At 44.3% G+C, this 288,358-nt stretch overlaps 7 protein-coding genes across 9 annotated transcripts; 1 reads left to right on the forward strand and 6 right to left on the reverse strand.

Moving 5' to 3' along the window:
• Window positions 1-4,966: 4,966 nt before the first annotated feature.
• TAFA4 (TAFA chemokine like family member 4) lies at window positions 4,967-50,521 on the reverse strand (the record flags this gene model as incomplete). Its single annotated transcript, XM_084292919.1, has 4 exons — window positions 4,967-5,217; window positions 11,780-11,935; window positions 47,416-47,531; window positions 50,442-50,521. The coding sequence occupies 4 exons, from the start codon at window positions 50,519-50,521 to the stop codon at window positions 4,967-4,969; spliced, it is 603 nt and encodes a 200-aa protein (XP_084149045.1).
• A 43,840-nt stretch (window positions 50,522-94,361) lies between these two features.
• Window positions 94,362-114,398, reverse strand: EOGT (EGF domain specific O-linked N-acetylglucosamine transferase). The gene is made up of 17 exons (XM_084292507.1): window positions 114,277-114,398; window positions 113,814-113,860; window positions 112,766-112,990; window positions 112,033-112,133; window positions 111,393-111,501; window positions 111,194-111,288; window positions 110,000-110,104; window positions 108,739-108,845; window positions 106,851-106,954; window positions 104,205-104,297; window positions 103,278-103,349; window positions 102,597-102,683; window positions 101,455-101,523; window positions 100,288-100,349; window positions 98,507-98,626; window positions 97,527-97,629; window positions 94,362-97,211 (listed from the first exon to the last, which is right to left on the reverse strand). Exons 3-17 carry the CDS (start codon window positions 112,973-112,975, stop codon window positions 97,065-97,067), a joined length of 1,584 nt encoding a protein of 527 aa, XP_084148633.1. The 5' UTR covers window positions 112,976-112,990; window positions 113,814-113,860; window positions 114,277-114,398; the 3' UTR covers window positions 94,362-97,064.
• A 996-nt stretch (window positions 114,399-115,394) lies between these two features.
• TMF1 (TATA element modulatory factor 1) lies at window positions 115,395-131,499 on the reverse strand. The gene is made up of 17 exons (XM_084292819.1): window positions 131,269-131,499; window positions 128,289-129,523; window positions 126,753-126,856; window positions 125,778-125,904; window positions 125,403-125,508; window positions 124,637-124,779; window positions 123,951-124,117; window positions 123,629-123,785; window positions 123,063-123,155; window positions 122,728-122,884; window positions 122,107-122,299; window positions 121,731-121,800; window positions 121,560-121,652; window positions 120,381-120,491; window positions 119,872-120,018; window positions 119,279-119,404; window positions 115,395-118,525 (listed from the first exon to the last, which is right to left on the reverse strand). The coding sequence occupies exons 1-17, from the start codon at window positions 131,408-131,410 to the stop codon at window positions 118,382-118,384; spliced, it is 3,315 nt and encodes a 1,104-aa protein (XP_084148945.1). The 5' UTR covers window positions 131,411-131,499; the 3' UTR covers window positions 115,395-118,381.
• Window positions 131,500-132,034: 535 nt separating this feature from the next.
• Window positions 132,035-145,332, reverse strand: UBA3 (ubiquitin like modifier activating enzyme 3). Of its 3 annotated transcripts, none has more exons than XM_084292607.1 (18): window positions 145,251-145,332; window positions 145,069-145,110; window positions 142,185-142,305; window positions 141,176-141,256; window positions 139,133-139,215; window positions 138,507-138,587; window positions 137,826-137,869; window positions 137,474-137,538; window positions 136,626-136,781; window positions 136,396-136,498; window positions 135,946-136,059; window positions 135,049-135,102; window positions 134,539-134,575; window positions 134,377-134,458; window positions 133,642-133,742; window positions 133,424-133,487; window positions 133,268-133,322; window positions 132,035-132,796 (listed from the first exon to the last, which is right to left on the reverse strand). In XM_084292607.1, exons 1-18 carry the CDS (start codon window positions 145,310-145,312, stop codon window positions 132,708-132,710), a joined length of 1,434 nt encoding a protein of 477 aa, XP_084148733.1. In that variant the 5' UTR covers window positions 145,313-145,332; the 3' UTR covers window positions 132,035-132,707. The 3 variants fall into 3 exon arrangements, with proteins under 3 accessions (XP_084148733.1, XP_084148735.1, XP_084148734.1); XM_084292609.1 differs by having other exon boundaries at window positions 145,240-145,277; XM_084292608.1 differs by lacking the exon at window positions 145,069-145,110 and having other exon boundaries at window positions 145,251-145,294.
• Window positions 145,333-146,062: 730 nt separating this feature from the next.
• On the forward strand, window positions 146,063-156,231 carry ARL6IP5 (ARF like GTPase 6 interacting protein 5). Its single transcript, XM_084292818.1, has 3 exons — window positions 146,063-146,293; window positions 153,932-154,149; window positions 154,487-156,231. Exons 1-3 carry the CDS (start codon window positions 146,118-146,120, stop codon window positions 154,657-154,659), a joined length of 567 nt encoding a protein of 188 aa, XP_084148944.1. The 5' UTR covers window positions 146,063-146,117; the 3' UTR covers window positions 154,660-156,231.
• A 124-nt stretch (window positions 156,232-156,355) lies between these two features.
• LMOD3 (leiomodin 3) lies at window positions 156,356-162,558 on the reverse strand. The gene is made up of 3 exons (XM_084292817.1): window positions 162,108-162,558; window positions 159,306-160,670; window positions 156,356-157,977 (listed from the first exon to the last, which is right to left on the reverse strand). Exons 1-3 carry the CDS (start codon window positions 162,396-162,398, stop codon window positions 157,951-157,953), a joined length of 1,683 nt encoding a protein of 560 aa, XP_084148943.1. The 5' UTR covers window positions 162,399-162,558; the 3' UTR covers window positions 156,356-157,950.
• A 6,749-nt stretch (window positions 162,559-169,307) lies between these two features.
• On the reverse strand, window positions 169,308-242,211 carry FRMD4B (FERM domain containing 4B; the record flags this gene model as incomplete). The annotated part of the gene is made up of 23 exons (XM_084292444.1): window positions 169,308-170,957; window positions 172,450-172,582; window positions 173,116-173,921; window positions 174,765-174,890; window positions 175,577-175,724; window positions 177,038-177,094; window positions 180,305-180,533; window positions 181,588-181,707; window positions 181,790-181,923; window positions 182,798-182,939; window positions 183,437-183,575; window positions 184,030-184,106; window positions 192,250-192,336; window positions 193,291-193,348; window positions 194,325-194,390; window positions 195,535-195,618; window positions 208,591-208,613; window positions 209,653-209,709; window positions 220,615-220,699; window positions 223,910-224,002; window positions 225,955-226,049; window positions 226,641-226,706; window positions 242,050-242,211. 23 exons carry the CDS (start codon window positions 242,209-242,211, stop codon window positions 170,837-170,839), a joined length of 3,108 nt encoding a protein of 1,035 aa, XP_084148570.1. The 3' UTR covers window positions 169,308-170,836.
• Between the last annotated feature and the right edge of the window lie 46,147 nt (window positions 242,212-288,358).

Below are 288,358 nucleotides of genomic sequence, written 5' to 3' on the forward strand. Positions count from 1 at the left end.
AAAATGTAATCACTTGGAAATTCAGTCTGTCAAAGAACTGGACATTTAATTATTATAATCATTCTAAACAAGAACTAATTGAAAGTGAAGATTCACTTTTATCTAGAATTTTGTTCATGAATTTTAAGTAAGTTACCTACTAGGACTTATAACCAAAGCTATGAAAATCTGAACAAATTACTCTCCTTCCAGTAAGCCCTCCTTATGCAGTACAAGCATGCTCTCCTTTTTTGAGGCATATGAATGAATATTTCTAGCTAATGGCTAAATTCTTTCCCATATCTAGATTCAAAGAGGCAAGGAATATGTATACTTTGCTATTCCCCTAGAGAATGGATTTATTTTAAGAAAAACTATGTCTACTTTCAAATTTTGTCTCTTCCTCATGCTTCCCTGCCATCACTCATGAATGTAAAAGCTAAAGTACCTAGAACTATCTAAAGAAATAAATTTACTTGCACAGATATAACCAAAGTATGCCCCACAATAATTGTTACTGATTGAAATGCTATCTCTTCACCTTCAAACAACCTTGGTAGTTACTAAATCACAGTTGAAAATACACAAAGACATTTACTCACTCAGCATTGGGATCAGCTTTGTATTTTTCTGTTGTACTGTGAGAACTACCTCACATAAATCCATATTGGTTGTAACGTAAGCTTTTTTTCTATGACCACTTAAATTACTTTCATGATCTAAACTCATTTAAAGCAATTTTACATATCTTAATGTCATAAAGTCTTATTATTGATGCACTGCAGAAGTCCAGGTGTATGCTTCTATGGATTGCTGCTAGGTGTCAGAACGTGAAGAATCCAAGGTGCATTTCAAGTAGAACCAAATCTCCTTGTGTTTTCTTGCAAAAAAAAAAACTTGTATTGTTCTGTATAGCAAAATCCAGATTCAGGAACTGCAACCACAGTTGAAAGGAGAAGTATTGTTCTTTTCACTGACTTTTTGCAAGTTCAAAGAATTAAGTCAATAGCATCATCACCAAAAAAAAGGGTCTGTCTGACAGCCAAGCAACACAGTTGCACGTGCCATTGTGCTGGTAGTGACCCATGGGTTTATTCTTTGCTACCGTGTTACCTATAAAAGAAAAGTAAACAGTTACCTACACAGAATCAATCAAGGATGATAAAACATGCTCGGTTGCTGCAAAGGAACTGTATAAAGAATGCATCATGAAGGAACTGGTCCCAATCAGACCTACATAACTTGCACAGAAACAGACTCCAGATGCAAATGTTAACTAGACTGTTGTTCAATCATATAAAGAAGGCTTGCAGATAAAGAAATGGCTGTTTACTATTAAATTGCCAACAACACCTTATGGAAATCTTCTTCTGCTTTATTTTGCTTAGAGTCATTTTCAACAGCAATGCCTACAGCACAAGAGTATGCCTTACATCCCCAAAGACCGTTCATGCAAAGTGCTACCCATTCCCAGCAGTCCATCTTATGGAAGGCAACTACAGATCAATCGGTTTGGCTACACACTAAGGAGGAGTCACATCAGATTTCCCATCCTGAAAATGGATGAGAATAGGTAGCCAGCAAGGCTTGTTTGCAGGGTTTGTCAACCCTGCTCTGTAGTGTCTAGACACGTTACAAAACTTCACAGACATGTTGCACAGAGAAGTTTTTATTTCCCTCCCCAAGGTAACTGATGTAAAACACAAGCTCTTCAACTTTCCACATTTTAACTGTCTCACTCAGCTACTAACTATCCACCTAAACACTGAGTGGCATCAGGAGTCTCCCATGTTTCATATACTTCAATTATTCTCATATTTTCACAAAATAAAAAGATATAAGTCTTAGAAGTGATTACTTGGCATTTCCTCTTTCAGTGTATAATTAACCTGTGGAACTCATTGTCCCAGCTAGCTCTGATCCCGAGGTCTTAGTAAGCTTTAAAAATTGATTAGAAATTTAAATGGTAATGAGATCATCTTTGCTACATAACACAGAAAAAAAAAAAAAATTAATATGGAATGGATCTCAACTCTCATGCTTTAGATATCAGCCAAATATTAAATTGGAAGAATTTCATGTATGGGTACATTTTCTGTAATTGTCCACAAGGGTTTTGCTGTATCTTTCTTATTTAAGTATCCCAGCACTGAGCCACACAGGCTGATTTATGGTTTGGACTACTGGTCACAATCAGATATGACAGTCCTCTACTTGTGCCAAGTTTTAATAATGCATTTAATACATATTTTTACTGATTGAGCTGAGTGTGAACAAATCTTTGGTTCATTTTTAAATCAAAAAATAAATTATACAATACTTTACTTTTCTTTCTAGCAAGGGAATCTTTTTTTCCATCCTCTCTATTCCTTTCCATTCTCTTTGCCGACCAATATTGCATGTCCCACAAACTTCTGCTCAGAATTTGCAGTTACCATTACTCATTATATTTGTCCAACATCTGTAACTTCGTAGACAGAGGAAACCACCCACAAGACACGCAGAATATCTACAGAAGAAATATGGATGCAGGAACAAATTCTGTGGCACAGCAAGCAGACATCTACGTGTAAGCTTGTCACCTGGGTCTTTTTTAAGAAGAGAGAAAGAAGTAGTTGCTGTGAATACTCTTGTAGATGGGCACAGTCATGCTATGAAATTACCCAGTCATGCTATGAAATTACCCATTTCTCTCCATGTGACTTTGGAGAATCCTAAACAACTCAGCTTGGGTGGAACCATGCCTGCAGTGGGTCAGAATGAATCCAGTGGTCTTTGAGAAACCTGATCTAGTGGGAGGTGGCCCCTGTTCCCTTCTCTAACATGGCCAATCACTAGTTGAAGTTCAAGACTCTCTTTCATCATTTCACTGAGATGTTTAACCACTAACGATTTCTGTTGTTGCAGTATTCCAAGACTCCAGTCAGAACCAGGATCTCCCTTAAACTGTTGCTAAGCACTTGCACAATAAAATACAGTCCAACCTTAACGTGCTCAAATCTAAAATAAAAAGGCAGCAAAAGGAAAGCAAAAACATGTAAAGGAAAATATGAATAGCTCTCATATCAGTAACACAGTAGAATGATTCAAATTTAAGCACAAGTGCCAGTTTGCTCATCCTTTCAATTAAATACCCCTCAATCTCCTATGGTGATAAAAATCAATGCAAAATGCATCACTCTGCGTCCCAGCAAAGTAGAGGACGAGCTTAATGAAATAACATTTGCACTCATATTGCTACACTCTGCCCTCTGTTAGACCCACACAAACTCGATGGAGTTGATGAATTTGCACAGGTCTAATTGCAGGCAGGATGATTTGTCCCACTCCAGCTTTATAAAGACATCCCTAAACTCATCAGAATGCATTACCATATTCTATAGTTTGCTGGTTGCAATTTTTGTCATGGATAATAAAATAAATGATCCATGCCAAATTTGCCCTTCTATTAGTAAAATCCCACTGGCTCAGGCTGCTTCTTTTCACTGTTTAAGAGCAAGAGTCATGAACGCAGGCTATGTGACTCATGTGGTCAGTTGACCTCAATGAAGTGAAAGGCAACTGCTCATAGGAAGGAAGAGACAAATGCATGAACGAAGACTTAATGCCTCAGGCCTTCAGCCATCAATGCCAATGTAAAGTTCTCTCTTCTAGCCTTCATCACTCTAGAAACTCTTAAGGGGATCATGGATATTTAACCCTGGCTAATTCTTTCCCAATAAGGTCCTATTGGTACAAAGTGTCAGCTCTTTTCTGGCATGTCCAGAGATTAAGTTGTCTTATTCAATATACACAACTCCTACTTGTCTTTCTTACCCTTTGGTGTGATGCTACCACACTGCCTGTTACCTCTATATGAGTAGCTAAAGTCAGTGCTTGTGAAAAAAATTCAAAGGCTGAGGGTAATGTATACGTTGCAATAACTGACTTCCAGTTTCCCATACTGATTCTAGGGTCATCTTTCAGGTGCAGTATCAGTCACAGAGTACACAGCCAAGCCTAGGCACGCCATAGACAACATCTTCAGCTTTTGGTAAATGATTTGCAATGACTTCTCTGTCTGCTCAGCGGGGATGGACATGATGACCTGCAGGAATTCCTTCCAACCTATACCATTCGGTGATTCTGTGATCTTAAAAACAGCAATAGGGTTTTTCAGACCTTTTTTTTTTTTTTTTTAAAGTCAGTTTTCTCCAGTGAACCTGCCACCATATGCATGTGTGCATCTGGGCTCTGGACACTGGTATCACATCACAGCTGCTCAGACCATCTAATTTTCCTTCTTTCATCCGGAATTAGTACAGTTTTCACTCCTTAGAACAACCATTATTAAGCAACATTTGGTGTCAGTATTTGCTTATTAACTCAGACTGTTACCTAATCAACAACACTCATTCCTATCTAGAAGAGGCTGGAAAGGGAAAAGCTAAGCATATGTCTTTGCTTGCTATTCCCTGCTGAAGACTCATGTTTTATGATACATTTAGAAATGCAGTCTGCTATGACTTGTTGAACTTCAATGCACTGAACTCATTTTAGATTGTTAAGCAGACAGAGAACATGATATTTTCTTTCTGCTGGCCATTAATTAAGAAATAGGATGGCACAGCAAAGCTTTGTTTAAAAAACAGGCTGTCTACACGACAGCCTGTAATTAGAAATTATCTGAACCAGCCTGATTTCCACTGGTGTTCAGTGTCCCACAGTTCCAGTGATGTCAGTACAAATTCTCAACAACTCCCAAGGCCATCATTCAAAGCTAAAAGGACTTTCCAGTAGCACAGGATTATAACTTTAGATGACACTGGTAAAAACCTCAGATCTATGTACTCAGTCTGCAAGTTGAAGAATTGATCCTGGAACATGATTATCCCACTAGCAGTGATTCCAACTGAATTATTTCTTTGGTTTGACTCCAGTAACTTAATTAGGCTGGGAATGAAGGGGCAATTCCAACCCAGAATTTTCCTCCCTGAGAATGATTGCATTAATCACCACTTTCCAGAACACTGAGGAGTCCAGCACTGGTACTCACACCTGCAGATTCAATGCAATAAGCAAATGCCACCAGCAGACTGCCACCTATATTTAAATAGGTGATCTCTGTACTTGCCTTTGTGGTTTTGACTTTATTTCCACTGCTGCAAGACCAACCTGAATAGTCTGGTAGTACTTTACAGTCCTCTCCATCCAAACAAGGGTTCATATGACACCACCACTTCTGTAGAACAATAGAAGCTTGAAAAAAGAAATGGGAAAGAGAAACAGAATACAATCTTTTTTAATATTGTTGGTTTTTGCAGGGAGGTTGCATGTGTACTGTTCAATTGTTTGATTACAAAAAGTAGAACCCAAAGTTACTGTTTTAGTGGCTTAGCACACTGACCATGTTTGAGCTAAAGATGTGGCTAAAAAAAAAACATCACAAACATACAGAAGGATAAATGACATATGCAAATGGTGAAGATAGCCAAGCACTACTACAGTGTGTTTTGACTCCCATTTTTGAATTGACATCTGGAAGTGCCTTACCACTTCCACCATCTACAGAGGTGATTTCCTTCCTTCATTTGCATGCTCCAGCTATGTATCTGCTGTAAGGTGGTATGAAACTGAGGCTTCTCTTTTAACCCGGATATGCATATGTGAGGCTGGATGAAGAAATGCCAGTTTTTTCCTCCACTGGGTGAGAAAATAGAATTGCACAGATATGTAAGCATGTGAGTTCTGTCAGCAAATAGTGCAAATAAGGACATGGAAACCATTGGAAAATATTAGATAATTAACTGAAAATCTACTTGCAGTTACACTGCCAGTTTTGCAACATGTTTCAGGAAGACTTCAGTAGTACAGTAACTGTGCAAATTTATTAATTTTCTAGCCTTAAGCCAATTTCTGTTAATAAGACAATGTTTGTTATTTTTATAAACATAGTCATGACTTTTTAATACTGCTGGTAACATATAGTTTCCTACAAACTACTGCAAACTTTACTACTGCAAACTTCAGCATGTATTTCTCAGTTTTGCACTGTTCACAGGATTCATCAAATTCTAGAAAATGATTTTAAAATATATCAGTTCGTAATCGTACATAAACTAAATTGGATTTCAAAATAAAATATGGCAGAAAATGTTGATTTAGTCTGCATTATTCTACTATGTGCACAAAATATTGAACTGCATGCTTTAAAAGACACTACATCCAAAAGAGATGAACAAAAATAATTTCATCTACTTCTTGTAAAGCACTTTTTTTCCTTTTAATTTCAAGGTAGATTCATATTTCTACAACCTTCAAATTAGGGTGACAAGCAGGCAAGCTGACATCAGGATATTGCTGAAATGCTCACTCAATTACTTTTGTTTTGCACTTTCACTCTAAGACTACCTGAAGAGCACTATGAAAAATATATTTCTGAAACACCAGTTTGGCTTTTATAAATGATTTTTTCAATCTCCAAAAATTATAAAATGAATGCATGATTCCTGTCACCCATCATTTAAATCTTAGATCATTTCCATTGATGCTGGTTGATTGTTGATGACATGGATGAAACCTGGTGGTGCTTTCTAAGAGATGAGGTACCACTTCCACTCCAGATAAATAGTCCAGTAATTTATTTTATATCTTCTCTACTTTCTAAATTCGTTTCAACTTCTATACAAGATTTATTTCAGATAAACATGGCCAAGTGTAGAAGGCTAGATTCAAGAAGACTGCAAGCATCTGCAGAGACCTCAGCACATGATTCTGGTAGTAAGCTGGCTGTGTCTTCAGAGCTCTGCTTCAAAGCCAGGAAGTCCTCCTGGGAGGTCTGGCTACTGCATCACACAGCTCTGCACAGTGCTGTTGTGAGCCTGAATGTGGTGACACGCTAAGAGTTTGCCTTCATTCTGACACATTAACCTTCTTTCATGTTTACAGTGCTACCTTAAAAACATAAGTTCAGCTTCAGACATTAAAAACCACCTCTCTCATTCAGCTCTCCCTTCAGATACCTAGAATCCCTGCTTCTAGTACCTGCTCATTAAAAAAGGCACTGGTTGACTGGTCAAAAATGTAGCACAGAAGTGGCTTCACACAACACTCTGTGCCCATGTAACTTTCTGGTCCACGAGCTTCACGTGGAAATGAAGTACATAAGACAGTGAACCAAGCCCATCACTTCCAACGGTGCAATCTTTCATTAAAACAAGCACAGATGAGAGTGGGAAACACGGTGGAATCAATCTAACTCCAACAAGATCCACAAGCTTTTCAACAGACTGCTTATTTCACCTTCTATTCATCTCTTGTTTAGACACTTACAGAGAAAATGACCGCTCCTCTTCTGTTGACTGATTTCTATTCTGTGCTGAAATCTCTCTTCAAATTAATGGCAACACTTTGAAATACTTAATACAGATCTCATTCTATTAACTTTCAGCAAATCCCTCATTCTTTGCTGTAGCAAAGTACTGATTCTTGCATCCACTTTATGTCCAATTTCTTTGTAGTTCTAATGTCCACTCTGCTGACCTGTATGTCCTAAATGGCTGTAGCTGTTTGTATCAAGCACACTCCTGGGATTAGTTTATTAAAATTCTCCATCAGACCCTTACACTCATCTTCAGAGCAAGAGTTCCTTAATGATTGTTGCACTTTTTAACAGTGTGACTCTCTGAAGAATGTAAAGGTTTCCTCTTCTTTTCAGATTGAGGCACTCTTGGAGAGGTTTCAGCAGATGACTTTTCTAAGAAACGAGAGCAGTTATGTCATACTCATATACAACCACCCTCATGAAGAGAAAGGAGACTGCTTCAGCTTGACATTTGCCGGTCGATTTGCTGGTGGTTACCCCACCAGAAATAAATCTTCTGCTGACATCGTTCCCTAGCTGATGTGGCTCCATGGAAACAGTAGATTCATAAAGATTAAGGCCAAAAGGTGCCAATACATCATCTTGTCTTGCCTCGTGCAATTCACTGTGCTGTGCCCCTAGCTGTGTTTGGCTACACAGTGTCTTCCAAGCCATTTGGGTGCAGGTGAAGAAAGAAACTTCTTCCACTGACTTTTTTTTTATGGCATTAAATAATCTCAGCATGAAACAGCCTTGGTTTTCTTCCCTTTCAAACCTCTTCTGTTGTGCTTTCTTCTTCTGCATTACAGGACCAGTTAGCAATCATCATTTTCTCCCTGTGAAGGTATTGAACATGTTGCAATCAAGTAACTTTTCAATCTTCTGCCTGATAAGCTGAGCTGATTGAACTTCTTCAGTTTCTCAACACAATGCATTTGTCTTTATTAACACAGAGTTCTTTCAAACAGGTTCAACTTCCTCCTTGCAGGACCATGCCATGTGACTATCTTGGGCTTGTTATTACTTGTTCCTTTGACCCATCATATGAAATCCATACATTTTTTGTCAGGATAGGTTCTGTATTTGCTTTCAGGTCACCACTGAAAATGTTTCAGAGGGGCAGATGTAGAGCTAAGCACCGTGAAATCTCAGTATGTATGTGCCATTTGACTACCAATTCCTCCTGCTGACTCTGTGGAGATGAACGTTTTTGAGGTATGCTAGTAGATCTTGGTTAGTAGGTTCTCTAATTAACAAAGTAGAAAATTCTTCACCATTCTATTTGTTACCAAAAGCAGAACAGTGGTGCTGATCTGCCTCAGTATTAGCAATTTCAATATTTCACATACTATGGGCCGATAATTTTATTTACTTTTCTTTAATAATTTCTTTGTATTCTACTTTAACAAACAAATTCATGTTGTCTATAGTTGGGACAAATACAGATGACTTTCCTACCTCATTGGATTAAGCTGTCCATACAAATTTGCAATACACTATTCATTCTATTTTTTGTTGTGCTTTTTTTTTTTTTTTTCTCCTCTCTTTGAATACTGACACAGCATTAGCATCCTTTTGAGTACTCAAATATTCTGAAATACATTCAAAACCAGTGGGAGGGAAATCTTCTCAGCAATTTGTACTTTTATCTGTTTGCTATGCATTGTTTTTTTGTTTTCTTGTTTCCATAAACCCTCTTCTCTTCAGTCTGGATCCCAGATGGGCCTTCAAAGGTGTCCTGCTCCTTTATTGTGGTTCTTTGACCTTCTAGAAAGCCTTTGAAGTCTTTAGTCTCATTCGCATTCTTTTTCTATTCTGAATGTTTCTTCCTCATGAATTCTAGGACTAACAGAATTGCTTGGATGGAAGATGATTTGGCTAGTGATGATTTACTCCGACATATTTAATGCACTTCTCTCCAAACAAAAGTTATCAATAGAACATATATATAAATCATTATTTCTATAAAAAATACTTAGCACTACACTTTTTATCATGATTTTCAATGGGTAAAAGCTTCTCCATGTGTGTGGCCAAAGATTTTGTAGTCTGACACAAAAAGTGGGTGGCACTTACCAGACACCTACTCATTTGAGTGTGATCTACATTGTTTCCTCATTTTATCTAAACACAGTTCAACATGTGAGCAATTTGAAGCAGAAACGATGGTACCAACAACCACATGCATGCCATGCATGATCAAGAGCACAGAGATAATTGCTACTCTAATGTAAATGATAATTACTACTGGATAAGGTCTGAAGTTCAAAAAAAAAAATAAAAAGCTTTAAAAGTTTACTGTAAATCAATTGGTATGCAGATTCTTTTCTTTTTGTTAGAAAAGTTAATCTGTACTTTGGGCACATCCTTCCCTTTAAACTCAGAGCAAAATATAGGCAAATTAAACATCCCTTCTTTTGGCAAAAAGGTGTTGGAAAATAAAACATCTGTATCAGTCTGAAATATACAAATTCAACACTTTTTTTTTTTTAATCTGTTTCTGGTTTCTACAGCATAGAAGACTACTGAAGGATGCGTACAGAGTGGGAGAAAAAACATCTAATCCTGAGGCTAAGGAAAGATAGTTATAGTTTCTCTGCTACCGCAACTGAAAAACACTGACTGTAGTCCCACATGCTTGCAAAAATAAATGAAATATGTTAAAGCGTTACCTTAAGAGGGGAGGTGGAATCATAGGCATCCACTTTAGAAACCAAAACCTTACATTCACAATATTTTGTCTTATTTAATCTCAACTATGCTTGAAGAAAAAATAGCTATTAAATTCTTTTAGCAACTATTTGCATTGACAAATTCAATTAAACTCCCACTGTATCATGCAATGATGTCTTTCTATCATGGAATGATAATGTCACCTTTGCAATCCTTAGGCAAGCTTAAAACAATGCCTCATTTTTATTATCTTTCATGTATAAAAGTATTTCTGTTGCTTGACGTATCACCAAAAAACACAGAGAGTACTTCTCACTTGACAAAAAAAAAAAAAATAACAAATTGTACAATCAAAGTTGATTGTGTTCCTAAATTACAAGGCATGAAAAGTCTAATCAGATAAAAAAAATCTATTTACTTAAAAATAAAAGGTGGAAAATATGTTAAACAAAAATTCAGACATATTGCATGTAGTTAGAATTTTACATCTAGAACTAAATTGCTCTGAAAGTTTAAAAAAATGGACTGAGGTTTTTGTTTTATATTTAACTTGTAATGGTTACAATTTCATGTGGAAAAAAAAAACAATGAGAGCAAGCATTTTCCTTATGAATTAATAAAATGGAGGATCTATTAACATCTACATCAGTATTAATTAGCAGTTAGCTACTTGGGTATTGTCAGTTTGATTTGTTTTAATTCAAGTGTAGATCGTACAGAACTTTCTGTTTTAATATATTTTGAATGCGTATTTATATATACATGACAGAAGACTTTCACTAGATTTTTTCTGTGATGAAAAACAAATCTCAGTCTCAGTATAACTGCTTATTAAGTTAATAATAAGAGCATCAGCAGCAGCCTCTCCAGGGAATAGCCTCCGGTGGTGGGGGAAGAAAAAAGGGTGACCCACAATTTCTGAACTGTCAATAAGACAGAGAGGAAAAGGGTGGGGATGAGGTGCAAAGTGAACCTTGGGTAAGAAAGTTTTAGAGTTTTAGAATCTCTGGTCAACATTATAATCAAGGTACGATTTTAGCTTTGGTGTATGTAACACATTTCATTTCAGATGAAAACTGCTAAAACTGCTAAAAGCGTACAGATGGCAACACTGAGCTCTGAGAGGATTTCACATCTACCCAGGAAGCTGATGGACTAGGGCAATTACACCACATTTTTCTTTCTTCGGGTAGCTGTCCTAGCTTAGACACTGCACCGTGTGCAGCAGTATGCTTGCTCTGCTCTACCAACTCTAACTTATTTTGAGTTACAACACACAAAATGAACGAACATGGGGCATCATTACAGTACTGATGTCCAGCATAAGATCCCACTGGGCACATAAAATGGGGAAACATCCATCTGGAGAGCAGCTCTCAAAATTAGATGTCCCAGCACTACCCGAAAGCCCAGTCTTAGGACTGCATTTATTATCCAGTGACATTTTGGCCAAACTATTATGTCTAAAGGTAACTGGAAGGGTTAATATCATTAGCTCGGATTTTTTGGCTTATGTTGTTTTCAGACTAGTTTTAAAGGAGAGTTTTTGTGTGAAAAAATAACAAGTTCTATTGGCACAGACATGAAATGGACGAGTACATATATTAAGAGGATTAATTACACCCAGATTTATGCACAGACTCATTATCATCAATGCACAGCAATGTTTTCAAAATTAACAAAAGGAAGGATTATGCTTTTGAGGCAGTAGGAAGTCAAACAATCAAGGAGACTAAACTTCTCAAACAATCCTAATGAACCATGAGCAAGCGGGAGACTGCTTACCTTCCACACATGAGGGCTGAGCCCTTGTTGTACCAGCCACCTGCCCTGGGAAGCAGGAGCACTTGACTGTTTGCGATCGCTCCTCAATCCGGTTCTTATTGCAGCAACGATGCACTGCCACAACTTCGCATGTCCCTTGCTTAACTTGGTGCTGGCCTAATAATTGCAGAGATGTGATGGAGAGCAAAATAAAACATCAGTGTATAAAGAAAAAGCCAATACATACAGTCCTACAAGATACTGAGTCCCTTGAATACCCATTTAAGTCCCAAGAAGATGAAGGGATAAAGCGTCTTGTAGGATCTGGCTTATTCCCTAAGTTTATCCTATTCTTACTAATAAAGATTAGTTCAGCATACCAAATCAATTTTTCAGCCAGTCTTCCTTGGCCTTTACAAAACTGCAGGGAGAAAAGGAGATTGGACTAGTGAACTAGACATGTCAGACAAGAAGACGTGGAGAAAGAGCACATTTCTTCCTCTGGCTTCCTATCTTGCATTCGGGTTTTATATTCAATTCTTTCCTTTCACAAGCAGACATGATGGACTGGGCAATATTTAATGCAAGGGAAAGTTAAATAGCAGAGAAACCCTCTATCATAACAACATGTAGGTAGGCTTCTATAATCGCAGGTAGGCTATGAATAAAGTAGGCCAAAAAGCTGTCATAGATAGTCAAGTGTTGTCAAAATAAATAAATAAATAAATAAAGCTATATGGAATTCCTGAAGTCCCTCCCAGCCCATTTTGAACAAACCTGTCATAAATTCTCCATCAGTTGTCTTACTCTCAAGCACCTTTCCTCACAATTCAGCACCATCTGTCTGAGTTTACTCTAAACTTCCTCTCCTTTCCTCACTCCTGCCTTCACACCTTAACAGTTCTGCTCCTTGTACCTGACTGTTTTCCTCCACTCACCCTCCATCCTGCCTAAAAACCCTTGCTCAGAAACCCCACTTTATAAAACTCCTCTCTTCTTTGCATAAGTCATTTCCACCTCCTCCATCTCCTCACTTTTCTGAACTGCTCTCAAGTGCTTCATCTTGCATTTGTCTCGTCTTATTTAAAGCCTTGAATGCCTCTTACCCATGTTTGTAAAGCTCCTTGTAAATTAACAGCACTATGTGTGTGTGTGTTTGGTTTTATTTTGCTTGTTTTTTTAATAAGTGAGGTAGATGGAGAGACATAAAATTATTCACCACCAAAGTAGTACAGGCTCATTATATGAGAAGAGACATACAGGTATTGGTGTAGGTGTGTGGAATAGTGGAGGTACAGCAGGATAGAGAAAGGAAGGTGAAAGTGAGAGCATTTTTCAGAAATACAGAGATGCAGTGAAACAAATGAAAACATTACAATGGCAAGCTTGGAGAATTGCCCTGACTCCCAGTCTCTCCATGCTTGACCCCTTCCCATACACAAAACCCTTTTGTTTTTTAAAAACAGTACCTGTTACTAGATAAATAGAGAACACCTTGGTTTGATGCAATATGGGCAGGTTTTGTTATTGAATGATTAACTTTACTGTAGTGCTTGGACAGAAATTTTTATGAGTTGATGTAAGTGGAAAATCTAAACCTTAAAAAGAGTTAGGAATACAGTTTAGGCTTCTAAATGGCTTTTCCACAAAAACAAACAAACATCATCAACAACAACAACAACAACAACAACAAAAACAGGACAGCTTTCAAATATATACGTAACTTTTTAAAAGGTTGGCTTGGCAATGTTCCTTTGCTGTGCGTGGTTTGGTTTCACAAGCTGGAGGGCTTGTGTTTCAAACACAGCTGGAGGGCTGCCTGACTTTTGTTGCCAAATTTGTATTCACAACCACCTCAATGGGCAGAAAACTATGTATATACAATCTTGGAAAGAAAATACAGTCTTTATTTGTGCACTCTAAATGTAAAAAGAAATTCTATATACAGAGGTGTTTGGTTGTTTGTTTTCCTGGGGAAAAAGCTCCACTGTAGTTTTAAGCAAAATATGCTACAGCAGGAAAATGCATAATGTATTTTACAGAAAGTTGGAAAAATGTCGAAGACAGCATAAAAGTATCGTAGATAGCTACTGTATTAAGTTTATTGGCAGACTGAATTTTCATGCAAGTACCTAATACCATATCATGAAAAAAAGTGAAAAGAGCTACCAGCCTATAGGAAAGTAGCTTCTCTATAAATCAGTAAGGACAATAAATGCATAGAGAAATTAAATCGGCCACACCACTTCATTCCAAAGTATTTTTCCACAAAACACCTCAGCGCAACAATATTTAGAGAAAATAAATTGATGGACAAAAATTAAAGGCCTGAGCCCAAATTCGTTGGAGTAAACAGGGAAAGTTTCCATTGATTTCCTACAGGGCTTAGAGTGGTGGTCCTGCATTCACTGGAGTTAACAGCAAAATTCCAGCTGACTTGAGGAGAGCAAGGTCACAGCCTGGACTGTCTCTTGAAAAGGACATTTTATAGTGGAGTAAAGAAAAAGCAGAAATTTGCAACTGCTCAAGCCGCATACTTGAGATTGCTATGTATCTCATCTGAGAGACCAAGCAGTCAGGTCTTGTTTTAATTAAAGTCATTATTCACTACACATTAGATGCCAAGATAAGAGCAGAAGCCATTTTGTCAGAAAGTACATCATAAGGATGGACTAGATCCAGCTCCAGCGATCAATATGTAGCTGAAAGAATGTCTATTTTCAAGACCCAAACCTGCTTCCTTTAGGTGAATAGTCCTGTTAAGTCAATATCAAAATAAATCAAACAGGATTTGACCCTCAGCATACAGTCCAAAAAAAAAAAAAAAAAAAGGAGGGGGGGGATTACTTTCAGTTATTTTGAGTTATCTTGTTTGAATTTTAAAGCACTGACTCTGCTCCCATAAAAAGCAAGGAGTCCACAGGCACACAGACACTTGAAGACACAAAATTAAGTTCCATTACGAACGTGTCCTTTGGTTCACTGGCTATTTTACTCTAAACTCATTCATACACAAGCAAGCACATGAAGGTGCCCCCTCTATGTCCGCTGGCATGGGTAGGATTCTAAGGTTTAGGAGTACTGCTGCCACGTGAACGAAGACAGCACTCTTCTCCCTTGTCCCCAGCATGCAGATCCTATGGAGTAAAAGAGCGAAAGGTACTAAAAAGCCAAAGACATCTGCATGCATCATTTGCATTAATTGGATTGCCCTTGTAGTAGTCTTTTCCCTCCTACATGCTCACATCTATATTTCCTCTTGCTTGTTCACGCACATCTTAACACTCTTCATTCTATTGAACACCCATATGCATTTCCTCTTAATATTCAGACACATCTGTGAACAATCGCTGAACAATTGCTAAGTGTTAACGTGCTAGCTCCATGTACCATTTTTCTCAGTATTCAGCAATCTAGAGGACAAGCACTCAGTTTGCAGTGTGGCTTTCAGAGTTAGCAAAACTCACTGATTATGTTAAAAGTTAACCATCAACTCAAACAGACTATTCTCTCCCTAAATCTATTGATATCTGTTGTATCTACATTCAGGTGCCCAAAGGCAGAGAAAAGAGAGAATATAAGAATATTCTCCTTCACATTTTATTCTCCACATTGCACTAGATAAACCTTCATCTCAAGTTTAGAGTACATTTAAGTTACAGCTGAGAGCGTAAGAACTGAAATACTCAAGAACAGTCTTAAAATATTTTATAATCAATGGATTCTCAGGAAGCCAACGCATTAGAGGAGCAAGGACTGAAGAGATTTTAAAGTGTGAAGATCACAGCAAGTGAATTCTATACCAGACACATCAGGAAAGACATTTCAGGGAGAACTGCAATGAGAGATAGTAGAAAGCCATACTTGGGAGAGCAAAGCCCCTTTGGGCTCACTTATAAAAAGCCCACAAATTCATAGCTCTTCACCTGTAAACCTATTCAGATCTGCAACCTAAGGGCTGTCAATATTTGCAGTTGAAATTCAGTTACATCTTCACATTTAAATAAAAGAACTCTCCAAGGAGAGATGCATTTTATCAGCAACAGTACCAGAGAAAGGTTCCTGTTGTTGAACACCTTCTGCATACCAAGAGAGGAGATGTCTGCCAGCCAAGCACTGGGGAGGACAGAGGACGAATCTTGATAACTGTAGAACTCTGTGTTACCTCTGATCAGGAGTCTGGTGCTGGTAGTTTCCTCCTTATCCCGATTTCTTTACAGCTTAGCTTCCTTAGAAATACCAATGCTATTCAAGCTAACTAAGGACACATTCTCTCTCTCTCCATATAGGACACAGACATACCAAGAGAGGGCTCGTTAAAGCAGCCTCTGGGACACTCCCTGCTATGAATTTTTATGCCTTCCATAATGGGATACCTATGGGTAATAACAGCCCTCAGGTGCCCAAGTCCAAAAAGCCTCCAAAAAGCCTCCCTGACCTGAAGAACTGGCTACAGGAATGAACTCTTTGTTACCTGTGTACTTTCCAGCCCAGAAGATAGTTGACTCTGCAGAGGCAGCCTTCACAGTTTTCAGAGAAGGCAGTCATCATCTCTGAAGGGCAAGTACAAACTAGGAATTTATTAGGCTTGTGCCTTATAAGCCAGCACAAGCATAATATGTATATTTGGCTAAATAATCACCACTGAACTGTTTATTCTCAGTTTAATACAATTTTTCTACTAATTATTTGACAAGACCTTGTTTTCATTTTCTTCAAAGAAGTCAAGGCACAGATATGCAATTAATGCTCCTAAAACTCCTTGAAATCCTCAAATAATAATAAAAAAAAGGAAAATACAATTATTGTTAATAAAATATCAAACATCACAGTAATGCACTTCAAAACTACAAGGAAAATATCAAAAAAGAGGAAGGCTTTCAGAAAGTTGCTAGTAAATTCTGTCCACATCCATTTCATCTCTGTGACTAATTCTAATCACTCCCAAGGAGCACTCTTTCAATGCAATATACATGCAGGCAGAATGCCTTTATCAGAAAACCTTAATCCTGGATAACCTCCTCTTTTTCTAATTTCTTAGCTCAGAAACATATGGAAACAACATATTTAAAGGGAGTTTTTAATCTCTGTTTCTTTAAGCTGCTCTCTTTGATGAGGAAAGCAACTAGTACTGCGAAGAACAGTACATCTAGGACAACATGATCCTAGCTCAGCACATTCTTCACTGAGCCTCAAAACCAGCAAGCTTGGTCTGCACAAAAATCAACTGCATCATTTATTTAAAGGGTAAGAGGATGTCTGTCAATAGGGAGATGAATGGCTATGGAACCTAATATTGCAGCAACAGTATGAGAAACAAGTGAGTTTAGAAGTCAGCAGCAATGCTGTTTGGAAGAGGAAAGCACTCTAAAAAGCCTGGTGACAGTTCATCATCTCTTCAGCTTTCACGTCATGTTAACTTTTGCTTACACACAGAAATGCACACCAAGAGGCAAATATTCTAGAAAAATACTTATTCAAGGACATAATATTGGTTATTTTTCACTTTCTGTTACCAAACATACTTAAGAGAACCTTTCCAGCTCATGGGGTAGCACGTTTGTTTGTCTTTTTGAGGGGAGGCCAGCAGAAGTGGAGAGGAAGTGTTTCTAAAGATGGCAAGTGGCTTCAGGAGATTTGTAATGTAAAATTAAGACACCATTTTCTAAGACAAAATTACAGCAGAGCATTTTAAAGAAATACTAACAATTCATCAACCACTGGATTTTTTCACAAATCATTTCATATTCATGTCAAGGTTCTGACTTAGACGGTCTCTTTCCTCAAGGATACACAATATTTATATGTACACAGTTCCTTATAAATTGGCTCTGCATATGTGATTCAGTCCAGTTCCACTTGTAAAGCTTTACCTTTTCACTTGTTGGCAGTTAAGAGACTATTCAGAGATAGCCCAGAACTGCCACAGAAGGCCTTTTCAACTGCTCTACAGAAAAAATAGACAATAAATATCTTCCCCTAATGACCATTATCTGCCCATAATTGGCAAAGTAGGATGTAGTACAAAAAAAAAAAAAAAAAAAAAAGGTATCCAGTTTGCTATCCATTTTACATTTCTCAAACGCATAGCACCATCACGCTTACTAGAGCTAACATCCATAAAAAAATCAAGCAAGCAGATGATCTCACAGATAAGGAACGGACATTCACACTCAGAGTGCTCAGGTTTCCAACCCAAGAGTTTCTTCACAGCCCATAAAGCCTCCTATCAGCACATCTGTGCACCATCAGTTGTGGAAACCAGTAGTGTGCCACGTGGAAAATCATAATCAGCATTGTAACTGGATGACCAGGGAACCAGCAATAAGCCACTTTAATTTGTTCTTAATTTGTTTTGGGCAAGAAGTCACAACCTGAGGAAAATGACTCCCAGCCACGCAACCAATTTGAGAGGAACCCTAGAGAACAGTTAATCTAGACGTGTATTACAAAAGATGGTGAGTGACCTCAAAACCTGATAATGAGACCCGAAAAGTTAATGAAATGAAAACTATAAGCTTTCATATGTGCTGGTAGAGGAACATGCTGACACAGCTGGAATGAATCATGTAATACAGTGAGCTCTTTGGCAAATGTCAGAGGTCACATCCATATGGAGATTAAAGTTCCTTGGAATAAGTAGTGTAGGTGACCGTAGATCAGACATAAACACTAAGACTTCTCCAGGGAACAAAGCATTGAATCTGAGCGGTCGATAAATCAAAACAGCTGAGACCGAAGTAGGTGCTGCAAATGGAGGAGAGAGGAGGGAAACGTTGCTGCAAATGAAAATAAAAGTGGCTGAAGAGTGACCTGGAAGCAAAAACAAATTAAACCATGAACCTCTCTCTACCTGCTGGGTGCTATGCTGAAGTTAATCAATAAGGACTACCTTTCAGCCAGGCAGTAATATTCATCCTTGTTCAAGCACACGTATCACTTGTACAAATGAAATCCACAGCATAAGACTTCACAAAGTACCTTGCAGTGAAGTGGTGCTAATCATCTCCTGAGGGAAACTTTCTACTGTGTAGCTATTTCAGGTGAGAGAGAGAAAAAAAGTAAAGGGAAAGATTTGGTTTTCCATCACATCTTGTAGCAAATGAGCAACATTGTGTTCTGTAATATAGGCGTATTTCCCACATGTCCCATTAACGCTCGTTCTCGCTATTACATGCGCACAACTCTTTTCCTCTTGTTTCTTTCTTCACAAGTTTATCATGAGAGAAAGGAAAAAAGAATGAAACTAGCTCCCTACAGAGTTTTCTGCTTGCCTGAAGAAAACAGGTACATACACATCTGTACATACCCATCTGCATAGGCCGATCTTACAATTATTCACCAGTCTGTAAGCAAAAATTTAATATTCTGCCCCAATCATGAGGCATGATGGCCTCTCAAAAAGGGTCACTCTTGTCACAGGAAGGCAAAAGTAGCATGCCTGGGACCACAACAGGGAAGGATTATCCCATCCTCAACCATAAGTAGCTCTTCATCTATGGCAGAAGCCATCCTGAGTACGACATTGATACAACCCTGGCAGGCACCAGGGCCCTGGCAAGCTCATTGCCTCAGGCATCCTGTTGCCATTTGCAGCTGCTCACTGCACCCAAATCTACTACTGTGCTTGAACCATTTATTACTTCGCATTCGTGGTGTGCCAGAAGTACTTTTAATATTATCATAAACTTTAAGGTAAAAGAGGAAAGGAAAGTGGAAAAGAAAAAAGGGAAAAAAGCTCTGTCTCCTATATGCAACAAAAAGAATGTAGAGGGTTAGGCCTTGTGCCCTTCTGAGCATTCCTTCATCACCTGAAGTACCAAATGACTGTTTGGGGCTTAGCCGTGCAAAACAAATGTTTGTTATCTCCTTAATACCAGAGGTATTTTTAACTCAGTTCATGGTCATTCATCAGACAAGAATTGTATTTGTTTAGAGAATACGAAACAGTAATTGTCAGAAAGACATTAGCCTCTGCAGATTGAGTAGATGGCAGTTGCCAGAAAGCACAGCAGATGTTTGGGAAAGAAGCATTTTCTCCATTTGATGTGAAAATTAAATTTTTATTCTCCTGTCCAAATATAACAGGTAACACTAAGGAGACCAAACAAGGCAACTTGTGGTCCATTGCACTTCAGTACAAATTCACAACGCACAGAGAATTTCATGTTTTATCTTTTTTATTTTTAAAATGCAAAAGTAACTTTCTATTCTTTAATTAAACTACTTTTATGGGACTGTAAAGTAATAGTACTGTGCCTGAGTTTGTCAGTTAAAGGTAAGCAAATGCTTATTCATTAGTTAACTCTCATTGGAGAATCTGCTCAAAAAAGGTCCAAGAAAAACTTGTCATTAAAAGGTGTTGTTTATGAAAATTTTTCAGGTGTCATTTCCTGTTCAATAGCCTTAGTTTAAAGGACTGAATTCTGCAGTGAATCTCTTCACGTTAATTGGTCTGTGTTTATTATGACCATGTAGCACTACTCGTTGCTACTACAAGAATTGTCTCTGTCAAAAACAAGGACCAGTGAAGAACGCTGAGAGTTTGAATGATAACATTTCCTGCTGAAGTGCAATGAAATTTTCATGCGATAGGCAAATCAGGCAAATGGAATTTCGAGGAACACTGAAAGCAATCAGATCGGTTAATGCACTGGGCACAAGGCCATCAGCTCCTCAGCTGGTCTTTAATCCCTGGAAAAGCCCCTGTGCCTTGATCACCACTGATTAATTATTTTCAGAGTTTGCTTCATTTTATATCAGGTTTTATATAGCTGTAATGGTTACCTTGGGTTTATTCTGATGGAATGGACAAGAAAAGCATCGCAGCAGTCCAACTATAAGATCCAGCTGCCAGTTGAGCAATAATAGGTCATAAAACCAAATTGCACAAATGCATTTTTAATTCTGAGTGACGTGAGGACTTTCAAATGGTTTCAGCATGTGCAGACTCTTTCCAACCCGGCTGAACAGCTAATTGAACTTAAGCTATTTTAACTATTATATCCGTAAGGGCAAAGCATAAGTGAAGTTTCCAGAATGCTGACAAACTTTTTCAGTTGGTATTAGAGACAGGTTTTTTTCTTACATTGAAAAAAATAACAACACAAAGCATCCAGTATTTTATGCCATACTAATAACAGTAAAAATAAAATAAAATACAGTCACAAACAAACAAAGTAACAATCAGAACATGATCACAGTCACCCATAGGTTCATATTATAACTCATGATCCTTAATTATATTTCTAACAGTCAAATAACAACTAAAAAGGTCAGAATTCAGAAGCTATGAAGGACTATAAGTCTCCTATTTCATACTGATGACTCTTTTTCAAAGCTTCACCATTATTATTTTTTTCAAGGTTCTGCAGATCTCTTCAGTCTCTCAACTTCCACTTTTTAATCTTCTTTACCACAGAATAAAGGTGCAAATCTAAAATTTTGACATTTCAGTTGCAAGTTGCAGCCAAAGAAACTCACAGAGACACAATTTGGAGATCCAAGTGTGGAAATCTGTGCTCAGTTCCCAGGTGTGTGCACAAATGGTGCTGCCACAACACATCTTATGCTGATCCCTCACTTTATTTGCTCTATGTTATTTATATTGTTAATCCTATGATTTTACACATCAAAAGGCCTTTTTGCAGTCCGTATACTGCTATGCCATGTCTTAGTTTTGACACAAAGAAACCACATCTCTAGGAGAAAGCCCTACAAGTTTAATCCTGGAGTCATATTCAAGTCTCACTGTCATCACCCAAATGACTAAGAAGATTGTTGCAGACTATTTTATTCGGAAGGTAGGTTTCCACCACAACATAGAAATTTGTTCCCTGATAGCTGAGCAGGGTGTGGGCAAAGCAGCAGTGCAATAACAGCACTTTCCCACATCTGCAGGCAGCCAGCCAGTCACTGTTTTTTTTTCAGGACGCTTGATAAAGCATATCTGGATGGGTGGCTTGAAGGAGGTAGAGCGGAAGGTAAGGTTTCAGATTCCGAAAGGCTTTTAGACATTCAGTTCTTATCTTGGTTATAGGAACTACCTGAAAACATTGAAAATTAATGTTTAAATGGCTGGAAGACACTTGGACTTCTTTCTAGTTCTTGGCCAAATAACAAACAGGTCAGCCAGAAAAAGGGACAGATGTCGTTCACTAGAGAAAAGAGGGATTCCCATTTTTAGCTGGAACATTTGTCACAACTGTGCAGATTGCAGAAACAACGTAGTGAAATTTTCTTTTTAAAGTATCCCAGGTAGCTTGTCAGATTTGACAAACTTTTACTCAAACCAGAAAACAACAGGCCGCCTCACCTGGTGAATTTTCCTTCAGCCCTAATGAGACCATCAGCAAACGCAGAGATGAATTAGAATAGTCATTAAGGAGGCAGAGCATAAAAAATGAGCCACGGGAAAGGTCAGAGCAATAAGGGTGAATGAAGAAGAGCACGTGCCCTGTCACAACCACTGCAGATGTGAAGGAAACAACCAGGGGAGAGAAGCAGATGTTCCTGTTAAAGCTGTGCAAGTTTGATGGCTGCTTTCAAGGATAATGGAGCAGCCATAGGTGGCAGAAGAGGGCATGCCATTAACTTACACAATGCTAGGCAGACTCCCCCAAGAGCCATTGACTTTAACAGAAATGCTCCACCATCTCCCCAGCCTGAATCAGATTAAAGGTGACCTGGTAGAATTGTCATTAGTTCCACTATCCTTCCACAAAGATGGTCCTCTAATTAAAATGCTTGGGTTTTTCCTCTTGCAGCGTGCACATTACAAAGGGGAAACTTGTCAAATGTTCCCTCAGATCAAATTCTCAAGAAGCCAAAAAAAAAAAAAAAGTGTAAAATCAACACTTACACTGCCTATTTTTCTTACTTCTTAAATCTGTGCTGATTTTAACTCATTTTAAAAAGTTTCTATTTATTTGATTGACTTTTCCGTGTCTTAAATATGCATTGCCTCACTTGAAAGTTGAATTTTCAGAATTTTAACACTCTCTGCAAATCCAGAGAGATCACCATATTATATATAGTGTCTTCTGGTTCTTCCTTTAACTTAGCGTCCCACCAGGGACACAGTGGGAAGGACCAACAGGCATTGCTTGTGGTGCGAGATCAGTACAGCTCCTTAAAGGCAGATTTCTCTGCAAGACCCCTTGCTTCAAGTTCTTGGGAACCCAAGCAAAGATCAGTTTAATCAGTCGTGAATCACAACAGCAGGAGCCAGTAACAACTGCATTAGTGCCACTGTCAATAACGAGCTGTGAAGCCCTCCACAGTTGATACAACATACTTGTACAAAGGCTGGATAGGGCATGGAAAAACACCTCATCTCTCAGCTCCTATCTGCTCAACTGTTATGTTCAGAGCTGTGCAGGACAGTGCATGTGGTGGCAGTGCTCCCTTTTCCACTTGCCTCTCCTTTAAACGTGGACAACTCTACTACCTCTCTGCTGGTGTGCCTCCAGCACCCAAAGCGGAGGACTTGTGTCTGACAGCATCATTGCTGCCCACTAGGTGGTTCCCAGCATCAGTGACACTGGCCAAAATCACATTACTCTCACCCAATCAGCTCAATACAAGAAAACAGCAGAAATTCTGTCTCTATCCAGGTGTGAGCGAAGGAGACAGCCAGAAAGAAACCAGTCAGTAATTTTTCTTAGGCAGACATATTTACTAACAAACCCTGCAATCTCCAACTAATTTCACACTAACCACCTGTCTGAAGGCACCTCTGGTCACTACCAAGCAGATCTGGATTAGAAACAACGACCTTGAGGTGAAAGGCTCTGTATCTCGTTACTAATCCATTGAGGCTTCCTGTTCTCTTGTGATTGCATCTTGTAATTATTTACAAGTGCTTCTTTTGAGCACAAGAAATTACAAGACTTTATTTTAGTGACTATACACCTTTGGAGTATGCAAACCTGGCCATTTGAGATTAAGCAGTATAATTAACTTATTTGTTACCGCACTACCACTTCTGCAAAGAGAACTCAATTGTCAAACTGACAGTCCTGGCTAGACCAGTTTAATCCTACCTTGACAAGCAGAACATTTAAGGAAAATAATTCAGACATCTGGAGCACCAAACTGTAGCTTCTTTAATGAGATACCCTGTTTTTGTTTTTTACTACAAGAATACCTACATTTCTGCATTAATAAAAATCTCAGTTTTACCTTAAAAAAAAACCTACAAAATCTTATTCTTAGGCAGGAGGCATGGCATTATTCAGCATAAATATGCTGACAAAGAAATTGCTTTTCAAAAGTCTTCTTGTCACTTTATATATGATTTATTGCCTGCAAGCTTCCTGTTTGAATACTTCTAACAGTCATTTACTTTATACTCATGCATTACATATGAAATAGGAGGAAATTTAAACTGAGGTCTCCAGCTGGCTTCTGAGAATGTAAATATGGCAGTACAGAAGGCAAGGCAAAATTTCCTTTTATTTCTGGGCAAAGGTTGAGGGAGAAGCAAAAGAAGAGGAAGATTTAAGAGATTCTAGAATGACTACAAAGCAGTTATTAGGTTTAAAACAGTAAAATACAGTAAAAGATACATTCTGCTGTGAATCACTGGCTGTGATAAGGAAGGACTCATCTAGAATGAGTATTTTTCTTCATTCTGAATTTGGTGGCAGATCATCAGATGGCCTGAGGTTCTCTCATATATACACACTCTGAAAGTGGCCTTTGCTGAATAGATCTGTCTTCAACAGCATAACCCCCAAATAGTTCACTTCCACATGTGAAAGCAGATTTTCCAGCATCGAGAGAGTTCCAAGCACCTTGTACTCTGAGAAGCTGAAAAACAATGATCTATCTTTAATCACAACTCAATCCTACATAACAAGCTTGATCAATGAGCTGACAGTCAATGCAGAGTTTAATGCAGTGATGATACACAGAGCGTGCCTAACTTCAAACTGCTCAAAGTGTTGGCTTACAAGGCTCAGCACCAGGGAGACTGTACAGTACACCCCACATACTCTACTGGACAGCATCATTTATCTCCTGCAGGAATGCATGTTTTGTGCTCTGATTTTAATTTTTAAATTTAATTTCTAGAATTTTAAATTAAAATTCTTTAATTTCTAAAAGGTGCAGTCTCTTGAAAATCGTAAGTTGTTTGTTTTTTTTTTTAATTTAAAAGCATCCACATTTTTATCAGAAACAGTGGCAATCTATAATTATAAAAATGATAAAATTGGTTAAGAGAATAGATTCCTATTTCTTTCAGTTTTTCTGTCAGTTTAAACTGAGATTTTTTTAATGAACTTTTTTTGTGTGTGCCCATCAAGTTAAAATACAAATTCTACTAAAGAAGAGGAAAACAATTAATCTAGACCATCTAAAAGGAGGAAGATACTATGAGGAAAAAACAGATATGAAGTTCATGAAGCATCCTGTCAAAATTAGGACTACCTTTTTTTTTTTTTTTTTAAAAAGAACTTCTCTCAAGTCCCTTCTAATATTAGCAAGAAAGGATTAAAGACTGATCATGATTCAGTACTCGAAGAACAGGTAAGTTTCAGAGGAGAGGTGGATGGCAATTACTAGGCTGAATAGAGCCTTTATTAGACTTTCAATGTGCTAGCAGCCCAACACATTATCCTTTGTCAGCTTTTAAGTAATTTTAAGCATTTGGGTAGATGTGGATTATTAGACAGTTTATGTTTCAAGGCACACAGGCAATTTATGCAGGTTTACTGTTAGAAGTGGAAAACATCTTTGTTTGCAGGATTCTGTAAACGGCTCGCCCAAGTACCTTCACACTACGCAGCTGAGGCTTTTACTGAAACTGAACAGGTACTCCTTGCAGCTGCAGCCTGAGAACATGCAACAACATAGAAAGTGATGAATTAAAATCTTTGAAGAAAAGCCTGTAGAAAGGAGTGACCAGTTTCCAGCTACAGCCAGAGGGAAAACACGTACTCTAGCTTCTTTTAATATGCAATCACTCCTTGGGTGTAAAAGTAAGCATAACGTGGTTTATGTCTTATCTTCATCAGTATTGAACCAAGACAGGCAATTAAGCAAAATGACACTGGACTCTGAGAGACAATTTGTTTTTGTTTACTATACAGTGTGACCTAATAGAGACTCTGCAGAAACAAAATCCCTTCCTGGAGGTCTTTGCTTTGCTCATAACTCATTACCCTAGAGACAAGAGATATCACTGATGTTATTTTAATCCACTAAGCTGCCTTTGCTCAGCTATCTAGCAAGTCTTACCAGATTGTTGAGTACACAGGAAAATCTTCTCTACCCTGGCAAGAAGACCTTGAACTAGAAGGTTTGATTCTACAGCAAGTCAGTATATGGCAAAAAGGCTAGTCTTATCAGTAGAGCGGGATAATGCCTTATATTTTCAGATTTTAAGTTCTGATGCACATTATTAGTGCACGCATAGCAGCCCTGATCACTAATAATTACTATTCCACAGCAACTACACAGAAGTACTCACCAATTGACTCATTTCATTTGGAGAGTTTTGGAAACATGAGAAATACTGATGTCTCCAAGCCACAGTCAGCAGCTGACACACATCTTCATTCTATCCGAAGGAGCTGCTGTCAACTGAATTGATTAAAAATGTATTTAAGGTGATTCTATAGAATACTTCAACGGTGGACTACAGAGGTTTCTGCAAATATAAATTCTTGGGGTACTATTAAGATCTGTACAAATGAAAACTACTCCTCCATGGCAAGAAGTGACAGGTTAAGATAAGTACTGTTTATAGATGTCCAGTATTTTAAAAGCTAAAAGAGTTCTGAGAACAGCAATTGCATCTGAAAAATAAATAAATAAATAAAATAAAGCAATTCTTGACTTTTCCAGCAATGCACACTAAATATTTAATAAGGGATCCTGGAGCTCAGAAAGGTTTAAGACAGTGTGTTAGAATATTGAACTAATAAGCTCCTCCAGTAAGCCTCTAAATACGTATAGTTAAACACTACCTAGTTTATTTTAATTATTTAACACAGAGACTGAAGGAGGTTAATGTGACCCAGTGGACTTGTTTATGTTGAAAACTATTGCCTCTCCTTACTCAAAAATCTGCATGCTGAGCTGCATCATAACACAGAGTTACAAGGGAGCAATAAGGAATAGAGGTTTACAGCTGCTTGCTAACGTCCAAATTATAGCATTTATACCGGGGCAGTGACTGCACGAAGGCACAGGTAATGGAGAAGTCAGGCCCATTGACTTTGTTGAGATCACTGGAAAAACTAATATATGTACGCGAGGCGCATACTTGAGAATAGCTTGAATGATGGAGGATTTTCTTGCTTGCTAAAATTTAGTTTTATAAATCTAGAAATCCCCATCATTCACCATTCAGTTCAAATCCTAACTGCTGACTACCTGTCCTCTCCTTTCAGACCACGGATGATATGTCACTGATCTTCAACCTTCTCTTCCAGCTAAGATAGTGGAGAAAGCAACCTTCACATAGCCACCAAAAATGATGGGGAAAAAAAAAGAAAAAAAAAAAACTTCCATTCATAAAATCCAAATGATATTTATTCAGCAACAGGAAAATGGGAGGAAAAGGAGGGAAAGGTAACCTTTCATGGCCACACCAGAGAGAAAACAGAAAAAAAAAATCCAGTTCTAAGTAATACCAGCTAAGGCCCGGTATATTCACTCATCATCTCTTCTTTAAAAGGACTAGTAGCTAGCCTTGCATAAGCAAAAAGGACTTGAGTTTCATTTTCAACTGGGTAGCTGGTTTATTAAAAGAAATCTGTTCCAAAATGTTCATTTCCATTTGTCCTCCGGAATGCAAGCGCAAGATGATGCTTATGTTCCTTCTCACACATGGAAAGAATAACCCATAAGTATCATGATCAGCATGATGTGCCAAGGAAAAAAGTGGCTTTGCTCTGCAACATCTCTGACTATTTTGGAGCAATGTTCAAAGTCATCATTTTTATTCTACAAAACTGTATTTATACAACAAATGTTAAAGACTAAGGAAAAAGCTACTGAAAGCAGAAGTCAGAGGACTCTCAGATCAGTTGGCAAAAGAAACAGGTTGGAGTTCCCTGTGCTAATAGTGCTTAGATGCATTCAGAAGGGAACAAATAATGGACATTTTGCAAACACATTTCATAGAAACACCCTGCTGTGGTAGAGCAATCCAATCAGCTGATGCACAATTGCAGCCTTGTGTCACTCCACCATTGGAGATCTAGTGACTTAACACTGCCCAAAGGCAGGACAAATACTGTTATTTCAGCTCCTCAAAAGAGCAGCACTGGGGTCTTGACCCTTTGCCATTCAGACTCCCTCACTACCACCATCACCTTCTCCATGGAAGGCTGTGAAAGGACAGCCTTCCTTTCCTTATGAAAGGAAAGCTGTGACTGTGCCTTGTTTCTAACTCAATGCTCTCCATGAGTGAAAGATGCATCCTCTTCAAACTCTTTCTCAAATTAAGGTGCCCAAATTCCAAAGCTATGAAATTTCCAGCATTCAAACATGCTGTTTTGTGTGGCCTGGGGCAAAAGTTACCTCTCTCACTGTGGAAATAAAATGATTTTCAAACAACACTGAAGTAAACGGATTCTAAAACCTGCAAATAAAATCAGCACCATCTTCAACCACCTAAAATCTCAATAATGGAGAAATCAGTGGGGCAGAAACAAAGAGAGAAGCTCATCTATACAAAAAGAATGCTTAAAAATAATTAGTGATTCAAATGTTTTATCTGAGAATAAACCCAGGAGGTAGCAGAGTCTTTTTCCCCCTAGCACCAAATAAAAATAGCACACTTAAGTCTTAATTTTGTTGGCTTATTTTTCCTTTTCTGCAGGATTTTCATTACTGCTTTCCTTTAAAGCTCTCCCAAGACTCAGTTATGTGCCTGGAGAGCTTTTCAAGGAAAAGAGCTTACTTGCCTGGCATCTCTTTCCAGCCTCTCCTAGCTCTAATTACAAGGTGAAGATTAAAAAGACAAATGAGTTTTATCATTGCATCGTTGGCCTTTTGGAAGGGAAAAACAAAACAAAAATCAGTGGAGCTTCCAACCTCAGGTAAAGTGTTTAAGTCAGCAGCTTGTACAGAGAGGAAAAAAGAAAAGATGCAATCCAATTTACAGAAAAAATTCACTACAAAGCCCACATGCCTTGTGGCAGTCTTGCTTGAGTATGAAGTTGTGCAGCATGCAGGTGACATAATTAGGTCACTGGGGGCAAGTCTCTTAGAACTATCACATAAATAAATCTATAAAATTTCTCAAATTAGACTTTTTCTAGGTTTCAAGGGTAGATATTTCCTTTTTACTGCCATGGTTCAAAACAGTGACTCTGCAAGAAACTTGGAGTAAGGCCTTTCTAGTAATGCATAGCACTGCAGTTATATGACCTGGCTAGCTAAACAGTTGCTTTCCATCATTATTCCACTCAGCTTGAAAATATTGTTGAGATCCTGCTAAATACACTTTAGAACTTTGGCACTGAACACAAAACAAGATTAAAGAGATGCAGTAGGCAGGCTGCCATTGGTGCTTCCCTGTCCCTTCAGGATGAGGAGTGACATCTCTCGTATAATGAAAGTGGCTAATAAGAGTTAGACTTCACAGGTAGGATTTTTGGAAGTGTCTAAAAGGTGGCCCAGGAGCATTAAAATCAATGACCTTTCCTGCTCAGCAAAAATGAAAAAAAAAAAAAGTTGTTGCTACTTCTCAAATAGATGTGTCTAATAATCAAAATCTAATTGAAGAGAAATCAAGTGCGAGTTGGACACTCATATGTGAGACCGACAATGGCTGTCCTGGGAGGGATAGACCCCAGTGTTGGGATTGTGGCCAGCACTGACACAACCACTACACCTCACAACCATAAGCAGCTGCCCAAGTGTGCCATTACAGGATTTTATAAGCTAATGCAATGCCTGTTCCCCTCCTCTACCATCTCAGGCCAGCTAGAATTGTCCCCAGACTCAACGTCCATCTGGGGCATCTCTCTGTAGCAGTGCCACACAAAAATAAACAGCACCCAAATCATCACTGTCTTCTACCATTAGAAGAAACCAATATTTATTTCTTTTTACATTAACCAATCCAACTCCCATTTCAGAAGAGATCGTCTCTTTGTGAGGCAACAAAGAAATAATCCTTCACTGATTGTGCTGTTGCACAATGATCAAAGTTGCATCCATGACACGTCTATTTTCTGTCCCCATCCCACACCACTGTCCATTCTCATCTGCTTCACAGTGCTCAGGCATCTTCTGTGCACCTCAACTACAGGACCAGTGCTGATACAAGAATAGATATGTAGTAACCAGCAAGGTTACACACAGGACAGGTAATCCTCATAACCACACTGCAGCTTTCTCTAAGTGGGGACCATAATCTGCTGGTTTTCTTCAAAATTTTAAGCACCCCACAATGTTTAGTATTGTCATTTGGTTAGAATTGGAATAGCAGGTTCAAAAAATTATCAGGGATTCAGTGATGGTTAGACTGTAAAGTTATGTATGTCTTCTTCCTTCTTAGGAACTCTTATTCCTTCTGGCATAAAAGACATTTAAAATGCAAGATGTATGTATGGTCCCCATTCTGGAAAGCACTACGAATTAAACCCGCTCACAAAACAGAGTAAGTCTCAGCCATCTCGTGTTCTTTGTGACAGCCCCAGTTTCATTTGCTCTGAAGCATTTCATAATTAATTCAGAACATGCTGGGCTCCTGGATTGACAAGTATCACAATACACAAGAGCAAACTGGAATGGAACAGACGAACTAAAGAGAAGGAAGAAACAACTTGCTCAGGACAAAAAACAGAGAACCATTGTTCTTGCCACCCATAGCTAATCCCCATACGTGGAACAAAACACCATCACAGGGATTTACTTAACAGCAGCCCTTTCACATAACTATTGCAGCTACACTGATCATCTAATGACTAGACTGTATCATTTTCTAATGAACGCACAGGAGGGAATCCCAGTGCGCATCTATGTTGTGCCCCTAAAACTCCATAATTTCCTTTAAACTCCCCAGTTTCATATGGATTATTTCATGGTGCTTCCAGCTAGAAATGCTGGCCTCTCCGTGGATTTCCCATCATCTGTCACCTGGGGCATACACAGCATTACTCCCAAAGGGTCAATCACAGAGTTAGATTAATAATGCTAACCAGTTGCCTTCTCTGACTGACACGATTAACCCTAATTAAGAGATCTCTTTATTCCTAAAACTTCCCCTTCAGTGAGATTTTTCCTTTGGTCTTTTAAGCTAACCAGACACATCCAAATGCTGTTCTAGTACCATGAACTGGACAGCCCCAATTTCCATAGCACAACATCAAATAATACATTCAGCCGGAGTATATGGCTTGTCTTAGTAAGTTTCGGGTTTGGATTTTTCCCCATATAATAATTGTCCTTATTTTATTACGTCCACATGCTTGCCTAGCACTATCACTAGGACCTGTGGCTAGGATTATGTCTTTCTGACCTAACCAAAAACTGTGGAATTACCACTAACTCTCCAGTCACTGGGTGTCACATTTATAGGCCCTGCTGCTGCAGGAAAATAGTCTGTGTTTTGATGCTTATTTCCCATTTGCAACAAACAGTCACATCTTCTTGACTTTACATACATGTACTTCAGACCTGACTCAGCTCCCTTCATCAAATAGAAGTATTTTCTCTTAAACTTAGAATCACCTCTAAAGAAAACATGTGATATGCTCAGAAACATATCTTGTCATCATTTTAGCCACAGCACTAAGTAATCATGAGCAATTAAAAAAATAAAAATTATCAAATCTCAATATTTAGTTGCAAGAGACTAGAAGTCAAAGAGTAAGAAAGCTCTTGCTCTCCTGATTGAAGTTGTCTCCACCTAGATATACAAGAATGCCACCATCATTAATATATTAATTTTTGTAGGCCTTTCTCAAACTGTGAAGAACCATAACTATACAAATCTCTTTCCTCTTACTGTACAGGCTCTGCACAAAAATAGCTAGAAAATACTGCACTGACACTAAGGTGAACTGCCCACACTTTCATCCCAATGGATTGCTAGCCTCAGAGGTGAGCTAGGTCCCATTTAAATTCTGGCACATATATTGTTGGTCCAAGCATAAAATCATGACATTTGGTTACGAAACGTGTTATGATATAAAGGTACAGCGCTACACAAGATGTTGTTACAAGATTTAAGTAACAATTTTAATTTTAAATAGCCTCAAAAATTCAGATACAGCTTCAAGTAACATGAAGAATGTGGGATTGCTCAAGGTCAAATCTAATTACAAAGCTTGCTAAGATGAAGATCATTTTTTAAGCAGCGGGAAATTAAATTATTTGCCCAAGCTATCTGGCAGTAAATACCTGCCTGTTTTAATTGCTGCTGATATAGCCTAATAAAAATTGGAAGGGAAATGTTCCTGCTCAGCATCAGCTCCCGTTCCAGGTAAAGTTCTGCCTGATGGGCAGTGGGCTGGGGTGGGCACTACTGCAGCCTGACCCATCCCAGCACATCATCAGCTCACTGGTCCACTAAAAGTACAGCAATCTGCATTCTTAAGACACTGTGAGACAAGGAAACTGAAAATCAAGCTGTGCTTCTGCTGGATAGAGAAAGGCAAATAACAGAAGAATAAGAAAGAAGAAAGTCACATGAAAGCTGGGAGAACAGAACATGTTCTTACTTGGACAGTCCCACTACTTACTCAAAAGCGTATATGGATGTGTTCTGCTGCTGCCATCCAGTGGGGAGGTTGAGTGGAAAGCACCTGAGTAAAGATCGATGGCTAACGAGAGCTGTCTGAGACATGGTCAGGTTGATACTCATGTACACCTTGCTGTCAACATCTTCCAAGACAAAAGTAAGTGGAAACTAAAACAGGTGCTGAATGAAAAACCACCGCAACTGTCTGCCCCTTCTGCGCAGGGACAAGAGAGGCTGCTCTGGCTCATTCCTGGTGCTGCCTGTGAAATCGCTCCAAGGACATGATCTGCTTTGACCCCACAGCTGTTTAGCTGCAATTTTGAGGTGTTCACTGTTGATTTGGGGGCAGTCCTGCATGGACCCAGGCGTTGGACTTGATGATCCTTGTGGGTCCCTTCCAACTCAGGATATTCTATAAAACATTGGAGCTTAAACAGAGCTTTGTAACATGCAGCATCCCAGCTTATATCTTCACAACTTTAAAGTCTTCAAATTTCACTGCAGTTAAAATGGAAGTTTGGCAACTACCCTGAATACACGCATTCAAAATAGACTACTGACAACTACTGACTGCTAATCTGCAGTAACAGGGATCTACATAGATTGCTAAACTTGGCCTCAAAAGCCCCCATCAGCCTTGTTTAAGTACTTGGGAGCTCAGAATAGAGACGGTCAGAGCAAAATGAGCTCTGACACACTGTTATCCTCTTAGCATCCCCTCATAGGTAACAGAGGGCCTCAAAATTGGTAAATGATAGCATAACATTTTCATTATCAACAACATTGCCTCTGCTTCATCATCCACAAGTAATGACAACAATTTAAACTCAACTCAGGCTGTCAGGGTACAGTCTAAAGAGCAATTCATGAAGAAGATAAATTTCTGATTTAACATGACTCTACAGTAAGACATCAATAGGCAAGAACTCCTCCAGCAAATCAAGTAGAATGGGAAGGAAGCAAGAAGAGGTGTGTGGACTGACTTGGGACTAGGAGAGAGGTAAGAGACAAGTCTTTCCTCAGCAGTCCAGCTACACAATCAGCACTCTTTTTTGTGAGACACTGCTGAGACTCTTGTTCTTTTATATCTGTTTTTCAGGTCTTCATAATATTTCTGTGGAATTACTACAAGCAAAATTATCACTGAATCCACAGCATCAAATTCAGACGAACAGCAGTAGTGGTGTGGCAATTAACAAGAATGAGATGAAGCTTTCTTTTTGGTGTACAGGAGACAACAGGTAAACTGTATCACAATAAACACCGTCTACCAGTACTGGCATTCAACTACACCATCAGCAGAATGAAACATGAATTTTGATTCTTCCATCTGTTTTGAATACTGAGGACTTACCCACATAAACCTTGGGATTTGTATAGCAGTAGAAAAGACTGTAGAAAGTAGAAAGGTTGTCCTCCATATACAAAAAAAAGTTAACCTTCCTGGAAAGCAAGCATACAAACAGAACCCCTCCACTTTCCAGCAAGTTCTTGCTGCTATAAATAATATTTGCTTGGAGTCACAAGCAAAACTTAGAGCTGCTCTGTGATTACTTACTATACATTGCACCAAGCACCAAAGTCAGCTTTCTACAGAAAATCTGCCCTTATTTTCTGCCATATGTTCAGTTCAGCTTTGCCTGAGCAAGACACCAGCTCCAGGATCCTCTAAGTGCTTAATTTCAGAAGCATTCATTTAAGACAGTTATGTTTCATCAGTAAACAGATGTCCTTGATTTACTGCTATACCAAAACACAAAAAGCCCATTTACTACTTTTTTTTTTTTAATTAAATGTAATATTAAAGCCCTGTTAATTCACATACCCGTATAAACATTGCACAGAAAATAATACTCACATAGCATGTAAACATATAACACGAAGAATAACCCCAGCCTTTGCACATATTTACTAGGTTACTGCTTAACCATTTTAAATTCTAATGCTTGTTTGGTTGTACAGGACAGCAGAATTAACTGAAGATGTCAATATGTTATTTAATCTTTGATTCTAGTCAAGAGAGTATGTAATCATTAGCACAGACCTATTTATCTTCCTCTCATTTCATCATTCTGTAATTTAAATGTGATTTCTGAATTTCAGTTGGCTTATCAAGTGCTCAACAACATCATGAGATCCTGTCTCCACACAAAATGATTTCTGCCTTTCTTCTCCCTTGAAGACTGTCATGTCCTGTTCATTCTATCAATCAGCCTGACATTATCTTCCTTTCACAGAGCGGATAGCTTAAGTTATCAGATTTATGCAAAAAATAACAAGTAGCTCTCATTGCCCCAGAGATCACTTTGCAATTGGATGTTGTTCTTTAAACAGGGATGCTCTTATTGAAGCACAGTGTTTATCCTTGTGTATTTCATGCTCTCTTCTTCTTATATTCATCAATTCTTTGCTTAATGCTTTATTTACAGTATGCTACATCAGTGACTTTAAAAAAATACTACTTTCTGATTGAAAATCAATTACAGAAAAAAGTGCAGAGAAAATGGAAAGATGGGTATTTAAGAAATCCATTAACACAAAATGGAATTAAGATCTGCAACATACACTTTTATGCTAGCATAGCTTATCTACTAGTACACAGGCTCTAAACACACCACATCACCCAGACAACTCCAGTGACCAGCATCTTTCTTCCATGCTTCTCACCCTGGGTGGTACGTCCAGTACAGATGGTGCAGTGTTCTGTGTAGTGAATAGGGACAGACGCGTCACCAAAATGTCACAGCCACTGCACCTCTCACATGAGCCCTGAGCAGGGCACCACGATGCTTCCTCCCCACTCCTCCTCCTCGAGTCAGCTAGCATTGTGATTCATCGAGGAGCCATTGTGACATTATTAAAGGGAGTGGTCTGAATCTTTCGCTGCCAGAGGTCAGGACACGCTGCCTCTCAACACTGGCTACCTTTGTGTTACTTGTGTCTCACACTGACTTCTGTACAAGATGAGTGACACCCTGATGACATGTATTATCAACTGTATTATCACCTCACCTGAGACAGGACTCCACTTCTCTCCCCCATGGCCATGTGCAAGTGCCAAACCAGTGCTCAGCGGACATGCTAATACAAGAGCAGTAAAAATTAGCAATATCTTATTACAGCCATCTGCTGAGACTGCCACAAAACATCATCTTACCACTGCCTGTCTCTCAACTGAATTCATTTCAAAACATACAACTTTTCCTTGCTTGAGAAATGACCTTGCTAATACTATTTATTATTTAATGGATCTCAGTCTGAAAGCCCATGTCATAGTCCATAATAAAATATAGCGAGCAAAACTTAATTGACTGCAAGAATAGAATATTTAGCATTCAATGCAAAATGTTAATAATATTTCAAAAATGCCTTTTCTTTGCATGGCCTTTAGACCTGCTTAGCAATGGACTCAGGACTAAGAAGTATTGGAAATAAGTATGAGAAGGAGCTTACCAGCCACTTGTCAGGTTTGAAAGGTTTTTGCACTGTGCTGTCCAGCTACAGTGAATGATGGTATTTAGGTACTGTATTCTTGTTTGCATGAATACTGGCCCAGCCGCCAAGTCCCAGGCAAGGCAATCTAAATATAACCTCTGTCACTGCTCTGCAGCTGAGTCCAATTTGTTCCTAGGACCTGAAAATATTCGCCGTGCACATGTGTTCCAGCCTCCCATGTGTTAAATGGGAATAATCACACTTCACTGGTAAAGCACCTCGTGTTCTCCTGACAAACACCTTGTATCACTTTGATTTCAGCAAGTCTGGCTGCCAGAGCCGAGTTACTCCAGCAAATCACTGTTTGCTTAGACTGAAGCACTTGAGGCAAAGACCCTTCTCTTTTGTTGAGACTCAACACAGAGAGAGTACTGGATCACCTTTATCCCTCTGGTAAACTGATCATGTTGCAGCCACAGTTCTTTGTAATACTGTTTTGACACAGTTCTTGCTACAGTCAGAAGAAAAATTGAAATGATTTTGCAGAAAACCCGACTCAGGCCTTGATTCTGATCCAGAATTCAGTTAATCCAAATCCCTTGATACTGGGGAAGGGTCAGAAAAATGCTTTCTGTAGTCACCGTTGGATTAGATTTGTTCCCCCAGAAGAGGGCATGTTTTCACAGTAAACTCTCTTTTCTGTCTAGCTTGGCAGAAATTACCATGTGACACAGTCTGGATGTTTCTTGACATTAGCATAGAAGAATTATTTGTCAGTTGCAGACTAATTATCTTGGTTCCTTGTTTGGAGACTGTTGCATCCCTTGCAGTAAATTGCATTTTGCTGACGGCAGCGATTTCACTTCATTTCTAAAGAATGTCAACACAAAGTTGTGGGTTTTCTTATATCCAGTTTAAAAAAAAAAATGGCAGGGGGAAGAATAGTGCACCTGTCAGTATTTCCAAATGAAATGCCAGCCTAGTGCTTTTGCCTTTGTTGTTCTGACACACACACACACAAAAAAAAAAAAAAAAAAAAAAAAAAAAAAAAAAAAAAACACACACACCTCTAGAGCATAGGTCTACCAGCAAAACCCAAAAACCCATAAAATCCATTTATGTTGTTCCTTCCCCACTTCTGAAACCTTAGAGATAGCCCAAAACCTGAAAAAAGTAACTCAATACAAGGAAGTTAAACTCTATATTACGGGTGGCAGTCCCCAAAACAGACAACCTATTTGGACATGCAGTCAAGCAAGCGTCAGTCCTAAAAGGCAACTCCTAGTGCAATCAAATTTCCTTTTTCTCTTTTTTTAAGCAAGATGTATTAAGAAGCACTGAAAATAGAAGTATCCATAAAATTTTAATTCTTCAGTGACCCCACAGTACTAACTCCAACAGGGTACACTTAGAAAACAGTGAGGGCCTCTTTCTACATTCCAACTCTTTTAGATGAGAAATTTCACATGATTTAGGTTTTGGGCTTTTGTTTTCTGTTGGAGGAAAACCAGCATCTGCTGAAAGGACTGAAGAGACAGAAATCATTAGCATATGCACAACCTGGGCCAGACACTCATACTGCTGGTGTGATTTATGCCAAATGACATAATTTGCACTTTGTTCAAATTATGCTCTGACTTGATTTTCATACTTAGAGTAAATTGAATTTTCTAAGGACAATCTAGGAATACCTAGGAGTACGAACAAACATCAGAGACAATATGCAGCCTAAGATCTTCCTGTTTGACTTTCTTTGAAAAGGACATCTCCTCAAAATAGTAAGTCATAAGAAGACAGTCACCATTCCCCTGGGTGGCCAGTTATTTATTTTCCCTCATTAAATAATAATAATAATAAAATGTGCCTGCACAATTATTGCTTATTCATGAAAGAATATGGTTCCTTAATTTCCAGTGCTTCAATAGACTTTTTATTATAACACCAAACAGTGCAAATGACATCACTGGGGCAGGAAGAGGGATTGTGCCAGAAAGTATTGATACTTTCAAGTTTTTTGGCACATAAAATAGCATAAAAGAGCCATAAAGATGTCTGTTTAGGGAAAATACATATTTTCCATATTCTTTTCCAAGAGACACTGTCTTTCATTGTGCTGTGCATTGGATCAGGAAGAGCACTGGATCCAACCTGGTACCTTGCAAAGGTCCTAGCTAGGAACAAGGGACTTGCATGCTGTTCTCCTGTTCCCTTTTGCACTGCTACTTTCTGAACAACTCTAGTGCTGGACCCAAGCAGGTTAATGCCACCTTAGAGGCCTCGTACTCCCTCATCTTCATGTCCTGTCCAGTGATGATTCAGAGACGCGTGAAGGAAGAAGGTTAGCATGCTCTCTATCCAATTCTATTACTTGTTATGTAGAGGGAAATCTCCCAAGCAAAAGGGAATTACAGAAGAAAGGATATAAAGAGCAAGAGAGATTCTCTAAGCTTTTTCACCCAACCTGAAAATAAAATGCTTGGGAAAGACTACCTTGATACATTTAAATTACATTCATTTTTGCTAATCAGGCATTAACAGTCAACATGAAACAAAATCAGCTACAGGCAACACCCTGCAAACACCAGTTAACACAATCACGATCTGTTACATTCCAGTCCTGATGTTCCACCCCAGAAGTATAACACCAAGTTAGTTTGCAGCAATTTGTTGCCGTGCAATTAAAAAAAAAAAAAAAAAAAAAGTAAAAAGAAAGCCATTTATTCTAAAACACTCGCTGCATCTGAGGATGCTACTTTAAGGAAACTCAGGTGTGAAACTAATGGTACAATTTACCAGAAATATGCAAGCAGCAAATAAAAGCCCAGAGAAAACCTGCCTCACACTTGCCATTTTTAAGAGATGATGACCAGGTAAGTAAAAATAATAGTGACCATCACTGGGCCACAAGGCATGTGGATGATGTCCATCAGAGAAACAACAGTGGAAATAAAGGGGAAGAAAAATAAAGGCAGGTCAGACACTAAGTAATAGAAATGTTGATCCTAGATTTTTCTGCTCATAAATTTTGTTATTGGCAGAGTATCATTAAAGATTGCCACCCTGGAAGATAATGGATGTCAGGTGTAGCCTCCACTCCTGTGCTGATAGGTAGCATCTCCGGTCTGATGAGGAGAGATTATCCTGCTGAACCCTACAAGACATCTTCAATCTCCTGATTTAGAATCTATTGTTCTCTACCAGTTGTCACTCTCCTGAAAGAATGCAAGAAAGCTGCCAAAGACTGAAAAACAGACAGCTGCAGCAAAGGGATACTGGCAGCAATTTGAAGGTGCTCCTCCGACAATATACTTAAATGTTAGTTTAAAAAAAAATTCATCTGCAGGTTCTTCAACTGTTAGTTAAACATTTTTGTTCTCCAAGTCAAGATGCTTGCCCAACCATGTCCTTGACACCAGCCATACCATATACATTCACACCATAAACTCCCAAATTAACACCAAGGTGGCTCTCTGGCAAGGGGAACTGCCTGGCGTGAGAACAGAGCTGAGCTCTTCATGTGTCCTCGTGGAGCAGGCACAGGTGGGGCCAAACACGGTAGAGCCGAGCACGACAACTGATTCCCTGCTCTTAAGTGCTTGAAATTTTTTCAAGAGTAACTCTTTGGGGATGAAACTCTCCAGTAGCGCAAAGCCTTACAATTACATTAAAATTGGAATTTAAGTTTGGGGCAGGCTCTGAGCTGCTATTACAATTAATGTGATTGTAAGGCTGTGGCAATGCAACCCATGCAGTAAGCACAGACATGTCGATCAATAGCAGAACAGACCCTAAAGCAATTTCCATCCCTCAAAATGGCAGTGATTTGCAAAACACTAAATGATGAATTCTGTAAGAATGACTGGCTTAAGCGTTAATAAAATCATAGCTATAACGTCTAACTTTTCTGTTGGGACCAAAAACCATATCACATATCCGGAGCAGGCTGGAAACTAAACCACAGAAGAATCACAAACTCCCCTTCAGTGGGTTCAGGACTTCATCTCAGGCAAGTCTTTCAATCATTTCGGAGCCAGGAATTCAATGCAAGTCCTTTACATTTCAATTTACTGCCTTCATCACTCAAGCATCCATCCTCCCAAGGACTCAGCATGCTGACCTCCATGTAAACCCAGAACACAGCTCCAGAGTAGAACACGTTCCACTTTTCATTGCATCACTTTACTCAAGTAAACACTGAGGGCAAGATGCTTTCCATCCCATTTGTGGATTTCCATTTATCCAGCCATATCTTTCTCCCCACACTAGGGCAAGCAGACCCATCTGCAACACGGGTACTGTTTTGTAATACAAGTTCTAAATCAAGGGGAAGTAGATTAAAAGAAAAAAGAAGAAAAAAAGATAAAGAACAAAAAAAGCTTTCTCGGTTGGAACTTTGGTCAATGGAACATAAAGATCACCATTTATTGCACATACCGGCTGTAATAAAAAATGATGTTGCCAATGTAAGATGAATAAAGTAAAGACAGTATTTTCACAAGCTTTCTCCAATGGCTTTAGAATAGGGTCACCTTGATATTGCTGGAAAGAGCTGGGTTTCAGCCCCCTGCTACACAGGTTGATACAATAGACTTGACCACTTTTGTGCTAAATGAGACTGCACCTTTCAAAAATCTCCTTTCTTTTTGTTATATAACTCCCACACACACATACACACCCCTTTTGAACATGGTGAAATATGCTAAACAAAACCTACACATTCTTCAGTTCATCTGTAATTCTTTCCCCTAACTCCCTGGAATATACAAATCTTTTCATATACAATCATATTCCTCTCAGCTAAAGTGCACATTCATGCAAAACTGTAACAGAAGCTATGTTTTACCCTATAAAAGACTAAATTAACACTGAATTTCTTGTTACTGGTAGCATTTATGCATCCACAGTCTTTGTCCAAAAATCTCTCATGCATATAAGAAGTTCCCACTGTTATTTAAAGTCCCCCACACCCTAAAAAAAAAAAAAGAAAGAAAAAAGAAAAAAAAAAGAAAAGAATGTGCTTTTCCTCTTTTTTCTTCTCAAAAATAAATATCCCAGCAAACTTCATGCAGCAAACTCTGCTCCATTCTGTCTTAAAGGGATCCTATTGCTCAACTGAATTGCTTTTCCTGCCTTATTAGTTGAAGAGATTACAGCCAGGGCTGTATATTGTAGCTAGCCTATATTTAGAAGCTGGATAATAAAACGCATAAATAACACACTGAATAAAACATTAAGACATAAAAGGAGTTAAACAGAACAAAGGACTAAAGCTTATTGTGCATTAACCACATCTGACCCATTGAAATACAAAGGACTCATAATTCTAATTAGTAAAATGCGCAGTTATGACTTAAATCAGGAGACTTAAATCAGCAAGAGCAGTGCCCGTCTGTGGCTGTGCGCTGCAGCCCCTTTCGCAGCCTTGCAGGGCCCTCTGGTGGAGCAGGGAGCTGAGCCCTCAGCACCCCAACAGCACCGTTATAATGAACGGTGCCCCAGCCCAAAAATAAAGGTGAGAACCAGATGCCTGTTTTTCCCCTTCTTCCTTGAAAGCAGCGATGTTTCTAACATAATGCTGCATCTTTCAGACACACAGCCTTCTCTTAAGTAGATGAAGTCCCCGCATCAGCATAAGGGAGATGTTTTTCCTCTGACTCTACTAGGGGCAGGATTCTGCCCGTGAAGTGCTTAAAGATGTGAGCAGCTGCAACTGATGTGGAACAATCTTGTCTGCTGCCAGACCACCTGAAACCAAAAGCACTATAAAGAGGTATTAATGGGTCTGAATTCCAGCTGACAGTAACATTTCACATTCAGAGGAGAAAAAAAAAGCAGGCTCAGAGGGCCCTGCAGACCTAAACAACGTCTGATACATGCCTCAATACGTGAATTGCTGTTTTGTGCAGGGATGATCCCAGTATCATTTACGCACACCTGCCACTCAGCCCCCATGTCCAGTCCAACAGCATCGCCGAATCCTTCGTTTGTCCTTCAGAAGAACTGTGCCATTCATTTCTTCTTCACCTGGCATCAGCGCAGGGTGTGCTCCTGGTGAAGCAGGGAACTGAACGAGGTTTTACCTAACCTTGGCTGCTATTGCCTCTTGCTGCCTGACAGAGGGCAATGCAGCACGTACTCTCCCAGTGTGTTAGAGTGGCATCTAGTTTTGAGGAAGGTTTTTCCACTCTCCCAAGGTGCTGGTTTCTTTGTTGTTTGGGACACAGAAAGGATTTGTTCAACACCTGACTTAACACAACCCCCTGTACTGCCTTCAGCTGGCCTGGTTTGCAGTCCAGCAGCAGCAGACCTTTGCACCAGACCCACGTCCATGCAATACCTGTCACTGCCCGACAACAGGAGGCCTGCTTCTGTGACAAATCAGTGACCTAGATTTTCCCACTGGTAGGCCAGACCAGCACCTCTTCCCAGAGCAGTCAATGATGGGTGGGAAACCAGAGGCAGACACAATAAACAGGCTCTCCCTGCCCTAAGCACTAGCAAGGGCAGAACAGGAGCAGCAGCAAGCAAGGACAGCCTTTGTCTTTTGCATCAAGGGGCACTGCTGCATTATTCACCCAGGTTGCTCCTACATGAGCTGAGATTTTCCGTGCATCTCTCTCACCCTGTTCAAGCATCAGTTAGAAGAGCACAAAGGAGAAAGCTCGTAGAAACCCAGAAAATTAGCTCAGGTCCCAGTGCATTCCCTGCACAGCACAGTCTACAAAAGAAACCCATCTTTCACACACGATGGAAATCGCTGGTCCTCTGAAAACCAGCCAAGACAGCATCCTGGTTGTTGGAGATCACATCCAAGATGCCAGGCAGCAAATTAGATTTTCTGCTGCATTTCACTAAGCAAAGAGGTAGAGTTTTCAACAGCTCGGGATGCTGGTAATTCCCTTATGAACCCACTTCCCAATCTCCACGGTCATGCACATTTGACTTGTCACTGGCATTTTTAATAAGACTTCTCCCATTAAACCTCTGATAACCCTGTAAATTAAGCCGTCTGCAGAGCAGCAAGGAATAAACTCTAAGAAAAGAAGTTACTACTTATTCCTCCAGTTGGCAAGACAACCAAGCTATGTCCCAGTGCATTCAGTGATTTATCCCTATGCTCTGCACCATCCTGCAGCTGGGAGAAGCAAGAAGACCTTTAGGGCAGAAGTCCTCACTGGAAATCACACACACACACACACAAAAAAAAAAAAAAAAAAAAAAAAACACACATGAACCAAGCAAGACAAATTCAGAGACAAACTTGGTCCTACAGGTGTATTTTAAATATATGAATTCCAGGCATACTTATAATGGCCTCTCCAAAATCTGGACCGTTGAGCAAGCAGGAGGAGGCTGGAAGTATTTCAGGTGAGAACCACCACATAAAAATAAAATGCAGCAGCCTTAAGAAAAACCAAGCTGCACTGGTAATTCATGACAGAAATTGCTCAGCTGGCTGCACCAATTAATGATCTACAAGTCCAGCCCCCAGGTGAGGCGACCTGAGGAAGTTTCTATTCAATGCTTCATCATTTGTGGATCCTGACTTACAACAGCGAGGTGGAAACAAATTTTTCCTGGTACTAAATGTACACTGCTTCATTCAGCACAGCATGGAATTGATAGTTATACTGGTATCAGTTAGGAACTCTGGGAGCCTGAAATACTGCCCTATTTTAAATAGCTCTAGTAAGGCTGGTGCTTATGCATCTCTCTGCTGTTGTCAGTGCAAAAGACACTCTTCAGAAGGGTAATTCAGAGCAACGAATTCAGACAAATATTCAGAATTGTCTTCTCTACATAGTTGTACAGGGAGCCTGCTGAAATAATCTGCATAACTATCATCCTCAGTGATCTAACAGTAAAAAGAAGGAATATTTCTCCCCTACCTTTTGCCTAGTTAACTCTGCTAGTCAAAGCAATTACACTGTTTAAATGAAAAATAGGCTGAGGCCTCCAAGCTGGGCTCAAGATTCCAAACTTCTTCAAAGCAATGGCAGGACTGTCTTGCTAGATTGAACAGTCTCTTTCTCCACTAACAGTTATTTGATGACAGTGAATATATTGCAGAACAAAAGAATGGGTTAGGCCTGTTCTATGCTTTATTACAGTGGTGAGACCTTTTTTGTCAAATGGATTGCTCAATACCATTGTCTCTCACTTTTCAGCAACAGGATGGCTTCTGGGTCCTTAAAGATCAAACCTCTGTCCCCGTCTGAATATTACAGAGACAGCTGTCAAATGTCATTCTTTCAGGTGCCATCTAACACGACCTAAGTCGATAAGTGTCTTTTCCTGGATTAGGCTCCTTAAAAATCACAGTATTTTGAAAAGAAAAAAAAAAGTCAATCCCCACTTTTCAGCTTCAATACTATTGTCTGCCCTTGGTTAATAAACTTTCTTAGATGTAATGAGTAAGCACATTTTCAAAAGCAACCAGCGATGTCAAAGACAGATTGAAACACACTGATTTTCAGGGTCATGCAACACATTCTTAAAAAACAGCTGCTCCTAAAGCATCACTAGGTAGGCACCTCATGTCTCATAAACATCAAGTATATCCCACCTCAATATGTACCTATTAGGTTATGGCTGCTTGACCTAAGGCACATAGAACAGGGTCTTTGCCAAACCCAAAGCCTGAATTCATCTCTCTACCATCTAACATGCTACAAGACATTCTACTTTGAAAAATGTGATAGCTGTCTGTTGACCAGAATTTACATTTTTAATCTCATTTGCTCTCCGAAAACATGTTAATTTATTTTAACCAGATGAGGCTAAGTATTTGTTTTCCATGAAATGTGCTACACTAAAAGAAAAAAATATTTGCTTTCCTGATGCAAATCAGGAAGGAGAAAGACATTGCCTTGTTCACGTACTAGATCACATCACAGATCTGATCGTACATTAGAAATTCCTCAAAAACTCCCACCTCAAAAATAAGGTGGGAAATGCAGATCCCTTCAGCAGGGCCCTCCAAATGCTCAGTGATGCCATGCACCAGATATGGGGAGCTGGATAATCAAAAATGGGGGTGATTTGCAACTGGCACATGGAATCATAAAGTGGGATGGGGTGACTTCAGCATACACAAGAGAAACTCATGTCTGGGGAAGAATATGACACCATGAGTCTAAAAAGGTGCGTGAAGGTTCCAGCTTCAATGGAATCTATTTGAAGAAAAGCTCCACAATCTGACCTCGCTATTTAATGAAGAGCAGAACCTTTTTTTTAGCCTACGAGAAAAAGCACTGTAAGCAAATGTGCTTAACAGCCGACCAGCTTGATTGTGTTTTACAATACCTCTTTGATACAGTGAAAAGAATTCTTAGTCTCAGTTAAAAGTATGCAGTCAAGCATTCTGAAATATTATGTTAAAAGATTGCCATAATTTACATGACACATAATGAGTATTCATCATATGAGCCCTCAAAAGAAGATCACTGCTGCCTTATTACAGGTATTTCCCTTTGGTACACATGCAAAGTGCATCTTAAAAAGACAAAAATAACATTCCATCTTACAAGACTCTTCCCTGAATGACAAATGCTGCAGAAGTCTATTCTCCAGGTTCTGCTGCAGTCTGAAGAGGAACTTCAATTGTTTAATCAGCTCTGAAATGCACTGCTAAGCAACAGTTGTTTATAGGAAAGGTCAAGAGGGCCTAATTAACTTGTCATTGTGTGTAGATCCCCTTCCTCAGTGAAGCAATTTAGCCAGTTTCCATAACAGCTACCTGCAAAAAGGTAACGTGGATCATTCCCTGACCCAGTATTCAATTGCTTTATAGGCTTTTGCTGAAACTTCTGTTTTTCTCCTTGACCTGTGACTGCATTTTATGGCAAACACTTCAGTTCATGGAAAACACGTCTACCAGGGACTGAAAGAAATAGTGCCCAATTATTTTGGCATTTTGTCAGTAACTCTAGCACACTTACTGCTGACTTGTAGTTTTTGGCCAAATCCTGTGCCACAGAAAGGTGATAGACACTCAATAGAAAGCAATGGGCTGGAATCCACTTTAAACATCTCAAAACCTAAGGTGTTAAAAAAAACAACACGCTTGAACTGCTGATAAACCCTACTCATCCATGCATCAGAGAAAATCCAGGAGAATTCCTTTCCTGATAAAAAGGTTAAATTTCAATGAATCTTGAATGAAGAAACAGCTTCATCTCACTCTGGATGGGCAGTGACAGAAGACATGTCAGAGCATGGTAAGAAAGCTCCACAGCACCAGGGAACCCAGAGCACAGAGGTGTTCTGTGCAGCTCTTACACACACTGCTGATGTGCTGTGAGCATGTAAATATAGACACAGCAGCTGTATGCAGGTCACATTCAGTTATGCGTGCCAGGACTGAAAAGATTTTGGCAAGCTCATGAGGATCCTTCAGCTCCTACCTAGACACCCACCAGAAGCATCCAGGAAAGAGATCAATAGGTTGTCTCATCTGGAGGATGAACCCTCTAACAAATGCATCCCCACTTCCTAGCACTGAGCTGAAGTGGATGCTAACATTAGACACGGACCCATGAGAATCTGGCTCAGAGCTAAGAACATTATATATGGATTAATGGCAACACACCTCATCTAAGAATGAGACTACAGCACAAATACAGCACTTGCAGAAATCCCCAAACCAGCATGACGCTAACTACAGTACTGAGAGTCCAGTCTTCTCATCGCCAGGGTGCTGCCAGGTTTTTAACCTCTCCTAAAAGCAGAGCCCACAGGTGGTATTTTGTTAGCTTTACTTCTCTTGCTTCTGGGATCAAAGGTGATAAAGGTTATTAGCACTAATACATCTAGATTTCTTTCTGCATTCAAGCTGGGGTCTCTGCATGGTCCTAGCAGACTCATTGCTACCAAGTTCCAGTCCAGTATCAATTTATGAAAACAACCCAGCTTGTTCTGAGCTATTTCTGTCATTCTGTCATATATAAGATACTATATCATGGCAGGTAGATTATCTTACTAGAATAGTGCATTCTCTTAAACACAATTATCTTTCCGTTTGCCTCACTATGCAGGAAAAAAGTAGCACACCACAAGCTGAACTAAACCACAGTTCAGTATTTGTGTTACTTAGTGGAAGAACTGGCTCATGTAGTCTTAGGGCTTTGATCTATTGCTCACCAAAGCCAATGATACCATTGTAAAGTCTCCTGATAACTACTGGATTAAGAAGGGGAAGATAAAGATACATTTCAGAGCAGTACAAAAAAGGGATAAAGCAAAAGGGCACAAAAAATCCCAAACTCCTAGCAGTCATTAAGCTCACCAGACAGATTTTGTGGAGTGATTTCACTACATAAAACTACTAGAAAACCCCATGAAATTTTACAGTAACTCATTTGGTTGTTGCTGTATTTTTAACCCATTGCACCGATTATAGCATGCTGTCAACAGCCTCATCTATTACCCATTGCTAAAGAGAGGGCCCTAACACTCTGCAAGTGGTATTAATTGGTCTCAGTAGCATGTAATGAGTTCAAAAAGCTCCTACCTGTATGTCCCCGGGGATGGTGGCTAGAGGCGGACAACAATTTACAGCAGACCATTAACACATAGACCAGAAAAAGCCAGTCAGATAGAAGCATTGATTTGGCACAGAATCTCATCCTGGAGGCAGAAAAGGAAGCAGATGAGTGAAAGAACAATATGAGCAGGGAATAACATAAAAACAATGCTGGGAAGGAAAAGCTGCAAAGATGCTGAAGAATAATACATCTTATTACAAGGCAACACTGACAAAATCATATTCACAGTTCGGTTGGGATCAATTCTTTCTGAAGCATGTTTCATAGTTAGAAGCAATGCAATGGCTAACACACATCATATTACCCACACACATTTATAACAACACCATACGAGTGCAGTATATTTGTACAAATCTTGAGGAGTCTTTTAAGATTAAGACCCATCCACACTTAATTTAAAGATATATATTTATAAGGTGCACTACTATTTAGTAGAAACATCACAGAAAAGTATACTTTTTACTTCATACTTGTCATGACAAATTTGCTAAAGATACCAGGATCTGCTAGCTTCCCTGGAGATCAATAAGTTTGCTAAGGGTTAAACAGTCATGAAGCCACCAGCTCAGTCAAATACGCAAGGATTCACTACTCTGCCAGAGCGTTAGAAACTGCATTTCAGAAAACAGTTGTTCCACAGAAGGCAGATATCGTTAGCCTCATTTATGCGTAAGAACTAAGACCACAAATCCTCAGTAATTTTGCTGCAAATACTTACAATTAAATCCCTCAATAGCTTATGTTATGCTATTCATCACATCGAAAGGTAATCTGATCATTTTCTTAAACTCAGTTATGATGATTTATTACTCGTGCAATACATAAATGGGCATTATGCACTTGAACCCTTAGATGTAACATTCCACACTTTCAGCAAATGCTGTAAGCAGGCATACATCAAATTAATTAAAGGCAAATTATAGATTTGCATAAATTGAACTAAATACCGCTATGAAAGCTGTGATGTTAGTCGGTAGTTAATCGGCACACTGGGATTTGGATGAGCCTATCACAAGCATGCTTATTTGCACCAAACAGTCCTTTGAGAACTTTTCCCTTCAGATTCCAGCTCTGATTCTTCCATGTATTTTCTAAATGATTTATTGGTATATCTTTATGATACCTGAAACTGTTCAGCTAGTCAGATCATTCAAGTGCTGAACAGCCAAACAGTTAAAAAAAAAACTGAAAATTTAAAAAAATCTCATGCCTTAGCTCTACTGTCAAAGGCAGGTGAAGCACTTCAGTCCTGTTTTAAATTTGAATACCATCTGCAAGTGAAACCAAAACAGGCCTCACATTTTCTCATCTAGAAGTGCTTGCCTTTCCCTTTCGCACATCACCAAACATTATTGTTCTCAGCATGTATTAGTGGGAACATTGATGAAGTCCAAACAAATCACTTGTTAACAGCAAAAGTTAGAGGTCAAAAACCTGTTGTAAGTATATTTTAGCAACAAACACTATTTCGCACTTCTGTAACAAAACCTGAATGAAAAACCCAGCATCTTCAGCTGTCCTTGTAGACTTGACTCTAACCCATAAAAAAAAAAAAAAAAAAAAAAAAAGTTTAAGATCTGCAAATGTTGTGAAAAAAATAACTCATCATGCTTATAGGTTTAAGAAAAAATAATTTAAAGAAGCTACATTTTAAGGACTAATTTTGGGGAAATTAACATTTCCTTGTGTTAAGTAGATACCCTGTTTAGAGCCCAATACATTGCCACTCTAAACACAAAAGGACAAGTATAGGAAGAAACAAACTGAAATTTGTTAAAAAACAGTGTACAGGAGTCTTCTACAAGCATGAAGTACCCTCTTACAGAGCACTCCCAGGCTAATTCAGAGCACCTACTCTTCAGCTAATAAACATGGGCCTAAATCATCTCTGCACCCAGCGAACCACATAAAGCCAGTGCAGTTAATGGGATTGAGTCACTGTGAAACCAGCACAAATGTTGTTGTTGCTGTTTATCTTAGTCTAAGTAAACAGCCCAATAGGCTTTGAATTTCAAGATTTAGTCACCCAAATCCTCCAGAGGTAACTAAGGTAACATATTTTCCAGAGGAGACAGATGAATTTAACCTTAATTTTCTTACTTCCTTCACAAGAACAGTGACACCTTGCACCTCATGCACCAGTTACCACTAAGTAGGAAGTCACAATTTGCTCATTTTGCAATACTATCCCTCAGTTGCTCTAAAAACAAATACAGGTATCAGTGGACAGCCCAGCTCTGGTTTCAATGTGTAGTAACATAACAGACAGTGACCTTCCTTCAGGTGTCCTGAGGCACGAAAGCAGAATTTAATCCTTGGAATTAAATACCACAGATCAAAAATTCTCAGCATACCATTTCTGGTGTGAGTTGATGAAAGGGACAGGTATTTGGCCCCAAATCATGCACTGCAGCTAAACAACTCCTATTTCAGCATGTAAGTGAACCCAGGTGTTCCCACCATTCCCAGTACAGGAGCAAGCCTGGAAGTGTATGCTGACATCACCTCAAAAATTTTTCCAGATTATGAAAATCTGACTCTTTTGAAACCATGACCCTAATGTCAGATAGGGAATAGGAAACCACATTTAATTGGGTTAACAAGGTAACCCTAGCCCTTTATAAGTATATCCAAGCCCAGGAATAAATATATCACTAGAAAACATGGACATATCCAAATTGAAAGGCTGCTAAAACCAACCAGTGTCATTAAAATGATATAACACTTGCAGACTTCAGTGTGTACTGCAGGTAGACAGGACACAAGTCTTCAGCCTACTAATATAAAGAAATACAGGGGGATCTTTAAAAAGACAGAGGGAAAATGAAGTTTGGCAGACAGATGCAACAAGGGGTGCTGGGCCCTTCAGCTTCAGTGGGCTGCCACTCTCAGAAATGTCAAGCCTTCGTTCTCTGTTGGATTAAAGTGGTTATTGTTGCTAACCAGAACAGCAAATCTTCAGTGTCATTTGAAAGATAAAAAGTGTTCTTACCTTGGGGACTTCGCAAGAATTTTGTTCCAGTCAAACACAATTATTTCAGTGTGTTTTTCATAGTTATTCCAGATTCCCATTTGCGGCTGCAAATAAGCCTTTCTGCATTTCAGAATTTTTTCCTTCGCTTTGGGGACCTACAAAGAAAGCCATATTACACTGCAATTAATGTCTAGAATGATGCTGTGAAATAGATCTTCGTTATCAAAATCATTGTTTCACACTGCCATCTACAGTACAATCCAGGGCAAAAGGCAGCAGTCACACTGCTCTTTTCACTTGTTTCCAAGAACACAGAGAAACAGTGGTAAGACAGCTCTGAAATATCACTATATTAACTAAAAGCAGAGTTTACTCCACTGGAAATTACAAACACAATGCACACTGCTTACTGTGTCCTTACAGCCACGTGCCTCCACAAAAATGCTGTGGAAACTGTTATATCTAGAAAAGACGCCACCACAGTGCAAACAGATTTCCACATGATTACTTGAAACCTCCAACAAATTGAACCAGAGGTTATTAAGGACAGGGTGAAATCCTTCACTGTCTTCATAAAGATATGGCCAAGGAATCCAGCTACCTCAGAGCAGAGGGTCTGTAGGGCTGCATCTGTAGGATTGTGTCTGTGTCATTGATGTATTATGGCTCCCTCTGATGCTTTTGGCTCCCAGCACCACATCTCATGCCAAGCCCACCTGTACCCAGAAGCTACATTTCCAAGTCACTACATGGAGACAGTTTTGCAGCAGTACTGACGCACGTTCCACAGAATAATGAGCTCAAACACTCCATTTCATAGGCATTCGAGTCTCTTTGCTTTTATTGTTTATATTTGTTCTCTCACTTCTATCCCTGGGCTCAACTTGACCTTCTGCTATTGAAAACACGACACAGTGCAATTTGTGAGGGTAATAATAATGTGGTCTTCAGTGACGGAGGGATCACAATAACCTTTTCTCATCTTCTCCTGCCACTCCTTTCATTTCACTCTTCCTTTGATCAATTAGAAATTTGCTTTTAAGAAAGTTACACTATCACATTGGAGGGCAAAGCATCTCTGGGGTCATAAAGGCAGGTAAGCAGATCCCCTTCAGGAGCTTAGGACAGAAAAGCCCCTGGCTTCCCACACACAGTTCCTTTCTGTTCAGAACACCATGAGAAACCAGAGTAATTGATGGAATTAAAGAAGTACCAGGCCAGCAATCTATAATTAATCACATTTTACTCTGTCTTCATTTTCCAATATACAGTTTCAGAATGAGCCAAAATTGTAACACAGCACTTATAATCAAAACAAAATGTGAGTAAAGAAATGTCTTAAGACAAAGCACTACCATCCAATATGAAGCCTCTTATTATTAGGTCTGTTACATGTAATATTAACAAAAAATCACTGTGCCTGAAAAGATTTATTGAGAAAAACAAAACAAAACAAGCAAACAAGCTTTTCAATATAGTGGTATATGAAGTGGTTGTGCAGTACATTTTTATCCCTTTCATAATAGGACAGATAGATAAATATATTCTTACAGCGTTCTTGTAGAAATCAATATTTCGATAAACTAAATTTGGTTTGGGAGTTTCTTTGTTCCATAACTTTTATTGAGAGAAGGACAAAATAAACTTTAGATGCATCTACAGGTAAACACTAACTTTAGTGTAACCTACTCTGGAAACATGTGTTAAACACTGGTTAAAGACAAAGAAGCATTGATTATTCTAACTCATTGTAATTAAATGGATACAGCATAAAAGGCAGATAATACTGCCACCAGCATATCTCGGGGCTTTCTGATGCCTTGCAGGCAGCAATATTTCTTAGGAGAATGGGATTGTTTGAGGGAACTGTAAGGCAAACTGTTACAGAGCAATTCTGAGCCTGAGATACAGCTGTTCCATTTCAATAAAACATGGAGAACAGAACAGAAATGAGAGTCTCGCCTGGTTAATAACAGTGAAAGGAATTCCAGGCTTCTCATGACGAAACCATCTTTTGTGCGTGTTTTGTGACCGATGGTTTTAATGCCGGCCCCCGCATCGTTTCAGGGCATAGCACTGCTTTGAAAAGAAGAGCTGCTTATTTGCAGAGCGCACAAACAAGCGAATCACTCCTGACCTGCTGCACCAAGAGCTCTACTGGGGCAGCGGGGCCTGCAAGGGCAGCCACCCACCCTCCCGCTAGCCACCTGCAACCAAACCCTGCGAGCGGCTTTAAAACAATAAAGATCAGCATCGCCTCCCAAGAGGCGCCAACACATCTGAAAACGACATGTGTTTTGTGGATGAAGTTCCTGACCTCAGCAGATCAGGGTAAATTTACTCAGGAAGGATTTGAACAGAAGTTACCCATGGAAAGCAACCTCAGAAAGAAGGGGGTTGCTTTTATACCGTGAGCTCTAGCCAGGAGGCAGTGGAAACCCCACCACCATTTCTACCCAAGCTCTAAAAACAAAGGGAAAGGAGGAAGGGTGCAAGGAGAAGGGCCCCATGTTCACAGCATTTACATGTGGGCTGGCCATGAACAGCTCCTGCTTTGCACGTCAGTCACTCCAGTCCCTGCTTCAGCTCTCCTGGGTCAGCATTTAGAGCATCTGCACACCCAAACTAAGTCTCTGGGATCTGGTATCCAAAGGAAATTGCAATGGCTGCGTATGTTCTGGGACTAAGGGACTGCAGCCTGTCTCTGTGGCCCCACGCTCCAGTAAAGGGGGTATAAATAGCATTGTCCTGTGCTACAGAAGCATTGCAGGAGCAGCTACAATAAAAGCCTCAAGTTATTTGGAAATTGCATGGGCGCGATATAATTCCTTTGGCAGATGGAATAAGATTGCATTTTAAAGTAGGTACTATTTCCTACCAATATTTACACGTTGTAAAATACTTCTTACAGCTACTTTCTGTAAAGGATAAATTACCAAAGCATTTTAAGCCATCTCTTATAATAAGCTATTAAATAATTTAGAGGATCTCCGTCCATTAAATATTTAAAAGGCCTTAATTTCTCCATTCTCAGTAATTCCTCGTTTAAACCAAAGATAGCGCATCCCTTAAAAGATGTTTTCTGTAAAATCACAGCTAAGAAGGAAGCAGACGTATGCACTACACGCTTCGTGGGGCAAAGCACCGGCCACTCAACCCTACTGCCAGCCCAGTTAAACTCCGCTGTCCTTCAGTTTCTTAGAAGAGAAAAAAAAAAAATAGTCCATTTTGTTTAATTTAAAAGCACTGCTGCTTGAGTTGGAGGGGAAATAAAGATGAAATTGAGCCAGGAGCAACAGCAAACGCCTCCTTGTCAATTTCCACCTGTCACCACCAGCTCCCTCACACAGAGGGCCAGTTTTGGGGCTAATGACCACTGACGGGATGGGCACTGATCACCCATTTACCCCACAGAAAAAATTTGTGTTCCCCCCCGACCCGGGGGCAGGAGTCCCCCCTCAGGGGACGGCGGCGCCCATGGCGCCTCACGGCCGCGGGAGGGCGGCGGGGACATGGCGGGGACATGGCGGCGCCCCCCGGCGCTGAGGGGCGGCGCGGGCGGGCAGCGGCTCTGCCGTGTGGTGCTGCTGCCCTCTGGCGGCCCCTCGGCGGTTAAGTCAGGCCCGGCCTGCCACAGGATCCAGCAAGGAGCTGTGGGGCACGTCCAATTCTGTCACGCCTCAGAAATCTCATTAAAGCCCATCCGGACACCCTGCACCCAGGGCTCCGTGGCAGCCAGCTCGTTGTCCCCTGCTGAGCCCTCCTAGCGAGGGATCCCTCCGAGGCTGCTGCAAAGCCTCTCATCTGCAAGCGCTCCTTTGTGCGAGAATGAGCTGTCCATGCAAATTAAGTTTTGTCATTAATCATACTAACACGCTGCTGTCACCGCATTCCTCCGGTCACCCTCCCCTCTGGAGCCACGCTGCTGGCCGCTGTGTGGGGAGACGGGGTCCAGGGGCTGCCCCACAGGCTGCTCCCCTCTCCCCCAGGTCCTCTGCAGGCCCCCAGAAATTTTCCAAACACTTTCCGGAGATTTTTTTCCCCCATTTCCATTTTCCAAATTTTCATGTCGCAGCCACAGGTGAGTTTGGCTTGATCTGAAGATTTCAAGTGGCAGCAAATTCACCACAGCACAGTTACTCCAACAGTTAATTAACCTCACTCTAAACACTGCACCTTATTTCTAATCTGAATTTGTCCAGCTTCTGCTTCCAGGCACCTGATCTCGTTAGGCTTTTTTTCCTTCTCCTCTGCTATCAGGTACCGCTGCCCACACACGGCACTTGCAGCCTGTGGTCAAGCCCTCACTGAGCAAACTTCACAGAAGTTAGATGGAAGAAGCCTCTCCTTGGAAGTTTTGCACTATTAAAACCATCGCGCAGCTCTTCTCTGCATTGCTGCTGATTTCTCAGTGTCAAGTTTTTTGAAGTGAACATCAGAAGGTAAAGTAACCAGAGAGAGTCTTTATTAATACCACAAAAAGAGGTAACAAACTTTCCAGTTTTTACCTAACAGCTCCTCTTTTCAGCACCCCACAGGGACAAGCCTGGTTCTTAAAGGCCTCAGTTCTGCCCATCCTTACTCACATTAACACCAGGCAAACTGAGAATGGACACAAAGCTATGCACATAGTAACATGAGGTCACTGTCACAGTGCAAGAAAACAAAACTTCTACTGGTACCAGTTCCCAGAGTCAACATCAACTTTTCTGCTGCATTTTCTTCCCTGCAGGTATCACTGAGGGAGCTCCGATCATATCAAGCTCCTTAGCATAAAGCAAATTGAAGTAAGAAGGCTCTTTAGACAATAAGAACATTAGTTAATTGAGGGGCACCAAACTGTAGGTGTGTTTACTCTGTTTTAAGAAAGCCAGGCACATAAAATTCCCTGGGAGGCAGTGGCAGTTCCCAGCACCTCTCAGACATCAGCAGGCTCCTAACTGGCTTCACCTGCAATTTCTGAAGTGCTTTTTTACGACATCAGATTCCATTCATGACATCAGCCTCTGCTGGCGGCCCCTCGGTCTGTCACCACCAGTCAGCACTTTCTGCAGGAATATTTCAAATCCTGACTTAACAGTAACTGAGGGAGGCATGGAGGAAAATAAAACAGTACTGTGAGAGCTAAAGGAAATAAAACTCATAGCTTTATAAGGAGGGAACACTGCACTGCTGCTATATCCACATAGCATGAGGTATTGAACCCACCAGCAGTGGGGCGATTCACGCAGACATCCTGTGTGCCATATGTTTAGGTGAGACGTGTCTGTCTTCATCAGTATTCAGAGCTCTCTCTAGGGTATGTGTCTTCACTATCTCCTTTAGAGGTGAGATAAACCTTCCATCCATCCTGGACATGTTGAGCAAATGACTTGGGAGGGTTGTAAAAATATGCCAAAGACACCCTAGTTCTCCATCTCAATTGCTGTACTCTTCTCCAGTCAATTCTAGAGAGTAAGAAGCTGAGTTGTGTGGATCCTCTGCTGGAAAGTGTTCTTAGACTCATTTTTAAGTGGGAGTTTGTAGCCTTCAAATTTAATCTGGTAGAGCTCAGGGCATGCAGAAGCAGTAACAGTAGCATGCAGAATCGGAAAACAAATTCAAGCAAGGGATTGAGGGTGAGAACTAGAGGACTTCTAGAAGCTCTCAAGTTCACAGGGTGTAAGGAGGAGCTTTAAATCAAAGCTGTTGCCACCTCTGCTGAGGCAAAGCAAGTCAGGTGTCTACTTAGAATCTGATGCAGTGCAAACTACAGGGCCTAGTTCAGGTCCCCTCCAGGCAGGGGAGCAGTAACTTCTTCAAGTACATTAACTCGAGCACCTGTGATCCCCAGAACACAGTTTTCAATTTTATTTACATGGCAAGTATAACTAGCAGACAAGTTATACTGGCACGAATAACTACTCACTTGCAGTCCAAAAATATGATCTCTGTGTATGAGAAGATCATATAAATGAGATAGAATCTCATTTAGAAATTGAATTTTTAGGAAAAACATTTTAGAGCCTGCTCTCTCATCTCAAACTGAGCCAACATCTTTCCTTCAGGAAAAATTCTGCCGAGACCAACAGGACTACTCAGAAACTAAAGTACAGCTATTACAGCTGTAAAGCAAAGACAGAATATACCCTTTTCTCCATATAGCATTATTTATTATTCATCACCAGCCTACAAAGAACCCTGCTGCCAAAGTAAACACATGAAGTGATAAGTATTTTTTTTAAGTTTCATTTTTAAGGTTGCACAGACTTCCCAACTTGGACAGCAAACACAGGATATCTCCTCATTACAGTCCAGAGTTCCAACTCTTTTAACTACATTTATCAGAGAGAATTTTTCATTGTGATTATCCAGGTTCTTTCAGGCCCTCACTGCAGCCCATGAAACAGCTCAAATTCTTTCCCACCCCCTGGTGTATGGCCTACTTAAGAGATGGGAAGAATTGCAGTTGCTGCGTTCAAGAAAGCACAGGAATTGCCTCAACCCTGTTCAAAGAGGAGGCAGAGTGGAGGCAGTGCCCCGCTCCACTCCCAGCTGACCTCTAAGGAGCAGAGCAGTACTCTTGTAAAGCAGGCAGCACACCGAGAAACAGGTCTTTGAAATAAATCTCTCAGCAAAACGTTTCAGACAAAACAAATATGCATTTTCCCCTACTATAAACTTTGCCTACCAGGTAGCAAAGCAGTAAAGTGGCTGCACAAATTATCTCAAGCAGTAAAGACACTTTCTTGTACTCTGGATTGATGTAGGAATTTGATTCATTTATCCCACAGAAGTAAAAGAAAACAGATGCATAGCTACAGAGCAAATCACTCACCTCTCTTCCCACTCATCATGGACCCGGGTGAGCTAGCTAGTGCTTTTACAGAGATCATTTGGACAAGGGATGGAAGGGAAAAAGGGGCCCCGTGTCCATTTGTGCCTCTGGATAAGGCACTGGGTCCCAGACCTGCCTGGTTTCTGTCTTGCTCTGCCAGGGCTGGGTTCACATGCAAGAAGCAGACGATCATCAGCTGTAAGTCACCATTCACATTAAGACCAAGAAGCAACTCCAAGGAAACTGCATGACAATTAAAAGATTCAGAAAGCATGCTCGTGAAGAATATTTGAAGTAGCTGTGCTCGTTTGGTGAAGAAAAGTATTTATTAGAGATGTAACAACCCTCTACTCAAAGAGGTTTGCTTTATAGAAGAGTGTGATTTAAAGAAGTGGTTCTCTGTAGCTATTGCAAATACCATAAAAAATTGTTAACAGTGCAAAGATAGTTTAGTGTGTGTATGGGGAGAAACTTTCTATCTAAGTGTGGGAAATGAGTGGGACAAGCTGCTCAAAGAACTCACGGAGTCTGCTCCACTGGAGTTGTTTTAAATTACCACTTTAACACCTACAGGATTGCCAAAGCTGCCTTCTGCACGCACAGGGTGGGATTACATGATGCTCAGGGGCTGTGCAGGGACTATGTCCCCTTTATGCCACAGAACCCAGACCGCAGACAGCCATCAAGCTTACATCTGTCAGAAATTATTGGAGGAAAATAGTGGCAGAAAGAAACTGAAAACACCTACATCTATTTGAGTTTGCCATGCAGGCCTGTGAGGCTGAGAAGATTTATGCAACTAAATCCAGTTCTTTGCAAGTCTACTGCATTAGAGTATTATATTATCTTCCTGTTCCCTAAAACACCTCACTCATGGTAAATAGTTACAGCATGTCTCCTCATGCTTCCCCCTAAGTCCCCACCAGGCCATGGTGCTGACAGGGTCTGTCCATTTCTGTGTCACCAGTGTAATCTGATCTCTGCTTTCATTTCAGTTCATGAAACTCTCCTCCAAGAGAAAAGCACAGAGCAGCTCGGTTTGCTCTTAGAGCGCAAACATGCTTTATGAGCAGTGGATGCACATTGGCTGATGAAGAATCCCAACTGTCTGGGTATATGGGATAATTGTTCCACTTGGGACTCATTAGCTAATTGTTAAAAGATTCTAATGAAAAGCATTTCATAAATACAGCACTAAATTTCCAGAAGTGTAATTATGGACCGAACGCACATTTTTAGCACCTGTGTTATCAACTACACAAGCCAATAGCAAAATATCTTGTGCTGTGCTATTTCTGTTTTCGCTCTCAGTCACAGGGTAGTGCACAGGATAACTACCAGCAAATTGAAAGGTAGCATTTTTAATATTCCTATTTTTGTACAAAGATAGCGCAGTCAGCTTGAGATTGGCTGGAGATTCTGCCAGCATACAGAATCTCTTATGGCAATAATGAAGAACAAAACTTGGATAGGAGGGGAAAAACACAGACCAAGGAGCTATAACCCAACTTCCCGATCTTTTATTGTCACTTGACTTCAGTACCCCTGGGCAGCCTTCCTACTTGGTATTAGAAAATGTTTTCTTATCAAACCCTGCTCCTCAAATTATTTTAAAAAATCACTACTTCCTCTACTGACTAGAAAAATCCCAGATCCAGGTACCTGACCTGTCAATTCAGGAACTGTTAGTGTAAATTAGTTAATTAATATCATTCCTCATTTTCTGTAATTCAGTGATAGAGACAAAACACTGCTAATATGCCAGCAAAGCATTTGTATGGCATGAAGATTTGGAACTATACCAATAAAACAATTGCATTTTAAAGAAGAACCTAGTCTTGTTCGATCTTTGTCCTAGTTAAATAAATAAAAGCATGTTCAGAACCAGTCTCAAAGTTGTATTTACCTTTTTCTGGCTTGGAAGCACCATGTTGGATGGAAGTACTGACCATCACAGAGGGCATCCCCACTGTACACAGCTCTGTTGGAGCTGGGGTAACAGCTTCTATTCCAACACTGATTGCACAGTCTTAATTCCTGAGTTCTGACCTCTGCTCAGCCTTGCATCATGGAGAAATATCTGCTGTTTGGAGCAAACTGGAGCACCATCATCGCTGTAAGGGCACAGCACAGCTGGGTTTAACTCTCACTGAGTTCAAGATTGTATTGTGTTCTTCAGGTACCAGGAGTCTCATAAGGTTTTCTGCATCCTGTCAATTGCCTACTACTAAGTCAAAAAGAAGAATGAGCAGATATCTGTTAATTATCTCCTGAGCCATTGGTCCTGTGACACTGGAATCAATATTACATTGCCAGAAATAAAAGCAAATTTTGAAAGTGGAAAGACCTCAGAAAGATGAATCGCTTTAGATGTGTAAGCAGCATGCCCTAACTGGGTTAGTTTCCCCAGCAGATCACTGGCATGTACATGGAGTGACTCTACCTTTCCCCTACATGCCCTTGTCTTTCTCCTTGTAACCAGAAAAAAATCCCTGTATCAATATGAATACGACAGGTAGTGCACTCTCTCCCAGATATTTTCATTTCCAGCAGTACCAGGTGCTGCATGCCCTGATGCATTTCAGAAGTCCCATTATTTACATTCTGCTTCCTCCCCCCCAGAAATGATTGCCGTTGTCTCTTCCTCTTCCAGCCCAATCCTTCAGGCCTCCTTCTCCGTCCCTCCTCAGCCCTATGTCTTGTTTTCGTAGCAGCTCTTCATGCTCCTCTGGGAAGCTCACCTGCTTGGCAGCAGCATGTGAGAGCATCAGGAGAAGGGCTGGCAGGCAGAGAAAGAAACCCCACTGGAGTTCATGCACTGATCAATAGCAAAAGAAGGTCTCCCCATTTAAAGGAGGTTAATCATCTACTGGCTGCTGTTTTCATCTTTTCACAGGCACAAGGAAGCCAGATAGAGCTCTGAAAAAGGAGCACACCTCTAAAGAACAGTTTTAAGCACCTTCTTATCACTGCTGAGACAGGGTAGCAGCAGCTGCAGCAAGCTGGTACTGCTTTTCAGAAGCAGTAAGAGAAGGGTGTCAGCATGGTGTTACCTCTCGAGCACCTGAAGTGTCAGAGAAGACAGAAGCCGGGTCCTCCTTCTGGTACCTGTCACAGCGGAGGGAACAGCATGTTTCCATACAGGAGGCTCAACCAGCTACCCTGACCAGAGTGAGACCCCAGCCAGACTTTGAATCAGTAACAACATGTCCTCTTCAGGATAAAGCTAGAAAATTTCTCCTTTCTTGAAAATAGAAAGACATTTTTCACAAAGCTCACAGAAGGCTGAACCTTAAGGCTTTCAGTTCCCAATCTGCCTCGGATGGATTTTTGTTTCTATATTGTCCCTTCACTCATGCACAAGCCACCTCATGATCACATAACTGTGTGTGATTGATGGGAGGAGCTGGGAGGAGGGTAAGTGGTATAATTTTGCTTATGCTTTGAAATGCTCAGGGCTGGAAAAGAAGTATGAGATCTCCCTCACTTTCCCATGATTATGATTGCCTTAAAAATGCAAGATCTGTTGAAAGTAATAAATTGTTGATTGTTTGTTTAGTTTCAGGGTAGACAACAATCAGCTTTTAATCAATTTTTCATCACCACTGGAGAGCTATTAACTCTCTTAAAATAATTAGAAAACAGAAAAGAAAAATTTCCTCTAATTATTTTTATCCATGAACTGAGACTTCATGAATAAAATCTCAAGACTAATAGACACATACACACACAAAAAACACCTACGTGGCACATCTACTTCACTTATTTAACATGAGATACTGTTTGCCAAAGAGATGGGGAAGAAAAAGCAGAACCCTACTTAGATTTCACAAAGCCTGCCTCAGCAAGCTCTGTCCAAAGCTTTATCTCAGCCTGTGGTGAGCACTGATTGACTCATACACCTTGTCACTGCAACTTTCTAGCAGCTTTTGCCACCAATAATCCCCTGAAAATATACCCTCAGCATGCCTCCTTCAACCCTTTTGTTGCATACTCCCTTACCAACACACCGGCTGTAGCTCAAATGCAGCTGTCCTTAGAGGAATACAAGTTCATGAGTGCCTCGCTAGATCCCAAGACAAGTTTTCAACAGACATTTGCCTTCTGGGATGGTGGCCAAAGTCTTATATTTTCCTAAGTTACAGTTAAGAAGGAAGCAAACCTTGGTAGGAAGACTGGGAGACAGACATGCTTTATTGTTATATTGCAGGAAACCTGTCCTCAAACCTGAGAAAAGATGCCCTTCTTGACAGTAGGCATGAGTCAGAAATACTTCTCAAATCTAGTAAGGGCTACCTGAACAGAAATGTAATGGACTGTAAAAAACAGATCAGACTGGCTTATGGATTTTAAGGGATGACTAACTAAAGTGTGTGAGGGACTGAGCTAATTAAATAGTCCCCAATCAGGACCACAGTGACTGCATTTTATTTTATTTTTTCAATTTCCTATTGGAGATGAATTGTGATTCACTTTAAAAAGGGATTCTTCTTGTAAATCGATCAGTGTTAGACCCATTTGACCTACTAGTGTCTCTTTAAAGATTGATGAACTGAAACACAAAAGTGAAACTCTCTCACTTTAACCGTTCCCATCTGAATTTCCTGCACAATGAGATACATTTTGAAAGAGTCCCGTGGAATGGTTACATCATGAATCAAATTTTTCAGGTTATTGCACAAAGGATTTCCATAGCCTGGCAATATGCAAGGCAACCACACAACCTGAAAGAAAGCAAGGATAGTCACAGGACTGTTTTAGATGAAAATCTGCTGTTATTAAAAATGCACTACATCTCGGGGACCATACTAGGAATTTCATAGACCTTTCACTTTAACACTGATTACTAATTAGATGCAAAACATAACCACTAATGGAGGAAAAAATAATAAGATCCAGAAAATCACTTACTAGATTTACTTTTCCCCCTCTCCGGGTGAAACCCCTTTCTTGCAAATGACAAGCTTCTTGGCCACAATTAGCACAACCACAATTAAGCTGATGGCTTTGAGCAAATAGGATAAATACTTGGGTAGTTCTGTTCAGCTTCATTCAAATTGTTTAATTTTGAGGAGGTGTTTGCGAGTATGAAGAGGTTTATAGCATCTTTATAGCAGAAATGCAGCGTAACTCGCTTCATATACAGGCACCACTGCTTAAAACAGAGTAAATGTCCACTGGGGGTGTGGTTTATCATTTTAAATTATTTTTTGCACTCAAGCCAAAAACAGTTGGGTTCTTAAGCCATGATTTTGTTCTTTTTAATTTGACTCAAGCGTACAGGACTTTCTCATTATTTCTCTGCTCGCAGTACCACCATCCAACTTATTACCTGCAAAGAGCAGTATCACATGAATAATCTACTGCCTTTTGAACCTGAGGGCCTCAACATCTGATCTCTGAGAGTATGAAAAATTTCAAATTTAATAATGGAATATCCCTGTGATAGTCACTCTAACTGGAAAGTAATAGCTTCTGAAGCTTCCTGTTTTCTATTCAGAAGGATTTAGGGTCAAATAGATCAGCCGATGACAGCGCATCCTCCTCCAGCAAAGATGCAGAAGTGTGGAGATGAAGAGCAGGCTGACTACTGCATGGAGAGCCACGGCCCTCATTCTCTGTGTCAGCATTCAGGCTAGAAGCGCGAGTGTTGTACCGAGGAGACAGCAGACTGGGGTTCAGCATCGGCATTGTTGCTCCATGCTTGGATCTGTGCTGGGCTAGCTGAGCTCTCTGCATACAGTGCTCAAGCCTGGCATAAGCACCAGGACCCCTTGAAGGTGTCCTCCACCAGAGACCACCCATGTTCTCACATCCATGTCCCAGCTGCAGAACCACTACCATACCCCGTGTCTATATGCTGCATAGCATAGGAAAAAAAAAAAATGGTTCAGGATGAAAGGAAAAATCCCAGCATTGTTCCCCAGGTACAGAAAGACCAATAAGAGTACATCTGCTGTGACAGGGTAAGTTTCAGCTGAATTCGCACAAGTAGCAGGATATTTATTTTTTTTAAATATCTCCAAGAAAGATCTGCTGAGCACCTTGTAATAAAAATAAAGCCAGACCAGACTTGACAGGTTTGCAATTAATTTTCCTTGGCTCTTATTTACATCTTTGATCCTGGCAGTCTTTCTCTTCTGAATGAGAAACACGGGCTCCCATTCGTAGTTCCTAACGTAGCAAAATCCATAATGTGGCAGGTGTTTGCTACTCATTTCATTGACATGAGTTTTATGTTTAATCAAAAGCTGAAGCAAGACAAAATTGGTAAAACAAGATAAACCAAAGCAAAGCCTGAAGCACCGGTCTATGCTCAACTCTTCACAGTTTGGCAGGGAGCTGCTGGGTAACAACCTCAGAGAAAGATTTGTGTGCCGAGGACCAAATCACCCACCGTATTGTCAAATCATCCCATGAATGCTCCTAGACAAAGATATCCTAACAGACTTCTCAGGTCACGTCCTATGCACCAATACCTTAATTTTAAGGCACTGTCCAATCCCTTCCCATTATAAGCATGGCCTACCCACAACACACCCCTCCTTCCCGTTATCCAACTAAGTTTCTTCAAAGACAGCAGCCAAGACTGTAGGAGAAGGCAATATCTGAAAATCTTTGTGAACCATCTAATGTCTTATGCTAGGAAGCTAACAGCTGTCTAGAAAATATAGGAATAACTAAATTTCAAAACAACTGTTGGACAATGCAATTGCAACAGAGAGGCAATGACCCAAGGACCTGAAGCAGAAGCTCAGCCATGCTTGTCATTTGATGTATTTGTAGCGGCACTGAGACTTGAGAAAATATATTCTGAAAAACAGGATCTTCAAGCTTGAAAACCAGCATGACTTGGGAGTCACTTAGAATTTAAGCATGAGAATTGTGAAAGTTTTATTCAAGGCAAATTGCTATGCACATCATTATTCCACCAGGGAATCTGCCCGTGGAATTTTTGTGGATGCGCTCTGTATTATGTGAGGGGGGAAAAATTGTGATAGAGAAGGTCATTTATCTATTTATCTGCTCCTTTAATGAGTTCAGCTACCATGTCTTAAGAGAGCAGCTCCTTCTAACAACTCCTCCAGGAGCGGTGGCCACCCAGAGCACCCAGCCAGTCTGGCACACACTCAGAACCTCCCAAATGCCTTTATTCTGCACTGTGGAGCCAGTTGCCCCATTGCAGCAACAGGACTCTGTCCTGACAAGGGGTACATGATACCAGAAGCAACACTGGATGAAAGACGGAGGCCTTGAGACTTCCCTTCTTCATCACAAGTAATTTGTAAAGCTAGTACAAAAAAAAAAAAAAAAAAAAAAAAAAAAGCAAGAGTTTGAGCCTGGTTCAAGTATTCATAGCACGTGATCAAAGAGAAGAATTTGCTAGTCACTGGAAAAACAATCATAACCTACCTTCCACCACTGAAGGCAAAGCCTGTAAATATTACTATTGATCAGAGTAGGACTATTTTCATCAGGATGCATTGCATTGGACATTAAATATCTGCAGAGGCAAGGCCTATGCAAGCTAACGCTGGAACAGATAGTTCCAAGGATTTACCATTCACAATACATGACCAATTTGCAAAAGAATAATTCACTGAAGACACTATACTAAACCATACTAAAAATTAAAGGAAAGTATATCAGAAATGGATTTTATGTAATATTCCAGGTTATGTTACAGCATATTGACATGTACAACAAATTAAAACAGTTAACTCATCTTACTACCTTCTACTGATAATTTTTTAATTAAGTCACTTATCTTTATCTACATATTTAAAAATTTAAATCTTTCATTATTCATCTCTTAAAGAAAATCGATGTTGTCCTGATTTGCTACAGCTCAAACAAGCAAGCAGTATTAGCTAAGATAAGACAGCCTAATAGAAAAATAATTCATTAACTTTATTAACAAGCCCTAAGAAAATGCTACTGAGGAAGTTTTCCTACTCCTAGAAGTCTGAATTACGAACCAGACATAATGGTGTTCATTGTGGCTGAAATACACATTACAGATTTTAAAAATATATATTTGTAAATAGAATAAGAAAATGGGAAAACTATTAAAAACTATTAGAAGAGCTCAATAATATGTTTTAGAGAATTCATCCCTAATACTAGGTTATATTATATAAACCATTATCAAAAAGCTTCATAGTCAGGAATGAATTAAGAGACTGGAAGCTAATCTATAGCACTGGTTAGATGAGAGTGTCTAAATGCCTGTCCGCTGTACAGCTTCGAAATATTTGCACATCAAAACAGCCCCTGGTTTTACACTTGGGATCCTAAAGCTTTATAAAAGACACCGAGAAAAGAGTAAACTTTGAATCTCGGTTTCTTGAGAAAGCAGACTTTTTCTAGTCATCTTAAGTGTCCTTTTCTTCTCAGGGTGACCTTAACTTTCAGATTTGTAAAATGGTTTCCTCTTGTGTTCAATCCTACTGTGTAATAAATTTTAAAAATGACTATTTATCTTCTTTAATATATTAGTCATATGTAGCAGGAGAAGCCTCTGTGGGGATTTTTGCTATTGAGTTTGCTCCAGCTTAAGTCAATGCTGATTTAGAAAAAATAACTTACGCTTAGTAACAAACAATCATGAATATATTTATTGGAATAACATCTTTCCATTCTCCCCCAGCAGCATGTTTAGTTTATCATTTGCAATACTATATATCGGTGTATATTTACAGTGACCGAGGCAATTTAAAAGCAATGCCCATCTTACATAGCCCACCTTATTACACTTCTACAAGTCTGATTCTCTAGTATTTGTAAAACAGATCTGATGGTTCAAAAGAAATGTAAATGAAATGCAGATTACCCAGGCAGGTATAAGTTACATTTATTTGTGAAAAGCAAGAATCAGTGCATTGCTCAAAAATTGCCTGTTGCAAAAGTTATATTTAAGCAAGTTTAAATGTTTTGAGATTTTGTCTCGCTAATCATGACCTCAGCTGCTTGCACCATGTAATGACAATAATGAATAAACATGCTGTGCTTATGAAGAACTAGAACCTAACAAGCTGATCAATTGTTAATTCTATAAAGTGACTAAAACGTGTCTCTACTATCAATAAGTAAATCAGCTTCTATCTGTGGGACTAATGCACCTTGCACATATCCTCCAGCTACCCTGCCCTTCTCTATAATAATGTAATTATCAGTTTGGTCATATTTAAGTGCAACCTGAATGAGATTTATTTTTTTTTATTTTTGTCTTGAGGGTGGAAAAATGGAAGGAAAAATTGTTCGGCTATTTAAAGAGAGACACCACCATTTGTCTGGAGGTTACAGATTTTCCGTTTTCCCTCCAATTAGTAATGCACAATTATTCACTTGAAAATCAATTATTTTAAAATATTATTCTTAAATCCTGTAGACTATTATCAGATAGTCATTCCAGAGAAGGTGTCCCTTTAATTATTAAAGCCCTCTGCTCTAAGCCTCTGTAACAAAGAATTTGAACAAAAGACAACAATACTCATTAACTGTAACAGAAGATGCTACTTCTGTAGAAAAAAAGCGTTTTAAACAAGATCAGTTTGGCTTTATTCAATCTCTAGCTTTCCTCTTAGACGAGGAAAAAGCAGAAGATGTATCAATATTTCAGCCGTAATACAATTATTTATATTCCAAATATGCTAATTACAAATAGCTGTCCCTCTCGAGTATATTTCCAAGCAAGATTTCACAGTAATAGTTCATTCAGTGCTGAAGATTCTGTTCAAGAAGAGCATGGAAAACACGAAAGTAAAAACGAGTTTTGCTCAAAACACCCAATTTCCTTCTCATTTCTACAGCCATCTGCAAAGAGGCTGGGTAGAGGCAGCTACCTGTTCATCCACCCAACAGTACAGCTCGGCTCAGCCCAGGGCGCAACTAGAGAGCAAGCACAACCTGCTGCATATGGTCGGTGAACGATGCACACCAGCAGGGTAAGTAATTGTATTTAATGTTGCTGCACCTTTTTCAGTGCTGTAAACAGTAATTATTCTTGGAGGTTTAGGGCTTCTACATCTATTCTATTGTTAAACCTAAGTATATATCACAAAAATGCATTGGAAACATCTACAGGAAGGAAATGTTCTGGAGGGAAATGCTATTAAGTATGTGGATAAGCTCAATAGCAATTAATTTCTAACAGTTAACGAACCAAATGAACCCATTCATTTCTCAGGTGGAATGTTATACTAATTCTGCCAGAAATTGGCCCTGCCTCACCTCAGATCCATCCCTCTGTGTCAATTCAATGTGGAAACAGAGGGAGAACCCTTCTTACCTGATACTCTCATAAATTAAGAGAATCTGTGCAGCACTTTTAAAGTAAATTTTCTAACAAAATTTTGGTCTTTTAATTGTCCCTAAAAAGAAACATTTATATAGCTATACAAAAGCAGAACAGATCACTTTAGCAGCATACCAAAAATATGGGAACAATTCAGCACTAAAATACGTATTTTGCTTTTTCCCTCTTCAGCTCTACTGAAACCTATACATCCTGGAACTGGTAAATATTTCCACATTCAAACCACCACTCCAGCAGTACCTTTCAGCTAAACAAGCCAATGTCAAATGCTCTCTTATGTTCTTACAGGTAATGGATATCAATGCAAAGGTTCAAAGACGCTGTTTCACTGACTAATGTAACAGGAATACACACAGACAACAATCTTTCTGTATTCCACGGAATTACGAATCCTTTTTCTCAATTCAATGGCCTCTTTTATGTGCAGGTCCACTTGCTGCTGTGGATGTACATTTGGGGAAATTTTTATAGCGCTTGACTTCTAGCCACGGTGCTTCACAGTCATTACACTGACAGTGCTCGGTGCAAATAGCAACACAGTCAACACGAGCCCACCAGGCAGTCAGGATCGGTCTTTTACAGCTATCTGTATTCATGCTGGACCCGTTCCAGTGAAATCACTAAAACTCTCATGGGGTGAGACAAAGCTCTGTATATGCAAAGAGGAAAATGTTTAGCCTCATAACAACACTACCAGCTGACCAGCATTGAGTTCACTGGCTCACTGCATCCTGATGTTCCTTAAGGAAGGAGCAGTGCCGTGGCCCCAGAGCCAGGTTTCAGGGCTCACCAAGCCACAGCAGCCTCCTCTCTGTTCAGCTCCCCAAGCGGGACCAACGAGAGTCCCCTTCCCTGCACAAGGCACAACCCAGGGAGCATCTCTGAGTAATACGGGGCTTGGCCAGTTCCCCCCAGGACCTGATATACACAGTGTGCAGGTGGCAGTGGAAGCCTGCCACAGGTTTCCTCCACACTCTATCCCATGTTGTAGGAACAGGACAACTGGGTGTCCTGAATACAGCCCTGGCATTGACAAGGTCCCTCGCAACATCCAGAAGAAGAGATGACAACAAAGATGACTCCTCCTACCTTCCTGATATTCATATCTGTCAAGCATTTGCCAGGAAAATGGAAGGAAGCAAGCAAGGAGTCAAGCTCACAGGCTGCCTGGATGCCCAGTGAAGGGACCATCACCAGCCACTACAGCTTCTCTATTTCTCTTTTAAAATCATAGGGAAGAAGTAGACCCAAAAACTGATTTAAGTAGAACATATTAACCCCACAACTAGTGTCCAAAAGCATGCTTCTGTCAAAGACCTCAACCACATCTGTTTTATCATTTAAACAAAATAAAAAGTTTCATTTAGGAGTCTAAGTTAAATGAATTTTGTTGAGAAATTACAATATCAATGTATTATATTCATCTCTGAAGTAAGACGTTTCTCTTCCTGTCTCCGACATTATTAGCATGTTACAGTGGCTTAAATTAAAAAAGAAACATTTATTTTATCACCCTGATATCAGCTCACTGCAATATAACATTTCTGAAACAGGAAAATATCACAGCTTAGCATCATAAATTCAATACTGCAACAAGATAAATCCTTCCTATTAATGTAAACCGCTGTACTTCACAATATATCTATATCTGCAATGCACTTCTATTTGCTGATCAGACTATCATAAACACACATAATTCTCATTGAATAATGGAAGCAGCAGAGAAAGCCGAGGGTAACTATGCTCTCTAGACTAAAGCAGCCACAGCCTGGTCCTTCAAACAGATTCACTCGTGCAGGGATGCGCCCGCTTGCAGATGACAACATAAAATACCCTGGTCTCCCCAACTGGAGTCTGGGTGACACAGCAAATGACATCAAAGTGCAGTCCTTAATTACACAGGCTCAGAATGTACACAGGAAGCTTTATTAAAACTCAATATAAATAAATCCAGGAGATGCACTTGTGAAAGACGAGGTACCCTATCAATTAAGAGAATTTCCAAATTTTTCACTGAATACCTGAAATAACTCAGGAAAAAAAGAAATTAATCTAATTTTGTTGAAAAGAAAAATCACTATTTGATGCTGCCTACAACAACTGAGCTTTCTCCTTTTCCCCTTTACACTCAGATTAACACTCTGAAACTGATGCCAAATGCGAATTTGGCACATAGAATAGGGAATGCAAACACATCAACTAATAACCTGAATTATGCAAATGTGAACCTGAGATTTGCAATGTGTGTTAAAAAGCTAAAACAAGTTGTGTGAACTGGTTTATCCATGTCCAGGCACTCCTGAAATGCTTCTGGTTTAGTTAGCAGTTTCTTGCAGACTGGACAAAAGCCTACAAATCCTTTAAGGGCTAAAGCATCAGTGTCCTGCTCTCTCCTTTTACGAGGTCAGTCCAGAAACAACAAGCCAGGCTGGCCCCAGCTATACCATAACCCTTCCAGTTTTGTAGGACATAATTCACAGCTCAGGCATGCTGCAAGTGGCAGGTTGGAGAGCAGAAAGGGGCAAGAGCTCTGCATCAAGGGTTGGGGACTGAGCTCTTTAATCGGAATTTCACCACCATGTAACACTGAGGCTAAAAGTGCTGCCACTAAATCCTTTCTCCTCATGGTACCTGACTTGTTATTTTAAAGGAGGGAGGGAGAAAAACTGATGCTGCGCAAGGGGAAATATCCTCCAAGGAGAAAGGCCTGACCCCACCAGAGTTTTTATTCCACAGATGTTCTCTGTAAAGTGTAACTGAAATTGAAACACAACAGAAGGGCAATAAAAACAACGGGTCACCTTTTGAGGCACAGAGATACCTGATACTACTTTCCTTCATTTGAGCTTCACTCTGGAGCAGTTGTACTGACTCTGAGGAAGTCAGCCTTTCAGCTTACAGCCCTTCCAAAATAATCAATGCAAATAAATTAACATAAACCAAAACTGTTGAAATCTCCAGCCCTTTGTTCCTCCATATAAGCCTTTTTAGAAAAGCAAAGTCTGGATTCAGTGACATAGCCCAGTAGAAATCCCCATAGCTTGCAAGCATTCAGGACGCTTTGCCACTGCAAAGCAGCTCACGTTGCACTGCCTAACCTCAGGTGAAAGTGTGCTGTGATCTTCTGATCTACCGGGCTGGCACTGGCTTCAAAACAACAGCTTGCATGACGGTTATCAAATTTTTAAAAGGGAAAAAGAGATGCTGAGGGAGTTCTCCTAGTAGACCTTGAGAGGGGGCAAGAAGTTCCAGGGCCATAAACTGTGAGAGTGAGACAAGGAAAATACAGCATGTTGGATGATGAGCATACATACCAAAGAGCTCTTTATTCTGAATACTCTTCCAAAATCCAGGACAGAGCAGAATCCTCAAGACTTTCCTCAGGACAATGGAATGAGGCTTAGCTCTCAAAGGCACCTTGCTGCTCCATATTCATATTTATAAGAAGTTAAAAAAACTTGTCTTAGAGTGTTATTAAAGATTGACATTTGAAACAAAACCACTACTTGTAGTTTGTAGATCTAAAGCTTGAGCTTAGTTCTAGATTAAGGGCTTGATTTTCCATTGGCCAGAGTTACCTGGTATTGCAGGAGCACAGTAATTTCAAGATTTCACAAGAAGTTTTATTCTAGAGGAACCTGATATAATTAACCACTTTCCACAAAATATTTTAGTATTTACCTCTTAAATATACATTTTTTTCTACCACTTGAGCAGTGCTGGCCAGATTTTGCCCTTTTCATTCAAAGCCCAGTCCTTGGTTGGGCATCTTGCCTGAGAACGGACAGCAGGTGTTGGCCCCGGATTAATAAAAGATTGGCATGGGGAGATCAAGAGCTGCTCTGCACAAGTACCTCCAGCCAGTTGCCAATTCAGATCTAATCCAGAGCAGTCACATCTGGGAGGCAATTCCAGGGAGCGCTTGCATGGCGAGACATAAGACTGGGAGAGCTGGTGGATTTAATCTGGTTTTTAGGAATAGATGGAAATCCCAGTGAAGCCACTGGGAATCTTTTCATGCAATTTAAATCATATCCCAGAGCTGGGGCAGCCATCTAGGTAGCCAAGCAAGGATGCCATAGAATATGTGGGCATGAACCCAGGCTATCATCTCTGGACCCTGGCAAGGCAGAAAAGCTCTTCAGTATTGGACTGAAATCTATCAGTAAGCCTCTTGTATTGTTTTGCATGTGTTTTTCTTGTGTAATTAGGAGCTTTTAGCTATCAGAGTACATCAAATCTACACCTTCCACAAGCACTAAGTCACTCAGAAAAACAATAGCAAACATTAGTGTGAAAGTAGAAGGAAAAAAAAAAAAGAAATCTGCTACAGCATCATCTAAACATAAGACGGTAAGTAATAGCATTAAGGAAAAAAAAAAAATCTATTTCACAGAGATGAAAATCATTACAGTTCTCTAGAGACCCTCTCTCTCTGCAGTAACCCATGTCATTTCCTAGCCAGTAAAAATGTGCCACGGGATATCAAAAGACACTAACATTTTTCTAATTTTAATATTCCCCTAATCCAATAATGGCTTGTTTACTGCTTTCTAATTTAAAGGTAATTCATTAGATGTATCCTGTCACGTTTTATTGGTATTGAAGGCGTAAGGACTGCACACACCTCTGAGGCATGCCGGCCGTACTGCTAATATCCTGCGTGGTTCCCTCAATATAAATGGCTCTCGGTGCCAAGGCACTGGTAGGGGAGCTCACCTGCTTATAAACTATCAACGAAAATATTAAGAGACTTTAGCAATGAACTCCGGACCACAAATTTATGTTCAGCAGTAAGAAGTCCAGCGAACCTGAAGAAGACATTTAAACTGGTAGATGTGATTTGTGTGCAAATCTTGGTGATCCTGACACAAAGGGTCTCGGGCAGTCTGCGCTGAAGCCCCCCGCTGACCTGCAGGGACTTGAACAAATCTGCTGTGAAACGATGAAGGTTAAGGGAGCAGAAATGCCCATTTCGGGAGGCAGGCCGAGCTTAATAACATCTGCTGTGATCCTGCAAAAGCTACCCAAAGCAGCTGAGTTTTTAAGTAGCCCTACAGCAACTTGGCAGGGACAGAGGCTGAAGGCTTCAGAGCTGCTGGACCTTGGTGGCACAAAGGCACTGAGGTCCTGGGGTGGAGGCGATAGCACAGCAGGACCAGCAGGCAGGGGATACATGCTGTCCTGTCTGGGGAACTGCAGCAGCACCCACCTGCCTGCACAGTTTCCCTACAGCTCCTCCAACACTGAGTCCGTGCCTACCTCCAGGTGAGCAGCTCTAAGTGGTGAGGAAAGGGAGGCGTTTAGCACAGGTAAAGCTGCTGTGCACATTGCTCAGGCAGCCTTCCTGCCACTGAGAACTCTTTGGCTGGTTATATCCTGCCAACAGCCAGCTCAGTCACACCATATCCATCGATATCAGCAAACTGATATGTCCACTGCCAAGAAACAAAATCTCTGACCCACCAGACTAACCCTACACATGGGGCTGTTTAACGAGCCCTGCCTATCCCAGAGGGGGCAGCACAAGGAGCCCATGCTCGGAAACCAGCCCCGTTGGCCAAACTTGTGCTGTTCCACTGGAGCAGGACAGGACCACCACGTCAGTTTGAAGACAGTTTGGGTCAGTTTGGGTCCAAACCCACCACCTCATTGGCTGCCGATGATGTCATGCCCGTGCATTAATCCCCAGTGACTGCAGGTTGAACATCGCACATCTCACACACCATCTACATAACGATGACAAACGGGAGCCTTAGAGGAAATTACTGGAGAAGGGAATAATGCAACTTGTTGAAAGGGGGAAAGTAGCATCCCTTAAATGATTATTTCCAGCTCCTATTGTCCAAGTGAAGTTGGTAGGGTCAGGAAATAACGCACGTCTCACTGAAAGAAGTGGGCATTGTTACTGTTCTATTTTAAAGAAAGTAAATCTTCAGCATCTCCCACTCAGAAAGGTAAAAGTGCCAGCAGTGAGAAACCACCTGATGTGGGAAATGGAAGTATTGCAGAAGCTGTAAAATTGGGAGCTGAAATTAAAAACATTTATAAAGAGAGCGGGGGTGAAAAAGAGTGATATCTGCAAGCGAGCCTGTCCGGCTGCTCACGCCATCCGAATGCCCCGACTCGCTGGAGTAACTACGGCAGCGAATTAATTACCGGACCGGACTAATTACCAGACGCGGGTACAAACGGGCACTGGAGCACCCCCCGAGCCCTGGGAGCGGTGCAGCCCGGCTCCCCCCATCGCGGTGCCGGAGCCGGCTCCTGCCCAGCTGCCCGGGCTCGGCCGACAGCGGCGGCACCCAGCCAGCCCCAGGCAGCCGGGGGAGCGGCTGCGGCCACCAAGTTCCCCGGGGGCCGAGCTCTGCCGCCCCCCAAGCCACCACCACCACCCCCCCATCCCCTCCCCGCTCTGCCCCCGGCGCCGCTTACCCGGGGGGGCCGCATCCAGCGGGGCAGCGCGGCCGCCTCCCCTCCCGGGCTGCGGGGAGGATGCTCCGCACCAGCTCCGCACCGGCTCCGCACCGGCTCCTCGGTGCCTTCCCTTCCCCTCCCTCCTCTCCAGAGCCGGGTGGCGCTGCCCCGGCTTCTCTCTCCCCCTCCGCTTTTCCCCTGCTGCCCTGGTCCCCCCACCACTCGGCGGATCCTCGCCGAACCCTGACCTTGTTCCAGCTCCGGCGCTGGGCTCTGCTCAGCCGAGGGATGGGGAAGGAGACGTCGCTTCAGCTCGCAGCAGGAGTTCTCAGCATCTTTTGGAGACGGCTGCAACTTGAGCAGGGGGCAGAGGGGCCGGGCCGCAGCCTCCCCCCGCTCGTGTCACCGTGCGCCACGGTCCCGCTCGCTATCAATAAACGAGCGCGCTCGGAAATGTGCTTGCAATGGAAAAAGTGCAAGATGAGGTTGGGCTGAGAGCGAAGCCGGGGGCAGTGCGTTGCAGCAGCCCCCCAGAAAGGCAGTCCGGCTCTGGCAGCACTTTCCGTGCAGCCTTCCCCAACTCACTGCGAGCCCTCCGCTCCTCCTGGAGCCCCGGTGCCAGCTCCAGCGGTGCTGTCCAAATACACGCTTCAGCGGGAGCCAGGTGCTTAAATACGAGGGAGGGCACTGCCTCGCAACAAGCGGCTGCAGAGCTGAATGCAACCGTGGCCACGCTCCCTAAGTGCTGTTGCGATACAAATCACCGCCACCACCTAGGACAAGCAGCCCTTAAATTGGAGGAACCACCGGCAATGTGCTGCGCGGAGCAGGGCAGGCTGCTTTTAGCATGAGATCGCTATCGGCTACGGATTTGGAATTGCACATTCAGCTTCCAAGTTGGCCGTGTGCAACTTTTTTAGGCATGCATGTGAAAAACAGTAAAAAATCTCAGTAGCTTTTAACACCACAGCTCACTGCAAATTAATAAGTCAGTAGCAGGCTCTCAGGCTCTCTTATCTTGGATAAATCTGTTTAGCGTGAAAGAAAGTAAGGGAAAAAAAAAAAAAGTCTTAGCTCTCCTGCATCTCACGTTAGAATAACCCAGCTAAGCTCTTAGTCAACAGGAGTTACAAAACAGTCCCAATAGGAGGGAACAAGCCCACAGCATCAGATTACTTTTCTCCACGCAGTCCTTACCACCCTCTTGCTCCTGACACAGTCACTCCCCTCCAGTCTTTACTCCAGACCTCTGCGAAGCCAAGAAAAGGGGAAGAAAAAAGGCAGAGATGGGAAGGAGCTCCGAGCTTGCACAAAGGGTTGTGAGATGTGTATCTGGGGAGATAAAAGGGGAAAGAAAAATAAAAAAGGAAAATAAAAAAAAAAAAAAAAAAAGAGAGAGAACTGGATGTGCTGGCAGCAAAGGGAAAGATTTAAGGGACAGGAGACACAAATCAGCAGGAAAAAAAAGGTCTGGTCTTGCTGCCTGGGGAATAATTTGTTGAAAACAGCCTGGCCAGGACATCAGACGGGGATTACGTAGGATTAACGCCCCCGGTGTGTGTGGGTAGAGCAGTTTGCCAGCACGGGTGCTTTTACAACCAAACTGCTGAGCTTCTGGGGACACTGTGCCCCTGTCCTGGTGCTATCCTGTGCTCACGTTCCTCTCCTCACCTGCCCTCATCTCGGGCCAGTCCCTTGGTCTCAGTTATCCCACCCAGACAATGGAGACGGCCACGTTTCTTGTGTGGGGCTGCTGTCAAAATGAATTAAGTGATGTCCAAAGAGTACTTTGAAATGCAGATATTATGCTCACTACTTTTAATGCCTCCAAAGCGGTCTCCAGATATCTCTAAATCCTCAAGATATCCCTGATCAATTCCTGTTTTACAGATGAGGACACCGAGCAGAGGGACGAGTGCTTTAGCCCATCTCTTTTATGTCGGGTTCTGCGGGTCCCCCTGACCTTGCCATGGCTCAGGCTCCCGGTTTCCAGCCCAGAGTGACCAAGCCTCATCCAAACCTCACTCTGCTGGGGACTTAGCACAAGCATTACACATACAGAGCATCCCCACCGGATTTCTACCCCACTATGCTTCTCCCCATATTTTCCTTCATAGGTGTGCTGGGAGGGAGCAGGCCACAGGAGCTCCGAGTCCCCAGGCCTGTGATCAAATTATCTCTCCCTCTGTCACACATCCTAATCATCACAGCTGGCGGTCATGCCAACAATATTAACGCTGCTGAGTAGCTTTCAGTTTTGCAATTAGCAAGGTTTTCTGCTTCCCGCAAATAAAAAATAGGCTTGTACTACTTAACGCTGCATAAATGATACAGATACATCCAGGCCCATGTTACTGTCTCGTTGAGAGGAACTGACATTCTAAGTGCTGTAGATATTTTAAATCTTTTGAAGATTACAATAGTTACAAAGCTCATTATTTCTAAACATGTTTATCCTTCCCCTCTTTTTTGTTTGCAAAATTAGGCAATGTGCAGTTTAAATAAACAGCTATTGTACTATTAAACATTGATTAAAGAAAAGAGTTCCATTTAAATTATTAAGTGGTAAGATAAAAAGCATCCCTTCTCTTTTGTACGCTACTTTATTCAGAAGTCAAACTTCTGTAGTCTCACGGAATGCTAATGAATAGCATAATAATGCACAAGGGCAAGAGGGGGCTGAGTAATTAAAAACAGAGGCCAGAAATCAAAGGGCTTGAAATATACTTACCAAAATAATTCAATTATACATTAGAAACCTGGGATAATCAAGACACGTCCCACGGTTTCATTCATCATTATGCCCCAATTTAATATCTCTACCGGTTCGCTGTACGCAGGAAGCAGCAACTGGGACTCTCACGTGCCGTGCTCCAGCTGAAGAGACAAAGGCAAGGCGCGCTCGGGTCCCGTTCTCATCACCCTGCACCTTGGAAATGGCTTCACTTGGCTGAGCATATTCTCAGTTAAACTGATTTCTGGGACTATTTTTAGGCACGAGCTATTTCTGTAGTGCTTATATATTCCTTTTCTCTTTAGCTTTGCAATTAATTAATTAAAATCTCCACACCCACCATTTTAGCTTCTCCGTAAACTCATCTCCCATCTCTCTCCTTGGCTTCACCTCTTTTTGTGGCTTCAGGCCCTCCTGGTTATCCACAAAAAGCTCTGCCATGCAGTGCAGCAGGTAAGTTTATTCAGCACACCATGCGTTTAGCTGGGATGGCACCACGAGCCTCTCAGGTTTTCATACAACACAAGCTGGGTCCAAAAATTCTGCTGTAGCTTCACAACATCACCTCTCTTACAGGTCACAGAGTCCCTGCACTGCAAGGAAGTGCCAGTGCCACATAATAAAATAAAGAAAAAGAGCCAGTCTGACCTTGTTTGGTGATTTTGGAGACCAACAGAGGATTCGTGTTGCTTCTTGCAGTGTTGACGCAATAAGCTATGATAAAACAGTCCCGTTGGCACTGGTGGCAGCTTCGTAGAGGAAACTCCAAGTGGCACGTGGTCAGGAACCATGGAGAAGAAAAAAATAAATAAAACAGCAGAAGTGAAAAGAAGTCCCCAGCCAAGAAAGGATAGCAGTATTGCTTACAAAGTTTGCAGACACACAAGTTGTTCCACCCCTCCTGGCACATCATTAAGGCAAAAACAGACAAAAACTGTTGGAAACAACACAGGGCAGGAATTTCAGCAAAACCAGCACTGGGCAGTGGCTTTCTGAAGCATCAGTCTGACTGATTAGAATTTTTAAAAATTTAAGCAGAGACACTACTCCTTGTCCCTAATGAGCACAGGAGTCAAACAAAACACTGCTGGGCTACACCAGCCATCAGGAGCCTGTAAGCCAGCATAGGTCGAAACATTAAATGACCAAAAAAAAAGGGAAATGAGAGTCTCAGGTCAAGTTTTCCAAAACCAGAGGTCTTAATTAAAATGAAGGTTACGACTTCAGCAGATGGGTGCTGTTTAGCAAAGCCCCAGCTATTACTGAGATTTGCTGCATCTTCAATTTAGAGCAAAACACCACATGAGAAAGAGTGAATGTGCTTTAGCCACTTTGTGACAGCAGCAAATGTGGCTGTCGCTAACTCCCCAGCCCTCCCAGCTGCATTTTCCTCAATCAGAAATAAAGCTCCTTTTGAGGTGTTTCGGCTCTCCCCAAAGATGTGTATGCACTTGTTACAAAGGAGATCATTAAGACCAACCAGCCTGTAATGTGAGCCAGAGCAGTGTTTGCCGAAGGGGAAGAGGGAAATGTACAAATTAAGATGGATATAATTTTAACATATGGCGAAACAGAGAGCAAAGTACCTATTTTTCCCCATTTTTCTAATGAGGAATACATTTTTAGAAGGAAAGACACCAACGTACATGTGCCTTGATTTTGGAGGGGGATGGATGGAAAGGGGGGAGCTGTTTCCAGGGGCAGAGTCTGGGCTACGCAGGAGCCCCCCTGCACTCGGTGCCCAAGTGTGGCGATGAAATACTCTAATAGATATCTTAGTGACATCCTTTTTCGAGAAACAGTCTGGGGCAGTAATTCTAACAGGACAAGTCAGCTGTAATGAATATCTTTCCTCAGCGCAGATGGGGCCTCACTTTACTTGCATGCAGAGCTCCTTTGACTTCCTAAGCCTACACAGAGACAAGAGCAAGTAGCTCTGGCCTCTTATGTTTACCTGCCTTAAACAATGCAGTGGCAATCAATAAATGAACTTCATTTCTTTTAAATATGCAATTACATGAAATAGATTATAGAAGTGACAAAAACCAGAGCAGCTCCACAAACACAGAGCCGGGCTCTGATTTCTATCAGTACAAGATCAAAGTAGTGTAGTTGCTCATTTACAGCTCAAAGCTGCATTATTTTCCCTAACTCAGGCTCTATTGCCAGCCAAGTGAACGCTGTAAAGCAGAAATAGCAAGCCATCTTGATATTTCTTCCCCAGTAAATAACGCTTTACAAAGGAGGGGGAAGATCTTCCTTCCCCTCCCTCTTTCAATTCATTAAGTTCAACTGTGATAACCAGTGAGGCATACAGGGACAGGTTAGGTATCTCTGCCTCTGAATATTTAATTCAGCACTAAATGTAATGCACAGCATCCTTATACCCTTGGGAGTTCAGCAGCCAATATGCCAATGAATATATCCTGACAATAGTGATATTTTCTGCACTTTGGAGGCATGAGTGACATTTGTTCACCACATATGTTACATCGGATGCTGAGGTCTACACTTGTGAGAAATTAATCAGAATCCATCTGTTTCCTTCTCATCCTGGACAATTTCATTACAACTTAACCAAAGATTATAGGATTCTCATGGCTGTGCCCCCAGCCCCCAGCCCAGTCTTGGTGTTTCCATACACGACGATTAAAGCTGCTTAGTTTAAGTAAGGTCAGAAGCAATCTTGCTTCCTGTAGGGAAAGGCATAATGCTCATGAGCAGGGGCCAAAATCTGCTCTAAATTATGTGTAGGCAAATCCAGAATATCCCAACTGACCCAAAGAGGGTTTAGATTTAGCATGGAGCAGAATCTGGACCTTGATCTTCCAACGCATGTTTCTGGTGGCTGGTTTTGATTGGCATCAGGCTTGAGATGGCATCAAGTCACTTGCGCTGCAGGTTCCCTGTTATGTTTTTGTTTCCCTGTCCAGGGAGTCAGCAAAAGGGTGGCTCAGCCTTCCTCAGGGACTATGGGTTATTGTGTTAATGTTGGGAAAAGAAAGTGCTAAGAATAAAAAAAAAAATACAAAATAAAAACCCCAACTCCCTGTACTTGCATGGAAGCTTAGCAAATCCTTTGCTTATTCCTTATTTAATTTTACTTCTTTAATTTGATGTAATAGCATGCAGAGCTGGACAGACAGACTGCTCTGACTCAGCTGATTTACAACCCTAACCACTGCACAGCGATGGCTGCACTTGCTCAGAAGGAGGCTTTTCTCAGAGTTCTTTGGATGAGGCACAAAAGGCACCCCAAAAAAAAAGGCATAAATATCAGTGGGGATCTGGTACCTGCATGCTAGGTAACACTTGTAGCCAAGCCTACTGACATGAGGCATCCTGAATGACAAAGAGGCCAAAAATATGAACTAAAAAGCAAGGCTTCCATTGCAGGAGCTGTTGACAGAGAGGAGCTGAATGGGAGGCTGAGGAAAGCTGGCAGGGATGGCAACGTGCTCCCAAGATAAGAGGAGGCTGACAGGCAGCTGCAGCACCCAGGGTCCACACATCATGGAGGTGAAGCCTGGGAAACAAAGAAACCAGGGCCCTGAGCTCACTGCTGTTGACAGCAGCGGGAGCTTCACTGTTTGCTGATGTGCGATGGAGCATCACAGCCGGGCTGCCTGGCAGGTCCCTTTGCAGGGGGCAGGATCCGTACCTACAACCAGCCCAAAGCATTTCAGCCACTCACCCAGCAGCGCTTTTGTTCAGCCCTGGTGCAGGCAGACAGAGATACGAGGTTCCCACCAGCTCTCACAGAACCACTTGCCTCTTCCAGCAGGGAGCTGGAAAGTGAAGGCAGACGAGATCTGCAAAGCAAACAGCACTCGGACAGCCCGAGATTGGAAACGGCATGAAGGCTCCCTGACCCTGCTCGGAGCCGTGCTGCCTTCCCCGCTTCCCACTGCTATTATTCCAGCTGACTTGCAGATACCCGATAGTTATTTTTGAAATGAAGGTGCATTCAGATCGGGCTGTCACTGGCTGTCTTTTCAATCATGAGTCACTTGATCAGATGGTTTTTTGCTGTAATGTAATCGCATGATGCCAGGGCTTTACACAAGACCTGTATTCTAGCTCCAGTGCCGGGCACTTCCTTGCCAGAAAGACAGCAACATGTTGGGAGATGGCTATAAAAGAAAAGAAAGATCTTGCATAAATTAGCTAATGCTATTTATAGACATGGAGAGCAGTCTATCCATGGGACCATCTGCTAATCTATGTCCCATGGCAATTAGAGTCAACATTTCACCACATCTTCTCTAGCAAGGGCTGAGATTATGCACTGTGCTCCTTTTTTTTTTTTTTTTTTTTCCTTATAAGACCAGCCTTACATCTGTGCTGTTTTGTGTTTCTCTCCAACTTTCATGACACTTCCTGTATCTGCTCCCTGAGTGCCTGCTACAAGAAGGGGAAAACCCGAACAGTTTGTTTGATTCCTATGAGGCTGAGGGGCCAGAGGGTGCCAAAGGCTTAGTTTATTTCATTGATTCTCAAAAAGCTTTACTGTTTTAATAAAAAGAAAACAAACATTGTGCAGTAATGTGATGAATTAATAGAGTGGAGTTTATACAGTTAAGTCTCTTCAGTGCCCCTTGCTATGAACATCCCACATACATTTTCAGAAACAAGTTATAATTTGGGGCACTTTTTGAGTGTCCAACTCAAGATGCTTTCCAAAAATTATCAAAAAAAAAAAAATTAGCAGATGTCCCCCCATTTTCTTCAAAGAAACTGAAAGTCTACGAATTTAAACATTCAAACATGTTTTGGAAAACACACAAAGACAAACAAACAACAGTATTTGATGTACAGCTTGTATAAAATTTAAATACTAGATAATTTCCCAAAGTAACTTGCAGAGCAAGGCAGTGCAACTTGAGCTTTTATCTTTTTATACACAATACATTTTTATTACTCTATATAATTTTAATAATTTACACTGGCACCATCAACTGCATTCACTACATTTAGCAACAGGAATTACTATAAAAGCAAGCAAGAAAATATAGACAATTCGATTAACAGAAAGACTTGCCAGAAAGGCTGCCTTACTGCAGGGTCTAATAGTGAAGGACTCTTGCTGATGTAAAAGATACTATTTTATGGAAATGGAACTCAGACATACGTCACATAGACTAACTTTTTTTTTAATTTACCAAATGTATCAGAGGCTTTCTTATCTGTTTCACTGTTCAATCAGCACAACACCTCAAGCAATGCTTGATCTCTGGGTCATAGCTGATATTACATCTTTTTCCAGTTATGGGGGGTTGGCGAAGGAGAAAGTCATGGAAATGTTAAGCTGTGACACAACCAATTGCTATCCATTTTAGTCTGAAAGTTATCACAGTCCTGAGATATTTAGCAGTCACGTGAGAACAGAGATCTCCACAGCTTGTGCTGCCTGAGCTGCTCTGTATGCAACAATCCCCTCCCAGATCCTCCTTCCCCTTCTGGCCTCCCCAAAACTTTCCCCTCTCTAGTTCGTACTTCCAAACACAGGATACAAGAGCTCTGAGTTACTGAGACTCACAGCCTGAGACCAAAGGTGCTGAGGATAAATTTCTGCAACCATGACCAAAGGTCTAAACTCTCCGCTCAAAACCTAAAGGTTATTATGCAAAGTGCTGGAGGAGAAAAATTGTTTTAATACCTTCCCTCAGCATCTGAAAAGACATAACAGACCATTACTGGCTACGGATATAACATATACAAAGTATACTATGGCATAGATCTAAGTATTTGTGGAATGGTTTTACAACCATTGTTGTCCATTCTTGCACATTAAAACCCACAAAGAGATTTATTTAGAGCATTAAATCATTTAATTTCTCTCTGGCTAGATTTTTAACTATTAAAATATTCATCATGCACTCCAAGAATCTCTATGCCAAGTATTTATTTTATTTTTATAGCCTTTTAAAGAAATAGCTTTAAAATATCTTCAGGTGCACATCTCTCCCTTAAAAACGCTGAAAATAAGAGCCCGTTGTAAAACACCAGAGAGAAATAAGTCATCAGCCACTGCTGAGACCAGAGCTCTGCCCAGCAGCCGTGGCTGGAAGGAGGCTGACTCCACAAAATGCAGTGCCCAGAATTGACAAAGCACCTTGTTTCCAAAGTTACAAGGTAGTTCCTGGGGTGTCACGTATGTGGATGTAACCTCTCAGTGCCAAGAAGGCTGGGGGGAAAGAGCCTTCTGTAAAGTGGATATCTGCATCAAAACCTCCCTTTTAGGTTTCCTGATTAGCAATGTTTTTTTGTAAGATGTTTGGCACAGAAAAAAATCACTGTTTTCTGTTAGCAAAACCTCTCCCTCACCTTGTCACCCTCTCTGACTGACAGGATACCCCAGTCTGAAATGATGCGCAGAGGCCCCAGCTGGGCCTGCAGCTCATGACCTCATCCCAGCACTCATTTCCTGGCCAAGAGATTAGCAGCACTGCCAAAACCCAGCCCATTTCACCCTGGATCTTTCACTGTGGTGGCAGAAGAAGAGCTCAAGCATCTCCTGCCCCGCACTACACCTTGGATAGGGCCTCTGATGGAGACTGAGGCCATGGCTGGATGCTTGCACACCCCCAGCCCCTCAGCTGGAGACGCTGAATGTGATCAAACACAGGTTGGCAGCCGTGAAGCTCGGTTACAAACTGCCTGGGAAGAGATTACCTTTGGTTTCGGGAACATTTCTTTTAATCTGAAGAGAAGCAGGCGCCTCCCCTTCTCCTCTCTGTGAAGCTCCTCTTTATGCACTGAGCCAGTATCATGCTGAAACACCAGTCTGAACCACTGTGTTCCTCTCAATATTCCCACGTGTGATTTAACTTCTTCCACATGCAAAAACATAGTTCAATCAACCTTCCTTCTGCTTCTTGTTGCAGAGGAAGGATTCAAAGAACAAGGCACAAACCACACAAACTAAACTGTACTCCCTGTGGCTCCTTCAGCATCTCCTCCACTAGCTCTCTGGCCACCATGACTCCTTGGAGGACGAGGGTAGGAAGCAGCTTCAGTCAATTTCATGCAGAATGTCATGCCATTGCTTCTCTTTCCAAAGGAGCTTCATCCTATATATATATAAATATATATAAAATATATATATACATATATATATGCTCTTCTGATTTCTACATATATACAGAAATATGTATACACACACGTGTATATACATACATATATATATATATATAAATATATGTGTAGAAAGCAGGAGAGCCTGTTTGCTACCTACAGTCTCCAGGGAATAAGGGATGTGCTTGTACACGGTCATTCCACCTGTTTTGTTTTCTCTCCCAGACACTGAGATTAATGCAAAAAGGCAAGTAAGACCGCATTTGTAGACACTGACTACATTATTACTGAACACAGAACTTAACACCGAACGTCTGGGTCATTTAAAAGGTGACACACGTTTGCGAGGAAATGCACTTAGTTTATTTATGGACAACACAGAGACACTGGATTCACTACATCATAAGCTTTCCTGAGCAAAATGCCCCAGTCAAGGTAAAGTAAGGGAAGACATCTTGCAGCTGGGGAGGAAGCTTGGTCTTTTTCGACAAATTACTTGCTGTATGGTATATTAAGTATCATTAATGGACTTCATAATCTGTACTGAAATATGACCTGCTACTTCCACAAACAAGTCTCTTACCTTTACCACATTTATTTCCTCCAAACTCTTTGATTTTCATTTAATGTTTATCTAAAAGGCTAAAGACCCAGGCACTCAGCTCAGCTGCATTGACATTGTCTTTTAATTAGCAGAGGTCACTTAATGCTTTTAGTACAATCAACGGTTGCTTTCTTTCCATGATCAACTGCAAGAGCATCACAGTTAATGCAGACTGATTAAAACTTGAAAAATCCTTTAGCACAGAAGTATCCCAGGACATAGATAATCAAGCCACTGCATGTAGATCATTTTCATTGACAGCTTTGATTGCCACTCCATTAGCGTGTGGCCAACAACCACTGCGCTGTATCATTTCATAGAAAACATCCTAATTTCTGCAGCACCACCAGGTCACAGGAAGCACAATTCAGGATCAGTGGGTAAATGGCTGCTCTGCTCGTAACATGGCTCTCCCCATAAGACCTACAATGCTGTGGGTGAAATCAATCCCCAGAGCTATCTCCAGCTGCATGTGTTTGGCATCCTTTAAGTGCCTCCAAAACCTTGTCCCAGAAGAAGGAATACAAAAATCAGTGTTCATAAAGCGATTGGTAAGTGGCGAATAAATCTCACACTGGCACATATACCTGACTCACTACTCTGCCCTGCCTCTGAATGAACATCTAAAAAACATGACCAGCCTTGTGCTGTTTGAAAATACAAAATGTTTTCCTTGTATATAGGTGAAACTAGGAACTTTGCCTTATTTCAGTGGGAAAATAATAAAAAATAAAAAGTGAAAAATGTATCAGCTCTTTGGAAATAGGGTCTACGTCGAATTTAAAACAACAGCAGGTCTTTTCGCACCAGTGTCACTGGCCTTTTTAAGAGAGAGACTAAAAGCTATAGGTAAACAGACTCATCTATTGCCTCTGCTTACCAATAGTTTTGTTAATCCTTACCCTTCAGACCCATGCACAAAGAAAATTATTCCAGGAAACCAACAGTAAAAACTCCTTTATAATCCCTGCATTATATTATATCTGCTACTGAGTTCTCAAAGTCAGTAAAATCAGAGGAGCTCTTACTCTGTCTGTTACAAATTAATGAAGGCTTCTTAGTCTTGGTAGCTTTTTATTGCTAGACAGGGAGCATATGTCAGAAAACATATGGCAGCCGACAAAACCAGGATGAACCAGACCCAAAAAAAAAAAAAAATACAGCAAGGATTTCTATTTAAAAAACAATTACATGAAGCTCCATTGGAATGGCCACATACATCCACAAACCAGCCCTTCTCATCTCCTGTGATGCATTTAGGTTATGAAAGGATTTTGTTTCACAGGAAAGAATTTGAGACATAAGGAATGCAGGACAATTTTAAATTAAACAGAATGGCTATGGCAACATCTGCAATAGATTGGTTCCCTGAAACACAATAGAGGAGATAACAGTTGTCTTATCTATGGTTTGGTAAATAATTTCTCCTACCTCAAGGGTCATTACATCTTCTGCTCTTTCTGTCATTTGTGATTCCTCTGAGGGGCTAAGGAATAAAGCCTCCACAGGTGCTTAGGGTGAAGGTGAAGGGCTCTAAATAACAGCCCTCAGTTTAGCCACGTAAGACAAGAAACCTCATTCCTGTCCCAACACTCCCGCATCAGACAGCAACTTCCAGCCCTGAAAAATGCAGCATCTCCCTACATCAGATTTAGCTGGAAGTCAGCGACAGAAGCCATGAGGGAAAAGCTTGTCTGCTTTCCTACATCCGCCAAAGCTCCACAGTCCCCTACAGAGAGGAATGAGGAGCTTGTAGGGTGAAAAAAAAAAAAAAAAAAAAAAAAAAAAAAGCACAGGGCCCCAAACTGGTAAATCAGCAGAAAAACCCTCCTCTCCTTTCCTTAAGTTTGGACTCATTGGGTGGAGATAACAGCAGCCAAAATCCAGTCCCCATCACTTGGGTAGCACGTGCACACCACTCACCCACCTGCCACCAAACACTTGCTCTGGGAAGGCTCTGGGCTGCCCTGGGAGCAGTGCTCCTACAGCACACTGATGTTAAAAGAAACCCACAGGTCTGTAGCTGGAGACTGCTTCTCTATTACTGGAGAAGAAAAAAAAAAAAAAAACAATTTAAGAAGAGGGTCACCTTAGCTCAAGAGAAGAAGGAGGGGAAAGGAGGAACAGCAAGATTTCATGTACAAAGGTATTAAAACTAAAAGCTGTGGAGAAGGTGAGGGGTACTTCGATCAGGCAGAGCTAAACACACAAGTGATGCACAGGAATCTCCTGGGAAAAAGTCAGGACAGAAGTGACAGCTGGTCTAAAGAAATACCATTTTGAGATCCAAACCCCCGTCAGAAATGCCCACCAGTATGGCCAATAAAGAAGTTTAATAAAAATGGGCAGGCAGAAAAAGGACACAAAATACATAAATACATGCTTATTCAATAAAGAAATGGAACGGCAAAATTGAGCAAACAAGGCTGCCTGGTGATGGGAGACAGCCTGATTTATTTGCCTTGCTGAAACCCGGGAGCGTGGAGAACACAGCGGGGAAACCGTGTTGTCTCGGTAGGAATTATGCAGCAGAGGAGGGTTAGGTCATGGCGAGAGCACTTGAAAGAGCCCCTGGAAGCCAAGTCTCCAAAGGAAGCAAAAAAATCACAGACAGCACCTAATGGATGTAGGTGGACCAGAAGTGTTGTGCTATTTGCTTGAGGGTATGCAGAGAAAAAGTTCTTCTGGTTTTTGTTTTTTTAAATCTATGAAGAGTTAATAATAAAGCAGTAGTGACTTTAATTACCTGCCTGCAGCTGATTACTGCCCTGCCGCAGTGACGAGCTGTCTCTTAGCAACTCACAGCCAGCTTTTGGAAAGGCTCGGACCAGGGACAGAGGCTCCATCTCCAAGGGGCTGAAGTTTAGTGATAAACTCTGTCTGTACTATTTGGTTTTAGGAGCCAAGGGTATTGCAGTGATGCAGTTTACCTCCCATAGTAAGGGATCACACTAAAAAAAACACTTGGGAATGTAGTTAGGAATCGAGTACTCTTGTCAATGAAGACAGTCAAATCTTGGATTTGGCACTGGGGATGCACAGGCATTTCTGGCAGAAGAGAAGTGCAGAATTATAAACCAGCCATAATTTTTTTCATTGTTGAAAAGGTTGATTATTTTAAGAAATAGTTGAAAGTTATGCACATCACGGTGAGCAATATGTTTTGTAGAGGAAAACTGCATCTCTCTGCAAGTTGGTCTGCAAAATAATAAAGGAAACTCACCTACAAATTGTATGGTCTTTGGAAAGGTCCTGGCAAGGGTTTGTGGATGACCTGAAGTATCCAGAAGAGGGAGATTAAGTACTGCCACAGCTCAAGAACTGGTAAAGAGATGGGCATAACCAGTTAATTTCCAAGAGGATCAAAGAACTTAATCACCACTGATGCTTAATGAATTAACGAGCTAGAAAAGCACATAAATAATAAACAGAGAGAGGCTAGAAAAACTCCAGAGGGTCAGGCAACTTCATGACCAGACACACAGAATTAAAAACAAAGAAATACTGATGCAGCCCTACTCTTGTGTATACATAAGTACTTTACTTCATTGGAAACCACTTCCAATAATAACTAATAGCGACAAAAAATAACGTGAGATGGAGTTGCCTGCAAGAGCCCTGCTAAAACTTTCCTCTGTGATGCACTGGCTGGAAGAGCAGCCAACAGGAGAAGCATCACTGTGGGAAATGACACCAGCCCCAGCTTTGACACAATCTGAAGCCCCTGGATAGGCGAGCCATGGATTTCAGCAGGGCTGGGGCTTCACTCACCATGGCCATGGCCAGCCCCATTTGCCATCTCAGACCTGCAGCAAATGCAAAGTGCAGCACAAAAAAGGAGTGGTTCAGGTCTGGTTAAGAGGAGACAAGTAACAATTACTAGAGATACATCAGCAACTGCCTTCGGAGGGAGAAAGCAAATAGGTTTTAACAGGAATTTTAAGAAAGGAAGGACGGATAAGCTGGAGGACAGCAAAGCTGCAGGGAACAGGCTGTACTTTCTACAACCTGCTCTCCAACAGGTTTTCACCCAAAGCTGGATTTGAACAAGGATCTACACAGGATCCACAGCTGCAAGTTTCTTGTCTCTCTTCATTTAGATGTCCCTAGCACAAAATTTGGTAAGCAAACCACTCTTATTGCATTCAGGAGAAGCCTTGCTGTACAGCAGTGCTCTCGTGCAGCATTGCAATGCCTGTATCCTTGTGAAAGATGCTTTAATGAACTGCTCTGTTAAAATACCTGCTGACAGAAGAGCATCGGCTGTGTAAATATGATATTGGAAAGTTGTTAGAAAGTAAATACAAGAGTGAGTAAACATGGCTTTATCAGGAGGGGACTAGACACAGAAAGCTCTCGAAAGCAGCTAAGTTGTTTAAGGTTTGCAAAACGTCAGGCAGAAATTTTTAGCTGAGTACTGTCAGTGGGACCTGAGATGTCCTCAGCCAAGTCCCTTCTGCAGAGATCGAGCTTCTGCCACAGACAGGGCTTGCATTTCAACTACTGCTTCCAAAGTGACAACAGCATCCTCAATTGATGTCATTGCATGAAGCTAATATTAAAAGCTTTCAAATCTGATCAATAAAACACAATTTACATTAAATGACCTGAGAGCTGTCAATTTTTATATATTTTTTTAAAATCCTCATCTTACTCAAGAGCTCCTGACTTAAAAGGAAAACATTATGGTTATTAAGTAATGATTGATTTATTACATACCATTCAGAACTGTTTTCTCTGAAGCATGCATTAAGAGGCCTAATATTCCCATTTTTTTCTTTGGGTTGAATGTTAAAAACACCGAATAGTTAAAAAACAAGAGTTTTGCAACGAGGGCAAAATGAGGCGGTTTGGAGTATGTGTGTTCCTCTTAGTTACTTAGCTTTTTAAAAAATAAAAATAAAGGAATGTTTTAATACTCTGTATTGAACTAACCACAGTTTTCTTTCATTAGGGAAAGTAGTGGTGAAAACAAGCAAGATGTCTGCTGCACTCCCCACTGCCCGATGCAGCCTTGCCTTACCAATGTTATGCACAGGAGGGATGGCTCATGTGGCACCAACTCAAATGGATTGCTCAGACTTCAAAGTGTGCAGACACATTCTTCAGCTGCTGTTGTCCCTGCTGAGATTTATCCAGCTTCATAATTAAGTTTAACATGGGAAATACTTGGTGTTCCACGTGCACCTCCACCCAGTGAACCCCCTGCATTTCACCCACACGGATTCAGCCGCTGCTGCAGGACTGGGAGCACTGGGACTCCAAGGTTGGGACCTTGGAGCGGGGATTTCCTTGGAGCAGGAGCGGGGTTTCCATCCACCAGCTCATACTGCGAGCAGGGTGCCTCATTCCCCACCCTACCTGCAGGGCCACCACTCCACTTCACTTTCTTATTTGGAAAAGCTCCTGGACTTCAACTCACACTCAAGCATGTACTTGAGTGCTTTGCTGGAGTACTCAAGTCCCAGCTGCCCAATTCCTTTCACTGTAAACCTTCAGCTCCTCACTAAGAGGGCAAAGGAGGTGAGAATCCTGCCTGGTGCCTGCAGGAGAGAGCTCCTGGCACAGACACAAGCAATCTGGTAACCTTCAGTGACTGGGGAGGAGGGAGCTTTGTAAGGGAGAATCCAGGCTGCCTAAATAATGAAGTAAGGGCTATCAGAGAATGTGTACGTAAAAGGGAGACTGAAAGTTTAGACTACGTTAGACCACAATAAATAAATTATAAGAAATGCTGAATACTTTACTACGTATTTGTATTTAGTAATAAAATATTTTAAAAATATATTTAAAAAGTAAAGTAAATATATTTACTAATTTACTAAGACGTTTATCCAAAAAAAAGTTTTACATTTCTCATCCCCCACTGGGTCCCACATGGCAGCTGAGGCCTCAGCTGGTCGATGAGTTTTGTGTTTTTTCTCCCCCACCCCCATTTTCATCTGGACTGAGGCATCTTCCTTTAGCAGCACCCACCCTGTCTTTGAGGCTCATATCCCTTTACATCGGAGACAAGCTTGCTTATTTTTCTGACACCGCTAAAGTTCTTGCCGTCATAACAAACTACGAACAGCCAGTCAGCCTGACAAAGATGAAGCGATAGGTAGGAGGCATATTTCATTACACTATCAAGGCTTTGGCGTGGTAATTGGTGAAGAAACAATCCAGAGCTGTCAGCTCAATACACACGCCTTTTCACTGACTGACGTGCTGAGTCCTTGATGGGGTAATGAATGATGTCCAACCTCAATCACCGCTGCGCTCACACCCTCCTATCTGGTGTCCCAGCAAAGCCCCGAGCAGCACGAGCATCCCTCACCACCCCTCAGCCACCCCCCTGCACAGCCCAGGGCCAGGGCAGGTTCCCACGCCCAACACATAACCACCAGGAGAATTGTAATTATCTGCAGGATGCAAACATTAAATGCCAATTTTTATTTTGCTGAGCTGTTGAAAGCTGTGGGTCAGGCTGCAGGCAGAGAAATCAGCTCCACTAGCTTTGACCAGAGACAAGTGGCACTGCAGGGCATCTCATCCCTGCCCCAGGCAGCCCAGGTCAGCTCAAAAGGTTTTCAAAGCTGCAAAGAGAAGTCAGTCAATTCCATTTTAAGTGACTGACCAGGGGATAGATTTGGTAAAAGGCTAAACTGTAGCACTCACTTTTTTTTTTTTTGGTCAAGTCCAAAGTCTTCACAGTAACTGGTGTGGGTAGTTGATTTTTAATAAGATAACTCCAACCCATTTCTCAGGGTTTTTTTTGTTTGTTTGTTTGTTTTTGGTTGGTTTGTGTTTTGTTTTCTTTTGGCTATTTTCTGAGTGAGAGTAGTCTGAGTTTTCAGTAACACCAGATGTGCATGTGACACTACCCATAGATACACACTTGTGAACTAAATGGGAGAAGTAATCAGGTTGTGGGAAGCACACGACATTGCATGACCAGGTGGTACCATTGCTTAAACGAAACTCAAGTCTTTGCAGCAGAACAGGAACTGTTTCAACTGTTAAAAAGTGACAGTTTGGAACAAAATACTTTTACAATAAAATGAGAAACATAACTTTGCTACAAAAGATCAATTTAAAATTATTTTTTTTTCAAAACCAACTAAGCTGCTTAAAGAAAACTTGTAAAAAAATACTCTGATATTAGAGCATCCGAGTATCCTACACTAAAACCTAAAATCTCCCTAGATTAATTTTTCAAGGCATTTCCTTCCACAAACAGGAAGAGGGAAAACCAAAATCCTCACCTGCAGGAGCAATTGCTTTATTGTGCTCCTCTGTGAGCTGACTCCTTGCATTTGAAATTAGGTTCCTTTTGAAAAGCCAAGACGTTTGAAAGTGCTCTAGTGCCACCTACTGCAATCTGCGAAAATACGTAGTAAATATGTTTCTGCCATAACTGGAAGTCAGATGTACAGCCCAAGGCAAGACTTTTACAGTTGACAAAGACCATCAGAAAGAAGAGGCACCTTAGTTAATGTTGTAACCTCACAGCGTTGTACTGAGTGCACGCATGCATTTCTGAAAAGCTTAGAAGACCTAAACATAAATTAAAAAAAAAAAACATGAGCTAGACACAACGTACAGCTGGGTTATTGACCATGAACACAGTGCCAGAAAAGCAGATTTCAAGTCCTGAGCTGGTGATATTCAGCATTGTCCTGGTTTTAGTTAGGATAGAGTTAATTTTCCTCCTAGTAGCTGGTAGGGTGCTATCTTTGGATTAGGATGAGGAGAGTGTTGATAACACAGATGTTGCAGTTGTTGCAGAGCAGCGCTTACACGAAGCCAAGGACTTCTCAGCTTCTCGCTCTGCCCTGCCAGAAGGGTGAGTGAATTGCTGTGTGGTGTTTAGTTGCCAACTGGGTTAAATGACAACAAGCAGCTAATAAAATAAACCTAAATTCTAAGGGACGGTATAGTAAACCTTTAGACAATTGATTTCTCATTCACTGTTCAGAGTTTTAAGTTTTATGCACTATCTTCTCCTTCAAATACTTGTTTATTAGTATGGGCCAAAAGCAGATCTGATTAAAAAAAAAACAAACCAAGACATTGATGCCCTGTTGTAATTTACACTTATCCAACCAAATTCAAGTATTTTTATTTTCAATGTGTCTTTTTTTTTCTGCTTCTATTCATCTTTTTATTGGCCATTGAATGTTAACAAAAGGAAGTTAAAACAGAAGCAAGTACAAATAGAAGGGAAAGATACAGACTTCTCTTTATTTTGTTGTCAAAGCTAACAGTGACAACAGGAATAAAGTATTATAAAAATATTTTATCTTTCTAAGAAAGGAAAGCAACCTATTAAAAAAAAAAAAATCTAAAGCTGTTGCAAAACACCACAGAGGTGTTTTCGCCACTTCCCTTTCCCTTTCCAACTCTTCCCTCCAGCCCAGCTTCAAGTCACCCCCCAGTTTCTAGCCTGGCCATTCTCCCCAAATCACCACCTGGTCAGGGGCTGCTGCTGCCCTCCTTTCCTGCTTCAGGGGGAGTTCAGGACCTTTCCTTTCCCCAACCCGTCCCTCCTTGGAGTTCATGACAATAACGCTTTTGCTACCTTCATTCTGGACTCTGTTCTGATGGAGTTTCCGCACACTTCCCTTGAGTTGTCTGGCTCTGAAGCGATGAGCTCAGTCATTTCCTTCCAGCTCTAGTTTCTTCTAGAAAGGCCACCGCAACCTGTCTGCCTGCTTCCAGGTGCTGCCACACCAGTGGAGCAGCTCAGTCATCCCTTACACCACAGACTTAATCTACAGGAAAAAAAATGAGTCTCTGGCAAAGAGTTTAAACTCCATTTTTTGCTAAGCCTGCTGACTCTGGCTGAAAGAAGTTATAGGGAGCCAACAAACAAGCTGATAAAAGATGTCCGTAGACAGGAGCAGCTCCCATTAAGAGCAGATCTGTAGCTCCAGTAGCTGCAGGTTTCGAGCCCTCATGCCCAGAGTCTGAGATGGAGAACTGAAATACAAGAAGGATGATGAGAAATCATACGCGAAGAGCCAAACTATTTTGGCTGGGTTTCTATTTTATCATATATATACACACACTATATATCTATTTATTTTTATTTATTATTTATATTTTTTTAAAATCTATTTTATTATATATACACTATTTTATTCAGGGTCCAAAGCTCTAAGAGCATTTAGGACCAGTTACATGGACTTTTTTTTTGGTCTAAAACAATAAGAAATGCATGTTCAGAGGAGCAGAAGTAAAAAGCTCATCTTCAATGCAAACACAGACAATTGAAATAGTTCTTCAATATTGGAATCCAAGAAATTTGTCCCTTCATATTTTACCATTTCAGGTAGATAAAAAGCTCTCAAGAATATTTCCTTAATTTCTTTCCTGCTTAAAAAAAAAAAAAAAAAAGATATTCTAAACCCTCGGTGTTCTCATGAATCATACAGACAGTAGGATTAACAGCAAGAATTAAGTCTCATTATTTAATTTGTTTTAAGAATGTATTGCCTTAATATTTACAAATGTATCCTTAAGATTAATAATCCTGATTTACCACCTCCCCCTCCCACATCATTTCTCACACTTACCCAACTCCCACAGAACTTCACAAAGAAAAAGTTTAACTACATCTTGAAGATATCTGAAGCAAAAAGGAAAGACACCACATGCATCCATAAGTTAATTTTTATTTCAAAACCAGCTCTCAGTTTACACTGTACATGAAACACAGGCAATCCTGGAGGTATTCAGGATTGGCAGCATTCATTAAGTGCCAAAGCTAAATTCATCATGCTGGTGCCAACGTGCCAGTTAAAAACAGACTCTACACATCAGTGAACTACAGACAAAAAAAAAAATAAAAAAAAAAAAAATAAAAAGTAGCAAGGAACAAAATTCCTACAGTCTGTTAGGAAAATATAACCCAAAACTATACCTTGCCTAAAGAACAAGTGGCTCAAACTCCCCCGGATTCTCTCTCGTTCCAATTTGCAGGCAGAGCGAGATGGCCCAGACCCTCTTTAAGAAAGTCACTCAAGCCACATCTTTGCTGTTGTCCAAGTTCTCTCAGGATTTATCATCAAATTCCCAACAATCCAGTAAAAGCTTTCTTCTGCCAAGATAATTTTGTGACTATTCGTAAATCTAGTCAACAAAAATAGTATTTTTCATCCCAGTAATACTAAGCCATAAAGGCTAAAGAATACGTTGGCCATCAACTGTTGACATTACACTCAAATTTGCTGAAACATTATCAGGATATTTTGCCCTTGGATTAAGTCCCCACAGCCTCTCCTCCACACACACAGGCATATGGTTGGCCACTTGCTTTAGTGAGTCCTAGCATAGCATGAAAGCAAAGCTCCTCGTTAGCTGCTTCTGTAAAGATGCAAACACATTTGTACTCACACACTTGCTTCAACAGCATCATCTGCAGCACAGGAAGTTAAACATACACAAATACATTCCACAAAATAATCATAAACCCCCCAGCAACAAAGCCATCAGCACAATATAACAGCATGACCTGTGAATGATTCCCAGATAAATAACTGAGTATCAGTTCGGTCATGGCAGGAAGACAGAGACATGACTCTAGGCAACTAACAGCATCTAAAAACACTTGCCTCCAAAATCTGACAAACTATAACCAAAAGTTTTATACCTTTTTTATTAAAAAGCTTTTATTAGAAAAGTTATCAAATACATCTGTGCACAATTCTTCCTTAAAATGTCTTTATTTTGAGTTATTGCATTTTTTTCTCTCCTCAGACATTTTATTGACTTAAGTTTTAAACATTTATTTCTTTAAAAATCCTAAAAAGATTAAAAATACACAAATACAGGAAATTGTATTTCTCAAAGGTTTTCCCCCCCATATCAAGAAGTGCAATTTTGCTTCCAAGATTCTTTAATGTAAAAGAATTTTATCCATCAGTAACACAATACACTAAAAATTGCACCAAACACCTCAATATACCTTGGGTATCAGCTGTATCTAGCTTTTCCTATGCACTGCTTAAGGTCACGAGAGATCTATATGAAAATTATGCTTACTGTAACTCATTTTTACCAGTATAGGCAGGTCAGTAAATGTACCTACACTCTGTGAAATTGCCTATGACTGTTAGGGAACGGCGGTCAATAATATCTACAATTATACCAGTGGAGTGTTTACATTTACTGTAACTGTCTTGCTTTTGCATACAGATGTATGCCTTGCTTCAAGCCACTGAGACTGTGTGATTATACTGCAAGTCTACCATGGGAATAGAGTCTCAAAGAAAATCCATAGTGTAACGGAATTTTTATTTTTTTAGTTTTTTAAATCACACTGAAAATGATTCTTCCACACATCCTTCTGGCCCCTCTTAAGAAAACAGAACTACTTTTTCATCCCCAGCCTGCCTTCCCCCCAGAGCTCACATGTTGGTGCTATTGAGGAAATTCTATAAAGAACTCAACTTTGGCTTAATATTTCCTTCAGTGTAAACAGTGAACTATGCTACTGACTGGGGAAGGATTTTCCAAAGTTTTCTAGATTGACTCTTCAACTTCTTTTAAAAAAAAAAAAAAATATTAGTAGATCAGACTTTTGGCAGTTCCAAAAACAAATTCCTAATGATTTCATTTCCTTCCAGCTGCAGCTGAAAGACACCCTATGTGTCTTATCATTTGTCATAAAAAAAAAATCCATTCCCATTAGCATCCTCAAAAAGGATGAAGTTTTATTCCAATTTACTTGGGTTTTTTATTGCAGAAGTGCTGTTTTATGTGAAACGTAGGAAACGTCCAGATTACCTGGAGTTAGCAAAAGATTTATTTGCTTTAAGAGAGAAGATTGATTAACCCTACCGAGCAGACCTGTTATATTTTAGCATTTAAAACAAGAGGGAGAAGTCAAAGTTTATATTCGAATGCAAGAACATCAGACACACTGCTCTCTACCTTGAAAATGTTTCTGAACTTGAAATAGAAGTCTGCAGTTTCTGTTGTATTAAATGACTAAAATTAAAGTTTCCTTAACTGCTTAATTCTTACAATCACTATTTTTCAAAGGAAGCTCTTCTAACCTAAAAACAATAAATGGCCAAGCACAGCAACGACAAACAGTGACACAAAGGAACTAACCAGACATCTCAGAACTACTGTGTCATGTAACTTGACTCTACATGACATACTGGGCAGTGCCTTACAGTAAGATGACAATTCCTATTCAGATTTTTACCTGCAGATGCAGGACTGCATAAAAGCATCCAGCTTCTTTAAAAGAGGAACTCTGACAGGCCTATTTCATTCCCACAGAGGCCACTCTGAGAAACCAATCTGTAACACTTTTCATCCCCTAGCATTTCCTTACCTATTAATAGGCATACATTTTTAACAAATTAGTATCTAACCTCTCCCAAAATCTTAAATGAAATGGATGGACATATCTTTGTATCAAGACAAGTATTTCACAATCTGGAATGTAAAAATATAGTTGGGAAAAATAAAAAAATATTCTGATAATTTTTATATTTGGAAAACCCACAGAATTAAAGAGATGGGTGATGAAGGTACGGTAGGGTGCCCTCAGGTGGTCTGACAAATTAATGAGTTACTTCCCTCGTAGAGGTTTACTTTTTTCACACCAGCATTTCGCTTTATGTTGTTACAATATTTTACGGAGCATTATTTAAAAAATAATATTTCAGTCTAATCTAGAATTCATCATGCTTTACCCTAAACGGCCACTTGGAATGCTGTGAAACATGATTTGCAGCCAGAAGCACCAAGTACATAAATTCTTCCACATCAAAAGAGTAGTTTGTAAATTTTGGATGTTCTCCCAGTGTTGGGTGGTGCCCCTAGAAAAATAAAATAAGGCCTTTCAGACAGAAGAAGATTCCATATATCTTACATTCAAAAAAAAAAAAAAAAAAAAAAAAAAAAAAAAAAAAAAGAAGAGAAAGTTAATGGTCAACTAACTCAATTTTTCTTCTCACTGTAGACATTAATATCAAATGATTTATTGATCACAACATGGAATTTAATTTAGTCTAAAGAATGAAAATCATATTTAAAATTTCAGAGCAGAGATGGGTAAAAATAAGCTAGCCTTTAAACTCCTAAAGTCACAGTAGAAAGAACAACCCCACCCTTCCGCAGCTAGCCACCATTACCTGGTCTTGAGGGAATACTTTATTTCTTTTTCGCCAAGTGATGTAATGAATGCCTCTCAGCCTTGCCAGATCCAGGTAACAACGTTCATCTTCACAGTTGTATCTAGGGACAGGCAGAATATTTACCTACATATTGCGTTGAAGTTAACTAGCGTGAAACAGGAAAAGAACTTCAAAGTCCAAGCATTTGCTGTCCAGTTCCAAGGCAACAAAACCACAGACAAATTCTGTTCCACTAGAAACAAGAACAAAGGCTACCTACCTGTGCTTAAGATGTGGTCAAGGAGGCAATCTGAGACAAATCTGTGCATCAGACATGTCCCTGCCCAGCTGTACCAACTCTTGGGTATGTAAAAAGCAGCCTTCCTTATTGCAGGGGTTTTAAGCAGAATTTCCCCAGGATGGGAAATTCAGTGCTCTTTGGACAAGCATGTTGCATTTTATTTAGTTCTATAGAATTGGAATGCCAACTAAGCCAGCTTCATAACAAAAATACGTTTGAAATAAAACTACTGGAGAAATTTAGATAAGACAGGATAACACTCAGCTGAGCCTGGCTAGCAAGTGGTGCTCCCAGGTATGGAAAGGGGCACATACCCTTCAGGGCAATCTTCAACAGCCTGGACATGCATCATCAGACAGATCACCAAAATACTATATCTCAGACCCACCTGGCAGAATCTGACCAGCGATGCTTTAAAAAGGTTTTCCCACAGGCAGTTGCCAACTAGGCTGCATTTTATTTATACTATGGCACCTAAAAAAGGTAAGCCTGTATGATAGTTACACTATATTTTATAATGAAAGCTTCCTCGCTTTCTATTCCCAGAAGAAGAGACTGCCAAAAATGAAGTCTAGAGGACAATGCAAGAGAAATGTTCTTCGTAAAATACTAGCAGGGGACAGTACTTCATTAACACACAAACAGACGTTAGCAGTTGTGTATATAATAGAGGGGGAAGAGAGAAAAATAGACTTACAGTTCGAAAACAACAGCCCAATCTGGTAGAAAGAGCAAATGGGTAAGTCCAGCTCCGTGCATCCCAATGAATATATCAGAGTTATGCGTGATTCTCAATTGCTCCGAAAATTCAAGTTCCCTGCAGACAACACAACAAAAATAGTGATCTGGCATGCCTATCCATCTCAGCAAGAATTAGTTACATGTAGAAAGCGCAAAATTAACTTAAGGGAATACTGAAAGAGAGAATTGATTTTTCAAGGAACAATACTAAGAATCACAAATGCTTCAGCAAGCAATAACTCAGCATGGAATTAGAAGAAATGCAGACAGGTTTCAAAAACTTCACATTAACAAGAGTCTGTTGCAAAAATTTGATTTTATTGGTAAGTTAAAGCTCGTGTTAGTTGGGAAGTTTTGTTGTTTTTTTTTATACCTGCTTTAAGCAACGTCAAAAAAAAATCTCATCTTTCAAAAAAAAAAAGTCAAAGGATCTAAACTGTTTTTAATGGACTAAATGGACTGTAAAAGCATACAACTCCATCTCAAAGATGCAGATGTCCAACCCAAACTTATACACAGGGTATCAAGCAGAAATAAGGAAGCTCAGGTTTATTTTATTTATTTTCAGCTCCTGCCTGGAACTCTCTCCCTTTGAATGTGACCTCCAAACACAGTATTCTCTCTAAATAACCAGGTGTTCCCTGAGCACACAAATTAAAAATGGACAAAAGATACTGAACTGTAAGGCAGACAACTGAAAAGGGAAATCACAACAGGCTTCATTTGCATACTAACAGTTCATACATTTAAAAGGAAGAGAGCAACTTCCTCTCTGACAGTTTTGAGGACAATAGAAAGAAACTGGCTTAAACTGCAACAAGAAAACGTGTACTGCTTAAAGTGTTATAAGGGTAGACATCAAGGAAACCCTTTAACTATGATGGGAGCAGGACAGCTGTGGAAATCTCTTAGTGAACGCTACTACAGTTTAGACAAGCACAGGAACTGTGGAAGCATCTCTTGGTTATGCTTTCAAAGAATATGTCGGTCTAGATGTTGTCTCAAGGGTATCCACCCTCTTCCATATTATTAGCCTGCTCAAATGCTGTCGCTGACAGAGGAAATGAGCCACTTTTGACTTCCTCATTCTGTCTCTGCTTGGGTCAAAGCACTGATCTCGCACTGCTGATTCAGTTCCTTGCTGTTTCCGCATGCTACGCGACAAAACCACCGACTACATGCAAGCTGCTGCCATCTGGCACAGGAATGCACCACTTGGGAACTTTTCTTCAAACCATTTCTTCCTGGCACAGTGCCTAGAACATCTGGGCACCACAAACTGACCTAGATGTGTCTTCGGGGCCACCAGAGCAGCAAAGAATTTAGTAATGAATGATAACCCAACTTAAAAGCCATATAAAATAAGATGCTAGCATCCTACACAAGAAATCCCTATTAACTACCAGTAGCCAAAGAGCATTAGCAAACACATAAGGGTGGTGGTAACACAGCTGTTTTGGGGAGAGGGGAAGAAACAAAAAATGATTTCAAAACTTGCTCATTCCAGTTTTAACCTGAGGTTACTAACTTTAGCTATTCATTCTAAGTGTTGCATCATAGGATTGAAGGGCTTAACTAGCTCACCCACCACTCCCTCAGAAGCATTCATTCTTTCTTGCCAGGTCTTGGATTTCGCAAAGGTTAGACATTGGGGCATGTATACCTTTGCTTGAAAACAGCTTCCACCACCCACCAACAGCGTGTAACCACACTAGTTTTCTCTATCAACATACGTACTTGTATTTGTAGTCTACCACTTTGACCTCCAACGTTGATACTGTTTTCAAAGCATTCACAAGCTAAAGAGGGGGGAAGGAAAAAAAAAAAAAAAAAAAAAAGGACAGTGATTTGGTGTTCAATTCATGGTGCTTCAATTAATTCTTTCCCTGCACTCCTGTTTCACACACTCCACCTCCTCACCAGTGAATTACAATTAGGAAGACAGAACACTGTCATATAAAGATGTTCCTCTGTTTTTTTACATTTCCATCTAGGATACCTACATTATTCCTAGCAGAGCAGCCACTGCAGAGGAGACTTGGATCTCTTGAACTCTCCCAGAGACTATGGTTGACTTCTGTATGCTCCAGGGCCCAATTCCCAAACCACACATAGTAGTAGCAGTTTTGCTGGGAATGGCAGGAAGATGTGACACTTTGGGTTGGATTTCCAAAAGATAAACTTCTCCCTTTCTGTTACGTGCTTATTATCAGAAAATACACTGCATATAGCAGTGTATGCAGGCCCTGTAGCCAGTCTAGCAGATAATGCACAAGTCCAGTGATCTGAGCCCTGGCCTGCCACCAAGCTGTTGCACCAAACAAGCCTGTTTCTCCCTTAAATAAGTTGGGGATAACAATGCCAATTCATTTTTCTCAGGTACTAACAGATAGGAATGAAGAGATAAAAAATTGATGTTATCATTTTTATCACCAGAGAAGCTCCACCAGAAGTTCACTAAGCTGTATGATTCAAAAAACAGTGATTCAATATAAAAATTCATTGAGTTTTGAATGCATACTGTCGGATACAACTGCTTATGTATCTTGATCTGCAAGCATAACAAAACGTTTTGTTAGAGCCTTCAACAATTGGAATGTTAGAAACAAAAGAATTATCTGAAAGCAAAATTATTTAATTTTGTTAGAAATTGTGCAGCATCTGTTCGATAAGAGGATATACTTTTACTATTACATCTATAGATTTCCATTGAAAGAGAGCAGCAAGGTTCAGTATCTGGTGTACAGAAACTGGATAGAAGACACTAGAAGAAATCATTAGCACTGAAAGTATTTGTCCAAGATTTGTTAGTGGACAGATGTCTTGGCTGTGCCTGAAAAAAATCATTTCATTGAGCAAAATTAACTTATGATGAATTGGTTTTAAAAATAAAAAGGACCACACCTCATTCTGGTTTAATATTTTCCGGTAATCTGTACTGCGCGCAAGTATTGTGACTCTAATTTTCCCATCCTAAAAAGAAAGAAGCAGCAATGTTAGCTATGAGGCAGACTTCACTTAAAAAAAAAAAACACACACAACTTCCATATTTACTTTTGGCAGTTATTTAAGCAACTAAATACATCCCCTCCTCATGTAGAAGATGATGTAACCACCTTAAAATTCACATTGTATTTTCCAACAGATTAAAAGTGTCAAAAACTGCTTGAAAGTCTGACTATTAACAAAAAATAGAACATTTTATTTTATTCAGTACAAAAGAGCCTTTGTATTACACATCACACAAGTTTTGAAAGCAGGAAAGCAGTTTTCAGGAAGGCTTGCGCACAAGATCCTCGGAAAAAATAATTTACTTCTATAACAGTTCCTCCTTTTACCTCTTTAAATTAATTGGACTCATGGGAGTAAACGTTCCAAGTGAAATAAAGAGATTTAACTGCATGACTCCCATTAGTGTCAGCAGGAGAATCGTAACTAAATGCCTGTGCAGTGCTTTGAATATGTGCCCCTCAGCGATAATATGTAGGCTGCTCTCCAGCAAATACTTCAAGAAACCCAGGACCGCTGTATCCATCAATGCAGCCATTGCAACAATTTGTGAAAACTACCAGTGTCTACAACAGAGAAGCTCAGGGCCAGAGAGATGGTACCAGGGAGGAACTGAAGGACCAAACTCAATCACTTCCTTCTCTGATTGGAGCTCAGCAATAGCTATGAGGACTGATAAAGAGCATGTCTGCATAGAACAAGCTTGCTGCATTGCTTTGTGGGATCCTGTCTGCTGGACCTGAGGGCAGGGTCTTATCAGCAGGGAGGAGACCCTAGAGTTGGAAGGAAGATGTTCTAAAGTCTGTCCTATGGAAGGAAAGCATGAAGGCAGCTGCCGCAGACATACACAAGTGTTTGCTGAAGTTCGTTATAGAACAGACTGACTTATTGGAAAATGCCAAGAATCACAGGAAAGGACAAAGTGCACTACGTGCTCCTATTCCACGCTAGGATAGCTCCACACCAACTAGCTGATGTTGTTTCTCCGGTAAGAGCTGTCAGCTCCATATTACAGTTTTATTGCTCATTTATCATACCTTGGGTCCCTCTTGTGTGATATTTAATCTGTGTAACACATGCTGTGAAAATGCTCTAAATAGGCCTGTTCCATGACAGCCAGAAATCTGAAATAAAAAAAAAAAAAAAAAAAGCAACTGTTACTACAAAGTTCTTTTGCTCACAAAAATCTCTTTGGGATCAGTCTTTTGCCATTCTTGTGGAACAAAAGCCTAGTATCATACACTGCACTAAGCACATCACTATTTTCTGCAACACATAATAAAAATATAAATAATATTATTTATATTTATATATTATAAATAATAAAAATAAAGTGGCACTTTATTTTTGAAATATACACATCTCTCTCATTGTTATAGCCTAAACACATGAACTAATGCCTCTAGGAAAGTCTGTCAAGCATATAAGCTCTTGTGCTCTGCAAAAACACCAGGAAGTTCACAGTGTCCTCCTGTTAAAAAGTTATAATACACATCTCATAAACCGTGAGACAGAGGATTGCACCTAACCACTTACTATCAACTAGCTAAAGTAACTTCAAAACCTTAATACTGAGGGAAGATCATTTCATTTGGAGTTAGAGTCCTTCAATGCAGTACATTTCATGATAACTCAGCCAGATGTTTGAGAGATTCATTAACTCAGACTTTATAGTGTCATATACAAATCCGGTTAACGCTAAGATAAAAAGGACTCACCAATGGTGTGTTATAAAACAAGCCGTATCGCATCCGAGGCAGTAATGAGAAGACTGCTTCTTTAAAGCATACCTGCAAAGGAAGATCACAAGAAGTTACACTGCACTGCTACCTTCCGCTGGCACATCCCATGCTCATTCAGTGGGATCACTGCTTATAATGAGCTAGCAATTACGTGCTCCTGTCAAGAACACCCTCACTTCCTTGACTGTGCAAATGAATAGAACAAAGGAAATCCTGATCCCAAAGGAGATCTCAGTTCAGATGGTACAGAGACAAGTGTGGGAAGAGGTCTAAAAACAAACAAAGCAAAAACACCAAAAAAACGGAACAAATGTGAACTAAACAGAAGAAAACTGGGTAAGGTTAAGACTGGGTTTAAAAGATTTAAGAGTCTGAAATGAGCTCTGAATGAATTCATATGTTTCTGGTGAGAGAAAAATCTATTACTGGTTTGTCTGTGTGTTTGTTTTGTGGGATTTATTTTTAAGTTTTATTGTTGATTCAGGTTATTTTGTGGTTTTGGGTTTTTTGTTTGTTTGTTTGTTTGTTGTTTTTGTTTTTTTGATAAATAGCAGGTACACTAACAGTTGCACAGGAAGATATATACCTCAACAGGAATCAGAAGACAGAAAGACAGTAAAATTTGAGAACCCTTAGCTGCAGTACTGGTTGCTGTGGAAGTGAAACTAATACATAAATATCATTCCTCAGAAGAGAGAGAAGTTAGGTCCATCTATGTAAAGTGCAGACATGCCTCAGAATTAGGTTACAACTCTGTCTCATTGGCAAGGTAACACTCTCAAATTACACAAATAAACACATATAAAGTATTCATGGTCTCTTCTGAAACACCTATATCCAGGAGCAGCAGTCATATTTACTATGCAGTCACCGTGAATTAGAACAAGATATAAAATTCCATACCCTTTTAGAGTCAAAGGTTTTCAGGTGTATTATCTCATAGTCAGTAAATGCCTTCCATGTCTCACTGAACAGGTCACCATAGCCATACGAGCTCTATGATGGGAAGGAAAAACAGAGACATAATGATTAAATGCATACAACAACTCCCTTCATGACTTACAAGTTTACATGTTTAAACACACACTTTGTAGCACATCATCACCACCACAGGACCTAAGCCAGCCTAGGACAGAAAGCAGATGTTACTGCTGTGTTTACAACGGCAGTTAACTCAAATTGTCTGGCAGGTAGTTGATTTTTATTATAACAGTTCTATAAATCAGCAATATGGACAAATTCTTCAGCAGCAGATTAGAATCTGAGTTAGAAGCAAGAATACCTACTGCCTATGCCAGAGACAACAGAACACAGATTAGATGTAAGCAACAGAAATGGAGGGAAGGTAGAAAGCACAAACCTGACTCCTGAAACTAAAAGCCACCTGTTTGGGATTGTCACTTGCATGTTGCACGTGTATCTCAAACTGAAGGCAATGATCTGATTTAGTGTAAGGAGCAACCAGTAAACTAGGCTTTGTACTAGTTTGACAAGCTGCCAGGCAGTTTCTCTACTGAGCAGTATAAAACTTCACTTTAGCAAAAGTGCTCTGCAGAACTTCTTAAGAACCAACAACTCCCTATGAGATTGGCCCTTCAGTCCTAGAATTGAGGCTCAAGCCTTCGGATCTGCAATACTTCCTAAACATCTGAGGGCTAAGTCTTTGAATGCAATTAAATATAATTCTTGCTTAAAGCTTCCTTACAGCTTTAGAGCTGGTTCAGCCTGCTTTGAAAATTACGTGGAAACATTCACAAGAAATTTGAAAATGAGACTATAAATAACTGCAGAAGAAAGGGGACATCTACTAAAATGCAAAAGAAACTGAAAGGTGTCACATTTCCTCCACTTGAAGAGGTGTTGCTTTCCCCTCCTTCTGCCATTGAATTTTACAATCCATACTGCTTTCTGGTAGTATGTGTTAGAAGAATTGCACTGCCAGAGAACTGATCTTCCATGCTGGAAGTACTTCTCTCTAACCCTGTCTGCTCACCTTAGAATTGCTTTATAAACATTGCTTTCCACATTTGCAGAAACAGTCCGCAAATCAACACCCAGTAGGTTTTCTACTCATTTTCTGCTTTGTTTAACCTATATCTGAGGGCATTACTGTTTAACAAGAACAGTGCACTGATTCTACAGTAGCTGGAAAGTATGCCCAAATCTAATTACTTCAAGAAAAAAAAAAGAGAATGAATAATAAGATCAAGTCCATCTTTCAATCAGCATAGAACAGCTCATCAGCAGTTAGTTGGTGCCATCATCTGGTTGTCCATGGTGATGGACTCAAGCAGATCAAGCAGTTAAGACTCATTTAAAATGATAGTGCCGTGGTAATACTTACTTTGAGAATGGTACATCTGAAAGAGTTATTTGATTCAACAATGCAATATAAGAAAAAGCATTGATTTCCAAAGTAATTTACAGTGCTGACACATCTGATCTTTTCAGAAAGCCGTTGGAGCTGGATTAACAGCTTCCTGTAGGAAATCTAATGAGCTTGCTTATCTGGTAGGCACCTTTATTTTAGTTTTCAAAATGTAATTGAATTAAGGAAAGATGAAAGAAAGTTTCTTCCAGACAAAGAGATTTTTCATAAATAGCAAGTAGTAGGTATTTGCAATTCTCTGCTGAATATTTGTCACAGCAGTAAATACATAGGAAGAAAATACAGTATTACAGAAGAACAAGATAATAGATGTGGGATGATATCATAGTCATCAAAAGTTTTGTTACTTCTGCAGGTGATATACATTACCCAGCACATTCTAATTTGTTTGGTTTAACACTCTCCTATAGAACTTAAATACAGGACATTAAAACTACTACTACTCACAAACATAGTCATGATTTCAACTCAGCAGTACAGCAGAAATAGCCCCACTTAAAATCTACTTTTATTTTAAGGGGTGATCAAGAAGGAGCCATAAGGCGGCTACCTAAAGGAATTAAATATTAGTCCCTGTTTTGATATGCGTGTATATACATTTATTTATTTATGCATCAAATAATTATATCAATCATAATTGTATCATATGTGCTGCTTGTCGTGGTTTTTTGTTTGTTTGTTTTTGTTTTTTTTAAGTTTTCTTTATTACAGGTCACACATTACTGATTTAGAAAGACACAAGGCTGTATTTCTTTTTAAATATAGATTAAATAGTTTTCAGTAAGTCTACTTCAATATTCTCAGAGAAAAAAAAAAAAGTCCACAGAAAACAGCATGTAATATTCAAATGCTGCATATTAGAAATACAAATGATGGGATTTTTTTAGCACACCAAAAAAGGCATAAATGTGTACTAGCAAAGGATGAACTATGGCGCAGTTTTCAAACAACTTCAAACAACAGATGCTCAAACAACTTCTACTAGTGTTCTTCTACTATTGTTCATGCACCTGTATTAACAGGATCCAAAAACTTATCAGTTCCTTGTGGCTCAGCTGACTGTCCACATGAAAGCTAAGGATTGGTTAATAAAAGGTTCAGAGCGTCTATAAAGCAGAAATACAATCCATCACGAGTACATTAAAGCACTGCAGACTTACAGTGTCCCACATGACTATGTTGACATCCGTACTGAAGGAGTTATTGATATGCTGTGTGATATAAAGATTGACGAAGTCACAGAAGTGATGGTACATATTAACACCTGAGAAAAAGAAAAAAATGGTTGGCAAAACACTACATCACCCATTCCACTTTTCAATGGTTTGTGCATTTGCTCTCTAGTAGAATCCTGCATTTTATGTTAGTTTTCTCCCAGACTAACTGAATGCTTCTTATGTACCCTAGAGAAGCAAACCTTTAAAGAGAAGGAATACAGGTAAGAAATCTGAAGTAAAACATCTTAAAAGGTTCAAGGAAATCAGAATACCAGCAAAACGATGGTGAAAGAAGATAAGTTTCACGTACTATTTCCCATTACAGACTACAAATGCTTTCTGAAGCATATGAAAGCAACTATTGCTCTAACAAAAACTAATTAGACATACAGAAAACATTAAAAACAGGGCTTTGGCACTGCTCTTAGGTTTTTGTTGTGTTTTTTTTTTATTATCATTAGAGTAAACTGAAGCTCTCACTGTCAGACTACAAGACAGAACTTGTACTTGCACAGAAGCCAAAGCCCAAGTAATTCCTCAGGTTCGTTCTCAGAGCATTCCTGCTCACTCTTGGTCTCTCACGTTAATACCTTAAAATCACAACGCATAAGAGGTATCATGAAACAAAGGAGGTAACACAGTCCAGCTTGTTATCTAGGACTATACACCAATTTTGGGACCACATGCACACAGCTCCCATCTTTAAGCTTCTGACCAAGAAGAGCTGCCATGGTAGGAAGTAGTTCCTGGGCTTCCCATACTGCTCAAAGAGCAATTCTCCCCTGCCTCTCCCAAAAACAGATAGGCTGGGCACAATCACCTCCTGAGCACAGCTAGAACAAAGCTGCAAAAGGTACAAGGTGACAGCACAGCAACTCTTCCACAATTACTGTTCAAGGAACTACAACAGCTTTACTTAAAATACAAGATACATGCCTGCAGGGATAAAGGAGTTAATCCCCTTTACAGTTGCAGTGTATCATGTGGTCAGAACACAGCAGACAGCTGCACAGTTTAAACCACAGCTTACTCCACAGCACCTTGTTTGCCTGTCTGCAGCATTGCCATTCTCTTTCAGTAAGACTTGTCCACAAAACATACTGTGTGAACAGAAAGGTTGGCAAACTTCAAAAAGACGTCAAATACCACTGTCTCACGCTCAAGATGCTTGGGTGCTGTTGCTATTGTGGATTTTAGAATAGCGTTGAACAACATTCACCTTAGCTCTCTGTAATGAGAGAGGTGCAAAGCCACAGCAGGGCGAAAACAGATAACTTTGAAGCGTCAAGATTAAAAGAGGGTTGTGGGATTTTTGATTGCTTTTTTTTTTTTTTTTAAGGGGTATTTCAATCAACTAACAAAACTTATTCCCTTGAACTTTGTCTTTGAATGCACTTCCTCTGCCACATCTTCCAACATGCACAATCCTCAATTACTGAGCACTTACTGCAAGACATGTATACACCTATACCCTGCGTTTCATAATACGGAAACAGTCTTCCAGAAACACAGCCAAAATCACAGACTGTAAAAGAGTCACAGGCACAAAAATCAAAACAGTTAAGAGCTGAAGACCATGCAAGACAAGCGGAAGGGTTTTTTTTGATCATCTGTGGCAAAACTCAAAGTTTTAAACATAAAAGAAAGTTTTGTTTCTGACCTTATGAAAAAAAAAAATAAAGAAAAAAAAAAACAAAAAAGTCACACCATCTTTCAAAAAACAGTATAAGTGAATTTGACAATGGAAATGCAATAATGTATGAGTGCTAGATACAGGCTCTTTTTACTGCATTACTGTAGTATTAAAAAATAAACTGAAGATACCAATTACCTGCATCTAATTTCATGAAGTATGTTGGCTTCTCAATAACAACATCACACTTGTCATCCTCTAGGGGCCTGAAGTTCAATGCAGTAAATGTCTGGAGTTCTGCAAACCTACAAAGATTCAATCACATAGAGCATGCTTTGACATTAACATACTTGAACACGTGTATTTCATACATTTAAGATTTAGTAACTGCTCATGCAGTCAGTTTGATTTAACAGGACTGCTGAAATCTGATAAAGTCTGACAATTAAAATTATTTGAAAGTGTAATGTAAAGTTCTTCAGGTTATGAGCTTCAAGAGTTAAACCCTGTCTTTGATCTCAGGAGTGAACAGCACCTTTGATCTACAAATCAAGGCAGCAGAGATGTAACGGAGAGCCTTAGAGGCTAGATCCATGAGTCTATCCAACTTGATCTGCATTGCCAGAGACACTTCAGCAAGATCTTCATGCTTGGGTCAGAATAATGAATGCAGATGCAATATTTATTATTCCTGGATCTAAACAAGGATGAGCAGTTAAGACAACTATAGCAGGTAGAGAAAAGTCTTTTCTTCCTCTGCAGCTGTTATTAACAGAAATTGACCATCAGAACAAAAAAGGGAAAAAAAATAATTGAGAACATGAAAAAAAGAATAAAAAGAGTATTCCTACAGGCATCTTGGTAGCTTCTGTTCCTTCATACTTCATCAGTTAACTGACAATCCAGCTTTGAAGTGCTAATATGTTACCCATGATACTAAACCAGCTACCACAAAGCATCCTCTGCCCTTCCTACTCAGCCTGTAGACTGTCGCCTGTTTCACATTGAGAACACAGGCTCCCTGTGAGCAGGGTATCAATATACACCCAGATCAGGCATTGCACTGGATCCAACATCACTAGGACTGCGTGAACTAAGGCACAAACGCAAACTTGAAGGCATTTCACAACCAAAGAATTGTCTCCTTCCATAAGATTAGGCATAGAGCTAACTTCTTCTCTAGAAAACACCTGAATGTTACAACCTCAGGTTACAAGAGGCATTCAAATCTGTTACTGCTGTAAATTAGGCAGAAAAGATATGATTACATGTAACATAGTTCAGAACAGCACTCCATGTAGATGTAACTGCTAGACGTATGTAATACAAACTCTCAAACTGACCTTAAAAAGGAATGACTATTTCCCCAAAAAGAAATACATTACACACACCTGCTAGTGCCAATAAAAAGAACAACAGATAAGTGAACTTGGGAGTAGCCAAGACAAGTGATTCTTACCAAGACTGCAGAGGGCTCTTGCGTTGACCTTCAGCCAAAAATGCTTGAACATCAAGGGTACAATGACCTCCAATTTCTCCCTTCTGTAAGAAGTCTTCTTTGAATCTATTGCAAGTTAGTGAAAGCCTATCAGTTTTTGTGCAACAGTGCTACAAGTGCTCCGTAATCAAGATTATATACTCAAGCCAGTATTATTTAATATCAGTTTAGCAAGATACTTCATAAATATTTAAAACCTGAGTATTTTCTTCAGCATAAGAGAAGCATTTTCTAATGCTTCCTAAATAGAGTGGTGTTCTCAAGAGTTCTACACATCAATCTTCAAAACAGCACTACACTCAAAGTTATTAGGTATCATTTCCACATACCCAATGAGTACTTAATTAGGTTTTCTAGGATTACTTATAGGAGCACCGTAAGTTGTTTTGTTTTTAATAAAAATAATCTCACTTTGTCTCCTCAGATTTCATAATCCAGTTATTCACCCAAGAATTTTACTCAACACACAGTGAACAAGGTGCAATAACAGGTTTCACGAAATCAAATTGCTAAGAGTGCTGTCTAAACTTGCTTACAGGATATGTTAAGAAGATAATAAAATTCATTCTGAGGGGTATCAGCATCACAGTCACGAACCAGCTCTTTCAAAGTCAGGTACGCAAGACACTGACTTCAAAATTGAGGCAAAAAGAAAAATGGGTAATGCCACTATCAGTGGCACTTTCCCTTCCCCCAAGTTGTCCACTATGCAGTATTTTATTTTAGGATGGCAAGGTTCAAGTTCTGATCTCTTTTTGATCTTAATGCATTTTAAAATGCCATTCCTGGTTCTGGTATAAAGGCATCTAGCATAGGAAAGGCATTCTCAGTGCCTTATGGAGAAACAATTCTGCTTTGCATGTCACTAGAACAAGAAAGAATGTGCCTGAAGATACAGGAAGAACATCTCAAGATACAGAAACATTGTCCTCTCTTCAGTCAATAGAAAGAAATACTTCAATTGCCCATCAGCAGTGTAGATCTCCCATGAATGTAGACTTCAGCAGCAGGCCTCTGACAAGCAAGGCCTGTGGCAACAAGCACACAAACTATATGTACAACTTAATTAATCACATTCTTCAAGTCCATCTCCCTGCCATCCCTTAGTTTTACTATAATAAAACTTAGTTTTACTACAACAAAAGCAGATCAGACCTGTCGTGGTTTCTCTTTACAGTTCTTAAATCAATGTATAAGTTAGTTGCCCTGCAATGCTGAAGGTATTGAGAGCAGGTCAGAGATGAATCTCCCTGTTTAAAAAAGAAAAAACAAATAATAATTTTATCAAGAACAAAAATTATGTTTAATATGTTTACAAGGAAGTGAAAGTACAGTATCTATCAAGAATGCTTACTGTTACTGCAGGCTTACAATGGGTTTTCATTTCATTCAGCCTCTCTCGTATGTAACCAAAGTCAGCTTGTTTCCAGAATATCTGTTGGGCTGTCTCAATATCATTTGCCCTGATGTATGAAGGAGAGAGGAAAACCAAGGGCCATTGCTCAATTCTAGTAATAACTTTAACAGAAAACATTTTTTCCACTGAAAGTGGAACACAAAAGCCAGCCAGTTACTTTATTGACATTTAAAATGCAAAACAGGAAGCAACTTATCAGCTACATGTAAGGGAAAACATCAATGACAATTTAAAGCTATTCTCCCGTAGAAGGCTATAAAAGTTTTTTTCATTTGTTTTTTAAAGCTAAGAAAAGAACTCCAGGGTTACTTTAGCAATCTGAATTCAAGGCTAAATCAAAAATAAGGAAAACATTGTGGCAGGTAGTATTTCAAACAATGTTTTCTTCCTTAAAAAGCTTAAAGTCATGTTGAAAGAGAAGTATGTTATATATACATCCAAACATCTGCACAACGGTGCATAGCCATCCTTTAGACCCTAAGTAGCCGTGGAGTTAATGTTACCGTGCTAACACGAAAGTGAACACTATATTTATTTTTGGACATACTGTACTTTATAAATTTAAAATGAAACTTACCATCCAGTTTCAACATAATCACACACTGGGTAACTGAACCTGTAATCTGATTTGCAAGATTTCTCATAACCCCAGCAGGATTTTAGTTTCTTCAAGTATTTCTGTAAGACAAAATAATTGTATATAGCTCTTGATCATGCAACAGCAAAATAGTTAGCTTACAAACTACCTCTTGCTAACAAATTTTACATAAAAAGAATGAAAACAGACCAAGCTGTTTCAGAAAGAACACTCTGATTCTTTCTGCACAGCAGAGGATCCACAAAAGACACATATGCTCAGCAATATTATTCTGGTCTTTAACGTGTCTTTCAGCACGACCAGTTTTCCCAAACCAGTGAGTAGGATTCCAAAGTTTTCACATTGCTGACAGCTATCGATAAAGTTAAGCTCACATGAAACTCATTGTTCCAAGCTCCAGGCTGAGAGTACCACTGCTCTGCCTGGCACATCTAGAAACGTTGGTTCTGCAGTAAAAACGCAGAAAACAGGGAGCACAGCTCACATCCCCAAATCTACAAACCAGCTTCAGCCTGAGAGACACTATAATTGTCCCAGGACACAAATAGCCCAGATCCTCAGGTCCACCATCCCTGCAGTTCCAATTCCTAATGAAGCCAACTCACTGGGAAGGAGACCAATTCATCATCATTCCTAAACCGCTAGGACTCCCAGAATAAACCACCCCAAAATTACATTTGAACAAACAAACAAAAAAATAAGTCAGACCTACTTTGTATGGGCAATGAGAGTCCTGCTTACAGATGCCAGCAATGTGCTGATTGTTGTGCAGAAAGTACGGAATATGCTCATCTGGCAAGTTAATAGTTTTGTAGCTATATAATGGTTCTTCTGGAATGTTTTTGAATTCAGTAAGATTTTCATCTTGGGAATTAGCCAGGATTTCTTGCAGTAGCAATCCAAACATAAGCAACATGAACATGGCAACCTTCAAGTACTGTAGTTATTAAAAAAAAAAAAAAAAAAAAAAAAAAAAGACATTTTACACAACTGCAGCATAGCACATTTCAAGCATTTTAGGTAATATTTACCCCAAATCAGTCATATACTCAGAAAACTTTTACTTGTGTTGCTGAGGTGTTTGGTTTTATTTTTCACCCCTATGGGAAGAAAACTTTTGCTAAGAGTCTAGACTGTACAACTGCAGGATTATCTTTGAATCATTAGTCATTGATGTTTATTACACACTACCAACTCACGGTCAGACTAAAACGGGTGTGTTTACTTTAGCTAAATCCCAAGGGATCCTGAGAGTTCAAATGTGGAAACTAAGTATAGATTATATAACATCCAGACAGCAGGAAGAAAATGTAGAAGTATTTGGAGGGGGAGGGGAAGAAATAAAGAATTTTAGCTTATAAAGAAATATTATATATATATATACTCTGTAGTTTGAAATAAGTTAATCATCAGATGAAGGAAAGTTATGCAATCACAAATAAATGGTCAAGTTTAAATATTTCAGCGTTAGTAGTCAGCATCACATTACAAAGACTCTGAATTTGTGTTACGTACAATAAATTAACTATAGGCCCACACGTATCCATAGATACAGCCTCTAGAACAGACTGGCTACCTTGCTGGCCATATAAGCTTCTTGTCAAACATCCATGCTTTGAATCACTAAGCTTCCTGATGAATTAAAAAAAAAAAAGTGTCTGCATCTAAAAATCCTTTTTGGCATCATAACTCGCCAAAGTTTGCATGCTAGCTTGCAAGCGAAGCCTTCAGCAAAACCCCGACGATACAAGCAGTTTTACCTGTTTGGTTTGAGGAGAACCGCGTCAGATTTCCCAGGTACGCAGACCTAGCAGGGGGGTGGGAGAGGAAAGCAGAGTTAGACACATCCTGCTGAGGAAGCTCCCTCACAGCACAGGGCTGCATCTGGAGGAAAAATCAGGGCAAGGAGAGCGACATGGCAGCAGCCCAGGGGCGTTTCTTAGACCCCTGAGGCAGATAACACGGGGCTCACACGGAGCTCCCACCACCTCCCTCCCCTCCAGCCCGCACCCAGCCCCACTCTCCAGCCTCCAGCCCCCCAGAACAGCATTATCCCTCCACCTGGGCTCTGTCTGAGGAATGGGGGCTTCGAGAGCTGCCCCACACCCAGCACCAGAGCCCCGGGCTTGTGCCCAGCGCGGAGCCCCCACAGCCGACCGCCCCCTCAGCACCGCGGCGGCCGCCTCCCCTCACGGCACCTCACGGCACCTCTCCCCACCTCACCTCACACCCGGCCGCCCCGCAAAGCCCCGCGGCCCGTGGGCCCGGCAGCCTTAATCCTCATCCCGCCGCGGCAGCTGGCGACCGGCCGGGGGGGAGCACACGGCGCCGGCCCAGCCCTGCCCAGCCCGAGCAGGCTCGGCTTGGGGAAAAAGGCGGCCGCCGGCCCAGGGCCGCCCCCACCCTGAGGGCGGCGCCGCCGCCGCCGCTCCCCTCCTTCACACCCGCGGCCCGGCCCCTGGCAGGGGGCTGAGGGGCCGAGGGAGGGAGCGAGGGAGGAGCCGGGCCCGCTGTCAGCGCGCAGCCGTGGGGTGCCCGCACGGGAGGGCTGGAAGAAGGCGAACCTCGGCCAGGCAGCACCTGCAGGGCGGCCAGGTCAACCCCCTGCCCGGCGGCCAGGTCAACCCGCTCCGTGCCCGGGCACGGGGGTGTCGCGGCGCTGCCCCGCGGCCTCTCAAGGGAAATGGTGCCGGCGATTAAGGCTGTCGGCGCGTCTTCCTCTTGCTACCCAAAATAAAATCCGTTCCTTGCGCTGTTTTTAAGGATGTGGAGAAGAAAAAAAAAAAAGCCCTTTCCTGCCGCGGCCGGGCAGGAAGCGCAGCCCCGCAGCACCCCATTGTCTCATTTCCCCCTGAGCTCCCGGCCCGGCCCCGTGCCCCCACACGAGGCCGAGCCACCCCCCAGGAAAGCGAGTGAAGGTTTTACTCCGCTTTCAGCCTTGAAGTAACGTGAATCCTTCCCCCCAGGCGAGGCCCTTTGTGCCTCACTGACAGGTGGGGGAAAGGAGGCGGGCGGCGAGTGCCCGGCCCCACAGGGCAGGACAAGGACTGACCGCGGGGGTCCCCCTGCCCCAACACGGGGTGCTAGAAAGCTGTTTGCACTCCAATAAAGGAAATTAGTCCCAATGCCTCATGATCTTTAATCCCATTACCGCTGGGAATTTCTAAATAAGCGCGGCTCTTGTACCTAAATACGCATGACACCACAAGATTAACCGAGGGGTGTAGCTCTAGGAGTACCTGGGATGTATCTGACAGCCCTTTCTAACCTCAGTGCTTTCCTTTCACACCTATCAAGACGAAAAACCTACAAAAAAAAAAAACTGTCAAAGAGAATCAGAGCACATTCTTAGCGTAAAATTTTATTTTACCCTGCCCCGTGCTTTTTACAGTTTATACACATTTTACAATTAGAAACCAAGGGTTCTGTTTTCACCATGTGATAAACCATTCTGTTTCAAGGATCGTTGTAGCCCTTAGCAAAACATACATAAAGTGTAACAAAGTTGTAACAGGAAAAAAAAATAACAAAACTAACCCTTGCTACAATGTATGGATACACAGGATTTTTAACATTTGCTTCTTTGTTCATAAAGGATGCAACACCATGCCCAGGGAAAACTGTACCAGTGTACCTCATCTAACCCCCCCCCCACGTGAACAGATGCCTTTCCATTACCTACCAAGGATGAGAAAAGTAACAGTATACTTTGAGTAAGCTTTTAAACAATATTTCTTTGTACTTGCCTAGGCAGTTAGAATGAGGTGTAAATTAGTGGCTTCCACAAGAAATAGTTTAAAAATTAACAAATTTAAATGGAAGTGGATGTCAGTATTCCGACCTAAATTCTTTCCTTTTGCATGTTATTTTTTTCTAGGCAATCTGTCATAGCAATGTGCCCAGATCCTAGTACACGTTAATCCTAACATTTCCTCAAAACAAGCCAGAAAGAACTATGTCAAAGATGATCAAAACAGAATACTTGGAAGTCTTCATTACCTTCTAACAGCTACTTGGTTTTCTAAGGCTTTGATTAAGACAGTAGGCCACTCCACGTGATAGTAAAGGTTGCACTGAGGGAGGATAAAAGAATCCAAAAATAGCTGGTACAGGTATTAACGTCTACTTTTGTAAAATATACAAGTCTAATATTCTGACAAAAGGCTTTATATCTAAAACAGTTAATGCTGACCGCATGTTAAAATTTCGCATTTACCCAAGCTCTTCCTGAAAACCCAAGATAGTCTGAGACACACTCAAACCTGCACCTGTGCCAGCCCTTAAGGAGCATCTACTCACACATTACAAAGGAAATGTTACCTTCAAAAACACTGGCACTAATAATCAGTCCAAATGAAACAAATATATTTCTTTTTGAAAGTGCTCCATTTGTGTACCAAGATTATTAAAAAAAAAAGTGAAAGTGATTTATTGATTCACTGCAATAGAAAACAATCAAATTTTCTAAACATTAATCTTCATGAAACAGGTTTGTTTTGTTGCATTTTGCTTTTCAAGAAATGGGTGAGCTTCTAACAGGTGTACATCATAATTCTGACTTAATATACCACAAGTCAGTAAGTTCAAACAAATGTTTTCAGTTGCTTTCTTTTTTTTCCCTCTGAAATTTAAAGCATGCCAAGCACACTTCAATATGATGGCAAGGTTTTAAATTCTGTTTTTTAACAAAATGGTTTTACCTTGGTTTCCAAAACTGAAACTAAGACAATAAGAGTGTAGATTCTGCCCATCACCACCCCCAAAAAAAAAAAAAAAAAAAAAAAAAGCAGTCCTATATTTAGGGAAGTTAAAATTTCTGTGACAGATGGGGAGTTAAGGGAATTTTTAGTGTTCTTGCTCTATTGATTTATTGAAATCCTCAGAATATGTCTGAATGTCACACTGCACTAGGTTGTTCCACAAACTTACCCTCTCTTGTGTAAATCCAGTGACTTAACTGTTCTCCTAATAAGGAATAAATCTTTCACAGGCAGATGAGTTATAATACTGAGAGGCTTTTCTCCAAAAGCAGCTTCTCATCACTCACATCCTTTGTCTCTTTCTGTCCACTGAACACACGAGCAGGAACAGAGCTCTCTAACACAAGTTACAATGCAAACAGATGCAAACGAAACCCCTCGCTGTGGAGGCAACAGCATGACAGGCAAAGAATTTAAACTGCAGAGTATTTCACGAGTGCCTATTGCAGCCACAATTCTGAGATAAAGTGAAATATTTGCTGTCTGGAATGCAGGGGAAGATGCAAGCTTCTTCCCCCGATTCTCAGCATTCCCAAGGGCCCAATTCAAAAGTTTCCTCTGACATGACCCAAAACGCAGCTAAATGTCACGCCACGTGGATGCTATTTAACCAATACCTTACTTAAAGAATGGCATGAGAAATACTTTGCAGCCACTGGAGACTTGCTTGAAAACTATATTAAGCCACAGCACAGTTTTGCCAAAGTCTAAACCTTGTTATTTATATACAGGGAACGATTATGAGAGCAGCAATTATTTCATTAAAATATTTTTCAGCATTCTTCTGAACCGTTTTAGCTACTGTTAAAAGTCAGCATCCAACCCTAGAGCAAATATTGAATACTTGTATTTTTGATGTTAAAATTTAACCACATTTAGAATTACAAGCAGAGCAGCTGTCTAGACAGCTCATGAGATACAACACAAACAATAGACAGATGAAACTTTATAAATTACAACTTCATCTTAAGTGTTACACTCTGCTTTAGAGGACTTTGAAAAAATTGAATTTGGATGACTATTTTACACTATAGAACTATTGTCCTATCATGTTCAGACACTGCAAGTACAAATATAAGATTTTCCTTTCATAAAAATATCCACCAATTATGTTTCAGACAGCAAGCCACTACTATTTTGTTATTAAAAGTTAGCCAGCGAGATTTTAGAAAAACTTGTATTACGAACATGTCTAGAAAGACTTCTTATATTTTTTACGGGTATGCAAAGTTTACAAATGAAGGGCTGCTTTAGTAAAACTCATACCTTCCAGTGCTGTCTCAGGAGGTCATGGTCATCTCTCTCGCTACTGTTTACAAGTAAAATGGTCCATTGTTTAGTAAAAACTTAAATACAGAGATGACTTAAAAAAATTTAAATATTGCACAAATAATTTAACTGCAGACAGTACAAGACACTTAAAGCATTGATTTTTTTAACATATGAACTTATTATATAGACATTTTCTATCATACAGTTATTTTTTTTTTTACAAGACATTTAAATTCAGCATTTACATGAACAATTATCTATACAATCTGTTACAATAGTAAGAGTTCCAGCAGGAGTTAATTTTGTCTTTGCTTTAAAAGTTCATCTATCTGAGTCTTGTACATGTTTTTCACATCCTCCAGATCTAATCGTAGTTCTTCAGCTTCCTCTGCTTTCTCTCCATACATCTGAAGAATTGTATTGTATCTTTGATCCAAGTCCTGCAATGATGGAGTTTGTTATTTGACCATCTTTTTAGTGTTAGTTTATCAAAGTGTAAGTATTTTACAATGACACTGACAATTACAGTGAACTCTTTTAGATTTATTCCCTAGACATAAGAGGAAGAGACTCTAAAGTCAAAAATTCTTGACAACGAAGTATTAATGCTGGCTACAGTGGAACTATGAAAGCACTTTGAAGTTCAGTTGCCACACACATTAAAAATAGCAAATTACACCTAAGTTTTACTACAGGAAGTAACAGAGTCTGTGAACCGTTTCATGGGAAAATTTAAATTGTGTATTTATAGAACAATAATCATTTCCAAAGTTATTCCAAAACTATTTCCCAACTTTAAGTTCTGATATGCTTAGAGGATTAAAATATTTGTCCCATTAACTATATCACTGCCAAGCATGCACTCAGCCTTTAACTCTCACAAATCCAGGCTGTTTATCAGAACACTCCCTTCACTTAAAGACTAGACTTCAAGGCAAGTGTCTTATGTGAAGAAAAAAAAATAACTCTCTTCCCAATTTAGCATTCAATTTTATGTACAGCAGACATTTTTACAGCTACATTTTGAAGTGACTACCAGTCATGGAGTAGGGATAACCAGATTACAATATATAAATAAATAGCAGGTAATTTATGATTAGGAACACGTTTAAGTATAACCATAAATGGATAGTGGTATTTAAAAAAAACAAAAACACAATAACATATCAGATTGCCAATACAAATGCACTTACCTTTAACTGTGCACGCAATTTTGGTATTTCTCTCACTTTTTCTTCAAGTTCGTCATTTTGATTTGTTAATTTAACCAATTCTTCTGCCATTATTGATCGAGTTTTTTCAAGGTTCCCAATTTCCAGCTAAGGTAAATATGTTTCACAATTAGGAAAAAGAAAATTTACCTTTTTTATTAAAAAAAAGTATTTTGAAATGGCAATTAAAGCTTTTTCTTGTAAGCCAGAATGAAACAGTAATTAAAGCTTTTTCTATGAGCCAGAAAGCGCATCCCCTGGAAACACTCTCCCTTTCTTCTTATTCAGATCTGATGAGTGTTGTTCCCCACCCCACCACCCTTCTTCTTCCTCCAGACAGGCAAGTTAAGTTTTTTTGATGGGTCCTTGCCAAAACAAGAGAGGAAGAAATAAATGTTTCTCTTGCTCACCCCTACACACACCTCCAGTGGCTATCCAGGTTAACAGAACTATCAGTCTGCTCTGAGTGGGACCAAGCATTCTGAACACAAAAACAATGAAACAAAACTGACTGAATTTTAATATTTAACCTCAGAAGTGCTGCATTTCATTATACAGTAGAGTAACTACAGTACCTGTAGATGTGAAATCTCTCCTTCTCTTAGTTTTAGCTGTGATTGAAGGTTTTCAATTATACTTGAACCTGCTCCCATCCTTATAGCGTCATAAAGGTTACTCCCACTAGCAGCTACTGGCCCAAATGAGTGATCGTGAGAATCATCCTACAAACAAAAGGTCAGAGAACCTTAAAACCCAACAAAACAAGTACACACTTTGAATAAACACATCTAAATAGTTGGCTTGTGCACTAAGCCAATATTGCTAGTAAAAAGAAGTCCGTTTGACTTCTAACAGTGTTATTCAAATTTTCTAGTTGAAATTAGTGATGTGAACCATATTGTGAACCATTGGTCCACAATAAAAAATGTCGTTTTATGCTCTTTCACAGATGCTTTATTTTTAGAAGTTTTTGCCTCACCTAAAACCACTATACTCTTGAAGAGTCAGTTTCAACATTAATAAAGTTTCCTGAAAAGGGAAAAAAAAAAAACACTATCAAAAAGCCAGTATTATTGACATATACCTGTGAGAGGAAAGATGTCTGAAGACCTGCCATGTCAACTCCACTTATGGAACTAGAACGTGAAATACTCGGAGTGCTTGAAACTGTTTCAGCTGTAAATGACTTCCGATCCTTAAATAAAACAATAAATATATTTTTAAGAAAGCACGCAAGAAAAACCCCACATCACCACCAGTTAGTTACAGAAAAGAGTTGGCAAGACAGTGAAAGCTTATGAAAAAAAAAGACTGCCCTTTCCTCTCCCCTCCTATAAAAAACATACGTTAAGTTCAACAATGAAGAATTACTGTGCTACTAATGCTTCTAGTCTACACTTAGCTCTTTAGACTTTTCAGGAAACAAAGACACAGAAGTTGCAAACTACAGCAAAATAACTTCTCTTTCAGTAGCCACGGGAGATGCAGAGGCAGTTCTGTACGTCCAAAAGCATCACAGGAAGGATGACATAACCAGAAGGAGGTCTCTTTTTGGAAGGTATGTTAACTTCATTTTTGTTTGTTTGTTGTTGTTTTAAAGTTTACAAATTCAACGCTGAGATTTCTCGCGACTGACATACCTTCCAGAGACCGACCTCTTTTAAAGGCAGCATCTGAACGAATACTAGCCTCTGAAGGATAAAGCAGTTAGATTTTAGAACTAGAAGCAGTAAGTAACCAAAATAGAAACAGTTTTACTCAAACATCAACTGCTAATAAGCAGGAACAAAGTTACTGACTCTGGAGGCCCATTTTGTGACTTGTGACTTAAGCTGGAAGGCATGCGGCACATTGCACACAACCATGTGAAACCCAGAACAGGAATTCAGGAGAAGCAACGCTTGCAGTGTAAGCAAAGAAAACAAGGAGCTTCAGAAGATGAATCCCAGAGCATTCATAAATCAAAAGGTTAAAAAAATCACTATCTGTATTTTATCTTTTCTCAGGATAGAGTATTACGTAAAGACTTACTTCAGCGCATTTCACAAAAGCACTTATTTCATAAATAAAGAAAAAAAATAAAGAATAAAGAATAAAGAATAAAAGAGATAAAGAAAAAGAGAAGTTCCCAATGCCTAGGTTCTCAGTATATACTGCACTGCTTTAAGCCCATTTTTTTGCTTGCCACAGTTTCAGATTCTAGAAAACCAGCAGAATAGGGATAGTCTCAATAAAACTGAACACAAATATCAGGTTTTGGTACCTTCTCTTTTGCTGCTTCTTGCACAAGAATGGCCTTCTTTCTTTCCTGTTCAACCTTCATTTTCTCCATTTCTAACTGAGTAGTTAGCAGCGTCTACAAAAATCAATACAGGCTGTTAACCCCCTACCAGCAGAGGTGTCAGTAACAGTTTAGAGAGGAAATAGACAATACCTTTTCTTTCTTTGCATCTTCCAAGGTTTTTGCATATTCATCTTTGAGTCCTTCTAGTTCAACCTCGTACCTACAATGAAGAGGTACAGGAAGTAAGCGCAGAGCTGTGTGGTGTTTAGCTGTCTACCAGAGTTAAACCACAGCAAATTTTAATACACACACAGCTTTAAGATTTTAAAGCACTGTGAAAGTAACAGGCTTCAGACAATCATTAGTATGACACGAAAGATCCTTAACAAGTTTGGAAGCTTTCTTAGGAGTTGTCATCTTTTTTTTTTTTTTTTTACAGTAGCAACAACACCCAAAGAGATCTTCCAGCTTACAAAGATTTTCAGCAGATGGTTATATACTAGATAGCTTACTTCATTTCACTCACCTACTGTTTTCATCTTCCATTTTCTTCAATTTGTTTCTCTCCACTTCCAGCTGAGCCTGAAGGCGAGTATTTTCTTGCCTTAAAAGACTATTCTGAGACTCAGTAGAAGACATCTGAATTTTATTAGACAGAAGCTCTTCTGTAGCAGCCCGTTCTCTCTCAGCAGCTGCTGCTAGAAGAGTTTGAGACTCACCTAATAATAAATAAAAAGACAGGGAATTTACCTTTTAGGCTCACACAGGTATAATGTGGTCCAATTATTTATGCATCAAAATGGATTTTTTGTCAGTATTTTAGAGGCAACTTTTTTTTTTTTTTTAATGCTGGTGTACTTTTAGTGTCTCAATGTCCATGCTTCTTTCAGATGTCCTAAGTACATGCATACTGTAACACCTCTTACAATCTTGTTACGCTATATTAAAGGGAAACAGACAATTACTTGTCCAAGAACCCTGGCAAAATACCTCACATATCATTTCCTTACAGGAAAACATTTTGTGCTTATCCCTCTCAACCCACTCATATACTCCTTGGGCCAATCAAGTCCTTTCAATTTACCTTCAGCTACCTCACATCTTCATTAAGAGTCTCACAGCTCAGTATAAGCTAAAAACATCTTACCAAGTCTGTCAGAAAGGTTCTTTTCCAATTTTTCCCATGAAGAAGTTTGTGCTCCCAGTGTGGCTTGCAAATTTTCTATCTGCCGGAGAAGTGGTCGCGTAGCAGATGTAACACTTTGACTTAGTTCTTGGTTCCGGTTTTCTGCTTCCTGGAGTCTCTGAAATCAGAAATTAAACATATTAAAGCTTTAAAACGATGTAATGGACTAAAATGCTATCACACTAAATCAGCTTACTACATAGGGTATTTATTAATGACATGTTAGCTTTTTGTTTTCAGTTTTTAGAAGTTCTTCTTGCAGATACCAGTTGGCATTGTCTTATTTGCTACAGTACCTGTTGTAGTTCACTGATTTCCTGGCGTAAATAATCTTCTTTTCTCGCTGCCTGCTGTTCTGCACGTTGCAGCGCTAGCCTCAGGTCTGACACCTAAACAAGCAAGGCATTGTCACTAATCTCTTGCCAAACATCACAGTGCCATCTACCCATTGCTCTCCCATTTAAAACAACATCAGATGGGGTACAAGTTAAAGGCTTGAGTTTTGCAAGCACACAAATAGTTATGTAATGTATGTATCACTAAATATTTTGTCCAATTATATTTTTAAGCTTTGCATCATGATTCAACCACTACAGACTTAAATATGCAAATAGTCAAAGTAACTTTATTTAGACAAGTAAAATTAGAAGTCTTTTCTTAAAAAAAATAGAATTCTAAAGTCTAGCACAACTACCACTAGAGGCTGAACTCAAGTTCACAGCAAAGAAATCCACTAAGTATTGCTTAGTAGACAGAAATGAGTTCCACCTAATATTGTGTCTGGTTCATTATGGCAAATGCACACCCCATCCAAGTGCATCTCTTCATTCAGTAAGTTCTATTCATCACATTTAAGACTCACCTGAATTGCCAAAGCTTCTTGTTGCTGTCGTGCCTCATCCTGGGCCTTCTCCAGAGCTAACCCAAGCTCTTCCTTTGCCTTCATTTCCCGACTTAGGGCTGCTTCTTGTGCCTCACTGTCCTTTGTAGCATTAGCTTTATGAAGATCAGCAAGTTCCCTGGGGGAGGAAGAAAAGCCATGCATTTTGCAGTTCATACAATGCCAACTGTGACTTCACAAATAACTTCATTATGTATCATTGTAGCATCTTGATTCATCGCACAAAAAATAGACATGGAAACTGATTGTACGGTTCAAGACAGGCACCCAAATATCTGCTTACTTGTACGCACTGTCGAGTGCTGCCTGCACGCTTCTGTTCCGTTCTTCAAGGTCTTCCACTTCTGCCTGAAGCTTAGCAAGATCCTTTTCTTGTCTCTCAACAACACTGTTCAGTTGTTTAATATTATCTCGATGCTGCTTCTCAAGGTCTTCCTTGCCATCAAGTACCTATTGGAGTGCAAACAAGCATTAGATTAATCCCAGCACATGGGGTGGATCACACCACCTGAGCAACGACAATGACAACTGTTGTGACAGATCCAGAATTAAGTTACACAAAGCGACTGGAGTGATCTAACATTGCAAAAGAGAAAGGCAATCTCTCCAGAGGAGGGAGCACTTCTTCACCACACAATTTCACATATTTCCTCATGCTAGATCTTCTGCTTGCACGTCCTTGATTCAACTCACAAACCAATCAAGAAAACTGCCCATATTTGGCCAGTACAGTTTTTTTCAACTCAAATTTCATCAGCCCATTATCCGATAACCAACAACACAAGTGCAAAAAAGCAGCTGGAATGAGATACAACTGCAATTTAAAACTACTGAAATCCCATCTTAGTGTTCCAGTAATATCAATTAGAATAGTCTCCCATGAAAGATAAAAAAAAGGCTACCTACAGCTTCCCCACAAGGCTACTCTGCAGCTAATCTAAAAAGCTTTTTTTTTTTTTTTAATCTCACCTGTTTTAAATGTTGCAACTCTTCTTCCAGTTCCTTGATCTTTTTGTTCTGCTTTGTGTTAATATTTTCTCTTTCTTTCTCCTTTGCTCTTAATTTCTTAATCACGTTGGAATTGTGTAGCTGCTGTTTGGAAAGCTTTTCTCCTGTAAAGAAAACATACATGAAGTTAGCACATACTGCCACTTATTCTATGAACAGTCTCCATTCACACCTTTCTCTGCCCTCCAGCCCTGGGTAATAGCCAAACATATAATGAAACATTTACTTGTATTTTCATGCAAATTCTTAAGTTTCCAGTCCACCTCAAAATGACCTCACTACACCAAGCTATATTCAGATAGGATAGTCACTGAAAAGGCTTTGGAAGCAAGCAAAATCATCTTACCAGGAAATAAATATAATGGCCACTTAGTTTAATAACTATAATTTACTTCTAAAGTTAAGAAGTAGTAGGGGAGATACTGTAGAAATGGCCTGAACAATGCTCTGGTCAGATCTTTGCCAAATGGAACACAGAACACTGTACTGCACAGTCGTCTTATCTCACGGTACCTTTTAATGCATGCCACAAAAACTATCCTTCCAGCCATCTGCATTTGACTGATGGACTCTGCTGCTCTGTGCCATTAACTAACAAGTTTAAACGTATAGACACATCTAACATGCTTCAAATAACCTGTCTTCCCCACATAAGGGAGGCTTTTATGTGAAAACAGTGTATTTCAAATTATTCTACAAAGTTTTGCTTAAAAAATTAAAATCTTACCTTCCTCCATCAATCCTTTGATTTGTTCTTCTTTTTCTTTAAGTAATTCAGCAGTTTCATTAGTATTAAGTCTAGTAGCCAATTCTTCTTTAACAGTCTTTAATTCCTAAAGAATAGATCAAAATACTTAGGACCATTCATTAAAATATATTTATGGCTAGAGGCACAATTGTACTTGCCACCTTCTTTTCCCCTCCCTCTCAAAAGGCTTTTCTTCAAAAACAATTTAGGCTGGAAAGGGACCTCTGCAAGTTATCTGATCCAACCTTATATTTAAAGTAAAGCTAACTTCCAAGTCAAATCAGATTGCTCAGAGCCTTATTCCATCAAGTTTTAAAAACCTCCAAGGATTAGTTTCATTAAAAAGCTGGTTACCTTTTTAGCTGCATCTCTTTCCTTGCACGCAAGCTGGAGCTTCTTTTCAGCATCCGCTATTCGCTGAGCAAATTCCTCTTTAAGAGACGAAATGCTACTGGTCTCTTCTTTCATTCTGAACACTTCACTACATTTAAAATTAACATTTCAGAACAGTTCCATGGCTATGTGACATCCCAAACAGTTTGCAACAGGCTGTCTTAACTGCTTTTAAAACGTGTTTATAATTTTTACACATTTTACGAACAGCTCAAAAAACACATCCATATTAGAAGTACTAAAGATCTCTATTAATTCAGTAATTTAACAGTGAAAACGGCAGAACTCTGGATTTACCTTAAATGTATTGCTCCTTAATCAAGTTCTTTCAGAATAACCTCTTAGTCTCTACCATGTACAGGGCAAATGATTAAACTTTTTTTAAAGTTAAGATCAATTTAACAATTAAATAACATCTTCACATATTATCCATAAATTTCTACACCTCACATTTGATCAGTAAATTGGCAAATTCAACTTTTCATTTTTTATTCCAACTTAATTAAACAATTAATTCTGTTTTTTCCTACAACCAGTCTTCCTACCATGTTTTCACTGCCTCCGTTTTAGTCAGCAAATTACTTTGTAAATCATGTTAATCTATCTGTATCAGAGCAGTCAGTCTCCCTTAATATCAAAACCCAGTCTCATAATAAAGATCTTTATTCATATGGAAACCTGCCTCTGCGCATCTGTTTCCCACCAGTCTTCGCAAAAGAGGTTTTGACCTCAACAAATAAAACAGATTGCATGTCCTGTAATGGTATTTTTATTTCCACATTTCCTAAACAGGGCATATCCTTTGCAACCTTCGGTCTAGTTATAGAAGGCACCTGTTTTATCATTTGACCACAAATGACAATATTTGCATTGTAATATTGTTTGTGTTACAGTAAAGTTAGTTACACCAATGACTGTGCCTATTTTCATACTTACTCTTTTAGGTTATCATAAGCTTCTTCCAGGCGCGCCTTTTCTTTACTTGTACTTAATAACTGTGTTTCTCTCTTCTCCAGCTTCTCTGTTAATGAATCAATCGTCTGGAAAAAAAATATCATGAACATCAGATGAATGAGACAACTAAAATACGAGAGGGGCAGGCTTCCCCTTTCTCCCCCCTCCTCCAACATTAAAGTTTTAGTTCAAATTCCTAAGAGAATTAAGAAGCTTAAGATAGTGAAGATGACCATTTTTCCGCTACATTAATGTAAAACTAGGCAATAGCTAAACACAAGATACCTGTTTACTAGAGTTTTAACAAAAAATCCTGTTAAGTATACCTGGCTCAGCTAACCTCCCCAACAAAATTAAGTTATATTCAATTACAAAGTTTTTAAACAGAGCTAGTATTAACCATTGAGACTCCTGCTGTGCTCCTCATACCACTCTCTACAGAATCACAGGATAATTTACATTTGAAAAGGTCTCTTCTGCAAACTGATAGCATTGGATGAGGAAAGTAAACTTCCAGGCAGAGTCTGGAGATCTTAATACATCATCAGAATTATCTAATATCAGATTTTAGAAAGCTAAGCATAGAGAAGTAACGCAGACATATATAACAACGTAAAGTAATTAAACAGATTTTGTAAATGTCACTCAGCATGGAAGTGAAAAACAAAATCTGCTATGGTTCATTAACATTTCCCTTAAACTATTCAGTAAGATCAGAAAACTTTGGTACAGCATTCTGTGGACTTTCCTAAGGAATTAGTGACATTCCCTACAATTTACACCAAAAAATGCTTTCCTTAAAATACAAATTAGGTTGGGGCTTTACAAACTCCCATAAGGAACTGCTTTTCCCTTATTACTGTAAGAAATGCTATCGGTACTGCAAACACACCTACAGAGCATGGCCAAGAGTAGGGCCCACCTATGTCAGATAGTATGCAAAAACACTACGTCTGAAACAAAATGCAGAGAAGAAAAAAAAAAAAAAAAGAGTAAAACATGTCAAAACAGCTCAGAATTTAAAAACAAGAACAGAGGGACAGGAAGGTGACAGAGGAAATGGAAAAAAAATAGTGCACACAAAGCTCCAGTTTAGTCTTCCACACTCTGAAATATCCTACTTGTTCCTCCACATCTCTAGTTAACCCATCTATTTAAGCCAGCCATCCAGATTTCTTCATATCTATTAATTATCCATAATGATACCTATCTTCTTCATTAAAATACTTAATGTACCTTTCTTTTTAAAAGAGTTTGTACCACACAAAATAACACATCTGACTTATCGAGGCTTCCTGCTTGCTAGCAGTAGTCACAACTCACAATACTGACAAGTGAACTTAAGTGAAACCCAAAACGATCTGCCCAAAAACTGCACCAGTATTCTTCTGCTGCAGAATAGTAAAGAATTTTCTACAAGTTAATTCAGCATTAATCAATTCACTAAGGTGAACCTAACACCTCTACAATGAGGTGATGGGAGTCCCATCCATATTTAAAGGGTGTGCTTGCCGTTACCTTTTTAAGCTCTTGCTTTTCAGAGTCCTCTTCCAGCGAATTTTCACCAACATCCTGCTGTGGCTCGGTCTCCTCTTTCACAACCTGTTCTTCATCAGTTTGCACGGTAGCAACCAAAACATCTGGCTGCTCGGAATTAACAGGGGTCGCGCTTCTGCCACTCTCCTCCATCTCAGCTTCCTCAGCATGTAACACGGGACTGTCATTTAGATCTTCAGATTTACTTTTCAGGGCATCAACCGTTTCTGTCTTCGGTGCAGAAGGACTGACAGTGACAGATGCTGAAGTACAAGCCCTGCCTGATAATTCGTCGTCTGAATTGATCTCACTGACACTCCTACTGTCTAACGACTGTACACTAAACGAATCTATTCTTTCAAAAGCATCTGAGGAGCAGCAGCTCTCAGTCATTTTTTGAAAGTCATCTAAACGATTATAATCCGCACAGGCAGATGTAGATAAAAGCTGAAATGATGTCTGCATTAGGTGGAGACTGGATTTTGAATCTGCGGCTTCTTGTCTCGAACTTACTGAGCTCTCACTTATTACACTTTCGTGGTCCAAAACCTCAATATCACTCGTTGTGGATGTCCCCGAAGAGAAAGTGCTAATTGGAGGTGACGGCGTATTGCTTTGCCTGTCCTCAGTTTTTTGCTCCTTAGTTTCCAAACCCACGTCTTTTGTACCTGCATTAAGAGACTGTGAAGTGCTACCCGTTCCACCTCCCGTTCCGTCCTCCCCTGCGCTGGATTTTTCACTGAGAGCATCTTCAGGTTCTTTCAGATTTAGAGCAGACACCTTTTTGTCAGGAACCTCATCCGTGCTTTCTTCATGCTTGGCACTGAGCACAGAATTCTCTTCTAGTTCCTCCTTGGGAACATCAAGGTTTTTCAAGTCCACCAGGCCAGCTGCAGAGGAATCCTTCACTTCTGCCTCTGTTGTCACAGGTACTTCCAGCTGACTGGGGTGCTGAGACTCCTGTAAAGTGCTTTTCACCTCCTCTTTGGGTCGCTGTGATTTGGCTGGAGGTTTGGACACCACTGGATTTTTCTGTATATTTTGAACGTCTGTTGGAGAGAGAAAGGCACTAAAGAAGTTCTCAGATTCATCTACTACCGTTCTCCTCACTGGTTTGGTGATTGCTGTTGGCGATATTGGCTGATTCTGTGGTTCTGCATTTGAACTTAGACCCCAGGAAGATGTATCCCATCCTCCACTTATGAGAGAATTTGTTCCTAAAATGATAAAAAAGACATGCCAAGAAAACAATTATTTTCCAGTAACTGTCTTCTTACGTGCAACATTTCAGAAAAAAAAAAAAAAAAAAAAGGTTTCCGTATTGTATAAAGCAAGTATTAACACAAGTGCAAACAGCAACATTTTTGTTTCTACTTCCTGACAAAGCTTGGGACTGATCTTTAGACAAAACAAAAGAAGATTAAGGGAGAAATGAAGTAATTCAAGGACTTAAGGACACGTTAAACAGTAACTTGAGGAAAGGCATAAAAGAAGCCATACAAAAATTATACCAGTAACTCCAAGACAGAGAATTTCAGAAAGAAAATGGAGAAAAGTGCCTTGGAAGGGGAGAAGAGCCTGTGCAGCATTCCAGGGCCTTGCATAAGGGCACATCTGAAGCCTTTTCAGACACAGAAAGCAAGTGTTGCCTTTGCACAGGGAACAAGAGAGAAGGAACGCAGCATCCTGCTTCCTGTAGTGAGAGGAGGCTAGGCAAAACAAACAGCAGAGCTGCAGTTCAGAAGTTACACAGATTAGAAAACAAGGAACTACTACTAGGTCTTAACATTTATCAGCCAATAGCACAGACAAACGCTTCATAAGTCATTACAGGAAATGGGAAAAAAACTTGTATTGTGTATTTTCATATTATCTAAAAAAATATTTGTAGGATTTACACTAGAAGAGTTCTTGCCCTTTCAGCTTGTGACAGACCTCATTTTCCTCACACACTAAGCGACAGCACGAAGCTGACAACACACAGCAGAACTAAGATGACCATCTCCTTCTCCTGTGAAAAAACACTGAACCGAGGAGTTCTGAAGCTGGCCTAAATTAAAGTTATCAGCCAGTTACTTCTAACGTATTTCTTTCAGGCAAAACAAAAGTAACCTGATTTTGGCTGTTTTCCTTATGAATTACAGTAATGCTATAGATACGAAGATATAAATGAAATTAAAAAGATAGTTTGAACAAGTTTCAAGAGATTAAGTGCTACACAAGATGCTATAAACAATTCCTGCATAAGACACTGCCAGTATGTGACTGACAAGCCCCTCCTCCCCCAACAGTCTGAAGATATGCAAAACTGAGCTTAGTTGAGCAACCTAGAAAACACTTTCAATTGCTTTAGCTTTCAATTTTCAGAAACCTCACTCTGCTGTGGGTATACCTGGAAATAGCTTCATACCACAAACAGTTCTAGAGATAGTTGCAGTAAGGACACTGATCCCAGAAAAGTTAGTTTTCCAACTTTTACTTTACTCGTTATCTTTAAGGTGCTATTTACAGAAACCAGCTTTTAGCATGAGGTTGCCTTCCTGTTTGTTCATTTCACAGCACCAATTTCCGATTGACCGTCCCTTTGGCCTCTGTGCTGGCACCCCACAGGTAGCAGGGAGCTGGTGCCTCATCTCCACGCCGTGCCCGTTCTTCCAGCGGTGGGCTCCTTTCAGCAGATCCCACAGGATCACGACATCGCTACCACAAGAAGTGGAAACTTCACTTGGTGCCACCAGCTCTGGGCTTCTGCCCTGATCCTCCTGTCACAACGCACCTATGTGTGCCTCAGGAGGAACGCTATTCCTACCTTTTTATTCACGGAACTGTTTTTATCACCCATTTTCCTCACATACCTCATTTTCCTGATATTTTATCACCTAAATTCCTCAGTAAACGGGGGAAAAAAAAAAAGCTTTAAAAAGGGACAGGGGCTGAGGACTCGGCCAGGCCGGCCGCTTACCCTCGCTGTAGTCGGGGATGACGGCGTCGGGCCAGGGGCTCTCCTCGGCCTGGATGTCCAGCACCCGGTCGATGGACTTCTGGGCCTGAGACAGCGCCTGCTTGGCGAAGCTGGACAGCTGCGAGGCGTTGAACCAGCTCATCCTCCGGCCGGAGCAGCGGCCCCGGGCCCTCGGAGCCCCGCTCCCGGGCAGCGGCGGGGCCGGCGGCCTCGGCCTCGGCCTGCGCTGGGCTGGGCTCGGCGCCTGCGCGCCCGCCCGCTCCACGTCGCCAAGGGCCCGGCGCGCAGCCGCCCATGGCGGGCGGGGAGGAGCTCCCTGCCCCCGCCTCCGTCCCGTCATGGCGGAGGGGTTGTTCCCGCCTCGTTTCCCTGCTGGCACTGACAGGAATTAAACGCCGCTTCGACCCCAAAAAACAAACAGGCGCTGGTCTAAACCTCGCCCTTTAAACTCGCTGCTCACACAGCCCGCGCTGCGCCTCGTAGCGCTTCGGAATAGTGTAGAGTTGGTAAATGTTATCCAGTTAAAAATTAAGAGTGAAATGATTCACTAATGATTACACACACACAGCTGCAAGATGGAGAGGTTAAACACAGTTCACATGCACCAAATAAAATGAGATAATTTCTGTTGAGGAACCTGGCACCTCATAGATCTGACTAAAGCAGCCACAAGATGCAGGAGGTTATTCAGCAAAGACTACAACCACTCTTCAATGTCCACTGATAAACCACAAACTAAGGAGTCTTTTTTTATTATTATTTTATTAATAAATACCTTAACAGCACCAATGATACTTGAACATAAGTCTGCAACACTGTATGCAGCAGCTGTTTTGTGACCGCAAATGCACATATCGCTATTTTCCTGTACAGTTGTTCGTTTCATCCTTCTGAGTTTCCTTGCAAACAAAGTGAGCTCTTCCATACTTAATAACTTACATACAATTGATCAGATCAATATCAAATAAGAGGAAACTGCCCATGTTAATCTATTGCTCTTTCCTACTTTTAAGGTGACTCGGCAAGCATACAGGAGTGCTATGATTTAAATCCAGATTGCTGTGGTTCCTTTCAGAAGGTCTCATTGCATGTATGTATACGCATACACATTCAAATTTAAAAAGACAAGACTTTTGGCCACCCTAAAATTCCCATGTGTCTGATAGTATTATTAACATTTTGACAACAAAAACTGAAAAAAGGGTATTCCTATACATCAGTGTTCTGTACACCAGTACGCATTTGTACAATATAATCCACCAAATATTGGCTTCTACATACAATTCCAAAATACGGTGATTCATTTGCATTACCTAACCTTCAACGATGCTAGTACTAACTTGAACATTTCCGGTTAATTTAACATCCACAGAGTACGTTTGTTTTACAAGGTGGGTACAGATTTTTCTTGCTGTATAAGCATTTTACTTATTTGTAAATTAAGTGATAAAGTGAAGTTTGAACAACATAGTCTGTGGTGTAGTCACATCAGCAACTGCAAGTTCCTGGCCATCCACAAGCCCCAATTCTGAAACAGAAAGAAAAGTTTACATACAGCAAACCCACGTGTTTAGAAAAAAAAAAAAAAGTTACGAATGCCATTCACACAAACTATAAATATGATGAAATAAAGCTGCATACAGCTCACTAGCTAAACTAATGGTCATCTAACTCAGCTGAGAAACTAACAGACTGCCCCAAGAAATATATAAACCAGTACTGAAGTACCTTTAATCTACCTAAATTATCAGCTTGCTTTGTTACAAAGTTTTTCTTCACCAGATGACAGCTTTCCACACTTCACGTTTAAGCAATTTGAAAATTCATTCCAGAACAACCCAAGAAAGGCACACTGCATGTGAAAAGGGTAATGAAGCACATTCCACTGTATAGTGCAAAACAAAGCTACACGTGCCATACATACAGAGGGGTGACACTGAATGACCATCTTTCTATTTAGAAGAGTATGTGCAATCTCCATGTGAGAACTGCACGTTACCTTTTAGTGTTTTGGAAAGATTTGGCCTTGTTCGTTCTTCAATTGAAGCTACCGTCTGCAACAACAAAATAAAGCCAAAACATTCCCTTTTAAACTCTGACAAGTAAATTTAAACAAAATAAGATTATTAAGCAAAATTAAACACGTTCAGATTACCTGTAAATAAAGTGTTTTATTCCCCCCATACATGGTTGCTGTGATTGCAGGAGATTTCATTTGCCTATATATATAAAACAGTTAAAAAAAAAAAAAAAAAAAGACAATTAGATAAAAATTGTATTAGATAAATTAGATAAAACACAAGTAGAAAATATATCTTTGAAACTATAAACTACCTAAAATTATCAAATAAGTCAGAATAGTTGCACACTTACAATGAAGCATTATTTGTCAAGTAATCCAAGATCTCCTGTAATTTCGCTGATGGAGAAATCTCAATGTTTTGGGGAAGTTGGCTGCAGGCCGGACAGTTCTCCTACAACAAAGCAGCACAGGAGACCAGGTTATATCTTTCAAAACAATCGTCATAACCTTTTTTTTTTTGAGAAGATTTGCTTACAAGTATTATTAAGATTTTGTTTTACACTGTTAACTGTGTTTACTGTATAACAGTTGAAATCGTCACGATTCACTTTCAAGGAAGTCAAACTACTGTTTTCCTCCACAGGTAGCATAACCGTTCGGAACCCAGGGTTGCACCAGCACGCACCACAGAAGTAGCTGTCTGAAAAATGTGCCTGTATCAGAAGCTACTTTTCCAAATACTAAGAATTTTGGGCTAAATGGGCAAAAATTAAATATGCCACTATGCATACTATGCAATAGTTTTTGCTAAACTGATTTGTAGAAAAAAACATTTCATTGTCAGGATGTCAAACAACACATCTGTTGATCTAGAATTAAACAGTCCTGCTGTCCTACTCTATGTGGACAAACCACCACCCCAAAACTACATAAGTTCTAAAAAAAAAAAAAAAAACATCCTATGTGCTAAAAGTAATACTCTGGAAGAGAACCAGACTAGTAACATTGTAATTTCTGCTTTTAGAACTTCAGAAACTTCAATAAAAATCAAGAAAATAACGCTGTAAGCCTTTAGTAACACTAACCTTTCTTTCAGCTTCAAATGTGTAAGTGTATAATCCATCCACATCATTGAACACCAAGTAATTGTTAAGAGGAATGTACGCACTATAATGGCAAACACATTTAGTGTTAATATATGTCCTTATCTTGGAAATCATGCACATTATTAATAAGAAATAAGGTACCTTGTGGCTATTTTAAAAACTTCGGTGGCACAAACAGCTGTAATGACAAAAAAGAACAAAAAACAATTCCTTTGCTTTCCAACTCCATCTCAGAACACACAGATATTAAGTGCGCAAAACTATATCAGTGACCAAAAAAAAAAAAAAAACAACAGGAAAAATTAAACACCTAAAGGTACCTAGAAGTAGTTCATCATAGATTTGTCACTAATCTAAAACCATGTTAAGCTTATATATCGTGTTTTCCAATTATTTTTTTCCCCACACTCATATGCTTTTGCTTGTTCCCCATCATACATGAGTTTTACATTCACAGAGAGTCACACGCAGTTTCTCCATGGCAAAAAAATAAAATAAAATAAAATAAAATGTAAGAATAAATTTAACCCATTTAAAAATTAATATTGTCCTCCTCAAATTCTCTATTCCAAATTGATACCTCACAAAAATCCAGTCAATAAAGCAGAGCTGAAATGAGTAAGAAATAATATCCTGTTTCCTTCAACATACCTGCAATTACTGCATTTGTAGAAGCTACTGCTGGAATAATTCGTTTAACAACCCCTGTAAAAACAAAACATACATCTTCATCTTTTCCAAAAAAAACCATAATGAAACATTATTTTTAGCTAGAATAATTACAGAAGGTACCCAGAGGAACTGGGGTTCACCCTTACTTTTGCCAAAAACCTACTATTTAATAAACCAATATAAGCTGCTCCAAGAGAAAGTATCTGCAATACAATAGGTGGAATCTGAGAAAGATACTCAAGGAGTCAGTTCACCCTTCTAGGACAGAAGGGCACACTGAGGTTGAAGTGTGGCAGTTTGAGCCCAGCATTTCAAATCCATTCTCTGTACTAAAGGTCCACAAAGATATACAAGTTACTACAAATTCTGGAGATCCTGTATGAGATTCTCCACTTTTCTATTTAGTTAAGAAGCTGATTACATGAGCAGCAGCCTTCTGCACTTGCATGTGAACAGAGGCATATGCAGCAGTAAAGAACAGATGATACAGTTTTAAGCAGCATAAACTGGCATAAACTGTTGCTAAAAGAGGCAATCACGTTCTTTTGTTCCTACTTTTTGACACAGCAGAAGTGGTCACAGTGTAATGCAAACCATGGAGCTGCTCCAGGTTAAAAATAAAATGGCAAAAAGAATGTTCAGTTTTGTCCCAAATAAGTTCCTCTGATTCATCATGAATACCTAAACATCTGATTCATCATAAAATATTTGTGCTGGCACAGGAAACATGCTGCTTGTTTTTGTTTTAAGACGGTAAGGGAAACGAGAACTATTTCTTTCCCATCAGAGCTGCCAGCTTAGTCACAATAAACACAAAGAATGCCAATCCAGGCTAATTGCAACCACCACAAACCCAACAAAATGCCATACACTTACCTTGGGTGAGTCTGTAGGTAACACCTTTAATATTAAATTGTGATGCTCTTTCTAAAGACTTCTGGTAAATCCACTGTATATGTTCAGGGTCATCTCCATCCAAAGCAACACCTTCTACAGTAATTTACAAACAAGTTACAGTTGTAAGACCTCTTCAGAAATATAGCATTATTTTGGCCTAAAAACATTCTCTTTATTTGTGGAAAAATCAGTACCCCACTTAAATATTAAAACCTGACACTTGGAAACTTTAAATATCAAAATATAGTTTCTAAAACTATCAGTTCTAACATTTTATATCTTTCACCATCTCAGAGGAGGCTCAGTTTCAATAGGACAAATGCGTCACATATGATTAGAAGGTTGGATTGTAGGTGTGTACGCCTAGCTCAAAACAAATTAGTTACAATGATAAATATTACTTTAGCACCGATGCAATGTAATAATTACCTCCAAAAGGTTGCTCCTTTGGCCACTGCAATATCCTGACATACTCAATACAATGCTCTGGTAGTCTGGGCATAGATGCAATAGTACACATGGGGAAATTGACCTGAGTGGTTGGGGACAAGGAGAAAGACAGGAAAAAGGATTGAATACATTATGTATAGTGCTGGGAAAAGAAACAAGCAAACCAGAAAGAGGAATATAAACAAAATGGAAACATCAGTGGAAATTACCTGTGGTGGATAAAGTTCAAGTGTGCATTCAACACACGCTGTCATACCAGGAATAATCACACGAGCATTTCCTTTGAAACCTTCTGTCCCTCCGTCTATTAAAGGTATGATGGAACTTGGATCCAGTACCCCATCTTCATAACGTAAAAATGACATCTAACAAATAAAAGTGTTTGTTTTTACAAGCTGTTGGAAAAAAAATCCTAAAGATCTTATTCTTAATGGTTTACTATAAAACTGAATAGTTAAAGTACTGGCTATTTTAAGGGTCCACAGCTTATAAAACACTGCTTATTAGTCAGTGTACAAGACTATCTACCATCTTCAACCCCTCCACACACACACAATAAACGCTCTTATTTCCATATAGCAAACCATAATTATTTTTTAAACAAATTCTCAATGATGAAAGAACTTAGTTCAATCACCAGTCTTCTATTACTTTGTAGCAGCAGGGCTCCCAAAGACAACATTTACAAGTTTCAGAAATGCAAGTACTGCTTAGCTAAGGAACAAAACATTCACAATGAGAGCATCCAGAGAAGCTGTGGAACTTGCATTCTTATGACTTTCAAAACCTGACTGACTGCACAGGACACCAAGCAACATACCCTAACTTTGAAATTACCACTGCAGGGCACTGCACAAACATTGACTAACACTCCTCAAGAAAAAGGCACATGAGAGAGCATGCACCCGATCCTTTTCACAATAACAATAAAGTAGAAATAGGTACAGAAGGCCGTGAGTTTCAACAGCCCTTATTTCATTTTAATGCACAAGGCTGATCAATTTTAGTAATATATACTCAAGCAATAACCAGGCTTTAAAAAGATTGAATACTTTACCAGCATGCCATTTATCCATCTTCTTGCAATTATAGAGTCCAGCCCACAAACAATAATATGAAATTCTAGAGGGGGGGGAAAAAGTGTTATTTGAATATACTAATGCATACTTCTTAAAATAACCACTGTATTCTGTCCATAACTTTTCCGGAAGAACTGACCATATGTTCAACCATCTGCCCTAGGTCACGTCTAAGACAGACACATTTAAGTTTTGTCTATTTGCTAACTCTGTCACCAGTATACGTTTAGTACATTGTAGAAGGCTAAAATAATCAGCAATCTAGCTAGCAGGAAAAGCAGCAAGCAGCAATAACTGCAGTTGTTTGGAATACAACCAAATACCACTTACGTCGATAAAAGCTTTCATCCATGTCTTGAATCTTTTTAAAATATCTGAACGTAAGCACAATAAAGGAATATACATATAATACAGTTGAGTTTACTGTCTTCCATTTGCTAACCTAAAGCCAAAACATTATATAATTTATCACAATAATTTCACAAGAGGCTTTCTTTTAAAACTAAGTGATTGGAAGATTCAAAATTTCCCACAAGTTCTAGCAACTGGTAAAACAAGTAAGGGACACAATGTCATAGTCATACACAAGAGAAAGCTCAGCAGACAAAACTGTTTAGCAATAGAAAGGCTCTCACAGAGGACAGAGGCTCTCAGAGGTCTCTATCTGCAGTGCTCTTCTATGTGTATAAATTAACGTCTTACCAGTACATGCTCAAAGCTCTCTGGTGAATAAACTTGTAATTCTAACATTCCCGTGAAAATTAGAATATGTAATTTGAATAAAAAGACTCAGTGGAAAAACACAAGATAATTTCTTATAACTTAGGCTTGATTTTTCATGCATATTTTCTCTATGCTAATGCCTCTCTATGAATTCACAACCATCAGCAGAATGTATGTGTTCTTTATTGTATGGAAAAAGAGGACTGCAGCAAAATATTTTGGATACTCTTACCACCTACAGAGTTTTCTAGGTTTTTTGAAGGCTATTACTTCACCATAAAAGGATACGGTACAACAGCACAGTTGGGGATGCGACTGTTCAGGAATTCTGCTGCAACTTCTGCTTTTGGTCGCCCAACATCCTTTGGTCTGGAAAAAAAGCGAAGTAATTTCAAATGCACCACCCTAATAACATTCAGTCTTTTGAGGGTCTATGTCTTGCAGATACCGAATTAAGTGACTAATTATAAGACTATTTACTGATATGGATTTACAAGAATATTAAGGCATTCCTGTAAAACATCTGATGTGAGAGCCCCAGAGTTATCTAAGTCCAGGAAAAAAAAAAAAAAAAGTTTTTCAATTTGCTTGGACGAAAAGGGTACTAGAGAAATCGGTATCTCAATCCACATGCAATATACTTTGGTGTCACTTACTCCCTTTGTCATTAACTGTATCTGAATGGTAAGGAAGGTATGTTAATTTTCTTCACAATGAAACTGACACCACAGTTCTCAAAAAAAGAAGGAAACACACAATGTTTAGTTAATTGCAAGTACTATTGCAATGTGCAAGTTCAGAAAGCTTTAATGACTTTTTGTTCAAACAAAATAATGACCATATTTATATATAATGTTTAAGTACTTAAAAAACAAAACAAAACCAAAAAGTTAAATCATGAAAAAATCACTTACCGAAACAGAAACTGTCGGTTAAGATTAGAAACATCTATAGTGTCCATGTCAATAACATGGATCTGTCTGAAACCAGACAGTGCCTGTGAAAAGAGAGTCAACTTTACTTAAGAGGAAGCAAAATGCTTACAGTGCTCCAAGATTCATTCCAAATGGCAAAGAGACAACCTTTGAAGGAACAAACATATCAGTTCTTTGTTCCTTGTGCAGACAGGTGTATTGGCTTTCTTTGTGACAATGCTGGGTTGCTAATGCTGATATTTAGACAGGTGGAATTAGTAACATTTCAACAGTCAAAGATAATGTTCTATTGAATGTAATATTGTTTTACCCTACCTTATCATAACATACTTCCATCAACGGTAGGTTCATCTATAAGGGGAATTTGCAACATTCCCTCACAACTAGAGTAAATCCAAAGTGTGTATCAGAAAAAATAAATGTAGAATCTGAGGAAATACACTTAAAATCTTTTTGAAAGATGGGAACTGAGCATGCAGCAGATTTATGAAATCCCACAAATCCTTCCTCTCAATGAGTTATCAAGAGATTTAGTTTGTTATGTCCCAATAAACACAATACACTAGCCCAAAGCACAAGTTAAATTCACCAGCACTAAATTTTCAAATAAAGAAAACTGCCTTGGAGTTGGCACAGTCTCCTCAAGTAAAACCTTGCTTATGCAGAGCAGTAACAGAGCAATAACCAGAACAAGATTATTCCCAAGTGCTAGAAGTCCAAAACCCCTACATTAATTGATTGGAACGCCTGATGAGGCCGTTGATTTATCAACCACCTCAAGCTTGGAGATAATCTGCGGAATAGTAAAATACCAGTACACAAACTCTGTAGCAAAGTGTACTAACATTAAAGTGCTGGTATAGATTAAAGAAAAACTGTATTTCATATTAAATTATTATATCAATCCACACATTTTCCATGGAATCCATAAGGACAGAAATTATTATGGAATAGGAGCAAGGAAAGGTACAGTATTAGTCTAAACTGCTGAACTCAAATAGGATGGTACAGTGATACACTATGATAAGTGAGCTTCTAAGGATAAAAACCACAATAATAGGAAAATCAAACTCATACATTTATTGGGTAAACGTCTGACACCACACAATCTCGTAGCTGCATTTTAAATACTTGAAAATTGATTCATAGAGCACATAGTGAGAGAATTCATTATAATCTAATGCTGTACCAAGTAAGCTATAGTACCTCTGTAGTGTATTTTCCCTGGTCTTATATTTCTATTTCTCCTTAGCAATTTCCATAATTTCCATACAGGACAGTGCATGTTGGTCTGATGCAATAAAGCTTTCATTACACAGACTGGATTCAGCAATAGAGATGCAGCTCTGGAGACAAGCTCAGGCTTATTGATCTTGAGGAACTGGAAAACCTGAGAGCCAGTACTCAGGCACGCCAGATGGGTTCCGACGGCATGAAGGTCACCATAGACAGAACAAGACTGGCTCTAGAAGTTTCACTTTGAAAGAACATAATTCCAGCAATTCCAACCTCACTCTGAATTCATCCAAACATGTAAAGAGAACTGAAAATATATTCAGCTTTGACTACTAATAGTACACTTCTTGCTAGTTCACTACATCATTTTAAAATATTATCTCGCATCTGAAAAGATACGTTTTAGTTACTGTATTCCAAACAACACTTCTTTCATATCCTTAAGAGTACGATTTGTTCTTAGTATAGTTAATTTCCCTTGATCTCATGAGGGAAAATTCCCAAAATTAGGCCTAATCTAAGGCTGCAAGTGAACCTTTGTCTACGCTTCGTAAACAGCACCATGCTGTTCCTCATCACAAGCTTTTAGATAGCTAAAAAAAAAAAAAAAGGCCTATATTAGATTACAATCTTTCAAGTTCACTAGCAAAGTATTTGTCTCTGTAGTTGTGTACTTTATACCTATCTTGTTATATACAATTAAAATGTCATATTAGCAAAAAAGAAGGATAACTTCCTCAAGGAAAAAAGATTTTAATAAACAAAGGATGAAAACTGAGTAATTACCAGGTTTTTCAGGAGTTCGCATCCTAATCCTCCTGCTCCAATAACTAGTACTTTACATGTGCTTAACAAAAATTCAAGAGCCTGTGGAAAATATAAAATGAAAGAAATTAATAGACTAAATAGGAAAAAGTATGATTTGTCCTTTGTTTCATAAGTAGTACAACTGCGTTATCAAATGTTTTCAGTGCTTAGTAAGCTTCACATAAAACAACTTGGATCAATAAAACACTTTGTGCTTGCAGGAGTAATTACATAGTGGACTTTAATCAGTTGTTGTGTTCACGTGATTCCTACATCCCAATTTACAGAAAAGCCAGCCCATGTTGATGTCCATATTCTCCTTGTATTAATTTGGCCATAAAAAAGCAAGGTCCACTTTTACTATTATTATTCAGTTTAAGCACAAGGTTCAATTTAAGGTTTTTCCTCCAAAAAGGTTTTTTATATATAATAAAAATAAATTTAAACAGACAGAAAATATTGGTGGCCAAGAATCAAGAGTTTTAACTAGATAACTGGTTTCTGTGAGCTGTTCTACTAGACCCTAAACTCGAACTAGTAACTAATGGAACATTACTTTAATATTACATTCACCTGCAAGCTCTTTCCCAATATTATCTTTCCCAATTCTGCATGTATTCATACTAAGCCTAATTCCTTCTTTAAATACAATAAATGATTTACTGCATCTAATTATTTAAAAACAGAGACAAATTATGTTATTTTTCACATGGAACTCCAAGACAGCGTAACTCTTATGTTGTGCTATATATTATATGTATTTCTACATATGACAGCCAGCTTGTAGTTGACAGTGTAAAATTTAGAAATAAAAGCCTATGAAAAGAATACGACACATTCTTGCAGAATCTTACTGTTCAACTGATTCAAATACACTGTCTTCATGCAATTTTAGTATTCATACACTGCTGGTGGTCAATTAACGAAGCTGTTTACATTAGTTGCCAACACAAACTACAGATTTTTATTTAAAGTAAGTGTTTCTCACTTGAGTGCCTGGCTCGAAATCAGGATGTGTGAATGGTCCAGATCGCTCGAGGAACTTCTTTACATGGTTCCAGCGACCTTCCCAGTCTCCAGAGTCCCCACACCCACCATCAACAGCCATTCTGCACAGAACATAGTAAATTCAGCTGCAAAATCGTAGAGAAAAAGCCACACCTCTAAATGCACTTTTTTTCTTTGTATACGTTAAAAATACCTAAAATACTGACCATTCATGCAAATGTATCCACATATCCATGTCCATCATATATGCATGGAATTTATGCGCATGGACACTTGCATGAGTGGGTTTTATTTGTGGAACTAGAAGGCAATAATATAAACGAGTAGAGAAAAAAAAAAAAAAAAAAAAAAAAAAACAGGCAGGCATTTCAATAAATCCCCAATTTAGCTGTTACTAGTAAAAGTTGACCTGAAGTGAGAAAAAAAAAAAAAAAGGGTGTACACTTCATGCCTTTATTTCCCCCATAGTTAACAAGGACACAAAAAAGGTTGTCCCTTTAGGTTTTGAGGGTGTTGTTTTTTCATCAGCGTCAAGTCTCATATTCTTTTATTTTTGAAATTTTTAAAGAAAGTTCACAAATCGTGAATTTATCAGTATGTTACTGCAACTGTGAGGCACTGAATAAGTAACAGTAACAAGGCCCAACATTGTCTCCACTGAGTCTCCATAGTAGTATAATTAAACAACTGTTAAAGAGTATGAATCTTGAATGATCTTCACCCTCAATTAGTACTACAGAATTTATAACACCCCAATTTTCCAGCCACCTCCTTGCTCATAGTGGCAATAGGACTTGGGAAAAAGTAAGTTTGCAGTTATTTTCTTCTTAATTATAGAGACAGAATTTTACATGAAACACTCCACTACCCTTTTTCCCCTTTGCAGGTCACTTTTAATAGTACATAACTATAAAATTAAACTTTTAAAAAGACTTACTGGAATAGTTCAAAATCAGCTCGCTTAAGTAATTTTCTAATGTAAGATCAGCTCCTACACTAAACAAACCTTTCTGTAGCACGGCACACTTCCCTTTTTTAAGCACAAGCTCCACTCATGAATCGTTCATGAATATGAATGATTATGTTCTGTGTTAATACAAAACGAAGCTTGTTATAAAGAGCTTTGAAAATCTTAACTAGGAAAGGTCATGTCATCATTGATAAGAAGCGTTATTTGCTATGAAAAAATATGAAGAATGCTTGTATCAATAATGGTTGTAGAGTAATGTTTAGGATTTATTACTTCCTTGTATCTCATCTCAAAATACAATGAAAATGTAGTGACATCATCTATAAAGTGAAATCCTTGGTCCTCACAGAATTCAGAAGATGGACAAAACAGTATGTCTGTAGCAACTTTACCTTGCAGGTCTACATTTTGCAAAAGAGTCCCAATAACAGGGAAAAACTTCACTGAAGTGTAAGAATAAATACAACGTAATTTGCCTATATTTTGGTTGCTGACTGAATTCATTTTGGTTTAACTTTTGGCTTTACATAAGTTAACTTACTGAATTAACACTTTAAAAAAAAAAGTGATTTCATAGAGGACCTTTTGACATCTGACTTTCTACCTCCTCCAATTTTCACAACTTACATCAAAAATAGTTTTAGGAGGCTGTGAATAAACATAACACTTCTGCACTGAATCCTGGACTCATCTATTTTACACCAGCTTTCAGGATATGTATTAAACAATCACTTCTGCAAACAATATGGTGTCAATGCAAAACATAGTAATTCATTCTGTGGATTGTATTGGTTTTGGTTTGTTCCAGAAACAATGCTTGGTGACATTAAGGATTTTTTTAAATCATTCTATACAGCCCACCAGGCACTAAGCAGCTGTACTTCTTTTCTATTCAGATGTGTATATTCCTTTCTAGTGATATACCGGTCAGATGGAGTTTCACTTTTGTGAATACACTAGTCTGATTTTTTACAGGGTTGGACATTGTGGAGATCTGAAAAACATCGCTGACACAACCCGAAATTTTATGTTTAACTTCCGAGACTGATTTTTTTTAAGGGTTTGTTTGTGTGCCGTTACTGCACAACCAAGTATTCGCATTGTTAGATTTTAACCCAGTCCTTATCCATTTCACTGAATAATTTTAAATCTTAAGGTATCAGAGCAGCACAGTCCTTAGGCTGCTTTAGGCCCAGCCTTTTTCCTGCCACCTTCACACACCCCATGCTTTTTTGGGGGGCTTGGCATGCACCCCCCAGCCCAACATGCCCAGGGCTGCCCGTGACCCTGGCACCACCACACACATGCAGGGCCTGCGGGGCCACCACTGGGGTCAGCTCTGCGACCTGTGGGAAGAGGGCCACAGGGAGACAGAAGGGAAGGGTTATGGGATGATAGCAGACGAGGTTAAAGATTTCTGCACGTCAGCTTCCCGAGGCTGTTAAGAAGGACGCGTGGGATTTGAGGCTTTTTAAGAAGCAGAGGCAGGGGTGGGGGGGGGGGTCCACAGCCTGAATTTTTTTCACTCGCGGCCAAACTCCAGCCCGCTGCTCCTAGCCTAGCGGCCCTCCCCGGCCAGCAGCGCAGCTCCCCGGCTCCTGCCCCCAAGCCCCGCAGCCCCCCGGCCTGCCCCCCATGCCAAGCTGCGGGCCCCCAGCCCCCCGGTGCGGGTGAGCCCCTCGGTCCCCTCCCGGGACCTTCCCTCTCCCCAGGCCTCGCCGTTCGAGCGCCCTGTCCCTTCCCCTGCCCCTACAGCCTGTCCTGAGCCCCCTTTGCAGCTCCCCTCGCCCTCCCCTGCCGGCCGCCCCTCAGCAAGCGCTGCCTGCCCCTGTCCCTGTCCCTGTCCCTGTCCCTGTCCCTGCCCCGGGCTGGGCGCCCGCAGCCCCGCACTAACCCATCGGCCAGCAGCTCCTCTAGCCTCCTTCTTTTCTTCTCCCTAAAAGAGAGAGAATAAAAGAAGGGTCAGTATCGCGCTACACGCACCGGGGAGGAGGGAGAGGGGACCCCCAGGGCCCGCCCGTCCCCGGGTAGGCGCGGGGAAGGGGGCGGCCGAGCGCGCACATACAGGGCACTTACGGTTCCTCACCATCCGCCATATTTCCCTCTCCTTCCCACACTGCCCCGCGCCCCGCCGCCATGGCGCCGCCTCTACGGGCGCTGCTCCGCCACAGCGGGACGCGGGGCTGAGGGTGGGGGGGGACACACAGGGAGGGAGCCGCCGTTGTGTCCCTGCCAGGCGGCTCCCCGCTGATATGGTTTAAAGGATTTTTTTTTTTTATGTCCTCTTCCTCAGGAGGCAGCCTGGTTGTGTGCTCAGTCCTCACGCGCCGTGTCAGCCATCGCCACTCCCCGCAGCCACCATGAGGGATGGCTGCGTGGTTCGTGGATGGGGAGAGATGGAGCGGGGCTCACAGGGATGGCAGCTCTGGCCTCGGGGTCCTAAATCCAATTTCTGAGAAGCCAAACACTGTAGATGGAGATGGGAGAGGCTGTCACAGACCTCGGGTGTTACGGCCACACCTGGTTCATTGCTGGTCTCACATCTGGAGCAGGACTTCCCTGCCCTGCACACCCAGCGTCCTTTTACAGGCTGTAAAACCAACCATTTCCCTACAAATTAGTGCAGTCGCAATCACCACGGCTGCCGCCACCAGCAACCCCTCAGTGTGTGTGATTCAGGGCACAACCACAGCGTTTCATCTCACAAACAAAGAACCCAGCGCACAGCAGGGGCGGTCAGCGCCCTGACAGCCGCACTCCTCGAGGAGCCGCGGCTGAGGGGGCTCCTCCCCGGGCCTCGCTGCCTCCTCCCCGGCCCCTTCCACGAGCCGGGGCCGGGCAGAACCGGGCGGTGCGGGGCCGGGCGAGCTCCCCCCGTGGTCCCGGAGCCGCCCCGGGGCGGTGCCGCGGCTCCCTCAGGCCTGCGCGGCGGCGGCGGCGGCCATGGAGGTGCAGGTGGCGCCGCTGCGGGCTTGGGACGATTTCTTCCCCGGCTCGGACCGCTTCGCCCGGCCCGACTTCAAGGACATCTCGAAATGGAACAACCGCGTGGTCAGCAACCTGCTCTACTACCAGACCAACTACCTGATGGTGGCCGCCGCCGTCGTCGCCATCGTGGGGTCGGTGCCCGGGCGGGGACCGGGGGTCGGGGATCGGGGAGCGGGGGGTCGCTGAGGCCCGGGACAGCCCCCACGGGCTGGGTGAGGCGCTGGGTTTGATTTGGGTTTGCGATTTATTTTTTTTTTAACTCTTTCTGGGGCTGTGTAGCGGCTCGGGGAGCTCCTTTTTATTCCCCAATCCGCAGACGGCTCAGCACCTCCTGCAGGAGCGCCCGGCTGCTTTTGGGGTGGCGGGGAGCAGCTGTGGGGTGATGGGGAGCAGCCCTGGTGGTGCTGGATGTCAGTGGGGCCTCCACAGTGACCAGCACTGCCTGGCTAAGCCTGCCCAGTGCCGCTGTAGAGATAAACTTGGCCTTGAATTAACAAGAAAAAAAAAGGATGAATTCTGCTTCCCGTATAGTTTTAAGGTTATGTCCAGCAGGCAGAACAGCCATTCTTATTTCTGAGCTAGTGCATAAAAAGCCCCTGATAAAGATAAAAAAGATAATAAAGATAAGCAGGATGCCCATCTGTTTCATTTTGGGGCGAGACTGAGACCTTCAAGGCAGGACCATGCTCTTGTCAGCATCCCTACGGGGAGTTGGGAAATAATTCCTAATCACCCCCTGAGTATAGGCCTGTGACTGCTGGTTGAGTATTGCTCCGAGACCAGAAAGCTCCTCATCACGAGTTGCAGCAGTTGCAGCAGAGGCTGTGATGATTAAGCTTTTAATATAGAAACTGGAATACATTTCCAGCACTCCTCGACAAACAACGCTCAAATGCTTAAATTGGAGGGTTGCCTGGCCACTAGGCCGAAGTGGTTTTGGCAGAAGTGTATCTTATCTTATATATTGCAGAGGCTTAAATTCCTCCCCTAAATCCCTTCTTGTTCTGCATCTGAAGCTCTTCACCCAGCATCTGAGTCAGTGAAAAGTCTCCAGGTTTCAGGGAGTGTGGGTCTGTGACAGGAGGGGCTGAGAACCCTACTTCTTTTTCTGCGTGTAACAGCTTGGCATAATGCTGTAGACTTTCTTCTTAATTTCGGTGGTGATATGTTGCAGTCAATTTGGTGGATTATTAGACCAGTAAAAAGAGACTTGCAGACTCTTGCCTACCTCGGACTAATCTTAAGCATTCATCTGCCTTTGTTTACCAATACAGTTCTGTGGCCGATTTGGATAAATCAAAGGAGCTGTGGAAGGCAGGGGAACAACTCTTCTCCCCAAGAAATTAGGGAAAAAACCTGTCAATAGCTTCTTTATCCCTGGCCAGAGGGCTGGAACAGCAGCAACTTTACTCTGTCTCCTAAATTCCTTTCTCCTTTTGAACTCTGATCCCTTCTTATCAGATCAAGGATGCTGATATATCTCCCACTTACTTCCTACTGGTTTGCTGGAGGAGGAGGAAGAATGGAGCCACACAAGGTAGAGATTAACACCAGAACTGCAATTTTAATATCTTCATATTGAGCAGTGACCTGCTGAGCTGAAATCTGTGGACAAGAAACACCTGGAATTATTTTTTTTTAATTGTGCATCTTGGAGCCTTTGGTATATGGCAAACCCAATTCTTCCAACACTGAAGTAAAAGGACAGGAAACTAACTCTTACAGGAACAGGCTAACCCTTCAGTAAAGAAAAACTACCTGTTTCTTTTTAATAAAAGATTTTTCACTTGGCCAGACTGTAGCTTTGGGAGAAAGGCAAAGAAAGTTCTCCTGATTAAATTTACATTGATGACTAAGCTGTGGCCTTGCACTTCATTCTGTAATGGACAGGAATTCCTGAGCTTATCGTGGCTTTTTAGGAACTCCAGGACTGTGTACAGGCCTAGGGGCAGGATTACTGAAACTGCTCATGCAGTGGTCTTTGTGATCACAACTAAACTTATCCCTGACCAACTCTACCTGTTTTTAAGCCATCTCATTGCACAGACAGGCAGGTGATACAAATACGGTATTTTTGGCTGCTGTAGTAGCTTGGTAGCTGTGGTAATGCTGGGCTGAGATGGAAGTTGTAGCCTAGGGCTTTTTTGATAGCACAAGTGCAGCGTTTATTGCCATGGCTTAATTTACAGCCTCCTGTACAACAACATTGACCTCTGCAACCTTTCGCTATCTCCATCACTCTGCAAGGTATGGAATAACCTTACCATGAATGCAATGCAATCGTAATGATCTCTGCTGCATCATTGCCCTGCCTCTTCCCCTCCCTTTGCCTTCCGATGGCTACTGTTACATGTAAATGATGTTCTGTGCTTTGCAGCTCAATTTTGCTTTCAGGCCCCAGCAGAAAACTATTATTTCTGCTTATTCTGGGCAGAAACTATTAAATCTGTGAACAAGAAACTGAAAGTACTGAATGACTGCCACTCTACTCGTACAGGCTGGTGGCAGCAACAGTTCCTCTTCCCCTTACTCCTTGCCCTGCAAACTCCTCTATGAGTCAATGCAGGCTAGCGTGCTCTTTTTTATTTCTTTCCTGGAACTCTGCTGCTGGTAAAAACCAAGATCATTGCTAAATCAAACTGTGTCCCTCCCCGAGTTGCATAGGAGCTGGATGATGACTGCCCTTTTTTGCTCTGAGCCAGGGCCCTGTTACTGTGAGTGCTGCACTGATACTTATTAAGAGCCGTGCCTCCCACAGCAGCCTGCAGCCCTCCCCCAAACAATCCTCCTGCCCAGTAAGTGCCATTTGTCCAGGCTTTCAGCTACTCTGACAAGGCTTCTCTGTCTTGCTGTTCAAGCTAACTACTTAAATCAAGGTTGTTTCTTGTAGGCTTTTGTTGCCTCATACTTACCATAAACTAGTGTCTAAGTGATAGCATTAAGAAGCACAATGCATTTCAGAGTGCTACAACTAAGAGTCTTCATTGTCCTTTGGCATAATTCTTTCTCCAAAGCTTGAAGTTCGATGGAGCTTTCCTTTGCCCACTTATCTCTACCGCATCTACTGGCTATCTGTACAACCCCTAGCAATGAATGAGCGTGGGTGTCTTGTTTTTTGTTTTTTTTTTTTAATTTCATCCCACCCCAGACCACAGCCTTAGCTGGCTTGGGGGTAATTCCCTCGCCAGAGCAGCCTCCAGAGCAGCAGAGCGCTTAGTGCCTAATGCCTGATGAAAGATTAAGAACAGTGCACAACACACACAGCTCTAAAACATACGTTGCATAATGATGCTACATAATTTCATAGAGATTGTGCAGAAAGGATCCGCTCCTGTTCTGAAAGCAACATAAGCGAGAAGCAGTGAGTACAGAAGCGTTGCTAAACCCGTGCCTGCTGCAGGCTTTCACCTGGCAGTGACCAGACGTGTTAGTGCCACGTCAGAGGACAGCACTCTGTTTGTCCTTGTAGGTGCTACCTCTCCTTGCAGCTACATGACCTCACTGCAGCCCAAAATATGGGGAGAGGGGAAGGAAGCAGAACCTGCTGTCTCTTGTAGTGTTGTTTGAATGAGCACAAACGAGGAAGGAAGCAGATAACTGCGCTCACCTGTCCCTCGTGTGGAACGTGGTGAGGCACGAGCCCTCCTAAAAGGGAATTTTCACATTTATGTGCTGTAGTGACCCAGCTGTGCTGCTCTGAGTAAAGAGACGTTGTTCTGAGTGATCGGAAGTGTCCAGCTCCGTGCCTTTGCTCAGACGTGCCTACTCACGTGCAGAAGAAGCAGATGTGCCAGCAACTGCTGAATAATCACCCTGAGACAGCCATCTGAGGGGGAGGTGACTCAAGGAAGGAGCTTGCTTGCTTTCTCTTTATGTGGCCTGCCCTACTTCTGGGCTCATGCTGCAGTGCTCAGAGGATGAGTCTTACCCTCCTCTTTTTTTGCTACACTGGAGCTGTAAATTTTCCAAGGAGGTGGTCAGCTCTGCTGCTACGGGGCTGTGCAGCAGCCTGCAGGTGTGAAGTAACCCAGCAAGACCAAGTCACTGAAGGCAGAGCTTGTTGGACTTTCTGCAGCTCTGTGGGAATCCAACCTGCTTTGTGACAGATGTAGCACAGAGTCTAGAAATATGAATGCAATTTAAAAAAAAAAAACAACACTCATCTTAATCTATTTTTTTGTTTTGTTTTGTTGTTGCTCTGAGAAGTAGGTGTATAGTTACAGTACTTCCTCCCACACCATCGCAGCCCCAGCTGGTGGCACCTGTGCTGTCTCCTGATACCACTTGGACAAACACAACGTGTCCCACGGCCGCACTTGGCACAGGGCAGCGCCTGTGTCCCTGCCCCTGGGAGCAAACAGCAACTTTCTTTTATTTATTCTTTTCTTTCCCCCCATCTTTGTACTTTGTATTGAGACAGATGTGGTGGCCTGCCTGGTCCCTGAAGGGCAAGAGGAACGCAACCTCAGGTACTTGCTGTTGCCTTGAGATGCTGCTGGTGGTAAATCCAGGTGACAGCTTCTCTTTGCTGGTTTGTCCCAGCGGTGTCAGAGGCTGCAGCATCCTCCCAGGGCTGTATTGTGTCTACTGCAGAGAGCAGTGCAGTAGAGCATCCCGCTAGGGTGCTCTGAGTTCTAGGCTGATTGCACCCCCAAATGTTCAGTCCTGCCATCTGACTCCTTTTAGGGCAATCAGAATGGTTTTTTTTGTTGTTTTTTTTTCCAAGCCCCAGAAGAGTTTGTCTTCCCCAAGTCATCTGAGCAGCCCCAAATCAAGTTGCCACAACACTGACATGCTAACAGTGCCGTGCATTACATTTTCAAGTATTTGAGAGGCCCTATAAATCCCTCCTAAAGGGACTTATATTTAGAAAGTATCTTGTAACATGCTTTAAGGCTGGGCACTTACCTTGTCTCAGCAGCTTTGAAAGACTTCCAGCCTTCTTGCCTGGCCATGAATTTGGCATATCGTGTTCTGATCTGTGGATAAATCCGGCCAATATCCGTGCTGGTGCTTCAGCTCTAAGGTGACTTCCAGGGCTGTTAGGCAGTTTTCTTTTTCCCCGGATACATGTTCTAAAATAACGTGCCTGTGTTTTTTCCTTTTTAGTCTTAAGCTATTGTGGTAGTGAGAGGAGTGTGCCAGCAGCTCTGAGTGAAACGGGATAATGGGGATCTGCCTCCTTGAAAAATGCTGTTTCTGGAGCAGAAGTGCCTATATCTGAATTTCTGGGAGAATTTTAGGTAGCACTATGAATTATACTGTGGGGGATTCAAGCAATAAAGGGGAACTTGGTGTGTGACACCTTATCCAGCACTGTAATCAGCAGTATCCAAGTCTGTGGACACATGGCTGAGAATCTGAATACCAGTTTTTAGTGGCAACTGCTATCCCCATCTGTTTTCCTGTGGCTCTGAATGACTTCATTTGATACTTATGTTCCCTGTTTCCTTGTACGCATTGGAATGCAGCCCACTTGAGAAAACATGTAATTCAATTAACTTTCCCCAGGAAAATGGGATCTTTTGAATGTGATTTTGTTGGTGTTGTATTTTTTTTTCCTCACTTCCCTTGCAGCCAGTCAGGAATACAGAACCTGTGTAATTCCAGAAAGAAGCATGAAGCAGGGGAGTCTTTGGTCTTTTCCTTATAATGATGGAGGGTTTGCTCTTCCCCACCAGTTTCTGAAGTTGTAAAGAGAGCGAAGGGAAGGGTAGGGAAGACAAAGCTCCTCGAGCATTTACCAGACACCTGGTAGCATGGAGCCCTGCCTAGCCTTCTGCTCCTTCCAGCATTATCTTGTCAGAAGATTTTTTGGAGCAAAACAAATGGTTGCTGGGAGCCATCCGAGTAAGTTTGGCCATTTCTACTCTAAGCCAGTCGTGATGTGGAGGTGACTTCTGCTTTAAAAATTTGCTCTGGCCGGCAGCATGTACATAAACAGGGCACTGGTGTGGTCCTGGCGTGAGCCACCCTCCTTCTCCGGCTACAAGGGAACGCAGATGAAACCAATTTCTTTACAGAGCAGTACTGCTCACTTTTTCCAGTCTGGAAATTTAGGATTGGCAATTCAGAGCTAAATATAATCTGGCTGGCTGCAGAGAATGACTCAGATGCAAGAAGCAGGTCTGCCCTATCACCGTTTCCAAAAAGCCATGCTGGCTCTTCAGCGTGAGTAGCAGAAGCAGGTGGGGAACTAGTCTGAATTTTAATCTCTTTCCATCCAGTTGTCCTGTCTCCTGTTGGCACAATTGACTTACAGAATTGTAGCCAGGCTGTGCTCTGAAGTAACTCCTGGGGGTTCTTCCCTCTCTGGGGAAATGCCCCCTGGCATGCAGGTACGGTGTTGGCAGACCAGCGAGAGATTTCTTCTGCTTGTGCCGGATGTGAAGCACAGACCACAACCCAGAGCATCCTCCTCAGCAGCGGGGGGGAGTGGTGAGTCAGCGTGCCCATGAGCTTTGGGGTAGGCAGACTGCAAAGAGTACAGGATAAAATCCTTCCTGCCCCTGTCCGGGTAAAGGACAGTGCTGTGCTGCTGCCAGTTGTAGCAGCTCAGAGTGCTCAGTTGCTGTGCTGTCAGGTCTGTGCACGTGCAAGCGAGTAAATCAGAGTGCAGCTAAAATCACACAGCTTACTGCTAGAGAGGTGAAACATAGCAGAGCCTGGCTCTTGTGCAAATACAGAAACACTCTGGGCAAAGTCACTGGTGAAAGCTGAGGACAAAGCAACCTCTGAATACTTGGGAAAGTGGTGTGAGCAGGTGATGGGCTCACCCTGGTCCAAAAAAGGGGCTTGCTGTTTATAGTCCAAAGCTGAGCCACTCGGTGCCTTGGCTTGCTTGGTAACTGGTAACAATAACACAACACAAACCTCAGCAGCAGCCCCTTTGCCAGGCCTGGCTCTTCTTCCTACAAGACCCTTAGCCCACGCTCTGGTTCTTCTGACTCTTGTGCATGTCTGCCTGGGACAGGGCTTCCATCCACTGTGCTGGTGGGGGTAAGCTCCTCTGGAGGTTCATGAAATCTGGAGGTTCATACCCACTGGGGGAACCTTCCCTCCCTGCCACACACCCACACAACCCGTCTTCAGTTTAGTATGAACTTACCTCAGAATCTAACGTTTGCTTGGCAAGGGAATTAGTATAACCGTTTGTATCAATATTAGGGTATTTTCAAAGACCTGCTGTAGTTTGGCTATAACAAATACTTTGTCATGAGAAAACGGGCAACCTAGGTGGCTGGGCAGGGAATGGCATTCATTCCCTTCTTGTCCTAGCAAATTGCCATTAGGTTACATCCAGATACTAGTTTTGACATGAACACCACGTGCAAATTTGGTAAGTATTGAAGGCATAAACAACAACCACTACAACAAAAGTAACCTCCTGTGCTCAGCATCCCCCTACCTTCCACCTTTTGTAAACCTGGGCAGGAGGTCAGCTGGTGGTGAGTGCCTCTAGTAACGAGCTGCTGTGGACACTCATTATCCTCAGCTATGCCCAGGAAGAGAACACAAAGACCATCTACATATGCTAATTCATGGCTAAGGGTTGTTTGCTCAGTTGCACCTGTGCTATTAGCTTCTCTGTAAAAAAAAAAAACAGAGGTTGGTAAAGCTTTTGCAAGACCAACTGACTTCTTAATGCCTTACCTGCCCAGCAACAATATCAATAGCGAGCTGGATGTTTGCTCTGTGAGCACAAGTCCTGAAGGCTCTGAAACAGGATAATTCAATCTTTTTTTTTTCTTTCCCTCTTTTTTTTCCAGATTCCTGAGTCCCCTGAACATGCTTATTGGCGGTACTGTGGTGGTCCTGGTGTTCATGGGGTTTGTGTGGGTGTCGCACAACAAGGACATACTCCGCAGGATGAAGAAGCAGTACCCAACCACGTTTGTAATAGTCATCATGCTGTCGAGCTACTTCTTGATCTCCTATCTGGGAGACGTCATGGTGTTCATGTTCGGGATCACTCTTCCTCTCCTCTGTAAGTATTTCTGCTGTTCTCCAAGCTGAGGGTGAGGGGTGCTGAACTGAGCTTTTTCAAATAAGCCTGCAAAGTCTAAAGTGGCTCGTGGCTTTATATCTCTTTATTTAAATTGTCCACCCAAAAAAAATCAGGGGTGGGAGGGAGGGAACACAAACGAGCACAAGCTAGCTTCAGCACTGTTATTATTAAATGGGTATTTGCAGTTACTTAAGCAGTCATTTACACATCATATTTCAGTGATGTCGTGGCTTTGGGGTGTGTCTTAAGATGGATGCTACAAGCACTATGCTTTCATTGGACACGACCAATTAATAAGCACGTTTCTGTTGTGCAGTGATGTTCATCCATGCTTCTCTGAGGCTCCGGAACATAAAGAACAAGCTGGAGAACAAAATGGAAGGAATAGGTTTGAAGAAGACCCCGATGGGCATCATACTGGATGCCCTAGAACAGCAGGAGGATAGTATCAACAAACTGGCTGACTACATATCGAAAGCAAAGGAGTAAGCAACTGCAACGTGGCGATTTGCCTGTTGCAGGAGTGTAATTGCTATTTACTATTGTTCGAGCTTGCTTTCAGTTTGTGTACAAACCAAGAAATGCACATGTGGTACATACAGATTAATAGTTGCAGGATACAGGTATTCCAAGGTATTCAGGGCTCCTCTAAGAATATAAGAAGAGTAACTTTTTTCTATTGTATAGCGAAATGTTTTGGTGTTTACAGAAATACATCCCAACTTAAACGTGTTTGCTCGTCTCTTCTTCTTGGGGGCTAGAAGGGGAAGAGATGGAAACCTCTGGAATGCAGCCTCTCAGACAAACTGTCTTGTAGCACGTTTGTTAGTAAGAGTAACACCCCTTTCATCCCAGGTCTACAAGGCGGCTGTCTAGCCAGTTTGGTTTGGGGTGTAGCACCTTCAGGCTGGCAGTGTTCAAGGTGAGCTGGAATCTATCAAACATACGGTTTCTTGCATCTAAACCCCTGACTGCAGGGGTCTGTACTGAGATCAGGCTGCTGGCTTAACTGGCAAGCAGGAAAAACTGTGCAATACGTGTAACCAATATGGGTTCCTGTCCTCACCTCACATTCCTCCTTTGGTAGCTGGGAAACAGTCAAAATAGATCTAAGCATGGAGAATAGATGTGGCACTGTGCCTCTCGGTTCCAGTAAAACACACCTTTGTTTTTCCTGAAATCCTGATTCTGTTACCCCCTGGAACTGCTCTTCTCTGCAGGAGAGTCAGAACTTCCTCACGTAACACCTGAACTATGGCCAAGCATGGGAGGAAAAACGGTTGTGCATAAGCTAGACGAGCTAGGTTTCTACCCCTGCTGATGTTTTTAAACATTGCTACTCTAGGACTTACCTTGTTCTGCTTCATTCTGTATAGGCTGTTTTGTAGATGAAGGTGGATGTGTGTTTTTGTGCGTGGTTCTTTTTCTTCTTAACCAGAATGCAAAGATACAAGTAAAACATGCATCTCGCTCACTCTAGTCCTAACACTCTTCAAAGGAATAAACTGGATTTCAGGTTTACAAATACAAGCAATAAATGTCAGGATACAATTATTGAAGACCCATTCCAAATTCATCAAGATACTTGCCTGTAACAACTCCTTAAAGTGGTGTGTGGGATTCTTTTATATGTATTTTAATCAAACTGCCAGCTCTGATGGGATTGTCTTGCTAATAGGAGCTTACAGAATAAAATGGGGGAAAAGTTGTCCAGGTGACACTCCATTTCGAGTATTCTTGCATTTCTCTTTTTCTAATAAAGTAATTAAATAATCAAGCAAACATCCTTGAAGTTGAAGCTTTTATGTAACTTACCATGCTGTTTTCATAGTGAGCTGTGTAGAAATCTGAACATGTCATTCCATTTAAGTGTTAAAGTGATCAGTATTTATTGAAAATAATTCCAGCTGAAGAGTCAATGGCCTGTTCCTCACTTGTAGAGCATGGTCTTTGTTTTTGAAAACTGTTTCCACACTTAAAGGTAGTAGCCTATGACTTCATCATTACTGTAGAATTTTAAAAACTGCACACTTACGAAGAAAAATAAACTCTAATGGTGACTGCTGAGTGTATTTATTTCAGGATGGGAAGCGTGACTCTGAACTTAGGCTCGCGGTTGTTCCCACGGCTGGTGGTGGGAGCTCTGTTGTCACCCTACAGCTGCACAAACTGGTGACGAACGGCTGGGTTTGATTGCTCTGCCTCAGTATTAATGTTGCTGAGGCACAAGGGAGCTGCGTGTGAACTGCAGCAACAGTGCAGCCTTGCTCTTCCGTGCTAGGCTGCAGAAATGAAATATGTAAGCACTTGTTTGCATTGCTTCAGTCCCTTATATAACTTCTTAATTGCAATTTTACGTTTCTCCTAATTATGTGGGAGGGATTTCTGCCTGCTTCTACAATTACTCAGAGCTGTGCCCTGAGCAGCACTGGGGAGGCAGCGCTGCTGCAGTCAGGTGAGTTCTGGGGTCTCTGAACCCAGCTGCCTCCCTCCTGTGATCCCTTAGGAGCCTGTGCAGTGGGGGAACACACACCAGGGCGGGGCTTCAAGTCCTGATGTAACGTCCTTGGTAATACCTGTCAGCTCTGCGCTGCTGCTTGGGCTCTTCCTGGCTGAAGCACCTGTAGTGCTTCATTCGAGGACCTGCTTCTCAAGGGCAGCAGGGGCCTGTTCCCCACTTCTTGGCCTTTACAAAAAGAAGGGATGCCAAAAACAGGTGCAATGAAAACATTCCTTCCTTTTCTATGCCTCTGCTGTGCAGAAGCAGCTTTCCCTTCTCCCTTTTGTATTTCTTAAATACTGCTTAGTATGTCTTAAATAATAAATTAACCAGATTTCCCAGGTGGGGGGCATTACAGTTGCAGGCAGAAGTACAGCTGAGACATGTTACAAGTTTAGAAGAAGACAGATTTGAAAGAGATCAGCTGAAAGATGCAAAAAGGGCAAGGAGAAAAAGAAAACTTGACCTAATGCCAGTGGAGAGCACCTTGGATTCAAAGAGGTCCTGAACATCAGCGATTCCAAAGGGCTGTGATAATATCTGTGGGGTGGCACTGGGATTCAGCTGCCAGAGCACTGTTGTGAAGAGCTACAGGGAGTGATGATCACAGTTCTTGAAGCAGCGCGTGGTGTTATCTTTTACACCCTCATCAGGTACAAAACCAACTACACTGTGCTGAAATGCACCAGCCTGGAACCATCACGCAGAGGTGCTGGATGCACCAGAGCAGCCTCTCTGTTCGGCAGGCCTCTTGTTAGCCACGGAAGTGCTGCACGCTTCTTCTGGATAAAGCTTTTATTTCATTTCCATTTCCTTAGCCTAAAAAATAAAGCTGTATACATGGAAACCAAATGCATTTCTCATGGACAAGAGAATAATCGAGGAGCGTGTGTGTGAAAAGAAAGATAAGCTAAAGCACAGCATGTTCCTGCAGAATCTGACAGCAGAAGGACAACATGGGAGCAAAACAGTTTACTGAAAAACTAGAAAGACTTAAGGTTATTGATGTCTCTGAGAAAATCCTCCCACAACAAACTGGAGCCTTGAATCCATTTGGCAGGCAGATGGCACGGGGATCGTTTGATACCTGATGGAAAACCTTAGCACTGATTTTTCCCATGCCAGCCTTTTTCATCACTCTTAGAAAAGTGCATATCTTTGTTCCCAAAGAGTCATTCATATACACCACCTGGGTTCTGCAGAAAACTTCTGCCAAAACAATTGTAAGCAAAACTTGAATAGTCTTTATTCCAAGTTGGTTTCTTTGGGTCAGTCTGGTCTCACTCCAGCTGCTTTGGTAATGGCACCTGGACAAGGACAATAAAGAAATATTAGGAGGGAATTTCTCAGTCCTATTTCCCAAAGTAGTTTAGTTTAACATAAACCTACAATCCTTCAGAAACTATGAAAGGATCAAAAATGCAACAGCTAAGAGCACTAGGGGGATCTGGTCAGGAATTAGGTTTTGTTTGTAGTTCCCCACTTGCTGTCTGCAATGCTTAACACCTAGGAAATCCGTTTGCAGACAGCGAACCTCCCCACAGAGGCCAGATTGGCTCAGGCAGTAAAACCTCTGTGCGAAGCTGTGGGTATCAAGGCCAAAAAAAAAAAAATAAAATAAAATAGCAGTTACCAAAATGGCAAATGGCACAGGCAGATGAGATTAAAACATTACCGCCCCAAATCCAACCCATCTGGCCTGATGCCAGGTGGATCAAAAGATTAAAAAAAAAAAAAGTAGAAATCAGTACAAGTCTCTGTTTCCTCTTACCGGGTGATCAGAGACACCCAGACACAGCTCCTGGCTCGGCCAGGAATCGTTACTTTGGCATAGACATAAATGAAAGCAAAGGGGGTGTGTGTGAGTGTGAGTGTGTGTGTGCACACCTGGGCTCGATTGCAGCACGGGCACACCTGTGTGCTGCAGCTGCCTCTGGCCCTCATCCTCCTGCTTCTCAGCAGCTTCGTAACAACATTTAAAACTGGTGGTTAAAACAACAACAACAAAAAAAACATAATTTGTGCCTTTTGCAGAAAATCAGTATTGGACAGGACCAGCTATTTATCTGAAATGCTTTTACACAGCTGTACAAATGTGTTACACATTTGGGCACTCCAGATAAAACCTTCCACCCATCCTGCTGCGAGGCTTCAAAAAGCGAGGCAGAGGCTGGGACATGGAAAAATGCTGTAGAAGGGTCTTTGCAGCATCACTGCTAGAAAGGATTCCTTAAAGGAAGAAAATAACTTAAAAACTTTGAATCCCCTTCACACCAAAGCTCAGTTTTGCCAAAAGCAGCCAGCCAAAGGCAGGCCCAGAGCGCAGCTGTACCCAATGCTCCTTTGTTTACCCTGACTGAATTTCCTCTCTTTTAACTCTACAATTGTGGAACAAGAGGTTAAAATCCCACACTATTGTTAGCATTTCAGCTTTCTTTCCATGTTTATTTGTTTGTTTGCCCTACGATGGGGCAAGCAAAACATGAGAGCACGGTGGCATCTCCAGCAGTTGCTGCCCTTCCTCGATGCAAACCAAAGCCCATCACAACCACCCCCTGCCCCAGGGACGATGCCAAAATCCAGCTGCACATCTCCTGGGGGTGCATTTCCAAGCCCCCCAAGGCTAAACGCTCACCGGTTTGAGATAAGCGACGTTGCTCTGGCGGATGTCGTTCAGCAGCTGATCCCTCGGGGTTATTTCGACGAGGGGAGGTGGCCGCCTCCTGGGGATCGGCTTCAGCGTTTTGATCACGTCCTTGAGGTTGGTTTTCTCGGTGGGCTCCACATACTCGGGCACGGCGGGCTTGCGCTGCACCTTTTTCAGCTTGACCACCTTGAAGCTGACGGGCTCAGCTCTGTGCGGCTCCTCGGGGGCCTCTGGCCTCGCGCTCTCCCTCCCTCGGCTCCGGGGCATGGAGGGGGGCATGGGGGGCTTGGGTGCCGGGGGGGCTTCGCGCATGCTGGGTTCGGGCAGAGGTCCCCCCAGCATTTCCCACATCCCGGGCGGCAAGCCCAGTCCGTTCTCCAGCATGGCAATCAGCTCCCTCTGCTCTTTCCTCTGCTGCTGCCTCTGCTCCTCCTGCCTCTTCTGCCTCTGCTTGTCCAGGTTCCTGCTCAGCAGGTTGGTCACCACCATCCTGGGCCCCGGCAGCTCGAAGTGGTAGCCCATCTTCAGGAGGGTGGCGTTGGCTTTCAGCAGCCTGGCGATTTCCATCTCGGCCTGGTGGCCCAGCATGCTCCTCTGGTTGTGGAAGCGGAGCTCCGTCAGCGTCTCGTTGTACTGCAGGCACCTCATGATGGCCACGACGCCTTTGCCAGAGATGAAGTTGGAGTCGATGTTGAGCGTGGTGATGCTCCTGTTCTCACGCAGCATGTTGGCCAGCGCGAAGGCGACGTTGTCGTCGGCTCCCACGTTGGCCAAGCTGAACGTTTTTATGTTCTTATTCTTTTTCATCGCGTTGACAAAGTCTATCAGCATTTCTTTGGGGATGTTTTCTATGTTGTTCAGGTTGAGCTCCTTCATGTCCGGGTTGTTTTTTCGGACTTTCTCCAAGCTCTCTTCTAAGTTGGTTTGGTTTCCTGAGGGCCTGGCACTTAGCTTCATGAAGCTGGTGTCCAGCGCTAACTTCTTAGGGATGTTTAATTTGGATATTTTCTTTACATTTTCATCTGGCTTTTCTGTTGTTTCCCCTGATTCTCTACCTGATTCCTCACTGGTCTGATCACTGCGATGGTTTTCATGGTTGCAAGTTTCCTTTGTTTCTGATTCACTCTCATCACCCTCTTCTTCCTCTTCCTCCTCCTCTTCATTGTCTTCTTCCTCTTCCTCCTCCTCCACTTCCTCCTCTGCTTCCTTATCACTTCCACCCTTGTTTGTCTCTCCAGGCTGTGTTCCCGAGCTGGCCAAGCTCTCGTTCCTGTAGTGCCTTTCCTTCCCCTCGGCTTCTGGCCCGCTCCTGCCGCCCGCCTCGCCGCTGCCTCCCGTCCCCGCAGCACTCCTCTGTGGAAGAGAGACACAGCTGACGTGACCCAACGAGGCTTTGGTACGTTAACTTTGTCCCAAAACAAAAATGCAACCGATGGGTTGATACACATCTATGGCCATTATAGACTAACACTTAAAAGTGCCATTGCTGGTATGTCACGGTGTGCTGGCTTGCTTGGGACTGAAGGAACGATGGCTCTGAAAGTGGCTGTAGGCAGTGTCCCATCTCTGCCCATTAAGAATGCTGACCATTAATTCCTGGATGTATCTAACACTATGTTATGGTGGTCCCGAAACCCTTCTGGGGATTAAGAACCTCTGATTCTATTCCGCCTCTCGAATTCATGTGATTTTTATCATTTTCTTGATAAGAAAGTTTGTTTCACATGCCACAAAGCACTGGAAACCCGCATGAAGCACTGACCGTGTGCCCAGCCTAAGAGAGGAGGAAGAGGGTGCACCAGGACCGCAACGTGCCCGCCCAGCACATGAGGCAGCGAGGCCACGTGCTCGGGTACCCGCATGGAACAACTGCCGTCATAGGAGCAGTCCCTGGGATAAAGCAAAATGCTTCATTCTGAGCCCAGAGATGGAAAACTGGCCTCTGCACACCGCTGTCACAAGGCAGCAGTGCCCTTAGCATCAAAATAAAGTCAGCTGCAAGCTTCCACCCCCTCCACAGCTCCTCCTGGATGAGATTTTTTTTTTAAGGTTTTTCCTCCTTTCGGAGGAGCACCCCAGCACCGAGGTCTGCATCACACCAGAGGCAGCTCCTCCAGGCCAGAAGTGCCAGCAGCCAACAAAGCAGATCTCAAAACCTGAGGATAATAACCTGGAGTTTGTAGTGGCCCTGTCCTGTAAAATATCCAAGTATGAACTTACTTTCATCATATTCCCCCTTGACTTTGAATAAAAGTTGAGTATTATATTGAAAAGGGTGGGACCAGTTCATGGAGTTTCCATTCTTCGTCTTGAGTGAAATTTCACATTATTAAAATACATTATGGGATTTTTTTTTTGCCAAAGTGGCATTAAATTCTATCAAGTATTACATTAATCATGTTCATTAGACTAAGTGTTCTGTGGAAAAGCACTATAGTGTTGTTCAATATGCAAAGCCAAACGAACCAGAATTACACCTTCCAGACTGACTATCTGGTATTTTCTCAGAGGTTTGCTTCACTGAAACAGAATTAGGATTTTCTCATGTTAAAAAGCATAAGTAAAGGAGGAAAAACATTTAAAAAAAACAAAAACAAAACAAAACAAAAACCCTGACACCAGTCCAAGCTGGATCCTGACATTACCGAGGCTTTCAGGGAGCATTTAAATTCATAGTTTGTATCGTACCTCACATAGGGAATGGAAGCAGGGGTGGATTAAGGTATTAAAGCTATAAAACAGATCCCACAGCAGATGCACAACAAATATTTATGATTTTTTGCTCATTACCTCAGAGGGCAAGAGGGTGACGGGAACTCTCTCGTCCTCGAGCATGCGTCTGGATGCCTTCTGCCAGTACAGGTAGTCCACCAGCGACCTGTGGTCGAAGCTCCCTGTTGGGGGTTTCTCAGTCTGATCCCTCTGTATCATCCCCGTCGGGACCTCGGGGTCTGGGGCCATCACCTCCATCTCGCTCTGCAGCTCCTTCAGCTCCTCGGGGGACAGGTTCGCCAGGATTTCGTCTTCATCGATGTCCTCAGGGGACACATCTTCGTCAGAGGCTTGGCTGTGTTCAGACATGTTTGCTCTTCTCTCCTTCCTCTACTACTTATTAAAACTGAAGAGAAATTTAAATTTTAAAGATTATTTTCCTAGGAGGAGCTCATTCGGTTGAATCCACGACTTCGTGTTTTGGTCACGAGCAGCCGCAGCTCTCGGGCTCAGTGCAGCAGACGCGGGGCTAAGGCTATATTAAGCTGCACTTGGCCGGACGAAGAGAATTTATGGAGATGCTGCCATGCTCCATTTTCAGCAACGTGTCAGCTGCACAAACCCTTCTGACATTTCGGTGCAGCTGGTGCATCCCCCATGGACACCCGCAGGAGATGGCTGCTGTGTGTGGGAATCGCCCCGTCGGTGGAGGGAGCTAACAGCGCCTGCGAGGTGCCTGGGGGATGTTCTGTGCCGAGGGAAGAACCAGCACGAGGTGTCTGCATCCATCGTGTCACAAATATCCCAAACTTGCAGGCAGCGGGGGATTTGACCACCTTTAGTGAGGTCTTAAAACCTGAATGTTGCAGGAGTTGGTGCAAGTTCACCTGTTGCACGACTTAAAGAGCTCTGCCAAAAGCCAGATCCTGGTTACAATAAAACCACCTGAGCTGGGAAGAGGCAGGGAGCAGTCGGTACAAGGCACACTGTGTCCATTCAGGGAGAGGGCCCCAGCCCTGCTCCCATAGCGAGGATTTGCCCGGAGCAGCTACCCCAGCACAGCGTGTCCTGCTCACAGCCAGGCTGCCCAGGGGTGATGCCAGTCCCTGCTTCCAGACATCCCCCTGGCCCATCTCTGCCACGGCTGTTACTTGCACCCTCACCAGATCCTGGCTGAAAAGTCATCTCAGCTTCATCCTTTTCCTACCTTTTTTCATTTATTTACCAAATCAGTAAGCAACTACTTTACTTTGATAGTATCCATTTGATGTAACTATACAAGATTATTCAAAATCCTTCATTTCATTAAGTGTCTGCTCCAGCTGAAAACTACTTCCTCCTTTCTTTAGGATATTTTACAGGCTCCTACATCTGTATGGCAAACCAGAAACCCCATCTCTGACACCACTGTGCTCATGGTTGCTTTGTAAGAGCAGAGTAGCGCAGGTGGGTGACTTTTCTACTAGGATAAAATTTCCATATGCTACTTCTCAGGAAGGTTTCCTTTCCTAATTTCAGCTAGGCTTTGCAGAGGGGATCAAGCCAGATCCTCACCTTGCAACTGCGAATGCTTCTTTCACAGGGAAGAAGCCACAGAGGGGCTGTGGAACCAGGTCCCAGTGAGCCCAAAATCGTTCTTGCTTCAGCCCCAGCCGTGCTCTGCTGGAGTCTCCCAGCAGTGAAACCATCCCCGTGTGATGAGGCCTCTCCGTGCTGAGTTTTGTAACGAGAGCCGTGGTGTTCAAAGCCCTGTTAACCTCTATTAAAAAGCCATAACCCAAAGACCCTCGTGCAACTAATGCTGCTACACAGCTGCAAAGAGGATAACATTTTAAGTATGAAATAAATGGTAAAAAAAAAAAAAAGCAACAACAACAAACCAAGCCAAGGACATAATGCTTCTGTTTGCCCCTTTGGTATTTCAGGGCCCATCCTTATTTTACATTATGCAGTAGCAAGCACAACAGCAGCCCCGCACATCAATCTATCTGGTTTAGCAGCTTTAACCCCCAGCAATTGCTGTCCATAATGGAGTCCATAAATGGTTTCCTGATGTTATCAAATAAATCAATGTTCTTCTGTAGCTGGTATGTTATTCCCCCAAACGATGCTGTTTGGGTCACAGAAGCTGTCTATTCAGTGGTTACAAATCTCTTGCTAATTTCTTGACTGTAAATAAAGCCCCTGGCCACCTTCTTAAATTTCCGTGATCCTCAGCCAGGCCATCTTGGGCCGTGGGCTTGTCAGATCTGCCAAGTTAAGTAGGGTCAAACCCAACAAGTCCTCTCGAGATGGAAAACAAGGATCCTGAGAACGCTATCACAGATTTAAAAAGCAAGCTGTCTTTAAGGAGAAATATATCATTTGTCGATACCGTGAGTAGGAAACACTACACCTCGGGAGCGATGCCTCCCCCGTGGGACGCAGAGCGAAGGGCTGCCCACTGACACCTCTCCCAAGTGGCACAGGTGCTAATCCCACAGATTTCCAAGATGGGTATCACATTTTGCCTACTTTAGGTCTCCTCCATAAATTACATCCAGTACTGGATTCACTTCCTTTTCTAACACATTGCTTAGTGTTTTGGTACACTGGAAACGGCACGTTAAGGCAGCAGGGGACACCGCCGGGCTGCAAGCACTCTTCTGGCCAAATCTAGGGGTCCTTTCCAAGGCAAAACCCCCATCTTCATCCCAATAAAGTTTGTAGGCACCTCCATGAGAGCTTTCCAAATATCCTGACTAATACCTCCACCTTTGATGCAACAGGAATGCCACTGCCATCAGCAGCCTCGTTATCTTCATGCCAATTTGACACTTGCTCAAGAATCCGGGCGCTAATGAGCCGCTGCACGAGATGCTCGGCTACCGGGCAGCACCGGGCTCTGCCAGCAGCTCACAAACGTGAGCAGAAGACAGGCGGCACCTGCAGCCATCGCTACGGGTAGGAGCTCCCAATTCCTGCTTAGGAATTCCTCCTCCAATTCTGCTTACTTCAGAAGTGTTAAATAATAGTAGTTTAGGAGCAAACTCTTACTGTGCTGATGGGAAAAAAAAATCTGCATTGTTAATGCACAATTCGTACTTACTGCTTGCTCCTCCTAAGGCAAGTACTTACAAGAGGATGAAGGAGCATGAAACTCAACAGGGTGTAGCGCAGCATTGCCCTGCTTACCTAATCTTTCTCCTCTGTGCATGTTCTTCAAAACTTCTGACCTGTCTTGAAAGCAAAAGGGTTGACAAGTTTTTAACTCAAATATCAGAAGGGATGAACTCCTGCATCACAATTTAACTCTAAGCAGTCTGTCAAACTATGCTTAAAGTGTCTAAAACTTATTCCATTTTTAAGGTAATTGAGGAGCACACACTGATGCCAAATACTTGAGAGGAATTTCTGTAATCCTGGCTTTTGCTGATAAAACCCACACATTTATGGCCCCTGACTGCCAAGCCATGCCATCTCCAAGAGCCAAGGCAGTAACTGGATAAAAGTCAGGGAATGTGCCTGTGTAACATAACCATGCATCGCTTGTACCAACCTCGTAGGCTCGATGGGACAGGCTAAAATTGACCAAGAGAGGCATACACCAAGTATGCCCAGCAATCCCCTGTAACGCAATATGGGATTATAACGGGTCAGATGATGGGGGTCGTAACAATAACAACCACCAAGCAACGAGTACAATCGTAGGGAGACACCCTGTGGGGAAACCAGCGGGGATCATCTTGGGGGGCGGAACACCCACCACACCTCCAAGCTGTTAGAGAGATATATATCAGATAAAGTTTGCTGCTTACATCGAACAAGGACGTCTGACTTTTGAGGTATTTGCCCAAGCAGCTTGAGAGGGAGCTGCAAAGTGGAGCCCTGGGGTGAAACGGGGGCTGACGGGGAGCAGCAGGGACAGGGACTGATTCAAAGACTGCACAGCAGAGCCTCAAGAGCAACAAAAGCCCTGCGCTAAAGCCAGTAGCTAGAATTAATTTTTCTAACATCCTCTCCCTTTTTTAGGCAAGTTTGTGATTTTCCTCTAACCGGTGCACTCCAGTGCTACATAATCAGAACTGTAATAACAGGACTCCAAGGATGCTCAGAGGAGTGACAATCATCCTCGTAACCTTTCCAACGAGCCATCTCCACAAGTAAATCATGCTCCGTTCAACACAAACCAGACAACGAAAAAATCACTGAGCCAGCAGATCAGGTATCGAACATTTGAGTCATTCTGGGTAGCAATGTCACCCTTCAAACACTGGGGTGTATCTTGACTTTACAGCATACGACCCTATCACAGCCCCGTGCCCTGTATCATCCTGCCATCAAAACGTGCCCACGGGCAATGCCGCCGGCGCAGCTACGTGATGATTTCAGCATGTACGTACGGGGCTCGTCCTGCCCTAACCTCCGAGCAGGAACAGGTGGGAGGCTTCTTCTCGAGTTACTCCAGCTGAGCCCCTGCTGGCTGCAAACCTTTCTCCGCCTGCGGCTCTTCGATGACACCCTAATGATTAAATATAAATGGAGACTCATGCCTGCTGTGCTAGAGCTGGGCAGGAGATGCCCTGGGAGAGGGAGCACATCCCTCCATCATCAAGGACTTGCTGAAGGATTTACGGCGACAAGGATAAGCAAGTTGGATGGAGGACAAGGAGCTTCTCCTTGGCTAAAGGTTTCATCACCCTCTCTCAAAGGCCCTGCCATCTCTGTCTCCTCCTGTGCTGCCAGCACCGACTGCTCACCATCCCTCCTTCCAAGCAGGAGATGTCACATCAGCTTTCCTTGCAGCTGGGGCTCTGGGTAGCGGTCTTCAAGGACAAATCGTGCCCTGGGCGATGACCCATGTGGTTCTGAATCTGTATCCAGCAGATGAGAAGGGAAAGCCTTGCTGGAGAGGGCTGTTGTCACCATCCCTAGCTGCTGCTGGGGCCTGTATCACAGCAGGCTGCCTGCTCAAGCAGCTCTCTTGCATTATTCCCAAAGCCCAGGAGATGGAGCAAACCTTCAGCCTTCACAGGGCTTCCTACCAACGCTGGCACTCGCTGGGCCACGCTGGAGGTTTCTGATCTGCCCTGGAGCTGTGCAGCTTTGCTGCAGCGTCTCCTTTTTAAGCTGAACAAGTCCAAGATCATAAACCAGCTCCCGGCAGAAACCTGCGCGTCACATCCTGCACTAAGTCACGCTGGGCAGCAAACTTCACATCAACGCACTTGGGTGGATGTTGAAGATTCGCTGTGGTAAAGCAAATTTTGCCTGTGCTGGGCAAGGGGGCTCCTAACCAGAGCCTTGTCCTGCTGTGCTGGGGGGGCTTCAGAGCCCAGCCTGCCCCAGGACCCACGGTAATGTCACATCCAAGCATTGCCTTTGAAAACAGCATAGAAAAAGCTGCCAGCAATTAAAAGCATCAGACCTTACTTATTTTAGTACTATTGCCTTTTTGAGGATTCTTGGCAAGGACTCGTTTTTCTTCTTCACCCATCATCATCTAAAAAGCACCCAGAAGTGCTCCACCACGTGTGGTGTTGAGTGGTTGCTGTTTCCCCTCCTTGCTCTCATCTCACCAGCGGCATCTCCCACCCGTTTGAGAGCAGAGGCATTTGTGCTGCTGTAAAACTGAACCCCGTGGGTCTGGGAATGTTTTACCTTGGCGTTTCATGTCACTTGTGTCTTGGCTTTGCTCTGGATCATGGCAAATACAAACTTCTGGGTATTTCTTCAAACTGGAAGAGGCAGAGAGGGGTTTCGGGTGAGTCTGAGGCAGGAGGGCTCCTCTCTTCAGTGATGCTGGTTGGTCACTAGATGGCCTCACTGATCCTGGTGAAAGTCTGTGGAAAAGTTTTAACAGCTGTAAACGCTGCTGAGGTAGCAAGTCAAACAAACAGGTAATTTGTATTTGAGTTTTGAACAGATATGATAACAATCACAACTATGTCTTTATTACCTCTTCAGCTGCACGATACAGACCTGGTCTCCACGAACAGCCGTGCACCAGCACCAAAGCATCGCTCCAGAAACGCAGCTCGCTGCCACAAGAAGCTGCAGGGCGACAGGAGGCAGAGCTCAGCAGCAGGCCAGGAGCTGGGCTTAATAAAAAAGGGCCTGGGCAGCAACTGGAGGCATCAGGAGCTGCCCAAGCTGTGCCTCGGCCATGGAGCAGCCCCAGCTCCCTGGTGGACGATGGGCAGGGGGTCCCATGGGTCCTGCACCCTCCTGTTCATCTCCTTCCAAGTTAGGCAGCGTCCAAAATCCAGCCCTGGGGGTTTCATGCCCCGAATTCCCCAGGAGAGCAAAGTGGGCTCCACTTGAAGCCACCCAAAGTTCCCACATTCTCAACACACCCATCCAAACTCATCCTAAATCATCCCGGTCCTGTCGGAACAGCCCCACGGCCGGGTGCCAGCGCTGTGCCAACGCGGGTGCGTCAGGCTGAGCTCAGGCCTGAGCAGGGAGGGGAGAGCCAGCGCACATCTCAGTGGCCACTGCACCGAAATACAGGGACATAAACAATGCTTTAAATGGGACATGGGTCTCTCACACACCTCATTGCCTTTTTTAAATGAAAACCTTTGAGAGGGCTGATAAATAATTGCCATGGTGCAGTGATAGCACTGGCTCTGCGCGGGGTGCTGGACTTGGAACCACGCAGCGCCTGCCACGAACACCGACGTTGTGCAACAGTGGTGTGAGCAAGCACACAGGCAGTGAATGAAGAACGTGTCAACAGATGAGCCCCAAAAACTACTCGGAGAAGTGTTAAAACAACAAAGTTGGGATATTTTTAGTGGTCATCTACACAAATCCTTCTTAATAAATGTTCTCACCAGCAACCTTGAAATAAAGACGAAATTCAGTGCTGGTTAAGCTTATGGATGACACAAAACCCAGGAACTAAAAAATTACTCTTTGCATTTTTTGTAAACACACCTCCTCCCGTTGCACCACCAGAAATTCAGACTTACAGACACATTCTCCAAGGGTCTGAACTGTCCCAGGGCAAGTGTTCCCCAGCAATAGGGCAGCCTCTGCCAGCTCCCCTGCCCCAAGCGGGCTGATCTGCAAGGGGGCCACAGCCACTGACCCTCAGTGACAACCCTGATACTGCGCAGTCCAAAAGAGATCAGACCATGGTAATTCCCTCTGTCTTAGTTTCAAGCCTTGAAATGACACGCTGCACTTTTCCAAGCACTCAAGTAGAAATAGGAGGAATGCTGAAGTGGTTGTGGTAGCACACTTTTCAGTTTATTGACCTATACAAAATAATAGGTCTAGAAATTCATGAGTAGTAAAAGAATAAGCAAAAAAGAGCTTTCGCATTTCTAGAAGGCTATACAAATATGCAAAACCAAGGAAATAAGTTATTTATTTCGTTTTTGTTCGTTTAATTCCAAATTGCAACTCTAATAATACAAACGACTAAGTACCAGCTTAACAAGTGTGTCCTTCTGTATATATTACATGCTCTGGAATATTGGTAAAAAACGTCCAAAAAAGTTTATCAGAAACTTTTCTATTCACAATATGAACAAGGAGTTACTAATCTTTTGTATAAAAGAAAAAAGAGCACCATTTTATGGGATCCTGAAGCACAGTACAGCTGAGACACGAGAGAGATTTTACAGTATGCAAATGAGTCGTCATAAATCACGCAAGAGAACCCATGCTAGTTTGTTCCTACAGATGGATGACATGAGGTAGGTTTATCCCTCTTAGATCAAGACTGCAGTCGCACTTTTTTTCTGAATAAATGGTTTTGCAAAGATGCTGTTCCAGTCACTTAGTGACTTTGCAACGCACCTGGCAGTTCAGATGGCTCGTGGTACAATTCTAATGCCCCTCATTTTAAGGCACCCACTTGGCTGTTTATGTTTGCATCCACCTCAAAATACTGGCCATTACAATCGAGTTGCTCGTCCTGTGGTAACTGCAACTCTCCATTTCTGATCCTCAGTTCACTACGGCAGAGCAAAACGTAATTGTCACCCACTGAACACTACGCAGCCACTGTGAAATTTGCCTGCTCCTCTGCACAGTGAAGTTGTACCATGGAAAGGTCGGTAAGTGTGAGGTTAGTAATTACACTTTATCATGGAAAGGAGTTCAAAGTTTACTCCTGTTTCCAAAATCCACAACCACCTAGAGTTTTACATGACATATTGTGACAGCAAATTCTTTTCTTTCCAGAACTCGTTTGTGGTGCTAACAAACACTCTTAACAACACCCCAAAAATGGATATACTCATTCAAACCTCCATAAGAATAATAAAAAAAAAATCCAGCCTTCCTTCAAGTAATGTTCCAATACTGATTAAATCACCCTTTGCCTCATTCACACACACAGTATCTATCCTTCACAAGCTTATGAAAGTCCTTCCAGGTCATCATAAGCCACATCAGAAAAAATTTCCATTTGTTCTTCTTTCAGACATTGTAATTGTGCTCCTAGAATTCCTGGTTTTTCCATAAGAGTTTCCTTTTCACATTTTTTTTTTCTGAGGTTTGCCTTCAACACCTTCCAATCTTCAAAAAAAGTGCTTGCTGAATATAAATACTTCAACCAAGTGCTGCATCTTGTCATAGATCACATCGTAGCTTGCCCTTGCTCGTTTAGGCTATCCGGATTCAGAAAGAAGCGCCATTCTTGGTAAGACTTTGTCATTTTGCTATAGTCCCTCGTAATGCTGAACTTCATCTTTCCCAGCAACAGAACACCTCCTTTTTGTTCGGTCGGGAAGGTGCCCCCGAGGTCTCCTTCGGAGTAACAGCGTTTTGTGCAAGGCACACAAGGGTACGAATGCAGGGCTGCAGGCGGTCTACACGAGCGTCCCAGGCTTTGAATCCTCGTGCCAGAATAACCTTTGCTCGTTGCTGTGCAAGTCTTCCTCCAACTGGTTCTCTTCATCACCACCCAGCTGGCTCGTCTCTGCATAAGCTCTGTAAGAGATGGCATCAGGGATAAGCAGGAGCCGAGATCTCCCCCCAGTCCCCAAGTTCTGCTTTGGGGATGTACAAACAGGAGGAGCCCCAGCCCACCTCAGCGTGGCGAGCATGAACTCACACAACCCCCTTGGGCTTGAAGGAATGCTGGCTGCTGTGATTTTACACCCCCAGCAAAATTTGGATCCAAACACAAACCCAGGTGTTGTGCTGTAATTAGGCTATTCGTGCAACAGGATCTCAGCTACTCAAAATTGTCAAGACTCTAAAGTGTATTGATTGCTCATTTGACATAATCACATGAAAATAGAAAACAGAACAGATGAATGATTGGCCTACTGATTCCGAACATGGGAAATTAATAGTAAAAAAGCACTCATACGGAAAAGCCTGCCAAAATAAGCGATTTTCAAAGCCTGGTTATAGGAAGTTAAGAAATTAGTAGAAACCATATTCTTAAACACTGTTATTGTAGAGCTTTTAGATCACTCCAACAAAAAGCCCAAGGCATTTAGCTTAGAAATGAGGATCTAGCAGAAGCTTTTGTATCTTTTTTTTTTACGCTTTAGCTCATTTTAAAACAAACAAATGAAAAACTCGGTCATTGCCCCCAAGTCAGCCTGGCAGCAAGAGCAAGCAGCCACACGTGAAGCTGGGCACACGCATGCGGAGTACTTACTACAGCTGGCTAGGCTTAGCATAAGAGCACTTAGGCAGGATGGCATTTGTGCGGGCAGAGCCGTTCCCGGGACAGGCGGCCTCTGATCTTGCTGGTGACAGCCGGTGTGCGAGAGCCAGGGGAGACCAAAAACACGAAGCAGGAGCAGCAAGAGTCTCGCATGCACTTCTGCAACGCCCAAGCGAGATCCTGGGCTCCGTGCAGTCCTCAGGGAAGCCCCCACACCCAGCGCAGCTGCAAGGAGCAGCAAGTCTCACCGGGGTCACTGGCTGAGCTCTGCCAAGCAAGATGCGCTTGGTTTATTAACGGGATGACCCAAGTCGGTATTGCCTTTGAGCAGCAGCAGGGTGATGTGTGATTAAAGAGAGGTGCTGCCTTTACTTATTTATTTTGTTTGGTTTTTTTATTGGCACAGGAGCTATAGCACCAGAAACACAACAGGTCAGTGTCCTGCCACACCACAGGCACAGGAGAGACCTCCTGCCATGGCAGGGAGAGGAAGGGGGCTCAGCAGGTGCTCCGCCCAGCATCACTGCTGCCGGGAGCTGGCTGTCCAGCATCAGCTGGAGGAAAAGCCCATGCCACAGGTGAGTTCATCCTTCACTATGCCTCTTTCCCCCTTTCTTGAATATTGTTGGTACAGTTATAGGCTGATCTATACCACCTGGAGAGGATACTCTCACTAAATCAATTTTTTTAAGTACTCTTCATCCTGGCCCCCTGAAATCAAGCTGCTTTCTTCAGATGTTTTAGTCGCCTATAAAATGAAGGAGGGAGAAAGGACAGAAAATCTTGACACACTTTACTCACCTGCTTTGCAGAGGGAGGTTGCCATAAGTGTTTCCATAACAGCTGGCAAAAGAGGAATGAGATAACGTATCATAATCTGAAAGTCCCATTGCAAGCGGGTTCCGCCAGTTCCCAGCAGTGTTTGCAGAAGATGCTGGAATTCAAAAAAAAAAAAAAATTACAGCTAATTAGATCTTTCTGCAGCTAATCAGATGAGACAAATGAGACAGTTCTCATTAGCAATCCCTACGCGTTTCTGCAGGACACACAAGCAGAGAATGCAAACTCAAAATGTTATTTACAAGCACTGTGATGAGGAAAGCAGTTGCAGGGGTATTTCAGAGTGAGGGAATCTCTTTATAAAAAGACTGTTCAGTGATGCTGATTGTACTGTGTTTTGGATACTGTCACAGTAACTGCACGTACATGGCTTCTACTTGATAAATATGCCTGTTTGAAACATATGGCTCTGTGCTGCTCTGAACTACCGTGCTTACAGAGACTAAAAGGCAGTTTTACCCACAGAAGACAAGTAAATCTCTTCCCAGTCACAGAAAAGCAAGAACAAAAATCCTGTTCAGTTCCTTATCTACTTCTCAGCCTTGCTTATACTCTGCTGGTTTTGGGCAGAATTGATACACAGAAGGGATGTACAAAACATTTAGCATAGAACAAATTGGACATTACCCGAAGAGAAAGATGACACACGACTGCTAGGAGAGCATGGCGCCTGCACACCAGCAAGGCCCAAACTCCTTTGAGATCCTCTGTCAGACTCAAAGCCTGCCTGCAGGCAATGACCCTGTTCCTTTTGACTGGAGGCACGTTGGTACCAACCACGGAGATGCTCTGCTACTAAGGCCTTGTGAATGTTTTTGGTTATATGCTCCGTTTTAGCAACCTGCTTCCGTGGAAGCCTCAGGGTTGCGTATGGGTTGTGGGGTACTCTGTCCACTTCGTCCTCGTGGTAAGACCTGAATTCCCTGTAACGGTCATATCCGTAATGTGCCGATGCGCGACACAGAGGATTGACACTGTACTGTCCCTCTGTGTCACTCTCATAAACGTATCCTCCGTTGTAATAAACGTCAGATTCGGTGTAAGGGGAATATCCAGAAATATAGTAACTGGAGGAAGGCTGCTCCTGATTTTTGTGGTAGACACCATTCCGGACGTCCTTCTGGGCAAGATTCGGCATGCTTCCTGAACTCGCAGCAGAAATGTTTTGTTTCTTTGACCGTCTTCGACCCCTGGTCCTGTTGTCAAGCGTCTGAGTAGTATAACACGGTCTGGATGTAGGCGTCACGCAGTAATATTCAGCACTGGACTGGCTAGTGTAGGATGATCCATCATCTAGGATCTCTGTGCTGCTGCTTCGCTGGGACTTTGAAAGGGAGAAGGCTGGCTTTTCAGCGGGGGCCTCGGACAGCAGGTGGGTTTGGGACTCCAGACTGCCACTGCGCTGCCTGCAATGGTGCGGGGAAACATCTGGCCTGAAACAATACAGACAGAGGTTGGTTAAAAGCAGTCACACGCAGACATACAGACAGAGCTGGATAGAGCACGTGTGGGCAAATCAGGTGTGCTTCCTCCCCAGACAAAGCACAACACAAACCCAGCATTTCCTTCTCACATGGAGTACCTGCACTGCAAGAAATTCAGCTTGGCTGAATTTTACTTTTGCTGCAACAGCAGGAGATTTTTCAGATTTTCACGGTGAGCAAGGTAACCCGTGACAGTGATACATGCAACAATGCTGACAAACTCGCATTTTGCAATGACTTACAGGAGGGATCTCACAGTGTAAGTATGTAATGTCTAGACAAGTAGCTGAGCAAGGATCAGAGCACAGGAAGCTGGGTTTCCCGTGGCTCTGTGTCCCACGATTATGTGACCAGGGCCGAATATACCATAAGCTCTTTATAACATTTTAACATTTATAGCATCTCTCCTTCCCACAGTAAGGGCACCAATTCGGATCTCTCTCCTCTATTTGGCCACTTACTTTTCAGGAGGCTTGAAGGACCTTAGTTCACAGAAGATATCTGTAAGCTTGCACGCCAGCTTCCATCTCACTCCTAATTTTGCAGGCACCCAGTGGTGCAGCAGTGTGTGCTACTATTTCTGCTACTGCCCAGCATTTATATTCCTGCAAATGCTCTCACTTGCATGTTACAAAGCCGGTGCAAAACTGTACCAGAAGATGGTGGCTGATAGCAACCTTGTGCCTCAAATATCCAGAAAAGGCACTTTGAGAGCCTGACCCCTGAGAGCTGCACTGCAAATGACCTTTTATCCCCTTAACACCATTTAAACTCAAAATAAAACCCCCTTACTGTAAGTGGCTGCTACTGTAGGCGTTGCGTGTGAGCACGGGTGTTGTAGGCATGCTTCTCCCCCCGTGGGACGGGGGCAGTCGGTCCAGGGTGCGATAAGGACTGCTGTGAGTTGAGAGCGGGTCCCTGTATGGAAAACAACAGAACCCCAGTTAGGTCAACCACAATACAAGTCACACCTACTGAGACTCCGTGCACCCTCAGTCTTAAATTAAATAAAAAAATATCTTAAGGGCTAGAAAAGCAGGTAAGAGTAACTGGATATGATTCCATATACAGAACAGAACTAAACAAGAAGAAAAATTGAAGCCCTTTTTGTGGTTCAAGAGGTTACTATTCTTAGAGGAAGAAAAGTGCTCCCCAAGTCTTAGGTGAACTGTGAATGCTTTGACCATGTACCTGCTGACATACTGATAGGATCAGGAGGGATGGGTATGGTCAGGTGTTATCTGAAGCAATGATGCACAGTCATCAGGAAACACACAAGCTGTTTAATACTGAAAACAAACCACTTGGCCACAAAAGGGTGAAAGTACTGGTGGGCACGATCGATTCCTTAAATGCAGTCCTTGCTATTAAATTTCTCACCTGACTCACGAAGACTGCACTACTCTGCAGTTTCACAGAGACTTGACTACTCATACACACTGTATTACTAAACAGGAAATTTAGCTCTTATCACTAAACTCTTGAACCCCAGAAGAGTGCAGAGACAGCGGCAACTCTGGAGAGCCCATAAAAAAAAAAGTCTCTACATGGACAAGACCGAATTTATGCCAACAACACAGAGAGTGCAGTGAGATATGCCATACCTGGAGTGTCTCGTCTCCAAGAGCTGCTCGTTCATGGATGACTTTCTAAGATGGATTCTCTCCAGCCCAAGGGACTTTGGTGGAGGAAGCCTTGGAGAAAGCTGTGCAGAGCTGGTTCTTTGTGCTGGCACAGTGAGGGATTCACTGGCTGTTGGAAAGGAATACGTATTTTATTAGTAAAATCCTTGCTATTTTTGTCCTATATGTACATCTGTGACTCCTGAACAGAAACTCTTTGTGCTGTGGGGACAAGGAGGGAAGCTGTGACTACAGGGAGCCTCTCCCGCACCTGCCTGCACCAAGCTCTCCTTCACCTGGACAGGACGTCGTGGAGGCTCACGCAGGTCTCCGCAGCACCTCTGACAGAGGTTTCTGCTTGGCATTTTGTAGCACCACAAAGTGGAACTTTCTTGGGAAAGTGCCTGTCTGCAGCTCTGTCCCTCCCAGAGCAGAGCTGGCACGCTCAGCCTCTCCAAAGCCAGTTCCTCTCCCTCACCATTCAGCACTTCACTTGGAAATGACGTGAAGGATTAGTTTAATACAACCTAAAAGGGACTGACTTCAAAAGGGACTGAGCGAGCAAAGACACTGGCAAACAAATTTGATTGAAGGCAATTGGGAAGACGTTGGTTTGATCCTTGTTCTCACTTGCTTAAGGCACAATCCAGATGCCATTAGAGCCAAAAGGAAACTACAATGAATACATATAAACACAGGACAAGCATCATAGAGAATGCATTCACAAACCAAGGCTCTGGCTCTACTTCTACTTGTGCAAGCAGGAATCAAGTGCGACTCCATTTTAAAGCGTCAGAAGGGTTATACAAGTCTAAAACTGGGACAAAGCAAGATCAGAATCAGGCCCTAACTGAAAAGTGAGTAATAATTTAGATAATGTTTGTCCCCAGATGATGATTACCCAGCCAAGGGAGAGGCAAGCCAAGTCCTTTCCACCTTGTGGAACAGGGTGTGAATGTGTCGTCTGTGGGTGTGTGCCCAAAGTGAGTAAGCTGAGCAAACACCATACCCATGCAAGATGCAGCTCACTAGGTAACAAGGAAACATAAACAGATTGTTAGGATCTCTGACTATTCCACTTTTTATAAGTTTTAGTAACTGTGAGGACAGAAGAGCTGGGGAATTCTTCCCAGCTGCTTATCTGCCTCGGTCAGGTCCCAGGGATGGAGCATCTATTGGCAGTTCACAGTTTCCCAGGCTGATCACAACAAAACCATCACAATAAAACCAAGTGCCTTCTCTGAAGACAACTTAAATCAGCCCACGGAGAAGAAACTTTCAATAACTAACCCATTACGAAAACAGACATTCCTGATTAAGCTCTTTTTAACTCTGCTGTAATTTGTCATTGAAAGACAATAAAGTAGCAGGCTAAAGGACGTTAAGTCAAAGAGTATCACTGAACAGGCACACTTCAAAGGCAGAAAAGGATAATCAACATACCATCATCATAGGTTGTTGTATCAGACAGAGAGCTGCTCTCAGATGGGATTATATCATCTGTGAATGAAAACAAGCACTTAAAGCACACTCCACATTAATTTCAAACTATCACATACAGTTTATTTTCTAAGGCTTCAGAGCCAGTTGCTACTTGTAACGCTGCAATCGCACTGCTTTAGACTTCAGCAGCCTGAAGACGGCCCTGCTTTGCTGTCCTATCAGGACCTATTTGTAGTCTTTGCATTTCAGCAAGCTACCTCCATAATTATCAAAGGAGATTTTTTCAACTGCAGTGGGAATCAGGCCAAGATTCACAAAGGTGTTTTCCACTCATCTTCCAAGAGATCTCACAGGGTGTTTTGGTGCTTCTATAGGAGTCAGGAGCCTACACAGACACGTAGATCTTGGCTGCCAGCATCTAATCTCCTCAGGTACACCTGAAATCCCACCAGGTAGGTACTAAACGCCTTTTGAAATTTGGAATTAAATTAACCTGTGAATGTTTCATCAGCATATAAATTCTGCTTCAATTAAATTAATATACAGCCAGAAAAATTCCACCAATTTCAATCAAGTCACTGCAAATTCCAGCAGCACAGAGTGCACGAACTGTTGCACAGGCATTGCATTTTTTTTTCCTGTTTCTTTTATGTTTTGCTATTTATTCATAGCACTTCCCTGCATGTGCCTGTGCCCTCACCTTATTACCACACACCACCACTCAGGCTCACAAGCAGCCTGTCCTTGCCAAACAGCCCGCATGGTCCTGGAACAGACCAGCTGAGGCCCAGAAATCAGGCTGGTGATAAAAAGCAGCACCAAAGGTAATTAACCCAGAGAGACATCGAGCCTGTTGCTGGCAAGACACAAAGCTGGTGAGGTGAAAACTCTGCGTGAGCCTCCATGAATGAGAGAAAGGAGGCTGCAGATGATGATGGTGGCTGCCACCTCACACGTGACATCTGCTTACTGCATCACTCACCGTGAACACCCGCAATGAACGCTGCTCATTTGTGCAAGGTAAGCTCTAGTTACAAGAACCAGGTAAACAGAGCTGCTCTCTTCAAGCAGAGCCAAACATCAGGGCTGGCCCCTGCCCCGAGGGGCTTGTCAGACCACCAAGGTGGGCTGCAGCACTACTCGCAACCTGACACGGGGAAGAAGCTTTACAGGAGTTTATTTAGAGGAATTTACCAAGTGATGGTGAAATAAGGAACCGGGCCCAATGCAAAAAGAAATAAAAAAATCTTCCTAGAGACACACACAAAAAGCAAGCCTAAAGCTGGCTACACAAGGATTTGCAGTGCTGACACACGCAGGAGCTCTGAATTTAAACCTCAAATCTGTGAAATTCCCTGAAAAGGGAAAGAAATTCTCTGGGGTACAGAGGAAGCAAAGGAAAGGAAGAAGGGAACATATTGAGGAGGAGACAGCCCAGCACGTCCTTCATCAACCACTCCTGTAGCTGGGACGTAAATACCTACGGTATAACTCAATAAATCACTGTTACTACTTAACACGTCATTTCCAACAAGCCATTCCCAAATTTCACAGCTGCAAGTGACTTTATTACCGCTCAGCTTTCTTCAGCCCTGTACCTTGAACCCAGCAGTACAGTCGGTAACGGTGAAAAGGTTACACATCAATCAGTTACCGAACTTGAAGCAGTTCAGGGCTCTGCTTCAGGTACTGTAAACATTCAGACGCTGCTCCAGTCGGGAGCTGGAAGGGAACACAGCTACCTTACTGCTGGCCAAGCATTTGCTGCTGCTACCTGCAGGAAAGCAGCCCCTATGGGAGAGGCTGCCCAGTCCCTTCTGTCTGTGTTTCCCTCCTCAGACAGCAAACAAGGATGCCATGTATCAGGTGTTGCAAAATGATGGGCTAAATGGAACTTGTATGAGGACTGAGGATTGCACATCCAGCTCCTAAGTTCCTTGTTTGCACAATGGTTAAAAAAACCTCCCTGCAACAAGCAGCAGCGGTGCACGGATGCTGCCCATGCTCTTGCTGGCCTTCAGCAGCTCCCCGTGCTGTTACTCCACATCACATGTCACAGGTAATGCAGGGCCTCCCACAATTGGTATCCAGATTGGTGAGCAATAACTGGAAAAACAGATGTTTTCCTCATCTCTGTCAATTAGGAACTAGCTGGGCCACATTAAAACGTGATCACCAGCCCTTCAGAAAAAACACCCTGTGATGATAGACAGCCCAGTGCTGCTGGGTGCAAATCCAAATCAAACTCTCAATGAGAATGAGACAAAGCAAGGCTATCCCAACAGAAACCTGGCAGTGTGAGAGGGTTCTCCTCCAGGGAAAACACAAGAGGTCTCCATCTCAAGTGTCAGTGAGAAAGTATCAATATCAACAGCAGAAAGAAATTGCATTTTCTTTCCCACCCTGCAATTCCCAGGAAAAAAATACCAGCTTCATCTAACATTTCCTCTGGGACAGAGGAGGCAAAAAGAAATCAGTCAAATAATTTTCCATGGAAAGGAAAAGTAAAACAAGTCCTAAAACTGTTAAACACTATAGGAACTAGAATAGCCTCCAATACACCTATGAACCTTAGTGTTCTCATGCTCCTTCAGTTAACTTGGATGCTACGAAGTTTTCATGCTTTGTGCTATGAAGAAGCCAGAGTCTCATCTCCCTCAGGAAAACCACATTTTCAGAATCAAAGAGCCAAGGACACCTGCTTTCACTGTGCTCATCACTGGCAAATCCATTTAGTCAAAAATCTGTATGACACACTTTGCATTCATAAACTCCTGAACTTTGCTTACATCTTCCTAGGCATCAGTCATTTTTAATCACGAAACAAAATCTCTGGTCCTTGTTTTCTTGACTCCTTAGAAAAACTCACACGTTCTGTTTTTGCCAGAACTGCAGCATTGCAGAAGGGAGAGAGATCTTGCGTGTGGCAGCTCAGAAATACACCTGCATTCAATACGCTACGAATTAGGACACCACACCAGTTTCGACTGAGATGCTCCCGCCAGCCCTTCTATGTATAGCGCTCCTGGTCGCTACCTGGTGCTGGAACGTGTCTGTGCTTGTTCTGAAAACTGCAGCTTATTCTGCCCTCAGCCTATAAGCTGTGTACCTATTGTATCAGATGCAGCAAATTGCATCTCTTTTTCTTATTTAATTGCCTTGGAGAAGATAAAAATCGCCTAGACACATGTAAACAAAACTTGTAAGTGAGCCAAATGACTTTTTTTCCCCTGTTTTCATCAGAACACGGGGAATTCTCTTGATTACCTGGTAGAGTAAGAGTTGATTTCTGGGTTGGTTTTTTGCCACACTTGATTCTGTATTCGTTTATGGAATTTTCTATCTCTTGAAGCTTTTTTACAGCATCAGCATACTCTTGCTTTCTTTTCTTCTTTACGTTTTTGCAGAGATCTGGCTCACTAGCAAGTTTCTTTGCAGCTTCTACCAGCTTTTGCTGTATGATAAAATTGCTCTCCAACTCCTGCAGAGCGGGATCCTGTAAATTCAAGAGATGAGATATTTAGATGAGGTTATACAAACGATGATCTGTTTTTGTAGTAATGAAGTGGAAACCTCCTGCTCCAAGACAAAGCCTGAAAATGCCTCTTTGAATCTCTCCCTGCTTTAGAGAAAATAAAAATTGGTATCACCATGCCTACATTACTGGGAGTAGGAAGCTTTAAGTAATTGTTTGTAAACAACTTTGAGAGGCTCAAACGAAAGGCGCTGCAGCAGTGCTCAGTAACACATTATTAAATCTGGACAGTAGGATTTTGTTTCAGTTGCACGTAGGCAGACTACATAAAATCAGTTTGCTGCAGACACGGATTATACAATAACGTAAAGCCAGTGCAGCGAGTTTTGGGTGAAAGACAGATGCAAAGTGCCCAACGTCTACCTACTGCTTGGATGAATACACAGCTAGTTAGCAAATATCTTAAGGAATGAGGGGAAACGATGCACTTCCAGAAACTGCACATATCTGAATTAGCATATCTCCTGAGTCAGTTTCTGCCAGCAAAATTCCTATTAGCTTCTTGAGCAATATGGAGCTTTTACTTAGGTGGAACTTGCATTAAGCCAGAGGTAAATCTCCTGCTGTCATCTGTCACACAACTATGCTCAGGGACAGATGATTTTGCAAGGGGGACAAGCACACCCCAGCCACTTTCTGGGCTCAAACACAACCTCAAAACACCACAAGTCAGTGCTCAGGAAAGGCTCACATGCACAGGTTTTCAAATGGCATTGTGAACCTGCTCTTCTCTAATTCACAGTAAAATTTACATTAAAATGCAAGTAACATGGCCAAATCGGGGGCTCAGGTCAGAGATTTTAAGGCTTTTTGAAACGGCCAATTTCCCGGTCATTTCTCAGGGACCACAGCTAAAATAAGGGCAGTACCTGTCTAGATCCTCAGGCATATGCACACAACTGCCCCCAGCTGCCTCCTCTTAAACAATCAGGTAAGAGCTGGATTATTTCGAAGTGGCTTTGGCCACCGGTCTGGCCACCCCACCTTTGCTGTGAAAACAAGCTGCAGTGCTCACCTCTTCAGTAGGGAGCAGGTTGTCATCCAGTTTGAAAGCTGTGCCAACACGTCTTCTGACCTGGGGAGGTTCCTCTCCAGCGCTCAGAGGATACTCCTTTGGCATCTTGCCCGTCAGCTCCTGGGGAACAGAGAGGGCTCTACATGAAGGTCCAGTGAGCAAGAAGAGCCCACCCCAACCCTGGGTAAGGTGCTGTTCTCACCGCCTCGCGCAGGCAGATTTTCTTCAGCTCCTCAACTTTCTGCAGCAGTTTTTCCTGAAGGAGTTTCTCTTTCTTCTTTAGCTCCATAATTTTCTCCTTCTTTTGTTCTTCACTGACCTCCGAATCCTGAGAGCCTGAAAAATACATTCTCTTTGTTAGAGAATTTATAGGTAAAAACCACTGCTTTCCTTCCCACAACAAAGGACTGGGCAGGAAAGCGGAGATCTCCCCAGAACTGGCCAACCTAGCCCAACTGCATCATATTCAAAATGCAACGTCCAGCTCTTGTGTCATCCAGGAAGAAGGCTTTTAGGAAATCTGCACTTCTTCAAACCCTCAACACTGGCCAAGCCTCAAGTATACAAGCCAAAACCGCACTACTCAAAACAAATCGAGACATTAGGGATCTCTATGATACACTTGATACTTCAGCTTTGATTTTGCTTTGATACAGACACCGATTCTCCTCACTTGGGCTTTACCTCCAGGCACTTCTTGGGGGGAAGGAAGGCTTTTATCTACCTAGGAGTCCTCCACGGGTGGTGGAGAGATCTGAAGTCCACTTCAGGTCTGAATTTTATTGAGGAGAATGTCTCTTTTCTGCTTATTTTTTGTGGAAAGCCAGGGCAATTCAACTCCTAGAGCAGGTGCTCGAAGTTTGCCTGGATTCAGTTTGGATTGAATGACACTTGGATGAGACGTACAGTCAGTCATTCAAGGATGAGCTAACCAACCGGTAGTGATATCAAGTTACTTGTGGACCAAAAGTACTTGGTTGCTTATCTGTCCTTAGCACATTTTCACTTCCTTGTTAGTTACAATGGGAGAGGAAACAGCAGATCATACAAGAGATGTTTCTGCCTCAGATATGTAACCAATACATGCTGTCACACGTTTCACTGTATTTGTGGTCAGCTGGACTCATTATCCCTGTTAACACACAAGTGCTGCTGTACTTCAGGGTCTTGCATTTACACAAAATGTAAGACTGATGACACAAAATGTTACCTGATGAGATTAAACTGCCATTGCTGGCCATAATCAGCTGATTTTTTGCTTCCATAGTCACTAGCTTTGAAACCTTTGGTGTTCCCATTTCTGTCAAATCCATGGCAATATCATCCAAACTTCTGGCTGAAGGAATTTTTGCCTGAAAGAGTTAAATAAATCACTGAGTTACCTCTAATTAAATTCAGAACATGGGGTCACAGAAGATGACATTTCACACCCCATCTCCCCCAAAAACTAAGGGCTAAAGCAACAGCATCACAGGAGCTGACTGTGCACTTGGCTGCCCCAGCATTCCTCAAACCTGTCCCCAAAGTCTGAACTGCCCCCAAACTCGAAACCTCTTCTCTGTTTGCACCGTGTTCAAAAAGAACATGAGAAAGAGACCAAAGAAAAAGCAGATTAAATACTGAGACATGGGAATTCCCTCTGCTGTGATTACACTTCCATAGCTCTTAATTGGAGGCAGCCTAAAATGGATCGAATAACAATACCGTAGCTTAGACTGCTCAAAAAGCAGACAAAAACTATTTGTATTTTTTCTCTAGGGATTAGGTTATCCACGGAACAACGTGCACTGAAGGATATGTAGGAAAGGTGTTGAAGCTTAAGCCTACAGCAAAATGCCTTCTAACTTACTTTGCTTTGTTTTCTGTCCAAGTAGAACTGGTGTTGACTGATTGCCATTACCCAGATGGATTTGATCAGGGAAGTGTTTGCATACCAGGTTTGCACTACCAGTCCACTCTGACCAAAGGTCCTTCTCGAGACTGAAATCCTGAAGAGGTGAAAAGAAACACAACTTTAGGACAGGCCTCTGAGGTTTAAAGTCTCCAAAGCCTCTTTCCTAACCAGGCAAGACTCACAGCCTTTATTTTAGAGATATAAAAATCTGGACTCCCTTCTCCCCAGCACCCGCTGCTGCTGCCTTTCCTCCCTCCTACCTTGCCCTCCATTTTACAAAGCCAAAGCCCCTCCTGGTTGAAATTTATGGATCAGCAACAAGAAATTCACTCTGGGCAAAGGCTCTTCCTTCCTGGAAGGGAAGGCACAGAAAAGCAGCTGAGGGTGAGCTCCCTCCCTCACCCCTGGCATCAGTGCCACCGCAGGGAAGGGCAGGAGGTGCCCGCAGTTCTGCACTGCCACCTCCCATCCCCAGGCACTAGGACAAATGACTAACAGCCAGTCCTGGGAGAAGATTCATCCCACGGCTATCCCCTCTCCAGCCTCACCTGCGGGGATCGTGCACTTCCACAGCAAACTTCTTCTCACGGAAGTAGAGGTTTTCCAGCTGTTTCCATTGGAATAGCTACAAGAACGGGGAGAGAGCAGCAGAGCATGGTCACTCCAAAAATCACCAACCTTCTGCCCCACATTATCTGATTCCAGCGAGTTACAAATCCTGTGTATCTTCAGCTATGGCACAGACTCAGCAATAACATTCATAATGTAGTGTATTGATATAAATGTAGGGGATGTCCCTAAATGCACACTTTTACAAACAATGCTCTGCAACTTCTGGGTTTGGGCTGTGAAAATATCTGCTTTTATCCACAGCACAATTAATGTCACTGCTGCATGTCTGCAGGGACCTTGGGAGGGTGGCCAAAGTCCTTTTCTCTCTGATTAAATGCAAAAGAACTCCAAACGCAGCAACTACAGGGATACCGGGAGTCTCTCTCCTCAGTGAGAACACCCCCAGGGAACGGCAGCAGCTGGGGGACAACCAAGACCTTTCCTTTCTGAAGACACTGGGCGTGGGATTCGGCGAGACATTTCAGAACAGGGTAAAACACGCACAGAGAAGCAGCAGCTAGGGGAGGACTGGCCCCACAGCACAACTGCTGTAAGGAAACTGCCGATTTCCTGCAAAGTGCCAGCCGGGAGAGCACGCTGAAGGAAACCCTCTGCAGCAGGGCTCAGCAGCTGCACCCATGGGCTCGGGGTTTCGCACGAACCCGCCTGCTTTTTGTGCCAGAACCAGTGCCCCGTGGGGCTCACCCCGCAGGTTCTGCACCTCCTGAGCCCAGCCCCACAGAGCTGCTGCTCCCCTGCCCCTCGGTGCGGGGTCCTGCAGCAGCATGCCCTGCCCAGCACTACACGTGGGGGCACATGGACACCCGCACACGTGTCCCCGAGGTGTTGCTGAAGGTGGCAGGGAGCAGCAGAGACCCCTCCATCCCCCAGGGTCGCTCTGCCAAGCAGCTCTTGCCAGGACCTGGCACCAGCAGCCCCAGAACCCCGGCACACGCGATGCTCCTCACCGTGACACCCTGGCATGGCTGGGAACCAACACACGGCAGCTACGGACGGGTCTCACGCTCCGTACAGCTCCTCTCATGCCACCACGCTCCCTCTTTTGAGAGCTGCCCTGGCAGGGCTGTAAGGAGCACAGCCTTGCTCACACCTCTGCGGCAGCTCTCCGTCCGAGCCCTTTCCTCTGCTTCATTAAAACTTCCCTTCCTAGCACCACCACTCATTGCTAGATTCCGCCGTACGAAAAACCGCGGCGGGGCGAAATGCCATTTCAATCCCAATAAATCACTTGCTGGAAGATCACCGAAGCTTTCCCCTGCCTCCTAACCACATTCCCGCACCGAGGGGAAGCGCCCAGCGCCAGCAGCGCCCTGCCCGCAATGCCCCCCCCTTCCCCAAAGCAGAAGGGTCCCCGCAGCACCCAGCAGGGTGCCCCTACCTGTCCCTACCTGTCCCCGGCCCGCGGGTCCCGTCCCGCTGGGCGGCAGCCGGCGGCTGCCCAGGAACCCGCAGGCACCGGGGCGGCACCGGGCGGGGAGCAGCGGGGCCGGGCTCCGCCGCTCGCAGCCTCCGCCCCGGCACCGCCACCGCCGGGCCCCGGGGCTCAGCCCCGGCCTCGGCGCTGCTCCGCCCCCAGCAGGGGTGGGGGGTGCGCGTCCAGCGGCAGGGTTAAAAAAGGGAAAAAAAAAAAAAAAAAAAGAAAAAGGGGGAGAAGGAAGGGGGAAAAAAGAACGACGGAGAAGGAAACGGGGAGAAATGGGGGAAAAAAAATAGAAAAAAGGGGAAAAAGGAGAAATGAGAAAAATAGGGGGAAAAAAAAGAGAAAAAAAAGAAATTAAAGTAAAAAATAAATAAAATAAAATAATAGAATTAACATAAAAATAAAAATAATAAAAATAATAAAAATAAAATAATAGAATTAACATAAAAATAAAAACAATAAAATAATAACATTAAAGTAAAAATAAATAGAATAATAATAATAAAATTACCATAAAAATAAAAAATGAAATAGTAAAATTAAAATAATAAATAAAACGAAAATAAAAATTACAAAATTAACGTAAAAATAAAAATACAAAATAATTTTAAAATAAACAATGATAACAATGAAATAGTAATAAATAAGATGTAAAGAATAAATGAAATGACATAAAAAAGCCTTTACGTGTCCTGGAGGTGGCTGGGGAGGGAGCAGAGCCATGTCCTGCTCGCCCCCTGGCCCCCAAATTGCCCACATATTAAAAGAAAAAAGAAAGGGGGGTGGATTTGGAACTGCTTCTTCAGGGCTGGAAGAACAGTTTGGAAGGATTGAAATGTTTTTGCTGTGCATTTTCCCTGTAGCCCAATGATTACGTCTACCTGATCTAATGAAGGTTTTCCTTACCCCCCTCCCCATCCTCTGATGTTGCCAGACCCTTACATGCTCATGGAAAACCCACTGAGCACGGTGGGGGCTGCCTGTCGGACCCTATAAGTGAGATTTGGCCTGTTTAGGATTTGCTTCTTGGGTCTTTTTGGAGAAAGTGCAACACGACCCGATAGCACCTCACCAACCTCACCTCTCGGCATTGGGCAGGGCTCTGACCCCAGCCGCAGCTTTTGGAAGCACGGGAGCTTCACCTCCTGCACGCCTCCTGTGATCCTGCAGCACGCAGAACAAAAGGATCGCCCTCCTAGCCCTCTTTCCCATGCAAGAAGAGCTTCTAATTGTAGTCTAAGAAGACACGGAGCAGACAGTGCCTGCCTAAGTAGTGAGACACCTTAATAGTGGATGCAGCTGGTTGTCAGCCTGGCCGATCTCGCATCCAGCTTTGAATAAAAGGCAGGTCTGGCTGGGCCCGGCAGCAGGAGCTGGGGAGGACGGCCCCAGCAGGACCACGGGCAGGGAGCTGGCATAGCCCCTGCCTCAAAAAACAGGCAAGAGACGATTTGCTTAACGCACGGATCAACCCAATACATTTAGTTCAAAACTTACTTTAAAAATATCTATTTTTTTTCAAAGGGATGGAAATCCAGAGAGGGGCCAAGCAGCCGAGCACTGCTCAGCGGCAGCTGCAGCCCCGGCACGTTTCCTGGGCCAAGAGCGATGGCAAATTTCTCACCAAGAGCTCAATTACCTCAATTTTTGGTTTTCCACCCAAGGGATCTTTGCGGAAGGCAGCAGGGATGTGTGCGCCGTGCTGCAGCAGTCCTTCCCTCGGGAAGCGCTTTGTGGTACGTGCCGTGCCCGTAGGGAGGTGCAGCCACTGCCATCCCAGTAGCTTACTGGGAACAGCAATCTCCAGACAAATCTGGCGATTCAGACCAAGGAAACATAAAAGATTTCTGCCCGCAGGAATGCACCCCACCCCGATGAAGGAAATTACCACCCTGCCGGCAGGGCTGGAAGAAGGGCTGCGTTTCAGCCCCTCAGCAGCAGTTTGCTGGCTGGCACGCTGCCTTCAACTGAAATCTTTTTTTTTTGTTGTTGTTGTTGTTTTAAATTGCTCTGCCTGGCTGCAAAGGGAGGCATTTGAGGGGATGGCAGGAGAGCCAAGCTGCCCCACCTGCAGCAACTTCTGACAGAAGGAGGCAGACAGCTCTCACCTGTGCCAGCATAAATTGGCAGAGCTCACCCGGAGGCATCCCTCATCTCTTACATATTAAGCCAGCAGTCTAAAAGCCTCTTCAATCACATTTTTTTCTCTAATGCACTGCGATCGGTCCTTGCCAGGTTCTCACTGGCATGGGCTTTAACAAGGATCAGCGATGTCTCAGCAACGAACAATGCGGCTGTCACAGGACGTGCGCGTTGCGGGCCACGAGCTCGAGCAACTTTCTGCACATCTGGAAGGAACTGAGTTTCAGAGCGGACTTGTAACAGCTCTGTGTTTATTTTAAATAATTATGCGAGCTTAGTATCTTATGTCTAAATCAATGGCTTCTCCTCGGTGAGAAATAAACATAGTAAAAGAAGTCTTTGCATGATTAGATCCGCCTGCTGAGAAGCCTGCACAAACCCTATTGTGTTCCGAGCGATTCAGCCAAGCAGGACAGAGAATTTACATTAAGCAAATGTTCTGCAAGGGAAAACTTTCAGCATCAGCATTTAGAACGTATATGTGGAATTAAAAGAAAAATATCATAAATATTACCCGTTTCAAAACCAGTATGCTCTAACAAAAACACTCCTGAGAACATAATGTATTCAAGATGACCAGCATTAGAATTGAAATCCTTGCAGATTTGAAACAATACCATAGCGAGATTACTTTTCCTCTTCAGACATTGGAGTTCATTTATCACCAGGGAGTCGCCCACAGAAACACAATGAAGTGGGAGAAAAGGTCCAAAAGCAAGCAGGCAGCCTTCTCAAATTCCCATTCCTCGGAGTATCACCACGCTTTGGCTGAACGCTGAATAAACTCGACCCACTCCACAGTGCACGCTCCAGAAACGAGGCAGGGCATTGTTTCTCTCACCAGGGAGAGGAATATGGGTGGAGATGAAAGGGAGAAGTACCCTGTTTTGAGACAGCATCTGAAGTTCTGCGCCCTGGGACCCATTTTATACGTTTCCTAATCAATTCAGAAGAGACTTGGGATGGGATCTTGGCATGCCACCCAGACACCGCTCCCCAGCAAGCAGGAAGCATTTCTCCAAGTAGGAGACATCTCCGTGTTAACTGCAGCTGAAGGCAGGGTATGTCTGCAGAGCAGGACTGCAGAGTTAATCCCAGGTCTGAGCTGAACACGGGCTGTAAACCCAAGCTTTTTATGCCCTGTGAGACTTTGGGATTACAACCAACTGAGCCAGAGCGTAACCTCCAGCCAGTGTGGAGCCACAGCTTTTATCTAGGAAGAAAAAGACAATTTTCCTAAATGACACAAGAACAGCTCTCTGTCTTCAGTCTGGTACAGCAAGGCATTTCCCTCGGCTCCCATCACTCGCAGTCCAGGGTGAGCTGTAAAATTTGGGTCCGCTTTGCTGGAAAACACTTCAAAAAATTACAAAGTTCCAGGAGCAGCTTAACATCGACAAAACTCCTTTCTCCAAACAATCTCAGGTTCACCAGCAAAATATCAATGGCTGGAATCAAACCTCCGCAGCCAGCATGACAGAGGCAGGCAGACACAGCTGGTTCTCCTGGTCCAGCCCCGACCTACAACAACGCACGGGCAAATGGGCTGCGCTGCTCACGGGTGACTGACACGGCATGCACAAGCTTTGGCAAGGCAGATGAGTATCTGGGATTGCTTCATCTGGTGCTGTCTTGCAAGTTGCTTCCTGTGAAGAGCATTCAACCCTGGACTTCACACCACAGTGTTGATCCAACAACAAAATCTTGGGATAACCACTGCGCTCCGAGGCTCATGTTTAGGTCTCTTTGCCTGAAGACCTACTTGGACAAAGCCAGAAGGTTTCACTTTTTGAAGATTACCATTGGGAATTGACACTGCATTGATAGATGCAGCTAATTAAAATATGCATATAGGTTTTCTTCTGAATGTGAATTTATCTCTGAACAGAAGCCCGTGATCAACATGTTAAGCAAACGCAGCTACGGCTGGCAGCAGCCACGACTGTTGCACAAAAGGTACAAGGAGCAAAATAAAGCTGCCAGGTGGGAATTCAGGTGGAGCGCAGGCACCAACTCCAAGTTCCTACCTGAATCTTGGAAGCTTTCCCATTTCAGCAGGTACCACAGAGATTTACACAGCCAGAGATCACTTACCTTTAAAACTGGGAAAGGCCATTCCAGTCTCCATTAGATTTGACTCAGCCTTTCCCCGTTATTGAGTTAATTAGACATGTATATTTAAATATCCCTAGTGGGAGAAGTGGAGTACAAGTGGGATGCTCTCTCCCAGATGGCTGGGGATAAACACAACAGCACTTTTGATCCACAACATAAACAGCAGGATAACACCAGCACACGGCAGTTGTGAGTTTGGCTCCATCTTGAAGAGGAAAGCAAGAAAATTCTGCTAAATCCAGCAAAACTAGCACTTCTGCTCAGACAGGCAGACAAAATTTACATGCCTATTCCGCTCTTGCTGTTTTGGAAAGGATGGTTTTTGCTGACTCCTTGCAGATTTTGACAAGCTATACAGACTCTTCTCTCTCTGAAAATATATTTTGATGCATTCATAAATGTGAACAAACAACAACGCTCGTTGAAAGCAAACTTCTGCCTGCCACAGCACTCGCAGCGAGGCTATATACATGTAGCTGTACTGGAACAAACAGCAGTGTCTTCAGCAGTTTAACTTCAGCGATTTTTGTCCCTTCCTGTTAGCACCAAACACAAATCTGCAAGTCCATTGCAATACCACTGCTGTATAATACTAAAACCGTATCCATCCTTGCTTTTTGAATCAGCTTATTAGCATTAAACCTTCCCTCTGCATTTAAGTTCTTCTCTCCCACCTTCCCTTTTCATCTCTGTTCTACGTTGTATAATTATAATTAGAGCGTAGCAGACAACTTTTACCATTTCCATTGTAACACTTCCACTGCAGAGGTGACCTTTCGGTGCTGTTTTTTTCTGTTTTGTTTCGTTTTTTAATTTTATTTTTCCTAAACACGACTCCTGCTGCATTCAAAGGCAACGCCTCGCAAGCAACTGTAGCAGGGTGTGACTTGTTATCTGGGTCCTGCTGACCTTAAAAAATTTTCTTAATCTGCCTGGTTGATGTTGTAAACTGAAATCCCACAAGCAGAAAAGTGCTTGGCCAAGCAATGCTCCTAGCCAGGCAGGATGTATTTTCTTGGAGAGAGTTGCTGGTCACAGCAGGACATCCTGGCTGGAGAATGGTCTGCGTTTGATCTGATCGGGAAAACCTTGTAGATGTTGTCTAAATATAGGCAAGTGCTCAAGAGCAAGAGGAGATGCGTTATGTTCTTCTTTGACGATTGATGGCTGTATTAACATTTTCTAGGGTTTCTATTGTGTCACTCTCATTTCAGAACATGCATGGTAAGAGAGTCCTAAAGAGCTTTACTGAACAAAGTGAAGGAAGGACTTGAGAGTTCAACCTTGGACACACAGGTATGTAAGTACAGCACAAAAGAAACCAAGTCATAGCCTGCTCTGGAGAAAGAGAAGATCACGTTGGGAACTTGAAAGGGCATTGCTCTTCACAAGGAAGTTTTGTTAAGCCATGTTTTCTGGCACAAATACACTAAACATTATCATTTTGCAAATGTAAAATTCCCTGGCAGGAAGCACACGCTTCATGTGAACTCCTGCCCAGATCATTCCAGGGAACAGAGAACAGCAAGCTCCGTGTCTGCATCTCCTTACAGCCTCAATGTTCCAGCAAAGACATGACCAAAAAAAAACCCCACACATATCCAACCCAACAGCACAGCTCCTGCACGTGCACCGCTGTGTTTTCCCCACTGCCGACCCCTTCAAAGACTTCCAGGGCTCAGTCCTGTCTCAGTGAGCCTTACACATCTACAGGACTGGATGAGTTCCCAACATATCGTGTGCTTGAGCAGCACAATGGATTTCCAGGGCTGCCAGCAGAAGAGCCTGTTAGGGCTGACTGATGGATGGCTGCGAGGGAGCCAGCAGTGGAATATGGGACCCTCTGCCTTGTTTCAACAACAGCTGAAGTTGTTGGCAGAGTTTACTCTGCAGGAGACACACTGGGGAGAAAGGGGGTGGAAAAAGAGCAGAACGACTTCCAGTATTTGGCGTTTACTCTCAATCCCCCCTTATAAGTCATTGCATCATGAAAACATGCAATCGCCTACAAAGGCCTGCAGTTTCACACAGTTCTGCTTGTATTTCATGGACATCAGTGGATCTTCTCGTTACTTTTTAACACAAATTACACTTTTGAAAGCCAAACGAAACACTGCTCAAGTGCAAGGCCTTTAGTTTGGGGTTTGCAGAAGCCCATTTCCTTCACGCTTCTGTAGTTATCCCTGGAGACTGCCAAAATTCCTGCAGAGACTGTCCTGAGACCACCAAACTCAATACCACAAAGCTGCCAAAGGGAGCTGCTGGCTGTTGTCAATTTCTTTCCAGTATTTAACGAAGGGGGGGAGAATTTTTACTGCATGGGTGCTAACAGGATTCTTCTGCCTACAGCCCTTTTTCTTTTGCTCAGTAGTTTTATAAGCAAAAGCTTAAAAAGGTACATAGTGGCATGCAACACCTCCCCACCAACCCAACAAATGCAATGATATAAAAAACTTACTTTTCTGGGCTTGACTTTGTCTTGTAAGTCGTACTGGCCTATCCCTTTATAACTTATTCCAAGCCACCAAGGGATTCCTTGTTTATCCTAAAAAAGGGAAGTCTGCATGAACTGTGAGCTACTTAAAAATGCTACTTAAAAATTAAGCAATTCCAAGATCACAGCCTACTTCATTCTGTGACGAGTACAAGTAGGTAGGGAACAAGGACATTTTATGCAAACAAACTGATGTGAAGTGGATTGCTAAAGTGAATGTTGAAAATTTCTTCCATTGTCTTCTCAGGCAGAGGCAAGAAACTACATGGTGGTTGTGCAAAGTGGACAAAAAAGCAACAGCACTGTTGAAACAAATGGGTGTCACTCCTTGCAAGAGGTGGCTGTGAGGAGGAAAAGGTAAAGGAGAGAAAAAAAATGTGGCCAATGACTGCATCCACTAAACTCAGGCATGACAGAGCTGCAAGAGGAGAACAGTGCAAACCATCGGCTTCCCAGGTACCACTGTCAAGGCCACGACTGAAAGTAAGGAGACATCACCTCTGCTGAGCTCTTCTGCAAAAAACACATTTGTCCAGTCTCTGCTCTACAAATGGAAATAAATAGTGTATTTCCATCACTCTCCAAAAATACTGTTCAACTATACAGCATTTTCCCACTCTACATGTGCACCCACTACTCGTTGCTATTTAGAAGCGCTTTTCTACATTGTATTTTTTCTAGTCTTGATTAGAAATGTCTCAAAAAATATTAATTGTCTCAAATCTAGAAGTGATATCCACTTTAATTAAGCTGGTATGAATTTAGGTCCTGATAGCATGACTGAAGGTTTTCATAGAGGTTCCTTTTTGTTTTCTATTGCACGTAATGCTTTGCTTCTCTCTGAAAACATTTTAAAAAGAGAACTGAAGAGGGAAAAGGTATAGAGGTTGAAAAATGTGGGGTTTAATTCTGACAGACGGGTACTGAATCATCAAAATACTCCTTTAGGAATGCAATCACATGTAATAAGCCAAGCAATCACATTATCTATAGACATTTACTAACCTTTACTCCATAGTAATGAACTCCATATGTTGGCAAAGCTTCTACCACTCTCATGTACCTGTAGACAGATTTATAGTGTATCAGATGATTTTCTCTGGAGGAAATCATATCTATTAACATATTTTTTTTCACACATACATTCAGGACATGTCATTTATCATTTGCATATTTTGAAGACCTTAATGATTTAGTGCCCATGTTTTTGGAAAAAAATAGCGCCCGGGCTCGGGGAAAGATGGGGTATTTTGGCCCAGATAAAGTAAATGGAAGATTTCTCATACTACAAAACATTCGATCTCCTATCAGAAGTTCAGAGAACTGAAAGCAAAACTTCCAGTTCTGAACTGAATGTGCAAGTCTTTTGGGAAACATTGGCAGGAGAGATATGCCTATAATTATTTCATGATGGTGCTTTTGTTAAAATAGATAGCTTTCAAACGAGATTGTTTATGGAGTTGTACAATTGTTTCATGACGCAATTCAGACAACCACTGAAGAGATAATTTTTTCTCTGTTCCTGTTGGAAGAAACCCCTGAATTATTGGGACAAAGTTGCAGGCCCTAAGCTATGGGACAAAAAGAGCAAGTTGTCTACAATATGCAACTACAGCAATCATCTCAATCTTCTTGGTTCCCTGGGCTGTACTCATCCTGCAAGACCTTGTTTTTTGAAAACTAAATTCTGAGCATTTGAACACACATGCATTTGTTTTCCTTACAGAACTTAAGGTAACATCCTTAGACTAAGTGATAGCAAGCAGGGTATGGAGAAGGTTTTTTTGAATAAATAAGGCCCATATTGTTTCTCTTACATTTGAGGTATTTGAAGGACAAGATACAACCTTAAGTGGAAATCTGTGACATCTAAAGCTTGAAATACTTTTAAAATATTACTCAGTAAAAATAATTCTGACAGATACAAAAGGCAAAGTTGGAAAGCAATAATAACCAAAAGAGCCTGCATTGCCACTTCTCAGCAAAAGAGAAAAAAGTTCGTAAAAAGATCATCTTCACAAGGTAAGTGTCATACTCACTGAACAATGGCTTGTCCTCTGGTCAGACCTTTAATTTGTGTATAATGTTCAATTACTCTATCCTCACTGCAAAACAAGCAGAAAAAACAATTTAGAGGCTCAGTGACTTTTTTTCCCACGTGTGATAGCATTTGTTGAAATTTGGGTGCCTGCTCAGCATGCAGAGAAGCGCCCCTCTGTACGCTTCTCACTAGTTTTCATTTTGTTTCTTGCTGATTTCTTTCCCACCTTTCATTAAGCAGTGTGGAGCTGCCTTCTAATCCCGACCACTGCATGCTGTGTTCCAGACTAATTACCAAATCATTTCAGATCAGCCTGCTCAACTGCAGATGCTGCTGCAGAATAATAGTACTAATTGTATAAATTCATTTTCACATTCTAAAGAAACCAAACTTCAAAGGATGGTTAGTGCTCCACATGTATGGCAGAAGTTGTTAAAACAAACATTTTCATTCTAGTGTATTCTTTTCACCTGACATTTCATAGACAAAGAACTATAGATTTGTCAGCAGTGACATTTTTACATTTTTCCTGTTACATACTGTAACATTTTCTTTTAGTGGAGTGAGAAATAAAACGTGCATTTAAGTGTCAGACACTTGAATGCAAAGAGAAACCAACAGTATTTGTTCTGAAAGAAAAAATCATAAACCTAAGAATGAAATAAGTGAGGGAGTCAAACTTGAATAAAGGGCATGAATTACAAGGAAACAAAATTGTTCATTCATCCCAAATGTTGTATTCCTTTATGGTAGATTCAAGCCACAGAACTGGACCTGCCTTTCTGTTTCCAGCTTTTCCATCTCATCTCTTCCCCGTCCTGTTGAGAAGTGAGAGAGTGGCTGGGTGGGCACCTGGCACCAGCCAAGGTCAGCCTACCACAGAGGCTCTGCTGTTTAGTAGTTGAAAAGGTGCTCTTTGCAAACACAGACTTGGCTGGGATTCAGATTCCATCTCTTTCTAATGCATGGTGCCCACTTACTTTGATCCAGCAATTTAATTTGAGCGAACTTTCAGTCAGGGATTGGCATCGGATCTTGTGTAATTTATAACCTTCTAAAATTGGAAATGCTTGAACACAAGCAATTAGCCGAGTCTTTTAAAACACGGGCTGAAAACTTTTAAAACATTTTACAAAACTGTTTAAAAGTGATCTTGTCATTACTACCCATAACAAAGATTTCCATTTTAAATGAATTGAACAGCTCACCAGTAAGCAAGCGATGGATGCTCCTGCAGTGTCTTGGTAGGGAAGACAGGCAGCGTCTTCAAATCTTTCCTAGTGTTTTCATCACTAAAAGCAAAAATGGCACAGAGTCAGTGCTGGTGAATCATTCATGCAAATTGCCGGTTTCAGCGGAAGGAAAGGGTTGTATTTGCTACCCAAGAACAAGGTGGATTGCCCCATATCAGGCCGTCATAGCAACGTAACTCTAGAGGCCCTCTCATGTGACAGTAATGTACATGGTGTCGTGCAGACTCATGTTGTAACTCATTATACCGACACGTGATTATCGAGTTAGTCAGGCCACTGTGGCGGGAGTGTGGTATCAATATTTATTTTGCACACACTCAGTTTGCAAAGTACAGACTGAGCTTTCAACAGCTGCAGAAGAAAAGCTTTTGCCCAAAGGCAAGGCTTGCAGTGCTATTTTTGCTCTATCTTTAGCTAAAATCCTTTGCAGTAGACAATAAATTCCATGAAGCAGCATGGCATTTGTCAAATCTCAGAGTTTGACACAGATCCGATTCAAAACAAAGGATTTCAGTTCATATACTTTGAAATATTTTTACTGGAAGGAGTTTTCCTGGAGTTCACATTCTGCAGAAAGTTCAAATATTTTGGACTCTAGGCCCAGCCCCGAACAAAATACAGGCTGTTGAAATATGTGAATGCAATTTGTCACAAAACTAACAGCAAACAGCAGAATATTTTAAAACCTATTTGTAGGCATCAGTAAAATGGTGAATATTTTCTCCTTATATGCTCTATTAATTAATCAGCTGAAAGTTGCACGCCTCATTTCTGCAGGATTTCTGCATGCCTTCACAGCAGCGCGAGCAAGCACGAACACGACTGTTCTGTGAAAAGAATGCAGCAGTCATGTTCATCGGCATCTGCCTCGACTTCTGCAGCCAGGCTTTCCTTGAAGGTGTTTCCCTGCTCCCAAGCTCTGTTTTCATCAGCGTCCACTATTACAGATCCCATCTGAGCTGTGTTGCCCCTCTTCCCTCAAAGTGACTTATGTGCACCCGTATACCAGATATCAGCACAGAAACCTGCTCTGACACCACACATGATCCACCGCAGGTGGAGGAGGCAATGGAGGTTGCACTGAACCACTCACACCTTCAGTCTCACAGCAGATGTCACATGGAAGGCGCAGTAAATTAAAAGTTTTTGTGCCTCCAGCGAGCGCAGGCTAATTGCTCTCCAAGCTTCTTCCCCCAGCCCTGACAATGCGCCTCAACCCTGACTAAGAGGGACCACCTCTGGGGACCAGGAAACAGTTCAATCAACAGCCTATTTATTCTTCAGCGCCTTTGATGAAGTTGCCAAGAAGGGGGGTGGTCAATTAGCACGCAGGAGCTGTTGTTTCTGAGCTCTGCAGCCGGAGCTCTTCTGCCAAGAATATGCACTTTTCTTTGCAAGCTGGCCAGCTCCCAGCTGCCACAAATGGGGACATCTGGGTAGAAAATCAGGATCTCTCCTCTCAGTGCTCATAGGGCCAGTGCTCACAAAAGCAAAAGGGGGTTTTATTCACCCCTTATAAGCTTGTTGATGGTATCAAAAGGCTGCAAAACATCCCAGAGCTTGCAGCGCAGAGACAGGTTACCAGGGCTTTGTAGGGCCACGTGAAAATGCAGACAGATCTCACCCTCCTGAGGTCTCAGAAACCAGAGTGAAAATAAACCAAACCAAAAAGACCATCCTAAAGCTAAACAAAGCAAAACAAAATGAAAAACAACCAAAAAAAGAAAACAAAGCCCTGAGCAACCTGGTCTTAACACATAGCTGACCCTTCTCAGAGCAACAGGCTGGGCTAGACAACCTCCTGAGCTCCCTTCCAACTCAAGTCATAAACTCAGGATAATTTATTATTAAAATAAAGATTTCCTACTATTTTAAGCCTGATTCATAACTGTAATGGCCACATTAACAGACAGGGCTGGCAGGGAAATACAGTGAAGTAGGAGAGGGTTTCAGAAGGAAGCGATAACAAAATAGTTCATTTTTACCACACAAAAGGGTTGTTCCTCTAAATATATAGGTTCTCAACACAAAAGATTCGTAATCAGAGGTTTAATAGCAGGTCCCTGACCCCCCTATGTAGAAGCCTCGTTGCCGGTGAACAACAAAACGCCCAAGTGAGGGCTGAGGCAGTGACGAGGCTGATGCTGGGAGATGAGAGCTGAGCCCCATGGGTGCAGCCCCCTCTCTCCTACCCCACTGCAGGGCAGGGACACGGGTGATGCCTGAGCTGCCACCACAGCAGCTCGGTTGGGACGTCCCAAGCTCTCCTTCACCAATCATTACGGCATCAGCAGCCTCCAAGGCACCATCTTTCCACAGAGACGCCATCAACCTCAGCAGCCGTGTTCTACCACACACGGAAATGCCACATTATGTCCCACACGTTGGGACATCATTGGGACATCGGTGACTAAAGGGCTGCCATCACTTCCGTGCTGTGAGGCAGGACCCACCCCTCCAGCGCCGACCCAGAACCGCAGGCCCTGGGGCAGTTCGTTCGCAGGCAGAGCCCACGGAGCTGTGACGACTTTTAGCGGAGCTGGAGCTTCTCTGTTCTCCTGCCAACCTGCAAATCTACCCAACGTCTCGTAATAGCAGCAAGTACGCTCCTTTTAGGAGGCCAAGTTGCCCCTTGGGACTTGCCTTGCTGAAGGGACCTGACCTCGTAGCTGGTTCAAACGCAGTCACGTCTCGTTGATCTGCAGCTCTGCACCCTATCAAAATGGACTTATAAGGCCTGAACGTCTCTGAGAAGCCACATGAGAATTTTATTTTTTTTTTTCCTGCATAATCCTGAAATTAAGCATGAAACAATCCTAGAAAAATGCGAAAGACCTGGAGAACAGGGCACAGCGCCTCGCACGCTGAATGCCTTCAGAGCAGGCTGGCACTCGGCAGCGCAGATCTGCTGACTGCGCACTCAAGGATTAGCATTTGGGATGATTCACAGCTTCGTGGATAATAAAAGCCTCGAGTGGACCTCTTCCCTCCTTCACCAGAGTTCATTATCACTTCATCTGCAGAGAGGAGACCAAGCACGTCTCCCCTTGACCCTCAGGATCACTTTCCCAAGCCCTCTGAGCCCCAGCCATTCCCCGGAGGTGACAACTGCAGATAGCAGGAGTGACGGCTTGAATTATTACCTGTTCCTGTTTAGTTTCACAACAACCACAAGGCAATGCAGAAACCAGAGGGCAGACAGCCCTGGCTCCAGCTGCCCTGCCACCCAAACAGCCGCCCAGGCAAGAGGACAAGCGTGGTGCTCGGCGCGGCCGTGGCTCAGGGCCGCTCTCCTCAGAGCCACAGCAGGCCCAGGCCAACGGGACCGAGAGGGCCCCGCTCGCTTTTTGTCTGACCCCAACTACAGAGGGGGCTTCTTGACTGGTGCTTCTTGGCAGAAGGCCCACACGTAAACTTTAAACCGCCCAGAGTCAACGGGACTGAACATTTTTGGCAAAAAGGTTTGTTTATTTCCCAGGAGGGGAATCTAAGAGAACACTCGTCTCAAGTATTTTTCCACTATGGAGAAGAATGAAAGAAAACAAGCTGATAGACCCTTTCCTTTCCATTCCGCCCTCTAAAGGGGAGTTTCCTCCCCAGCAGGTACTGAGCAGAACTTGAACTGCTGTAGGCAATGTACATGCAAATCTACACCAGACCCTCCTCACACCGAGCCTTAGCTTTCATTTGGGGTATTGTGTGCTTCATTTTCTGCTCAGTGCCAGCTCTACAGGGACCGAAGGGCCTAAATAACGTCTCTAAAATAACCAATTGCAATATTTAACCACACACCGTACTATGAATAGAAGTTCCCACATCCAAACTACTATCTTTAGCAGGAACCCAGTACAGATCCTATGTGCTTCCTACAGCCTGCTGACCTGCCAGGGAAACGTTAGGTGTCTAAAACCCCACCAGAAAACTTGGTTCCTGAGGGGGGAACCAAGTCAGACTACCATGGCGTGCTCTGCTGAAAGCACATTACTAAAATTAAAAGAGACATATTTATGCTCCCAGAAAGTGTATCCTCACAGCTTGTAATAGCATGATACAACACTCCCTGCCAGGCAAAGATTTAAAGAACTGTGCTAATTAAGACCATTTGTTAATGGCTGCCCGGGCTTTTCCCTGCGCCCACTGTCACAAACAGCTTATGCCTGCTGCTAATGCAGTAATTCAAGGCAACAGACATAGATGTAATAAGACGTGGTTAATGAGATTAACATAAAATGTGAAGAGCAATAGACACACCCACAGCAGCAAAGGCAATATGTTGGACTATATCATAAAAAGTTAAGCCGCATCTTCTTTGTAAATATTAATACATCGATAAGAATAGGACTTCAGACAACTTTTAACTGACTGAAGTGACGGCAGGTGTGTGCCTCTACCGAACCGTGTTGATAACACTCCAGTAGGCAGGAATTTACCGCTGGGGCAAGTTCACTGTACAGTGATTTTCCTCTGTTCTCGAAGCCTCTTGTCCTCATATAAATACTGGCTCTTATACTTCTGTGTGATCATTAGAAAGCTTCTCCTGGGTCCTTCTGAATGTGACTGCTTTACATTTGGTTTGTTCTTGTAATGAACTTCAGGCGTACCACCAGTGGAATTTAGAGTGGCCTTGCTTTTAGAAAATACCGACCAACCACACAAGTTAACCAGAAAGCTGTTTCACTGACACCAACAATCAGCAGCCACTTCTGAGAATCGCATGCGAGACGGAGAAACGTGCAGCTCCACAGCTAAAGAAAAATACAGCATTACCCTGCACTGTGCAGATGCGTCAGAAATTTTCCATTAAGATTTTTCCTTCTTATTCTCTTCAAGATGTTCGGAGCTAGTAATATAAATGATTAAAGGCTAAGCGCACAAGAACATCCCATGCTGCTGCCTGCACCCAGCCTGGTGCCACAGTGGGCAGACTGAGGGTGGCATCACCGAGGTCTCCACGTCGTTCCCCTTCCCTTCGACCTTAGCTGACAGGCAGCAACACGGGCTGTCACGTTGCAGCTGGACTGCTTCGGCAACAGGTGCATTTCCTGCAGGTTTTTGTTTGGTTTTAAAATAAACAGAAGGGCCGAGCAGGCTGCCTCGCACGCTCCCGTGGAGGCTGGTCTGCCCTCCAAGGTACTACACGAAACAGGTGTGGGGAGGAAGCAGCAAAGCAAGGGGGGAAAAATGAGCAGGGTTAAAAGTGCAAGAGAAAAAAGGCAGGGAAGGAAGACAGAGCAGGGAAAGTAAGGGGAGAGACAATTGATTTAGCAGCTTTTGAGTAAGTCAGAGCAGCAGGATCTTGGCAGCAGGATTTTGAAATGCACTCTCTGACAAATCCTCTTTTGTGACAAATGCCAGACGTTTCCCATCATTTCCCAGCCTTTCAGTTTTATGGTCCGATGGCACACTCAAGAAAGTTATTTTTTCCATTGAAGGAAGACCAGGACCTGGAAAGGCCATGAACATGGGGCTCCCATCTGCACAGGGAAGCCAGAGCCTCCCCCCAGCCAGCGGGGAGCTTCGCCAGGCAGGCAAAAGTTTGCCACTTGAATAGCAGATAAGAACCGCCTGCTCAGAAAGGTATTTGAAGGAGCATTTTTAAGAGCTTTCCAAAGCCTGGACATGAGAAGGAACATGATAAAGAGTGCAGATGGCCTTTTCAATGCCAAGCAAATGTTTCAGGCTTGTTGCATATCTATGCTGGGGCCATGCTGCTAGCCCAAGGCTTTCCATGCTGTGCTGCAACCTCAGTTTTAGTGCCTGACCTTCAGCTCCAGCCCTGCTCTTTTAGGCTAATTTCTCAGCTTCTTGAGCCTCCCCTGACTTTCTGAAAAAGCAGCAGCAGCACCTGCTCATTTCACAGGGGTTTGGTGACTCCATGCATCGGCTTCTGGAAAATGTAGCAAGAACACCACAGAAAAAAACAACATCTTTTACAGCAGCTCTATGAATGAACCTCTCTCTCTGAGGATGTGGGAACCAGACAAATGATTGTGAGATGCTCCTGGAGCCCCCTGCCCATGAGGTACCATTCATATGTTCCCTTTTGCAGGCAGGGAACAGGGTGGCCACAGAAGATCTGTCCTAAACCTTCACTTCTTCCACAGCTCTTGGCGTGAAGTACTAATATTTTGAAGACAAAATCCTTTGGTGCTTGAACAAAACACCCACGGCTGCTGATGGCTAATGGTCCCACGGCCCTGGTGCCACAAAGCCTCCTTTATGAAGCTGCAGCGCATGTTAGCAGGGCTTCTTGGCCAGTGCAGACAAAGCAGAATGGCTCCGCTTCACCTGGGGACTCACTGTAGAGCAAAATATGGCCATTCACAGCTGATACAACGCTTGAAGGATCCCAAGCCCCTCCTCGCAACGACCCGCTGTTATTTCTAACACTCACGCTTTCTTCCTGTTCGCACAAAAGTCAGATTAGCCACATTAGTTGTGGTTTTTTAGCATGTCTGAGTGCAGCAGCAAAGCTCAAAGCTTGTTATCACAGCTCTGCGTGCTGATACAGAGATACACGCAACCACAAGAAAAATAAAGCATCCAAGTAACAATAAAGGCCCAGCAAGTCTGCAAAAGCAAGGAGCTGACGCTGAAGAGCTGTCATCCCATTTCCTGTAGGCACAAAACACACACTGCTGGTTAGATCCCAAACACCACGAGGGAGGAAAAACAAATGAGGATTTTGTTGCCTTTTCTTTTTTTTGTCTGGAGGCAGACCAGAGCTCAGACTGCTGCTTGCAGCCTGTGGTGCAGGACTGGAGAACCTCTGAGCACGCACAAAAGCCCTCCCTAGGTGGCTGGGTTGTACCCACCATAGCACTGCTTCTTTTTGAGCTAAAAGTGCCTTAAATGAAAAGACGAAGAACTGAAAGAAAAGACTGCTGAAGGATCCTTACATATGACAAAACACCATGACCGCTTTTGCTGCCCCTCTGGAAATTGTACTAACATCTTGCATACAAAATACAGAAATGTGTTACTTACCCAACTGCCATAATTATGTACAACTATTCGAGTTACGCTATAGCAGCAAATCCCCAGAGATCAAAATATTAAATTACTCAAAGCACCCTCTTTCTTTCTCCATTTAATTCTTTGCTCACTTCACTCAGTGCTTCTACCTAATTCAGGGTAACTCATCTGCTGCATGCTATATAAATTCCTCAGCAGCCCTTACAATTTCCTATTTTAAAATTGTTCTGTTAAAAAAACCCACAATGCTAAAACAGCAGCATTTCAGAGATGACACATGCTTTGGTCTTTGGTCTGCCCTAAACCTTATAAGTAGCACTAGCAGAAAACAAAATGTTGGTTTTAAGTCTAGCAAAAAATTGGTGTCTTAAACACGACTTTTTGTAATCGCACCTGGTCTACACAATGAATTTCAGCTTTTTACTGAAGGGAAGAAAAAAAAAAACAAAACAGGAAAGAACAACATTTCCACCTCAGAAGTACTGCCTGAGTGTTTTGGGAGATGGAGTTAGGGAGCTCAGTGGCTCCTTGCCTGGCTCCTTCACTACACGTTTCACCTGATACACTTGGGGGTAGGATTCTGAACATGAACTCAAGAAAAGCAAGAGACTTGCACGCGGCTATGGAAAAATTACTAGTTTTCAACCAGCTTTTCTTTCAAGAAGGTATAAAATTCAATTAATCAGAGAGAGATCTCTGTGAAAGTGGGTATCTGACATTTGTCAAGTAGGGAAATCACCACTGTATGAAATATGTATTAAACATTACTTTCCTTTCCCTAAAAGTGTTTATTTACCACCTCCATTCTTTACATGTTCCAAATGAAGTGAAATACATAATCACCTCCCTCGGCAAACAGGGTCGAAGTTAATAAATCTGTGCTCGTCGTGTTCCACGTTAGTTATTCACTGCAGCAGTGAGGGCAGGAACACACAGAGCCGGGTTTGACTGAGCCAGAGTTAATGGTTCATGAGCAAGTGCCTAGCAAGGCATTTAAAAAAAAAAGTAGAGTTGCAGCTGAAAGGCAAAACACAGTGACTCAATTGGCAAACAAGGAACCGTAGAGCAAAGTGGGGGCAAGCACAGCACCAGCGCGCTCAGCGCTGATTTCCCAGCTGTGCAGACACGACCTCCAGGGAGCAGTGGGCTGTGCTGGGGAGAGCCTCTGTAAACATCGCTGCACAGGCATCTAAAATATGCAATTGCATTAAAAGGAAAATCCAAAACTAAACCGAGCTGGTGTCTATGACAGGCACCAGACAGCTTCAAGAATGTGGATCCTACCGGCTCGTTTATGTCACCCACCGGTACGGCCCGTGCCCTGCTTGGAAGGAAATCCTTTGGGGCTGCCAGAGGCACCGGGATGTGCTCAGGCTGAGAACACCACCACGGTCCCTTGAGGTGTGCTTGCAAGGGGGGCTCCCCCCACACTGCATAGGTCCCTCCCAGACCTCCCCAGGATGGGAAAATAGGGACAACGGGGGAATCTGCTCCAAATCTCTGCTTCTGCTTTGCCCCAAATCCTGGCTGTGGCCACACCTGGGGTTTGGTCATTTGAACCTGGCGAGATTTCCCAAAACAGGCTGGACAAACTGGCTCCAACAATTCTCAGGCGTGTCCTGCTCCTGATGCCAAGCTGGTCCTCGGGTAAGCACAGCAGCTAGCAGGTGCTTCACTGTCAGACACCCTCTGACTTCTCCAAAGCAGCTATTTCCTAGCACTGCCCACATCACCATTTCCACGTTCCTTTCCATCAACAGATTCTCCCTCCAGCAATCATACTCCCAAGCAAACATTACCCAAAATCTAAGAGTGAGTGCTCGTCTTAATTAGGAGCAAATTCCTGATGCCAGTTTTCTGCAACTAAACCAAGCGCTTATTTTGCTCTTTGATAAAGTTTGTAAAGTTTGGAGCTTCTGAGCCAGTTCCTCTATCGCCACAGCCAGCAAACGTATCTTTCACACAAACCTCTTCCTGCTGCAGACTGCCTTTATCACCCACGTAATGATAAACCCCAGTGTCTCACACATGTCAGCTATCAGGAATTCATTATTTTGTCTGTGTTATGTTACACCAGTCAGGAGTTATCTTTGCAGCCCACAGGCCAGAATCAAAACCGAATGTGTCAGCTATTTAAAGGGAACGGAAGCCCTCCTCCAGCAACTTCATCAGCTTGCAGGGAGCGGGGCTGCCTTGCAGTCCTAGAAGTGTTATTGTGGAAAATGGGATCCAAGATTAGCAGTCAGAGATCATTTTTTTCCAAAAGTTACTTTCTTGATATAGTCCAAGCAGCTAATCTGATTTTAATAAACTCTCCAACGTTGGAAGCACAGCATCTTTGGTACTATCAGTCATCACGGCAGTTACAAACTCTTTTCTCCAGCTACAAAGAAATACAACGCTATCTACTATTGTACAGCATTTCTGAGGGCAGATGCGTAGTCTGTAAACTAAGTACAAGTAAATCATTTATTTTGCAAGGAGACAAGACTGCATGTATTGCATATTTACATGGTGAATAATTTCCAGCCTGGTCTTGTAATTGTTCTGTGTCTCTTTAAAATTAAAAAAAATAAATCCTAACGTAAGTAGAACATACACTTTGTCCCCCCCTCTAAAAAAATAAAATTCAACTGTGCCAGAAGCTGCAACTTGAATCAAATTCTCTTTTTAGAACCCTCACAGAAAGTTTAAAAATTCAAGATTTTTTAAAGCAGGGTTGCAGCTTTTTTCTGTTCCATTGGTAACCACGCAAGTGGATGACTGCACCTGAGGAACACAGCTTCAAAACTACGCTAACGTTCATGACTTGAGTTTTGTTTGGGGTTCTTAATACAGGAGCTGGAGAAGATGAATGAGTTCAGAAAGAGAAACAGACAACTCAGAGTCCTAGATCAGGTGTGGGCAGCAAACATGAGTAAGCATCACGTCCCTCCTCCTGAGCAAAGCGCACCAAGCCATGCGGCAGGAAGGCAGAGGGCCATCGACGTGCAGCATCCCAAACTTGCTGCCAGCATCCCAGACACAAACCTCTCGAAGGAAACCTGTGCCTGCCTCAGCCCTGACGCTGCCCCACACCCGGGAGAGATGGGGCACCTCCGCGGCACGCTCTGCATCACCCAGATGGGTGACTACTGATGGTGGCCGGGATCACCAACCCAGTAAACAGGAACAGGAACTGGGCGTGCGGCGAGCTGCACCACTGCGGCACGTTGCCATCTTCACTAATAATTCCTCCTGCGGCCCGTGGTAATTTGAGGCCACCTTTGAGAAACCAGAGCGATCCAAAAAGGGCAGAGCTGCACCGGGCATGCCGTGGGTGTAATTCTGAAGCCTGTACTTAACAGCCTGTAAGGCTTTATCAAGATGTCTTCAAACCGGTGTCTTTTCCAAGTGGGAATTGAGTGTTTCGTGTTGCTCTCTGAATGACAGACTGCATGTCCTGGTGCCAGGAGGGCAGCCCAGCACCCTGGGGACCCACCACCGCACGGCACCTGCAGGGGCCAAGCCGCAGGGACCCTCGTGTGGCCGTGCTGGCAGCGCTACTGGGCTGGGAGGACTCCCCAGAGTCATCTCCGTGGTGTAGGAAACCTAAAGTTTTTACTTCCTCCAAGTGCCCGCACGTCAGGTTTGCTCGCTGAAAATGAACAGATTTCCAAAGAATGTGCTCACCCACTCAGCCCAGGAGGAGGGCGGGTGGCTCTCGGGAGATTACTGCGCTCTTCCAGCAAGGTCTTATCTGAGAATTTGAGCAGCGGGTTGGGAAAGGGGTTACTGGAGAGCAGTGGGAGTTTAAAGCACTCGTACCCTGGTACCAGTCTGTGTATTCCCACCCGGAGTCAGCATGAGGGATGTGTGCCTGCCAAAAAGCTCCCAGGAGGTGTGTGACACAAGCAGAGCTCACCAGCGCTGCCTGGACTGGCCCTTTTTAACTCCCAGCACGCTAAGCTCCAGGACTTGGGGCGATTCCTGTATCTACGGGAGTTCATTCAGCACTAATCCTACATAAAAAAAAAATTAACCAGGCTGTTCTCACGTAAGCAGAAATGGTGCAAGAGCCGCATTCCAGAAAGTGACTCAAAGTGGAATTGCCAAATGATAGCGCACGGTGAGCACATCGCAGCGAGGCACCGCAGACGGAGGAACCACAGGGCACGAGGGGCGGGCAGGCTGCAGCACCGCGTCCCTGCTCCCAGCGGTGCGTGTGCCAGGGAGAGCACTCACACAGTATCTTTGTTAGATAGGTCGGTAATTAAGCTCGTGCTTTATCATCAGCGGTCCAAATGACCACTTGTGATATGTAAAATCAAATTCCTTCACTGCCGGGGGCTGGGACAGCTGGCTGTGCTCATTTGATATGCAGGCATAACTTTTTTTCTTTTTTTTAATACAGTGAAAGCAATTGCCACAGCTATGATCTCCTGCAAGAGGCAACTCTGGGAAGAGCTGCACGTGGAAAAGGAGATCAGTCGTGTAGCACACCTCTTCCCTCCCATTTTCTTTAAATACTTTTGAAGGTAACCACAGGTGACACACTCCTTCCAACCTGTCAGCTGAGGCATGTGAAATAGCCACGTACACTGTTCCTGTGCAGGTGAAGCAATGCTTACAAACCTATTTATTGCAAGTGATAAGGAGTCAGAGTTAAGTTCAAACCACGGAAGGGAGGTTTTAACCATAAAGGTAGGTTTTAACCTTAACCTCTTTTCTTGAGATCTTGTACCAGGCTAAGAGAGCCCACTCCACCAGCGGCTGCAGCTTAACAAGTCACTTCTTGTCAAGTGAACCATGGTAACGTGAGTTCTCTGTCCCTAAATTAAGCGAAGCTTTGGGAATCACTGTGAAATCAGGCAAGATGAGCAGTCTGTCTGGTGAAAAGGGCAGCACGTTGCGGCTATAAGCAATATCCTGTGGGTCACAAAGCAGGTCCACAGCATGAATAGGAACAGAAATCATCTGCAGAGCCAGCCCAGCCAGCTGATCTTAGTCACAAGGGCATCTTTTCCTCCCTGCAGGCATCACAGCACACCGACAAAAAGCAGAGGGAGCTTGGTGATGGACTTCACACAAAGCCTGTCCTTCAGTGGAGGAAGGACCGGCACTTGGAGAAGGGGTCTCGGACCAAAGAACTGGCACTGAGTTGACAACCACACACAGCAGGAAGAGCAGAGGATGTCCCTGCTGCAGGTTTTGGCAGCCAGGTGCGACTCACGGCCTGCGTTTTTGCAGGTAGCTCTCTGCTGAGCATTCTCAAAACCCGTCTGTTGCAGCAGGAGAGCTGTGGCAGCAAAAGTGTAAACACATCACTCCTCCTATATAGAAACTCAGCAAGTAGTAAAACATTAACGCAACCAAAGCTGACCTTTTGGATTTCTATTTGCTTAGCGAGCTGTTTCTAATTGAAGGCCTTTTCCCCGGGCTCCAACAGCTCCGAGTGCGACCCCAGCTCCCCTTACAGCCCCCAGTGCTGGTTACCCAAACCAGTGCGCGGAGGTGAACCCGCAGAAAGCGATTTCCAAGGGCAAGCACCCTGGGAGGACGCAGCTTCAAACAGCCAAAGCGCAGCAAGCGGCTCGCACGCCAGCCACAGCACAAGTGTTGGGTCAGGTGCGGGCACAGGGGGAGGCCCCAGGGCAGCTGCAGAAGAAAGCAGCTCATTGACTTCGGTGGGCAGCTGGCGAGCTCCACAGCCCCCTGCACGCGCTGCTGCCGGGTGGGCAGGGGCACGGGCAGGGTTAGAGCCGAGCTGCAAGGCTGTTTTCTCCCCGTCCCACTCAGGCACGCACATTTGGGGAGGAGAGCGGAGAGGGATGGCCTGAAAATTGGTTTGATTCAGAGCATGTTCACAGAAGGACTTACTCACCCTGCGGACTCAGATTTTATCCAGCCTAGCGGTGCATTTTGCTTTCTGCAGCCGCTGCTCCCGGCTGGACTTCGCCCCCCCCCCCCCCCATTTCTGATTGTTTGAAACACAATGCAAACCAACAAAAACACATCCATCAAGCACATTAGGGTTAGAAAGGAAAATGTTATTACCTGGAATAGTCCCCTTTGGCTTCCTACAATTGAAAAACAGTGACAGAATTAAAACAAGATCTCTTCAAAACTCCTCGGTTTTCCCAGCATTGTTCCCTGCCCCACTCCCACAGCTTTTTGGCTGGATCCCGACCTCAGCTCCACTCATGCGGAGCCCAGAGGCTGCCTGCATGCACTCAGGAACAGGACTTGGCCCTTTACGCTTCCAGCTGTAGATTATCCACCTACACCATAAATAATTCTGCTTCTAGAAGGGGGATGAATTTCACGATCCAAATCCCACATCTCTTTTACTGCATGAGAAGTGAAATCCCGTTCTCTCTCTGGCCAACCAAACCCAGCTAAAGGTCGGCTTTACGAGCAGGTCAAACTTTCGGGAGGAACTGGGCTCGCTTCAGATGGAAGCAGCTCGGGCAGATCAAGGCACTGCAGCTTTGCGGGAGCATTTTGTCAGCGACAGTGTGTGTGTGTGTGGGAGGGAGGACACGACCAACATTTTAACAGGAGATATTTATTTCACAGAAGGTGGTAAATAACCAAAGTTTAAGTCTGAGGACAACACAACTTGATGAAGGGGAGAAAAAGTTACCATAATTTAAGATAATAGATGTATAAAGTATGTGCTCTGAAAGAAAAATTCACAGGCATCACACAAGTTTTAGCTACAGTATCATACTCTTCTCTTTCTCCCCAGATCTCTAGCATACAGTTAAATTAAAAGAGTAAGTGATACATTGGATAGAAACCTGCACAAATAAATTACTTCCCCTGATGAACTTTTCCTCCTTCCTTCACTCCTCCAACTTAAAATTCCACAAATATACATTTTTTCGCCTAACCTAAAAGAAAAACAGCTCCCAACATTTGTAGCATTTTTTTCCCCCTCTTCAGCTACAGAGAATATGAACTACACCGCGTGGTTTTGTCTTCATAGAGTGGAGGAAAAAAAAAGGCAGCACGCAGCTGAGCTAACAAGTCAAGGGGCTGCACATGCCGAAGCTGCAGAGTTGCTGATAGGAGAAAGGCACCGTGCGCCTCCAGGCACGAGAAAAAAGAGCTTACCTGCAAAATCAGGGCTGCCAACTTGAAGACGGTCTCGCTCTCGACCTCGATCTGCCCCTGTGCACGGAGAGAGGAGAAGGTGAGCGCTGGGAGCCCCGCACCGCCCGCCCCCTGGGACGCCCGCCTGCCGAGGGAAGTTCACCCGGGGTTTGGTCACACAGGGTTTGGGCGAGCAGCATCGCTTCTGCCAGCAGCAGCTGGGGGGGAGCCCAGGCTCCGAGCAAGTCCCAGCCCTCTCGCCGCCCCGGGACTGTTTCTCCCCTTCCGTGAACACTTGCTGTGCGCACAGGGACACAGGGTGTCCGTTCCCACCTCCCCCAGTCTCTCCCCCTCTCTCTTTTCATGCCATCGCGTGTTGTCTTTCTAAATGTGTTTTATTGCACACGCCCTGCCAGGTACCTGATCCTGCACATTTTAAAGCACTGGCCGTGAAGAGAGCAGGTTGTAGTGCAGGTATTTATGGCTCTAAGCACACCACCTCCCCCAGGCAGAGACCTCGGCTTTGTTTTGATGGTGGTACGCACACCCATGATGCTAGATAAACGCTGCTTATTAATCACGAGGCCATTATAACTAATTTTCTTTTACCACACACAGCCTGGAGATCTTACAGCCTCCAAATCCTGCAAGTACATGCGTTTTATTGCAATGCTCAGAGGAGCTCTACAGCCTCCCACTCTGGAAAGCTCAATTCTTGACCCCACTCCAAAACCAGGCAGAGTCTTGCAGTCACAGCCTGAGAGCACAACGTGCTCGGTGCCTTCAGAGGTGTGCAGCTGAGAAATGCTAAAGCATCAGAAATACACGTGTATTTTTTTTCCTTCTTTTTTTAAGCTTGCAATCTTAAGTGCAATCTTTCCAGATCAGTCTCTAGCAAGCAGAAATCCTGCTCTTGGTTCTATCTGGGACCAGCAATAGGACTGGGAGAGTAAAAGAAACACACTTGCAACTCAGCTCTGTTTGTTGGAGCTACCCAAGCCTATTACACCCTGCAAACCACCCGTAAAGCACAGAATTGGCCCAGGAGCCATCCCTTGAATTTTCAGATTTTTTTCTTGTTACCCTTCTGCAAGTGAAGGTAGCGCACGTGATTGCCTACCCGCTGCCACCAAGATCCCACCACGCAGCCCTGTCCCTAGGATTTGTTGCCTGAATGAGGGACAAGGCAGACCGAAAGCTGAAATAGTGCCCAAACCAGGGCAGCAGGAAGACCTACAGACTCACGGAGATGCAGGGAAGTGACATCCCTAAATATATAAGTCACATCTGGAGCTGGGCTAATTAACTACAGCTGCAGGTCTGGCCCACGGAGAGAAAATTCAAAAGCGAGCAAACAAATCATTCAATTTTCATGGAAAGGAAGTTTTTTGCCAGCTTTGTCAATAAAACATTCCAGCAGCAGCGCTCCCCGGGGCGGCTCCGGGAGGGCAGACTCCGAGGAATTTCCCCTTCCCAACAGGTGTGGCAAGAGCTATGCAGAAGTAGCCTCCAAAGCATTCCCAGACATTTTATTAGAAGAGGAGGGGCACATCACAACGTAGGAGAGGGGGAAAAAAAAAAAGGCTTCAAATTCTTCTTTCCTTCAGATCTCTTTAATGTAGATGCTCGGGAGAAAAGGCAAGGTTCGCAGCCCCGTCGGTCTTCACGTAGGTGCAAGATGAAGGCACTTTGTTACTTCCAGGTCTGCAGCAGGTTAGTCTTTGTCATGCACATCTCAGCCGCCTTTTTAGCTTCAATTTAGCTTCAATTGCATCTGCTCAAACAGCCTCTGAAGGAAGCAGTGGTGGGGAGGATACGGGACACCAGCCCTCCCTGCACCACGCTCTGCACCAGCGGTGGGGGACCCAGACTTGAGAAAAGGCCATTGCCCAGCAGGAAAAACAAGCTCCAGTTGAGCAAAGCCGTCCCTGGACCACAAAATCAGGGAAAACGGGGCCAGAAGGGACTTTAAAAGCTCATCAAGACCATCTCCCTGCCCCGAGGCAGGATCGGCTGCATGGGGCTCATCACCTTTATGCTACAACAAGCTCAGGGAGAGATTTACCTAGCCAAACGCAATCCTCACATCAAAGGGCCTCCGCTCTTTGTTGCAGGCTCCAAGGAAAACTCTGCAGCGTTTGGGTGAGCCACTTCAGCTGCAAGTCCCTGCTGACCCACAGCAAGAGCTGCTGCTGGCATTACAGGGGTGTTGGAGACTTAATAACTGAACACCTCTTCGCTTTTCATCTTCAAAGCCTATCCCTAACATTAACTAATTAGCCACGGTAATTACGAAGCTGCTCTTACGCGTTGGTTTGCTTGGTCCTAAATACAAGCTGCAGGGAACTCTGCTCACTTTACCGGGCTGCTATGGCATTTCCATGGACACTGAAAGTGAACTCCCCAACCACCTCATTTAGGGTTTCAACAGGCGGAACAGAGGCCTCCCTCCTTCGGGAGGCGCAGTTTCGGTCACTGCTTTCACCAGGAGGGTTTCGCAGAGCTGGCGTCCTCACTTTCAGAGGTGCTTGCTTAAAAGCTGTGTTTAGGAATGAGCAGGTAGGGAAGTCCTCCACAGCCTGGCCTGTTTTAAACAAGATGCTGAAGGCATCTTTACTGGAGGACCTTCCCCATCCCTTTTATCTGGGATACCTGATGCTACAAAACACACACGCTTGGTAACACTCAACCACAGCAGGTCAGCCAAAACCACTTTCTGTGTAAGTATCCCCACCTTGAAGCCAGAACTTAAAACTTTTACTTATTTTTCCCCTGCACTCTCAAACAGCCATTCCCAGGTTTTGTCCACACCGGTACCTAAAAGTGCTCTAAAAAAGCCTTTTTGTACAGGCTGGACAGAACCTAATTATCACCAGGTATCGCCATACAGTAACTGTACCCCCAAAAAGAAAAAACACCAAGGAGCAATCAGCAGAACCCCTACCTTTCAAGGGGCTAAAATCAAAGGACAGATGGACACGGAGGGGAAGGGACTGACCTGAGGGCACGCAGTAGCTGAGGAGCAGAGAGATTTCAAGCAAGGGATCCCAGAGCAGCCTTTATCTAACAGACTGATGCTGTACAACTGACAGTCTCTTGGACAATTCCCTCAGAGCCTGGGATTATTTTCCATCATAATATAATGTTATTTGCCATCTGGTTCCCCGATTAGCCATCGCTATAATGGGATCCAGCCCTGGGCTGTCAAGGAGTTTGGACAGCCTTTGACTTGACACAGACCCGTACAGCAACACACATCACTCACACAGGACCAGGGCTCTCTCCTCTCTCCGACAATATTGTGATTTTGGAACAATCCTTCAGCCTCCCAGGCTGGCAAACAGGGGGCTCTGTTGTAGCCCTGCTTTAACAGCAAGTTCCAATTTCAAAACTAAACGGGGAAGAGTGGCTGTAAAAAGGTTCACCTGCAAAACCTGGAATTTCAGTGCAGGTTTTGGTAAGTAGGTGCAGCCCTGGGAGCCAGATCAGCGAAGACTCCTGTGGTTGTGTTGAAGATGGAAGGTGTTCCTGGATGTGTCCCACGTGGGAATAAGGTCACTAGCACGAGGTTAAGTAGATGGATGCAATTCAGATAATGAAATCTGAGTCTTCGGCATTTTAGATGTAAATAAGTTTGAACAGAACAGAGGGTGCAGCTCTAGGGGAGGGATGAAACTGATATTTTTCAATTAGAGTTTGCACAGGGACCAATCATTTCAACCAGGAGACAGCCTCACCCCCTCACGCAGCTCTCCAAAAGGCCACCGGCTCATCTAAACAGTGCGTTTGGTCCAGTGGATTGGGGTGGCTTTGTCACCCTGACAGACGTCGGAATAATAAAAGGTTGGAGCAGATGCCTGGCCCAGCGAGTGTGCAGCAGGAATCCAGCCATATCTCCACAGCTAGTAAAAAACAACTCTTGCCTTCAGTGTCCACAGGCACAGAATTCAGCCCCTGGTTCAGACAGGAGCTCAAGTCTTTGCCTGCACTGAAACGGGCTCATGAATGTGATAAAATCACAAGGCTTGGTGATGAATAGAGCAGCGAGCCCTCATTAGACACAGCATCAACACGGGAACTGTCAGAGATACCCGTCTGAAAGCCCGATGAAAACGCAGAACAATGACGATAGCCAGACGAGCACTAACTGTGCTAAGCAAGTCTTTAGGCTGTTTAGAGGATATTTTTTTAAAGCAGCACAGGAGCTGTCATCTTTAACTCCTGAGAGCCAGAGCAAGAAATGAAAATTGATAGTTTCTTCAGTCTTTAATTTCTGGAGGTTACGTGCCCTCTGACAACATTTCACATGAAGATTTGAGAATTGAGTTATTCAAGAACCTCTTCCCTCAAGCCAACCTCTTAAAAAGTTGTATTAAGCCAAGATACCCCCCAAAATCCACACTATGCCTGAATAGCCTCGAGACAGCTACAATATTGAATATAATTACCTGTGATTTCTGAAAGGTGATTAAAAAAAAAGCTGAAAGGGTGCAATTAGAGGGAAAAGGAAGGAACCAAACGTCTCCAAGAACGTTGTCAAATTGTGGATGGCAATTAGCTGGGTGTGGACCCAGAACAAGTGAACAAAGCCACGCCCAGCACTGCAGCAGCAGCTTCCCACCAGGGCCCCGGTGCCCACAGACGTGTCCCGAGCACCCAAAGGTGCAAGGTCAGGTCCCCGCAGAGCTAAAAGCTTTGTGTCTTTCCTGAGCTCAAGGCTTCCATGGGAGCAGAGACGGCAGCAAGGTGGCCTCTGCTGGGCCACACACAACCTGTTACACCACGAAACGAGAGCAGCCCTGGAAGAAGTAGGTCAGGCAAGCTCAGCAACTCGCTCTGAGCGGCGATTACACCGAGGAGACACAAGGCAGCAAGCAAACAACCTCCGACCTGAGAGCGACACCGCCAGGGGCTGCTCTGACGCCAGGCGTTTGCAGCCACCTCTCCATCCCCCGTGGGTTGTCTGCAGTTCCTGCTGCCCCACAGAGCGCCCCCATCGCAGTCCTGCTCCCTCCTGGATCTGAAGCCCCAAACCTTGCTGGTCTCCTGGATGCTGCAGCTCTTCCCTGCAGGAACTGCCCAGCTCAGCGGCTCAGGCCGTGCCAGCCAAAAAAAATCTGTCGCTGCTGCCCGGTGTCACCTCGCAGGGAGCGAAAGCTTCAGGTTTCTGTTACACCCTTTATTTCGCTGTGGTTGCCAGTCATCCTCACCCCATCTCCTTTGTGCTTTGTACCTTAGCCAACACCGACATGAACCCCTGGGGACAGTGACACTGTCTAGGGGTAACTCAGAGACTTCTCGATGCAGTTCAGCGCAACAGGGCCCCAGTCATCTGCTGCTGCTTTTTCTTCCCCCCCCTGCATGAATACAATGTAAAAGCAAAAAGCAAAGAACAGGGAAGAACGCACAAAGTCCTCCCTGTGAGCCAGGATATACATTAAGCCTGGTGATTCTTGCCAGATAATCAAAGGCTTTCTCTTTCCTGCTGCAACACCACGGCGAGATACCCAGCACCCAAACGCCAGAAGAGGCTGGGGTGGCACAGCATCTTCACCCGTGGCCAGAAGATCGAAGGTGCAGACCTCTCCATCACAGTTAATGCCGGCAGTTAGGCTCAGAAGGAGGTGACCATGTCAAGAGGTGTGAGTTACGAAGCTTTGGCTGACAACTAAATCCTCACATGCAACGGGCCGGCCCAGATACACCTGGGACACGGCTCCACCTCCCCATCGAGAGCCTCAACAGGGCTGGGGCACCATCGCCTCTTACAGCAGGCAGCCTCAGACCAGCACAGAGCCTCTGCAAGCAGCTGTGGAGTCCTCTGACTACATCCACACCGTGACCAAGACCTCCCCAAGCCACCAGTGTGACCCAGTAGGAGGTCTCACAGGGTATTGGTGAGTATGGGGCTCCTGGGGAGATCTACCAGTTCCCACCAGCTTAGGGTCCTGCCTCCTGCCAAAAGACAAGTCTGCCACACTGCGTTCACAGGCATAGCTCTGCTCCATCCCTCACCTCTGCTCACACACCACCAGGGGCTCAGGGCATGGAGGTGGCCCCCAGCACCCACGGGAGCAAATAACAACAGCCCCCGGAGTGGAGAAGAGGATAGCTGGTCCTGCCGAACTTCATCCTGGGCTTCACGTGGGCCATCTCCAGGAGCAGGATGACAAACCCAGGCAACAGACAGAGCGTATTTTAATAGGGTTGGCTAGGATCAGGCTATACCGTGTTACAGCCTGCATGGGAACGCTCCCCGGTCCCTCGAGATGGGGGAGAATTAGGAAATATCTGCTATAAACCTTTCGAGAGCTCTCTAATATACAGCCACTCTGCTCTCCGCGAGCTGGAAGCCAGCCAGGCTTTATGCTCACACCAGGGGGCTGTTTCAGCAGCTCCTCTTGGTAAGCACTGGTCTTCTGGCTGCCAAGGGCTCACAAGCATCGCTGCTCACGAAGCTATCACAGTTACAGACTCCACCAAAAACTTTCATTTCCTTTAGCTTTTTCTTTCTTTTTTTAAAGCAACTCTCGCACGTCCTTGAAACGAACGGGAAATTAAATAAATAAATCCCCCAACACACACACATAGAGAGAGGAAAAGGGGAACACGGCCAACTTGACCAAGCTCTTAGTTTACAGAACATATTTTAAGGACTGGCAAGGAGTCAACCGTATGGCTGCGGAGCTATAAGGAGGTTAGCTCTAATGCACAATAAACTTGACAGTGCTTCGCTAGCCAAGTAGGGTGTTAGTTTTCCAAACTTGGCTGTTTTGAAAGAAAAGACAAATTTATCTTTCCAAATTTATCATCAACATGTGCTTGACCGGCTCCTACCCACTTCCTTTAAGGGTGTCCCAGCCACGGCCGGGCCCTGTGCAGTAACATACCAAACGTGTTACAAAGCTCTCCTGTCCCTGCGCAAACAGCACTTCTGATACCCATTTCACCTGAAACCAAGCTCTGGACTTTCCCTGTTTAAATTCCAGCTGCACAGAAGATTTCAGAGATCACTGTAAATCTAAACCCAGCTTCTTAAATTCAGTGACAGGAAAGCAAGCCTGTAAATTGAGGTTGTCACCACTGAAGGTTTTCAGGCAGCGGTTCTCAAAGCCTTAAAAAAAAGAGAGGCATGGAAGAAAAGAGAGCCCAGATGAACAGAAAGCACCCTCACTGCAGTTTCCCAAACACATGTGGATAACCAAGCTTATAACCAAGTCAGAGAGGCCCTTCTGCAGCCCTGGAGATGAAAGCTTCAGCAGCTCCCAGCTCGTGCTCAGCGGCCCGTGGTGTTCCTGGCAGTAGACGCGGCTTCTGCAAGCTCCAACCCAGAGAGCGCCGATGCTGGAGCGCAGGAGCCAGCCAGCTGGCCCGGCCACACAGAACCACGATGGCCACAGGACTTCAGCGGAGCGGGGAAGAAATGGGCAGCTCGACATGAAAGCAGGGCAGGGCGAGAGCGCTGGCAGCACTCATTGCACAGGCTGGAGGCCAAGACGCGTGCACGCAGCAGCGATGAGGAAACGCCGGGCGCTCTCACGAGCGGAACGGTGAATGTTGCGCTCGGCTTCGTAAGCGGTGAGACACGGGGAGGGCAAGGCCAGCAAAGCTGGAGTGTGTTGGCAAATCCAACAGAGGAAGTTTATTTTCCAGGTGTGTGAAGCGGTGTTGCATTACACCGTGCAACAGAAGGAAAGTGCCGACGCAGAGGTGGGTTAAGACGGAGCACGTGTGGGGGAACTTCGCAGCGCAGCGCCGGGCAGTTCTCTTTGCTCCGGGTGCAGAGCTCCAGCACTAGCAAAACATGATCTACAAAAAGAGAAAAGAGCCCCAGTCCTCAGTGCTTAGGGCAAAGGGGTCTCCTTGGCTGCCCAGCTGCTTGCAGGGGATGAGGGCAAGGCAATGGGAACAGGCAGAGAACGAGGTGGGCTGTACAGGATGGCACAGGGCAGCAGAGGCACAAAGGAGCTCTGACAGAAGAGCTCGGAGGTGGGTGAGTGGGTGAGGAGCAGAAAGAAATATATTTCTGGCAGCAGAGATTTTATTGTCTATGTTGTCTCTCCCTTGCCAAAGTGACTACGGAATTTGTGAAACGTGCAAGCCCCAGATTCTTCAAACCCTTGTTAGGGAAGTGTGGTAGCCAACTTGCAGAAAGGAGCGAAAAGGATTGCAGGAATCTGGAGGTGAAAGGTGAAGAAGAACAAGAGAGTGGCTGTTCACTGAAGATCACTAAGTCAGCCTTCTCCAGCTTCAAAACTTTAATTCAGCTTTTTATTCCATTATATAAGATATAAATTCTGTAAACTATATTAGCATAATAAATATATATCATATGCTATCATTTTTGTTCCTGAATTTTCATTCAGCCCCAAGCAAAACCTCTCTGGAGTAATGCGGGGCAGGACAGTCAACACACACTGCCCAGCAGCCTGGACCCAGCAATGCTGGACATCATGAGGACTTTGGAAGTGGCTTTGTGAAGGTAAAAAACACGACGGGCTTTTAAGCAATCTTATTACTGCAGGCCTTCTCACACCCCAGTATTGCAGCAGCTCTCCTTCCAGCACATTCCCGACCCACACAGAGCAGAGGTTTCAAGCAAGGATGGGGGCTAGGACACAGCCCTGGTACTGCGCTCTCCAGCACACCCCTGTGAGGTGAGGAGCACGGCAGAGCTCACAGACTGGGCAGGGGGTGCCACTTTTTGGTGCATTGGGGTTTCCTCACTCTGAACACAGCAAGGAGGAAAAGAAAGCGAAGCTGGGGCAGGTCTGAACTGCCCAAGCTGGATCAACGACTGCGCAGTGCCAGGGAGCATTCCTCGCCATCATTAGCGAGCACCAGCCACTTGCTTCAGTGTAGTGAGGGATCTGCATGCAGGGAGCTGATGCTGCACCCCGCAGCACAGACCAAGGAGGCTGCAGCACAGCGCCAGCACGCACACTGCAGTCGGGGTGCTTTGTGCCTCCTTTTGTCCGAATCCCATGGGCTTAAACACAAGAATCTGTCCCATGTGCACATCACGCCGCTTGAACTCTAGAGCGACCTTAAGCTTACCGTGTGGGGTAGAAAAATATTTGAAAGAGAATTAATTCGAAGGTTAAAAGCCACTGAACCAAGCAAACATCTTGAAAGTAAATAAGCTTTAAATAAACAGGTTGAGTCCTACCCACTTTCCCACCCACCTGCGTTCCCATTGCTACACATCCCTCCCCGTGCATGTTGGCCATCTCGGTGTATGTAACATGTTCCACATCAGCTGAGGTGCCAGTCAGAGTGCTGCTGGCACGCAAGGACCACGGTGGCACAAGCTGATATGACACGCAGAGCGCAGCAGGGATGAGTTAAGAGCCCAAGAGAAATAGGGAGAGCTCTGGCCCTGTAGTGTTGGGTGTGCAGGGAGAGAAGGGCTCCCCTCCTGAGTTTGTGCAATGCAGGAGAAAAAACTCTGAGCTCAGAGCTGCAGCACCTCACACCAGCTGCAGTTTCACAGAGCATGTCCTGAGGTGGAGGGGATGTAGGCAGCAGCAAGGGGTCTCGTCCCCTTCCCACCAGAGGAAATGGCGGGGACAGGGCACACGCAGCCACCACCTCTGAGGCTGTCCCTGCCCAAAACCATCACTGGAAGCAGCTGGGAGGAGGCACGCTGCTGGGGACAGCTGGCACTTGCGTTGCTGCTGGTTAGAGCACACTCCTGGAGAGCAACGGGGTTAAATAAAGCAGCCTTCATGCAAACCTCCCTGCTCCCGAAGCCCCGAACTGGACGGGGTGATGCAGCCTGCTTATTGCAGCACTCTGCGCGTGATCAGCGCTTCCCAGCTATCAACACCTCGTTTCAATAAGACCAAGTTGTGCTGTTTGAATAATATTTATCTGGGCCAGAAGTGACTCTCTATTGGCTTGATGACATATTTATGCCTATGATCAGTGAGGGCGTTTTTCATGCTTCCCTTTTTACTTCTCTTTCTCTTATGCTTTATGCATCTACATAAAAGCACCACTTGCACCCAAATGTTTTGATGTGCACCTAGTATTTATTCCAATAGCAGACTGCTTCTTGGGGCAGGGGTATTTTTCCCATACCAGGACTAAAACCATTCCCATTTTCCAATTCCAAAATTTGTTTTCTTTCCTAACTTTTCCAGTATTCCCTGGAAGGCTCATTACAGGTTGCCAAGACCCTTCATTTAAAATGGCAAATATGCCAAACGGAGATTTGCTTTTAATGAAACGTAACTAGTGAGGCCCCAAGTTTTTCAAACGTTCTTTAAAACTTGAATATTTTGTGAAAAGGTGCAAGTCTCCTCCACTCTTCCAGAAAGCAATTTCTGCACAAACCACAGTCACAACGTCGCCATTAACTGCTTTTTGTGAAAGCTTTCTGATCCTACCATAAAATAATGAACACTGGATACAGAATGAGAGTTCTCTAAAATAGGAAACATAATAAAGGTGAAAACTTTGGCCTGCTATGCTGAGCTTACACGTAACACTAAATGATTGTTTTCCAAGAAAAGGTTGTAAGAACAGAGTGACCCTTGGACTAATTTAACCACGATCTGCAACTAAGGTACAAAATCATGAAACTAGGAACCAGAGCATAGGATCTTCCTCACCTTCCTCCTTAAACATTTACCACGCAGCATGTAGAGGGATATGTCAGTCTGGGACAGAGCCTACTTGCAAAGCGACAACCCAGATTTCAAACAACTTAAAAGCTTTCAAGTATTTGAGACATTTCAGCGTGGTGAGCACACAGCGGGGTTGTGAAAACACGACCAAGAAGCCATCATTATCCTTATCCATTTGCTTGCAGCATCAGTGTTTAAGTGGAGGAGGAGAGAACGCATGCTGAGATTTTAATGTTGGTAAGATCTAGAAATAGGATGGCGCTCTCAGCAAGTCTGCAGAACCATCCAAGTGGTGTGGGGAGCAATAGAAGGGGATGCACCACAAGGAGCTCCAAAGGATGCCCAGCCTTACCTTGTGCACACAGGACTTGGCGTTCAGGAAGAACAGCTCCACCGTCGTTTTGTCCTTGAGAAAGGAAATGCTTTCAATGTAGAACCTGACAAAAAAAAATAAAAAATAGAGCAAAGTTACTTTCTTGAATAGGTTTCATCTTCCTCCCAAATCATTTGATTTCCTCAGCTTTATGCTCTCCAGCAATAAAACGGTACAGAGGAACTACAAGCTACTGCACTTCATTTCCTGCCTATTAGGAGGGAACAAGCAGAAAATTGTGGGTCAACAGCATGAAGGGAACAAAAAAACTCCTTTTGTTCAACACATCACAGGTAGCTGACGACTTCTAATCTCATTTGCAAACCCTGTTGAGGTTTAAAGCAGCAAACCCCGTTCCTCCTATGCAGGCAAAACCACAGAAATGGAAAAGGTAACTTAAAACTGGGTGTTACAGGTTGGGGAAACAGCCTCATGGAAATGGAAAAATGGAAAGCCAGCACCCCACAAAGCAGTAGCTAATCCCACTGCAACCCACCAGCCTCTGACATTTGTGCACAACTTGCCACCAGAACAGCTTTACGGTATACAGTTCACATACAAACAAGCGACGTGATGCAGAGGCACAACCAAATAAAGCAGTTCCATTACTGGCTGCTCTGGCCCAGCCAAGGTTGGCAGATGTGTCCTGATTTGTTACACAGCTACGCCAAACATGATGCACACAGCTGGCACTCTGCAAGCCACACACAACTTGTCTGCACACCTCTGACTCACTCAGGGCATCAAACTAAGCAGCGCTGAGACACAGAGATGCAGAGAAAACACGTCTCTAATTTGAGGAGCACGGAACTGCCAAGTCGGTTTAAGGAGACAAATTTGTGGGAACATTGTCCTGTCAATCCTTCTTTAGCTTTTTTTAAATCCTTTCAGGATTTAAAAGCAGAATGCCTGTGCTTCATTATCATCACAGATTGGATCCAGACTCTCTCGCATGATGCTAGAAGGAGGTGCACTTCTGTTTGCAGCCAAAGGGCTGGGGCAACCACCACCACCCCAGCAGCACAGCCCCCAGCAGGGCTTCTCAGCTTCCAGCCTGTGATACGAGAGGCCAGGAGGGCTAACACAGACCACACAGCCTGCCACGCTCAGAGACAATCCCTTGCTTTGCACCTGCAGTTTTTTTCAGCCAAGATCATCAGTCATAGCTTACTGCTGCCCTCATAAGCAGGGCAGTGTCTCCTGCTCTGAAAAGGAGCAGCACCCGGTCAGAGCTGTTAGAGCAGGAGGTGGTGGGAGCCCCCGAGTTAGGGGAAGCACTCCTGGGCAGATCTGGGTGCTTCATTTCTTCCGTGGCACAAGCTGAATGCTCTTATCAGTGCAGTGCAGACGGAGAACACCAGAGCAAAGAGATAAGGATGTTCGTGGGACAACAGGCATGTTTCAAAACAAAATAAAGTGTTCTCCTTTTATTTCTGATGCTGTCAGCATCCTTTAAACTAGAAGGATATTTTTCTAAGTCCTAAACCTGCATCGTACAGCTCTTCAGCAGCTGAGTGCACCATATGAAAGATTTACATGACTGGATTGAGTTTATGCAAGCATAAAAATAAGTATCCCCTCTCCAGTCCATGCCCACTCACTCAGACCAAGGGCTGCCCTGCAGCTGCATCCAGCGGGGTCACCTTGTGCATGGCCAGAGGTGTGCTGGTGCTCGCTGCCCATCACCTGCACACTGCCTGTCCCTCCCATCCCTGCTGTGCTTCTCCATCCCAGCCTCCAACTGTGCATTTCAGCTGCTCTCATGGGAGTTTGACTAAAGAATAGACTCTGACGAGGCACATGTGCTCACACGAGATAAGCGTCTGAGCCAACCACCCAAGGCCTGTGCCACTGAGCAAAGGCCTGGAGTCACTTATGCAAAGAGTTGTGACAAAATGCAGTGCTGCACATTTTGAATCTGCTGGAATATCTATTTTTTAACCGTAAGATAGTTTTTACATTGCTAATTCTTCCTGTATCTTCCTCCTGCTCTGCACAGGCTTCCTGCTCACTGCTCTCTTCCTTGGCTCCCAATTGCTTCTTTTGGATCTCATCGCCCCGGAGCAGTTAAGTTTAAAATTAGCTTTTAGAAGTTGATCTTCCCAAGCCTACTCTTCATGCATTAACTCTTGCCCAGGTCTCTACACACCCCGTCCTGCAGAGGAACATCTTGCAATGGAGAGGGCAAAATTGGACATCACAAGGCCATGACATCAGCTCCAACCACAGAACTGCCAGGAGGTGACAGCTCAGGTGTGAGGTCATGGTAGCCCCCAGTGGGTAGAAGGCACCATGTCCAGTCATATATTTTAGTTTTGTAGGTCCTCAAACAGCGAATACTTTGAGGAGACCATCAACCCTTCTAAAATGTGGTTTTTTTCCCTCCCTTTCCTGAAAAAAGTGGAGAAGGGGGGAGGAAGAGAAGCACTTAACTCCATCACAAATAAGCACATATTCAGCAAAAACAGAGTGCCACTTGGTGGAACCCTTCTCTCCATGTCTAGAGTGCAGAGGACGTGGCAGGGCAATGGTGCCAACTGACCGAACTGCACAACAGGCTCTGCTTTGGAAGTGCTTCAGGTAATTAAGCACACAAGGCATAAATCTTGATAGGGAAAGTGAATGAGGTCAGTCTGCTCTCATTTTCCTCACAGACTAAAGAAAACAAAAATATAAACTCTAACAACACTAAGAATATGACGTTTGGTCTTTTCTGCCAGCACAGCTCTGTCTGTTACGGGCCTGAAAAAAACACATCCTAACCAGCAGAGCTTTGCCAGCAAAAGTCCTAAAGTAATACAATTACTTTGGCCAAAATCATCCCTTCGCCAGGGATTTTATTCTCTCCTGGGGACTGGTTGAAGCTGTGTGAGCAAAGAAGCCATCAGCAATCCCTTTCAAGTGCTGACAAACCTTAAGTAAACATAAGAACATGAAAAAGTGTGATTGTTTAAACAAACTGCATCAAAATATAGCACTATTAAAGACAAGTCAGACAAAAAAAAAAAAAAAGATTTTAAAAGGGGGTGATTTAAACAAACAAAAAGGAACAATGTGCTAGTACCAGTTTAAAAAGTAGCAGGTGCCAAACTACCTGATTTCATAGCTAAACACAAAAGAATGCAGCACTTACCTAGGACTTAGTCAGCCTTTAAAAATAACGTATCGGTTTGACATTTATTTCCTATATCACTAATCCATTCCTTTAAACAAAAACCGCTGGAGATAAATGAACCAAGTGGGTACTGTTTTCTCTCTGGAAACAATTACTCACCTAACAGCAAAATACAAAGTTGCTGGACCTGGTTTCTTGGGCAAGTCATGATCCAGGACTCTGTGGTCCAGCTGCAGCCAGACGCTCTGACCTCTGCAGAAACAGATTGAGGGGATGGTTACAAGTAGGAAGGGAAACGTGGAAATGTGTTCTTTCCAGTGCATGTTTACTCCAAGCATTACTTTAAAAAAATTGCAAAATTTAGCTCTGAAGCAGGCAAACAGTTCAAATTCTTTCCTCTTTCCCTAACTTCAGATGTTGACATAATTCACTTTTGAACATTAGAAAACACTCTTTACAGTTGTATTTTCAATTGTAGCACAAAAGCCATAATATGGCATCCAGAAAAAGAAGTGGACCTTTCTTTGCTATAAATGGGGCGACTTCCATTGACTCCTCATGCACAGCAGGGGGATCTGATCTGTAGCAAAGGGTGGCAGTTTGCATGCCTCTAAAATTGGCCTCTTCAAATTGAAAAAAAAAAAAAAAAAAAAAATTGGAAACAAAATAAAAATAAATAAATAAAAAGTAAGATAAATAAAAATAATAAATTAAATCCCCCAAGCCCCAGTAACCTCCCTCATGACCCTGAAGCCTCAGAGCAGCCCAAGAGACTGCTGCTGCCCCCAAATGTTGGGTGTGCCCAGCCACGGAGCATGGGTGCCCTCCAGAGGCCACACGCTCATTCCAAGCCCTGCACACCCAAGGGAGCCTCTGGAGTCCCACAGGTGGTTTTGGGGATGCCAACAGCTCTTAGCTAATCCACTGGCAGCACTTTAAGGCAGCTCGCCACGAGGGAGCGCCAGCAACCAAAGACCTCCAGCAGAACTTTGAGGCAGCTCTTGAAAAAGCCGTGTGTGAACAGCAGTCTGAAGGGATTTACAGAAGAGCTGGAAGGTGTCTTGAAGAGATGAAAAGACAAGAATGTGGCAAAATACTCAAGATGAGAGCAACTTAATAATATCCTGCCGCAGTAAGGGGTCCAGAGATGAGTGGCTACTACCACCCCCGTAAGCCCCAGCAGCCAGTGCTGCCTCTTCAGGGTGACCCCAAACTCAGCTCAATGTGGTCTGTAGGTAGAAGCTCCCATGAAAAACACCATAAAAGTGGCAGCAGAGAGAGCAACAGGGACTAGTATTATTCGCATTGGACGAGAAAAGGTTTATTTAGGGGTGATATTTATGCACAACTCCGTTTCTCCCTTTACCTTCAGCTGTTTTGCGCTTTCAGGGAGCTGTCAGGTAACACTGCTGAAGATGCCAGCCCTTGGGGAGCTGACACCCTGCTGGGCTGCACCCTGCACACCTGGGAAAGCATTTTGGGGCAATTCTGAGAGATCTATCTAAACAACAGCCGAGATTTCCACCAACCCAGCTGCCTCCATCCAGCAGCAGAAGCAGGTTTCTGGCTGCAGCACCTTGCCCACCCCAGGCAGCCACCATGGAAGCTGTCAGGGGGTGCAGCACAGCTCAGGAAGGGAGAGTTGGGCATTTACATCTGATGCTTTTGTAGTTCTTTTTGGCAGGCTGTAGAATAGGTTGGATATCTAAAAGCAATAGGCAAGCAAAAGGAAAAATTGTTTACAGGAAGCCTACCTTCATATTTCACAGTTAAGGACAGTTGGGTTTAAACAACTCGTTGATAATGCATTGAGACTAATGTGGAAAGCAATACAAGCTATTTGTTTCGAAAATAAATCCAAATCCTTTTTGTTATTATTAAAAGTGCAGAGTGGGGAAGTTGGGGGCGTTCACATGGGAAATTATTTCTGAATCAGCTTTTTCATCTTGTAAGATGAGCGTGAAAAGTGAAAGTGTCAGGCAGGGATTTTACAAGTGTTTTCCATTTTATGCCAGCCAAATATTTTCCAATTTTTTTTTTCCTGTTTGGTACCTTCCTCTTTCATCATCCAAACAGCACAAGCAAAAGGGAGGAAAGCCTTTCTTCAAAAAGGCATTTTCCATCACACTGAGCTGCCACAGTGTCTGGGATAGGTTTCATTTTGCAATAAACCACAGCTCTTTAAAACGAATTAGCATACTTACGTATCATCTATAAAAGTTATCCCAAAATATTCCTTTTCTTTCAGGTTGAAGTGCGAGGCCACTAGGTCCAGTAACTCGCGAGACAAAAGCTTGGGCTGTTGAAAGATTCAAGACCATTTTATTCATTTCAGTTCAGACCTTTCATTTAAATAATCTTCTCTGCAAACACTGACACAACTGCAGACGGCATGTTGAAAGCATGCCCATTAATTCCACTTCTCTTATTTGCTAGATCTAGTAAGAGATGCAACGTCTTTCTTCAAACAGCATTCACAGCTCAGCCCTGACTGGCACTCCTTAAAAAAAAAAAAAGGCATGGAAATCTGGCAAAAAAACTACTGCAAATACTAACAAACTCTATACAAACACTAGTGCAAAAAACTATTACTTTTAATCAATTACAGGACAAATTAGGAGCACAGAGAGGAAGGTGACAAAGCATTTATAGAGGTCTGGGTGACTTGGGAGCTTAAATCTCCACTTTAACAACCAAACTGGGACTTCAGAGCCCCAACACAACTTTTTCAGTGGAACTTCTGCACGGCTTTAAGACTTGGTCACCGTTTTGGTGACACCCCCAGCTCCCTGCAGTGGCAGGGTTACATGGGGACTATCAGAGCAGAATAAAAATCAGTTTTCCCCAGGCCTGGCCACACCACCAGTGCCCAAAGCAGAGGGATCTTTACCTGAACCAGCAGCTCCAAGTTCCTGTCATCGAGGAGATGCACCTGGCAGTGCCGGCCCTCTGTCATCTGCAAAGACAGCAACACAGCACCGTCAGGAACAGGAGGATCTGTGACCTTGCTGCTTTGCACAGGGCCACGTGAGGCTAGGACAGCATACAACAAGCCTGTAACCAGCACTGATCAGGAAACCAACACTGTGCTGGAGCTCAGCGACCTTCTGCGAGGACTTTCTGCTCCAGTGACAAGTGCAGATGACCAAGGACCGAAGAAACCTCCATCCATCCAACCCTGCAGATGGATCAGCCCCAATTTGGTCTGCTGACCGGGACCTGGTCTCCAAATTGGAAGGAGTCTCCAAGAGCACATTATTGCTCTCCCATAAATAACTTCTCATGAGAAGTAGAAGCTGCTGCTTCCCCAGGATGCATGTACAGGTCAAGAGAGATGCTTGAACTGCATTAAGCACAGGACGAGGCGTGCAGCCTCTGCTGCTATGCCTGGACTGCTTTGGTTCCCACTTCGTGTCACATTTATCCCTTGCAATCAACATCTCTCTCCTCTTCACAGGAGAAGAATTCAGAAATAGCTGCACATTATTCTGCCCTTTTAATATCTGCCCTTTGAAATATAATACATTTCCACAAAGGCTTTTACATTATTCAAACTCTGTTCTAATTACGGGCTCCGGCCAGCGCAGGCAGAGGACCAGCTGCACGGCTCTGGGGGTGAGAGCTGCTAAAAGAAACCTGGCTTTTGTATTTCTTCTCACAGCCTTAGTGACTCGTGTTCCTGACAGCACCAGCTCCTCACAGACTGTAAATCCTGAGCTCTGAGCAGAGGCTGAGGATTGCTCAGACGGGGGCTCCCCATGGGATTAGGCAGCAAGACGCAGCGGTTCCTGCCCTGTGATGGTGACAAGGACGGGGCTCTGCTGCAGGAGCCAGCCCCGGACTGCTGCACACCCAAAACTTGTAAAGACTTAAAAAAAAATAATAATAATGAAAATAAAGCCTTCCCTCACCCAATTCCAGTACATGTGAAGAGATTTCCCCTCTCCCCAGCACTGGCCCGTTTCAGTGCGCTGCTGCATGCAGCAAGGGCTGCAGCACACTGCCTCTGCTGTAACCAGCCAGCCCCTCTCAGCCGTAAGAGGCTGAATTAACAAAGGTTTATTGTTTGAACTAATTGAGCTCATTTTGAGCAAAACCCATGAGGGAGCCTCTTCCCAAGCAGCATTACAAAAAGATTGGAGATGAATGTCTGCAGGCACAGCTCTGTCTTGTGTGGGAAGATGGAGCGAGCTTACTGGTATCAGTGCCACAGGTGCTCCTTACTAAAAAATTACTAAAAAATAGGGATAGACATATCCCTATAGACATATCCCCCAACAGACATTACTAAAAAATAGGGATATTTATAGATAGCACCGCATTGCTCACCAAAACAGCAATACTCATAAAAGGACCACTAACAGAGAAAGTCTAATTGGAGAAAATACTTCTCTTTGACTTTCTTATTCTGCTGTCAGTGTGAATTCACACAGAAGGGCCAGATGAAGGGTGACCTCAGGCAGCGTGTGCATGCAGGGGTGCAGACCTGAGGCTGCACCACCACGGAGACACCAGCGACAGTCCCATATGAACCACAGCTGCACCCCTGCAAGGAAACACTCCCAGCTTCCTCCTCCGGGGTTTGGAAACAAAACTGCAGCGTCCCCATGCTGGCTCCCAGTGAGCTCCACACGATTTATCCGCCTGCTGCACACACTGTCTGATGTCTTTCAATCCATTACGATCCCATCACGGGTCCATTTGTTACCGAGAGCTGCAGGTTTGACACTGCACGTGCATAAAGGAGCCGCACGCTGCCGTCAGTTAATCATCTCATCAGCACACCCTTCAAGGTGCTGCACGTTTCTGGCTCTGACATACTGTTACCAATCTGCCCCTGTTGTGAAGTGTCAGATCCAATAGTGTTTTTAAATCATTCCCCATCTGTTGCTCTGAGATAGCAAAAGGGTTGCCATTATTTAACTGCGAGCTGCTTTAGCTTTTTACCCAGTGAAATCACATTAATCACTTCTGACTGTTTTAATTGCCTCAGTTGTCTATTGTTAAGGAAAAAAGGGTTTCTATTATAGCAAACACATACACAAAGCCTTGTGCTGAGGAGAGAGGAAGGTTGCCTGCAAGATTAAAACATAAAAGAAATACCAGCCACAACCTGTGCTCCTCCTATTCAGCCACCCAAGGTGATCACAATGTACCTTAAAAGTAATTAAACCTCACAACGCCCCTGATGATAGGCAAGATATAATTATCCCTGGTTTTATCGATGAGTAAATGTAAGGACACAGCTTAAGAGTCTGATTTTCAGAAGGGCTGAATATTCACTACTTTGCTTGGAGAAAACCACCACCTAAATCAGCTTCCCAGTGGGCCAGCAAGCTGAACCAACCCACATTGCTGCTAGGTCCAAGGCAAAGGAGAGGAGAGAGCAGGGAGCTCAAGACGAAAGCGAAGCCCCTCTTAGCAGTGGCCCACATCGTATACATAATGCAAAATTACACGCTTACCATGGGACCGGTTTTAAAACAAAATAGTATGTAGTATTCAAAGTCATCGTGGTAGTCTGCATGTAAAAACAAGCCCTAATTTTCTTCCAGCAGCCAATTAAAAAAACATGAAAAGCCTCCAACTAATCCAACTCCTGAAATCTCTTCCTGAATCAGTGACTAACATTTAATACCTGGGACTCCGGCAATCCCATCTTAAAACAACTCACACACAGCTGCTTCCCAGACTACTGGAAAGCTAAATCACAGAATCAAGGAACATCCTGAGTTCGAAGGGACATGCACGGACCATCGAGCACAGCTCCTGGCTCTGCACAGGACCACCCAAAAACCAGACCCCGTGGCTGGGAGCCGTGCCCTAATGCCTCATGAACTCAGGGCTCAGTGCTGTGACCATGTCCCTGGGCAGCCTGTCCCAGTGCCCGACCACCTCTGGGTGCAGACCCTGTCCCTAACCCCCAGCCTGACCCTCCCCTGTCCCAGCTCCATGCCATCCCCTCGGGTCCTACCGTTGTCCCCAGAGAGCGCCTCAGGCGCCTCAGCGCCTGCCCCTCCGCTCCCTGTGAGGGAGCTGCAGGCCGCCATGAGGCCTCCCCTCGGCCTGCTCTGCTCAGGGCTGAACAAACCCAGGGATCTCAGCACTCCCACACGCCTTGCCCTCCAGACCCCTCACCATCTTCATAGCCCTCCTTTGGATGCTCTGAAATGGTTTTATTTGTCTACGTGGGCACACCTGATGGCTGGGTGCCTGCTAAGGTGTCTTCTCCACCAGTCTGCACTCCCCACGTCGCACCAGAGCCCCGTCAAGGAGCACAGATCTGCTGGGGTGACCACCAGCTTTGCTTGCAGGCTTCAAATCTTCAGCAGGGTTAACTAGGGAAGCCCAAACATCAACCCTCAGGCGCCTCTTGCAGACCCAAGGCTTTAGCAACCAGTGCCGTGGTTCCTGCAGATGTGCAAGAGCTTGCTCCAAAAATCCCCACCCCATTCCCGATGGGGCAAAGTGCACTTCTCCTGCTTACTCTGTATTTACAGACACAACTGGAAGCAAATCACTCCCAGCCACCATCAGGGAGCAACACAAACCCATCCTGCATCAGGAACCTCACCCACGTGAGCGGTCATTTCCAAGCAGCAGCTCCCTCCTCGCATTTTCCAAGCTTTGTTCATACGGGAGGCAGAACAGAAAGCTTCAGGGGCTATCAGAGCTGAGAGACCAGCTCAGAAGCACAGCACAAACCAGGTATCAGTGGTGTGCTCCTCTCCTGGTGCCTGAAGAATAAATGGGGAGCTTCATAAGAAGCATCACGCCACCGCAGTATCACAGGATATAAAGGATTTTGGCTCTGGAAGAGTGTCTTCAGCTCAGCAACCAGACACCCTGAGCTCCTGGAGCTGAAGGACTTGTTTTTAACTCCCCCAGTGACACGGGTGTAATTATTTCTCTGCAGCACATCCATCTGCCTGGCCAGCTTCCTTGGGCTCTGGAGGAGCCTGGACCTGGTCCCCAGCTCTGCGGGTGCAGGGCTCCTCCTTGCCCAAGACCCAGTGCCCTGGAAGCCCCTCACAGACACGTTTTCATCTTTAATTCAGAACGCCTCGCTAATCTGAACAATATAATTGATTTTCTATTTAGCTGGACCAATCAATCATGAGCTGAGCACAGCTGTCTGGCTCAGTTAAGGGGCAGCACAAGCACCCTTGAGATATATATAGGCTCACATCTGTGTTTTCAGCTTATTCTCATTGATTTTGCATTGTCTGTGCAAATGAACAATTTGGTTATATTTTTGCAACATGCACCCAAGTCAGTCTTTTTAGAAGTTATTTTTAAAAGGCTGCTAATATTTAGGCTATTATTTAGCACAGAAAGCAGCAGCATAACATTCATTAAGTATCCCCGTATCATCTCATCCTCAATAGGAAATTAGCAGAGCGATGCAACGCAAACATTGTTTTTGCCAATGTAATGGCAAAGCCATCCTGAGATTCAGGGCTGCTGGATTCTTATTGTTTCCCAAAATCACCCAAGAAGCAATATAAAACTCAAAAAAAAAAGGGAAGGAAAAGGAAAGAGAATAAAAACCCCGTCTGATGCAGTATTACTGCAATTCTGCAGCCCCCTCTAACACAGAGGCAGATAGTAGCATTGGGCTTCCACCAAAAAGCTGATTTATTTAAATGAATATAATGAAGGAGAAATAATTCTCAGGATCTATGGGGTTATTCCAGGTCTAAGGGTCTCAGGAACAATGGGTTAAAATATCCAGAAAGATTTAGTCTAGCCAGGAGTTCTTACAAAGTGAGAGGAAGAAGTTTTGTTCTGCATTTTTAGGTTTATATTACTTTAATACTGTTCACTTAACAGCAGTCAGTAAAAGAAAAACACATTTTTTCCTCCACTTCACTTGAGACAAAAACTAAGACAAATTCTCCATGTAAAGTCATGGAAGCAAGATTTTCCGAGATGTCAGTCCTTTAAAAAGGGAAAAAAAAAAAAAAGTAAGGCAGAGAGAAAAAGCTTATGTCTTGGCTGCTTAAACCAATTCACTGTAATATCCTGAGCCTGAATGTTTATTTGGGGAAAAAAACACACAGGATATTTACGCTACTTCTCTTCAGCAGTAACATCCTCCGTAGCTGAAGCCAGTTGTTACTTCCAACATTTTTAGACATTCATCTGTGTCATCACACTCAGAAACAAAAATAAGAAAAAAAGTAATGAGGGTGTAAACAGGAAATCTCAAAAAAAAACTTAGGTCAAAAAAAAAAACAAACAGCTGACAGAATACCAGCTCCTGCAGCAGGACTTAAACCCCTCTTCCCTTCCTCGTGATAAATCCCTGTGCTTGTGCACGGCTGTCAGTGAGCACCTGGAAAATACCCGGGTGTGACAGCAGGGCTTTGCTCCCCGCAGCACAGAGCTGTAAGCTCCTCACAGGGCAGCCACATGGAATTAAACTTCACTGCCCAAGCAAGTAGATAAATGCTATGAATGTTTAGGTAAGGAAAACCCCACTGCTGATCCACAGATGAGAAGAGGGGACCATTTTCACCCAACAACCGTCCTGCACACAAAGCTTTCAGCATCAGTTCTCCAAGAAATCACACTGGTGTGTTAGAGCACAGCTTGCAAAAACCGGATCCCTCGTTCCTGAAACAGGCACGGCCCTCGGAGCAGCTCGAGCAGTCCAGGAACTAAAGGAAATCTTATGGGATTGTAAAAAGCAAGAACTATTTCCCCCCAATTTATGAGATGCCAGCCCTTCAGCACACAGACCCAACCTCCCCCAGGTCGGGGACATGGGGGCCCCCCAAATCCTCACCATTTTTCTTTTTTTGACTGGTGCCCAAGAGGCAGCAGCACTGCTTTGCAGGTGCACGAGCCCAGACAAGAACAAGCCCTGCACTTAGAGGATTTCGTCCCCAAATCCCTACCTGAGCTGCAGTTAACCGGCTATAAAGCCACGCCAGTAATTTCCTGTAAGGGTATTTTTGCCAAACCTTTTTTCTGTAACTCATAAGGCTGTAACAGATTTCAAAGCTTGCTATTGAAGCCCCTACGCTGACCTCAGATTTTCATCAGGATTTAGGTGGCTTTTTTTGAGCTTTTTTTCCCCTCCTTCAGCCATGAAGGCATTCTCGAGCAGATCCTCAGCTGCCTTAAATCAGCACTGGTTCTCTGACTCGGACACAGCCGGCTTATGTCTGGGCTGCAGACACGGCCTGGGAAAAGGAGGAAATAAGATGCAAGAATGTATTGCCCTATAGAGCTGCCCTAACCAGGCACATCCCAGGAAAATACAAGCAAAGGGCTGTCCCTCTGGAAGGAAGGGGCCTGTGTGCTGCTGAGGGGGAAGGCAGGGAAGAAGTTGTGAGTTGTAACGCTTTATAAATGACCTCAGAGTTCCCTAGGGTGTTTACTGGGAGAGCAAAATCTCACCGTGGTCCAGCGCTCAGGGTCACATGAAGCTTTCAGGAAAAAAAATAAAATAAAAATAACAAACAAGGATTTGGTTTTATACCAGCATTCCTATGAAAACTTTGTAAAGGATCCAAAAAATGCCCGAAACATGCCTCTCGACGGCCTTTCTGCAGGCCATGGCTGTGGGTAGGAGCCCGTGGGTGGGAGATGGGCAGGGGTGGAAAAGCACCGAGGGGTAGGTCCAGGAAGCACCACACACCCTGCCTCGCTGCTGCCCCTCTAAGCAGGCAGGGTTTGGGGCTGAATACACCGGTCTCCTCCCAGCCTGATCCCTTTGAAGGGCACAGTTTCTGCAGCCGTGCAGGGAGCAGCACGTGGCTCCAGACACGCCGCCTCCCCTGTCCCATCTCCAGGCTGTTACAAAGCCTTTGGCTGAAGTCCTGGCCCCAGGGAGTCAAACTTTGGTGTTAGCTTCAACAGGGCCAGCATTTTGCCTTAAATCATTTGCTATCTTGCCATTAACCTCAACAGAAGCCAGGATCTGCTTTACGTTAAATAGCTGGCAATGCACTGAGGTGCCTGGCTACATCTTTCACCCTTCGTGCTACAAGCAAGACACCTCAGGACCCATCCCATGCTGCCAGCATGGCTCCAGTGCTGCCTCCTTCCTCTCCAAGGGCTGCAGACCTCCCTCTGCTCCTCATCCCAGCAGGAGCCGGGCAGGGATGGGGACCTGCTGAAGGCTGGCCTTGGATCACACTGTGCACAGGAATCGTGTTTTAAGACCAGACAGGCTGAGGTTACTCACTTGAGTGCAAGCTGGTACAAATGCCCCTTTGATGATGCTCTCCAAGGAAATGTTGGCTCTGCGTGAAGTTTGGCAAAGAGTAAGAGATAAAACACACTGCCTGGAACCGGAGCCTAAAGGCTCTCTGGGTTGCATGGCACCTTCCTAAAATAGCACCATGAACTGAAGATATGAAGACAAAATTGGCTCCTGCAGAGCATCAACTGACTTTCATGTTCTGGCTCAGCTGGGGGGGCTGACGGAGTCTGGCAGAGCAACAGCCCAAGCGCTCTCCCCCACCGCAGGCGACTGCAGCTTTCGGGGCCAAGCGCCAACACGCTTTCCCTCTGAGCCTCCTTTTCCCATTTATTTCTTCTTGCAGGGCACGGCTGATGTAAAGGACTCTTCCACTTGTCCGTATTTTACCGATCATTTGCCGATTTGCACAGGATTCAAAATAAAAACAAGAAAAGAGCAAACAGGAAACTTACGCGCAGGCCTTAAAACTCTACGGCTAGTCCTAAAAAATCAGGAAAATTAATAGGAAGCAATCAGCACAAATCTGCCATAAACATCAAGTCAATGAAATACTTCATCCAACATCTGCTTTCCTTGGCAGAACTCTGCTAACGAACCCGTGTCTGCTAGGGCCGTGCTTATCTTGCTCTGCGCCGCTGCACTCGGGTCATTACCACGCACGGAGCCCGTGGAGATGTTTTGTTCCCGGGCACTCTCCTGGGAAGCGAGGGGAAAAAAAGATCCCAAGTGAGCAGAGCTTTCCTGGCAGCACCTGTGGGAGGCTCCCAGAGCCAGCACGGTGCCGGGCTGCACTCCTTGCTTCTCCACCACCACCCATAGGGCACCTGCATCCCTTCCCCATCAGGGTCCTCGCACCCTGTTCATCCTCCAGCCCGGCCCTTTCCTCCCCCTTCCTCTCCCTGGACTTTTCCAGCTGCTCCCGTGCTTGGCAGGGGCCCCTCAGGAAACCCGGCCGCCAGACGTGAGGTAAGCAGGAGGCAAAGAAAAATATCACTAAGGGCTCTATCGCACGTCCATCCGAACCTCCGAGCCACCTGTAACTTCTGCGAGCTTAATAAAAATGCACAGAGCAAGCAGATAAAGCAAGAAAAGCCAGAACGTCTCAGTTGTTTGGATTAACCCAAAACCCTGAGCATCGGCTGCATGCTGGAGAGGAGCTGGGCAGGGCCAGCTCCGTGCCAAGCACCCCGAGTTTTTGGGCAGCCTGGGACTGCTCCAGGCTCGGTGTTAAGGCAGAGCGAGCTCTTCTCATCAGAGCCTCTTCCTCGACAGCCACTGACGAGCTCCATGTGCACTTCTGCATCCCCACCGCCAACCTCAGCAGGTTTTTTTGGGGGCAAGGGTGGGAGCCCTCCTGATGAGACATTTAATAATTAGCAGCTGAAAGGAGCTACTGTGCCAGGCACTGACTGCCTTTTTCTTGTGACTTATGAATTTGTGCTTTGTTCAGTGTAAATGGTATCTCGGAGCAGCCTGTAAGGGTAATATCTGAAAACATGTTTTTTTTCTGTAAGCAGAAATTACAGACCTGCTTTTCCAGTGCTGCAGAACTACCCGAATAAAGCCTGGATTTAGCCCTTTCCTAAAGCAGCCAGGACAACACGAACAACAAAAGCAGGAAAAAGCAGCTGTAAATGCCGAGAATAAACAACCAGCCCCTCACCTCCCCAGCGGAGTGCAGGGAAAGGCACCGAAATTGTTGGGGACTCATCTGTCAGAATCAAAAAGAGCAAGCAAAAAGGTTGCTGAAAGCAAACTCGCTTTGCTCTCTGCTGTTTTCTGGCTGCCTTCTCTCCTGCAAGCGCAGCTCCCGAGCTCTGCATTATCTTTAAGTCAGCAGACAATGCAACAACAATAAAAAAGAAGTTATTTGCCTTTGCCAAGCATCAGAAATTAAAATACAGCCTCTTACCTCCAAGCCACACACCCTGCTGGATTTAAAAGGACTGGAGAAACCTGAGAAGTCCCCAACAACAAGCGTGCACTCAGCCTTTGTATTTTCTGTACATTCAAGCTGAGGAAGAAGGGAGACACGATCCCGGACTTCTTCCGTTGCCATATAATCTCAAGGAAGTGACCTTAGCATTTGTTGCTTTGATTACAGATTCAGAAACAAAAGCCCTACCAGCGTGAGTCAGGGGACACAAGAGGTTGAAATGCAATTGTTAAAACCAGGGGGTGGGGGTGAGCAGGGAAAGCATTACAATTATTTTTTTCCTTTGTAATATTAACCCTTTATCATGAAAGGAAACCCAAAAAGCAGCTATTGACCGCGGGCATGACACGGTGCCCACCTCAGGGCAGAGGAGCTCAGCCCCGTCCACCAGAAGTTGCTCACAAGCAGAGCTGGGCTTCCAGGACCAGCTCTCCAGCTCAACAAGTTTCAGCAGATTGTGTTCCCGAGCCCGGGTAAAGTAACACGCGGCAGGGGCAACAAACTCAGTGCTCCCATTGCTTCCTCACCCCTCACTGCAGGCACCCAGGCACACATCGCACAGCATTTTCCAGGTTCCCTTCCAGGGCGCCCCTCAGGAGGAGCGCAGACCCGAGGTGACACTTTTGGCAGTCCATCTGAATTTGTTCTGCTGCCAGGGTTGGTCTCCAGGGGTGCAGTTTGTGCTGGTGGAGGCCCAGAACAGTTCATCCACCCCTCTGCGGGGCCGCTTTCTGCATGCGGCACATGGGGCTGTGCTTGGAGCACGGCCAGCCCCGCTCTGGCACTTCAGCCTCCGAGACCTCCCACACCTCTGGGTGTCTGACACAGCAACGAGTGAGTCAAAGAGCACAGGTATTGCAGAACCAACTCAGACTGCTTTCTAAGACTGCTTTCATTGAAAACAACCCCCCCCCCAAAAAAAAAAACAAAACACCATGAAATAGAAACCCCAAAGAAACGCACACAAAGAACTCCAGGATGCAGCTCCTCTGCACCACGCAGTCTGTTACCCCCAGCCAGGCACACCAGAGACATCAGATCTCAAATTTACACATGCCTTTACTTCAAAATAGAAAACAAGAGGCTGTTCCTCCTTCAGAAACACAGTTCAGCAGTATTGATCAGCATTTCAGCACAGAGCAGGCAGGAGCTCTGGACGGGCACCGCAACTTCACTGGATGCTCTCCTTCAAAGATCTGCGCTCCCAACAACTGAGCAACCACTTTGTACAGAAAGGACAAAGTATGAGGACTTCTCCACCCAATTTTTTATAAACTAGAGATTAATAATTTGAATTACAACAGGAAATTAAGTTTGACAGCTGGAGGTGTCTCGTCCTCCTTAACACAGCAACCAGCTTTTATCAATACCCACTTCTATAAACAAGGACTTCTTTTTTCCTTCATGGTTACTTTGTGTAGTATTCTCATGCTGTTTCATGACTCCAAGAGCTCTCAATTTCACAAGTTTCATGAAAAAATCATGAGCTGGCCCCACAGGACCAAGGGTGCCAGTCCAGGTCCAGCTGACTGCTCCAAACAGCACCGGCAAACTACGGGGTGGCAACTGAGACAGTTTGGGAAAAGTATTTCAGAGCAACAGGCTTGTGTTTATCTCCAAAACACAGAATCCAAAGCCACAAAATAAGACGGAAAATAGAGAGTGAGTCATTTTTCCTTAGAGAAATGACGTGAAGGTTACCTGGGTGGTGCCAACTTCTGCCCTACTGGAGCACCACCAGGGACAAGAATAGTTGACAGAGGGGAAGGGCAGAGCTCCTCGGAGGATCAGGGAACTTACACAAACGCACATCTGGGTGTGTAATTCAGCTGTGGGCCACAGATATTTTTTAAACTAACTTCCCTTCTCATCTAGAGAAGAAATAGAGTGCCAGGAGGAGGTTGCAGCAGCCGGAGGACGCGAGCATCCCAGGGCACAGCACAGCCCAGCTCCGTTGGTGAGCAGCTGCAGCTCGCTCGCTGTCGGGGAGGAATTACCCACTTTCACTACAGCTTAGCAAACACACCGACCTGCAGGGCTGCTGAGTGCGTGTGCCCAGCCAGATTCCCAGAGGGCTTTCTCCACACTTTCTCTCCCAAAACAACCGTGGCAACCAGACGCAGCCAGTCCAGCACCAGGCAGGCAGCTCCACGTGGGCACAGCAGGAACCCCTGTGCCCAGGGCTGCCACCTTGCTGGGAAGATCACTCCTCTTGTGCTGCTGTCTCTTTACAACCTCAGTCCCCTCCTCGTGCACTTCTGCTCTTTTTCTCTACCTGTTTTCCCACACCTCCTCACAAGCTGTGCTCTCCTTGGAGTAGGAGCGGTTTTGACATCTCAATGGAGCCGTTTGGTTTTATTCTTGTCTCTCCTCTTTCCCTGCTTGCCCAGCCTGCACATCTCATGCCGTGCACTTCTCGTGCTGCCCTTCCCTGCTCTCCCCATCTCTCTCCTCCCACCCTCCAGCCCTTTGCCCTCCTGTCTCCCAGGAGCCACCCACCCCCACGGTGCTCTCAAGCCCACCACGTACCCTCCACGCAGCCCACCTCCCACATCAGCTGGAAAACCAAGCCAGGAAGCCACAGTCTCAAAATTAACATTGCTTGGGTTGTCAGGGATGGCTTCCACTGGCTAAACAACGGCACGTTGGGGCTATTCTCAGCATTTTGATGACCCTCTGTCTCCCCACCATGCAGAGTTGATGCACGTTTAAATGGAGGGCAGAGCATTAGCAGGGAAAAGTGTACGTGAGTGTGTGTGGGAGGGTATTTAAGCTAATATTTTCCAGTGCTGATAGCTTTATCCTCTTTGCAGTCTCTGCGAATGAACCGGTCTCCATCTGTACAGAAGATTAGAAGAATTGCTAATCACTAATTATGACCCAGAGGTTTTGAGAGCGATGCAGACTGTGCAAGGATGGCCTGATTTTCAGAAAATGAGGAGACAAAGATAGCACGGTGTTATTTTAAGCACACGGACAGTCCATCCAAGATGGCAAAGAGCAGCAGTGGCAATGCTAGAAAAGGAGCAACAGCAAGCTAAACACTCAGAAACGAAGCATGGAAAAAGCAGCGTGTGCCTGAACTACTTTCAAGTTGCTTTTTCATGACGCTCTCGTCCAAGCTGGCCAGACTGCAGAGAACTGAGCTGGAGATTTATACAAAAACATTCGTGTAGCAGCACTGTTGTACAAGAGCTGGGTTTTGAGAAGTGGCGCCAGCGACATTTGAAATCCAACAAAGTCTGCGAGCTGCATCAGGTCATAAAAACATACACACACAGGCTGGAAGGGGGCAGTGAATGGAAGGCACTGTCTGAACCTGGCACCGGGACACCGGGGAGGAAATGAGGTGAAATTCGCAGTCTGGTGATGAAGTTTGGCTGCTGGGGAAGAGGGCGGAGCGGCACGAAGCCTTATTTTTGTTTGAACAAACTCAAACTGAAAACGCTACATCGTGAGCTCAGATGGAAACACGCCTGGCAGAAACACTCAGAGGGCTGCTTTGGGAAGACCAAAGATGTAAAAGCAAGGCTGAGTCCCTGCATGAGAGGCATCACAGCACTGCCTCACACCCCTCTGAAATAAAAACTGGCCGAGGAAAGCAGCCAGAGCTAATTTAAAAATAAATAAATTAATTAAAAAGAACCTCCAAGTTCATTGTCAGCACTTCTGTAAAGAGAAGTTGAGGTGTGGTAGGAGAGGAAGCGTGGTCCCGCTGCCCCAGCCCTCTGCGCCGCCCCATAGGAAGCAGCAGTCAGCCGCTTCCTCTCCTCCGCCCCAGGTAGGCACGGGACAGACACGCACAAGGCCCAGTGACTGTGCCTCGTCAGCAGGTTTCGCCCTTAGCCCTGAGGAAGTGACCTTCCCGAGGTGGAAAAGCGCTTTGTCCCACGAGCCACGTGAATCGGAGTTACTTTCACAGGCAAAACCGGCAGCCAAATCAGCAGTGGGACAGGGCCTGAGCTGGGGGTGCCTCCACACCCAGCCTCACGCCCAGGAGATGTGAGTCGTGTCTCCCTGTAACACATCTCCTTGTAGTTGGCATGGAGAGGGCAAGCAAAGCACCCTGAGACAGAGCCCAGCCTGGGGAAGTGCCCAAGCTCAGCGCTTCCCCACACCGTGCTCGAAACAGGGCTAAAGAGGTGACTGAAAGGCTGCTTTGTGCTGGGTCTCCTGCACATAAAGCTGCTCAGGCAGGTAAGGGCTTTACGCTGGCAGAGGATTTGAGCCCGGCCAGAGGGCTGTCCCACGTGAGAGCCCCTGCACCTGCCTGCTTCGGAAGGCACAGGGGAGAGCGGGTGCAGGAGCAGGGAGGTGGTGGTATCTTGTCCCTGCTGGGGCTCCAGGAGAGCTCAGGACTGCCGTGAGGCCAGCCAGTGCTTCACTGAAGGACAACTCACCAGCCCAGGGAGCCTTCTGCTGGCTCTCCTTCCACCATAATAACTTGGAGGTGATTACAAAAACAGGCAGAACTCCCCATTAACAGCATCCAACTCACCTGACAACAGCCACTGATCCCCAGAGCCACCTGAGCCCCAAGCAGGGACCAAAGCGACCTGCAGCCCCTGGGGCTGAACGGCACCTCTCACCTCCCCCTGCATGCCCCAAGCACGCAGCTCAGGGACAAAGCTCTGAATTTGTCCCCGGTTTAATCAAACCATGCACGTTCCCTGGAGTCATCATAGAGGGCAGAAGTTTAGGCATAAGCTCCTTTAGATACCACCTGGGATCTTCTTCATACGTGGAATGTGACTGTAAAGGAACCCAGAGAGGAGCTTTCTGATGAAGCCAAGGTGAAAAAGGATTTTGTTAACACCTGTCCAGGTGCTGCTATTAATGAAAACACAAGGAAGAAAAGGTGCTTTCACGCAGCTGCACTAACTACAGGACTTTTTCACTTTTTAACTAACTTTTTCAGGGTTGCGACACCCAGGCAGGCTGGTGACATGGAGAGCAATGGGCTCGGTCCTGCTTCCACTGGAATCAGCCGGGACACTGCCAACATTTTTCACAGCAAAAAGCCAAGGCTTCAGCACAAAAAGCAATGTGTTACGCAACCCAAGGAAGAGCTGCAGGGCATTTTTTCAGCCATCTGTTTAATACACCCCGAAATTGCCATTAGGAAATTCCTGACATTAAGATGTGAGAGCAGCTTTGTTCCTGCCCATTCCCTCTCTCCGGGAGGACACAGCACAGACCGCAGCAGATCCTCAGCACGGGGAGCACAGGCACCGGGCTGTGTGTGCCCAGCACCTGGCTGTGCTCTCAGCATGGGCAAAGCACCCCCAGACCCCGTTTGGCATTACCCATCCCCTCATTTTGCCCTTTTCCACATCACTTTAGGACTCTCCACCACACCAGGCAGTGATGCTGTCCATAGAGGACAGGTTAATTCACCAACAGCCACCAGGACGCTAACTCCAGACAGAGGTGCAGTCAGGTTTTGTTTCCTAAAACTCTCACTTTGAGCCAGGCTCTGAAGAGAAGCAGCTGAAGAACACTGCTGTTGTCAGCCGTGAGATGCACAGCTGCATTTGAGCACTTGGAAGAACTTCTATCACCTTAAAGCTGTTCTCTGACTCCTGGCATACCTTACAGCTAAACACAACGGATCCCTCTGGGATTAGATAGGTACAGAGAGGTCCCTTTAGCACAATTCCCACGTGGAAATTACACCTTGGTGGCTACGAAGAGCTGGTGTGCTGGGAGCTGCGCAGCTCCCTTTATCACAACACAGCAGGGAGAGAGCGGGGAGAAACAGCTTGGAAATATTCACCACAGCCAAGCAAACACTCGCACTGACAGCGTGACGGGACACGCAGCGTGTGCCTACATGCGAGACAATAAATACAGATGGATAAAAATAACTGCTGGCAAAAGCAGGCTCCAGAGAAAGTTACCTGGCACTAAGTGCCGCTGGATGTGACTGTGCTGCATTTTCTGCCCGCGGGAGGAAGCCCCCAGAAGTAGTGAACTCAAGACTCCTCGCAGCCCCCCGCAGACAGCACCCACCCCACGACCCCAGCCACGGTGGCATTACAGCCTCCTGCTCTCAAACAGGAGACACCACGCAGCCGGCGTCCCCCACCACGGCCCTGTGCCGCTGCCGGGACCCCGCAGCAGGTGCCGCACCGTTTCCCCCCGTACCTGGTAGACGTCCCCGAGGCCGCACCATGCCCGCAGGGCTTGGCGGCATGCCCGCAGCCGGCCCGCGTACCACCGCCTCAGCGCCGCCACCGTCACGGTCCAGACGAAGCGGCTGCCTCCGAGCAGCAGGTCCTCCACCCCGCACATCAGCACCGAGGCCATGGGCTGCTCCGCTGGGTGATGAACGCGGCTCCTCCACCCGGCTACCCAGGCGCTCAGGGTGCTGGCACGCCGGCCGGCGGGCTTTATAGGGCGTGCGGGGAGCCAGCTCCGGCCTCGCAACAAAACTCCTCTTTCACGGCGCTTCCTGGGCAGGCTCCAGGCATGCCCCGGCGGCGGGGAGCCAGCGGCTGCAGTAGCTCAGCCCCACCAGCAGCTCACACAGCAGCCTTGTCCTCCTGAGCCGCTTACGCAAATCTCCGCTAAGCTCCGGTAGCTGCCGCTCTGTCGTCTAATTAAATTTTAACCCTTCTGCCATATGCCCCGACAGCAACAGCCCGTTTCTGTGCCGCGCTGAGGGTGGTAAGGCTCGGAGCTCCACCAGGCTCCCAGCAGCAGGGCAGGCACCGCACGGCTCCCCGTAAAGCACCAGGCGGGTGCCACGGCCACCGACACCTCGTTATCTGCCACCCGGGGAGCGGAGCTGTCATCGCTTTCTCCTGCCTGATCCTGCGCTCGAATTAGACGCTGAAATCCTGTCTCAAAAAGCACCTTCAGGAGCTGCAAGCGGAGGGGGAGATAAGAGCAGCGCAGCTCCTGCAGAAAGAGAGGAACAGAGGCACCGACGTCCTCAGCTGGGATGGCAGGAGGTGCGGAGGGTGCAGAGCTCCACGCCTGCTTTCTGCATCCCGCACCGATTCAGTGCTCAGCACCTGCTGTTGAGCATTTCGCTCTCCTGTTAGACAGCTCCATTAGCACACAAGAGAAATAAAGCTCCTTACGCTAGCAGCGTGCTTCACAAGCAGAGCACAGTGAATAAACACTGAAATAACAGCCCACGAGAGCACCCAGCCTCGCCTCGGTCGTTGGTAGGGAATTCAGCAGCGCTCTGCCCTTCTGGGGCAGAAACTGCGAATGCCAGCAAGCCGCACCCTGCGTTTGGGAGCTCCTTCCTAGGGAGCAGCTCCGGGAGGAAAGTCAAAGGGCAGCGACCTTCTCACAGTCCCTCAAGGGACCTGAGGCTTCCTGAGCCTCGTGGGACTGGGGCTGGGAGGGATCCAACCTGCCACCATCAGCACCTCACTGAAGAAACCATTCAAAGAGCAGCTTTTTGGTTAAAAGCATCAACAAGACAGACCCCTGTGTGAAAGGAGCATGTTTGTGAAATGAAATGAGTGAGAAAAGAGCAGAAATGCTTGTAGTAAAGGCTGCACGGGAGCTGAACCTTCCCTATTTGGATCTTTGAAGCTGTCTTAGCAAATATCCATGCAGTTTTCTTCCTGTTCACTCCAGTGACAGTCAACTTCACTTTATGGAAAACTTGGGGACATGGCTTTGGCAACAAGAACACAGAAGCACAAGCCTCTTGTTTTCACAGAAGGCTTTGGCTGGCACAAGCTACCCCCATGTGAGAGCACTCAGATCACAAAGACAGTGGGAACCGTGGCGGTGTTGGGTGAGCAGCCAAACCCCAGTGCCTGTCCCCACTCTACCAGCACAAACCGAAAGGCTCGTGCTTGGCACCAGAGCAGACAAGGAAAGCCTCCTCTCCCTCCAGGTTACTCATCACTCCTGTGCTTAGGGGACTTGAATACCAGTATGAACGTACAAAGGAGTTGGTTTCCCACTGGGAGAGCAGTGACAACTATCTGCAGACAATTACTGCAGTGAGAGGCTCAGCCGTGGTAATGCCATTGCCTCGGATCGCCAGGAAAACCTCCCATGGCATCTGTGTGCTGCGATCAAGTCATCTCCAAATTTAAACGCAGAAAAAAAAAAAAAGAAAATCCAGTTTCAATCACTTTCAAGTTCCATTTCTAGAAGAAAGGAGCTTTGTAGTTAAAGAAACAGCGCAGGGAACGGCCCCAGCCTAAGCCAGAAAAATCCAGCCAAGCCACTCTGAGAAGTTTAAATATTTCTGTTCTGCTCTGTTGCCTTCAGTGCCTTTGTTTTCCTTATCACCTCATTAAGGAAAAAATTAAGGATGGGGATTTTCTCCTCCAATACAGAGGAAGGGATCTTTATTTCAAGCAGGGCTATGATCCATGGTGTTTGGAAGTTGAACTGGTGAGGTTTGCAGTTATTCCTTACGCTGCCATCCGACCGCATCCCTGAGACTGCCTCAGATGGCGCTGCCAGCCGTCCTGCCCACCCGCACTTGGTTCCCTTGTGCACACTGTGTCCCCACAAAAAAAAAAAAACCAATAGCTCTGGGTGTGCTAGAGCAGGGCAAGAACCTTCTCCTCACCCTTGCTTAAGGACCATGAATACAGAAGAGCTTCCTTCCGTCCTTCCTTCTTCAGATGATGTTCAGCCTCTTCCCCTCCTGTCCCGTGCCCCTGAGCAGCCCTCCTTGTCCCCACACGCTGCTCAGAGGGACACTGCTGACTGCAGTGACCTTTCCTTCACAAGAGCACCTCGTGCACCTCTGCAGCTTCCTCCCCAACAGCAGTGCCCACACGTCACTGCACGCTTGGAAAGCCAAATCACTCTCAACCCCCACTAGAAATTTGAGCAAGACAAGGTGACATCTCCAAGGTTGGAAGACAACTGCCACGGAGCTGGAAGGAAGATCAAGGCATCTCGATTCTTATTGCTGTGCTTCTGGATTGTTTTCTGAACTCCATTAGGTACAGTGAGAAACAAGCCGCGCTGAGCGAGGGGGAACATTAAAGGCTAAAACCCAGCTGATCGGGCCGGGGAATGCAGCTGGCAGCATAAAACCCAAAAGCGTTGTTCTACCACAAAGCATCACATCAGAACAGGTTCAAAGCACACTGCAACTGGGACCAAAGTGAGAGCCTCTGAACCTCGGGCATCGCATTGAACACCCCCAGAATAAAAAGGAACAAAGTTTATAATACAGAGAGGTGAATGCAGTTTGGAATAATGTTGATGTTTTAATATGGGGTGGAAGCGACCATTCAGATCAAACTGTCTTCTGTTGACTTCCACGTTGAGAACCTGATTGCAAGTGGGCTAATTTGAAATACCTAAATAATATCCACGCTCCTTAAAGGCAGAATAAAGATCACAGAAAATTCATCATGGGAAAGGCAGCAGCATGTGCAAATGGTTTTCAAAGGTTGCAGCAACCAGATCTCTATTCTGTGAGGGAAAAATAGCACTTCTATCCCAGGAAAAGGCTTTGTAGATGTACCGCTTTCAAGGAACAGAAGAGACAGCTACTACAGATCTATCTGATCTACAGCTGTACGAACAACGGGGAATTCATTTCTGCTCTGGAGTCAGCCTACGCAACAGGGATCTAAGGACAGCATCACTAAAAGGATTGCAAATTGGATGTGCAGCAGATTCATGCTTCTCTTTGTATTATTGATTGTATTCCTGGAATAATAAATACTGAAAGAGAACAAAGGTTCACCACCAGCATAATAGGAAGAGATCTCAAGGGGATTCTCTGGCCTCTTGGCATGTTACACTCTGTGCCATGATGCAGGGAATGAGGGTACCCCAATTGCTGCTTCTCTTTACGAAGTGCTCCATATGAAGTTCACATGGGTACATAATGCACGTACTACATCTGAGACCACAGGACAGGAACATCCATTTCCCCTTACATCTACAAAGTGGTATTGTCCCCAGGTACAGACCCGTGATTAGACGTAGGGAAAGGACGCACGCCCAGTCCCTGGGTAATGGCATTAAGGCTTTGATCATTTCTGGTTGGAATTTTCTGCAGCAAGAAGTGAGTTATTGTGCAGATGCACCGAACGCTAATTATACGGGCTAGCAGATGTCTGTCTTCACCACTGCTTTAAAACACACTTCAGACCACAACTTCACCCTTATATTGATTGAATGTGATTGGAACCAACATGCAGCTCTCTGTATAGCGTGCAGCAAAGGCCAGGAAACCCAGACAGCCCTTGCCAGGTTACGAGAAGCAGTTCTGGTTTGTGGTGTCACTACTTGGGATCTGCTTCTGCCCCAATGCTCAGGGCTCAAGGGTTTGAACTCTCACGTCCTGGGATGGTCTCAGGGCAATGCTGAGCCCAGCTGCAGCCCTTCTGGGACCCAAAGGCTGTGGGGTCCCAGAAGCATCCACCTGACCCCCTGAAGTGACTTCTCAAAAATCATATTTGCTACACTCTTGCCCTTAATTAACAACTTAATAAAGTGAAAAACAGTCACCCTCTTTGATGTCATAACCTCTCAGTACATAAGATGCTGAAGCAACAGCAGCGGTGTATGGGATAAACGTGTCACGCAGCCCTCCCTGATCAAGAGTTTCTGAAGCAGGAGTCTACTTCCTGCAAAAGGTGTTTGTGAAGCAATTTCATTCTCTGAGATTACTGAAAAAATCCCAAGGTCCTCCTAGTGTACTTAATCCTGTGTACCAGCATGAATTTGGGCACCTCTCAGAAGCAGGCCCGCTGCTCCACAACGATTCATCTCCTGCGTTTTGTTACCAAACCTTAATTTAGAAAGCAAATACGACTTGTACGGAAGGGCCACGCAGTCCTCCTTTCAGGCTGGAAGCAGCACGTGATGGAGGCATTTGAAACACGCAGGTGAGGCCTGGTGGAGAAGCACATCCTCTGGGGACACCTCCAAGGGCCCCACCGGGCTCCCAGCCTGCTGAGCTGCCTCAAGCCAAGGGCTGAGGAAGCCGAGAGCCGGCTACACCCCAAATGATTCACCTCTGCAGGAAGGAGCCTCTCCTCCGCGCTGCTCAGGAGGCTTTTTCAGTAGCTGACACCCTCCTCAGCGAGGCACAGCACGATGCTGTTTAATAACAGCCTTCCAAGCCGGGGATGAGGTGCTGCCTTCCTCCTCCTCGCAGGTAGCTCAGGCTGTACACACGCTGTTCTACACACACACAACATAAACAAATGCACTGACAAACACATTTTTCAAGACACTGTGCCAGAAACACGAAGTTCCTGCAGTCTGCACCCCACGGTACACTAATTATCATTTCATGTCAGAAGCGAAGCGCCTCTGCCTTTTAACTCGATAAATGATGAAAGCGCTCGCAGCCTGGCTCCTCGAGCAGCAAACACACCCGCAGCACCTGGCAGTACAGAATCAGGTCAGCCTCAAAACGAGCAGTTTCTGCTCCAGTTTCACAAACCGGGGTTTATCATTACTCACTACAGCCCTACCAGCATAAGAACACATCCGTCAGCCGGCTTCTGGAAACCAACTTCTCTGGTCAGGCTTCTCTTACGGCCGGGTCAAGGTGTACTCAGCACGGTTTCGCTGAAACCTGGCACATCCATATGCATCCATCAGGTGAGGAGATGCTTCAAGAAGTCTGCACGCAGCTTAGAGAGCACAGCTTCTCATATATTTTACATAGCAGCATGCATAAATCGGATTTGAATTTTCATGTACAGAAATTTAAGTCAGAAATCTGCAGCCCCCCACCAAAAGTCAGTTTGCACAGAGACTTCCTGGGCTTCTGGGGAAGGGAGGATAAAAAACATGGGGAGAGGGGAAATCTTATTTCCATCTAAAGGAAGATTTGTTTCTCTTGCACATCCAAGGAGCCTGCAGATGCTTTCAAACAGCATCTTCATGCACTTTCACAGCAGCCCCCCTAGCAGGGTGGGGATGGACTCAGTGGGTGCCTCGCAGGGAGGCTGCCACCCACCGAGCCACCAGCCTGCAGCTACCTGGGTGAGGAGACAGCTCCAGAGGTGCTGTACAGCAGGTCGAGGTGTCAGCAGGACTTAACACAGCCCCTGGGAGGTGGGCACAAGTGGCTGGGGGCACAGACATGCAGTGGATGGGTGAGGACATTGCAGGACTTGGGCATCAGCTTCCTGGTGCAGCGCCCAGAGACACCCTGCACCTGAAAAATGCTGAAGAGCCTCAGCGACGCTCACACCCATACTGGCTGCACCAGGGAAAGCACGAGGAAGAGGTCAGCAGGATGCAGGGTGATTTGTGGGAAGGATTCCTTCTTGGAGAAGGCTTCACCAGGAGAGGAGAGCCCTGGGGCACCCTGAGAAGCATCACCACCACCACCTTCCTCGGTGACAACTTCAGCCCTTCCCCACAGCCACCATGGGGCAGTTTCTCCACCTGTCCCCCCAGCAGGTCACCCTGATGCCCACAGGTCCCAGACCTGCTGGGCTCCCCTCATGCCCCACAGCACCGACCCCTGATGGATGCTGGCATCGCCCTGCTCCGAGCACGGCCCAAAACGAGGGGGTGGCTCCAGCACCTTGAGTCGGCAGGGAATTAGAGGAAGCCTGGAAAAGTCAGGTAATTGTGTTGGGATGAAGCGTTTCGTAGTAGATATAAATACGTGAGGAGTGTGAAAATGCAGGGCTGCCCCAGCTTTATGATTATTTTATAGCCTCATTAATCTACAACAAATGGGGTAGAATTACTGCCTAACCTAAATACCAGGCAGAGATCTACAGCGCTGTAAGAGCGAGCGTAAATGAGGTAGTAAAGTTTCAGCATTTTGCTTGATATATATGGCCAGGAAGGCAAAAATAACAACCCAAACCTATCAGTCTCCTGACAAGAATCTGTAAGAGAGTGAGAATAAATGATGTCTAACTATGATAATTATATCCTCAGTGCATTCATTCTCTCAGGATGAGTAACCCAGGATGCTGTGGCCTCCAGAAAAATCATGACTCAGAGCAATGCTCTGCCCTTGATCAGACTTCATGGGTCACACCCACCCCAGGAAAGCCATACACCCAGGAGAGGACTTGTCCTTCCCTGTGTACACGCTCAAAGGTCACATTTTAGATCCCCGTACCTTGGACTTAGAAGCCCAGTGGCTTCTACCCCTTCGCAGAGATGGCCGTGCAGCTTCAGAGCTGGTTTTTGCAGAGGGAGAATCACAAACTGGTGGAAAGAGACAGCACTGGCAACCAGGAGAAAAATTGGCAGATCAAATCTTTGTAGTAAGGTGCCAGCTCTGTGCTGTTGAGCAATGCTTTCTGAGAACACGGGTCCAGTGCCACTCTGCTCCTCAAGGTAAAAGCAAAATAAATTTCAAGCTGTATCATCTGCTGCTAGAGCAATTAGTGCCTCATTTCACCAACAGAGCTGTGCATTGTGCATTTGTCAGTTCTGTACAAATAAAAGGGGAATAACCACACAGAATTTGGAAGGAAGCAAATCTGTGTTTGATTGTTAGACCAAGCTGGCTCTGGCACACGCAACGCATTTCTTGAAGGCGAGCCTCGGTGCTATCAGAGCATTTGACGATGGAAAAGGAAAGGAGTCGAGCAGCACGTGGCATTTCCCCACGGAGGAACCACAGCACTTTTACGGGGCACTGAACATTGCTACGAATAAGACCAACACGAGCCTTCCAACACAGAGTGGAGGCGCACATCCAACGCGCACGGCCCCGCGCGGAGAGCCGAGCCAAAGGCAAAAGAGCAGCCATTGAAAGGCTGCTTTCATCCTCCCAAGGCCTCCAAAACAAACAACCAGCACGCCACGGGCTTGATCCAAAGCCCGTTGAAATGGCTGGAAAGGCTCCAGCTGCCTTCAGCAGGCTGGCAGCGAGGCTGGCCACACGACGTGAGCTCACCAGCACCTCCTCCGGCTGCAGCGTGGGGCTTCTCCCCCTTTCCTTCTCTGGTCTCGGACATTTTGTAAGTGTTAGCTCCTCACGCCGGCTAAAATTAGTCAAAAATAAAACTTGTTTTGAAGTATTAAGGCTTTCTACCCAATGCCTGTGAAAACAGATCGGTCAGGAATCCAGATCCCCATGGGTGGTGCCCACAGGACTGCTCTTGGCACAGAAAGGCTGAATCACGGCTCTGCTTCTGGCTTCACGAGGAGCCCCAAGTCCAAACCTCCCTCCCTTTTTAAAAAAAGCACTGAGAGAAAGGACTGACGGCAGCAGCAGTTTTATCAGATGCCCCTGGGGTGGGAGCAGTGACCCCAGGAAACATCCAAGGGACAACACCAGAGGAAGCCAAGAGGGCAGCGCCGAGGGGAGCTGCGCAGCTGAGTCAGCCCCTCCGGGCAGGACCTTGGCCCTGCGGGGGATCTGTGGTGGCAGGGCGAGACCCACGCAGGTGTCGGGCACGGAGCCCTGCCCTGCCACCAGGGAGCTTCCCCACATCTCGCCCTTCCCTTGGTATAGGGTGAGGACAGGGATGTAGAGGCTGAGGAAAGGCCAGCCCACGTGGCAGAGAGCAACCACAGGGCTGAACCAAGCAGAGCTCTGTATTTTATAGGGTCATGGGGGATACGAGAAGAGAGGTACAAGGAAGAGTGGCTTTTAACAAAAGGCTGTAGATGGTACAAGCTTACCTGGAGCCAAAATCCTTTTAAGCAGTTTGGATCTTGTGTTTTACTCAGTCTTTAATCGCTTTGACTTCCCCCAGCCACACCACTGGGCTCAGCCTGGCCACCCTACAACAGCACCAGGTCCCCAGCAGGAATCGACCCAAGCCCATTCCCACACCTGGTGGTGTTCCTCCTCCCCTAACGAGCACAAGTGAGCATCCCCCATTTGTCAGCCATTATCCAGGCAGCAATTTCAGTCTCCCCCTCACGCTCCAAGTGGAAACGGTGCCGTAACTGAGCAGTACCTGCTGGCAGAGGAACTCCTCCATAGAGGGACAGGAGGGGCTCAAAGCTTCCTAAATGAGAATTTCATTTCTTTTTCTCCCCTTTGGGATATAAAGCAGGCTTGCAAACTGCCCTTGCCATTATCAGAGCCGTGATTCAATCAGTGTTTCATGGTCATAATTAACAGGTATTTGTTTTCATGGGCGTGAGTCCTCAGCTGCCAAGAGTGAGAAATTAAAGAGCATTTCTCCCATCCTCCTTGGAGAGGACGTGATGTGAGCTTTAGCCAGGGAAAGGAAGCCATTTGGAGCAGGAAGAGGATGCTTGGAAATTGAGTTACTGAGTTCGAGAGCTCATATTGGGCCCTTTGTGCAGTCATAAGATCAAACCCACTTTTAAATCCAAGCGCATTACCTGGCCATGGTGGGACACAGGGCCCCTGCCTGCTCCAGAGGCAGCGAGCTCCTGCAGCACACGTGGCACACATCGGTATGCCTTGCACAGAAACAGCAAGGGGAGAATAAATTCAGGGATTCCAGCGCAAATCTACTTGATATTGCATTTCCCAATCCTCTGGGAGTAGAAGTTATGTATAATATCCTTTAACCATCAGCAAGAGGAAGGGGTAAATCAGACAAACCCCCCCAAGAACACAGCAGCCACTGGAAGACAACTCGAGGCTCTGCAGGGCTGAATTATGCAGCAGCCTTCCAGCAGGTACGGCTGCAGCACGGCACCATCTGCTCCTCCGCACGCCTGCTGCCAGCTACCACAGCAGGGATTTACTCGCGTATCCCTTCGAGGTGCTGCTGAGGTGACGGGCAGGACATCTGTCACGAGAGAAAGGGACTGACACCTGCCTGCTGCACAGCTGGGAGGGAGCAAACATCAAGACGGGGACAGGTGATTTTCTGACACAGGATGGTGCCAGCCCTAACGAATAGCCCCTGATGATGCCACGCATCCTCAAATATACCAGAGAAAGCACATTTTCCAGCTGTTTGTCTTGCAATGCCAGACCATGTTTATATCAGCAATTCCTATCAATTTGCAGGGTTGCAGCAAGTTGTCTGTTACGACAAGGAGAACAGCAGCCAGCATTTCCACAGCCTGAGATCGGGATATATGGGACTTACACAAATACAGCCTCAGCCATCAGCTGGGAGCTTCCAGCCTGGGTCCGAGCAGACCTCAGAGCACCCAAAGCGAGGAGGAGCTCGGCACAGCACCAGCCCTAGGGGTCGTGGTGCCCAGCGGGGTGCAGGTGGGAGCACTGAGCCCAGCGGGGCTGTGGGGTGCAGAGCCCAGGGCTGAGCCCTGCTGGCTGCGTTGCCCTGCTGCTCCCTCTGCTGCACGCAGAGCTACTCCTAAAGCACGGCTCTGAGAGGCCATGGAGCAAAGCTCCAGCTCCTGGCTGGCTCTGAGCTGCGGCTCAGCAGCTGCTCTGTGGGCAGGGGGCTGGAGCAGGGACAGCGAAGCCCCCCCAGCCCAGTACTGTGAGCCTCCAGCCCTCTGGGTCCTCAAGAAGCTCCTGCAAACAGCAGGGCAGCACCACGCTCCTCACAGCACACACTGCTTCCACGCTTCAATCTTCAAGCAAAACATACTCCAAAGCAGCTTCTAAATTCCTTTTTCTAAAAGCCTTTTGGGCTAAGACACCTGACCCGAGCTCCCAGGGACACCTCCAACCCCACAAACACAACCACACACACACACCCCATCGGTCTCCCAGGCTCCCCACAATCAAACCCCTCTCACCTGCGACTCGGGAGGTGAGTCCCTCAGGGAGCCACACGCTGCCTGCCCTGGTCACTCTCTGCCACGCTCCATGAAAGCCTCCGCGGCGCTGGATCCGCACCCGGTGCCCGCAGCCCAGCTCCTGCCTCCCACAGAGCTCCTCCTGCCGCGGGTGCCCGGGGTTCCTGCTCGGCACCTCCCGGGGAGCAGCGAGCAGACTGGTTCAGCCTGTTGCTGCCACGCTGAAGGCCGAGCGGTGCAGGAGGTGTCTGAGTAATGTGTTTGCTCCTGCCCCGGCTGGGAAGGGGGAAAACAAAGGCGGTTCAGAGATTGCAGACTTTCCCCTAGCCGTTTTCAAAGGGGATGGCTGGTGACTGGATTAAAAACAAGGCAAGAGTCAGAGCTTCAATGCAAAACACAACCTTTCCTCTTCTCCTAGATTTTTTAAAAATATAATATTTTTTTAATATAATAATTATGTGCCCTTCTTCTCCACCCCTAGTTTTACTGCTCAGCCAGGAATTAGGGCTCTTGGTTCCACTTCTCCCCTCCAGCGGGGTCCAGCTCAAGCAGCTCAGACCTCGGGAGCCTCCCAGCAGTACGAGGGGTTCCCAGGGACAAACCAAGCTCTTGGCAGTCGCTGTCACAGCCCTGCTGCTGTTTGTGCACCTCAGCTTCCCCTGCCTTAGCACTAAGGGCTGCTGCTGCTGCTCAGGAAGACGTTCATCCACTTCCCCTGCATGCCCAGGGACGGGTTTAACAGCAGCATGCCCAAAGGAGCAGATGGCTCAGGCACAGAGTGCTCCGCATGGAGAATTTGACACGCAGAATTTAAGATATCTGAAAACACCCCCAGCTGGTCACACCTCGGGCATGCCACTGGGCTGCTTTGTGACACCAACCCGCCTGCAGTTCTGGTGCAGCCTCCTGCCTCTGCTTAACCCTCACCATCCACCACCCCAGATTGCATCCTTCTGAACTTCTGACCTGTGTCCAGATCCTTCATTGGACGCTATAGCAATATGAATTTCCCCTTACAACTCCCCTGCATCCTCAAAGGATGATATTTCTCCATTTTTTACCCACAGTGGCACAGCACCTCCCTGTCCAAGCCCATAACAGCAGGGACCAGGCTGCTGATTAAGCCCGGCGTATTGCAAAAACTGTTTCTGTGCTCCCCTTTCCAGGGGGACGTCTGCTGCAAGGCTGGTTTTGTGTCTGTAACGAACCGAGGCATGCTCAACATCTTCTGGGTTCACCTCTGCATAATTCCTCCCCCATTAGGCTCACGAATGAAGTGCTTCCAAGCTGCAGATACAAACACGCTGCCTAATTACAGTCAGGCTGAAGCAGATCCTCCCAACACTCAGGTCCTGGGCTCCATCCCGCCTGCCCCCAGCTATCCCTGACAAGGAGCAGCACCGCTTCCCACTGCGGGACCCTCTGCAAGCTGCACGGGGCTGCTTCAGACCTGTTTTCTGCAGGAAAAGCTTTTCCACCTTGCCTTCCCTCCCGCAGGGTGCTGCAGTGCTCCCCCAGCACCTGCACATCCCTGCTCATCGAGGGGATGAGCTCCAGCACCGAGGGCAGGCGGTGGGGCTGGGATCTGCGCTCCCTGCAGCGGCCCAGGCTGCACAGCGTGGCTCAGAGCTCACAGTGCAGCTTTCTGAGACCCTTGGTAAAAGCAGGGGCTCCACTTCTCTCCAGGGCTATGCGAGCATCCCTCGAGTTAACACATTTTTTGGAGCTCAGTTCATTGTCTGGGGCAGCTGTCCTCAGCCCCCGGGGATTTCAGTGCTGCCAGCCACAGCTCTAAGTGTGTGTTAAGGCTCTCTGGGAGGGCAGCAGCTGTCGGGCAGGACTTGCACTGGCTCAACCCTCCCCACACACAAGCAGCCAGAGAAATAAGGGATGCAAAACGCACCGTGCAGCACCTCTCACCTACAGCAACACAGCAAAACCTCTCCCCGCACACAGATGGCGAGGCTGGCAGGGAAGGATGGCGGCACTGATTCACTCCAGCAGCTGCTAGAAGCCACCCTACAGCTTCAATACTGAGAAACCCAGCACAGAAACTTGCCCTTCACCTGTGCCAGCAGATCCTGCCCAGGAGCAGGTCCCCCCAAAACTCAGGGGCAGAGGGAAGGGCCGGCACATCGCAGCAGCAGCGTTCCCAAAGTGGCCGTGCTCCTCAGATGAGGATTGAACTCCCCTCTGCTCGATGTGAAGCAATTATCCAGCGCTCAGGTTCCTAGCAGGAAGGCAGAACATCAGTTTACGTAGAGATTAAAAGGCCTGCACCAGTCACAGGGTTCAGCATCAGTGGAGGGCACCCTGGGGCCACGCAGCACTGGCTGAGGGCAGCAGCACACTAGAGGGCAGCCGGTGCTGGGCCAGGCTCCCATCACCTCCAGCCTCAGCAAAACACGGATTTTGCTTGTCCATTTTTGCCAGCAGAACCAAAATATGTACGCCAAACACCCATTTTGCACACAGAAAAGTGAAGCCATACCCATCCTGCCCAGGGCAAAGCTGCTTTCTGTTCACAGGAACTGCCCAGCTGAATTTCCCCAGGTGATGGTGTTCTCCAAAAAAAATAATTCAGGTCTGTTGTAGCCAAAGACTCCAAGAACTGGTATCTAATAGAATAAAATTGTTCTTGGACTAGAAAGGAACACAAGTTAACAGACACCACAGAAAGGATCATTAAGGGGATGATTACCCTTCATATTTTACAAGCTGCTCTCAGCTCGAGGCCGCCCGGGTCCCAGTCCTGCATTTAGACCCCAAACAGATCCCAAATGTCTCTTTGCAGCTGAAGCATGATTGGAGAGGTTCCCTAGGAGGATCAGTCCTTTCCACAGTCCGCAGCCACTACATAATTAGTGCTTTCCTGCTCTGTGTGTTTTAAAAGCCTGCCTGGCCTGTCCACCTCCACACCAGCAGATTTTTAGTGTTCGGAAGCCAGGATTTGTCTCACAGGCACTTTTTCCATCTGTTCCTTAACTCCTGAAAAGACAGCAAGACGGCAGACAGAGGTCACGCTCTGCCCCGTTGCTAGAAAGTCAGCCCCGAGCAGTCACTGGGAAAGCGCTCGGCAGGCAGGGCAGCACATGAGGTCATGGACTGGGACACCTGCAGTAGCTTAGGTGCTAGGACAGAGTGGAAAAAGTGGCCTCTGCCAGGGCTGCCTAGGGCTTTACTTGCCTGAAACAGGGATTTCTGCTCAGACGTATATAGATGAGAGCTGAGAAACAAGCTGGCCTGAATTCAAGACCATCGCATCGGTGTATAAGCAACGCTCACGTGCCAAAACCTCAGCTGGGATTTTGTTTTTGTTCTCCATCTCCAATGATTTAGCTGCAATTTTATTGATTTTGAAAGAACGGACAGAGCTAAGCAAGCAGGATGCGGGGGCAGCCAGGAGTAACTGCTGAGAGAGAGGAAGGGCTGCACAAAAACCCACCACATTCCTGGAAGATCAGAGAGAGCCCGTGTCTTCCCCCACCTGAATGGCAAAGTTCCCATCAGTTTAAAGAGAACTTCAACAATTTCTTCCATAGGAAGTCAAGAAAAGTCAAGATATCAGAAAAAACAGCCCATGTTATCCAGAGGCTTGAGGATTACTTCAGTTTATTCTAGGGAATGGTGCCCAGCACACATTTGGTCTCACAGAAAAGTAAAGCTACATTTCAGGTAGATCCAACCTCCTCTGAAGTTTCACGTGCTCTGGATGGGCTTTGGGGGGGTTCCCCCAACTGCACCGCCCCATAGGGCTACACCAAGCCCCCCAGCCCTGGGGTGCACAGTGCCAACACCTCACTTCCAGCAGGAAGAGCTGCTGATCCCCTCCTTGGAACAGGACTGTTACAGACAAACCAGCAGAGAGAGCACAGGGAAGGGATTAGTGTTAGAAATTAATTAACACGATGCCCAAACAAATGAGTTACATCCCAGTTTATTCTCTCCATCCCAGAGGGAGAATATCCTTATCAGAGCAGCTGAGAAAGCAAGGACAAGTCTAATAAAAAGACAAGCCGAGCTTCCGAGAGTTATTTTTAACTAATTCTCCCTTTTTGTTCCATGTTATTTTAATTAAAGGGTTGAAGCTGCAGTGAGAGCCCCGTCTTGCATCAGTGTTATTTGGCAGCGCCCTGCAAAGCTGCAGCTCTTGGCTGAAGTCGCAGAGCACAACTTCTAGAGAGGCTGTGGTGATGCATGGCACAACCTGAAGTCTGGAGGTGGTTCCCTAGCAGTCAGTCCACTGATCTGCGCCCTGGATCACATTTCTGAGCTGCTCTCTGCAAGCGTTGGCCACTGCACTCAGCCTGCAGAAGGACATTTTGCCTTCCCTGCACTGCTGCTGCTTGTTGTCCTCCAGCAGGAGCCACGGCACGCAGCACAACCTGAGAGAAGGCAGCCAAAAATAAGACAACACGTTATAAGATACGAGATACAGAGTACAGAACATGAGTTCCAGGACAGAGATTTCAACCACAGGTTTTACTCATTTTCTTGGATGTGTAAGAAAAATTCTGCACTTTCCACAAGTGGCAAAAGAACAGTCTCAGAAATGATCCTCACAGCTTAAACAGAAGGGGAAGAGGGAAAAGGGAAGGCTACCGCATAGAGCAGCACATCACCCGACCACATTGCTTAGGGATGCAAATGCAGACGATCCTGTTGAACAGGGTCAGAGCCCGTCTCCTGAGCAGCTCGCTGAAACTGCAGGAATTTGCCCTCAAAGCTTTCCTCCAGTTGGGCCAATATCTGCTCTGGGAGATCACACAGCACCTAGCAGATAAAGCCAACTCCTTCAAAAACTTGCTTTGGTTAAGTTGCCCACGGGGACTCACAGTTCTGGGATAAAAGCTTTGTCTGGGATAAGACGACAAAGAAGGGAGAAATCCTTTACAAGTTCTTATTTGGGCTTCTTTCTATTTATCCTTTGAGGTTCCTATGCCCAAGATTTCCTCAGTTACCCTAAAAGCTGCAAATCCACCGAACAGGAGAGCACCTACAGCGACATCAAGCCTCCCAGGGTCTGGGGCTTACAAGAGAAAGCCCGAGGGTTACTGCTGGTGAGAGCTGCAGATGCTGCAGATCTCATTCCCCATCACTACCAGGGAGGGCAGCAGCTTCAGCATCTAGAAACCCTGTGCACGGACAGCAAGAGGATATGAAAACATTTTTAGGGCACAGATGACCCACTAAATGGCAGGGGTCAGGACAAACACTTCCTCTGAGGGCGGACTAGCCCAAGCTCTGCACCAGGATGCAACACAGCAGACCTCCCTTCTCCCCACGCCCCTGGAGCAGTTCACACTGCAACGGAGTTGTCACAGCGACAGGAAGCAACATGTTCAACAGCTGCTTCTTTTAATACAGTATTTGAAAACAGCACTTCCCTCCTTCATTTATCAGGAGCATCACAGGCTGATCACAGGCTGCCCTGCCTAAATGGAGCAGGGTAGCAGAGGGACACGGCCACCTGTACCGAGCACAGCTGCTCCCGGTGCCCCAGTGCTCAGGAGCCGAGTCCTTCAGCTGGTGTGGATGATCCATCTGCCATTCCTCCTGCAGCAAACTACAGCAAGCCCTAGAGGCAGTTTTAGCCCCTTCTGTAGAGACAAGCGTGCTCGGCTCCAGTGTATGAGAGCAGGAGTGCGTTTTCAAAGCAACGCACCAAGCCGAACCTGAAAGCATTTGTTTCAAAGCTGGACTCTAAGCACTCCTCCATCACTTGGAAAACCTTCCCACAGGCCCCCTCCACCCCTCAGAGGAGCTGCAGCACAGCCCAACCCTATAAAAAGCAGGTCCCAGCACTGGTAGCAGAGCCCTGGGCCCCATCCCCAGAGGCACCCACACCCCCAAGGTCTGCAGCAGCAGCATCCCAGAAGGAAAGCCCGCAGTAACCCTGCGTTTGCAGCTTGTTTTGTTCCTAGATGCTCCCAAGGCTGCTGGAAAGGTTCCTGCTGCAGGCTCTAGGTCCATTTAGCGAGCTGCCTAACAAGCCCATGTCATTTCTCAGGCTGTTAGCGTGTCACGGAGCTGCAGCTCGCTGCAGGGTGCCTGGCAAGAGAGGAGGCAGCTCCACACACTGTGCCACCAGACCTCCTCCTTCCCAGAGCTTCTTAATCCCCACGCCAGCGCTCAGCTCCACACTGAGGAGCCGCTTCCAAATTCCAGGCTGTGGGAGGGTTATGCTCTCAAGACAGAAGAGCCCCAAATCTCCCCTTTGAGCTGGAGCACCTGTGCGGGCTGCAGAGCAGGAACCAGCACGGGGATGAGGAGAAGAGCAGGGAAGAGGTGAGCTTTCTGCTCCCACCCAGCCCTGAGGCTGCTCCCCAGGCACAGAGCGGACTCCTGCCAGCTGCTCACCTGTGCCCCAGGCAGACGTTTAGTCCCAGTGGCCAAAATCTTCCAATTCAATGCCAAGTTCTCCAGCTGCGTGGAGCATCTCCCAGACAGGATAAAAGCAGTCCTCACTTCTTGTTGATAGCTCTGTGTGATGTGCAGCTCTCAGCACAGGTCACACAAGGCCCATATTTTCCAAGACACTTCCCAGGGACCTTCCCAGCCCTCCCCAGGCCAGGCAATGATGGTCCTGGTGGGTCCCCAGGAGCACAACCCCAGCAGCTTCTCACCAGGAGAGGATGGAGCCGAGCAGGGCTGGGGCACTGAAAAAGCACTGGGTCATGGAGGGGGACAGGGACAGCAAACCCCCAAGCAATGTGACAGCATTTTGGTGCTCTTTGGCTAAAGGAAGCCACGACCTACAGCTGCACTCATGCAGGTTTTTATCTGGTTATGGGATTTTTTTCCCCTTCCCCAAGAGGATGAAGGCAACAAAGAGCACAAAGGGAGAGGTGGGAGGACTGCAGCAGCACAAGGCAGATGAGAAACGAGGGGCTCCTGCCTTTGATGCTTTGATGATCACGTCATTGCAATTACTGTGTTGAGGGCTCCGCTGTGTCACTGGTAAATAAATCATCTGAGAACATGAGCTGTGCAGAGCTCGCACTGCAAGTCACTGCAGGTAGAAGTGATAAGAGAAGTCAAAGCATTTCAAAAAAGAGGAAAATCTCTGGAATACTCGAAAAACAACATGATGTGTACTTTGAGTCATTCCTCTACAGTCTGGGTAGGTGCAGGGAGGATAATGGAGGCTGGCTTCAAGCACGCAGCTTCAGGGAAATGAAGCCATCAATTAATCATGGGTATTCTGCTGGAGATACAAAGCATGAAAACCTGGAGTTGTCTTTGTGAGGGAGTGTCTGGGACTGCTTTCTGGAAACACCCCTCCTTATACAGCCCTAAGGACCATGCAAGGCAGCAATCAGCTTTCTTCATCACAGAAGATCCGTGTGATACCACCTCCTCCTCCTCCTCCCCCGTGGCAATGACCGAGCAGATCCATCACAGCACAGTTACACAGGATTTCCCACCTGGCTGCGCTGCAGAGTGATCTGAAGTGAAACACCATCCCAAATATTTAGCAATCTGTTGACTTGAGCTTCCTACCATGGCCAACGCCTGTTTTCCAGATGGATCAGCAGACCCAGAGGGCAGAGATTCACCCAGGACCAGGCAGCACTGCTCACCCCCCCACCTCCTGGGAGCAGACAGAGGGCAAAGCACCACCAACACACGGACCTTCAGCCACTCCTGGATCTGCAGCTTCACCTTCCCTCTCCCCCCAGCCACCTGCTCTCACTCAAGTCCGATTTCCTCAGCACTGCCTGCTCTACAGCCCACATGGCTCCAGCGAGGCTTGCTGCACACCCGCTTTGCAATTCAGACGAGCCTTAAACTCCTCCATCAGCTCAGTATTTGCCTATAATCCCCTTTGGATCTGAAGTGTTTATACAGTATTACTTGCAAGATTTAACTCAAAGATGATTAATTTGGTGCTGTGATTTTTGGCTTCGCTTTGATTTCAAGGCGGTAGCGGAGCGCCTGCCTTTCAATAGCTTACGGACCTCTTCTGTAATTAAAGCACTTGTGAATTTGATGAGCAGATTTATAGCCCTGAAGGGCATTCAAGATATTTTTTTTTAAAGCACCAACACCACTTTTATCCACCCCCTCACTTGTGCAAGTCCACCTAGCACTGGTGGGAGCACACATCCCGTGGTCCCATTCCCAAGAGCTGTACTGTGCTCATTGCAGACAGAAATCCAGCCCAGCCCACCTGCAAGCCTTTAAAGCCCAGACCCAAAGTAGAATAACACCCAGCAGGCTGCGGCCACAGGCTGTGCTCACCCTGGGCATTATGATTCCTGCCTGGAGGCACAGAGCAGCTCTGCAAGGTGGGGTCCCAAGGAAGTGTTACCTGCTGGCCCCTCCGTGGGGTATCTGAGCAAGTGGCGTGGCACAGGCTGTCCTAGCTGGAACCGCAGCCCTTCTCCTGGCTCCAGGACCTCCTGGTTGCTTAGGGAACCACCAGCCAGGTCCTTGGCTGATGTTCATCACTAGGACAGCACACAGGCACCAGAGCTTCTCCCTTACACCAGGCCTGACCTGCTGAAGCATCAGCTGAAGCCCAGTTTTACCCTTTGAAGCAGGTGCCACACTGAAGGTGCTGTCCAGCAAACTGTTTTTGCTAAATCTGGGCAGCTGCCTGAACTTTTGGGAACAGAGCAAGTGCAGGAGAGCAGGAACAACACGGGCAGGGGGCTGCTCCAAGACTGCCTGGTAGCTGATGTTGCTGAGCCCATGAGCAGGTAGCTTGCCTTCTACAGGCTTGAATCAGACCCCAGAAAGTGATTTATTTACTGTCTGAGGCTGTCCACAACACAGAGAAGCAGCTCTCCCTCATTCAAGCCTCTGCTCACTAGCATCTAGGCACTTGAGCTATGCTTTTTAGTCTTCAGCGATATCCATGAAAGCGAAGTTGTCCCAATTTTCAGGCTTGTTACCATCTCACACGAAGCCTTATACCTGTATGCTACCTAAACCCCAGTGAGCCGCCCCTACGCCAGAGCCCCCAGCTAACACCATTTTCACCCCTGTAAGACCAGGGTTTAAAATCGCCGCACCTCCAAACACCTCCAATTCCCCAACCTGATGCCATGGCAACAGGAGAAGCGAGTCCTTCCCCCCACACGACCCCACATAAACGAGTGCTCCTAAAAAACAATTAATCATCAGAACCGAGTCAAGAAACCCTTCCCTGGCAGGAGCCCTGCATTCAGAGCCACCACCGGTTCCATTTCACAGTAATAACAGAACATGAGACGTGATTGCATTTTAGCAAAAGATCAAATTGCTTTACAAAGATCAATGAATCCTCGCAGACCACGCTTCAAGCGCCAAATAATGAACCTTTCAGGAGCCTGTATTGGTAAGACACCCAGCACAGCGAAGCCAGGGCAGATCTTAGTATCACCGCACACTTCCCCACCTAGCCATGGGTGGGAAGCTGCCCAGGTACGTAGCCCAAGACACCACGACCCGATTGCACATCAGCTTTATGAGACAATGCTCCAAGATCTTAGGAACTGCCTTGATCAGTATTCCCTGCAGGGACTACTGCTGAAAAAAATGTTTATTATTTATAGCAAAAAATAAATAATCTCTGCAACTGAGAAAGCCACTTTGGGTTTTAGAGAGGTCCTGATCCAGTGTTATGCAAATGCCATCTGCTCACAGGACTGCTTCCATGCTAAAAAATCTCACAGAACGGTTTGGGTTGGAAGGGACCTTAAAGATGCCCTAATTCCAGCCCCCCTGCCACAGGCAGGGACACCTCCCACTGCTGTCAGTGTGTACAAGCCAGAAACACAGGGGGTTGAGTTTGTAAGACTTCGTACCACTTGCCCAAAAATGCTTTTCCTGCTGATTTCTTGGCTTCTGCAACAAAGCCAAGAAGCTGCAAGTGGCTGCACGTCAGGGCACGGGCTGTGCCGGGGAGCCAGGAGCTGCTCCCCGTGGGGCCCAGACTGGTGCTGCTGCACCTCACAGCTCCGGGATGCCTTTGCAAAGGGTGAGCATGGGAGAAAAAAAAAAGGGAGAAGAGGTGAAAGTAGAAATTAAAGCAGCTTTCACTTACTGTTTTTAATTGTGTGCCACGTAAGGCTAATGCAACAAACCTGCCCTGCAATGTTACACTCCCCTGAGCAGTCTTTGGGAGGCGATGTGCTGAGCTCCCAGCTCCATGGAAAGCAAACCAGTTCCTCTGTACACACGCAATAAAAGCTGCAGTCAGGCTCTACACCTGCTGACAAATGTTTTAAATGCTTCCCCAGTAAGAAAAACAGCAGCTGAATCCAAAATAAATCCTATTTTTCTATCAGGGAGAAGGAAGTAAGAAGAGCTCTTTCACTGTACTGATTTTCTTTTTTTTGTGTCAGCAATGGTGCTGTGACAGACTTCCTAAAAAAGCATCCAAACGCCTATTTTGTGAGGTTCCCATCCATCACAGCGTGTTAGAGATGCTCAAGGGACTTTGCTTCAGCTTTATGGTGATTTCATGCAGAGTTCGCCACCCTCCTTATTTCAGAGTCCTGGGTGGCATTCAGCATCGAGGCTCAAGGGGGCTTCTATTCAAAACCACCTCTCCTGCAGGGAATTCTGTTACACCACGTCTTAAACACAGCTTTGGGAAAAAGCCAGATGACTTCGTGGCTCCCAAGACACGCAGATGCAGTGAGCAAGAAGCCCAAATCCTGGTGATGTCTCCAGCTGTGACCCAGAGAAAGGCACCCCCTAATGTCTACGAAAACAAACAATTGACAGAAGAGGGGAAAAAAGGTAAAAATCCAGAGTCACCGGCAAAGGAGTAGGGGGGAAAGGACAGGCGTGACTGGTAGAGAATAAAAGGATGGGAAATTCTTCATTTTAGCTTATATGGATAAAATTAAAATACGTAATTACACACAATATTTTCCCCTGAGAAACCAAAATGTATGCCTGGTCTGCACAAGAGGGTAGCACAGCTGTGACAGAGCAGGCCTGTAATTAGGTCTCCATTGTGCCATCCCCAAACGCAGCCTTTACGGACGTACATCCCCGGAGATGCAAAGTCCCACGCACGCAGCTGAAAGCTCATCCATCTCGCATTTGCAACCTTCCCGTCTTCTGCATTTCATTTTGGGGTTGATTACTGGCTGCCCACAAGCATCTATTAAGTAGAATGAAGAAAGTGGCAGAGCAAACCCCGGCCCTGCTGTCAGACAGGTCCAGCAACGCAGAACAAGGAGCCCGAGGCAGCGTGCGCTCGCCTCCCCTCCTGCCGAGGCACGCACAGAGCCAGATCCCTGCACAGAGCCAGCCAGCACCGCCCCGAGGGGCTCCCGGGGGTACAAGGACACTGCAGGGCGTGGAAGAAGGCTGCACCCTCTGCACGCCCTGCAAAGAAGGTACAGCTGCCACCTGGCAAGGAACTGAAGCCGAGGTGCAGCTCCTCTCCCAAAGCAGGGCAGGTGCCAGCTGTCCCCAAGGGCTCCTGCACAAGCAGGAGCGGCCAGCTTCAAGCTGCTCCTCCATCCAGACCAGCAGCTCAGCTCTGAAACCAGACAAGGGCCTTTCCATGCAGTGCCACAGATGTCCAGAAGGCAGTGGAACAGGTAGAGCACCTTCCCTGCAGCTTGTTTGCTACCAGCGAGCCACTTCCCTGCCAGGGCAGAGGCCCCTGCTCATCAACAGCCAAGTTTCCTCTCCAAGAGGGATTCGACTCCTTAATAGAAAAATTGCTCCAAGATTTCCCTGCTGCTCAGGGATGTTCGCAGCTGACCTGCTCTTCACACCCACTGATGGGGGGGAGAAGGTGGCACAGGTGTCCTCAAAATGAGATCCATCTGGGGAACTGGTGAGCTTGCTGCCCTGCCCTGCCAGCAGCCCAAGGATTTATCTCATTCCTTTCCCTGGCAGAGACCTCCCCGGGAATATGTTGTACTTATGTGCCGTGCATTCCCGTTGCACTGCTATAAACATCCCCTCTATGGAAATGTACAGCTGGGCATAGAAGTATCAACTATTTTTGTGCATGGTTTGGCTCTTTCCTCTGCAGCCAGGCAGTGCAGCGGTAATTTAAACAGATTTGGTGATCTTGTTCTGCAAGTGCCTGCACTGGTTTTAAATCAGGAGCACTAGGCTGAAGCCAGCCCCCCTCCCCCCCAGAAGGTTTGCTCACACCTCAGCAGCACAGGAAGCAAAACCACCACGAGAAGCCCCAGAGACCACACGGTGATGGGGAGAGGGCTGGGGGTGAGAAGGGAAGGATCGATCTGCTCATGCCTTGTGAGAGCTTCTGAAACGGAGAGCCTGGAACAAGGAGAGAAAAGATGACGTGACAAATATTTTGAGCGAGCAGAGCTGCTGGATAAGCTGTGTTCCAGCACAGGCTCTCCGTGCCCAGCAGCACCCCGAGCAGCAGCAGGATAATGTGCTCGTAACTCACCGGCACATGGGCACGTGGCAGTGCTCCTGCTCACTGCAACAGCTCCCAGTGTAATTTAGCGAAGAGGTGGAGCCTGCTCTATCAGGTTTCTCCCTCGGAGCAGCAGCACACCACTTCTCAGCTGCTGTTCATTGTTGTTTTGGAGCTGAGTTGGGTTTTCTAACAGAATTCACAAGAAGGGGCTGCTTGGCACTGCTCTGCACACAGGATATGTAGAGCAGGTTTAGAAGTCACCTCAGAGCCATTAAAACAGCAACAGACAGAAACGTGGCTACAGCTCCACAGCATTTAAAACTTTAAAATCCCCAGCTCTGAAAATTTGAGCCTGAACTCCAACAGAACCCATCGGTTCGATGTGAGCTTTGGATTCAGCAAGCTCTTAACGAGAGCAGCAGCCCAGCTCTGCTGGTTCAGAGCAGCCCCGAAAGCCAGACGCTCCACATTTCACCGAGCATCTCTGCTGAGAGCACCTCAGCACACATCCCATCCCCGCACAGCAGCACTGGAAAGCCTTCAGAATTCATCCTCCATGTAACACCGCTGAGCTCTGCTGGAGGAAGGGACGTTTCTGCTACTACAATCAGCAGCAAGCCCTCAGCACCACGCAGATAAGCCCAACACCGCTGCCTCCAACAGCTGAGGCAGCTCCCAACCATCCGACTGCTGCGTGCATGCACGGAAACCACACAGCAGCAGCTGGAGACACACAGCAAGTGGGTAGGGAGGCCAGAATTCAAGGCATTCGTGAATGCTGCTGCACCCAGGCCCAGGGCAGGGCAGTGCCAGCGCTCAGCCACAGCTCACAGCACAGCGTTGTGCCCTCGGGTGCACCCAGGGCCACCTCAGCCCCCAACCCCAGACCCTTTTTGTTAAGGCCACGCACAAAGAGGTTTTCTTCTGCTGCAGGTTGGGTGCAACCCCTGCACCAGGCTGAGCAGCCTCACGCAGGCAGGAGGCAGAGAAACAAGGCAGGAACTGCACAGAGCTTTTGGTAACCAGCTTTTGGGGTGGTTCTGACAACAGCAGGTCAGAGCTGACACATTATTACCCCAGCTTTCACAAGTCTCCCAAGTCAGCTCCCCGCCCTGCAACCATTTCAGCTTTTCCCCTCAAACCCAGCAGCCACTTCAGGCTAGGAGCTAATTTGGGGCAATTCATTAGGCTCCTGGAACTCGGGCAACAGCAACTCCAGCTGTGCCCTTCCTAAATGAATCCTGCACAGAAACAGCACCCCACCCTTGCAGAAAAGTTAATTAAGGATTCTTTTGCCTGCTCCCAGCAGATCAGAAGGCAGCAGATGCTGTCAGACAGGTTTGCTTTCTGTTATTACCTATTTCAGCAGCAATTCACCTCTCCTAATCCCAGTTTGAATATCAGGTAGTAGAGACACATATTAAAAGGAAGGAGGGAGGTTTACTGTAGCCACCCATGCAGTGCTCGTTGAGATGGAGCTCCAGGACAAGGCAATCGACTACGGCAGGATGAATTGCTCTCCCAAAACTTGGGGGATGTGCCATTCCTCACAATATTTGCTGGAGGTTTACTTTACATTCACAGTTAGTTTCCAAAGAATGATGAGCATGCAAAATACATCCCTCTGTTAAGGGTCGTCTTCAAAATTTGGGGAGATGCAGCACATCCCCGCCCAGCTCACAAGCAGCTGTGATTGTGGCCTCAGAGCAGAGCTTGAGGGACAGGGCAGGGCTGCGTGCCCACGGCTGAGCTGTTTTAATCAATACCTGCATCTTGATTTTTTCTGAATGAAGTTAAATGCGCTTTAATTGAATGTGCACCTGTCAGGAGCGCAGTGCTTCGGAGAACCACCTCATTTTCGGAGGAATGACTCCAGTAGCTGATATTGCCAGCCTGTAATAACAGCTCACCGAAGGCATGGGGGGGGAGGCTGCAATTTAATCCCTGCTCCCGTCTTGCCCCATCCTCCCCTCAGGCACACAGCACAGCTTCAGAGAAATTGTTTGCTTGAAATAATTGCGCACCGAAGGGACAAACCAAAACTTTCAAAGCCTTTTGTGCTTGAGCAGGGCCCAAAGCACCATCACTGAACGCCTCTGAATCCTTCCTCCCCCAGAGACGTGCCGTGCTTCGTCCTACATCTGTTATGTCTGGTCCCAAAACTTACCCTGTTGCAGTCACAGCTCTGCCTCAAATCCTCCTGCTTGTTGTTCAGGCCAATGTGCTGGTGCCTGGCACGGGCTTATCTGAAGAATTTGCTAAAATGGAGCAAATCCAAGCCAGGCTCCTACCTGTTTCCTCAGCCTCCTGCACTACCACCTCGTGACACGGCACTGAATGGGTCTCCTGCGCCCATCAAATACCTGCCAGCGGGTTTCTTTGCACTGCCCGAACACCTCCTTGCGCTTTGGTGGTTATTTGCACACCCGGTCTGTGCTGTGAGCAGCCTTACAGCATCACCTCATTTACTCCAGGAGTCACCACACCACTTCCATGTGCCATGCACATAAAAGACCACTCACAACGAAGTACTTCAAGCAGATCTTCCCAATTCACCAAAAACTGCTTTAACTTCTCCACTATTTTTCTTCCCATGCACAAACACCTTTCCCTTCCTTGATTCTCCCCCACACAACCAGCCCCTGCAGCTGATGGCAGGAGCCTCAGGTTCAGCCTCTCGGGCTCCATCAGCAAAGGGCTGCTCTGCAAACCCACGCAGCGCTGCCCAGTACAAGGAACAGTAACGATGGGCAAGCTCCAGGAGATCCTCGTGGCTGGGAAGGCTCTGCTAAACCTACCTGGTAGCCAGCAGCAGGCTGGACCCAGGGGTCTTGCAGGCTTAGAGGGGGTATGGCACAAACCACACAGCCCCAGACAATGCTTGCACAAGAGCCAGCAATATCAGGGACTGAATGTGACATACAACCTAAGGATCCAAGTGCCTCCAGCCTGAGGTGATGGGCACCGCTGCTAGAGGCTGCTCCCACATCTGCAGGAGCCCCAGGAGAAGAAAGCAAGCTACACCCAGGTGTTGGTTCATCTGTTACAAACTTCCCCACCAAACAACCCCCCTCCAAAGCCTTTCATTCCCTTCCAGAAGCGCTGGATACCAGGCTGGGAAGCGCAGCACCCCGAGGAGCCTTATCAGCCATCGCTTCCTGCACAACAGGAGCTCCCACTCCTGCCCCGGGAGGCACGGCCGCCCCAAAGCCTCCCCCGGGGCTGGGAGAGGCCCAGGGGCTGCAGAGCACAGCGAGCGGGACCAGGAGGGGCCTGGAGGAGCAGCTGGAGACGGCAGCAGGCAGGGACCTGCCTCCCCAGGCAGCACTCAGAGCTGCAGCGCTGTCCCTGCCACCACCAGAGCTGGGAATATCCAAGCATCCTGCAAAGCTTTCAGCTTGCAGGAACATTGAAGAGGCAGGATTGCAACTATAGAAGTCAGCAGCGCACCAAAAATAAAGGAGAAAACATGAAATAACTTCTGGCACCTCCCAGGCCTGCCCTCATGCTTCTGCACTGGCTGCAAGGTGAGGGAAGAACACGACGTCCTTTCAAACAGCCACAAGAGCAGGAAATCTGCTCCCATGCTGCATTCAGCAGCTCCACAGACAGCCCAGCAATGGTGTGGAAGAGCACGTCCGATTGTTTTTCCACTTACCTGGAATCACTGGGCGAAGCTTTTAATGAGAAGGGCTGGCCAGCTGCCTGCCTGCAGCAGTCCCACACTTGCCACCCCGTGTCACTTCGCACAAGTTCCCTTTGTTTTTCCTCTGGCTGCTGCTCCCAGCCCTGCCCCACCCAGGGTCAGCTTTTCTTGACTTTTTTTTTTCCTCCACATTTTATTTTCGGAGGACAGGGCTACAGAACAGCACTAGCATGTAAAAACAGCAATTACAACTCTGCAGAGGAAGTGCCAGACAGGCAGTCTACCACAAAGCACAGGCAGACACCCTGCACTGAAGCGACGGAGCTGGAGACAAGTGTTGGAGCAAGCAGGGAGCCTCGCTCCTGCTGCCACCCAGATCCCACGCAGCAGCGATGGCACTCGAACGGATCTGAATGCACATCCCGCATCTCTGCTGCTGCACACCCCGGGCTACAGCCAAGTCATGTGGAAGAGATGGGAAAAGGGGACAGGATTTCCCCTACAGGAAGGAGAAGAGGTGCAGCGTGCCCTAACAGGCACATTACGCCCTGATAGGGTGCAGCTGGTGAAGGAGGAGATGTTAATGCACTGCACCAGCAATCACAGCCACTAGCACAGGGTTAAAAAATGAGGTTCAGGCTGCAAACAATTGGTTAAAGTCACTGAACTCACCTGCCCCATGATTTTTAGAGACAAGCAAGGTTTGCAAGGGAAAGGCAGGAGCTTTGATGACAGCAGTAACCCCTGCCCAGACACATACACCCCTGGCTCCCCCCTGCATCTGCTCTCTGAACAGCACACTGCTTTATTCTCCTCCCCCAGCAATAATCAATCCAAAGGAACAAACTTGGGAAGCTTCAGCTTTGGCACGTTCCTTACCTGCCTCACACTACTGCCTATAAAAGAGCTTTCAAGCCAAGCCTGCCAACACCCCCGGATGTCTCAGGTTAACTGGGACCCATTCACTTATTAGACTTCAATTCTAATTCACCTCCTGTTCCACAGAAAGCTTATTAGATGGCTCCTCTGTTTCCAGCAGAGACTCAAATCCAACCCTTATGGCGATTTACTTGTAAGTGCAACGAAGGCTAAAACATGGAAAGTGAGCTACGCTTTGCCAAGAGCAGCAGACTCACATGGTCAGCATTAGGAAATACTGACAGATAAGCACATAAACGTTCGCTCCGTGCCAGATAATGCATCAGCAGCAAGGCTGCCAAACAGACACCTCCTGGAGCTTCCCATTTCTGACTCCCATGCAGGCAGGACCAGGTCATGCCGTAGAAATGATTAGGAAACATCACTTCTCCAAGCTTTTTCCTGTGCACAAGAGCAGAGACTGCTAAATCAGGAGGTGAGATTAATTTTCAGTGTGGAGACAAGTGTTAGAAGAGTTCAGTTCATTACCTAAACATTCATTTTGAAAGATGAAAGAAAACTGAGTCCAGGTATCCAGAAACTCCAGTACATTATCTACACAACAGGTTCACATCTCTCCTACATTACACTGACAAGCTCACTTTCGGTATACTCCAACTGTATTTTAATAACTAAAGCATTAGAATTCACCAACCCTACGCTAAGCTTCTTTGGTACTGGGGGAGGAACAAGTGTTTAAAAACTGTTGTATTTTACTGCAAAGCTATGCAAGTAACATGGTAGAGGTTGGAAAGACTCCCACTGCAGCACATCCTTTTCAAGTTCCCATGTTTCACCCTTTTGCTCCATACACAGCTTTCATATGTGGTGCTGTCATTTTACTGAAAGAGTATTATTAAAGTTTTGGTCATTTAAAGTTTGCTTTCAGCTAGATTCTGCTCCCAGGCATCATTCCTGCAAATAAAGATATTTCCTTCACATTATGCACAGGAGGATAATCGGTGTCAGAATTAAATACACTTAAATTGCTGGGTCTGCATTCTGGAGGGGTTATTAGTTTGCTTTCTAAACCAGGAACATAAGTCTAAATTAAAACAAAGAGTAATAAGAGATTGTCTTACAACTAAATGAAAGTAAGGAGAAAACCTCCTTTTCATGAAACAACTGGTAGCTACCCCCATGAGTTGGGGACCAGCGTTTTGGAGATGCTTGCCACGCTCTGGGTACACATTTCCACCCCCCCCCTACTGCTTTCAGGGACAAATGTCACAGACCACATCGAGGTCTAATCTTTTTGTCTTTTGATATTTAAGGCATTTTACCTTTAATTATTGCTTTCTTTATAGTGTTGCTTCAGACCAAGCTTTCTTGCACAACAGCTCCTGAGCATGTGTCCATCTGCTTCCCATAAGAGCCAAGCGAGATTCTTGGGACTGATGCAGCAGCCGCGTTCCTGTAGCCCATGCATTTAGCACTGCAGTGTCTCTGGAGGTATTATGTCAGATAAAATACATCAATATGCTATGATCTCAGCCTGAGGCTAGATTACGGACGGCAGCTGCCTTTTGTGCTGTGCCCAGCCAGGTCTGGAACTGCCCCACCGAGCTGCTCTCCTCCTCCTGGCTTTGGGGACTCCTTCACCCCCCAAAAACCCAAGTTTGCCTCCCACTCTATGCAGCCCTACATCTTCCCACCACATCATCATCCTCCACCTCTTACTCGAGCCTTAAACCAAAGGGATGAGCACATTAAGCGCTGCCATATGAAAATACTCAGCACGCTCTGACCACAGCCACAGCCTCTGCCGTGCTCCGTGTGCCAGGGCAGGCTGAGTCAAGCGTTCTCCAAAATCTCCAGTGATTGTTATTGCTTTCAGACTTGTTTCTAAACAACAGAAAACAGTCTCTGCCCCAAGATGCTCGTAATGAGCTCAAGTCCTTCTAGGACTTCTTGGGAAATAAGGAGAAAGGGTGCCCAACTATTTGCTGATGTTTTTAAATGGTAGATTTAATAACAATCGAAATACTCCAGGAGTTTCCTAATCATATTAGGCCTCATTTCAAGGGGGGGAAAAATCAGCTGGATCATTTATGAATAAAGCTGGAACACATGGGAAGCGGTATTTCAGTAAAACTGTGCAATTCCACAGCTCTGAAGCACACAAACGGTATTCCAAGGAAATTCTTAAGTAGAACTCCAGGCAAAATTTTGGCCTCACGATTCCAGTCAATTTCAAGAGGATCAAGATTTCACCATTGGATTTTCTCTCATCACTGGATTTCCTATAATATTTTTTTTTCAGGACTGATGAGCCCTGAAAGTAATCTTTCTTGGAATGTTTGCAGGGAGAAAAGATAATTCTCTGAAATATTTTATGTAAACAGCACAGAGGAATAATAACCACTGCTCTGCAGAATACGCACAAGTGTCCATTTTCTCTTTGTCTCTGCTTTCAGGAAAAGGGAGGTTGTTTGTAACGCAACACAAGGTAAATGGATTGGGTTCTAAAACCGCCTCACGCACGAGGATCTGAAAGAATAGAGGATTAATTGTAAGAGATTGATATACACAGAGATTAACCAGACTGTGGAATTCTCTTTCAAAGAAACTAAGCATAGCTCAGACATTAGCATTAGAAAAACCGCAGGGTACACATCTTGCACATACTAGAGAGGGTTTGGGGTACCCACCTCCCACTGCAAAGCCATGGGCACACAGCAGAACACGGCCAAGCAGGCTGTGGTGATTTCAGCTGGTCAGTGCTGATCAGTACCAGCAGTAACTGATCACACACATGCCCTTAAGACAACAAAGCAGCGGCTTAATTCGTTTGGCACCATAACTACACCATAGAAGCTCTGGTCACACCCAGCACTCACCAGATTTGGAAAAATTACAGCCGTGAGCCAGAGGCACAGAGCAGGGACCTCCTGCACTGGCAGAGGAATGGAAGGACCTCGGTGTCAGGGCTTTGGACATCTGAAGGTCTGAGGGAACTTTATAAGGTCCTGGACAACGGCTTTTATAGTGGTTTGTTAAAGCAGCCAAGAGCTAACAAAATGACCATGGTAGAAGTGCATTTCTCTTCAGCATCCTTCTTTTGTACAAGGAAGTCCCCTTCCTTGGCGCTGAAGTTGTGACAGCTGCAGAAAACCTGAAACTTGCCTGCTCTACGTACTGCAACCACCAACCAGGTCAGGCTCTAAGCCGAGAAGGCATCACCATAACACATCCTTCCCCAACTTTGGGGGAAGATTTTGGGGAAGAACCCTGTAAGCAGGCTAAGCAAAAACAAAGGGCTAGCTGAAATTACAGTTTGCATTTATCCAACGTGCAATCTACGCTTTCCAAAAATTACAATCCTGAAGGAGCCACGTTTCGGTGGTTTGTTGTGTTGCTTTAAAAAGCAGGAGACAAAAAATGCCAGCTTTCCATAAGCTACACCATTTAACCACAGAATTGTTAACAGTTGCTGAGAGCACTGATGCATTATGGTTGGGGGCAAGAGGAAGGCTTAATGCTTCGAAACGGCTGCAGCCAAACAATAGCAGCTTTCCTTGTGGCTTTTCATCATTACACTGGATGCAAACTGCTTAGCCTGTTAAAAAAATAGATATACATGCTCTAAGCCAACCGAGGAACTGTTCCCGTAACTAACTGCTGCCATACAACGCTGATGGCCAGGCTCACGAGATAAGGGGACAGCTCATTTATCAGTAATGCCCGGTAGTGACCTACTCAGTGCACTCAGCCCTAGACTTAACCACAACCTCAGAGTTTGAAGCATCGATCAGCCTCGTGGCAGTGGCACACGTTGGTTTATCTGAGCTCTGATCACAAATGCAGAGGTGCCAAGCCTACACCTCCCTCCCACCAGCCCTTCCTGCAGTGGTGAGGTGATCTGAGCAGCTCCATCCTCCTCACCTGCCATGTGGGTTCATGTGCTCCACAGCTGTCCTCAGCTGCTCAGAGACCTTACGCAAGATTTGTGCTGCTGTGTGAAAGCTGCTGTCCGCAGGCGGCCCTTACATTCACTCCAGCTTCCCCTTTAAGCACGGAAACTGTTTCACTTGTACTACAGCTAGAAAAACAGCAAGTTGAAGCCTGGTACTAGGCTCTTACAGAACTGTTTTTTCCTTAATTAAAAATTAAGATTTTTTGGTATATAATCCAAGAGTGAAGCCTGAATCGTGATTTAAGCAGGTCTTATATCAAAGGAGCTCAGGACAGGCTGCACCTTGCTCCCACGTAGCCTGAACTCCGGGTCTGCCCCTTGGCACACCACCAGCTGGGCCCTGAGCTCCCTTACTCTGGCCAAAGTTGTGTCAGCACACCTAGGGAGAAGGACAGAGGTTTTCCAGCCACATTCTCCAACTTGCCACAACTCCCCATGCCTCCAGCCCTTTTGCTGCTCCTTACATCCTTCAACTGCTGAAACACAGCATCCCAGGGACAGGGAGAAAGTGAAGAAAACATTACAGCCAGTTTGTATGGAAAATCAATTCAGTTCAGACATCTCATTAACCTCCTAACCTGCTCATCCCCAAGCTTTAATTTATACTACCGCTCACAACAGCGCCTGACACTGAGCCACCATCTCCAATGGAGGTGCAACAGTCACAGGCCTCTGATGCCAGGGGATGCCATTTGCCCCACTCCTTGCATCCCCTTCCCTCCTCTGCCATTCAGCACACACTAAGGAGCACAGGAGGAAGAAAAGAGGATGAGGTGCAAGAGATCTTTGAAAATTGCGTAAGCCCTGCAGTGAGCCTCCCTTCCCCTCTGCTACTTTAATTACCAGCAGCTCAGGGCAGGCTGGCCTGTGCCCAGGGTGCCTATCCACGGCCCCAGTGAGCAGAGAGCATTTTGTCTCAATAGCCCAAAAATACCCCAGCTTCAGCACCTACGAAGCGAGCATCACCATGGCAAACCACAGGAAAACAGTCACCTGCGTGACAGACCTCAGGAATTCGTGTGCTCAAAGCCACGGCATTCCGGCACTGAATGAATTGAAAGGTTTCTGTACAACTGCTGCCTTCTGACAAAGATGACATTTCTAATGGACTGAAGTGCATGTTCATACTGAGTTTTTTTGACATGTTCAATACATTAGAATCAAACTGAAAAGATCAAGGCTGACACAGCTGCACCTATTGAAGTCCGAGGAAATCAGCACGATAAATCTTGGGATAAACCAGACCAAACCTGGAAACACACAGTTGCAGGGAATATAAATCTTTAAGGAAAGCGCTGCTAACTCCTGCAGAAGCAGCTCTTAAGACCTTCAAGGAATCATTCAAGAAAGCGAGACCACAAATGAAAGCAGGTAGCTGTTCCTAGACACATCCCCACCTCTGCATGAAGCAGCCCTAAGGGAAGCCCTGCAGTGTCCCCAGCCCACAGAGCAGCTCTCCAGCCAGTGCCCTCCTGCTGCTCAAAGACCTCCCAAGCTGCAGCCACATAAGACCTGATTAAAGGCCACTTCACTGCTGGGAATCCTGTGAAAGTTATGAGAACGAGCTCAGCTGCTCTTTGCTTCCCATTAGGTAAAACCCTAAGTAAGAGCTTACGGAACAAAGCCCCGTAAGCAGCCCGGTCCTGCAGCCAGCAGCTACCGGCCGCCCTCTGGCCCAGCACAGGCACAGGAACACCTCCAAACGGGTCTGGGTAACACCAGCACGCTGCAGGAGGTGGGGATGGGGAGCTTCAGACCCGAGCTCCTGACCCAGCTCCTCCCTGGACCTCCTCCTGCAGCCACCTCCCCTGCCCAGGATCAAGGTATTCAATGCAAGTCCCCAGCTACACCCAACACAGCTGTGGGCCACCTAGTCCCACATAAGAAAAAAGGGCACACCATGGTCAAAATTGAAGCATTAGGTTATTTCCCATCATTACAGCTGGGTTGGAAAGCCTGGCTTAGGGGCGCAGTGCCTAGCATCACCCCAGCCCATGCAAAGCGCCGCAGAGGCCACCAGCAATCACACCCTGAGCACGCAGCAGCTGCTAAAAAAGTTGATTTGGGTGCAGTTTAAACCTCCTCCGGGCAACGGGGACGGAATGGGGGCACGGCAGCCAGGCTTCACACCGAGGGGCGAGGAGAAGCTGCCCCAGGAGGCAGGGCAGGACCCGGCAGCTCCGAGCGCTGCGAACCTGCCCCTGGCCGGAGCTGGAGGAAGAGCGAGGCGAGAGGAAGCACCCCGAGAACAATGCGGGGAAGGCAGCGATGCCGCCTGCTATTCTGGGAGCCGGGAGGAAGCCAGGCGAAGCCGGGAAGGCGAACCCCGGCAACAAAAGCGGGAGGAAGCGCTGTGGGTTTCCTCTGCTCGGCCTGGGGCCGGCACCAGCGCCCCGCTGTCTGTCCGGCTGGCTGTCCGTCTGTCCCCAGCCATGTGCGGGGCCAGCCCCGGCTGCCCGGCTCGGCACCGCCACGGCGAGGGCAGCAGCGGGTCCCCGGCTCCGCGCACCCTGCGGCAGGCAGGGAGCATCCAGCAGCGCCCCCCGCACCGCGGGGACCCCGATCCCGAGCTCGGGGGGGGCTGCGGGAGCACCGAGACCCCCCCCTTTTCACCCTCCCCCCGTGTCCCCTCGCCCCTCGTCCCCCCTTACCTTGGCTCCGGCGGGGCTCAGCACCACACGGGGGGCGGCCGGCGGAGCCCAGCCCGGCCCCGCATCCCCGCCCGGGCCGCCCTCCCTGCGGCGCCTGGGCTGGGCTGGGCTTAACGCCGGCCCCCCCCGGCCCGGGGGTGGGGGCAGAGCCGCTTCCCGGCCCCCTCGGCCCCTTCTCCCCTCCCGGAGAGCCCCGGGGGGGCTCTGGGGTCGGCCGCGGTCCCCCCCGCCCTGCGCGCCCCCGGCCGGGCGCAGCATCCCCGGGATGGGGGCGCTGAGCTCCGGGGGCTGTGGCAGCCCCTTTGTCACCCGGCTGCGGCGGGGAACAATGGGCTGAGCTCGGGAACAGCCGCGCTGGGCTGCCACGATCCTTGCTTTGTCGCTGCCTCGGTGCCCGGAGCCGAGCGGGGAGCAGCAGCCTCGGGGCTGGCACAGAAAGAGGGGGTGCGGGTGGATGCACCACCGGGCGGGGGGCCCCCGGGAGCCAGCAGCACCATGGCAAGTCCCATCTGTTCCCCCAACCAAGCCATTGCGGCGTTCAGGGTGAGGAAACGCACCCGAAAGCTCCGATCGTCACCAAGGAGCAGGCTGGGGTCCTTCCCAAAGTTTCACAAATCCTTGGTGGTGCATTTAATAATTCACAGGATTGAAATCCTCCCAGGTAAATGTGATCCATTTGCCTCGGAATCCTCTGGTAAGGAACAAGGGATCAGCCCCAGCAGGGCCACACCTTCCCGTGTGCCACATTTTCAGGGTACAGCACCCAACTACCCGGTGCCTGGCTAAAACAGAGGAACAAACAACTCAGCTTCTTACATGTTTTGCCTGTATCCCCATCTGCACTCACAGAACTCAGCTTTACAGCATCCTTCCCAGGCTAGCAGAGGCTTCCTGGGGGTCTTCTTCCTTCTCTTCCTCTGGGGTTCTGGTCTGGACTCAGAAGATGTGAAGATGCTCCCAGGTGCATTTCCTCTTGCCATGACTGTGGCAACATCATCCCTCCTGCTCCGAGCAGCCCAGACTTGGGGCTCCTACCCCAGCGGCAGGGTCTCTTTTTTGTACATCACCCTCCAAAGCTCTCTGCCATACACCTTGCAGATTCGTTGCACCTGCATCACTCACAGAACAATCCTGCACTCACAGCACTTCCTGCACAATCCCCTGGTATTTATCCACAGAAACACCAAGCCCTGCTACTGCTTGCCGATAAATGTAGCTACTGCTACATTTATCACTACACCAGTCTCATCCCTGCCCAACTTCCAGCTACCAGTCCCCATCCCCAGTGGGCTCTGTCCTGCAGAATATACACACAGCCTCCCCCAGAGATTGCTGCATATCACAAGAAATTCCACCACGACTTATTTCAGCCACTGAAGTTCACTATCCCAACCTTCCTGCATGCAGTACTTCAAAATATCAATGTAATTTCCCCTAATGATGTGATGTATGCATCTATTTGCCTTCCATAAGTAATCCTAAATCAAAGTCTAGAGACAGGAGTGAGCTCCCTTTGAAGAAAGAAGGTCAGCCGATATTTATAGTAGCTGGAATAAATACTCTTCATCTGTTTTATAGCTGCATTATAATGAAATCAAAGCCTTGTAGAAAATGGTGCAACTGAACCAAGTGTGCACAGAGAACAAGTGATGGTAGAAGACCTGATGTGATGAAGGCAACATGGAGAAGTCCTTAATCTATGCAGCCCCTTCTGGCTTGTATGTGACCCCAAAACACCAACCAGGACCAGGACCCCATGGGGCAGGTGTCCCACAAACTGAAGCGGTCTCTTGCCCTCAGCAGCAGGGAGATCAAACAAAGCACAGAGGGAAGAACCTGCAGGTGGGGTGTGCCTGGAAACTCACAGCAAGCCATAAAGGAACCCACAACCTTCAGCCAAGGTGGCAGCACAAACACAGAACTAAGCTCAGGACAGATCCAGACCAACATCAAATGATTGCATGTCCTACCTGCCAGCAAAGCAGCACTGCCCCGGCTGCAGAGGCCCTTTTGGGTGCTTCCCTAACACTCACCTGCAGGGCCACGGTGTTATCCCTGGAACACGAACCTTGAGCACAGAGAGGGAGGCTGCAGGGCTGCCTTTCAGGTGTCAAGGTTGGGGAGAAAACCCACTTTAGTCCATGGCTTGGAGCAGAACTTGAAGCAGGACTTCATGAAGTCCTTTCACCTTCCTTGGCCAAGAGCTGTTGGCACAATTCAGAACTGGAAGTGAAATGCATCGCAGCACAGTCCATCAGAGCATTTCCTGGAGGTTTGGCAGTCCGTAATATAACCCCACATTCCTAGCCCCAAAACACTTTTTGGATATCAGCTTCTTGTTAAGCAAATATCTAAAGCTTAGGGGATAAATATCTAAAACAGATTGGGTTAAAGATCTCTTGAGAATAATCACTGAATTTGTATTTTTTTCCTCACTTGGAAGGTAGACTACAGCATTGACCATTGCGTTCTGCAAAATCCCTTTATAGCAAAGGAGGAATATTAATGTTTTAAGAGGTACTTTGCCTCTCTGCTGAGATCTGTCATTGATTTTAATCTGTACAAACCGCCGGAGTGGGTAACATTTATTATTTAGGATGAGCAGTACGATGCCAGGCTAAATGGGCTTCTGGTCTAGCCCATTGCAGCATTCTGCTGGGAGACCCCACTAAAGACATGGGCTGTTTATGGAGTTCTGCCATGACTTTATATACAGATCCTAAAACGAGCATCACTGGAGTGATGGCATGGCAGACGTCAGGCTGTATTTCATGCTCTCTGCACAACGACTCCACACCCAGGCGTGCTAGCTGCAGCTATCCAGGTTTTGGGGTTCTGGGGTAGGCTTGAAGTTTAGGCTGAGACCAAAAAAACCCTTTCCAGATTCTTCTGGGGGGGAAAAACGTAATTCCTCCCCAACTCTCAGGCAAAGTCAGCCAGCTTAGCTCAAAACACTGTTGTTGCTGATCTGTGCTAGAGCAGAGATAAGCAGCCACATGCTGGAGCTCCATGCCCGTGGCAGAGCACAAACCTCCAGAGGAGGAGGATGGCAACCAGCTTGGAAAGGATCCATATTCCTTCTTCAAAAAGATGGTGGAGGTTCAAATATACACAAACCTTTACAGTATGGGCACACAATATGCTAGAAACCATCCAAGATAGACTGGAGTCAACTGCAGAAGACAGCAGAGAGCTGCTCTTGGGGCAGCTGCACAGAGCATGGCAGGGCTGAGAGCCTGGTTCCTCCCACCGGCACAGCCTTCCTCCCAGAGAGGAAGCTGAAGGCCCCCTCTCCTTTCCTGCTTTCCCTCCTCCTTCCTTTGCTTCTCCAGAGCAGCCTGGGGCTGTTCCTACCTCGGCCTTTCACAAGCAGCATCTATTTGTGGGGCGTGATGTGGGTGATGTGTTTTAAACGAAGCGGAGGACAAGGGGCTGCTGGCTTTTCTACATCTGATTTCTGACTTGTATCAAGTGTGCCTTATACACTGAATAGTCATCTTTTGTGTATTTTTAGAAAAGGAAATGAGGTAAATAAAATGTGGAAAGAGTAAAGTGATGTAATTTACCTTAACTGCCAAAACACACAAGCTATTGTTATAAAAATACAACAGCAGGCCTGAGCCCTGAGAAACTCTGAAAAGCAACCTCTAGACACCAGAATTCAAGTACAAGGTCCAAATTCAGCAACTACATTTATACATGCTTAGCTTCAGCTTTCAGTAGGGCTCCTGGGGTATCGCTGGGGCACCAGCAACTCCAGATGTGAGCAGCCTACCTGTGCCAGCTCAGTTTAAAAGGCTTGGCTGTGCTGAAGCGCCTTCCTCCACCTCTGCACCACTACACAACCCCTGTTCATGGCTTGCTGTGCTCAGAGGGACCTGAGCTGTTTTACAAAGGACACTTGTTGCTGTCCCCATTTTACAGGTACAAAACCTGGGAAATAGGGAAAATAGCACTATTCAGTCTTACCCTAGCATAGAATTAACTAAAAATTGGCATCTTCAGAGCACTGGTCCCCCCATTTGGCTTCTTGGGCTCTCCTTAGCCTCACTAAGCAGATGTAAAACGAACATCATTCTTACCTTGTGTTACACTATATGCTTTCCTAAGTTGTCTTGACAATGCATAAGCTTTAAAGAGCTCAAACTCTTCAAATTTTGAGGAAACCTATGCCTGAAATTTAGACACACTGATGCAATTCTAAGGGACTCTGCTGAATGCTAAATCAGTAGCATTAAACATGAACAAAAAATAGGGTTCCTAGTGATGCCTAACAATGAATGATCTCAAACATTACTGTACTATTTTCAGCTTTCATTCAAACACATCTCAAATATGGCTCTGTTATCTGGTATTCTCCTAAAACACTATAAATGCAATTAGAAATGGTAATGATTATAAAGTCCATTAGTGTTGACAATTTGCTCTTTTCTACAAGTCTGCTTATACAGACCAGTTTTAGTCCACCCACAAAACCTAACCAAGCAATTACCCCAAAAGCAGCTACCAAGGGAGTGCTGCTGGGGCTGGAGGCAGTCTGGCTGGCTGCTTACAGGGTTACCTGAAGGCCCACTAGGGCTGGGCCCAGCTAGGCCAGGCTCTTTATGCAGAGAGACATTTCTCATCTTCAAAGGCATTTCACCAGATCTGATTTCCATCTCCCCCAAAGGACAGATTTTGTTATATTTCAAGCAAGAGAAACCGTTATAAGCTGCATGTTTTATTCCATGTGAGAGGGAGACAGTGATAACCTCCCCTCCTTTCATTTTCTCCACCCAGGCTAACTTGGTGCCCGAGCTCAAGAGCCTGAAACTCGATGAGTGAACTGGAGCTTAACTCAGGTCATCTCCCTGCACCTCCACTCTGAGCTTGCAATTATCTATTCCACCTCCTCATATTGTTCATTTATAATGTAGGTGAGATCTCCTACACGCAGGTTAACACAACAGATGAGCTCAGACTGTGGATGAAGCCTGCAGCAGGAGTTGAATTTTCCACATTTGGTTTCCAGGCCCTTAATCGCCCCAGTGTTCCTAAACACGAGGCACTTCCACAGGCTAACAGTAGGACAAGAAATACACACCCAGGTGCTATACACCTTCTCCAAGACTTATTATACTCAATAAAAAGAGAAAATAAGTTGAAGACATAGATGTTTTCCCTTTTATCACTGAAACTCAGTTCTCTCAAGAATGATGGCAATTTTGATGGCTGATAGCACAATCTACTGGGCTTTTCTTGCATTTCATGTCCTGCTTCACTATGAGCTCTATCTACTGTTTCCACAGAATCAAAGGCAAGTTACTAAGTGCAGAGTAGCTCTTTATAACCACTTGGTCCAACCACCCCACACTCCACAGGCCGCAGCATTTCACCCGTGACTGTATAAGTTCATGGTTTCCTAACTGCTGTTGATCAGGAGCGTGTCTTTCCAGAAACACATTATGTCTGCAACATCATTAATAATGGAAGAGATCCTGCTCTGCATGTTTCTTTTCATATCCCTATATATTTAGATCTAATCAGAAAGAGGTTTTACATTCATATTCCTGATCATTACATTTGTACTTCCAGACTGATTTGGAATATTTATTGACTTTTGAAAGCAAACAATTCACTCATTTTCCCCAGTTGTTTCTGGAGTCATAGTAGCCCCTTATAGATTCAAAAAGCTGAATCTCCCATATTTCAAAATGTTATCCAAACATGTTAAAATCTGGCCTTCTAGTATCAAGGAGACCTATGGGCCTTGTCATGCATTAATGAAAACAATACCCAGAGTCTCACCAGGAGAGACAAAAGCACATTACGAAGATTAATATTAGCAGTGTCCCTCATTTTTATAAATGGAGATAGCTGAGGATAACAAAGGTCAACAGGCTTACCAGCAGGAAAGCCACATTCCTGAGCCTGTCCTCCACACAAATCCATCCTTAGGCTTTTTCTGCCCAAAATTCCTCTAGGACTTCCTCCTTTTCTTTTCAGGTGGTTTTTGCTGAACTACATTTTGGACTCTAGTGGAGACCCAAATGTCAATCACATGCACTTTGTTATTTATTAGCTTCATATATTAGAGCAGTCCATAAAGACGGGCTCTAGAAGTGCACTTTCATTAACCCTGAAGCACTAATTTGCAGGAGACTCAACACGTATGCATGTGCAGGCAAGATGAAAAAACAGCCACTGTGCACATACCCAGAGCCAGTGGCCACAGCTACATCACTTCTAGGAGGCAGGGGAGAAAGTCTGCTTGCAGGATGCTAGGTAAGCTTCCATCCAAATGTAAGCTAAACACTCTCAGCACTTTATCCATTAGTTTATTTCTACAGAGAACTCCGGAATGTGCTCAATCCAATTCTACACCACCATGTTTTCCTGAGATGCGTTTGCTTAGTAGGCAAAGGCTGTCAGGCTTTTTCTGATGGATCAGGAAAAGGATTACGTTACATTTAGACTTATTTCTGTCCTCCAATGTCAGGAGGAGAGCTTTAGGCTACTTTGCTTCTAACTCCAGGCATATTTGACAGCCATAAACCATTGGCACAACTATTCTTCTTGCTGTCAGGCAGATCTAAATGGCTACATGTGGGTTTGATGTGAGGGCTTTTTGTTTTCCCGTTTGGCCAGCCAGACTATGGAGACACATTAAGACAGAAAATAGCATAACACTAGAGGCATTTAACCAACTAAAAATACCATGGGACAGTCAATAGACTGAATTCCGAAAAACAGGGTCCTGTTTGTTAAATCCTGTTCATTTGATCATAATAAATTAAACTACTCTGAAGGGTACATTCCAGTTCTGTTATGCTGGTGTCAAGAAGGAATAAAAACACTTAACTTACAAGATTTGCTGTGCTTCCTCACTAATGCAGCCTAGATCAGACTCTGACCTTGAGCCATCTAAAATGAAGTTGCTGACCTTCCATTAGAGCTCTCAGCCTCCGGAGTACTCCAAAATGACTTTGGGTGAGTAAGTGAACCATGCAATTACACTCATGGAGAGTCTTGACCTCTTCCTGTATCAGGAAGAGAGCCTACAAGCATGTCCATCACAAGACCCTACCGGGAATCAAACAAGACTGTCATACAGATCCGTGAAGTTAAAGCCACATGTTCAATGTTCTCAAAAAAGGACAGCAAGAATGACCATGACAAAGGTTACCACACAAGCCATATTTCAGCAACATATTTTCCCTTATGCTTCAAATCCTCTACATGGAAAAAAAATACCTCAAAGAAAATGCATCAATAGGAAGCTCACCAAAGCTATTGCTGCTCAGAAGTTAAACTGAGCACCATAACATCTCCAAACACTGCTCAACATCCACAACACGGGCACAAAATCTCACTTCCCCAGTGTAATAGTAGCAAAAACACTCCATAGAATTTAAAGAACACATTAAGAAATTTGTTTTTTGTCAAAGAACAGCATAGAGCTGATCTTACCTTTGTCAGAGCACCCATGCACTCCACAGGACAGGGACCTCACCAGGCAGGGCTCAGCCCTGCAGTACCTTAGTAGAGCAGGCCCTGAGGCAGCTGCCACCTTCAGCCAGGGGCACACACCACCAGGCAACCCCATGGCCAGGCAGAGAGCTCAGGCTGTGGGCAGCCAAGCAGGGACATAACCAAGCTGAAGATCAGCACTCACCCAAACCAGCTCAGGAAAGGGCCAAACCCCTGACCTGAGCTTAAATAGGGGCAGGTGAGGCCCCAGATGAGGCTGGTCAGGGCCATTAAGTCTTCATCTGCACATCCTACAAATGTTAATCTCCACAGTGTGGTAGTGCAGGGATCTTAACTTCTAGAAGGTTTTAAAAAAAAGCCAAAAAAGGCAGTGAGGATTTAGATGGTACTGAAGGTGTCTGTGTATGAGAAATGGAGAGGGGCGCTAGGCCACAAAGCCTGCTGCGTGTTTTAAACATCTGACTTCAGGGCAGTGTAACTGTCTCACAGAGACTGAGGGCTTTATAATCAGACAGCTTGGAAGCCAGTACGCCTGGTTTTCTTCTCTTCTTGTGACTGAGTCTAAAACAAATGGAAAGGGGGGTTTCTGGCCCACGGAGGTTAGCACAGAAGGCCGAGTTCATTAAATTTTTATGTCTAGAAGAGAGCCAGCGTTTACATCTGTTTGTACTGTGTAAACAAACAAACAAAATCTCTCGTTAGACCACTGTTAGATGGGGCTTCCAGAAGCTATCCACAAGCAGCTGCCTCATGTAAACCCAAGTAACCTGGGCTCCTGCATGCGCTGCTGAAAATCCCACCCTGCTCATTTGGAAAAGAGTAGCCAACATCAGTAGAAAAACTGGTCCGTAAAGGCACTGAAAGGATACAGCATCTCTCAGCAGCAGGCCTTTAATTAGCACATGGTAATCACCACAGTGATTAAATTGTAATCAGCTCCTTGATAGTTCGCCTCTACCCTTCTCTCTTGGTACCAAACTAGATCAAAAGAACAAAAGTGAGGTGCTCACAGAAGTGAGGAACTCACTGCCCTTTGTTTCAGGGGTACAGCTGTACAAAAGGGTACTAAATCAGCTTTATTTCTTAGGTATACTTAACATGTTACAGTTCAGAAGATGGTGATTTCATGGGAGAGGGTTAGAGTAGTTTGGGTCATGTTTAATGAATGACAGATCTAAATTTTCCATTTTCTTAACCTGTAAAGGATTCCCAGTTCCAGTGTTCTTCACAAGCAGCCATTTACTTAAATTGCTGACCAAACATTGCAACCTCTATGACGCTTTAATATTATTATTATTTTTTAATTATTTTTTTTTACCATTACTAATTTGACACTTTCCAGATATGGAAATTGTTGTATCTTAATCTACCAGCAAGTTGATTTGTATTCACTGAAGCAAGCAGATAATCCACAAGAGCCTATGCTTTAAAAATTGCTGTTAAAGTCAGTGCAGCCAATGCAGATGGCTATACATGAAGGATAATCTCTGTGTGGGTTTCATCCATTGCTACAATAGTGCAGTTACACAGCATCCACTCCCATAGGAACCCACAGACTATGAGATGCTAAAAGAGGCATAAAAAAATAAATAAATACGTACATACATAAACACAATGAATTGGACACCCAGCCTGCCAGCAGATTAAGTCAAGAAGGAATATTAAGTTGTTTGGGTTCCTATTTAAAAACAAATAAATTGAATCTCCCAGTCAATCTGCTTAATGTCAATCAGACATTAAGCAGATAAGTAGTGACTTAACCTTATGGGGTGGATTTCTTCCTGTGATGCAGAGGTCGTGTCATACTTGGAAGATGACAAGTGATTTATTTTTTTAAATTTGCTGTCCTGCTATAGATCAGCAATGTGTTTGCTAGAAAGTGAGGGTGCTCCTTGTTGTTCTATTTTGGATGCTCCTGGGCCATTCTGATAGGGGTCAGCACTGTAAAAACGGTGCAATCACATAGCACAATGGTGCTGTAAATAATTCCACATGGGGAGAAGATCACCTCATCCAAGGCAATATGGAGAATTTTAATGTGGGACATAGCCAGCTGGTCATTCAGCAGTTTTCATGCCTGGGAAAACACTCTTCACAGATCCTCAAATTGCACATCCTCCCTGGCTCCAAAAGTGCCAGCAGAACCCAGTGTGCAAAACTATCGAGTGCCACAACAGCCACCCAGTTTCAGCACATCGTATTTTATTGCACTAGTCCCTCTCTCCATTTCTTACTGACTTACAGAGCTTAAATAGGCTTGCATGGTCGAGCTTCCCCAGCCGCTTACTGGATTCTGCAAGAGGTGATTTTTCACTTTGCATTCAGATGTCACACATACATCCCCTGCACCTGCGCCCACATGAGCTTAACCCTTTGGGTCCCCAACTCCTTCCAGGACTGGGCATCTCTTCTGCCATCTGCTTGCCATGGCATGCAAGATAAACACAGACAGTAGCCTTTCCTCATTTGCCCGCCTTTGTCTCCCCTCCTTTCTGAAATGAGTAAGCACTGAGCCCAAAGTAGAAAGTTTTTAATGGTTATTATGGCCTTTGAACATTTTCTTTCCTGGGGCATAATTTTCTAATTTTGTGACAAAAGCTTTTTTCTTTTTTTTTTTTTTTTTTTTTTTTCTCCATTTCTGTTGACAGCTTTATCCACAAAATCAAACCACCTCAAATATGTTGTTCAGTTACATTTTCCTTTGTCGGTGACGGCTGATGATCCACAAAGACGATATAAAGGGATCAGCACAATTCAGTCCAACCCATTAACTTATTTAAAGCATCTCTGATACTGATGGTGGGCTGGCCAGACACCATCAGTGCCTGCCAGGACAAATGCCAAGGCAGTTGTGCCATCCAGACTGTCTTCTCAGCTGTGCTAAGATTTTCTGGCAGTGAACCTGGTCTGGGCATGTCTGTCCCTGGGGGCTGTGAGCTCCATGTGCCGTCTTACAGCCAGCTTACTCGGGGACTCGCAGGAGTGACGGGAACCTGCTGTCCCTGAGCTGCAGCATCTCCCAGCCCACTGCCCTGCACCAGCGCTGACATCAGAGGGGCTGGTGGCAGTGGGTGATATCCCCCAGACACTCTGCTGAAGGCACTGGCAATATGCTTGCTTATAGCAGAGGAGCATCTCCCTGTTCTCCACATCCACTGAAAAAACGTGCCTGTAGGAATGCCAGGAATGGTCACAGCTGTGCTGTCCTCCTTCCTCTCCTCCACACAGCAACTTTTTCAGGTGATTTAGGAGCTCTCCTTGTGGTTTGTTTCCCCCTTTGTTCCCATCTGCTCCAGCTCTGCCTGTCTCAACGCCCCTCAAGCTTTGTCTGGGTAATTTATACATCCTTCCACTTGCAGCCTGCTTTCCTGGTTCAACTGCCTTTGTCCATCCTATCTTAAAGCCTTTTTAATTCCGATGTCATTCCCTCAATCTGTCCTTCTATAATTCATTCAGGCTAAAGCAGCAGCGAGGTGGCTCCCTGCTCACCACCCTCAGCTAGCTCCACTGATAGTAAAGAGGTTTTTATGTCCTCGCATTTACTGCCAGCAAACATTTCTGCTTCATTGCCAGGTTTCTTCCTGGGGTTGCCCTGCTGCACGCACAGGCTGCTCCTGCTCCTGAGTGGCCATAGCTTATAACACAGCACTTTGGGGTAAATTGTCATAATTTGGGTGGTCTCAAAAGCAGGGATTTAGGAGCTGAGTAGAAGCACTTCTGCCCCCTGTGCTGCAAGAAGTGGGTGACTGGGTTGCAGCTCCAAGGTGCTCTGACACTTCGCATCCCAGGGAGCCCTGAAAAGCCCCCCTGTGTCACTTCCCACTGAGCAAGGATTTCCAGTGTGATTTCCAATGCTCCAAACATTAAGAGCGTGGATCACTGAGCTCCTAAACTGCTCTCGTCTGTGGGGAGCATCACGGTAAAAGTACTGCATAGCTGCCTTGTAAAGCAGAGCTGGGATTCTGGGGGGAGGTCAGGAGACAGGCTGTTGTGAAAGGAGACATTTTAGACCTAGCAGAAACAGAAATCTTATTCACAAGAAAAGAACCATTTAAGACCAGAACTGCCTAACTTGGAGAAGTGCATACAACTACAGCATCACACCAATTTCCTACCCCAAGCAGTGCTACCCAGTGGTATTTGTCAGGGTTTTTTTCAAAAAGGATACCAGTTAGCGACCAAATCTTAGGTGCTTTCATGTAAAACACTTATTTTAAGTCCTGCAAACTCTTTTGCATATCTCATTTGAGTTTTTTTCCTTCTGAAATGCAATGACCCAACTGTAAATGGGCTGAACGTGCACCGAGCTGGAGAGTGCAGCAGGTAGCAGAGGCACAGGATCTGTGGTGGCAGCTGGGTGCAATGCCAGTCCTTTACAGCCACACACTGTTCACTTGTCCATCACCCACAAGCATCAGAGCATCTGCTGGTGGTCCAGGCAGCAAATGCCCCCACTCCCGGTGGTGCTTCTGTATCAGTGATTGGAGACAGGGCTGAGAAATGCAAAAATCCCACTGCTATGAATATTCATGCGAATCCTTAAGCATGCATGGTGTGTGTTTCTGTGTCCTTTGAATTTGTTTCTGGTTGAATGCACCAGTAAATGAGTTTCTGGTGAATATAGGAGAAAGAGTACCCTCTGATGGGAACTTCAGCTTTGTTGTTATTATTTACTGCCCGTGCATCTGGATGTTACATGCATGAGCCGGCAGAGCTGGTGCTGCGCATGCAGAATGGGCACAGCCTCTGCCCCAAGGAGCTCACATGCTAATGCAAGAGACAAGAAGCAGATGGGGAACCTCAGGGAAAAGAGCAGCTTTTGTGGTGACGACGGTGGTCAGCGTGATTGGCAGGGTCACCATATGCTCGACTGGTCGCTCTGGGTTTTGGCATCGGGTGGGTGGCCAGGC

Source organism: Netta rufina (genome assembly GCF_964035555.1).
Source record: "Netta rufina genome assembly, chromosome: 10".
NCBI lineage: Eukaryota > Metazoa > Chordata > Aves > Anseriformes > Anatidae > Netta > Netta rufina.

What these genes read in the sequence shown, in the direction of transcription:
- EOGT (XM_084292507.1), bottom strand. Translation starts at nt 112,975, where the DNA reads ATGTTCATGTTGCTTATGTTTGGATTGCTACTGCAAGAAATCCTGGCT. An exon ending in AAGAGCCCTCTGCAGTCTTG is followed by an intron (nt 108,846 to 109,999) that starts GTAAGAATCACT and finishes GAATCTTTGTAG; the next exon opens with GTTTGCAGAACTCCAGACAT. An exon ending in TGTTTTATAACACACCATTG is followed by an intron (nt 102,684 to 103,277) that starts GTGAGTCCTTTT and finishes TTTTTATTTCAG; the next exon opens with ATTTCTGGCTGTCATGGAAC.
- TMF1 (XM_084292819.1), bottom strand. Translation starts at nt 131,410, where the DNA reads ATGAGCTGGTTCAACGCCTCGCAGCTGTCCAGCTTCGCCAAGCAGGCG. An exon ending in AAAGAGATGCAGCTAAAAAG is followed by an intron (nt 125,509 to 125,777) that starts GTAACCAGCTTT and finishes TCTATTCTTTAG; the next exon opens with GAATTAAAGACTGTTAAAGA. An exon ending in CAAAGGATTGATGGAGGAAG is followed by an intron (nt 124,780 to 125,402) that starts GTAAGATTTTAA and finishes TTTTCTTTACAG; the next exon opens with GAGAAAAGCTTTCCAAACAG.
- UBA3 (XM_084292607.1), bottom strand. Translation starts at nt 145,312, where the DNA reads ATGGCGGCGGGGCGCGGGGCAGTGTGGGAAGGAGAGGGAAATATGGCG. An exon ending in ATTTCGAGCCAGGCACTCAA is followed by an intron (nt 141,257 to 142,184) that starts GTGAGAAACACT and finishes TATTTTCCACAG; the next exon opens with GCTCTTGAATTTTTGTTAAG. An exon ending in GTTTTTAAAATAGCCACAAG is followed by an intron (nt 134,459 to 134,538) that starts GTACCTTATTTC and finishes TTGCCATTATAG; the next exon opens with TGCGTACATTCCTCTTAACA.
- ARL6IP5 (XM_084292818.1), top strand. Translation starts at nt 146,118, where the DNA reads ATGGAGGTGCAGGTGGCGCCGCTGCGGGCTTGGGACGATTTCTTCCCC. An exon ending in GCCGTCGTCGCCATCGTGGG is followed by an intron (nt 146,294 to 153,931) that starts GTCGGTGCCCGG and finishes TTTTTTTTCCAG; the next exon opens with ATTCCTGAGTCCCCTGAACA. An exon ending in GATCACTCTTCCTCTCCTCT is followed by an intron (nt 154,150 to 154,486) that starts GTAAGTATTTCT and finishes TCTGTTGTGCAG; the next exon opens with TGATGTTCATCCATGCTTCT.
- LMOD3 (XM_084292817.1), bottom strand. Translation starts at nt 162,398, where the DNA reads ATGTCTGAACACAGCCAAGCCTCTGACGAAGATGTGTCCCCTGAGGAC. An exon ending in TCACCCTCTTGCCCTCTGAG is followed by an intron (nt 160,671 to 162,107) that starts GTAATGAGCAAA and finishes TCTCTTCCACAG; the next exon opens with AGGAGTGCTGCGGGGACGGG. An exon ending in ACGTCGCTTATCTCAAACCG is followed by an intron (nt 157,978 to 159,305) that starts GTGAGCGTTTAG and finishes GTCCTTGTCCAG; the next exon opens with GTGCCATTACCAAAGCAGCT.